Below are 249051 nucleotides of genomic sequence, written 5' to 3'. Positions count from 1 at the left end.
CGATTCTCAGACGCGGAGAGCCTGTGCTTTCTGTCTAGTGTTCCAGGGGTCTTGGTTCTGCGGCCCAGGGGGGAGGTCACGGTTGTGGGCCAGGGCCCAGGCAGGCAGGGGATGGGTGGTGTTGGGCTCTGGGAGGCCTGCCGTGCCCAGGTCCCCTTCTCCTCTGCCTCATTTGGAGTCCCCTCTGGAGGCGAGAAGCACTTGGTCTCACTCGTTTGCTCAATGAATTTTGCTGCGCCCCTCTCGTGTGTCAGACACTGGGGAGGCAGTGAAAGTCCTGCCCTCGGCGAGCTGACCACCTGGAGGGGCCACAGAGGCAACAGGCCGTCTATCAGAAATGTAACGAGCAGCATAAACCATGGAGGGTCCAGTGTGCGAGAAGGGAAACAGGGCCGAGGGGGGTTACGGAAGACGGGCGGGCGGTCCGAGTGCACCACCCGAGGCGGGTGAGCTGCTGCTTGACAGAGGCCAGGGCAGGAGAGGGAGAGGGCGCCCCAGGCAGCGGGACCCACCAGGCCAGAGGCCGGGAGGAGAGGGGACGGCTGGTGGGCAGGGAGCTGGGCTCCAGCAGCCCCTCCGGTGCAGGATGGGGGCCTCCGCAGGGTGCTTGGGGTCGGGGAGGAACCTGGACGCAGGCCTGCCCCCGCACAGAGGGCCGGGGCTGTCCATGGACGGAGCGTGGCTGGCTGGGCCCGGGAGCTGACTGACAGCAGGGGCTCTGGGACCAGCCCTTTCCTGTCCTTGGGTCTTTGGTCCACTGTGCCTCAGTTTCCCCTCTGTAAGACAGGACGGACTGCCTGTCCAGGGCCTGCGAGGAGCGTCCAGCAAGATGGCCTGTGTGGAGCGCTCAGAACTCGTCCGCCCTCCACCCTGTTTCTCCCCGTCTTCACCATCCGTCCAACTGAGGGGTAGAGGAAAGAAGCGTCCCCCAGGCTGGCAGCTGAGCAAGGACAGGGGGAAGCCCCTCTGCCACCCACCCTGCTCGGTCCCCACCTCGCTGGACAGGCTCATGGGTGGTGGGGGAGCTGTGGGAGTGGGCAGCCCCTCCCTGCTCGCCCCCTTATCTCCAGGGAAAAGCAGGACTGTCTCCCTGGGGAACTCCCCCTGCGGACAGATGCCATACAGCCCCGGCCAGCCCAGACCAGAGCGGGAACTGCACATTACAGTTTGCATGGAAGGGCCCTGAGAGCCTCACCCTGGTGTGCCCACTGCACTTTACAGTTTGCATGGAAACGCCCCGAGAGCCCTGCCCTCGTGTGCCCACCGCATTTTACAGTTTTAACCTTTCCCTGATGACCATTGTCTGGCTCAGCCCCAGGGCCCGGGGGCCCCAGGTCCCGACCTCTCCCTCTGCTTCCGGCCCCCCCAGATGGTGCCCTTGCCCCTCCCTGGTTCCTTCTGGGGGTCTCCTCAGCCGTTGCAGGCCCCCGTGTGGGGCTGGGGTTCTCGCAGTCACAGGGCTGTCCGTGGTTCTGAACTACTGTCTCCCAGGCCAGGGTGGCCGTAGACGTCCTCCAGCCCCTGGCTCCGCAGGTGGCACCACCGTGCCCCCAACACGACCCTCCCCCTCTGGGGACTCCCTGGGCCACCTGCCCTGGATCCCGCCCCATTGTCTGGCCCACCCCCTCCCTCGCCCCTTTCCTGGGGTCCCTGCCCCTCCCCTGGTGGCCCGCAGTCACCCCCCGGCTGGGACGCGGCTTCTGCCCAGACAGCCTGTTTGTGCCATCCCCCTCCCCCGAGCGGCTGTGTGAGTGCTGCCTCTTCCCTAGTCCGTGCAGATGGGGGTGGGGGTATCGCTATTACCCTCGGGTGAAGGGGGCCCGGGACGGTGTCCAAGCCCCTCTGGGGACCCCCACCCCGATGCGTCCTGGCCGGCCCGGCGCTGAAGCTCCCCCACGCCACTGTAACGGCACCTTAATCCTGTAATCATTTTCTGATACCTTCGTGCGCCTGTCACCGGCAGTTAAGTCAGAACTTGGCAGGAGCCCCAAGCGCCAGGCCAGGCCCGGCCCAGCGGCGGGCGGGGCAGGAACCCCCTCCAGGGTGGGAGAGGCACCTATTTTTAGCCTGGAGAAGAAAACTAAACCCCAACACACACAACATGCAGCACAAATATTTGTTTTTATTCTTAAAAGGGCTTGGGCGGCGGGTCTGGGGCCTGCAGCGCACGCCTGGCTGAGCCACGCTGGCTCGGGGAAGGCGCGCCTGTCCCCGCATGCCCCACAGCCCCCAGCCTGCACTCCAGAGCCTCCCTGGTCCGCACCCACCAGCACCGTCCCGCAGGAGCCAAAACCAGGGAGCCTGCTGGGGCACCATGCCCCTCTCTCTGCCGCAGCCCCGGAACCCCGGCCTCCTGGGGTGTCTCCCCCAACCTGCCCTTGGACAGGCCCTCCATCAGCCAGGGGATGCACCATGCCGTGCTTAGCGCTCAGTCGTGTCCGACCCTTTGTGACCCATGGACTGTAGTCCACCAGGCTCCTCTGTCCATGGGATTCTCCAGGCCAGAGTACTGGAGTGGGTGGCTGTGCCCTCCTCCAGAGGATCTTCCCAACCCGGGGATCAAACCCAGGTCTCCCGTGTTGCAGGCAGATTCTTTCCCGTCCGAGCCACCAGAAGACATTTTTAAATCAGAAAAAAAGTGAAAGTCGCTCAGTCGTGTCCAACTTTTTGCGACCCCATGGACTGCAGCCTGCCAGGCTCCTCTGTTCATGGGGATCTTCCCAAGCCAGGGATCAAACCCAGGTCTTTGCATTGCAGGTGGATTCTTTACTGCATCAAACACGCCCTATTTGGGGGTGCCAGTCTGACTGCTCCTTCCGGCTCCTGCACTGCATCCGGGGTGTGAGGAAGACATCCCACAGTGCTCACATCCAGGGCAAGGGGTGCGGGACGTCTTCGCGGCACTGAGGACGCAGCCTGGGCTCCCTTGGGTGCTGGGGAGGAGGCGGGGAGCGCGCTCTCCTGCAGCCACTCTGACAACCCCCACAGCCAGGCAGCTTTCCCGCTGAGGCAGAAGTCTGAAGTCAAGGTGTGGGCAGGGCTGTCCCCCCGGGAGGTTCTGTCCCAGCTCCAGGTGGCTGCCAGCATCCTTGGCTTGTGCCCACATCACGCCTGCCCTCAAGGCCAGCATCTCCCCACCTCTCTCTGCCCCGTCTCATGTGGCTGCTCCTCTGTGTGTGTCAGAGGCCCTCCGCCCCCTCCTGGGACACCTGTGATTGCGTTCAGGGCCCACAGATAATCCGAGATAAGCTCCCATCTCAGGATTCTCGCCTCAAACACACATGCCATATAAGGGAAGATGTGCAAGCTCGGCGTTTGGATCTGGCCGTCACGGAGGCCACTGTTCAGCCCAGGACCGACAGCCTGAGGACTCCTCAGGAGGGACACCCCAGAGCCCCCAAGAGGCAGTGCCTTCTGAGAAGAGGGCAGAACTGGGGTCCACAAGGCAGAGGGCAGCCCTGGTCTCCAGAACTGGGGTCTGGGGGAGAGATGCAGAGCTCCTGGGTGCACCCCAGCCCTGCAGGAGTGATTGCTGGCTGGGTGGGGAGGGCCGCCCTGGGGCAGAGCAGGCCTGGGTCAGCCAGGCTCACGCTTGCGGGCCGTGTGCCAGTGAGAAAGCATCGCCTGGTTGGGGTCACCCTGCCTCCGAGGGCCCTTCCTGGCAAAGGCCAGCAGAACCCTGCCGGTGAGGAGTGAGCCAGTGATACATGGCTCTTAGTACTCTGCTGACTCTGCTCCATCCCCGCCCAGGCCTATGTGATTCACCTCCAGCTTGGCCAGAGTCTGCCCAGGTCCCCTTGGATACCTCCTGTCCCCACCGCCTGCCCATGGAGTCCCCTGAAGACCTTCGTGTGGCCATTCCCCTGCTAGGAGTCACAGGCTGGCTGTCACCAGCTCAGAAAGAGCCCCTCGGGCTCCAAACTGCAGAGGCCACGTCACCGCCTGCCCCATCCCCGGAGTTGGTTCTCACAGAGCTCGTCCCCAGACTTCTGGCTGGTGTCGCTGGTAGGCACGACCATCGCCGGCTTGTCACCACCGAGGCCCGACGACAGGGCGCAGGGCGCAGCAGGAATGCAGCAGTGTTGTGTTGACCCAATCGATGGATGGATACTTTCCAGACATTGGTTCCATGAGAAAATGCCTTAAGTACCAGAAAACAATGATACAGAAGGGGAGTGATGCCACCAGCTCAGCCAGCAGGCGGCTCTGGTGACCCCCGGAGCACGGTGTGTCCCCCCACCCCCAGCCCACCCTGGGCCAGGGTCCTGGCTGGGTTCAGGTTTCTAGGAAATTAGAACTCCAGTGAGTGCATTTGCTGGGTGCCCACCCGGTGGCTTGGTCGGTGAAGGCCTGCAGCACAGGAGACGCAAAAGTTGTAGGCTCGGTCCCTGGGCTGGGAAGATGCCCTGGAGGGGGAAGTGGCGACCCGCTCCAGTGTTCTTGCCTGGAGGATCCCCTGGACAGAGAAGCCTGGGAGGCTGCCGTCCATGGGGTCAGGATGTACAGATTCTACCAGGGAATGCCAGGATGCCAAGACCACCCGGTGAAGAGAGCGCCCCATCCAAGCACCCTCCCAGGCTGGGGAACCCCGACGAGGTCCCAAGCCCACCCTCACAGCCCAGGAGATCTTTCTAGAGAAGAACTCAAGGCTGGACATCTTTCCCTCGTGTCCCGGCGCCAAGCACACCGTTGGGTTCAGTGACGACTTTTGAAGCAAATCAAAGGGAAGACCGAGACGAGACCTGGCTGTCCCAGCGGCCACAGCCGGGCAGAACACTGGAGCACTCTGGGTGGTTTAGACCCCAAGCCCTCTCCCCCTCACGGCCTGCGTGTGTACAGGGGGGAAGGGCTCGGACCCCGCGTCACTGGCGTGGCCGGCTTGCAGGGGGTGGCCACTGGACCAGCTGGCCTTTCCTGCTCTGACCTTGTTTTCAGATGGGGGCAGCAGGGGCAGATGTGGGGGTGTGTCCCCTGTAGCCTCAGGCTCCGGGGCAGGGGCCCCAGGCCCTCTGACCCTCCTCCGCAGGGCAGCTCCTGTATGGCCACCTCTGCAGGCTGGAGCTCCACAAAGGCTGAGTTAGCCCAAAGGGCTCTGCTGCTAAAAGTGTGTGGCAACCCCCAAGGGGCGTGAGGCTCGCAGAGGGATGCTGTCTGCCTCGGGCGTGACAGGTTACACTGGTCCCACGCCTGTCTGCCAACGCCGGGGTACCCCCACACAGAGGCTCCCTGAATGTAGGCTCTCAGCTTCTGCAGAACCTCGAGGGTGGCCTATGACAGAGCAGCCCAGAGCTGGTCCCATCGCCACCCCCCAGCCCGACTCAGCCAGGGCCCCTGAGAGGAAGCCAAAGGCGAGGGTCTGTGCTCAACTGTTCCCAGGTGAAACTGTCACACGAAAGACGAGTTCCAGAACTGCTCGGGGGGCTCTCAGCCACGCTAATTGGCCCCGGAGGTCGTGGGTCAGGGCAGGCCGCACAAGGACACCTTGTTGCCAGGCGCGGCTGGCTCACCTGGGTGGCGGCGGGAGGCTCACCTGGGGTGGCGGCGGGAGGCCCGCCTGCCCTTTCCCAGGAGGCCCGACTGCTGCTGTCACTGCTGGCGTCACCCCGTGGGGAGGGGACGTCCGAGACACAGCCAGGCGAGCTGGCGGAGTCCCCTGCGCCCCATGGTCAGGAAGAGGGAGGCCTTCAGTGTGGCCTGATCTCACAGCCCGCCAGCCCGCACCGCCACAACCTCACGCCTCCTGGCTGGAGGCGAGAAAGGCTGGGTTCTCCAGGAGGAGCTGCCCAGCAAGGGGCCCAGCCCCAGGGCCCAGAGAGCAGCGCCTGGTGGGAGGCAGGGCCATGCGAGCCACCCGCAGCTTCCCAATGCCACATTCAGCTTTCCAGATCAGGCTGGCAGAGACGGGGGAAGGAATTCCAGAGCCCAGGCCAAGCTCAGGAAAGGCCAGGTGAGCATCCCAGTGCCCACGGGGAGCCAGCGGAGCTTGGGGTCCGGAGTGTGTCGGGCTGGAGTGCCGCGTCTGGGCCACCCACTCTGCGGCGCCCCCCAGGAAGCATGGCACCCCTGGCACGGCCCACCGACGCCTGGGGTCAGAGCGCCCCCTGGTCCTGCACTCTCGGTGCATCTGCCGCTGCTGCGGGTCAACTTTGTCGGGAAGCTCTCTCCTCCGTGGGCCCACACCCAGCACCTGCCCAGCCCTCCCTAAGGTGGCGAATGGAAGGATGGACAATCGGATGGGTGAACAGAAGGATACGTGAGTGAACGAAAGGAGGCGAGAGTGAGGACCCAGTGAAGGACAGGATGGGTGAATTGGAATGAACACGTGAGCGGACAACCTCCCAAAAGAGCAGCCACCCAAGAGGGGGCACCGCAGCCCCATGCCCAAGCAGGGCCTCACTGGGGGCCAGACTGGAATCAGGCCAGGCCCCCGTCCCCAGGGCCTCCGTGGCCACTAAGTCTTTGAAACCCCAGTGGTTCCCCGGGGTCCTGCAGGTTGTGAACGTGGCCAGAGTGGCCCGTTCTCAAATCCTTGGTACCTCGGGGCCCCGTTCCTTGGTGCCACCGGCCCCTGGGCCACTGGTTCGGTTTGCCTCCCCCCAGGTGACTTTCCAGTCCTCTCTGCGGGCAAACTCCTGCGCATCCTTGAAAAGCGGTTCACGAGTCACCTCCTCCAGGAAGCCCCAGGTGCTACACAGACAACGGCAGGAGCAGGGACTCCACGGCCCACCGCCGACCCCTCCAGTGGCCCATGGCGGGCCTGGAGCGGAGTCAGGGAGAGAGACGCCCCGTGTTGGGCAGGGACTCCACGGCCCACCGCCGACCCCTCCAGTGGCCCGTGGCGGGCCTGGAGTGGAGTCAGGGAGAGAGGCGCCCCGTGTTGGGCACAGAGGGGCAGGCGGGGTGAGAGGCCTGGCAGGAGGAAGGTACGGCCTCTGTCTGTGTCGTGCCCACCGGGGGCTGCTATCTAGATGAGGTCTGGTCTCCGCAGCCTGGTTCCATTCTCCCTGAACAATGAACTTTCTCTGACCCATCAGGGTGCCCAGTAGGGCTGTGGAGGGGGTGTGGGGGCACCCCTTGGGACTGGAGGGGCACAGGAAGTGGCCCTATGGTCCCGGGCCTCTGGGAAAGCCCCCCGGGTCCCCTGTGTGGCACCGTCACAGCCATGACCCCACTCCTGTGAGCTGACAGGGCTCCCGCCTCTCACGGGGACGCCTCAGAGCTTGGAGGGGCCCGGCGGGCCGTGGTCAACCAGGCCAGGAGAGCCCACACGGGTGGGCCCCTCGAGGGCCTCCGATTCCTCGTTGGTGATAATCCCAGGCCCTGGGAAGACGCCCCAGACTCTGCTCGGGCCCCGGAGGGTGAGCCCCGGGGTTTCCATTGGTTGCCCCACCCTTGGGGTAATTGAGAAAGCGGCTTCCTTTTAATTAAAGCTCCGCAAAGGGCCTGGGCTCCCCAGGAAAGGAAAAGTGGAGACGCGGAATAATTAGCCAGACAAAAGGCAAATCCTCTTAGCGTCTCCCCGGGCGATCGCAGGTTAATTGGCTGATGCTCCCGCCGCCCGCCCAGGCCAGACACCGGGCTTTCCCCAGCCTCCCGCTGCTCGGTGACCCCGAGGCCACACCTGCCCCGCTGTCCGGCGTGGGAACCCAGCAGGGACTCCGGTTGCCCTCTGATCCTCCCTGCCCTGCTGGGCCCTCTGCTCAGCCTCCGCCCCGCCCTCGTCGCCCTGCGGAGGGAGCCCGGGTGAGTCTGGGGGAGCCCTGGCTGGTCTCCCTGGAGCTGCTGCCGCCCTGGGCCAGCATCCACACTCTGCCCCAAAGGCACGCTTTCCCTCGGCCCGGTCCAGCCACGCACAGCACCTGAAGCTTTGCCCGGGGTTAACCCCTCTGCCTGGCCGGCCCCCCTTCCCAGCGGACACCCTCCACTTCCACCACCCCGATCCTGGGATAATGCCTCCTGTGGGGGTGAGGTTGGCCCAGCCTCTCTGGAGACCATCCTTGGGCAGGGAGCCGCCGTGGGGCCCTCACAGCAGGTAGCTCGTTAGCTACACACCCCGACCTCCAACTGGTCCCTGTGTGGATCCGTCCCCAGGCAGGATTGGGGTCCCCCCCAAGGACTCAGGGCCCAGCACACCGTAGGCCCCTGAGGACGGCCAGGTGCCCTCAAAGGTCCCTGCAGGTTGGTCTGGAGGGTGCTGCCCCAGAGAAAGATTATCAAAGGACGAGAAGGAAGGACGGAGAACAGGGAGGAGGAGAAAGGGAAGAAGGCAGGAAGGAGGGGGTGCCAGCCCTGGGGGCCAGACCGTGGCGCCTCTACTCTAGGGTCATCAGACCCCCCCACTGGGCAAGAACCCCCCGGGAGGCCCATTGCACTTCCACCTTTGTGAATGATCTTTCTGAAACGTCCGCTCTCCTATTCTGCTCTGTGAGGCCTGCCACGGGCTGTGGCCCCCGGTCGGATCCCAGAGCCGCAGGCCCCGCGGTCACTATCCACAATCGTGGATGGAACGAGAGCCGGGCCCGCCCCTGGGTCAGCCGGTGAAGCCCCGGAGGCCCAGGGCGGTCGGGAGCTGAGGCTCGGAAGAGCTGGGGCGCAGCGGGAGGGGCGGAGCGAGGGGCCCAGCCGGGGCGGCCTGGCCTGAGGTCTCCGCGGGGCAGCCCCGGGTCTGCCCCCTCCCCGGTGGCTGGCCGGTGACTCAGCCGCACGGCTTGGTCTGAGGCCGCGGGCCCGGCGGTGTTTCCAGCTGTGGAGAGGGGCGGACAGCTGTTTATTTTCCTTGCTGTTCAGGGGGGTGGCGGGGGTGGGAGTGGAGAGAGCTGACCCCGCTGGTTCTCACACGGGCACGGGCTCCCCAGGAGCCCCCGAAAGGAAGGCGGCCCCGGGAACAGGCCGCCAGGGCTTGTGGGGCCGGGGCCTCCCCGCCGCACTGTGGGGGCAGCCGGCCAAACCCAACTCCACAGGCCAGTTCCTGGAGCGGGGTGTTGGGGTTTCCGAGGTCGGGAAGGAACTGGCAGGGCCTGATCCATGATGTCACTGGCCCAGGCCCAGTCCTGGCCCCAGCCCCGGCCGGGCCCCTGCCTCCCGAGAACAGGGGGCACACTGGCCGTGGTGGGACACCCGGGGTTGGGACAGACTCAGGGGCCTGTCCCAGGGTGGCTTTGCCTATCCCTGCCCCTGGACACCCAGGACCTCAACTTGGGGGCCCCCCGGGAGGTGGGGCCCGAGTCCCCTGTCCCTGGGCTGGGCCTCAGGGGTACCGAGTGGGAGTTTCCCGAATCAGGATATCATCCTTCCAGGATGCAGTGATTCACCCGTCCCGGCAGGCTCAGCGCTGGAGCCCCAGGGAGACGAAGACCCCCACCCGGTTCGGGGCCCGAGGTGTGGGGTTAGGGGGCCGGGCGATCTGCAGCCTAGACGTCCCCTTCGCAAGCCGCCCACCCCAGCTTGAGTCGAGGACCCCTCCTGGTGGGCAGAGGATGGACGAGAGGAACCACCTTCCTTCTCCTTTTCTGGGATTTCCAGTTTTCTGCCGCAAACACTATTTTTTCTGGAACTTTTTAATGAAGTATAACCCACAGGAAAGTGGACGCAGAAGTGTACAGCTCAACGAATTTTCACAAACCAAACCCTGCACGTAAGCGTCCGCAGACCAGGAACAGAGCGAGGCCGGTTCCCAGAGGCCCCGGAGCCCCTCCTGGCTGCGGTCCCCTCCCTGGGGCCGCGGTCCCCTCCCTGGGGCCGCGTGCCTCAGTGCCCGCCTGCTCTACCCCCACAGGGAGGTCACACGGCCTGTCCCCTCGGCTGTCTACATGCTGTGTTCAGCTCTGTGTTTGTCAGGGAAGATGACTGTGGAGGTGAGGGATGTGTGAGTTACCTGGGTCGGGGTAATCAGAACTTCACGTGGTGCATCTCAAATAATATACTTCTTGGGTCTGCGGTACCTCAGAAAAGCTGAAAACGAAAGCGTACATCAACAAACAAAAACGCTGTTTGCAAGATATCGTGTGTGGTTGTAACTCTCATAATGCTCCTTGCCCCCCGCAACGCTTTTTTTGTTTTTTTGTTTTGGATGTTCCTCATGTGGGATCTTCCCCAACCAGGGATCAAACCCACGCCCCTGAATTGGGAGCACAGAGTCTTAACCTCTGGGCCATCAGGGAACTCCAATGCTCCATTTTTCTTAGACTTTTTAGAAGAGCAGCTTTGGTTTACCAAAAAAATTGAGGAAAAATACAAAGTTCCCTTATACCTCACTCTCCACACCTTAGAGCTTCCCCTGTTATTAACGTCTACAATTAGTGGGGTTCATTGCTAGAGCTGATGAGCTGATATTGATGCTGGTTTATTAATAAAGTCCACAGTTGACATTAGGGTTCGCCCGCTGTTATACACTCTGTGTGCTTGTGCTTGACTGCGTTAAGTCACTCAGTCGTGTCTGACTCTTTGCAACCCTGTGGACTGCAGCCCACCAGGCTCCTCTGTCCATGGGATTTCCGAGGCAAGAATACTGGAGTGTGGTGCCATCTCCTTCTCCAGGGAAACTTCTTGACCTAAGAATCGAATCGGATTCTCTTGTGTCTCCTGTATTGGCAACTGGGTTCTTGGACACTAACATCACCTGGGAAACCCAGACATTCTGCAGGTTTGGACAAATGTGTATATAAGAATATACATCCACCATTACAGGATCGTACAGGGTGCTGTTACTGCCCGAAAAGCCCTCTGTGCTCCACCTGTTCTCATCTCGTCTTCTCCCTAACCCCTGCAACCACTGGTCTTCTTACTGTCTCCATAGTTTTGCCTTTTCCAGAATGACAGAGTTGGAATCATACAATATGTACAGTGACAGACTGTATTTTGGGGGCTCTAAAATCACTGTGGGTGGACGATGACTGCAGCCATGAAATTAAAAGACGTTTGCTTCTTGGAAAAAAGCTATGACCAACTAGCCAGCATATTAAAAAGCAGAGACATCACTTTGCCAACAATGGTCCATGTAGTCCAAGCTATGGTTTTTCCAGCAGTCATGTATGGATGTGAAAGTTGGATCATGAAGAAGGTTGAGTGCTGAAGAATTGATGCTTTTGAACTGTGATGCTGGAGAAGACTCTTGAGAGTCCCTTGGACAGCAAGGAGTTCCAACCAGTCAATCCTGAAGGAAATCAACCCTGAATATTCATCGGAAGGACTGATGCTGGAGTTGAAGTTTCAATACTTTGGCCACCTGATGTGAAGAGACTCACTGGAAAAGACCCTGATGCTGGGAAAGATTGAAGGTGGGAGGAAAAGGGGACAACAGAGGATGAGGTGGTTGGATGGCATCACCAACTCAACGGACAGGAGTTTGAGCAAACCCTGGGAGATAGTGAAGGACAGGGAAGCCTGGCGTGCTGCAGTCCATGGGGTCACAAAGAGTCAGACTGAACAAGCCTTTCAGACTGGCTTCTTCCCCTCACTGACATGCACTCAGGGTCCCTTCCTGCATGCCTTTTCCATGACTTGGTAGCGCACCTCTTTTTAGCGCTGGAAGCTGTCCTGTTGTCCGGATGGACCACAGTCCGTGTGTCCACTCGCATGCCAAAGAACATCTTGTTTGCTTTCAACTTTGGACAATTATGAATCAAGCTGCTAGAAACATCCCGGTGCAGGCTTTTATGTAGACCTGGTTTCCACTTCTTTGGGTCGATACCAAGGAGAGTGAGTGCTGGAACAGACGCTAAAAGTAAGTCTGGCTTTTTAAGAAACTGCCAAACTCCCTTCCAAAGTGGCAGCACCGATCTGCATTCCTGCCTGCAAGGCACAGGTGCTCTGCTTGTTCCACGTCCTCGCCAGCATTTGGAGCTGTCGGAGAGCTGGATTTCGGCCGTTCTAATGGGTGTGTATTGGTATCTCATTGCTGTTTTGATTTGCACACGAGCCTCTTTTCATATGCTTTATTTTCCGCAAGGTGGGTTATGAAACAGCCATTTCATATGCTTATGTATCATCTTTGGTGGGTGTGTCTTTCCAGACTTCTTGTCCACTTTTTAAATTAGGTTGCGTGCTTTCTTTTTGCTGAGTTTTAAGTGTTTTTTTTTTTGTATGTGAATTCTTTGCGTGTGTATTTAAGATACCTGTCTTTTATCAGATTTTTAAAGAGATTATGCTTTTAATTAGTTACTCTTGGCCGCGCCAGGTCTTCGTTGCTGCATATGGGCTGTCTCCTGCTGCAGCGCGCAGGCTTCTCGTTGCGGTGGCCTCTCCTGGCAGAACGTGGGCTTTAGGGTGAGCAGGTTTCAGCAGTTGCGACACGTGGGCTTGGTGGTTTGGAGCCTGGGCTTAATTGTCCCTCGGCATGTGGGATCTTCCCAGACCAGGAATCCAGCGCTTCTCCCCTAGTGGATTGGGAAGCCCTTTCAGATGTGTTTTGCAAATATTTGCTCCCAGGCTGTGGCTTGTCTTCTCTTGACATTGTCTCTCACAGAGCAGAAGTGTTTCATTTTAATGAAGTCTGGCTAATCAATTATTTCCTTCATGGATCACACCATTGGGGCAATATCTAAAAAGCCACTGCCTTTATCAAAATCATCTCGGTTTTCTCCTGTGCTATTCTCTAGGAGTCTTATTGCTGTTGTTGTTCAGTAGCTAAGTTGTGCCTGACTCTTTGCAACCCCATGGACTGCAGCACACCAGGCCTCCCTGTCCATCCCCAACTCCCAGAGCTTGCTCAAACTCATGTCCATCGAGTCAGTAATGCCATCCAACCATTTCATCCTCTGTCGTCCCCTTCTCCCCCTGTCTTCAGTCTTTCCCAGCATCAGGGTCTTTTCCAATGAGTCGGCTTTTCACATCAGGTGGCCAAAGTATTGGAGCTTCAATTTCAGTATCAGTCTTTCTAATGAATACTCTGAGTTAATTTTCTTCTCCTTGCAGTCCAAGGGACTCTCAAAAGTCTTCTCCAGCAGGAATCGAACCTGGGTCTCCTGCACTGCAGGCAGATTCTTTACCATCTGAGCCACCAGGGAAGCCCAGGAATCTTACGATTTTACATTGAGGCCTATGATTCTGAATTCATTTTTGTGGAGCAGTGAGGTCTGCATCTAGAATCTCTCTTTGCATGTGACTGTCCAGCTATTCTGGCCTCATTTGTTGGAAAGACTTTTCTTTGTTCCAGTTGCCTTTGCTCCTTCATCAAAGGTCAGCTGCCTGCATTTATGGGGGTCTATTTCTGGGCTGTCCGTTCTGTTCCACTGATTCATTTGTCTGTTCTTTCACCCCATGTCTGGATTACTGTAGCTTTACAGCTTTGTGTATTGTGCATCACTGTAGCTTTCTAGTGAGTCTCGTGTAACACTCCAAAAAACCACCAGTACTATTTTTAAGAGGTGTCACAGTAGAAGGGACTCTGCCTGCAGCTGCCCTGCTCTTCGGGGCGTCTGCTCCACTCACGCCCTGGTTCCTGGCAGTGCCCTCCAGGCCACAGTGGACCCCTGGGTGTCAGGGCAGGGGGGAGGGGCCCCTCCTCATCTCCCCATTGTCAGTCAGCTGCGTTTTGTTTCTCAGGCTTGTGGGAAGTGTGTGTACATGGGGGGATTGGGGAGGGGGGATTCCTTGCTGTGGTTTAAACACTAACCATTTTATCAGTCAGACGAGGCCTGGGGCACCCGACGTGGGGTCCCCGTTCCTCCAAGGTGGACCTCTCCCACTGATGGCTTCCCATGGCCACTCTAGAGAGGACTCCCCATCCATGCTACTGCAGGCTCAGGGTGGGGAGGGGAAGGGGTGAGGAAGGGAACCGAGTCCCTCTGGGACCTTGGCAGGTCACTCTGTCTCCTCACCTGCGTCAGTCCTGCCCAGAGAGGGAGTGAGGTCTGGTCAGGCAATGGGCAGAAAGCCCTTTGCAAACTGTAAAGTGCCAGGCAGACCTGTGAACGCCAAGGTCAAATGGAGTGTGAGCTTGGTGCAGGCAGCCCAGAGAGGCGGTGGAGAGGGGCTGGAGGGGAGCTTTGAGGCCCCTCTGTCCCTAAGTCATAGGTGTCTCCCTGTCCCCGAGGGCTAAGGGGTGTGACGTGCCAGGCACACATGAGATGCAGGAGCCATGGGGCCCAGACCCGGGTCCTCCTGCCTCCCCGCACCGGCTCACTCAGAGGCCGCCTCTGCACCTGGTGAGGATTGAAACAACCCACTGGCCTGCGGCTTGGTTAAGGACATTTTAAGAACTAAGACTGGAGCAGCAGGAAGGGGTGTCAGCCAGGCCTGGGTGTGTAGACTGTTCTCTGGGCAGTGGGAGCCATGGAAGGTTCCGGGATGGGGAGGGCGTGGTGGTGGAGGGAGGCTGCTATGGTGGGCCCTGGTGGGTGGCTATAATTTACAAGTCCCTCTCAGGACGTCCGATCTGTTGACTAAAAAAGCACATTCAAGGCTCTGGAGGTGTCACTGAGTCGAGGAAGCGAGGAGGCCCCGGTGGGTGTGGGCTCCTGGTGGGTTCCTCCCCAGGCCCAGGCTGTGCTCCCGGGTGGGGAGAGCAGGGCCTCAGGGACCGTGGACAAGCCCTCTTTTCACAGACCTGGAGTTGAAGCCAGGCCAGCCCAGGGCAGAGCCCCCTTGCCACTAAAGGGTGCACAGCGCCCAGTAGGCCTGGCAGAATCCTCTGTCAAGTCCAGCGAGCCCCCCAGGCTCCCGAGGAGGACGTTAGCAACTGGCCAAACCAGTCACGGGTGTGGGTTTACCAGCAGCTGCACGGGACACAGACCACGAAAGTCTGCTCAGACAGGGCCTCCCTCTGCCGGAGACCTGGCCTCAGCTCCTCCCCTCCTGCCAGTCTCCTCACCTTGGCCCCTCCAACCTCCAGCAGCCCTGTCTGACCTCAGAGTCCAGCTGGGTCCTCACCTCCCTTCTCTGCCGGGCCAACTCTTTCTCACCTTCTGAGACAAAGCTCCAGCTCCCCTCCTCCTCCAGGAAGCCCTCCCTGCTTCCGCACCAGGCAGGGCGCTGATGAGGGAACCCAGGAGGCCAAGCCTGCTGGAAGGTCAGGAGGGCTTCCTGTAGGAAGTGATCATGGAGCAGAGATTTAAATTAAGAGGCAATAAGAAGGAGTTATTGAAGAAGGAGAGTCAGGTGGGCCTGACACTGGCCATTCACATCTCTATGGAAGCAAGCAAGGTCGAAGGACAGTGGTCAAGAAAGTGAGTTCTGGGGGCTTCCCTGGTAGTCCAGTGGCTAAGACTCTGGGTTCCCAGTGCAGAGGCCCAGGTCCAATCTCTGGACAGGGAGCTACATCCCACATGCCTCAGCAAAATCCCAAGTGCAGCAAATAAGACCCCATGCAACCAAATAAAGAAGAAAGTGAGTTCTGGGGACCCTGCTGCGACCGTGACCTCAGACAGGCTACTCAACCCCTCTGTGCTTTGCAAGAGGAGAGCGAGCTACGGCTGGGCTGTGGGACCTGAGCGGTCCTCACGTGGCAAGCAGGGGGCTCCAGGCTGGGTGGGGAGGCGCAGCAGGAAGGCAGCTCTGAGCAGTCCTCACATCACAGCCGCTCCCCAGGGCAAGGCATGGGGCTCCACGGAGGTGCTGGCCGGGAGCTGCGAGACCCCAGGGGTCTGTTCTGGGGTGCCCCGGGGTCTGGGCACACCGGCCTCCTGGGGTGAGAGCAAGGACACGACCAGTGTGGCTGCCCCTGGGGAAGGAGGCCAGCAGGGCCCTGCCCGGAGGTGGCGGCGCCTTGGGGACGTCCCAGCGCCTAAGCTGCCTGTCCACAGCCTGACGAGGCAGCACCGTGGCCATCCACCCACGGCTCCGTGCTCTGGGCGGTGTTTCCTGCGCCTCCATGACCACCGAGCCCTTCCACGGTCCAGCTGTCATGCCTCGAGGGGTTCCATGAAGCACAGTTTGGGAATCACCAGGCAACACCCACTCTCATCACCGCTGCAGTGAGAGCAGTTGGAAGAGCTGGAGGCAGAGGCGGCCCAGCCCGCGGGGTGGCCTCTCACCGTGGAGCCTCCCTGTCCAGCCTGCAGCTGTGCCCCTCTCTGCCTCAGTTTCCCCACTTGTAGAGTGAGGTCCCCGAGTGTTCACGCTGTGGGGAGCCCCTGTCCTAGGGCCTTGGGCACGCGGTGCCGGAAGGGACAGGGCCCCAGTGGGGGTCGCTCACACCAGTTCAGACCCTGTGGGGAAGCCCCAGTCCTGCCCACTGAGACCCTGGAGTCCCAGCTGCCCGGGGCCAGGCCTAGACAGGGAGGCGCAGGAAGGGGCAAGAGAACCAGGCCCCACTGCTTAGAGAGGCTGCCTGGCACAGGCAACCTGCCAATAGGCAGAAGGCCCCTGAGGGTCACTGTGGGCAGAAGAGCCCCAGAGGGCCAGTCGGGGCTCTCTCTGGAGGCACTTTGTGTGACACGGGCTCACTGGGTCCAGGTGTCGGGGCCGGTCAGCCCTTCCCTCCTCTGGGCCTCAGGCTGTCATCCAGAAACGAGCGCTGCTGAGGTTGGGATGGCCACGTGGGCGCAGTGACAGGACTCCACAGTGCCCACGGTCTAGGCTGTGGCTGAGGAGGAAGAGGACTCTGTGCCCATTTCACAGATGGGGAAACTGTGGTCAGGAGAGCCAGGGAGGGGTCTGGGGCCAGAGCAGTCCGGGAGGCCCTCGGGTGTCCCAAGTTCCCCCACTGGAACAGGCACCCACTCCCAACACTCATCAGCTATGTGGTGGGTGCTGAGGATGCAGCCATGAGCAAGACAGACCAGGGGAGATACCGCCCGGAACTGCCACTCCATCATGGCCATGGGAATGGACCCAGGAGGGAGGCAGGGGCTCCGAGGAGCTGTGGTCAGGGGCCCGCAGAGCAGCTGAGGCAGGAGGGATGGATGGCCGTTCCAGCTCAAGGCCCCCGTGCAAGTAGGTAGTGAGGGTCGCCCACTGGCAGAGGCCCGAGGGTGCCAGGGAGGAAGGCCGGAGGCTGGGGGTAGGCGATGGGGTGTGCGGGCGAGAGCGGTCAGTTCCAGATGCCGTACCCGGGGGAGGCAGAGACGAGAGGATCTGCCGACGGATGGACTCAGGGCTAGAGAAAGAGGTGGTGGGGGTCCGAGGTTTCGGTCTGAGCTCTTGTGAAGCAGGAGGAAGGGCTGTTGTCAGAGTGGCGGGATGGGCAGCTCAGGTGTGAGGGTCCTACGGAGGAACACACAAGGGGTGGACTGATGGGTGGTCTTGCTCGGACGCACCGTGGGCGAGGGTGTGCCTGAGGTGGCTGCTGGGGCCTGGCGCCGTTGGCCTTTTTCTCTCCAGCAGCCTGATTGCTGCACGCCTCCCAACACCTCGTCTCTGCTCCCTTGCACACACGGCGGCACTCACACTGTCTGCTGGGCACGGGGAGCCCTTGCTGCCTCAGACTCAGCCCTGATTTTTGTAGATCAGAAGTGAAGCCGAGGCACTTCCCTGGTGGCCCAGTGGCTAAGACGCGTCTGTGCTCCCAATGCAGGGGGCCAGGTTTCGATCCTGAGTCAGGAAACGAGATCCCACAGCTGCAACGAAGATGGAAGATCGCATGTGTGACCACTGAGAGCTGGGGCAGCCAGACAAAAGAAGGAAAATAGAAAAGAAAGAAACAAACCCAAGGCCAGTGGGAGGCGGGGTGGCTTGCCCAGAGCCCCGCCTCGGTTAGCCGAGAGAAAAGCTCCCTGCTACCCTGCAGCCCCTCATCTCAGGTGGGAGGTCCGCACCCCTTTTCCAGATGGGCAGCCGGAGCTGGGAGGGGTGGGAACACGCCCCAGGCCTCAGGCAGCACAGGGATTTGGCTGCGGGTGTCGTGTCGGAGGCCAAAGCCGCTGTTTTTCCAGGGCTCACGCCTGCCTCTGGGGCCTGTGGGAATTTTCTCTCCCGAGAGTCCTGAAAGGCCGGAGGGGCGGGAGTGCTGCGCCCAGCTGATGGAGGCGAAAGGGCCACAGGCTTTTTGTGGTTGAATTATCCAAACACTGAATCGCTCTATCCGCCCGGGCGGCTGTGAACGGGCCGGCTTTGTCCAGCCTGAGAACAGCAGGGCGCGGGCCAGACAAAGGCGGGCGCTGACGCGGTCTTTTCCATGGTCCGGCAGAGAAAGGACGGCCCGGGACAAAGCCTGGTGGAGTCGCGGCGGGCGGCGGGGGGGCTCTGCTTTAGTCACGGTGCGGCTGGCAGGAGGGGCGAGGGCCCCCCAGAGCTCCCTGCCAGCCGGCCCTCCCAGGAGTGTCAAGACCAGAGTGTTGTGGCCAGAGACCACCTGCCCATGGCCCTCTCGATCCTGAGGGCTCAAGGTTCGTCCAGAGGAGGCCTGACCGACACCAAGAGACCCCCTCCAGGTCCCCACTGGCGCCACACGCCACCCCCATGGGCCCCAGGGCCGGCCCGCCCATCGCAGACAGAGGAGGGCTGGTCTCACCATGCCCGGGTGGGCAAGGCCTCCGCAGCCCACAGCCGGCAGTGCCCACCTTCCAGCTGCAGCTCTCAGGGGTCGAGTGGCAGCCCAGGGGAGCTGAACCAGGGCCCCCTCGTCCTCCGTGGTCTGGTTTCTGGGCCCAGCTCTGCGTGTCCAGGGAGTGACCACAGGCTAATGCCAGACCTGAGGGGCTTGGTAGGGGGAGGTGTGAGCCACAGGGAAACGCAGGGTGGGGGTGTCCTCAAGAGGAGGAGACCCCGGCGGGCAGCAGGGCAGAGCCAGGGCCTCCTCGGATCCCCTGGCCTCGGTTCCCTGGGGTCTGTCTGAGGATTCAAGGCCACACCCTGGGCCCCAGTGAGAGGGCAGCCCCCTGGCCACCTCTTCTGAGCCCGAGGCCCCGGGGCACAGGGGGGCTTCAGGCTGATGGCAAGAAGCAGTGGGAGCAAGGACGGGGCGTCCCCTTGGGCCAGGCTTCAAGGGACAAAGGAGCCGCAGGGGCAGAGGGAAGGGGCGGTTCTGGGAGGTGGGTCCTCCTGGGCCCCCCGCCACAGCCCCGAGGTCGCAGAAAGGAGCGCACAGTGCTGGGTGGACCAGCTCAACCTGCATTTGAAGGCTTTCTCAAGGCTTCTTGAAAGGGAGCTGGGATGAGGGCCCAGTCCCAACCAGGGTGGGCAGTGGGGAGCACTGCGTTCCACTCAGAACTGCATTTAGTCGAGGGTGGGGACTGGGATGCTGCTGGTGGGCAGCCAGGACCCCTGGGTGAGCTGGAAGGAGGGTGGGGCCTGGAGCCCACAAGAGGACCGTCCTGCTCGGGGGGCATCCAGACACCAGAGCAGCAAGCCCTGGACACCAGGGCCTGACCTGCCAGGCCTGGCACAGACTCCACACACCACGGCTACACCGCTGAACTGCCCACAGGGTATTACCACGTTTACTGCCATGGAAACTGAGGCTCAGGGGGACTGGGCAGGCCGAGGACTATGGGGGGCTCCCCTTGCCGTGTCCGGAGGCTGCCCTGACTAATTCCAACACGCAACTGACCCCCCTGTCTTCCCACGGGCCTGCATCATCCCTGCAGGTAAGGTGGGCTCGCCCCAGCGCTGAGCCCCCTGGGCACCGAGGGGCACAGCAGATGCAGGTGGTGGGCTGCCGGGGAGACCGCTGGGTGTTGGCGTCCTTGTCTCTCAGGCAGGGCAGGGCCCCCTGCCGAGCTGGGAGGTGGAGCCCCCGGCGTCCGCCCGGCCTGCATGGGCCTCTGAGGCCTGCCCCGCCGCCCATCTGGGTCCCATCAGCGTTGCCCTCGGCCAAGAGCGTGTGGCGTCCGTGGGAGTTGGAAAAACAGCCACAGGGGCCCGGCCTGCTGCCGACCGGCCTGGGCACCCCCCTCCAAAGCCGGGAGGGAACATTTCTGATGAAGAAGCAACTCAACTGAGCCGTTTCTCATCAGGTGGGGCCCGGGGAAGCTGCCCGGCCCCCACCCCGCCCTGGCCACCAGGCTCCGGCCACGGTCTTCCGCCAGGATGTGACTAAAGGCCTGGCCAAGATCCGTGGGCTGCGGGGAGGGCGGCCCGGCGGGCACTCAGAGGGTCAGGAGTGGCTGTGTGTGTGTGTGTGTGTATCCACGCCAGTGTGTTTGCGTGTGTGTGTCCACGTGTGTGCGTGGCTCGCTCTCAGGTCCTGGCGCCAGGAGGAGGAGGGGTCCTGCGAGGCCTGTCTGGGTTCCAGGCTCCCCCAGACCCTGGAGGCCCCCATCAGACAGCCTGGGGTTCAGGTTTCCGCTTTGTTTGCCGGCCTGCCTTCCCCCCACCCGAGGGGACAGCGTGACGTCTGCAGGAAACAAGGTCTGAAGCAGGCATGGAGAGGATAGGAATCACCCTCTCAACAGTCCAGAACCTTCTGAGACTCAGCCAAGGGCATCAGAGGGACCTTCTATGAGGAGCAAGGAGATTTCCACACGGTCTCTACCACCTCGGACTCAGCAAACCTTTCCCAAAGTCCCACAACAGCCCAGCCAGGCCTTGGGCCCGGGGCCCAGGGGCCAGGGCTAAGGTTCTCAGGGTGATCAGAGGCTGCTCCCAGCCCTTGACGTCTTACCAGACTCCAGCACCTGCCTCACCAGACTGGGCTGTAGTCCAGGAGGCCTTCACAGAGGAGGGAGTGTCTGAGTTAAACGTATAGAATGAGCACAAGCCGGCTGGGCTGATGGTGGGGCGGAGGTGTGCGGGGGTGCTGAGGGATGCGCCCGAGCCGGGGCACAGACCCCTCGCGAGGCCCACATGGAAGGTGGGCTCTGCAGTCCTCTGTGCCCGTTCCCCCTCTCCAACCCCAGGCGCCCGGCGTGAAGTGTCTGGTTGGTATTCCCCTTGCCTGATGCAGGGTGTCCCAGAGCCACCGCCTCTGGGGATGGCGTGGTCAGATGTGTGGTTCCACACACGTGGCAGGGGACGGGTGGGCAGAGCCCCCTGGGACCAGGAGGCAGCTGGCCCAGCTCCCCCTGCAGGTGGCCGTGTGGGACCCTCCGGGGGCACTCAGCTAAGCCTGGAGGGCCCAAAGCTGCCTGGGAATGGCATCTGAATTGTGGATAATGAGGGCGGAGGGAGCATGAATTCCAGAAAGCTAATGTGTTTGGAGAGAGCAAGTGAGCGGCCCGGAATGCTCGGTCACTGCTGGTCAGAGCCAGGCCCAGCCTTTGTTCCCCGGCCTCTGGGAGCTGGAGTCTGAGGGTCAGGGGTCCTCATCACAGGCGGGTCCCGATCAGGATGGGGGTGGGTCACCCCCAGGTTCCCCCGCCCCCACTCCTGATCACAGGGAAGGTTCAGGTCCAGTGGGACAGGCAGGCAGGGAGACCTCCGGGTGGGTGGCGGTGGGAGTGGGGATTGTCGGGGACGAGGTGACACCTGAAGGCTGAGCTTGAGGACGGGGGCTGGCACTGTCCTTGGCTGTGTCCCGGGACCGAGAAGTGCCCCCTGTGGGGACTGGGGCCTGGCTCAGCCTCCTGACAGAAGGGGACTCCCCGGGGGGTTGTTCAGACACAACGCACTCCAAGCTGACTGCCCACCCTGCTCATGGGGGCTCAGAGGTGCCCCCCACTGGGCCTACTGCCGGCTTCCTGGTGGGTCCACACCCTCCAAGCAGACAGGCCAGGGCAGACTCCTGGTGGGCAGAGGCCACTGGCTGGGCCCAGGAACAGGGGGAGGGGAGCTGGGACCCAGCCTTGAACCAAACCTGGGACTGCAGCGCCTGGGGAAACTGAGGCTCGGTGCTCCAGGGAAGGAGGAATGACATGGGGAGGGAAGCATCCTTGTCACCGCAGCTGGAGCCAGGTCAGCACTGAGGTTCGGGGCCGGGCTCCCAAGCAGCGGCTCTGGCATTACATCACCTTCCCAGGAACTGCTAAGTGCCCACTGCCTTGCTCACAGGCAGGCCATCCACTGGCGTGTCAGTGACAGCTGCCTCCTGCGGCCTCTTGGGGGGCCCTCTCCTCCTGGCTCAAGCTGCCCATCCACCCCCAGCACCACCTCACGAGCTCACCCCATCGCAGGGTGAGCATAAGTAGGGCCACCGAGGTCCAGAGGTTTCCCCAGCTCTTCCAGGTGAGGGAAGGCAGCTTCAGGCGCCCGTGAGCTCCGCACCCTGCCAAGAGGCTGGGAACAACCCTGCAACCTGCTAGGGGTTACAGGTTGTCATCACTTTCCCTGGAACGTGTTCTGCTTCCTCCCGCCCCCCAGGGCTCCCCACCGCCCACAGGATGAGTGGACTTCGGCCTTCTCGCGCTGTTCCTGAACTTGGCCACGACTTTCCCTGCGGTTCCTGCCGCGGGGAGCCTTGCACCATGTTCCCTGTCGGGGCCCCGAGCTCTCTCTAGGACTCAGCTTGGGGCCGAGCAGCCCCAGTCCTGTGGTGGGCCATCCCCCTACGCACCCCCCCCCCAGCTCCTGGCTTCCATTTGTGCTCGTTCGAGCCATTGATGGCACGAGCCTCTGGGCATCTCGCTCCTCTGGGCTCCCTGAGGATGGAGGGTGCCCTTCTCCTGCGTCCAGCATCCGGCCCCAGAGACCTAGTCTTGGCTGGGGACCAGGCTCTGCTCCGGGAGCTGCACTTTTGGGGACCTGCTGGACCCCGCTGCAAAGCAATGTGGGCCGGACCTAGGGCTGGACAGGACTGGTCTCAGAAGTTCCCTCCAGACGGACGCAGATGCTGTCAAATCCAAGGACGCAAAGGGGCCAGTTAGCGGTCATGGTGCCACGCTCCCCGTCTGCCTCAAGTAACGCCTCCAAGCTTGGAATTATTGTTCCCAAATGTGTACTTACTTGGGTTTGCTTTTGAAAAGGTTGGGATTTAAGTATCACCCGATAACACACACATGCCCGGCTATACCCGCAATTACAGAGCAGCCAGGCCCAGGGTCTGGCGGGTGCCCATGGCTTGCTGAGGAAGTGCCCTGGGCGGCAGGCCACTCTGCCCAGGGAGGGCCCGGTCTGGGCAGTGCCGTATACCCGGGCCATTGCAGGGGGGTGGGCTCCGGGTGCTGCTCCCTAGGGCAGAGGCGGCTTTTCAGGGCACCCTGAGGACAGAGGGGCACCCTGGCAGGCCGTACTCACACAACACGACGGGTAACCGGGAACAGCCACTGGTTCATCGTCCTGTCTGGGCCGGTACGGAGCGGCGGCTCCTGTGATATTAGGACTCTGGGTCGCTGACACTTGCCATCCTTGGGGCCCTGGGCATGTTTCTTACCCTCAGTTTATCATCCATAAAATAGGATCATATACTTGGCAACAAGTAGAGAGTTGCAAGTATTGCAAGATTTTGCAAGAGAGTTGCAAGACTATTGCAAGTAGAGAGAAGGCGTGCAAAGACCAACCCCAGGGCCCACTCGAGGCAACACCCAGAGATCTGGGGGCGGGAGCAGCCGGGAGGGGGCCAGGAAACGGCGAGCCCGGACGTGCACCTCCCTGCACAGGGCCTGGCGCGTCCCGCGCTCGATTACAGTGGTGGTAATGAGATTTATCAGCCGCATTATTGTTCTTGGCCACCTGAAGACCACCGGCGGGAGCGAGGGAGGCAGGCCAGCGTGGGTGTTGGATGCCAGGGAACTCCGCAGGACACAAAAAGGCACGGCTGCAGGCGGGAGGAGGCGGCATCAGGGAGGAGCCCCTGGGGGTGAGACCTGGAGCCTGGGACACGTGGAGCCGCCACCCCTTCCCTCCTGTCTGTAGGACAAGCCCCACGTTCTGCAGCTGCAAAGCCAGGCTGCCCGGGGAAAGGGCCAGGCCCTCAGCGCCAGCTCGCACACTTGCATGAACCACCCTCCACCAGCCTCCCTTTCCAGGCCTCCGTCCCCGCCCTCACCCCCTGGCTGCCTTCTCCCTCTCCAGCCACGCTGCAGGGAGCCTGGAAGGTTTGCGGGGACCTGCTGCTTCCCCTCGAGCTGTGGGACTTTGAGAAAGTTGGTTAATCTCGGTTATTGGTTGGTTAACCTCTGATCTCGGTTTCTTCTCTGTTTTTTTTTTTTTTTGATGGAACTTGGAGTGTTCAATTAAAAATTATTTTGTAAAATGTTAGCTCCTTCACGGACATCAAGAACTGCAGTACATCTAGGATATTTTGTTTCTTATTTGGATGTTTGCTGATGTCTTTATTCATAGAACATCTTTCTTCATTGTCATTGCTGTTGCTTAGCTGCTCAGTTGTGTCTGACTCTCTGAGACCCCACAAACTACAGCACGCCAGGCTTCCCTGTCCTCCACCGTCTCCCGGAGCTCAGACTCCTGTCCACTGAGTCGGTGATGCCATCCAACCGTCTCTGTGGTCCCCTTCTCCTCCTGCCTTCAGTCTTTCCCAGCATCAGGGTCTTTTCCAATGAGTCAACTCTTCACATCAGGTGGCCAAAGTATTGGAGTTTCAGCTTCAGCATCAGTCCTTCCAGTGAGCACCCAGGACTGATCTCCTTTAGGATGGACTGGTTTGAACTCCTTGCAGTCCAAGAGACTCTCAAGAGTCTTCTCCAACACCACAGTTCAGAAGAATCAATTCTTTGGTGCTCAGCCTTCTTTATGGTCCAGCTCTCACGTCCATACATGGCTACTGGAAAAACCACAGCTCTGACTATGCTACGCTCAGTTGGTCAGTCATGCGTGACTGTCTGCGCCCCACAGGCTGAAGCAGGCCAGGCTCCACTGTCCTCCACCGTCTCCCAGAGCTCAGACTTCTGTCCACTGGGTCGATGACCCTCTGACCCTCCGTCCCTCCCATCAGGAAGCTTTCAGAAGCCTCTTATGCTCATCTATCTTTCTTCATAAATCCCAATAACAATTGCTCAAGAGAGTAAAAGATGTCATATTATTCCTATAGCAAACACACAATCTTCTGACCCAGATGCACACACAGCAAGTGGGAAATAGTTGAAATTTCATTGGAAAAGAATGTGTTTTCTAAATAGGGTGATGGGTAAATGATGGTAAAGGAATATGCACACGTTATATATACTGGAGGGTTAATATGTGAAGAAGCAGCCCGTCACTTAGCCAGGGATTTCATTGTGACTGCAGCATGTCCGTCTAATAGGAAGAAGCATTTAAACTCTTCGCTGTTAACAACAGTAACGCTGGCCCCCCAGGGCAGGGTGGATGGGGCCCAGCCGAGAGCCAGTAAACACGACTTAGACTGGCCCTGGGGATGGTGCCTGAACCCCGAGACCAGAGCTGGGGCCCCTGACCCCACCTTCCAGGCTCCCCAGGGCCTCCTTGGCCACTTGGGCCAGCTTGTTTAACACATGGCATGTACTGGTCAGCCGGTTGGCTACTGGAGTGCGAGCTGGCCCAGCTCAGGGACGTGGATGAGGGGTCGTCCTGGCCTGGTGTCTGGGTGCCTTCTCCCAGCACCTGGCCAGGGTGGGCCACGCCCCCTCCCAGGGTCGGGAGTGTGGCTGTTTTCCAGCTCCCAGTGCGTGCTGTTGCCTCGTGTCTGTGCAACTCCCGGGAGCAGCCCGACCAGCAGGCAGTGACACACGGGCCTGGGGAGAAGTCAGAGGCCAGCAGTGTGGAGCAGGCAGTCGTGTGACCCTGGGCTCATCATGGCAGTGAGTCAGGGTGGAGAGACTGTCCACTGAGTTCGTTCACCTGTCTGGAGGGCTTTCGGTGACAGTCTGCAGCGGACATCTATCTCTACAAGGAGTGAGAGATGCAAGGGAGGTCTGGCCTGGAGGCGGGCGGTTTCTATGGCCACAGGCCCTGAGAAGACAGGGCTGGCCTGAGCTCAGCAGCTGGGTGGGCCAGGCCTCCCACCTGGAGGAACGTGCCAGCGTGGGGCTGGGCACAGGGACACACAAGAGACAGGCACAGAGCCAGGGCAGCAGGGAGGCCCGTGTTCCTGGCCTGGACGTCACGGGGCTGTGCGGGTGAGAGGCTCCACCTGCCCAGGCCTCAGTCTCCTCATCTTTCACAGACGCGAGACAGCGTGAGACGGGGGTGGTGGGCATCCCTGACCTGATGGACATGAGCAACCCCGGGAATTGGTGATGGACGGGAACCCGACGCGCTGCCGTCCATGGGGTCGCAGAGAATCGGACACAACTCAGCGACTGAACAGCTACAACAACGGCGTGAGCAGAGGCCCCGGGACAGCCGCGGTCATCATCCCTGTGGTTCCTGCCTCTCGCCCTTCACCGCGTCCCCAGGGAGCGCGGCTGGCAGGAACGCAGGCTGGGGACGCCCCAGCGGCCTGGCTCAGTCTGAGCCATCCTGGAACAACGGTGGTGGGCTCCGGAGGTCAAGTTTAAGCAGAGGCCTCCCTTGCTTCACTGGCTTCGGCCCGAGAAACCCAAACCCAGAGAAGACGCAGCCCCGGCCCCCACCAGGGCCTTTGTGTCTGGATAGCCTTCCACCCCCTGGGACATCTGTGGCGGCCCCAGAGCGGGGATACGCTCTGAATAGGGTCTCAGGGGGTCTGCATTCAGCAGAGGTTACCCCCTGCCCCGGCCGCCCCCTGCCCAGGGGGCTTCCTTCCATGGGCCCCGCCCCCGGGACGCCGGCTGCCTCCCGCACTCTCTCCCCCGGGTGGTCCCCAGCGCCCACCATCGCCCCTGAGGGATGCCCAGCGGCCTGTGGGTATTGTCCCCCCCACCCCCGGCCACCTGTCCTGTCCTGCTCAGGCGCAATGTCACTACAGCTCTGGCTCATTCACAGGGGCTGAAAGGAGCCCCTTCCAGGCCACCGCCCTCCTCCTCGGCCACATCTGAACTGGGCGGGGGGTGGGGGGCGGGGCAGAGGCAGACAGTCTTTTTTCTGTTCTCTTCTGCACAAGCGGAATTCAGTTAGGAGAGAAGAAACCCAAGCCCCGCCAAACAGTGCTTCAAAAAAAAATCCTTCAGGGAAGAGACATCTTCCCAGATCCTGAGCAAATCAATGCGATCAAGGGTTCCTGTGCGGTTTTTCTCCCCAGCTGCATAGGATGCAGCCAGGGAGTGCTCTCCCACACCCAAGGGAGGCCGGGTGGTGGGGGATTGCCCCCGTTCCCTCCCCACCAACCGTGCCGTGAAGGCAAGACTGTCCTGAGCAGGCGGGTGGCCAGCAGAGCAGGCCAGCTCTACTCATCCCGGTGCCCGCCCCGGGGGCAGGTCACAGGTTTCCAGCTCCACTCATCCCGGTGCCAGCCCCCGGGGCGGGTCACAGGTGTCACTGGACTCTGAGTGGGAAGGCCCGGCCGCCTGCCCCGGCTCCTCCTCTGGGACTTGGCCGCCCCCCAGAGCTGCCACAGGCAGGCAGGGGCAGCCTGGAGCCTGGATGCGGGAAGTCTCGGCAGGTGGCTGGATCCATGGGGCCTGCCTCCCACGATGGCCTCTGTCCCCAGGTCCCTCCCAGGGTGCTCCTAGGGCCTCAGGGAGCCACCGCTCCCAAAGGAGAGTTTGGAGGTGGTTTCACTGTCCCCACGCTTCATGAGGAGCCACCCGCCCGCAGCCCAGGAAGCCGCGCCAGCCTTCCCAGAGCCGCCCTGGTGGACAAGCCCCGCTCCCAGTCCACCTGTAGCTCTTCTCTGGAAGTGGACCGAGGGCCTGTCGAAGTGTCCGTCTCATCTCCAGATGCTCCGTGTCTCCGGAGACTTCCTCTGCCTTAGAGAGCCGACTATTTTCAGAATATCAATATGACACTAGAAGAGAAATCGAACCAGCCTTTTTTTTTTTTTTTTTTTTCTCTCAAGAGCCCCCTCGGACCCTAGGAGGAGGCAAAGTCCATCCAGGCCTGAAGTCCTGGGAAGACCATGGAACTCAAGTCCGAGTGTCAGGGCTCTGATCACACCCTCCGCCCCTGCCTGGCTCACTGCAACTCGGCACACCCTGGCTGCTATCACCCGCTCTGGGAAGTGGGCACGCTGGGCCCAACACCCAGAGCACTTGGGGAAGATGGGGCAGTGGTCGCATCGCATCTGGGGAGGCTGCCCCGTGCCCTCCCAGCCTGGAGGCAGAGTGCTGGTCTGAATGCCCGCTGCCCAGGTCCCCAGCCCCCAGCCCAGCTCCTCTGCTGTCTCTTCCTCTGGAAGGGGCCCCTTTTGCCCAGACCCCGGGCATTCTGACCAAAGCCAGGCTGTGAGCCCCCCTGAGGGTGGCAGCCCCTCTCTTGTCCCCACTCATGGGCCCCCAGCCCCAGCACAGAACTGGCACATGGAAGGGACTGGGTAAACCTCAGGTCTGGCCCGAGGGCAGCTGAGTTGCCTCGGAAAGAGCAGGGGGCCAGGACCCAGCTGCCCACAGCCCATCGTGTGGATGCCACCGGTCCAGGGGTGCCCAGACGGAAGAGGCAGGAAGTGCCCGGGCATTTCAGCGGGCACCGGCTGATCTTCAGTCCCCTGTGATGTTCGGAACCAGAGGCCGGCTTGGCTACCAGTGCCTCCTCTCACAGATGCTGGGCACTAATTAGCACTAATTAGAATCTGATCGACTCGCCAAGGCAATCTGTCCTGCCGGGGCAGGCGGGGTCCCAGGAGCACGTCTGATCTTGAAGGGAGCTTGGAGCCTTTTCTGCAAAGAGACCCTGTGGGTAGCTTTGGCGGGGGGTGGGGTGGCAGGATGTCTTTGTGCCCTGGTGCTGGCTCTGAGAACCTCGCTGTTGAGGCGATTCTGATCAAATGTGTCCGACGTATTCCCAGGGGAGGTGAGACAATGGCATGCCTTGGAGAGATGGGCGAGGAGGGGCAGCAGCAAGGCCGGCCAAGTGTCATCTCCAGCGTTTTGTGCAGAGGCAACCACGGGGCTTCACCGGCCAGGGTTGCCATGAGAACAGACCAGATGGAAGGGGCAGGTGGCACCCTGAATCTTCCATCCCTCCCTCCCTCCCCCCAGGAGGACACTTGCCTGTGCCCTTGCGAGGACTTGGCAGAAAGAGGTCCCTGGAAGCCGGTCGTGGCAGAAGGCAAGTGGCCAGGTGTGGGCGTGGCTTAGAAATCCTGCGGGGCACTGTGACATGTGATTGACACGTGGGCGTGGCTTAGAAATCCTGCGGGGCACTGTGACACGTGATTGACACGTGGGCGTGGCTTAGAAATCCTGCGGGGTACTGTGACACGTGATTGACAGGCATGAGCCCACCCAACCTCCACTACAGTGAAGGAAGGGGCCTCGCTTCTGGAACATTCCTCTTGCTCTTTCCTTTAAAGACACTTTATTGAGGTACAATCATGGGACAATTAACTGCAGATGTGTAAAGTCGACAGTTGGGTAAGTTTGGACACAGGTATCCACCCCTGAAACCACTACCACAAAATCAGGGTAATGAAGAAATCTGAGTCTCTTTGTAATCAGTCCTCCCCCTCCTCCTCTCACCCCACCCTGGCCCCAGGCCCCCCCGATCTGCCTTCTGCCACTATAAATTAGCCAGTATTTCTTGGACTTTTAGACCAACAGAACCAGAGGAACTTCTCTCTTTGCCTGTGTTCATACACTCCTTATAACAATTTCGAGATTCCTCTATGTTGTAGAGCCAGTTGACAGTGAGCTCCTTTCTATTCCTCGGCGTCTATGCCATTGTCTGCTTTTCCATTCACTGGCTGATAGACACTTAGGTTGTGTCCATTCGGGATGAGGAACAAGGCTGCTGTGAATATTCATATGCGGATCTCCACATGGAGCTGTGTTTACATTCCCCTTGGGTAAACACAAGAGTGGAGTGGCTGCACTTTTAACTTTCTATGAGACGACCAAACTGTTTCCCGAAGTGCTTCTGCCCTTCTACATTCATGGCTACCATGAGTGGGTGAGAGTTCAAGTTCCTTCGCATCCTTGACAACACTTGCTGTGATCGGTCTCCCCAGTTTTAGCCGTTCAAATAGATGTATGGGGCACCTCGCTGGGATTTTACTCTGCATTTCCCGAATAAGCATCTTCCCTAAGGAGCAATAACTCCGGAAAGAATGAAGAGATGGAGCGAAAGTAAAAACAACACCCAGTTGTGGATGTGACTGGAGATGGAAGTAAAGTCCGATGCTGTAAAGAACCATATTGCATAGGAACCTGGAATGTTAGGTCCATGAATCAAGGCAAATTGGAAGTGGTCAAACAGGAGATGGCAAGAGTGAATGTCGACATTCTAGGAATCAGCGAACTAAAATGGACTGGAATGGGTGAATTGAACTCAGATGACCATTATATCTACTACTGTGGGCAAGAATCCCTTAGAAGAAATGGAGTAGCCATCATAGTCAACAAAAGAGTCTGAAATGTAGTACTTGCATGTAATCTCAAAAATGACAGAATGGTCTCTTCATTTCCAAGGCAAAGCATTTAATATTACAGTAATCCAAGTCTAAGCCCTGACCAGTAATGCTGAAGAAGCTGAAGTTCAACGGTTCTATGAAGACCTACAAGACTTTCTAGAAATAACACCCAAAAAAGATGTTCTTTTCATTATAGGGGACTGGAATGCAAAAGTAGGAAGTCAAGAGATACGTGGAGTAACAGGCAAATGTGGCCTTGGAGTACAATATGAAGCAGGGCAAAGGCTAATGGAGTTTTGTCAAGAGAATGCACTGGTCATAGCAAACACCCTCTTCCAACAACACAAGAGAAGTTTTACACATGGACATCACCAGATGGCCAACAGCGAAATCAGATTGATTATGTTCTTTGCAGCCAAAGATGGAGAAGCTGTATACAGTCAGAAAAACAAGACCAGGAGTGGACTGTGGCTCAGATCATGAACTCCTTATTGCCAAATTCAGACTTAAATTGAAGAAAGTGAGGAAAACCACTAGACCATTCAGGTATGACCTAAATCAAATCCCTTACAATTATACAGTGGAAGTGACAAATAGATTCAAGGGACTAGATCTGATAAAGTGCCTGAAGAACCATGGATGGAGGTTCATGACATTGTACAGGAGGCAGGGATCAAGACCATCTCCAAGAAAAAGAAATGCAAAAAGGCAAAACGGTTGTCTGAGGAGGCCTTACAAACAGCTGAGAAAAGAAGAGAAGCGAAAGGGAAAGGAGAAAAGGAAAGATATACCCAACTAAATGCAGAGTTCCAAAGAATAGCAAGGAGAGATAAAAAAGCCTTCCTCGGTGATCAATGCAAAGAAATAGAGGAAAACAATAGAATGGGAAAGACTAGAGATCTCTTCAAGAAAATTAGAGATACAAAGGGAAGATTTCATGCAAAGATGAGCACAATAAAGGACTGAAATGGTATGGACCTAACAGAAGCAGAAGATATTAAGAAGAGGTGGCAAAAATACACAGAAGAACTGTACAAAAAAGATCTTCACGACCCAGATAACCACGATGGTGTGATGACTCACCTAGAGCCAGACATCCTGGAATGCAAAGTCAAGTGGGCCTTAGGAAGCATCACTATGAACAAAGCTAGTGGAGGTGATGGAATTCCAGTTGAGCTATTTCAAATCCTAAAAGATGATGCTATGAAAGTGCTGCACTCAATATGCCAGCAAATTTGTAAAACTCAGCAGTGGCCACAGGACTGGAAAGGTCAGTTTTCATTCCAATCCCAAAGAAAGGCAATGCCAAAGAATGCTCAAACTACTGCACAATTGCACTCATATCACACATTAGCAAAGTAATGCTCAAAATTCTCCAGGTCAGGCTTCTACAGTATGTGAACCATGTCAAGCTGGATTTAGAAAAGGGTTAGAAAAAAAGCAAAGTGAAGTCACTCAGTCGCTCAGTCGTGTCTGACTCTTTGCGACCCCATGGACTGACTGTAGCCTACCACGCTCCTCCGTCCATGGGATTTTCCAGGAAAGAGTACTGGAGTGGGTTGCCATTTCCTTCTCCAGAGGATCTTCCCGACCCAGGGATCAAACCCAGGTCTCCTGTATTGTAGGCAGATGCTTTACCATCTGAGCCACCAGGGAAGTCTGCTGCTGCTGCTAAGTCGCTTCAGTAACGTCCAACTCTGTGTCTACCAGATATCAAATTGGCAACATCTGTTGGATCATCGAAAATGTAAAAGAGTTCCAGAAAAACATCTACTTCTGCTTTATTGACTATGCCAAACCCTTTGACTGTATGGATCACGACAAACTGTGGAAAATTCTTCAAGAGATGCGAATACCAGACCACCTGACCTGCCTCCTGAGAAATCTGTATGCAGGTCAAGAAGCAACAGTTAGAACTGGACATGGAACAACAGACTGGTTCCAAATCGGGAAAGGAGTATGTCAAGGCTGTATACTGTCACCCTGCTTATTTAATTTATATGCAGAGTACATCATGAGAAATGCTGGGCTGGGTGAAGCACAAGCTGGAATCAAGATTGCCGGGAGAAATATCAATAACCTCAGATATGCAGATGACACCACCCTTATGGAAGAAAGCAAAGAAGAACTAAAGAGCCTTTTGATGAAAGTGAAAGAGGAGAGTGAAGAAGTTGGCTTAAAACTCAACATTCAGAAAACTAAGATCATGGCATCCAGTTCCATCACTTCATGACAAATAGATGGGTAAACAGTGGAACCAGTGACAGACTTTATTTTTGGGGGCTCCAAAATCACTGCAGACGATGACTGCAGCCACGAAGTTGAAAGACACTTGCTCCTTGGAAGAAAAACTAAGACCAATCTAGACAGCAAATTAAAAAGCAAAGATATTACTTTGCCAACAAAGGTCCGTCTAGTCAAAGCTAATGGTTTTTCCAGTAGTCATGGATGGATGTGAGAGTTGGACTATAAAGAAAGCTGAGCACCAAAGAATTGATGCTTTTGAATTGTGGTGTTGGAGAATACTCTTGAGAGTCCTTTGGACTGCAAGGAGATCCAACCAGTCAATCCTAAAGGAAATCAGTTCTGAATATTCATTGGAAGGACTGATTCTGAAGCTGAGACCCCAATACTTTGGCCACCTGATGCAGAGAACTGACTCATTGGAAAAGAACCTGATGCTGGGAAAGATTGAAGGTGGGGGGAGAAGGGGACAACAGAGGATGAGATGGTTGGATGGCATCACCGACTCAATGGACATGAGTTTGAGAAAGCTCCGGGTGTTGGTGAGGGACAGGGAGGCCTGGTGTGCTGCAGTCCATGGGCTCACAAAGAGTCGGACAGGACTGAGCGACTGAACTGAACTGAACTGAACTGAATGAGCAAGACTGGCCTTTCCAGGCGGCTCATTGAAAGACTCTACCTGGCCGTGCAGGGGACGCCAGAGATGCGGGTTAACAGTGGGGCTTCCCAGGTGCTACGGTGATAAAAATCCACCTGCAAATGCAGGAAACGTGGGTTCAGTCCCTGGGTCAGGAAGATCGTCTGGAGAAGGCAATGGGAACCCACTGCAGTTTTCTTGCCCGGGAAATCCCATGGACGAGGGAGCCTGGTGGGCTGCAGTCCATGGGGTTGCATAAGAGTTGGATGAGACTTGGTGGCTAAACAACAGCAGCAAACAACAGCCACGAGCAGTTGCTTTACAAGGCTGCTGGTTTCTGCTGTGCAGCAGGATGGGTCAGCTATGTGTGTACCCACATCCCCTCTGTCTTGGATTTCCGTCCCGTCTAGGTCACCACAGAGCCCTGAGTAGAGTTCCCTTTGCTATATAGTCGGTTCTCATTAGTTACGTTTTATATATAGTAGTTATTTATGTTAATCCCAGTCTTCCAATTCATCCCGCCCCATGCCCCCCTTGGTAATCATAAGCTTGTTTCTACAATGGAAGAGCCGAATTTTTATAAAGTCAAATCTATCAGTTTGTCTCTTGGTGAATAATGCTTTTGGTGTCGTACCTAAAAAATCTTTATCTATCCCAAGATCATAAAGATCTTCTAAAGTTTATGGTTTAGGCTTTTCAATCATGTTCTAAAGGGATTCAAATTTTTTCCAGTGTCCTTAACTTCTTTGTTAGCCCCGTGTTTCCTGATGGTATTACTTTTCCTCTGCATGGAGCGTGTTAACATGGCGTGTGGCTCAAGTGTGTTCCTGATAAATTTTTTTCCTGCTTTTGTATGTTTGAAAATGTTATTATTTCACTTTTGCTTTTGAAAGCTATTTCGCTTGGTGTGTATTTGCTGACATTATCTTCTGAAAGATTTCTTTGTTTTAGAGACAAGTATAGGTGGATGGTTTTCTAGTATTTTAAAGGTGTTGCTTCAAGGTCTTCTCACTTGCATTGTTTCTGATAAGAAGTCTGCTGTCGTTCTAATTTTCTCCATCTCTATGTAATATTTCTTATTATCTGGCCGCTTTGTAAGACTTTTATCCTGAGCACTGTCTTTGAGCAATTTGGTTAGTGTGTCTTGTTTTCCTTTATACCTATTGTGCTTGGAGTTTGTTGAGCCCTTGGATCTATGGGCTTTCATCCTTTTGGCAAGTTTTTGGCCATTATTTCTTCAAATATGTTTCCTGTTTCCTGCCTCCTCACCTTCAGGGACTCTAATTACACATAGACTAGGCTGCTAGAAGCTGACCCCCAACCCAGCGATGCCCTTTTCGTCAGGGTCTTCTTTTTCCTCTGCGTGTTTCATCGTGGGTGGTTTCTATTGCTATGTCTTCAAGTTTGTTCACCTCTCCTCTAATAGCTAACTTTCTGTTAATTCCATCCACTGTATTTTTTAATCTTGTGCATTTCAGTTTTTCATGAAGTTTGATCTGGGCCTTTTTTATCCTCTATATGTCCATTATCTGAGCTAGGGGGAGAATACAGTTAAGATGCCCTTCTCCACTAGATTCTGACATCTGTGTCTGTCTGTGTGTGTTGGTTGCTTAGTTGTAGCCAACTCTTTGTGATCCCATGGACTGTAGCCCACCAGGCTACTCTATCCATGGGATTTCCCGGGCAAGAATACTGGAGTGGGTTGCCATTTCCTTCTCCAGGGGATCTTATGACCCAGGAATCGAACCCGGGTCTCTTGCATTGCAGGCAGATTCTTTACTATCTGAGCTATAGGGAAGTCCCAACACCTATGTCTATTCTGGGTCAATTTTGATGGATTATTTCCTCATTATAGATCACACTTCCTGCTTCTTTGACTGCCTCATAATCTTTGGTGGAATGCTTGACATTTGTAAAAATTTACCTTTGGGGGCATTAGCTAATACTGTATCTCCATGAACATTCCTGAACTGTGACCTAGAATGCAGATGGTTACTTTGACTAAGTGTGATCCTTTGGGGTCTTGCTTTCATGATATATTAGGCAGGTATGGGGAAAGATTCAGCCAAGGGACAATTATCTTCCACCACTTTTCCAAGTCCTCTGTGCTCTTCCCCCAGATGTCTCACTCACTAGAATTATGATTTTTTCCAGCCTAGCTGGTGGGAACAAGCGTTGGTCTCGGCCCTCTGGAGCACTGGGCACTGTCTCCTTTAATCCGTTAGGATGATTCTCTCACAGGCCTCGAGCAGGGTCCTCACACACAGGCAGGGACCAGTCCTTTGGGGAACACTTCAGGGGCATCCTATGGACGTCTCCGGAGCTGTCCCTGTGCAGCTCTCTCTTCTCTGAAACAAAGCCTGTCAACTCGAGCACCTTGGTCCTCCTGAGCGCTCAGCTCCATATTTGGAGTCATCTTTGGAGTCACTCAGGGTGATTCCGAGGGTCTTCCTGGGGCCCCTTCCCTGTGCTGTGGCCTGAGGACCCTCAAGGCAGCACGCTGGGCATATTGTAGAGCTCACCTTGTTTGCTGCCTCTCAGGGGTCACTTCATTTCCTTGCGCTGCCTGATGTCAGGTGTCTTGAAAAGTGGTCTTTAATATATTCTGTCTGGTTCTTTTGGTTGTTCCAGTTCAGTTCAGTCGCTCAGTAGTGTCTGACTCTCCGCGACCCCATGGACTGCAGCACTCCAGGCCTCCCTGTCCATCACCAGGGCTCCCGGAGCCTATTCAAACTCATGTCCACTGAGTCGGTGATGCCATCCAACCATCTCATCCTCTGTCGTCCCCTTCTCCTCCCACCTTCAATCTTTCCCAGCATCAGGGTCTTTTCCAATGAGTCAGTTCTTCGCATCAGGTGGCCAAAGTACTGGAGCCTCAGCTTCAGCATCAGACCTTCCAATGTACATTCAGGACTGATCTCCTTTAGGATGGACTGGTTGGATCTCCTTGCAGTCCAAGGCACTCTCAAGAGTCTTCTCCACACCACGGTTCACAAGCATCGATTCTTTGGCGCTCAGCTTTCTTTATTGTTTGTTTCATGTGGTGGTAAAAATAGCCTGTTACTTCATCTTGACCAGAAACAGAAGCACTCTCTCTTCTTAAACCAAGTATTGGCTGCCTTCCCCTTGCTGGGTGTGTGACCCTGGAACACTGGACAAAGCACCAGCTCTCTCCTGACTACGAGTCCTCACCACACCTCCCAAAAGATAGCAAGTTTGGCGGGGGTAGGGGTGGCGAAGAGAAGTGGCAGAAGGTACAGACAGTGGTTTCAGCAGAAAGAGAGTGAAATGTGATTTGATGCAAGTTGTCAGGTGTCTGGCTGGTCAGGGAAGGACACGTTACCTGGACGCAGACGAGCCGGCCTCCTGGTCAGTAAGGATGCTCAGGGCCTCTGCTGCTTCAGATAGAAGAAACCTGGTGTTCGCTGAGAGGGGCTGGAACCCTGAACTCTGGTTCCGGTTGGTGATCAGGGAACGGTTTTCTCCTGAGTTGGAGAAAAAGACTGATGCCCCAGCAAGGAAGGTCTGTGGTGTGACGGGTCAGGGAGAAGGGTGTGATCCAATGTACCCAGAAGAGGGCAAAACAAAATAACAGCCATGGAGGAGTGTATTGTAGTTCAGGGCACATCTACAGAATTAGTGACAACAGCCAGTTCTCACCACCCCGTCTTTGAGAAGTCCCTGTGCCTTTGTGCTTTGGGCCCTTCCCATTGGTCATCTGGTTGGGTTCATGCAGTGCCCAGGGGGACCTCCTTACACATTTCCACTTGGGCAGCAGTTACTGAGGCTGGTGCTTGTCCCGTAAAGTGGCACAGGAGAGCAACACGGCCCTTGGAATTGGGAGTAAAAGGTGATGCAAACCGCATCCTGCCTCTGGGCAGGGTCCTTGGCTGTGCTGTGAGATGCTAGGCAAGATCGCCTTGACAGGAAAGGGCTGCCAGTGCCGGCTCTCTGGGGTCACGTCCGAGACCAGGGCCATGGCGAGCTATCAGCAAAGGCAAGGGCCCCTGGCTCCCTAAACGACTCATGCATGTGTGCAAGTGCACGTGTGGGGTGTGCGTGTGTGCACACATGTGTGCGTGTGCATGTGAGTGTGCATAGTGTGTGTGTGTGTGTGCGCACGCGCGTGCATGGTAGAAACTCCCAGAGGTCTGAGTCCAAGTCTGAAACTGGAGCCGCTGAATCTCCCAGCCGATAACTGTCACAAGAATGTGGCAGCCGGGTTTGAGCTCCAGCTAATCTGGCTTTGATGCTGACCCACGGAGCGTCCAGGGCGCTGGGGTCAGGACCACCTGCTCTGGCCCTGGAGAGACACTGAGTGGACTCGAGCCCACCCAACCTGACTTGAAGCCACTTGAAGGCTGGCAGGTGGGGGCCTCCCTGGGACCACGGAGAACCTACCCCAGCACCTCCCTGTTGGGATGCCTCGTTCTGAGAACGGGGCCAAGGGCCTTCCTTGTGCCATTCACTTGGTGGACAAGTCCCAGGCACCTGTCGTGTGCCAGGGCTGTTCTGGGCATGGGGTAGAGAGGAGGAAGCCTTGCCCTCAGGAACCCGGGAATGTGTGACCCAGCCCTGGGCCCATGGGTGGCCGCACGCGGAGCGGGGAGGCAGAGCTACTGTGGGGAAGGGCCTGAGCGTCAGGCTCACTGAGAAGGGGACATTTTAGCCAAGACCAGGAGAAGGGGCTCCCGGGGCTCAGGGGCGAAGAACCCACTTGCCAACATAGGAGAGACGAGACACGCGGTCCATCCCTGGGTCGGGAAGATCCCCTGCGGGAGGAAACAAGAACCCACTCCGGTATTCTTGCCTGGAGAATCCCACGGGCAGGGGAGCCTGGCGGGGTCGGAGAAGACTAAGCTCCAGAGCACACAAGGGGAAAGGGAGGGGGCAAGCCAGGCAGATGGCTGCGGGAGGGGTGCTCGGGAAGGGCCAGGCCTGCTCGGGTGCAGAGGAGCTAGAGGGTGGCCGGTCAGAGCAGGCAGCCCCGCAGACCCCCGAGATGCTTGGCCCTGCTCTGGACAAGAGCAGAGTCTGTGGGGGCTTTCGGCAGAAAAATGACCTAAGCAGGCAAACCCCCAGCACCCTGGGGAACAACGGGGGGTCTGTGGAGGCTTAGACAGCAGCGCTGGGACGTGTGATGGCGAGTCTGCGGCCGTCAGATTACGGCTGCAATTTAAAGCTTTGAAACTGGCCAGGATTCCAGGCGTAAGTGGATGCCGAGGAGAGAACTCCGCCATCCGCACCCTGGAGAAGGACGGGCTTTGTGGGATGGTGGAGGGGGACAAGGCAGCCAAGGGGGTGGCTGGCAGCCGTGGGCAGGGATGGGGAGAAAGGGCCAGGGTGCCCGCCGGGGCCACGGCCGCGCCCGCGGAGCTCTGCGTGCCCGTCACCCGCTGACGGACGTGAAGGTCCTCCAGTTGCTGCTGTGTGCAGAGCTCGTGAGGGAAGACCCTGAGCTGGGGGCCAGGGGGTCCACAGGGCGGAATCTGGAACAAGGGGCGCCAGGGGCAGGGGTGTGACCCGTGGGCAGCGGTACTCAGGCGCTGGGGACAGGGTCACGCGGGCACTGCCCAGCTGCGTGGCCAATGCTTCCCCAGGGAAGAGAGCAGGTGGGGGATCTAGCCGGGGTTGGGGTTATGCCGGAGAAGAGCTCCCTGTGGGAGAGGGGTCGCGTGCTGCATGTGCGGCGCTGATGGAAATGAAGGACGCCCTGAGCCGAGTGTGGAGGGAGTTCGTGGAAGGGTCCGGTGGGGAGGGGGGCGGCGGGAGGAGGATGCGAGGAGCAGGCGGGGTGCCATGGCTTGGAGGCATCTGGAACCAGAGGCGGCTGTTGGCAGGGACAAGTTCCAGGCCGTGCCCACAGGAGGCGGAGGCTTAGCGGGTCCCTGATGTCCCTCTCTGAGCCTCAGCTTCCTCATCTGTAAAATGGAACTAATGACGGCACCGCCCCAGAGACTGCTAAGGGGCTCAGCCTGGTGTAAGCCTCTTGTCCGCAGGAGGGGGGCGCCAGACGTGTGCCAGCTCCCATCCGCACGGTCACGGGGAGGAGGGCACCAAGGACATGGGCCAGGGCAGTCTCTGGAGGGGAGGTGCCCAGGCACAGCCGTGGAAGTCACGGGAGTCAGAGTGAGCCGGGGGGCTGCGGGAGGGAGGGAGACGCAGGGGCAGCCCCCGGGGGCGTCTGGGGGCCAGGCTCCCGTGCCCAGGGCCGCAGCCTCCTCCTCCCCGCAGGGCCGTCCCCCAGAGGGCAGTACAGGCTTGCCTCTGGGCCACACGCCACCTCCCCGGGGCTGGGAAGCCGGCGGTGCCCGGAGGCCCTCCACCTGCCTGGCTTGGGTCCTGCCCTGAAAGCTGTCCTCCTCCTCTCCCCGGATAGGGAAAGCATTTGGGCCCAGGGTGACCCTCAGCTGTGGTGTGCACGCCGTCTCACGGGGCCTTCAGAGCAGACCCCGGAGGTCGGGACTACTGTCCCGCCGTTGGTTTCACAGAGAAGGAAACTGACGCCCCGAGAGGTGGGCCGACTTTCCCAAGGCCACCCAGCCAGGAAGGAGGGGCTGGCATCCACCTCAGGGAGCGGGGACCCCAGTCCTTCCGCAATGCTGTGGGCGTGCATAGGCTTCCTGGTACCCTCGACAGGGTCCCCGTCCTCCCTGCATCCACCAGCTTGTCCCTTCCCTGGCCAATCACCAGCGGCTGTCTTGTAACTGGCGTCGGCTTCAGGAGGGCAGGGACCCGGCCTGCACAGGGCACTCGTGACTGCCGTCGACCGCACGTGGGCACAGGAGAAGGGCAGCCCACTCTGGGCCCCCGGGCTCCACTCCCCCCACAGGCAGTCTCGCTTTGACTGACAGCTGCTACATGGCACCTCAGGCCGGAGGCCGGATTCGCAGGGATCCACGGGACAGTGCCGCTCACACGCCTTCTTGAGCCCAGGCGCTCGTCCCTCGAAGCGCAGCCCCTGGTGAGGGGCCAGGCTCACAGGTGGCTGGGGATGGCTGGGGTGCCCTGGACCCCACACCAAGTCTGTGAGATCCCCCAGGACCTGCCCCTTCCCTGGGTCTCGCTTGCCCCCTCCACCCTCTAACTGCAGCCAGCTCTGCGCCCTGTGGGGGGGCAAGGAATGAGTGCACCCAGCACCAAGGGCGAAGGGGGGGACCCCAGAAAGAAGCAGAAGAAAACAAAGCAATCAAGAGCAGGGGGAAGCGGGGAGGAAGTAGCTGGAAAGACCGAGAACGCAGGGAGGAGAGAGGCGAGGAACAGCTGAGGGACTCGGTAGCTGGGCTCTGGAGCAGACTTATTATTTACAGGATCTTAATTGCTGGGAACAGATTGCAGCTGGAAACCCTCTAGGTGCCAGCTCAATGCCTCAAAGAAAAGTCTCTCCGCGTAGGACCTGGGGAACCAAGGCCCCACCTAAACACCTTCCGAGGTGTGCAATCTCTGTGACTCAAGGACCTCACAATCAGACACCAAAGTTGTGAAACCCGAATCCTTGTGAGGCTACCGAACTGTCTCCTGGGCCTGATGGTGGTGGAATGTTGACTTTCCGAGCGTGAGTCATCGGCAGCCGTACCTAGGAAAATGCCCAAGTCACCCCAATTACGGCATTATCAATCGTGCCATCGCTCTGCAACCCAACCCAGTGAAACTGGAGGAAATGCCAGCTGGGCATGGCCGGGAGGAATCCAGCCCTTGGCTAAGGCTGCCCCCGCTGGCAGCAGCCTCCACGGCCATGCCAAGCCACAACCCCTGTGTGGTCGCGGTGTGCAAAGGTGCTGGCCCCATTTCACAGCCATGGAGACTGAGGCCCGCCAGGGCCCAGGCCACTCCTGCCGCTCCAACCTACAGCAGGGAACCTTGAAAGAGGAACCTGGAAGGGGCAGGGGCCTCGGGTGTCCGAGGGTGGGGTGGGGGTGTGTGTGCTCTGGGCTGCCGTCTTGGCACCAGCCCGGTGGCCCATCGCGGGGTGTCTATCCTGTGCGGGCAGCTGCCGGTGGCAGTCCTTGCCTGATCCCAACCTCTGCAAAGCAGGCGCTGCTACCTCTGTTTCACAGATGGTGAGCCTAGGGCCTAAGGGGCTTGTCACGGCCCAGGGTCACTAGCTCACGAGCAGCAGGCCTCAACCAGCCCTACCTGACCCCACATCCACGCTGCCCCCTGACGCGAAGGTGAGCTAGCTGAGCGAAGGGACGGGCCCTGCTTCAGGGGGTCCGTCTCAGCGCCCTGCATGTGGCCACGTGCACAGTTGACCATCACCAGAGACGGGCGCTGGGCACCCTGACTGCCTCCTGCCTCCGCCACCGGGCCTGGCTGCGGAGCGCGGGGAGGCGGACGACCTGGCCCACCCACGAGCCGGGAGCGCTGCGTGCCCTTAATCAGTAAGATATGTTTCTGGAATAAAAACCGCATCAGCATTTTTATTTTCAAGTTCAGACAAGGAATCTTTTTTTTCTTCCCAGTTTTCCCTTCACACAGGTGAAGCTAATCCTCTTGCTTTGGCTGACTGGTCTTCAGCCTTCGAAGGCACGCCGAGAAACAGAGTCAATGATAAGAGCACGGCGGCGGGGGTCGGGGGGTCTTCTCGTCTTCCTTGTCAGGTCTCGGGAAGACCACCGCCTGCAATCACCACGTGAAATGTTCAAGAGATGGCAGACCTGGAGCATGCGGGGCAAGGGCTGAGGGTGGCTCTGGGCCTGCCCGGGGTTAACCAGCAGGTTCTCAGCCCTCTGCCCCCCAGGGCGGGCGTGGTGGATGTGCGCTGCCAGACTGGGAGTGGGAAGGGAGAAAGCTCGAAAGAGCCCGGCCGTGGGGGAAAGATGGATGTTAAAAAGCAGAGATGAACCCGGCCGGGGAGGGGGGTTGGTGAGGAGGGGAGGCGGGCACATTCCGGGGCCCAGGTGTGAGCCGGAGAGCCAGGGAAACCACTCACAAGGAAAACGAAGATCAGGACGGAGCCTCTCTTTCCAGAGTGGGGAGGCTTACCCGTGGTTCCCGCGTAAATGTTGGAATTGGCAGTCCCCCGCCCCTCCACACTGAGTGATTGTCAGGGTATATCGAAATGAACAGTCTCCACTCCTGGAACTGAACCTTTAATGAAAAAGGGCGCAGGAGGAGGGAGGCAAACTCGACTCAGTCATTGTGTAGGGAGAAGGAAATGGAGACCCAATCCAGTATTCTTGTCTAGAGTGTCCCATGGACAGGGGAGCCTGGTGGGCTGCTGTCCATGGGGTTGCACAGAGACACGACTGAAGCCACTTAGCATGCACTGGAGAAAGAAATGGCAACCCACTCCAGTATTCTTGCCTGGAGAATCTCAGGGACAGAGGAGCCTGGTGGGCTGCCGTCTATGGGGTCGCACAGAGTTGGACACGGCAGAAGTGACTTAGCAGCAGCAGCTTGTAGGGAGCAGAGCCCCAAAACCTGCCCTGAGTGGGGAACAGCCAGGTGAAGACAAGGCCTGCAGGCAGAGCCAACAGCGTGTCTTCCCCCAGAGGGGATGCCCAGAGAAGAGTCAGAGTGAGCCTTCACTGTGGGTCTGATCCGGGCCCTGCTGGGTGTCTGCCCGCCCTGCCCGCTCAGTGCCAGGTGACATCCATGCTGCCTGTGACAACCTGTGCTCCCAGGCATCCCCAAATGTCCCCGGTGGGGGTACCGGCATTGCCAGTCGAGAACTAGTGGGTCAGGTGAACTAGAAGTCAGGTGTGTGCACACTCCCGTGTGTTTGTGTGGAGGGGTGCACAGAATGGGGAAGCCTTAGAAATGAGGCTGTGAGGAGGCGGGCTCAAACTGCCTTCATAGTCATTCTGGGGAATAAGCCACACTCTGGGGTAGGGGATGATGGGACAGACTGATGCTCCAGAAAGACCACCCTGGCTGCCAGGTGCGGTGTGCGTTAGAGGCTTTGAGAGCGAAGACAGAGGTTTAGGATTCTCCTTGTGGAAAGATCAATCATCCATTTCCTTAATAGACACAGGACTATGTTGGATTTTCTATTTCTTTTTGTATCCATTTCGATAATTCATGTCTGTAAACAGAAATAATTTGCTTTCTTCAATTATTTTTTGCATAAAGTTGTTTGGCATCCGGTCCCATCACTTCATGGCAAATAGATGGGGAAACAGTGAACACAGTGGCTGACTTTATTTTTCTGGGCTCCAAAATCACTGCAGATGGTGACTGCGGCCATGAAATTAAAAGACACTCCTTGGAAGGAAAGTTATGACCAACCTAGATGGCATACTGAAAAGCAGAGACATTACTTTGTCAACAAAGGTTCATCTAGTCAAGGTTATAGTTTTTCCAGTGGTCATGTATGGATGTGCGAGTTGGACTATAAAGAAAACTGAGCCCTGAAGAATTGATGCTTTTGAACTGTGGTATTAGAGAAGGCTCTTGAGAGTCCCTTGGACTGCAAGGAGATCCAACCAGTCCATCCTAAAGGAGATCAGTCCTGGGTGTTCATTGGAAGGACTGATGCTAAAGCTGAAACTCCAGTACTTTGACCACCTGATTGAAAGAGCTGACTCATTTGAAAAGACTCTGAAGCTGGGAACGAATGAAGGCAGGAGGAGAAGGGGATAACAGAGGATGAGATGGTTGGATGGCATCACTGACTCGATGGACATGGGTTTGGGTGGACTCTGGGAGTTGGTGATGGACAGGGAGGCTTGGCGTACTGCAGTTCATGGGGTTGCAGAGAGCCGGACACGACTGAGCAACTGAACTGAACTGAAAGTTGTTCGTGTCTCCCTCACACTCCCTGGTTTTCCTTTTAGTGTCTGGAGGATTTGTAGCGATGTCGCTCCTTTCTTGCTGATATTGACAGCTTGGGTGTTTTTTAAATCTTGTGCGTGCTCACTGGAGATTTGTGAACTTTATGGATCCTTTAAAAGGACTAGCTTTTGGTTTCACTGATGTTCTCTACTGTGTGCCCATTTCCTCTTTTATCGGTTTTATTCCCTTCTTTCAACTTTGTTTCATTAGCTCTTCTTTCTCCAGTTTGAACAACACAGACTTGAACGGGGTGGGTCCATTCAGACTCAGATCTTTTCCCCCACACTACAGCCTGACACGATCCTCCACTGGCTGTGTCTACAGAGGCAGGACCTGGGCCGACAAGGGGACTTGAGCGCCCATGGACTTTGGTGCCTGAGGTGGGCCTGGAACCGACTCCCACGGTCACCAACAGCCGACTGCATGCTGCTTTTCTTATCATTTAAACATTTAAAGTCCATTTCATAATCTCTTCTTTCACCCACAGGCTGTTTAGTAACGTGCTTTTAAATTTCCAAATACTGAGATATTTTCCAGGTATCTTTTTTTTTCCCCCATGGATTTTAGTTTAGTTCTGCTGTAACCAAAGTTTTATTCTGTATGTGAAATCGTAATACTCTGTATGATTTCAAGCATACAAATATTACATTAGGATAAAATTCTGTGAATAGAATAAAATATAAATGCAGATTCCAGATGAAAGTAAAAATAATATTTTCAAATATTGAAAGCAAGTTCACTTTTAAAATGGATTATGTTCCGAACCACATTTTTCTATATTTCAGTTCTACTAAAATCATTTAAAGGTCTGATGCTAACAGTTCTCTTTAAAGCATCTCTGCTGTTTGCTGCAAATTATATCACTTAGAACTATAAAGATTTAAGATGAAAAAGAGATCAACTTGAAATGTTGGTGTAGATTTTTCCGAAGTTCTTTTAGTGAAACGTGAACAAAAAGTTTGAAGACGAATGAGCTAAATAATGAGGGTATCTGAATTTTTTTTTTAAAAAAGGTGGGTGAAACCTGAGCCTGTTGGAAAGGAAGCGAGGAGGATGGAGAGGCTGAAGACAGAAGAGACGCTCCTGAGGCCGGGATCCTGGTAGGGAAGGACTGGCAGCACCACGGCCTATGAGGAGGGCCCAGCCCTCAGTGAGGGGGGCTCCCCCACTGACGGCTGGGGGTGGAGGGATGGGGGTGCAGGCGGGAAGGCGTGCCGGTCTGGGGGTGAGAAATGCTGGGAGCGCCTGTTCAAGGCCGGGGCGGCAGAGTGAGCGCAGACAGCAGGAGTGCATGTGGGTGGGCACGAAGGCTCTGCCAGCGGCTGCAGGGCTCCAGGGGCGCTGATGTGGACATGCGCGTGGCTGCAGCATGGGGATGAGGGGGCACTGACGTGCACTCTCACAGGCCCGTGTGTCTGAGATCAGGTGTCCACAGGGCTGGTTCCCTCTGAGCCTCTCCCCTGAGACTGCAGACGGTCACCCCCTGAGCATGCCAGCACCCCTGTGTCTGTGTCCCAATGTCCTCCTGTTACACAAGACACTGATCAGAATGGACTGGGTCCACACATAAGCAGAGTACATCATGCAAAATGCCGGGCTGGATGAAGCACAAGCTGGAATCAAGACTGCCGGGAGAAATATCAATAACCTCAGATACACAGATGACACCACCCTTATGGCAGAAAGCGAAGAAGAACTAAAGAGCCTCTTGATGAAGGTGAAAGAGAGTGAAAAAGTTGGCTTCCAGCTCAACATTCAGAAAACTAAGATCATGGCATCTGGTCCCATCACTTCATGGCAAACAGATGGGGAAACAGTGACAGACTTTATTTTTTGGGGCTCCAAAATCACTGCAGATGCTGACTGCAGTCATGAAATTAAAAGATGCTTGCTCCTTAGAAAAAAAGCTATGATCAACCTAGGCAGCATATTAAAAAGCAGAGACATTAGTTACCAACAAAGGTCCGTCTAGTCAAAGCTATGGTTTTTCCAGTGGTCATTTATGGATGTGAAAGTTGGACTATAAAGAAAGTTGAGCGTGCAAAAGTTGATGCTTTCGAACTGTGGTGTTGGAGAAGACTCTTGAGAGTCCCTTGGACTGCAAGGAGATCCAACCAGTCCATCCTAAAGGAAATCAGTCCTGAATATTCATTGGAAGGACTGATGCTGAAGCTGAGACTCCAGTACTTTGGCCATCTGATTCGAAGAGCTGACTCATTTGAAAAGACCCTGATGCTCGGAAAGATTGAGGGCAGGAGGAGAAGGGGCGACAGAGGATGAGATGGTTGGATGGCATCACCGACTCAGTGGACATGAGTTTGAGCAAGCTCCGGGAGTTGGTGACGGACAGGGAAGCCTGGCTGCAGTCCATGGGGTCACAGAGAGTCAGACACGACTGAACAACTGAACTGGCTTCACACGGACAGCCTCATTTTAACCAAGTCACCTCTTTAAAGGGCCTGTCTCTGAATTCAGTCACATCCTGAGGTGCCGGGTGTCAGGGCTTCGACACACAAGTGTGGGTGACACGATGGAGCCCCGCACAGCGCCAAGTGCACAAGGGACATGAGACACGGGCCCTGCTGCCTGGTCGGCCAGCCCAGCGAGGAAGCAGGCAGTCCAACAAGCTGTCGACATGGGCCCGGGGGTGGGCAGCAATGCCAGCTAAGGGTCCCTTCCCCAGTGGCCGCTGCAACAAGGCACCTGCACGCCCCCTGCCTCATGGACCCTCACAGGACCCTGAGAAGGGGCGATGGTCGTTCTGAGCCAATCTGCCCAGGCCACAGCGTGGACAAGGGGTCAAACGTGACTGTGGGCTTTGGGGAGGCTGATTCACACCGGAATCCGGTGAGCGGAGCAGACAGCCCTCCCTGCGCAAGGGGCCCAAACAGAACAAGGCGGCCAACACCCCCCAGAGAAAGGGCTGCTCCTCCTGCCTCCCTGCCTGCCTGGAGCTGAGACACGGGCTTTCTCCCCATCTTTGGACTGGAAGTAACTCTGACTCTTCCTGGGGATCGAGCCTGCAGGCCTGCAGGCTGGGGCTTCCACCGCTGGTTATCCCGAACTTGCCACCTCCAGAGCCACAGGCAACGGCTCCTTGGACATATGTCTCTTAGGCCGTGTGCAGACATTCTGTGGGGTCTGTTTCCCTGAAGAAGCCTGGTATCAACATGCAGACGCTGCACTGTCCTCGGCATTTCACCGACGAGGCAGGCTCACGCGGACCTGGAAGAGGCCTTGCGCCAGGGCCTGGCAGTCTGCCCACTTTCCTGTGCCCCAAGGTGGCACGGGCTGCTGCCTCCTGCCCCCAGGAGTGAGCCATGCACCCCATGAGTCAGTCCTCCAGGCCCTGGCCTGGCAGCGAGGGCTCCCGGCCCAGGGCCTCCTGCTGAAGACAAGGCTCTGTGGTTCCACACCCTCCCCGTAGCCATCTCCCGCTCCCTGCTTCTCGTCCTTCCCTGAACCACCCTGGCCTGCGCCTGCCCCTCACACCCAGCTCTGGGGTCCAGGGTGGCTGGCTCCTTAGGTCCGGCCCAACATCCTCTCCAGGCACAGGGCTGTGTGTGTCCTCACGGGACCTTTTCCCTGGGGACACTCCGGCCAGATACTTGTGCCCACTTGGCCCTCGGCCGCACGAGCACGCTGGAGCACTACAAGCAAGGGCCGGGAGGAAATCCCTCGGGCACACGGCTGTCGTCGCAGGTGTGGCCACTGGGACAGACCCCACCACCCCCCACTTCCTGCAGTCAGGGACCACCAGCGCTCTGAGGGGCACAAGGCACCCGACCAGACACGACCCGGTCAGCAACGCTCAGGACGAGGTGAACTTTACAGTCATACAGTGGGGCTTCCCTGGTGGCTCAGACAGCAAAGAATCCGCCTGCAACGGGGGAGACCCAGGTTCAAGAACATCCCCTGAAGAAGGGAATGGCTACCCACTCCAGTACTCCTGCCTGGAGAATCCCATGGACAGAGGAGCCCTACGGTAATCACCTGTGCGGTGTCTTACACTGGATGCTGGGCACCCACCCCGCTGAGTGTGGCTGCAGTCCCACACGCTCCTGCCACTGCCTTCTCACCATCTTAGAGGTGATTCTGGAGTTGTTAATAAAGCCCCTTTTAATCACTTTTGTAATATAGTAAAGAAATCTTGCCCTATCTAAGGTGAGACTCACTTTCTACAACTCCTGGTAGCTTGTTTTTCCTATTTTCAAACTGACAATCTAAGTAGGAAGGGACATTTTTCACATGGTAAGGTAGGGGTCACTCCCCTTGGCCCTCTCCAGATATTCAACGGTCTCAGCAGGACTTGCTGAAAAGATCCCCTCCTGCCGTGTTCTGCGACACCACTTTAGATATACACCCAGTGTCCACCTGTGAGGGTCCGTCTCTGGCCTCTGCTGTCTCTCTGGTCTGTTTATTTCTCCTTCTGCCAATGCAATACTGTTCTAAGGAAACCTGGGTTTCAATCCTCGACCAGTGTTCTTTCCATCCGTCGTGTTCTTCTTTGAGTGTCTTGACCGTTCTCGGCTTTTTGCATTTCCTTATACATTTTAGAATTTAAAATTTTAACTGTTTGTTGCTAGTCTGTAGAAACGCAATGAATCTTTGTGTATTAATCTTGTACTCCGTAACCTTGCTATTTTCATTGATTCATCCTAACACTTTATACACAGACTCCTCCTGCCTTAGCAATCAACAATTCTGAGTTTTTCTTCTCCAATTACTGTCCTTGCACCTCCTTTGTGGGTGCTTTTCACTGCTTATCTCACTTTCCATTCTATGTGAACAGTGACTGAAACCTTGCCTTTGCGGTGTCAAGAGAACAACTTTCGACATTTCTTCATACCTGCTGAGCGCACGTTCATAGGTAACTCCTTATCAGAACAAGGAACTTCCCTCCTGTTCCTTCTCATACTGTCCATGAGGTTCTCAAGGCAAGAATGCCGACGTGGCTAGCCATTCCCTTCTCATGGACCACGTTTTGTCAGAACTCTCCACCATGACCCGTCCGTCCTCAGTGGCCCAACACGGCATCGATCACAGTTTCATTGAATTAGACAAGGCTGTGGTCCCTGTGATCAGTTTGCTTAGTCTTCTGTGATTGTGGTTTCATTGTCTCCCCTCTGATGGAGAAGAGGCTTGTGGAAGTTTCCTGAGGGGAGGGACTCGCTGTGGGTAGAACTGCGAGGGCTTGCCCACCAAAGCTCTGGTGGGCAAGGGCATGCTCAATAAATCTTTAATCCAGTTTTCTGCTGATGGGTGGGGCTGTATTCCCTCCCTATAGTTTGGCCTGAGGCCAAACCATGGCAGAGGTAAAGGGAACCTCCTCCAAAATGACTTATGTCAGCATGCCACGCCTCCCAGGACTGCTGCAGACCACCTTACCTGTCTTGAGAAATCAGTATGCAGGTTAAGAAGCAGGCAGACATGGAACAACAGACTGGTCCCAAATTGGGAAAGGGGTACATCAAGGCTGTATATTGTCACCCTGCTTATTTAACTTATATGCAGAGTACATCATGCAAAATGCTGGGCTGGATAAAGCACAAGCTGGAATCACGACTGCCGGGAGAAATATCAATAACCTTATATATGCAGATGACACTACCCTTATGGCAGAAAGCGAAGAGGAACTAAAGAGCCTCTTGGTCAGGGTGAAAGAGGGGAGTGAAAAAGCTGGCTTAAATTCATGGCATCTGGTCCCATCACTTCATGACAAATAGATGGGGAAACAATGGAAACAGTGACAGACTGTTTATTTTCTTGGGGTCCAAAATCACTGCAGATGGTAACTGTAGCCATGAAGTTAAAAGACGCTTGCTCCCTGGCAGAAAAGCAATGACCAAAAAAAAAAAAAAAAAAAAGCAATGACGAACCTAGACTGTGTATTTAAAAGCAGAGACATTACTTTGCTGACAAAGGTCCACATAGTCAGAGCTAGAATTTTTCCAGTAGTCATGTATGGATATGAGAGCTGGACCATAAAGAAGGCTGATCGTTGAAGAACTAATCTTTTTGAACTGTGGTATTGGAGAAGACTCTTTAGAGTCCCTTGGACTGCAAGATCAAACCAGTCAATCCTAAAGGAAATCAACCTTGAATATTCATTAGGACTGATCCTGGAGCTCCAATACTTTGGTCACCTGATGCAAAGAGCTGACTCATTGAAAAAGACCCTGATGCTGGGGAAGACTGAAGGCAGAAGGGGGCGACACGGGATGAGATGGTTGGATGGCATCACTGACTCAATGGACATGAGTTTGAGCAAGCTCTGGGAGATGGTGAAGGACAGGGAAGCCTGGTGTGCTACATTCCTTTGGTCCCAGAGTCAGACATGACCGAGCAACTGACCCCGTTCCTAACACGCAAAGGTGTTTTAAAACCTGTTGGATGTTGAATTTGTGAATTTTCTGCATGAAACGTGATTGTCTTAATTTGTTAATTCAGTTTACTACTTCGTAAAAATGTGATCCCAATCTTTGCATCCCTAGGATATAGTTTGTTAGTAGTGTGTTCAGGATCTTTGGATGGATCTTTGTTCAGCCATGAGACTAACATCAGGATCATGCTGGCCTTACAAAAATTTGTGAAATCGTCCCCTTTTCTGGAATTTTGTGTGTGGTTGGCAGTATTTCTAAAATCTTGGTAGAATTTGTTGCTGATGCTGAGCATGGAGTCTTTTCTGTGGAAGTATTAAAGAGTCAATATTTAAACTAGGATTTTCTTTTCTTTTTTTTTTAAAGGCATTTGTCCATGTCATCTAAAAGTTCAAATTCACTAACATAAAATATTCACAGTATTCTTTTAAGGCCTCTTAATGTCCACAAGCTCTATGGGGATAATGACTTTCTAAGCGTCCTCTTTACTGGTCTTACCAGAGATTTCTCAATTTAATGTATTTTTCAAGGAACCAATTTTTGGCTTTATCTTTTTTGTATGTTTCTTATTTTGTTTTTTTAATTATTACTATTGTGGTTGCTTCCTGTTTAATTATTTTCTGCTCTCATATTTATTCCTTTATTACCCTTCAACTGTGGTTTTTCCTATTTAAGACAATGCTTACCTTATTGGTTTTCTGTCTTTTCTCAGAGAAGCACTTATGGTAATAAATCTCCATCTAAAAATAGCTTTAGCTGTAGCCTATAATTTTTTTTTTTGGTGGCAGCGCCATGCGACATCATGGGATCTTAGTTCCCTGACCAGGGCTCAAACCCATGCCCTCTGCCCTGGAAGTGCAGCGTCTTAGCCACTGGACTGGCCAGGGCAGGTCCTGCAGCCTGCAAGCTTCGACATGCAGCATTTTCATCAACATCCAGTTACAAATATCTCCTAATCTCTATTTCTTCATTTGACCCTTAGGTATTTGAAAAACACGTTTAATTTACAAAATCAGGAATTTTCTACTTACCTTTCTGGTATTGATATGTAGCTTAATTGTACTAGGGTCAGCACATACTGTGTGTATGATTTCAATCCTTAGAAATCTGTTGAGATCTGTCTTAGGGCACAGCAAAAGGACCAATTTTTGATAAGTGATTCCATGTATACTTTAAAAGAACACGTATTCTGCAGTTGTTGGGCGTATTGTTCTGTAAATCAAAAACAGGAAAACTCTACAAGCACAGTCATCAAATGTTCACTCTTCTTTACTATTTTTACCATTCACCGAGAGGACAGACCACTGCACGCTGACCACAGGATGGCTCCAACCATCATGCAGATCAGGGCAAGAACACCCACAAGCAATCTCGAGACAGTTGGCTAGGAGCAAGGGACAGCTGAGGCCCAGCGGGGGACAGACAGAAGGAGGGAGGGAGGGCAGTCGGGGGAGAAAATGACCCAACAGCCTTGGAAATGCAGCCCCTCCCCTGGGCTACTCACAACTACCCCTGAGTTTACTCAAGGAGAGAAAAGAATGGTCCACGATGAGCGAGAGGTGAATTCTCTCCCGCTGCTCCCTCCTTGCTCACCCGGAAATCAAAGCTAAACTACACCCTCACCTTGTTTGCTTCACGGCACGGACTAGAGTATGTGATGCTCTTGTTGCTGTCTGTTTTATCTGTTCCTTCTCATCAGAATGTCCGCTTCAGGGGACCACAGACTGTGTCCTGTTCAGTGCTGTATCCGAGGCCCTGCCTGGTGTGCTGCTCAAGAAGGAAACGGGCTCAGAGTGGTCAAGCAACCTGAGCAAAGCTGCTGAGCTGGCAGGAGGTGGAGCTGAGATGTGAGTTTGGGTTTTCTAATAGTGCTCTCCCCATAAAGCTCCCCTGGCTCTGTATCGAGAGGCACAATTTAGGCATCTCTGCTGCACTTGTTTCCTCTGCTTCTGGGGAAAGCAGCTGTATTTCCCCCTCATTCACTCCCTGCTAATTAACCACAGCAATTACTCACTAAGCATCTACTGCTGTGTGACTCCAGGCATTAACCTCTGCAACTCAACTTCCTCATCCATGTAATGGGATTAATACTGGAAGACTGCCTAACTGCTGCGAGGATTAGTGGTTAATATTTTTTAAGTGCTTACAACATTACCCGGTGCATGGAAAGCACCATACAAGAATCTGCTAAAGAAACAGGATACACTTAGTGAGCGCCTACTGTATGCCCAGCACTGCGGCAGGCTGAGGGGAGGAGACAAGACACAGCTTCCACGCACGTCCCTGAGATACGCTCACAATGAAAGCGTCAGAGGCTTACAGACGACGACAGCAGCACGGGTGAGTGAGTGCCGCGCCAGCCACTGTCCTAAGTGCTTTCACACACACGCGTGCTCAGCACGGGTGAGTGAGTGCCGCGCCAGCCACTGTCCTAAGTGCTTTCACACACACGCGTGCTCAGCACGGGTGAGTGAGTGCCGCGCCAGCCACTGTCCTAAGTGCTTTCACACACACGCGTGCTCAGCACGGGTGAGTGAGTGCCGCGCCAGCCACTGTCCTAAGTGCTTTCACACACACGCGTGCTCAGCACGGGTGAGTGAGTGCCGCGCCAGCCACTGTCCTAAGTGCTTTCACACACACGCGTGCTCATCCTCACACACTCTGGGAGGCTGCAGGTGTTACAAGCCCCGTTTTCGGATGACAGAAGCTGCCCGTAGTCTCGTAGGTGAAAGAGGGGCCTGGACTCCAGCACCCATTCCAAGTCTACGCTCTTGACTGCCACACTGCACACGGAGGTGGTAAAAACTGTCATCCAGGCTGTGAAACACCACAAAAGGGCCTGCTTAACTGAAAGAAAAGCGTAACTGCAATTTTATATTCAAATGAACAATGTACATTATGTTGCTTAAACAAAAAGAAACATTTTACTTAATGTTCCTAATTTAAGGTTTCAATTTAAGCAGGAATAAACAACTATCAAAGCCTTCAGAAAGTCATTTCTTCGATATAATTGTCTTTGGTTGTGATGAGGGAATACATGAACAAACTGTAAGCACTGCATCTACAGAAAAAGCTTACCTCTAAAATTCATATATATTATAGATGGCAAATCATGTTTATATTGTGAAATGCCACCTAAATATGATTTGACCTGAAAAATCCAAAAAAATATATTAAAATGTGTAGGGAAGAAGAAAACAGATATTCCATCATATAGTTACAAGTGGAGGAAAAAATCTAAATTTCTTTTAAAAAAGGTTTTTAACTGATTTTCCATATTCAGGCCGCTGTAGCTGAAATTATCAGAACCTTGGACAGCACTGAAAGGGCCTTTTCTCTTAAATGTTAAAGTACTTCCCTTCCTTCCTGCATTTAAAAATTCTGTCTTAATCTTACTGCCTCTCATACACAGATTGATTCCTTTCTGGGCAGAACTTACTGACAGCATTTTATATAAATATATAATTAGGTCTTCCTCTTGCAAACAAAGCATTTTTGTCCCAAAACCTTTGTTTACCCATGCATATTATCATTATTCATATAATTAATAGAAATCAAAAGAGCACACAAAGTCTAACATTTAGTTGCCGTGAGAGATGCAGATCAATGCCTTCAGAAGCTAATGGACACAAGATATACACATGTAAAAATCTCCATTTCTGATTTGAGATTTACTAAATTAGCCCACATGACCTCAATCATTCCTCAAACGGGCTTCTTTAGGCAGGTTCCAAAGAATTCTATTAGTTCAGAAGTTACCGAACAAAAATGCCTCTGGTATCAGCTTCCAAAAGAGTCAAATCTGTGAGGTGTATTAACAGAATGGACATAAAGACAAATTCTAATAGTTTATGACTAAAATTGTGCAAACAAGTACTTCTGAAAAAGGAACATCTGTTGTTAAGGTATTAAAGACATCACGCTGCAAACACTCGGATTCGACGTTGAGCAGAAAGGCCTTTCTCCACTATCTCTTAGAAAAGACCGGGCTACACAACTGAACCGCTTTGTCAGTCTGCTCCTGAAAGCAATAATACGGTCACAAAACTTGCTGTGACCGTTCTCTCTCTTTACAAATTCTGTAAGGCTGGGCTGCCTTTTTTCCCCCCTTTCCTTCTAAATGACTGATTGAGGTGGTGCTTTAATCCTCTGTAGCGTGTAAAACAAGGTTCTCAGAAGCTCCAAGTCCCTGGCAGAGGACAGGGAAGCTGTTGTGTTCAGGAATTAATGTGTCCGGAGGCATCAAACGCAGCCACAATGCAGCCATCAGCATGTTTTCACGATGCAAGCCCCGCATTTCCTACTTAGAAAACACACAGCCCCCGCCGCATCCTGTGCTCACAAGGCCCCTTGACGCATGCGTTTGTTATTACACGGCTTACGCCGACATGTTTGCGTGATGCCACTGTGTGCACACATCCACTGAGACAGGAAAAAAAGAAGTGTCTGTTGCAAACTTGTTAAAAGGAAGAGGGACTCGCACTGCTTTCCCCTTTGGCCAGACTTCTAGTTAGAGACGAGGAGTTTTTAACTCCTTGTGTCCCGGAGAAGAAGGGCTTCTTCGTGCTTTCTGGATTTTGCAAAGGATTCTTTACCAAAGGAATGTCACAAAGGACGGGAAGTAAACATTACTCATAGTTGACTACAGTCGTAGCAACTGGCATTTCTTCAGTTATATAGAAGACATCAGACCGCATATGGGAAACCTTTTATTTCATTCTTAACATGCTTCAGCTGGTTCCCCCCCGCAACGCCCCGCCCGCCACAAAGCAATTTAAGTACAGCTACAAAGACTTAGGAGCACTTTACTTTGGAACAATCGGTATTTCTGGAAAACTTCTGGCTGGGTCTTTGACATTTTCATTTTGGAAGGTTCAACGGGAACTGTGCAAGATTTCACGCTACAGTCTAGCTTAGTAACACGGCTGTTCTAGAAGACAACACATTTTAAGCATCCACAACACAACCTGCCCCGAGAGTGTTTGCTGATTACATTAATGATCTGGGTGGTTACAGAGACTTTTGTGCTCATTTAATCCAGTTCCTCCTCTGGTGTGCACACTGACAGACACAGGTCAGAATGCCCCTGCTCCCCCAAGCTACTTCTGCAATTCCACTGCCCCGGCTGAAACTGAGTGGTGCCTTTCCGAGACCGGTGCTTTTTAAACTGAGGAAGACCCGGGTGAACCTTTAATGCAGAGGTTCTGCACACACAGACGACCGTGAGATCTTCCTTCCCGCTTACAGCCAGGGCGGTGGTTGACGCAGGCACTGGCTAGTAAGCCTCAGGAGTCTGGTGACGCCTAGGTCTAGGGTGATCTGGAATGGGAAGAGTTAACGGCCCACAAGTCCCCTCACCCGCTGGCTCCAGCCACATTCCAGAGGGACAGAGCTCAGTGACAACGGCGCCCAGGACCTGAAGTGAAGAGGAGAGCCCTCTGAGAGCCCTCTATTCTTCGCCATCTCTCGAATTAATTAACTGGAAATGAGTCTTGTCAATGTTTTGGAAAGGCAGAAGGGGTGAAAAGCGATTGCTAGAATTAATCACAGTGAGAAACCACTTCAGCCGCCTGCCAGAGCCCAGAAAACCCCACAAGAGGAGACAATGAAGGGAAGGACAGAGTGGACCCGAGCACTTCCAAGTCTTTGCCAAAGAAGGGACATGTGTTCAGCGAGAGGAATTTATTATCTGCGGCCACAGTAAGTACAATCTATCACTTAAACGCACATTGTATTCCACAGGGAAAGAAGCAAACCAGACAGCTACATTTTTTAAAGCAAAGAATCAAAAGGACCCTCAAGCACTTTCACTTTTAAGCTTATATGCATTTAACTCTATTATCTAGAAGATTCACAGATTCTTGAAAGTGTATGTAATAAAATCTTCAAACACTTGCGATTTCACACACTGCGAAAGATCCAGGAAACAGATTCCAAAAATTCAGATTGTTTTGGATGGAGAGTTCATTCACTAAGAGGAAAAAAAAAAGAAACAAAATTGCAGATGTAACAAAGCTATTTACAAGAACCATCAAAGGAAAAAAAATACAAGAGAATTTCGGTCAAGGATAGAAATAACGGAAAGAAACCTGAAACAACCCATTCAGCATCACACAAGGAGCTTTCTGTTCTTTTCACTGCAGCCAGCAGTAGCTGTCTTTTAGAGAAGGTCTCATTACTGCCAGAAAGTTTTACACCACGTGAAAATTTTGATATGGCTTTTCTTTTTCTCCCCTAGAACAAGTTTGAAATTTCAACTCTCTTAAGAAAACGGCAGGGTAAAGCCCGAACAAAAAGTTATTTGCAATTAAATGTAGGGCTCTTTGCTGTCTCAGGAGGCAAAATACATCCACCCATGTTCTTATGAAACAATCACATCGAAGTGTCACTTTGAAGGTGATGGGGAAGTGGGGACCACTTTCCAGACTGAAGGGGAACTAGTCCTCCTCCTGGCACACTTACCAGCTGAGGGGTGTCACTAGTCGACTTCAGAATCAGCTTGTCACCCCTCTTTTCAACTTCAAACCCCATTTTTTTAAGCAGGGATGCGTCTGCCAGACCCTGCTCCTCCATCTTCGCAATCAGGTCTTGGTTTTGGCTGTTGTCTTCCGTGAGGTTTCGGATGGCGTATACCACCCACTGGGTTAGAACTGGGAGCAGAGTGAAGGAATCTGCCAACATGCTTTCACCCGAGCATCACTGGAAAAGGAGGAGACGGGCAGACGACCCGGAACACCCAGAAGCAACAAACACTTTCTCCTGGAGGATGTGCTGTGAATATGCATGCAGAGGGGGAAATAATTCAAAAGTCGAAAGACACACATATACACACGTCTGTGCAACACTGTGCGTGTGCTGTCCAGCAGCTGGCACAGACAGGCACTGGACTGAGAGAACAGAGCGGGAGGCAGAGGCTCAGAGCAGCCGCATGGGAAGTGTGTGAGCACAGGCACGCATGAAGGAGTGTACGCGCGCACACACACACATACACGAGTGTGTGTGCTGGACTTTTGTTACTGAGTCACCAGGGAAGGAATAAGAGCATTATAGAATGAGTCATAAAGACGCTAGGGTAGAATCAGGCAAGAAGATCGTCTTGTTTAAAGTAAGCCCAGTTACAGCTAACAGCTGTCCCCTGGGAGTCACCACGGGTTCCCCTCACTCTGTATTTTAGGAACGAGGCAGGCCTGCGAAGGCCTTACTGTTTAGTCTGAACGGGTGCCTCACTGTGCCCTGGCCCTGATTTAGGTGTTGCATACGCTGTCTGTCGGGCACACACAGACGACTTACGAGGAACACAGACTCACGGCGCTCTTCTCTGAGGTCTGTACTTACCAGGAGCTGTGGGAACTCCGGAGGGCGCTAGGCAGCCACTGTAACGTCCTTCCATAAAACTGCCCTAGTCTTGGGCCCAGGGACACAGAGAGACGCCAGGAACACTGGGCCTGGCACCCTCTGTTGGTTCAGAAAGAACAAAGTGCCAAGTGTGGAATAAACACTTTTTCCAAGGAACAGAGGCCTCCCTGCCCCGTGACCAGATGGACAGTAGCAGGAAAAACAAGTCCTTCCTCCTTTGTTACCAGTGTTTCCCAGGCAGGCCTGTCTGATGCCACAATGAGGCATCTGCTCCCCCAAAGGCGATCAGACGGGTCCCTGAACTCAAGAGTCCGCGCTCCGGATCCCGTCCAAAACCCCGGCTCAGCGGTGAGGCTTCTCTCCTCAGCACGAGTGTCGCACAGAAAGGCCTCCATGCGCACAAAGCGCGGGAACCAAACTGCCCCCAGTTCATTGACCTTGAAGGAAACCAGCAGATGAGCCCGTGTACTTGAGCCAGGACACAGGGAACCAGCGGCTCTGGGCTCAGGAAGTGCCTGCTGGTTGCTCCCTCTCAGTTCCGCTGACGCAGCCCGCAGTCATGAGCGCACATGGACCCACACGGATGGGCTCCGTCAGAACGGCTGCGCGTCTGCAGGAGGCCATGACCCACTGGTCTCTGGAGGTGGACCACCAAGACCACTGGTGGGTACAAATGACCAACCTTTTCCAAAGGGCAAAGAATGGTGGCTGATGCAATCCTAAGATAACTGCCCGTTTAGTGGGGAAAATGCTCTCATCTCACCAGGACCTGTCACCCTCCCACGACAAAGCCCAGGGCCTTTAGAAGGCTGTACATCTTTTCTGGAGATGAATCCACAGACTCTCAAACGCATACAAGTTGAACTTCTCCTTCTTCTCCACAATCACCAAACCCCCACTTTGTCATGGGAGAGAATGAAAAGGATGATCCCGGGGAACAAAGACCTTCACACATTAGTGACTTTCTCAGCAGGGATCACTCACTACAATTCACTTCTCATGCAGGACGACATCATCATCACACAAACCCATTTCCTCCCTGCTGCACAAAGAGATGAGGCAGGGATCAAGAGAACTGAGTGGAGGAGCGGGCATCTGAGGCTGAATCTGGGCAAGACCGTGTGTAAGCCTGGAGCGTTCCAGTTCCTGTGTGTGGCAACTCTCCAATGCTAAACGACAGGCCCAAAACACTTCTTTCTGAAGCTTCCTGGTTATTCACTTTAATTGAAAGAAAGAGAGGGGAAATCCGCATAAATGCACTGACAGCTCCTCACAACTGTAGGGCTGGCTAGCTCTGCAAGCGAGGCATCAGAGGCCAGTCTTGTCACCACCAGCTGCCAGTGCCGAGTGTCTCTGCAGGAAAAGAGCCGTCTTCCAGAGCTTCGGACTGTCAGATGATCTCAGTTCCAGGGCAAAGCAACATTGCCCCGCCAGGCACCCCCCATCTTTCCACATGCGAGCCCTGACCTGGGACCCGCTCCCCCTCGCCTGCCCCTCCCCACCCAGGGCGAGCAGCTGAGACCCCGCTCCTGGAAGCCCACGTGCGCTGTCCCGGCTGCCCCAACGCCAGCTTGAGCCGGGCACGCCTGCTGCGTGCTTCCAAACACCCTCGCCCTCCTCCTTTTCCCCTCACCAGTTCTCATCACATTGCACCTGCTGATCTGATTATTTGTTGGTGAGCTTCTGGAGGGCAGGAGCCACACTGAGTCCATTTTCTCGTCCCCAGCATGCAGCTAGACCCAACACACAGCGGATGATGAGGTGTGTGCTGACATCCTGGGAGCTTACTTACTTGTTCATATTTTTGTCCACCCCAACGCCCTGTGAGCTCTTCACAGGCCAGGACGATGGCTTATTTACCTTCTGTCCTCTGCTCCAAGCATGGTGCTGGAAACATGTGCTCGATGTCCGCGCGAGCGGACACCACCTCCCACCCACCGTGTGTGCATGCGAGTGTGAGTGCGTGTGTAGAGGGGTGTGGTGGCAGCGCAGTGACCCACACGGGCTGTGCTTTTCCTGTGTGCTCTTGGTGTGGTTTCCTGACTCAGGGCTTCGCGGGGTGAAGAGGAGATGAAAGTAACCCAATATAAATGCAACTCGGGCAAGCAAGCGGGACCGTGTAAACAAAAGGTCCAGGATGACAAAACACAGAATCCGGCGTGGACGGATGAGGGGCGGGTTTACGTCACGCCCGTCTAGGGCCTGACCCTGCACTCTGTGGACATGCCGCAATGGTGTTTCAACAGCTTACCCAACCGTTCACTTGCTCATTTCTGCAGAAACCCCACACAGTCACTGCTTTGAACGGAGGAAACAGTGAGACTAATGACGACCGTCCTGATGACCAACCCTACGAGTGCCCGGGGCAGTGCTCCCAGCCGGGGCTCTGGGGACATCACTGTCTCCCAGGGAGCAGGCTCCTGGCACAGCCTGACGGAAGCAGCACTGGCACCCAAAGCCGAAGAGGCAGTTCAGTCTTCTTCCGAAACCGGAGTTCAAAGGGCAAACAGACGGGTTAAGTGGAGGGCGTGGGAGGGGTCTAGGCAGTAAGGCCACACAGTCATGGCGGGGTCAATTTCCCAGAACACCAAAAATCGAAAAACACACAAAACAGCGAGACCCCAGCACGTCTCACTCAGACGTGTACTTCACATTCTTTATGTCATAGTGAAACCAACCTTACTTCCTCTCTAAGGCGGACCTCACCCAGTCCTGCCGGACACTGCGTGATTAGATGTGAAAGGTGTGCCCTCCATCTTGACCTAAGTGAGCACCGCGTTTGGGGTTTGTGCTGTCCGCCTGTAAATCAAATACCACAACAATATTCTCCAACACGTGTCCATTTCCAGTGAGAACATCCTGGCACTACTGTCTAGGGTCTCTGAGTTCCTCATTTTAAGTTGTTCCTTCACTACGTCTGCGTTGAAGAGAAGCAAGGAATCCCAGCCCCAGGGCCCGGCTCATGAATATGCACGACTCCCCTCATTAGGAGCCGGAAGGGCCGGGCTGGGTGCCCCGCAGACCCAGACAGCCTGGAGGGTCACAGGGAGATGAAAGCCTCCGGTTAATATTCACATTGCCCTCTTGTTCCCTCTCTACCGAGACAGAAAGTAAGCAAGAGGGGGGGAGAAAATTAAACATCTTCCAGAGTCTCTAATCCCACCAACACTCCAAGCGCTTCATTGTCTGCTCGGCTTTAGAAAGAGAGCTTCTAACGTTTCCATAGCTACTCCAAACAGAAGGCGTGAGCCTGTTTGTAACAAACTGCCTTCAAAGAACCCTGCGATCAGCACCAGAGTGAGGACTCACAGTCTGGCCGGCCCTTCACCAGAGCACGTGGTGCCTTGAAAAAGCTAGTGATGAGCGCATGGACTGAGCACCTGGGAACCCGGGGGCCTGGAGAGCTGAAGCGAGATGTGGTCCCCAGACCCAGAACCTGAGTGGCAGCCATGAGTGCGTCGTCTCCGCACTGTCGGCTCCACGCTGAGCCCTGCAGCCTTGCACCAGGCAGGTGAGGAGACAGGGAGGGGCAGGGGAGTGTGGGCTGGGAGGCAATTGGAGACAGGGACCCCACAGCCATGACATTACTAACCTAGGGCTAGGATTGACGTGCCAAACTCTGAAAAAGTCCGGTGAGTTAGAATGCTGATCCTGGGACTGCTGACGAGAACAACTTTCATCTGACTTCCAGTTACTGGGATCAGTGCAACCTGAAGTCCTTCAAGTGACGGGGACCGGGGCCCCATGATGACAGGGACTCTGCTCTGGCCACTGTGCTCAGTGTCAAGAAGCTGCTGAGAACAGGGGCTGTGAGAATTATGGCCTGTGATTTTGTATGGATGCAAGTTAAAAAGTTTTCATATTTTTAAAATTAACTTACTTTGGCCACACCATGCAGCTTGTGCAATCTCAGTTCCCCGATCAGGGACTGAACCTGGGCCCTCGGCAGTAAGGTCCTAACCACTGAACCTCCCAGGAAGTCCCAAGTTTTCATGTTTTTAAATGGTTGGGGAAAGAATAAAAAGAAGAATACCAATTTGCGACACACAAAAATTATCTGAAATCCAAATTTCAGTATCCATAATAAATAAAGTTCTATCGGCACACAGTTACACCCATTCATGTATGAACCGTCTATGGCTACTTCTGTGCTGCAGCAGCTGAGCTGGACTGCTATAATGCAGACAGAGTGCCCAGCAATTCAAAAATACTGATTAAAAGTAGCCCTTTACAGAAGAGGTCTGCCAAACTGCCCTGGAACACGAAAGGAACCGATAGATTCTCGGCTGAATGAATGAATGAACTTTCCAAAGGACTGGCAATAAAAACTTAAAACTATTTGCTGTTGTTCAGTCGCTCAGTCGTGTCTGACTCTTTGCTACCCCCATGGGCTACAGCACGCCAGGCTTCCCTGTCCTTCACTATCTCCCAGAGCTTGCTCAAACTCATGTCCACTGAGTCAGTGACTCTATCTAACCATTTCATCCTCTGTTGTCCCCTTCTCCTCCTGCCTTCAATCCTTTCCAGAATCAGAGTCTTCCAATGAGTCGGCTCTTCATATCAGGTGGCCAGAATACTGGAGTTTCAGCTATTTAGACCAGAAGAATTTAAATGCTGAAAGATTTTACTGACTTCTCAGGATACATGTGTGTACGTACATAAACTATGTAGAATCTACGGTTTTATATATTAACATGCTTACAGGTGTAGGGTGTGTGTATTTAACATCCTATGTCTAGTATACACGTAACCGACATTCACGCTATGATAGTATCTATATTTCACTTTGCTTGCAGAATATTTCAAAAAATTATTTTTAGACAACAAACCCATATACAGCCAGGGGTTTACATACTCAACAAACTTTCCAAAGCACACTACTCAGCAGGGCAGAGAACACCCGTCAGCACCTCGGAGAAAGCCGGCCTGAGGACAGGACGCCCAGGCCACCTTGTTAGGCTTCAAAACCACATCGTCACCTGCCCTGAGACTTCTCTCAACACGAGGATGCTTCGGAGGTAATGTCCACATCTAAGCTAGTATCTTCTCAGACTGACTAAAATGGCAGAATTTTTCAGAGTGCAAAGCAGTAGTTCTAAGACTTTCGAAATGCTTCACGTTACTGAAAACCAAAACACCTCAAAATACGGCAGTTCCCGCCAGCCAGAGGGGAGGAGGGCGGGAACGGGACACTGAGGGCAACTCCTCTTCCCGCCGAGTGACAACAGTCCTGCCTCCTCCCGGCCACGTGAGTCGGAGAGGCCGTGAGTGCCTGGGGGCCGTGTTCCCAGTGGGCTCACTTCTCTGACCCTGATCCCGTCTGCAGGAGTGCCCTAACCAGCCTCTGCTCTGCTCTTCAAGTATTTACTTTCTGAGAAAAAAAAAAAAAAAAAACGAGGCATTTCCCAAACTGCTGGCAGGGAAGGCCAGGCCCCACGAAGGCTGCTGCTGCCGGAGTAGGAACCTGTGCAAACAAACCACAGCGGCCACCCGAGTGGGGATGGGGCAGGGAGGAGACGGGCTTCCTCGGACTGTGGGCAACCTACCTGTGACGCAGGGGACCCAGGAGAGAGGGTCCTCGTGGAGGAGATAAGTCTGAAAAACACCGCTGCTGTCCATTAATGAGGAGCCACCCCCATCTGCAGGGCTGAGCTGTGTCCAAACGTCGGGACACTACTGCGTGGTGACCCCCATCCAAGCTCTGCCTTCGTCTCCAACCATCACTTCACTCAGTTAAACTACAGGCTCTCCTCACTCAGAAAGTCAGAGTCCTCACCGGGCAGACAGCGTACCGGCCCCGTCGCAGGGCGCTGGAAACCAGCGTGTGTTCAGTCCCCACCACAAACCACCCGTGCTGGCTCTCTCTTCCTTCTCCGAACTGCTGGTCTGTCTGGGGTCTAATTTTCCCCGGCGTTTCTGCATTTTAATCCGAGGGCACATCTCTGCGGCTCAGGTGTGTTAATGCCGTGCCGACGCAGACGGCTCGAGGCCCTGGAGTCCGTCCTAGCAGTGAGTGTTAATCAGTGTGTGTGCCCTCTCATTCACCGACTCACAGCAGTGAGTGCAAGTCAGCGTGTGTGCCCTCTCATTCACTGACTCACAGCTGTGAGTGCCAGTCAGCGTGTGTGCCCTCTCATTCACCGACTCACAGATGACGGCTACTACTGAACACAGGGAACGAGCACTGCACGGCGAGGGGAGGTGAAAAGTGGGCGCGCCAGCACGCAGCCGCGCCCCGCTCTTCCTGACCCCATGGACTGTAGCCCACCAGGCTCTGCTGTGGGATTTCCCAGGCAAGAATATGGAATGGCACGGTTGCCATGTCCTTTGCCAGGCGATCTTCCTGACCCCGGGATCGAACCCTGGTCTCCTGCATTGCAGGCGGATTCTTTACCCGTTAAGCCACCAGGGAAGCCCCAAGAGAAAAGTGCAAGGGAGCAAATTATTGCCAGATTTGAAAACTGAAGGTCACAATCACAATAAAGTAATACACTCGTGTTTCGCAGGTGCTACAGGAAGGAGCAGAGTCTCAGTCTTTATTGAGGCAGAATGTCGTCTCGGAAGCACCTCTGCTCTGAAGGATGAGGCTGCTTTTTAGACTCCAACTGCCCAGGGAACTAGAACATCAAAGGAAGTGGCACAGAGGCCCAGAGAAACGCTGCTGAATTCTCAGAGAAACATCCCAGCACACAAGTGTCCACCAGAGAAACACAACCCGCCTGTGTCTGAATGATTCTGAAACAAAGTCTGCATTCACCAGTCTCCGTGCGCACGGCTGATTTCCCATCTACGACTGCGTGCAGGCGGGGACAGTCACAGCTCGAAGGCTCCTCTCCACTCGGGAGCCAGAGCTGTCCTGCCGTCTCCCCAGGCTCCCTGCACCACCACGTGGGAGAGGAGCCGCTGTCCTCAGCCTGGCCCCAGCTGCGATGAGCCCTCGGCCCTCAGGGCCCAGACGGGTCAGGCGTCAGCCTCCGAAGCTTGCCGCCGCCGCCCCGCCTCAGAGCCTGTCAGTGTGGGGCGAAGTCATGAAGATGACACCCTGCTCAGCCCGCGGCCACCCCGCGCTCCCCACTCCAAAGCCCTGTGGTGAGTGGGGGCTGGCGGGCAGGTACCTCACGTCCACGGGCTCCGTGGGAAAGGGCCCCCCGGGCCTGAAGCTAATTCCGTCCGTGACACACTCCGGGACCACCTCACCACTTCAGAGCGCCACGTGGAGCGGCCGTCGGCCTGGCATCAGCCCTACAACGGGTCTTGGACTGGGACGGAGCGAGGCCGCATCTAACCAAACCACACCAGAGGGCTGGGCCGCCAGGCGGCTCCGTGTGTGCTCAGGGGCTCTCGGTCCCGTCTTAGACTGACGAGCCTGGCACGGGGCAGGGCAGGGCCAGCCGGCTCAGGGCCCGCCACGGCTCTCATTCCCTCTGCCGCCACCGCTTACCCTGACCCTTCTGTGGAACGTGTGCTCACGCGTGTGCACGCCCTCCCAGGAGGGGGCAGTAAATGCTGAGGGCACCTGGCCTCCGTCCGCTGAGAGGGGCGGACCTCAGTCCCGCCAGAGCTGAGTGGTACTTGCGATGCTGCCGACGGCACACAGGCAGGCCCCCGCTACACCATCTCAGCCTTCAGGCTCCAGGGAGACCTCCTCCGGGAGAGGCCTTCTGGACACAGTGAACTGCTCAAGGGAAGCCAGGACCCAGGCTCTGCTTACATCAGGGGCTCCGCTGGCCGGGAGGTCGCTGGGCCCTGACGGAGAGCAACTTGTGAGGAGCAGCTGGCGGAGGCAGGGACCCTCAAGGGCCTGCTGCCAGGGGAGAGGGTATATCCACAGCACTCTGCTCTCTGGAAGAAAGGACTTGCTAGCCTGAACAAATTTCTAGCTTCAATCAATGTAAGCAAAGCTTTGCAGGGGAATTAAGTGTCTCTCACATAAGCCACTGATATTTATCTGCATGAAGTCATAAGAGTAATAATAAACATAACAGAGCTAGTGGTGTGATCACCCGCAGGGCCACTCCAGGCACTGACAGAAAGTCTCCACCTTCACCAGCATAGCACTCGCGGGAGGTAATACCAAACCTTCTACTGACGAGAAAACAGACCCAGCAGGCAGAGGACCCGATGGGGTTGGCCTGGTCTGGACGCGGGCTCCAGCCCCTGCCCCTCTGCCCTAAGCCCTCCTCAGGGACCAGCCCATGAGGGTAGACCAGCCCATGAGAAGAGACCAGTCCATGAGGGGAGACCAGCCCATGAGGAGGGACCAGTCCATGAGGGGAGACCAGCCCATGAGGGGAGACCAGTCGATGGCGGGTGGACCAGTCCATGAGGGGAGACCAGTCCATGGGTCGGGGGGGGGACCAGTCCATGGGGGGGGCCAGTCCATGGAGAGGGGACCACTCTATGAGGGGGGACCAGTCCATGGCGGGGAACCGGCCCATGAGGGGAGACCAACCCATGAGGGGAGACCAGTCGATGGCGGGTGGACCAGTCCATGAGGGGAGACCAGTCCATGGGTCGGTGGGGGGGACCAGTCCATGGGGGGAGACCAGTCCATGGGGGGGGCCAGTCCATGGAGAGGGGACCACTCTATGAGGGGGGACCAGTCCATGGGAGGGGGACCGGTCCATGAGGGGAGACCGGTCCATGAGGGGGAACCAGTCCGTGAAGGGAGACTGGTCCATGAGGGGGAACCAGTCCATGAAGGGAGACCAGTCCATGTTGGAGGGACCAGTCCATGAGGGGGGACAAGTTCATGAGGGGGGACCAGTCCATGGGGGGGGAGACCAGTCCATGAGGGGAGACCAGTCCATGAGGGGGGACCAGTCCATGAGGGGGGACCAGTCCATGAGGGGAGACCAGTCCATGAGGGGAGACCCGTCCATGAGGGGAGACCTGTCCATGGCGGGGAGACCAGTCCGTGAGGGGAGACCTGGAGGAGGCCTGGAGCGGTCCCTTCCGGCCAGGGTGACTGCAAGCTTCTGAGCTCTGCCTACACGTCAGGGGAAGGAGTGGCAGGTTATATAAGACTTGAAACAGAGTCCCTTTCTCTCAAAAGATAAAGTAAGCCTTCAGATACTGGTCAGAGTGATTACTTCCACAAAACATCTTTATAAGTAACAGTGAACAGTTTAAAATGAAATTCAAGTTTGGAGTAGAAAAGGTGCATGTGTGCTCAGTCACTCCATCGTGTCTGACTCTCTGTGACCCCATGGACTGTAGCCCGCCAGGCTCCTCTGCCCACGGGACTCTCCAGGTAAGAGCACTGGGGTGGGTTGCCAGGCCCTCCTCCAGGGGATCTTCCCGACTCAGGGATCGAATCTGCGTCTCCTGCATCTCCTGTACTGTAGGCAGATTCTTTATCAATGAGCCATCTGGGAAGCCCAGAAAAATGTAAGTAACTGCATCTAAATTATGGAAGATTATTGTTTGCCTGGTACTAAGAACATCTTTATATGAATAAAGCATAGCCAGGGGTCAAAAACAGCTCTCAAATGCAAAGGCTTACATGGAGAACACAAGCAGTGCGGGGGCTTCTGGAGGGCTCTGGGCTGGACGAGACCCAGCGGGCTCCCAGGGGTCGGCACGCTGCACGTGGGCTGCCCGGGCACCCGCACCGCCTGTCCTTAGTCCAGACGTCACTAACCTCTGAGCACAACGAACCCCCAGGTCACCAGCCCGTGCTGGTGGCCTCTCCTCCCACCACCCACAGCAGCAACCAGAGTCAGCAGGCAAGAGCGGCCGGCCCACAGGTCTGAGGGGCACAGACCCGCGGACGCCTCACGCTGTCTGTGTGCGCTGCGGTCACTACCAGGTGAGCTGAGGGCTGGGGCACGGGTGATTCTGTGGCCCTCACTAAGGGAGGAGCACTACGGTGTCCACTTCACAGTCAAGCGCGCCTTCAGCAGGCACTGAGGGCGTGCGAATGACTTCAGCACTAACTGGAAATAAGCACCGCTGACACCTGGCCAAGCTGGCTGCAGGGGGGATACTAACGTCTCAAGCTCCGCCTTGACACAGGTCTTTCTAAAACTTCTAAAGTTATAGCTGTCCCACGTTGGGGGGAACCTCACTCAATTTCAGAAATCTAATACTGCAACATGTTTTCCTTCTCCTCTGTGAACAACACGCTTCTTGACACTTACACTGGAATGAGAGCAAGCGATTTAGATACAAAGGCAGGCTTCCACCGTTAACACACATACAGACCCTCAGGATTTAACTGTCATCTGGGTGCTCGTCTGACAAACATGAAGGCCTGTGCTCGGCGCTGGGGACCCAGTAACTAACGGGACATGCAGGTCCCCGCCCCTGTGGCACTGGCGTTCTAGACAGGAGGTGGCCATCAGCCTCAGAGAGACAGACCTTCAGGCTGATGTGGTCAGGAATGACCACAGGAGGACAAAACATGGATGAGGGAGGTGGGAGACGGCTTCTCTGAGGAGGGGACTGAGCTGAGAACTCGGGATAAAGAGAAGCTGGTCACCTGGTGCGCTGGGGAGACAGCAGTGGCATTGGCCATGTGTGACCTCAAGATGGGAGACATGAGCCAGGCAAGGCTGGGGCTGGAGGCAGGATGTTGGTAGAGGGCAGGGGTCGAGGCCAGAGGCCAGAGGAGTTTCAAGCTGTAGGAAGGAGTCTGCATTTTATACGACGAGAATCCACTGAAAGAGCTAAAGCAGAAAAATCAGGCAACTCTCCTTGGCAGCCGTGGAGGGTGGCTTGGAGGGAAGATGGTGTGGGAATGGGGACCAACCAGCGTCCGTAGCAGCAGTAGTGAGAGTGGACGAGGAAGGACCTGGGCTCAGACTCCAGCGCTGCCCGCCTGAGCTCCATGCCCGGGCGAGCTGGTTTCCCAGGAGGCGCGGCAGTGAGGAGCCCGCCTGTCAGAGAAAGCAGACGCAGCTTCCACCCCTGGGTGGGGAAGATCCCCTGGAGGAGGACACGGCAACCCACTGCAGTATTCGTGCCTGGAGAACCCCATGGACAGAGCCGCCTGGGCGCCTAGAAAAAGCCAGATCACACAGGTCGACGAAACCCCGTCTGCTCAGTTATCAAGAGCAGTTAGTTCTCCAGCTGCTACCACTCCACCTGAGGAAGGGTCGCCCGTTCGCGGCCTCTCACGAGTCACTGTTTCTCAACCAGCATTACAGGCCACAAGAGGATTTCATTAAACACAACACCATTTCTCAGGTCTTCCTTCTCCCTCTTCATCCTCCCTGTGCCAATCTCCAACTAAGGGACAGAGTCAAGGCAATCACCACGCAGGGAGGCAAAGCAGAGAGGTGGGCACATGTATGTTCACCTGTAAACTCAGCTTCAGCTAAGTGCCCATGAGGTGAAGGCCTGACACCTCAGTCCTCCTGAAATTCCTAGAATGTTCAGTGGAGAGAAATAAACACACTACTAACTGGCCTAACAGCTACAATGTGAAATGACAGGATAAACGAAACAATAAAAAGCGGCCTCATTTCAACTGGGATTCTGGCAGACTTCTCTCAAATAAATAAGGTTTAACTCTACTTGGGAGAATGGCCAGGTAGATGGAAGGAGACCCTGGGAAGATGGACAGCAAGGGAGCCAAGGTGCCGAAGGAGAGTCGGGAAGGGCTGCCTGATGCTGAGTGTGGCGGTGTGGGGACTGTCTTGGGAGATGCCCCCTAGTGAAAATAAGATTTAAACTTTAAATGGTGTTCGTTAAATCAACCAGCCAAAGGAGCAGACCCTTAAGGACAAAAGCGAATGGCAATAAATGTTCGCATAAAGTTTTGTTTCTGGTTTGGAATGAACTGTACATGGCGGCACTTAAAATGCTAACAGTAACCAAGAGAAGCCAAATTAAGAAAACACTGTCATCTCCAAGCCACGCGGGTCAAGTGACCGATAGAACTGGAAAGCGGCAGCTTCCACTTTCTCACCAACCCAGGCGGAGCAGGAACAAGGGGCACGTGGCCGCTCGCAGGCCACATGGCTCGTGCCAAGCGCCTCTCCTCCCGTTTTCTAAGACGTGACGGTAAACCTCCTGCAATCTTGCTTTTTGTGCAAGTGAACAGGCCAGAGCAGGACTGAGGCACTCTGACCTCTGAGAGGAGAGGAGACGGCTGAGTGAGGCAGGCTGAGCAAGGCCCATGGCGGCCAGGCGCGTGTGCAGGCCCGAGGGCAGAGGGCAGACCACACAGTCTGGCCTCTGTGTGCGCAGGAGACACGTGCCGCTCACAGCCTCCACACGCAGACGTTTCAGGGTGGTGATGACAGTTTTCATTTTGAGCTGCTGTGATCTTCGCGATGTAAGAAAACAAGAAGCGTACAACTAAAAGCCAAGTAGACACAATCTGAAGGAGTATAACCTGAAGCATTTCATTCTCATTTTAAAACAGCCGGACCATTTGCCAACACACCTGAACAAGGAAAGAGAGTCCACTTTTGTGAGCGTCTCTTTCACGACAGGACATCCCACTCCTCCAACTTCCAGCTTCGAGTGCTGAGGAACCAGTTGCTAGGATACCGTAGAAGCTACATCAAACAGTTGCTAGGATACTGTAGAAGCTACATCAAAGGGGTAGGGCTCCTGCCCCCTCTCACTCTGAATGGGTCTGCTGTGCAACTGTGGAGCCTGAGGGGCGCAGGGTGCAGTGTGGCAGACTGCCGCCCACCCTTGGCCCCACGCCCACTCACTGCACACAGGGACCCAGGGAGGCCTCCGCGCACCCACCAAGTCGTGTCCACGCTTGTTTGCTCTGGACAAGGACAGAGACTTGGTTCAAACACCTTCAGCCACACTAGGCAATGGGTAAGACCATCAGTGAGAGGCTTTAAAAACCCACATCATGTAACTGGGAAGCCAAACCCAAAGTTTACCTTTTTAAAGCCAAACGGCAGTAAAAGGTTCTCTAGCTTTAATTAATGTCAGCTCAACAAATGAACGCAAGATCACTGAACAACCACCAGGGGCTTGAGGCTGGGGACACAGAAACCAACAGCAGGCATCGCTCCCCTCTGGAGGATGCAAGACCTATTTCAGCAGGATGACGTCCCGGCCACGTGAGCGTCAGGGTGGGCGGAGTAAGACACGAGCAGCAGGCACGCAGTGAACGCAGCACAAGCACTTCCCTGGTGTGGGGACTTGATGATGCCTTTATAAACAACAGCAAGCCCGCTGTACCAGCCTGAAATGTTTGAGGTGTTTCCCCGAACGCCTCCCTCTGGCGGCGGCACGGCAGGCCCAGGCACAAGTTAGACTGCTCGTGAAGAGGACGGGATGGAGCACGTTCTCAAGTTTCCACTAAAATCCCTGCATTCCCCAAGATGTGGCACTGTGGCCCAGAATTTCCAAAACGCACATGAGAACTGCAGAGATTCCAGGGAGTCTTGCAGCAGACGCCTTCTTCCCACAGGTCCGACACGTGTATGTATTACTTAGAAGACTTCTCTGATATAATAGGTATTTAAGATGCTACAGACAGAAGTATGCTCTGGGACACACTGCGGTGACACTCCTGGGGTCTGTGGGGTCTGGCGTGGGGTGTGCAGTTTGGCACAGGTCCTGCCCGGGACAGGCTTTTCTGGAGGGCACAGTTGCGCATCTAGGGGTCTGCATGTGCTGCACTCATGGAGGGGCAGAGGAGCCCAACTGACACAGAGAGCTGAGGTGCTCAGGCTCCGCTGGGGGCCACGGGAGAACTCCAGGAGGAAGACACGCGTGCTCAAGTCTAAGAGGAGGAAGGGCTGGGCTGGCGGAGAGGCGCCCACACAGAAGTCTAGGCGCTTGAACAAGGAGCAGGGCACAGATAGCGCTGGGCTGGCCCCGTGGCCCCACCGCCCAGGAGCTGGCAGAGCTGGCTGTGCTCGGGGAACCAACTCCGTGAGCGCCTCTCTTCTCATCTGTGAAATGACAGTGCTTAACAAAGAGGCCTGTTAAAAACAGAAGGAAAGAAACCGCCTATGCCAGGCAATGTAGCTTAAAGGGTGTATATATACAGCACAGGGTTGGGCACCTAGAAACTACTCAGTGATTTTTAAAACGTCAGTGTGAGAAGCAACGACGCACACCTCCTTGCGTACATCCTGACGTTTCCTCACGGGCGTACGCCACATGAGCCCAACCCAGGCTGAGATGGAGAATACGCCCAGCAGCTGGGAGGCCCTGGGTGCCACTGCCCACCTATGCCCACCCTCCTACCCATCAAGGCTCCCACCATCCTGACTGCTGCTGTCACATACAGTCATAGAGCGCACACTCTCTGACTCTAGCTTCTTCAGCTCTATGCTACATTAGTGAGACTCACCCATGTTACACAGGGCAGCTCATTCTTTGCTGCTGCATGGCGCTCTGGGGAATAATCATCCACACTCTTCTACGACTGCTGACTATGTGGGATGGTTCCACTTTGGGGCTGTTATAAACACTGTGACTAGGAATGCTCCTGCACACGTCTTCTGACAGACACATGTATGTACTTCTCCCGGGGGGGCATCTAGGGCTGCAGCTGCTGGCTCACAGGGCGGGCCTGAGTTAGCAGACACTGCCAAAGTTTTCCAAAGAGGTTTCCCTACTTGACACCTCCCAAATCAATTCATCACAGTTCAGGCTGCCCCACACCTCTGCCATCCGTTGGTCCTGTCATCTTCTCATCAGCTCTTCTGGTGGGTTCCTGACTGGGGTAAACATGCATTTCCCTGATGAGGATGCTAAGCTCTTTCTGTACAATTACTGGCCATCTGGGTTTCCTCTTCTGTGAGATGCCGTGGGTCTTTTGTTCATTCTCAGAACCTGAATTATCTTTTGTTGTTTCACAGCAGTCCTAAATTAGTATGGGTATGAGTCCTTTGTCAGATACAGGCTTACGATGCAAATACTTTTTCAAAGTTAATGCTTTCCCAGTTAAAATTCTGATGTCTTGTTTAAGACACCTTTGCCTGTTCCAAGACAAGAACCATACTTTCTTATGAGTCCTTCTAGAAGCTCTTGTGTTTTACTGTCCACATGAAGGTTTATGAGTTATCTTCAATTACTGTGGGTGAACAGGGTGAGACACGGTGGCAGGGTTTTCTTCCCCGTAACAGATATTAAATTGGCCTAGGATCATTCATGGAAAAAGACCACCCTTTACTCCTTAAGTACAGGGGGCCTTTGCTGTGTATGTGAGTACGCTTCAGGACTCTCTTTTCTGTTTTGCAATATTATTACTATTGTTTAAGTTTTACCACTGACTCACAGTGTGCTCACAGATGGAAATTCACCTTTCTCGTGGGCAGTAGCAGCTGTCTGGACATCTGCATGACACACCTGCTTGTTGAGAAGCTACAGGCCGGGCACTTGGCACACAGCACACCGTACTCTCCCCGTAACCCTGTGGGGTCCGTCCCATTTTAGATAAATACGCCAAGACTCGTAACACAGGGCAAGCGACGTGTTTAGAGGCTGAGAAGCAGCAGAACCCGTGTCTGTGAAGCCCCAGAGCTGATGCCCGTGTCACTATGCTATCCATCCCTCCTCAACAGGAGATGACTGGGGAAACTCTGGTTATTTTTCCTATAAACTTACGTTTCTGGGCACACGTAACACTTACAAATGAGGCTTTTCAATTAAAAAAGAAAGAAAAAAAGAGAAAGGAAGGAAGGAAAAAAGAGAAAAGAACAGAAAAAAACCCCAACCCAGTTTAGACGCTCATCCTATCCTTGTCCCCTCCTCCTCCAATAAAAACAATACATATATATATAAAAAACCCACATCAAGGACAACTGATCAAAACACAGATCAAAAAAAGAATCAAAGAAAAACATTTCAAATAAAGTTCAGCTGTTTCTATTTGGATACAACAACAACAGAAAATCCCACTTGCCACAATAAACTGACAAATAAGAAATGGCTCTGTGGTGGCGGGCTGGGATTTTCCGATGGCATCTGCTACTGTGTCATTACTGCGGGTCCCCGCAAGGGAGCGGCGGACGGACAGCTGGGCTGTGTCCTGATGCAACACCGCCGCCGAGGGCCTTCCTTCGGGGTGAGCTACCCCCTTGGGATGTTGTCTTTTCCCAGTCCGCCACTAGAAGACGCCTCCGAGAAGCGGGGCAGCCAGCCCTCCAGTCCCACTCCCAGCCTGGGGGAGCTGCAGCCCTCCAGTCCCGCTCCCAGCCTGGGGGAGCTGCAGCCCAGCTTGCTTGGATATGCCACCTAGAAATTCCTAATCCCCATGGGTGGCGAAGAAAGAGGAAGTCTTCCAGGGGGTCGGAACCGCTGACTTCCCACAGGGAACAAGGATGCCTACCCTATGGTAACATGAGTCCTCAGCCCTAACCCACGGATGATGCGTGAGCACACAACACAGCCCGCCGATCCAGAGCAATCAGAGAACGGAGCTGTTTTTCTTAACTGACCTTTACTCTCAGCTCTGATTCCTAGTCTATGCATACGCAATATATATTGCTTTCTTTAACACAAAATACTGAAATTAAAGTTCAATGAAAGCTTGACTGGTGTGAGTTATTAGAAGGAGCTGAACCACCAAACAAAGCTGAAATAATACTGCTGCCAAACCAAGTTTATTCAATTCACAAAAGAATCATCAAATCCATGGGAGATATTTCTCCCCTGCTTAGAGCCATCCTCCCTACCTGTCCAATAAGCACACACACACACACATACTCCATCAAGCTGCTGGTTTTCATTCATTTGTTCACCGCCTTACTCAGTCATGTACCCATTTAAAAATATCTATTGGACATTTAGTATGTGCCTATCAGTGGCATATTACATTGAGATAAAAAACAGAGGAAAAAAAAAAGGTCCATGCCCTTACGGACCTTGGTCTAGAGGGCAATTAAGATGCAAATGCACAAATCCTCAGTTACAGACTGAGACAAGCTGAAGGAACAGAAAAGGTCCCAGGAGGGGCTGATGAGGCTCTGGGAAGGCTTCCCTGAGGAAGAGAAGAGGAGGCTGAGCCAGGGGAGAGAGTTCAGCCAAGGGAGGAAGATAACGACTTCCCTGAGGTGAGAAATCACAGATTCGAGGAACAAAAAAGGAGGCATGTCTGGGGAATGCTAAAAGAGGGGAGCCAGTCTGGATCTAAATGAAGAGGCAGGTGGGGCCAGGACGCACAGACCTGTCAGGACATGCTGGGGCCTATGGACATATTCTAAGTATGGAGGACAGGCTTGGAGGTTCTGTAAGCAGGGCCAAGTTTTTGAGAGATGGAAAAGAAAAGACCCTGATTCTGGGAAAGACTGCAGGCTGGAGGAGAAGGGGACAACAGAAGATGAGGTGGGTGGATGGCATCACCACCTTGATGGACATGAGTTTGAGCAAGCTCCGGGAGATGGGAAAGGACAAGAAGCCTGGCGTGCTGCTTCCTTGGGGTCGCAAAGAGTCGGACACGACTGAGCGACTGAACTGAGAGATGGAGGGAGGCACGTAGAGCCAAAGGTGTTACCACCTGAACCCACCATCACTCGCGTGATGGCCTGAACCAGCTCCACCCTACCCTCCTCCCCAGCCTGTGGAAAAAACTGTCTGCCAAGAAACCAGTCCCTGGTGCCAAGAAGGTTGGGGACCGCTGCCTTAGAACACTGAGATCCTGTAGCTATCCCAAATGCTGGAGTCCGGCACACATTTTCTAACAAGCCAAACAGTCCCTCACCCATGAACCCATTTTAAAGGAAATTCTAAAAGAAAGACTTCAGGCAGAAGGAAAATGAGCCCAGGTAGACAGACAGAGCTGTAAGAAGGGGTGGAAGGCAGGAGAGGAGTAAGTACGTGGAGCATCTAAATGGAAACTGACCTTATGGAGCTCTGACCGTACATTTCATAGACTGTAAAGCAGAACGGAGATACACAGCAACAGCATACAAGCTGGGGGATGCGGACTGGTCCTATACTACCTGGAAAAGGGGTAAAGATCTGAAAAATATTATATTTTCCTTAGTCAAGGATGCATGGTATAATTTCCCAGGGAACTATTAACAAAATAGAAAAAAAAATTAAAAATTTTAAACTAGAAAAAGATAAATGCTTAATTATATAAAACAATTCAAAAGAAGCAAGAGAAAACTAAAATAGAAAGCAGATCAGACTGGCTTAAATATAAACAGATAAGCAACTACACGAAGTATGAATGGGCTAAACGCAATAGCTAAAAGACAGAGAAACTAGACTAAGAACAAGTCAACTATGCTCTTTACAACGAACACCTCTGATATAAAAAGACTGAAAAATAAAAGTTCTGTAATGGTTTTACCACGTAAATATCAATCAAAAGTGAAGTAAAGTAGCTATATTCATGTTAGGCAAAAAGCATCTGTAGAGACACAGAAGGTCACTTTACAGTGACAACGGGGACGTTTTCAGGACCTGATAAAACTGTAATGACACTGCCTCAGGATACATGAGAGCAGTGCTATATGATAAGAGGAGAAATCTAGAGAAAGCTACAGTCATAGGCTGATTTTTAAAACCTCTCTCTCTGTAATTGATAAACCAAAACAGACAAAAGCATCACTAAAAACGTAAAAAGTTTACAAACTTGACCTGAGAATACTGTAGTCCACTACTAGAAATCAGGTGCGACCGTTCAAGCAGACACAGAAGCGCTGCGGAGACTGACCGTACAGGGGGCCACACGGCAAGTCTCAACAGATTTTGTAGGACAAACAGCATCAAGCACGTGCTCTCTGATCATAATATATTTATGTTAGAAATGAATCCCCCCCAAATAATTCCTATTTGTTCAGAATTTAAGCAATGATTTCTAAATAATCCATGGGTCAAAAACTCCATGATAATCTTAAATAAATGGGCAGATATGCCATGATCATGGATGGGTTAGAAGACAGTACTGTTTAGATGTCAATTCTCATGAAACTGATTCTCGCCAATGCAATTTCAGTGAGTAGAGATTTTAAATTGTTTTGTGACGGTTTTAAGCACGTACATGTGTGTAAACGTGTGTGCACATAAACACACAAGCACAGATGTGTAGACTCTGACTAGCTGGTTTTAAAATTTTTATGGGCAAACACAAATGACCAAACATAGCCATAAGGCTCTAAAAAAAAGAAACAAGTTGGAAGGACTCAATCAACTCAGTCAAGGACTCAGTCAGTCTATCTACAGTGTTCTGAAACTGTAGAAAGCGACGGTACTTAAGACTATAGTACTGGTACAGACACAGAGGTCAGTGGAAAAGACAGGAGAGTCCACGCCACGTACACGACAGACACGGCGCTACAGGAGCCAACTCGTGCGCTTTTCAATAAGCGGGCCGGGACAACTCTGTGCTCCGATGGAAAAACACAGTGACAGACCCTCACTCACACCAGGCACAAACATCAGCTCCAAGTGAACTATGCTAAGTCACTTCAGTCGTGTCCGACTCTGTGCGACCCCAGAGACGGCAGCCCACCAGGCTCCCCCGTCCCTGGGATTCTCCAGGCAAGAATACTGGAGTGGGTTGCCATTTCCTTCTCCAGTGCATGAAAGTGAAAAGTGAAAGGGAAGTCGCTCAGTCGTGTCTGACTCTGAGCGACCCCATGGACTAGAGCCCACCAGGCTCCTCCGTCCATGGGATTTTCCAGGCAAGAGTACTGGAGTGGGGTGCCATTGCCTTCTCCAATCACTCTCCCTTAGGTCTCATATTTTGGTATGTATCTTGTATCTTAAGTATATCTTACATGTCTTTAAAATCTAGTAGGCTTTTATAAAACAAAAGTCTAAAGAGTTACTAAATACATATAACACTCAACATTTAACATTTCACCTTTTCTTGACAATTTAAAGATTCCTGAATCTTGCAATGCTTCATTAATAACCGTTTAAAACACCAGTTATCCACATAGACTGTCCATATAAAAGTTTTCAGTGTATAATTCTGAGTCATTTCTCCACTACATTAGTATCTTACTATGCTTTCTCTGTATGTGTTCTGACTGTCCCAGTGACTCATAGGGGGCAGTTTAGAAAACTTTTTTTTAGAAAAGTGGCTGAGAATCAGGCACACGCCAAGCTTAACCTCTGAGTCTGACCTTTAGGACAAGTCGCTAAGGTTCTCAGTTAGTTTTCTCATCTACAGATGGGGAAGATGATGATAATAGGACCTGCTTCACAGTGTTGTCAAAACTAAAGAAGGCAACGTATGTAAACACATAGTAAGGATTCAATGTTTCCTGAAAGGATCAATGAATGAATATTTGACAAGGAGACGCCAACATAAAAGACTTAGTAAGCATGAACCACTGCAGCATATCTGCAGAGCTGCCACGGGCTGTGTGCAACAGCCTTTTAAGTTTCCAGTCTTTGCTAAAGGCCAAAGATTAGTAATTAGTAATAAAAAACCTTTCTTCACTAGAAGGTCAATTCAGGGAATATAAAAGTAAAATTGCGTGTTTTTGTTTGCAATAAATCATCTTTTTCATCCGGAAACGCAACACCTGCAGTAACACCTGAATGTGTTTTTATTGCTTTCCTGTGACAGCTTTCTTTTCTCCTTTCCCTTTTTGGGGCTAAAAAATTTCAAACCCGTCTAAGGAGCACAGCCTGTAGCGCTTGATCATAATGCAAGGCAGTGAACCGACTGTTTTACTTTGAAGAAAACTCTTCAGAGGCTGTTAACTTGTCTTTCTCTGACTGAGCTTACAAGCTATCATGCTCTTTAAAATAGGAAATTTTCTTCCATTGCTAATCAGACAAACGACAGTATCTTTAGCACAAATAATAAGCATTTCTCAATCCACTTACTTTGCAACACATGATTTTCATCAGCTCCTTTTCTCTTCTTGACAGAAACCAATAGTGAGCATTTTAAACACAAAATTCCCCTCCTCCTTGGCCTCCCACAGGGTCACAATCTCAAAGTCCTGGCGATGGCCTTATTAACCCCACCCCCCCACCAGCAATAAGCACAAGGCCATGCAGCGGCCAGGCAAGGGACTGGAAGGTCTTGAAGTGAAACAGATTCTCTCTCAAACCTACACAGGCTGCCTCCAGCCTCCAGCCTCCAGCCTGGCTCTTTATCACTGTATTAGATCCGTTTCCCACAGGGAAGACCTAGGCAGAGAGGTGGGGAGTGGGCAAGTTCCTTGCACAGTGCCCTCCAGAAGGGTGGTCAGCCAAGGAGGGGCAAGAGCCAGAGCCTTTGACGTCAGTAGCTGAGGGCCGCAGGACAGCACCCAGCAAAAACCAGACTCCTGGGCCACTGGGGCGCTTCTCCCCACTTCTGAGCTCTCAGAGGTCTCCAAGCTACCACTGCTAGAATGGTTCTTCCAGAGGTCTGGATTCTTCAAACCTCTACAGAAGGGACACACACTCCTCCACAGCCATTCCACGGAACACGTGGTCTGGAAAGGTGACGCCAGTGGCATGCAGTGACATAGGGCCCACAGGTGAGCTTCCAGCTGGGGCTTAAGGCGTTCTGGAGGAGAACGCCCCCGAGAACCTGAGCTCACTGTGCTGCACAGGCTGCGGGAGTGTGACTCAGCTCCAACTCTGACCAAGTGGCTCAATTCTTAGGGACAAAGCCAATGAGAAAGCCAACCAACTCCCTCATGGAGGCGCCGGGCGGAGGCCCCGGGCGTGAACTCACTGAGGGGCATGTCAAGGATACAGGGGTTGCTGTCGTCGAGGCCACAGCTGTCGAGGATCAGGGGGATGCCGTCCAGCTCGTTCACCTACAAAGAACAGAAAAGGCAAATTCACATACTTGGACGGCTTGGGGGTGTGGGGGCTACAGAAGGGTCTGTGGCTCCTTTTCTATCTCCTGACTCATTCCTGTAAAAATACAGTTAGTGCAATTACCCGAAATGCCTCTATCAGTCCAGAAATGTTTAAAAAGAGACATGCAAACAAAAAATGACACTCTTTCTTTTCATCCTTCCTCCAAAAAGTTGGGCAACTAGGTAGACATATTTTAAAAAATATAATTGAATACAACATTGCAAATCAACTACATTTTAATATACTTTTAAAAAAATATAAAGTGGATCTCTTCCCAATATTATTCACCAGCATAAACTTCAAATGTGTCTCGGTTTACTAGTAAGTAAGTTCTTTTTCTAAGTTGGGAGCAATTTCTATGGTTCTAAATCCAAAAGCAACAGAGACAAGTTGTAAAATTTAACTACATTTTTTTACAACGGCAATTCAAAGCTGTAATAATTATTTGAAAGATACCACAGGAAAAGGGTTAATATTTTAAGATGTACAGATTTTGTAAAAGTTGAGAAAAGACCAAGAATCCAACAGAAAACTGGATGAAATACATGAACGTAAATGGCACAGATGAAAGAAACGCGAGTGGACTGCAGAGACGTCAAAGTCTGCTCAACTTTGCTTCTAATAAGATTCAGGCAAATTATGACACCATCCTTCAGCTGCCACAGTGGAAAAGGCGCCTCTGACGACACAAGCGGCTGGGGAGGCCACAGGAACTGGCTCCCTCGGACACTGCCTAAGAGAAACCCCAATGGAAGGGGAAATAAAATCACATGCTAAAAACTGACATTTAGAAGCAAACTGTAAGGGTGAATTAAAGAGTTCTTGGAAATCATGGTTACACTAGAGCCATGCCTGAACTCGGGGCAATGCATTCCTAGGTAAATATTTCTCATTCATACCGTTCCGTTATGAAATGATACGAGGTAACTTTTTATAGAAATTCATTAAATGTTTATAACATAAGCAACCTATTATAGACGAAGGACGGTAGTGACGTCATGACGCACGCATGACGACACGCTGGAGAGTGAACACAGGTGACGGTCACTGAGGAAAGGACCCGTGGGCAGGACGCCTCCAGGAGACGCTGATGCAGGTGTCATCACCACGCTGATGTTTACGGGCTCCTGCCGCTGCTGAGTGAGAAGCTCGAGTCAGGGGCAGGGGAAACAATTAGGAAATGAACACGTTTTCTTCTGTTCGCACTTCATAAAACAGGGAAGTTGTTTCTTTAGCCAACATGTTGGGAACTGATTCTAGACCTGTGATGAGTCACAAGTTGTAGTAACAGTTCCTATTAGGGAGCCAAGCTCAGTCAACGCTTCGCGACGAAACACATCTTGACAAGACGGCAAGTCTGGCTGAAACAAGCAAACGTTTAGCCTCTGGAAATCAAGTGCAGACGGCAGGACGGCTCACTGCCTGCGAACTGTTCTCTCCACCGCAGCCAACACTCGTCTCAGAGAAGACCCTGCAAGGTGGGCGGCCGACTCAGGGAGCACCTGTGCTTCTTTGGGGAAAAATGTATTAGGTTGACAAAAAACAAACAAACAGAGGCTCCCTCATTGTCTGCTCTCACACTGAATGGCAAACAGCAAAGTCAAAACAACCTGAAGAAAAACAAGAGCACGATGCCAACGCAGGACTGGAAGTGTGTTCGTGGCACGGGGCTGCAGGATGCGTGCACACATGCACAGGTGAGCAGAGTCCTCCTGCCAAAGCAAGCACACAGCCGACGTGCGTGTGGTAACGCTCAGACAGGGCTTCGACTGACAGATGAAGCAGAGGTGACCGCCAACGCAGAAGGCTCGAAGCCTGAGGCGGAAGGAGGCAGACGCTGGGTTCACCATCAATGAACCATCTGTCTGAGATGTGCATGTACCTGCCCACGGGCGAGACCAGTTGCCATCCCCAGGACAGAGGACGGGGGTTACTGCTGGAGGCAGACAGACCTGCGGGAGAATTCCAGCTCAGCTCTCTGGCCGTGTAACCTGTGGAGGGTTCTGAACTTCAGTCTAGAGTTTCTCGTGTGTAACAAGAGGATTAGAGTGAGGATTACACGAATAAACAAACAGCACCTCACCCACACTTGAAGAGGGCTGGGCACAGTCATCCCTCACCAAGCACAGGCAAAGCCTGAAAACGTAAAGATCTGTCTCCACAATCACACGACATCAGGTAGGTCGCTCTGAGTTAGCACCACACTCTCCTTGACTGCCTCACAAGCCGGGCACACCTCAGGTCACTAATTTCCATCCACGGCCTCTACTGGGCTTTGCCTCACACAATCAGTTCTACGTCTCATAAAAATACAGTGCTGTTCATCTCTCTGTGCTGCACTTATTTCCATGGTGTCCTGTGCAGCTTCCTGACTGGGCATTTCACAACTGAGCTGCTGCCCTGTTCCCAACGCCAGAGGAACAATCAGAGGTGTTACCCAAGCAGCAGCGAGAATGCACAGCACCTGCGCTCCGCAGACAAACTTTCTCCAGCACTCAGAGCAGAAGTCCAGATGAGCGCTTCACAGCCTGGACTCCACGTCAGAATCACCCAGGGGAGGCTTCAGAAACAACCAGTGCCGTGGCCCCAAGCCCAGGACACGGCAAGCAGACTCTCTGGGAGCAGAGCCTGGACATCAGTGTCCTGAGCCAACTCTGTGGGCGACTCTGACACGCAGTGAGTCGTGGACTCCTGCTCCCCACCAACACCAAGAGCACCCACCAAGGCAAACAAAGCGAGATCTGCGGCAAGCCCTCAAAGCAATGCCTAAAATACAACAGCCTGTCCTCCACCCCTTCACCCCCGTGCTGCTCTACTTCACAAACAGACTTGGTGGACATGCAACTTACTCGCAGGAGCCTGTGACTGCACCTGGTAACCACTGACCAATCAGGAGGGAGGGTGTCTCCTTCACCCCAGGAGTCCCTGAGCAACCACCGCCTCAGTAACCACTCTCTGCTCCTGTCTCGACAGGCAGATCTGGTCTGTTCCACACTAGCACGGGAATAAGACTATATGAAGAGACGTCTTTTTCAATGTTTTTGAGATTTGTCCGTGTTGTTACATGTATCTCTTTATTTTTGTTACTGATTATGAATATACCATTTATTTATGTGCTCAAGTTTTTGTATTACTCATGTATCACTTTATTTTTATTTCTGATCAAGAATATACCATTTATTTATCCATTCACATGTTAATGTGTTCAAGTGTTTATATTACTCCTGAGTTTGTTTCTCCTTGCTCTAGAATTTACAAACCTTACGGATCTATTTCTCCTTTCAGTTCTGTCAGTTTTGCTTAATGTACTTGCCAAAGTTCTCTTAGCAATATGCTGCTGCTAAGTCGCTTCAGTCGTGTCCGACTCTGTGCGACCCCATAGACGGCAGCCCACCAGGCTCCCCCGTCCCTGGGATTCTCCAGGCAAGAACACTGCAGTAGGCTGCCATTTCCTTCTCCAATGCATCAAAGTGAAAGGTGAAAGTGAAGTCGCTCAGTCATGTCTGACCGCCTGGACTGCAGCCCACCAGGCTCCTCCGTCCGTGGGAGGTTCCAGGCAAGAGTACTGGAGTGGGGTACCATTGCCTTCTCCCTCTTAGCAATACATGTTCATGCTTTTATGTCTTCTATTTGAGAAGTTGATCCTTTAATCATTATGAAATATTCCTCTGTACATCTCAAGTCTATTTTGTCTCATGTTAATATAGCCACCCCACCTTCTCAAAAAGTGTTTGCATGGTATGCCATTTTCATTCTTTCATTTTAAACCTATCTTCATCTTTACATTCAAAATGTATTTCTTGTTATCATATGATTGAGTCTCGCTTTAAAAAAAAATTCAATCTAACACTGTCTTTTAATTTTAACATAAGCCATTTACTTCTAATGTACTTATCAAGACAGTTGTGTTTGAGTATATCATTCTGACATCAGTGTTATTTTTATCCTCAGTTTAGTTGCTCTGTCGTGTCCGACTCTTTACGACCCCATGAATCATAGCACGCCAGGCCTCCCTGTCCATCACCAACTCCCAGAGTTTACTCAAATTCATGTCCATCGAGTCAGTGATGCCATGCAGCCATCTCATCCTCTGTCGCCCCCTTCTCCTCCTGCCCCCAGTCCGTCCCAGCATCAGGGTCTTTTCCAAAGAGTCAACTCTTCCCATGAGGTGGCCAAAGTACTGGAGTTTCAGCTTCAGCATCAGTCCTTCCAATGAACACCCAGGACTGATCTTCTTAAGGATGGACTGGTTGGATCTCCTTGCAATCCAAGGGACTCTCAAGAGTCTTCTCGAACACCACACTTCAAAAGCATCAATTCTCTGGCGCTCAGCTTTCTTCACAGTCCAACTCCAACATCCATACATGACCACAGGAAAAACCACAGCCTTGACTAGATGGACCTTTGTTGGCAAAGTAATATCTCTGCTTTTCAATATGCTATCTAGGTTGGTCATAATCTTCCTTCCAAGGAAGGAAGCGTCTTTTCATTTCATGGCTGCAGTCACCATCTGCAGTGATTTTGGAGCCCAGAAAAATAAAGTCTGACACTGTTTCCACTGTTTCCCCATCTATTTCCCATGAACTGATGGGACCAGATGCCATGATCTTAGTTTTCTGAATGTTGAGTTTTAAGCCAACCTTTTCACTCTCCTCTTTCACCTGCATCAAGAGGCTTGAGTTCCTCTTTACTTTCTGCCATAAGGGCGGTGTCATCTGCATATCTGAGGTTATTGATATTTCTCTCGGCAATCTTGATTCCAGCTTGTGCTTCTTCCAGCACAGCGTTTCTCATGATGTACTCTGCATGTAAGTTAAATAAGCCGGGGGACAATATACAGCCTTGACGTACTCCTTTTCCTATTTGGAACCAGTCTGTTGTTCCATGTCCAGTTCTAACTGTTGCTTCCTGACCTGCATACAGGTTTCTCAAGAGGCAGATCAGGTGGTCTGGTATTCCCATCTCTTGAAGAATTTCCCACAGTTTATTGTGATCCACACAGTCAAAGGCCTTGGCATAGTCAATAAAGCAGAAATAGATGTTTTTCTGGAACTCACTTGCTTTTTTGATGATCCAGCAGATGTTGGCAATTTGATCTCTGTTTCCTCTGCCTTTTCTAAAACCAGCTTGAACATCTAGAATTTCACAGTTCATGTACTGCTGAAGTCCAGTGTACTTTATTCCCCTCTTTCTCTTATCCTGACTTCCTTTAGGCTGAGTGTTTTTAAATATTCCATCTTTTCCCCTCCACTACTAGCTTATTAACTAACTCTTTCCTTTTTTTAAAGTGGTTGTTCTAGGTTTAGAATATGGATCTTAACTTGTAATAGTCTATTTACAAATAATATTACACTATTTCACACACAGTATAACAATCTTACAACTGTATACTTCACTTGACATTTGGGCAACAGCTCTCATACATTTTATTTGTACATGCAATTAAAACGCCAAATACATTACTATTAAGATTGCTTCAAAGACCCAATTGTATTTTTAAAAAATTAAAAAGTGAAGACAAAGGTATTTTATTCTTGCCCACATGGTAACCATTTTCCTTCATCTGGTACAACATCCATCAACATTTTTCATAGCACAGTTCTACTGACAACAAATCCGCTCAATTTTTGTCTGTCTGGAAATGTCTTTATTTTGCCCCCAGTTTTGAAGGATATTTTGGCTGGATATATGACTCTAGCTTCCTTTCAGTGTTTTAAAGATGCTGCTCTTTTGATTTCTGTTTTGCTTTACTTTTGGAGAGAAGCCTGCCATCTCTCTTTATCTTTGTCCCCCCGGACCGACAGGCAGACGTCCGTGGACTAGAGGCTGGAACACACAGAAAAGATGGACTCAAATCAAAAGCTGCTTCACTGTAAATATTAACAGAATGGGAAAATCCCAGAAAGACTGATGAGTGGGAAAAGAGAGATATCTATTGAAAAAGAACAGAATGAAGAGATAGAAATAGATACAGAAAGTATAAATAAATATTATGAATTTAATGGAAAAAAAAAAAAAACCCAGAAAACTGAGACAAAACGGGTACTTTGAGAAAAACTGACATGAATAAAAAGAATAAAAAGCTTGAAAAGGTCAATACTTTAAACAGTTACATTTAAATAAAGATATGAAAATGACCAAGACTCACTGATAGAAGCAAAGACCCAAACAGCTACCCAAGTTAAGTACCATGAGGCTTTTAAGGAGCAGATAAATCTATTATGTACATCTGTTGTTGGTATTTGGTTGCTAAGTTTATGTGCAACTCTTTTGCAAGCCTGTCGATTATAGCCCACCAGGCTCCTCTGTCCATAGGATTTCCCAGGCAAGAATACTGGAGTGGGTTGCCAATTCCTTCTTCAGGGAAATCTTCTTGACCCAGGGATCGAACCTACATCTTCTGCTTTGTCAGGCAGGTTCTTTACCACTGAGCCACCAGGGAAGCCCATTATATACATAAGTTATTCAAAAACAGTGGAAAAGGAGCGAAAGTTCCTCAATTCATTTTATGAAGCTACCATGGCCTGATTCTAAAAGCAGGATTCAGACAGACCAATAAAGGAAAATAACGAACTTACTTATGAACATATACCCCTTCCCAAGACAACTCTCGCAAATTCCTGGAAAAATATTAGGTTAATTAAACATACCCTAAAAATCCATCACAATCTTAATATAGATCAGAAAATCTACAAAAAAAAAAAAGAAAGAAAATCTACAAGGCAATTATCCTCATTAACATACCAATAATTATCTTCACTATCACAGAAAAAGCATCAGGTAATACTTAGCACCTATTTATTATTTTTAATTCTCAGAAAACTACTTTAACTTGAAAATGGCTTGTGCCAGAACCCTACAGTAAATATCACACGTAAGAAAATTCTGGTCCTACCAGGACCAGAAAAAACACAAGGCTATTGTCTTCTTACTGTGCTGGAGAAACAGAAACTCCAAGGAATCCTGCAATTTTAAAAGGTCTTTTCTTGGACCATTCTGCCGCTAGGAAACAAACAGGAGCTAAGAGTGGTGTGAAAAGTGGTTTAATCTCACCATCAGAACAGAAGCAGTGGATGAAGGAAAACAAAAGAAAGCAAAGAGCAGGTCTGGAGTCAGTGAAGTGACTGGGGTTGGGGGTGGGGAGGGCGAGGGAGAGGGAAAGACGTCCACTTGGAAGGACAGCCCCTCGGTGATCTCAGACTTGCTGCTGCTGACGAGAGACACCAAGTGCTGGCTTTGGTGGATGTGCTTTAGCTTGGGGTAACTATTAGGAGACCGAGAACCCCCTTGTTTCCTGACTCTGGTGTACGGGGGCCAGTGCAAGACAAGCCTGTGTCCTGTTCACCTCTTTTTTCAAAGTAAGGCATATCAGAGATTTATTATTGGGGTTCATGAAACCTCAAGATGCCCACCCAAGCTACTGTTGTTAAAAGACTCCTGACCCCCTGCAGGCGTTAAGAGCGCCTCTGCTGCTGCTGCTAAGTCGCATCAGTCGTGTCTGTTTCTGTGCGACCCCATAGACGGCAGCCCACCAGGCTCCTCCGTCCCTGGGATTCTCCAGGCAAGAATACTGGAGTGGGTTGCCATTTCCTTCTCCAGTGCATGAAAGTGAAAAGTGAAGTCGCTCAGTCGTGTCTGACTCTTCGCGACCCCATGGAGTGTAGCCTACTGGGCTAGCTGGGATTAAAAAGGATAAGAAATTGGGAGGGTGCATTCTGAACTTTAATTTCTTTGAATTTTAAGTCACATGGGCAGAGAATTTGACTTTAATGTTTTGGACTTTAATTTAAAATGAAATGTAATCTATGGATTTTAACATCTCCTTGGGAATTTGATAATGAGATAGAATTAATATTCAAATAGAGAGTATCTCTTGTGGGCATTTTATGATTACAATGAATTTAGGCCTTACACTGGAGTACCTTAATATGGAATGAATTTTCTGCCTTGAGGTCAAAGTGATTTGGAGTTAATTTGATTCATGTATTGGTCTGACCCACTTAAGAAACTTTGCGGGGGGTGGGGGGGTGGCAAAAATCTCTCCTCCCTACCAGGAGAAAGAAGGGGTGTGGCTGGGTAGGCAGGAGCGGCCTTAAAAAGGTGGTGGCCAAGGGTCCCCCCAGGTAAAGGACACACCTCTGGCCCAACACACCAGCAGAGCAATAAGACCAAAAAAGAATCTTCTCTGTGATGCTGTGGCGAGAGCTGAACTAACATGAACAGTCCTTGGCTTCTCTGGGCCTGTGACTGGCTCCTTCCCAGGGTCGTGACAATCAGATTAGTGAGTCTGACTATATGAAGTTCATGGTAGAGAGCAGCTACTCATTTGATGGTCTGATTCTTTCATTAGACTCTGGGGTTCACAATTGAATGAAGCATGTTTCATTCGTTCTTGCATTCCCTGCCTTGCCCTTCGATATCGACAGCTATCTGCTGAAAACTGAAAAAAATACATGTGTGTGAAGGAGGAAAACAGCTCTTATGACTGATCCCATCACATATCTGTAGGTAACAAGTCACCAGGATCCCTGGGCTCATGACACCTGGCCTAGAGACAGACAGAGAGACAGAGAGAGAAACAGAGAGACAGTGCATGAGAGGTAGGGAGTGCGTGAGCAAGAAAGAAGTGAACAAATGAAAAAACACATTTACAGATTATGATACTTCCTATAAGGAAATAAGCAGGATGATCAACCAGAGAGGGACAGTGGAGGCAGGACGTTAGAAAGGGTAGTCAGGTAAGACTTTTCTAGAAGACGATGATATCTTAACTGGAACTTGTGCTGTAGAAATGGGGCAGGAACTGGAAGCGCAAAGACTCACAGGTGAAAAGAACTGAGCATAACTGACTTATGGAAACGAAGTCAGCGTGGCTGTGTGCAGGGAGACGATAAAAAAGGCAGGAGATGAGGCTGGAGAGTGGGGCTTGTGGAGCGGTGTCTCCTCACGGGTCCCTGGAGCAGGAGTGTAAACATGGCCTGGGCACCTGCTCTTTAGAAACGCAAACCATAGGGCCCCAGCCCAGACCCGCTGAGCGGGGACGTCTGGGGTTCCAGGCCCAGCAGACAGCGCTTCTGTTTTACAATTGATCTGCAGGACTGTGGCGGCTCCAGCTGCACAGTGTCACTCTACATTACGAAATGACCACCCTGGGAAGCCCAGTTGCTGTCTGCCGCCCACTGCTGGCTGCATTCCCCACGCTGGACGTTATTTCGTCCCCGTGCCGCGTGTGTTTTAAACTGCGTGTCTGTACCTCTCACCTTGCCTCACCTACTTCATTCATCCTCTACCTCCCTCCCCTCTGGCAACCACCTTTGGATTTTGCTACTGGGATTCTGTCTCTGCTTTATTATAGTTGTTCATTTCTTTTGCTTTTTATGTTCCACATCTAAGTGAAATCTACAGTATTTGTCTTTCTCTGACATTTCACTTAGCAGAACACCCTGTAGGTCCATCCACCCTGTGACAGTGGCAAGATGCCACTCTTCTGTGTGGCTGAGTAACATTCCTGTGCGTGTGCGTACACGTGTGTGCCATGATCGCTGGTATAGAGCAGTGGTACCTTTCTGTGGAGCCTGGGGACAGGTCTGGGCTTGAGATGTACTCTGGGGTCATCTGCACATAGAGGGTCTTCGAGGCCTGGGAACTGGAGGTCATGGGTCGGGGGGAGGGGTTGGAGGCAGACAGTTAAGAGCCAACATAAGCACTCACTCCCAGTGGATTAGTTTGTAAGCAATATGAACCTTTTTTTCCCTGGAAGGAGATAACCAATAACTCAAAATGCACAGTGGTAAGACTTCCTTAAAACTTAAAGTTATTATCATCAAATTATTTATCCACTGGTAATTTTTCAGGGTAACTTTAGAAGCTCATTTCCAAACCAAATTATACTGTGAACTGTAAGATATGCAAATTTCTGACCTTGTTCTGTTAAAACTACACAGGAGTAACAGATATACATACATACATACATAGCTCATGGAAATATCTTCATTCCAACCTACTCACTGTCCCAGTTCAAGCCACAAGAAGAGCAAAGACGAATTTGATGAGTTCAACTTCAAGAAGATTCATGGACAAGGTTCGCGTGAACAGAGTCTGTCGAATGCCCCAGGTAAGAAGCTGTCAGTCTTGGGAGTGGAGGCTGGGAGGAGGGAGGGAAAGAACCAGCAGAGGGCTGAGGGGCCCACGGCAGGGACGCAGGAGGCCAGGAAAGCGCCCGGACACGTTTAGAGGCTGCGGTCCACAAGCTAACCATCCCTTCCCCGCCCCCAGACGCTGCACGGCAGAACACTCTAGAAAAGAAGAGCACACGAGGAAGTAAGCCATAAACAGCTATTACACGTATACCAGAAGAGAGTTCAGAGAGAAAACGACACTGCAGTTCCACAGTGACGCTCAATGGGGTAGGAGCAGAGCTCTGAAGGCATTTACGGAAAAACAAAGAAGCTTTTCAAGAATAGTAATACTGAGACTATTAAAATGTCCAGAAGTACAAAGAACAATGTGATCAATACAAATATTTTGTAAGCTCAACCACCAAATTCAAGGAAGATTAACAACTAACTTTTCTTCGGCAAACATCTGCATCTGAATTTGGTGCAATTTTCTCATGAATTCTCCACCCAGCAGTTAAATCTGTTTAAATAATGAATGAAATCAGCTGGCTTTAAAGAAGCTTACTATATTCTGCTTAACAGGACTGAAAAAAGAGTCATTGTCCTTCAGTGAGAAGGACGTGCCTCACACATGGTAGGAACTCTAGAGAATGAACGCTGTCACAGAGAGCATTTGCTTCCACGCTGACCACTTACAAAGCAACCAGAACCCTTAGGGTGGGATGTCAGAAAGGTATTTTCAGCTGATCTGGAATGGGACACATCGTCGAGTGTCTGGTCCAGGAGAATGGGGGTCAGAGGCGCCAAGCAGATCCTCCCACAGGACGGAGCCTTGGCCTTGCATGGCACGGCCCTGACTCCCAGCCCCCGTGACGTGATGGCAGGGAGCAGGAGCAGGGCCCAAGCGCCCCCGTGCGAGCCGCTTTGGCCTCATGTGGAAAATGGGCCAAAAGCTCCCCACAGAGCAGAGGGTGTCATCAAGCAGGTGGTAAGAAAAGAGAGTGACTTCCACAACACCTGGTTTCTAGGATGTGCTCAAGAAATGCTCGATACGAACATCATCTTACTTATCCTTCTACTTCTGGCATTTCTCTTGCATTCTTTGTGAAGAACTTCAGACAGGCTGAAATGTGAGGGGAAAGACTAGAACCACGGTGTTATTTTGCCATTACTGTCACTTTAAGAGTTTAATTAAGCAAAACGTCAAAAGCTGACCATCAAAATATGTGAAGAGCTAGATGAAAGACCTCTGGTCTTAAGCAGAAGCAGGGGAATATACGAATCTAGAAGCAAATTTGTCTCCAACGTGCTCGAGCACACAAGACTGAAAGTTCCACTGAGCAGCCTCCGCACGGAACTCAGGACACAACTGGAGAAATCAGACACACTGGAGAGGGGTCAGGACGCCGTGTCAGTGGCGGAGAAAACAGAGGCACGCTGCGCTAACACGCACAGCTACGCTCAGAACAAAAATAACCCACAGAGCGAGTGTTTTTTTTTTTTTAATATGCATTCCACCTTTGGTACTTGGGGTATAATTCCCACTCAAACACACGGTCTGCAAGGTCACACTTCAGTGGCTGAACAAACAGAATTCTGTCCTGTTTCCATTCGGTCTTTAATTTTTAACCCACCAACAGACTCTCAGCTGCATGCTGTATTCTGATGAGCTACTTGCCACTAACAGATAGTGTCTCGGAAACTGTTTATCAACTGGCCCACGGCGTTAAAAAAAAAAAAAAAAAAGACTTTCCAAGATAAGAGCCTCCAGCTGGTGCTGGGAAGGGCAGCACTGTGGAAGGAGGGAGACGGTGGTGAGAACGCAGGAGCGCCGGGCCCGCTCTAAGCTGCCCATCCCGTGGGCACAGGCAGGAGGGAGCCGACAGGTGCATCTGCAGGGGACCGACACCCTGCCCTTCTCCCCCCTGCCTGACTGGCGGACACCGCCACAGCCCCCGAAGGCGTCACGTGGAGGCCCACTCTCACCCTGCAGGAGGAGACCATCATGCGGGGTTGCGTCTGTGAACAAAGACGCCACATTTCAGAAACACACCTACGGTGAGAAACATCACTCGCTCTGCTAGAGAATGGGAATGGAAAAGAGGAAGGAAACCTGCACCAAGTATTTCCTTATTCACCAAGATTTTTACAGGCAAAAATGGGGTGCTCGTAAGAGTTTTGCAAGGTAGGAATCAGACAAAAGAACTGCGATTTGTGAGGGTTAATGACTATGTTTGCAGTCATAGAGTTGAGTGAGTGGCAAAACCCATGTTTGTTAAGTTTTAAAATTCATGCTTTTTTGCAACTGCACCATACAAACTGCAGGAGGATGTATTTCAGGTCTTTAGAAAAGATATGATGATGGAAATAATATGAAATATGCTGGGAAATCTCAAAGTGTACAGTGGAGAGTGCTTTCCTTGGAAGGAAAGTTATGACCAACCTAGACAGCATATTGAAAAGCAGAGACATTACTTTGCCAACAAAGGTCCGTCTAGTCAAGGCTATGGTTTTTCCTGTGGTCATGTATGGATGTGAGAGTTGGACTGTGAAGAAGGCTGAGCGCCGAAGAATTGATGCTTTTGAACTGTGGTGTTGGAGAAGAGTCTTGAGAGTCCCTTGGACTGCAAGGAGATCCAACCAGTCCATTCTGAAGATCAGCCCTGGGTGTTCTTTGGAGGGAATGATGCTGAAGCTGAAACTCCAGTACTCTGGCCACCTCATGCGAAGAGTTGACTCGTTGGAAAAGACTCTGATGCTGGGAGGGATTGGGGGCAGGAGGAGAAGGGGACGCCAGAGGATGAGATGGCTGGATGGCATCACTGACTCGATGGATGTGAGTCTGAGTGAACTCCGGGAGTTGGTGATGGATAGGGAGGCCTGGCGTGCTGCGATTCATGGGGTTGCAAAGAGTCAGACACGACGGAGCAAATGAACTGAACTCAACTGAGGACTGAGACAGGAAGAGGAAGGGACCAGTGAGGCAGAAGAGGGACGCGGTGGGCAGGCCCTGCCAGGAAGCAGTCAGGAACCACCCAGGAGGAGGACCCGGGAGCCAAACTCAACCAGCCTCGCATGGCACGTTTCTTTGGCTGACTTTCCAGTTCCCCAGGAATCTCACCATTAGCCTGACATGAAAGTCACACTTCATCTTCAGGGCCCTTCTGATTTCCCTGTTTGCTAATACTCAAACACTTGAAAATCTTTTCATCTACAAGTCTGTGAAAGTCACTCAGTTGTGTCTGACTCTTTACAACCCATGGACTATACAGCGCATGGGATTCTTCAGGCCAGAATACTGGAGTGGGGAGCCTTTCCCTTCTCCAGGGGATTTTCCCAACCCAGGGATCAAACCCAGATCCCCCGCACTGCAGGTGGATTCTTCACCAGCTGAGCCACAAGGGAAGCCCAAGAATACTGGAATGGGTAGACTATGCCTTCTCCAGGGAATCTTCCAGACCCAGGAATCGAACTGGGGTCTCCTGAATTGTAGGCAGACTCTTTACCAATTGAGCTATCAGGGAATCGCCATCTATAACTACTTGTTAATTTGACAAAAATTTAAAAGATAGCTAGCTACTTATGACAGACCCTGTATTGGGGACTAAGGGGTGAATGAGACACATTTATTGCCTTACCCAAGTTGGCAGTGGGGATAAGGGAGTGTGAAAAGGCCGCAGAGACAAGCAAAACCCACCACCAATATCCAGAGCTGGAGGACACACAAAGTGTCCTGGGGGGTGCAGGAGAGGGACACACCTAACCCCTCTAGACGGGCCTGCATGGGAGGCCCAGAAACCAAGGTTGTGAGCTTCAACCTGAAGGCATCAGAAAGAGTTTACAAGGAGATTTAGGCTTCAGAACACATACTCATTTTAAAACCGAATTTACTACAATACAGCACACAATTCTTAAGTATGATAGCTTAGAGAAGTTTCACATATGTGTGCACACATGCAACCACTACCCAAGGTCAAGACAGAGAACGTTCCAGCACCTACCAGTGCATGAGTCCTTATAGGAACTGGGACTCTCACCTCTATCATCTCTGATCACTTCTGCCTCCTCTGGAATCTGGGGTGGTGGTATTGTTCAGTTGCTCAGTTGTGTCTGACTTTTTACTACCTAATAGACTGTAGCACGCCAGGCTTTCCTGTCCTTCACTATCTCCCAGAGCTTGCTTAAACTCAAGTCCATTGAGTCCGTGATGCCAACTAACCATCTCATCCTCTGTCACTCCCTTCTCCTCCTGACCTCTATCTTTTCCAGCATCAGGGTCTTTTCCAACGAGTTGGCTCTTCCCATCAGGTGGCCAGAGGACTGGAGCTTCAGATTCAGCATCAGTCCTTCCAATGAATATTCAGGGTCAATTTTCTTTAGGGTTGACTGATTTGATCTCCTTGCAGTCCAAGGGACTCTCAAGAGTCTTCTCCAACACAATTGGAAAGCATTAATTCTTCAGTGCTCAGCCTTCTTTATGGTCTAACTCTCACATTCATACATGACTACTGAAAAAACCATAGCTTTGACTAGATGGACCTTTGTCAGCAAAGCAATGTCTCTGCTTTTTAATATGCTGTATGCTGCTGCTGCTAAGTCACTTCAGTTGTGTCCAACTCTGTGCGACCCCAGAGACGGCAGCCCACCACCCGCCGTCCCTGGGATTCTCCAGGCAAGAACACTGGAGTGGGTTGCCATTTCCTTCTTCAAGTATGCTGTATAGGTTTGTCATAAATTTCCTTCCAAGGAGCAAGCGTCTTTTCATTTCATGGCTGCAATCACCGTCCTCAGTTAACTTGGGAGCCCAAGAAAATAGTCTGTCACTGTTTCTACTTGTGCCCCATCTCTTTGCCATGAAGTGATGGGACCGGATGCCATGATTCTAGTTTCCTGAATGTTGAGTTTTAAGCCAGCCTTTTCACTCTCCTCTTTCACTTTCATCAAGAGGCTCTTTCGTTCCTCTTCACTTTCTGACATAAGGGTGGTGTCATCTGCATATCTGAGGTGATTGATATTTCTCCCGGCAATCTTGATTCCAGCTTGTGCTTCTTCCAGCCCAGCATTTCACATGATGTACTCTGCATAGATGTTAAATAAGCCAAGTGACAATATACAGCCTTGACGTACTCCTTTCCCAATTTTGAACCAGTCCATTGTTCCATGTCCGGTTCTAACTATTGCTTCTTGATCTGCATAGTCTCTCAGGAGACAGGTAATAAGATGGTCTAGTATTCTCATCTCTAAGAATTTTCCACAATTTTCTGGGATCCACACAGCCAAAGGCTTTTGCATAGTCAATGAAGCAGAAATAGATGTTTTTCTGGAATTCTCTTGCTTTTTCTATGATTCAACAGATGTTGGCAATTTGATCTCTGGTTCCTCTGCCTTTTTAAAATGCAGCTTGTACATCTGGAAGGTCTCCTTTCACATACTACTGAAGCCTAGCTTGAAGGATTTTGAGTATATCTTGCTGGCATATGAAATGAACACAACTGTATGGTAGTTTGAACATTCTTTGGCATTGCCCTTCTTTGAGACTGCAATGAATACTGACCTTTTCCAGTCCTCTGGCCACCGCTGAGTTTTCCAAATTTGCTGACACACCGAGTGCAGCACTTTCACGGCATCGCTGGGTAAGGAGCCCTACAGCGTGCGCTGCTCCTGCTCTGGTCTCCTTTACCGCACCTATTTCCGCACCTCACAGCGGCCTGCCGCCTTCACTGCCGTGTATCATCCCACCACATGTTCACACTGCAGGGCACTACCTGTTCTATGAGAGACATGTGGGCTGTCTCCAGGTTTTGGCTATTACAAATAAGGCTGCTATGAACATTCGTGTACACGACTGTTGGTGGACACAGCACTCGTATCTACAGCGTTTATTACCTGGGTTATTGCTGGCTCAGGAAAACATAAGAAATTCAGCAAGAAGACTCTCTTGTTATGCTTCTACTGAAAATGCTGGCTGATGTAACCTCGACGAAGATAAGGCAAGAGGACCTCGGTCATTAAGAATAAAAGACAGAAAGCAAGATCCTTTCATAGGAGGACAGGTGGGTAACTGGAAGGGATCACAAGTGTTTCCAGAAGCTGGGACAGTCACTGTCCACAAACTGAACTGAGAACACGTGGCCTGGTCTTGACCCTCCTGAACCTGCAGGTTTGGGTTTTTTGGTCAAATATGGGCAACAGTTTTTCTGAGCGTTTCTTCAGCCCTGCCCTCTTTCCTCCGTTCTCCTGGGACTCTGGTGACGGAATGTGAGAGCATCTATTGGAGTCCTGCATGTCCCTGGCCGCTTCTCTGCCGTCTGTTTTATACCTGTTATTCAGACTGGACACTTTACATTCTCTCCTCACATTCACTGGCTGGACACTTTACATTCTCTCCTCACGTTCACTGGCTGTTTTCATCTGTCCTTTCGTTGTGCTATCGAACCAGTCCAGTGAGCTTTTTCACTTTATTTTGAGTTGTCGTATTTTTCAGTCCTCAAATTCCCATTTGGATTTTCTCTGCATCTTCTCTTTCTCTGGTGAGATCTGCTGCTCCTTCATTTGCGCCCACTGTTGACAACTGCTCGTTGAAGCACTTTCATGAATGCTGCCTGAACATCCCTGCCAGATAATTCCAGCATCTGTGTCATTGAGGTGCTGGCATCTGCTGACTGCCTTTTCTCATTCAAGTTGAGATTTTCCTGGCTCTCGGTGTAACACAGGATCTTCAGTTACTCTGAACATTAGGGTATGATGCTGGGACTCGATCTCACGGCAGGCTCCCGTTTCAGCTGGCTCCCCTAACACCACAGTGGGGGCAGGGAGCGGCACCCGGCTACCATCATGTTGGGGCGGGGCTCACTCGGCCTCCTTCCTACTGGGCAGAAGGAGGCCAGTTTTACACCTCTGGGATAGGTATGGAACAGGTGTGAGCTCCAGTTCCCCACGTGCCCTCCACTGACGGCAGGGTCAGGCAGGGTGCCTGTTATGAGGAGCAGGGATGAGTGTCCTGGCCGCCCACCCAGTCTTCCCATCATATATACTTTTAGGCATAAGCACTTCCTACAGAGTTATGTGAGAAATGGAGAGCTTAATAGGAAAGAGGATCTGCATAAACATCGCAGAAAAACAACAGAGGTGCCTCCTGAGAACCCGCATCACTACTGGGGTCGCGGCCATCCCCCGACCCCGACAGCAAGCCCAGACCTGCAAAGCTCCCAGCGGTGGAGGTTTCCCTTTCCTCCACCTTAAAAGAAAGAAACAAATAACACAGCCTTCTTCCTTCTAGCCCACCTCCGGTCTTACACAGCCATCTTCCTTCTAGCCCACCTCCCGTCTTCTGAATCTTACTCTGGAATCTCAGACTGTCAGAACCGGAAAACACCTCAGGTCATTACGCGGTCCATTATACCCCCACCTACGGCTGAGGATTACGAAAGGAAACCATCTTGATTAAGAAGATGAAGAAACCGACAACTTCTTAGAAAGGGCAGGGCCCTGTTACTCTAATATTACGTGTTCTGTACTTAGAAACACGAAAAATCAAGGGTGTCACGTCATTACACCAGGGAAGAAGGAGCGGTTTCTGGCAGGAGAGAAAAGCAATAGAAAGCTTCCTACTTTGGGCAACCTGGTCAAAGAGAAAATTCACAAATCACATGATTAGGGCTGAAAAGGACGTGGAAAAACCTGGTCCGATCTCCTGACTTTACAAATGGGAAAAGGAACAACACTAGGTATTTTCCCCAGGTCCTCTGACAGTCTGTACTCAGTCCACTCGCCAATAAACTCTAGCCCACCCCATACATCACTGAAGACCAAGATGTGAAACACAAGGTCTTAAGACCTTGAGTGCAAACACCAGTTTAATTAGATTATCAAATGTAAGTATATAAGGAAACCAGGATCAATCTCATATTTTCTAATGCTAATCTCCAGTCCTAAATGTAATCACACTTGAAGGGATTATTAATCTAAGCTTATCCTGACATTCCTGAGTGTCTCTTCTCCCTACTCTGAGATTCAAAGGTCTTAAGAAAGGGATGTTATGTCTAATGAGAATTTAAAATATGGAATGAGCATACAGTTCCAGGCTTTCACTCCAAGTTCCAAAAATAAATACTAAGCGACCAGAGGTGTGAGACGTTTGCTTCTCTCGCTCTCATCTCCTCCACCTGAACAGTCCTCTGCACCCAGAACAGCCCAGGGACTTCACACAGCTCTCAACTGGGACCTCAGCAGTGCTATTTTACGCACTTAGTGGAGATTACACACAGTTTATTACAAGCTATTCTCTCTATATATAGGGTAATGGTACACTCCTTATTTACTTCGAGTTGGTCACTCTTTCAATAAAAACATTAGTTAGGGACAGTGAGCATGGAATTACAAGGGTTCAGCCCTGAGTTGAGGTTCTACTTTGTTTTACACATTAACAACCTCAGATGGTAAAGAATCTGCCTGCAATGCAGAAGACCCTGGTTCTATCCTTGGGTTAGGAAAATTCCCTGGAGAAGGGTACAGCTACCCACTCCAGGATTCTTGCCTGGAGAATCCCACGGACGGAGGAGCCTGGTGGACTATAGTCCAAGGGGTCACAAAGAGTTGGACAGCGACTAACATGTTCACTTTCAACCCTACACTTGGCATAACAATAACATCAAATACCACTAAGCTTGTATTCTCCTTACGATGCCTCATGCCAAGGAATATTCTCAATGCGGTTTTACAAGGATTGCTTCATCTAATCCTCCCTGTGAGGTGGTATTATCCTCACTGAGTATGTGTCACTGGAATGCAAGCTCCATGAGGGCAGGTATCTGGGTCTATCTGCTCACCACTGCACTTCCTGAGCCTAGAACAATGCTTGACTCATAGCAAGCAAACAATACTCAGTGAATGGATGGACAAATCATTTTCATAGAGGAAAAACTTTAGTATTAAGTTTACAGACGATCAACTATGGTCATGGGTATGGAGTGGCACAGCTAAGACTCAAATCATGATTTCTGATTGCACTGTATCAGGGGCCAGCAAACCTTTTCTGTAAAGGGTGAGAAAATAAAACAGTTGAGGCTCTGCAAGCCACACAGTGGTCTCTGTCCCAACTAGCCAACTGTGCGGGTGTCAAGTGTGAGCAGCCGAGACAACCCTAAAGGAAGGAACGCTGCTGTGTCTCCATAAAGTCACTGACACAAAACAGACCTGCCAGCTGTAGCTGCCAGGCCCGCATTAGATCCTCACAATAATCAAGCAGGGCAGATTATCGAGAACCAGAGGCTCAGCTACTGAGGGCTTCGTCCAAGGTCACACCATGAATTTGCAAGTTTGTGCTCTTTCTATGAAACCTCATGGTCTCCACACAGATCTACGGTGTATTCAGAACCTGTTCCTGCACTTTCATGGCACAAAGCAGAACGTCCACTCTCTTGCATCTTGAAATTAAACCCATAACCGTAGCAGGCTGCTAGAGCTTAAGCGCATGGGCAGGTGTGGAGGGGTGTGTGCAAGTGCACAGAGTTAATCCAAAATCTGTTTTCACAAGAGAATCTGACCTTCCGTTAAGCACCGTGATGTGGAAACAATGCAGACTCCATCTGGGAGACAGGCAGGGCACGGGATTGGCCATTTTTGTTCTCACAAGGAAAACAGCCTAACCCAAACTAAACACTAACCTGGTTACACGTGAGGCTGAACATAGCTGAATGCATTAATCATCAGACAGGATAATAAAGGGAAATATGCAAGCTCTCTCCCAATTGTTTACCACTTGTATTTTTCTTGGAACAGAAATGCATTTTATATATTATATGAACCTGTAAAAAATACACGCCTGGTAAAATATTTAAACACATACTCTGTACCAAGAGTATTAAAACATGAAATATTCCATCATCATAAAAGAATTTTGAGTTCATGAAGGTTTAAACACCCACCCGACTCCAGCTATGGCAACAAGTACAGAACAGAAACTAAAATGCACTTTATGCTAACTGGATAATCTTGATAATTACAGGCTACTCAGTATGTAGCAAAGTTTGACAAACTCCTCCTTTGGCTGATCTTAGTAAGTAAGGTACTACTTAGGAGTGACACTGCAGAATCTTAAAAGAAATATTCAAATCAATTCTTTCTCAAAATATAAAACTAGTGCTTTGGTTCATTTAAGATAAATAAATATATATAAAATCTATTAAGTTCAACTGCTCACTACTCAACTGACATAAATACTACTTGGCTTAAGAAGTTCAATTCATTTGCCAATAAATTATGTACAAAATATATGTGAAAGTAAAAAATTGAGACAGGCATAGTCCCTCCTATCAATAAACCTTAAAAAAAAAACAAAAAAAAAAACACCTCACATTTGTCTCAGACTCTCTGGTACAAAAACTAACTTAATTAGACTGTAAGTGCTTGAGAACAGTGGCGGCAGCAGTTAGTATTTCTGGGTGACTGTCAAATACCAAGCACTACTTGATGGACTTTACAGATATGATGAAGTAAAGTGAAGTGTTAGTCACTCAGTTGTGTCTGACTCTGTGGCCCCATGAACTATAGCTCACCAGGCTTCTCTGTGCACGGAACTCTCCAGGCAAGAATACTGGAGTGGGTTGTCATTCCCTTCTCCAGGGGATCTTCCTGACTCAGGGATTGAGCCCCAGTCTCCTGTACTGGCAGGCAGATTGTTTAGCATCTGAGTCAATATGATAGTTAATGTTTAAAAAAATCCTGCAAGACATGATGCATGCGTTATTTTTCTCCTTTTTCTCCACTGAGAAAACTGGGGCTCAATTATTCCCGCCCCAGGCTCCTAAGCACCTGAGCACCTACATGATTTAGAATCAGGTCTGCCAAGCCTTCCTTGGTGGCTCAGTGGTAAAGAACCCACCTGCCAATGCAGGAGATGCACGTTCCATTCCTCCATCAGGAAGATCCCCCCTGGAGGAGGAAATGGCAGCCCACCAAAGTATTCTTGCCTGGAAAACCCCATGAACAGAGGAGACTGGCGGGCTACAGTCCATGGGGTCGCAAAGAACTGGACATGACTTAGCGACTAAACGACAGCAACAAACAACTGCCTAGCCTGCAAGTCCAGATTCTTCTTCCACATCAGTTCAACTTCTTTAAAGCAGGGTTCTGACTCAGGTCCAAAAATAGTTCCCAAGCAATTCACGGACCTCTGCAAACTCTAGGAAAATACTGCATGGCCGTGGTACGTGAACTTTTCTGAAAGGAAGAGTTTTTTACAGGAGAAAAAAGAAAAGGGACGGCCAGTTGAAATTTACGAATCATGCATCACACCTGCAAAGTATGACCACCGTCCTGTAGTGTTCTGTGTGCTCAGTCGTGTCTGACTCTCTCTGACCCCAGGGACTGCAGCCCAACAGGCTCCTCTATCTGTGGAATTTTCCAGGCAAGAATACTGGAGAGGGGTGCCATTTCCTGCCCTAGGGTATCTCCCCAACCCAGGGATTCAGCCTGCACGTCTTGGGTCTCCTGCATCGGCAGGCGGGCTCTTTGCCACTACCACCTAGACCTACCGCCCCACCCACCTCTGTAATTCTGAAGAGAACAGCGGCGCACCCTCTCCGGCTTGGCTATGAGACAGGAGGGCTGGGATACAACTCAGCCCCGGAGACTCCTAACTCTTCACCTTCAGAATGGCAGGAACTGTCCACTCTCACTTTCCCCATGAGCAACGCAGAAAACACAGGCACGGGTCCCCAGTCCCAAGACAAGCACCACTGTGGGATGTTCCACTACCTGGAAACCATTTCTGCTTCCCTTGAAATAGGAAGCTTATTCTACAACTCTCTGCAGGAGCTGATAGAGGCCCCGTCGCTGTACACAGAGGCTCTCTGCAGCCACTGCCTTCTCTTCACACACACTACAACTCTCAAGAGAGTGTTTTTGAGCAAAGACAACTATTTTGCAAACCTCCTTCAATGAAGTGCATGTAAAGGAGCTTTGTAAAATGTAAAACGCTGCATAAAGATTCATTATTATTAACAAACATATTTACGATTCAGGCAAAACACGGTTCACATCTCTTAAGTTATAGATGGAAAAAATGCAAACAATCACTTGCAGCCTTTATGCAGCGGGTGTTTTTTTTTTTTTTCCATCTCTGAAGAATATTCCCTCTGTTACAGAATATATTACCATCTTGGTTTTAAGGACATGAAAACTAAAGTTCAGAAAGAGCACCCGACCTGCTCAAGAGTGACAACAGGCCAGACCCAGGCAGACGGGTGACGTGCAGGCCAGGGATGGACAAACGTGCCCACAGCAGCTCCTCACGGCCTCCAAGCTCCACCTCACAGGCCTGTTGTCAGGGGCTGGGTGATCTCACCAAAGCATTTAGTGCTGGTGGCTCTGTGTTAAATCAGCTGAAGATCCACGCTTACCACATAAGGCACAGAGTCTTTATGTAAACTGCTCAGACGCTGCTTCACAAACGTCCATTAACAATACTCCAAGTTGCGTCTGCACCACGAACAGTCACACTAAGGAGAAAAGGTGCTATCACACAGATGAAAGCTGCCCGAGGCCACCTTAGACACTCACCTAATTCTAGCCATATTTTCCAGTGCTGATTATATTTTAATAAAATGGAAACACTATAGAATAATTATTTCTGAATGATTCAACAAGCAAATAAGTACATGTGTGAACAGATTAAAAAGAGCTAAAACGTGAGCTAAATACAAACTTTTGGCAAGTGCACGCCCTTCTATAAACCCTTGCAATGTTTTTATTTCCTAACTTTAGTCTTAATTTCTTACAAAATCTCGAGGAAGCCACTTATAGAAGGAGCACACAGTCCCGGCGCGGAGGTCCTGATTGACAGCACGGGACCCAGACACAGAGCCCATCTCAGAACCAGCAGGCTGCGGGCTCTGCTGGCAGTCAGAAATCAGACCCCAACATTCTTTAGGGGCGCACATGACCTCTCCTCCCCCCTTACCCGACCCCTACTTCTCCGAGGATGCTAAGGACTAAGGGGCGGTGTTTCTCAAAGGTGGCCCCAGGCTGCAGCTACAGCCTCTGGAAATGGCGGCCTGAAGATCTGCTGGTCAACGAGCGCTTCTGCTGACAGGACGCCGACGAGCGCACCATCCAGAGTAGGGAGCAGAGACGGAAAGCAGGAGGGCGACGTGCTGCGGTGCGACATCACCCACTCCCCGGCCCCATGGGGCTTTTAAAACGCATCTGAAATCCTCTTTCCTCTTCAGGAAAGGGACCTGGAGACTCGCTGGTGGGCTTCTCTGCTGTCCACTCTGGTCAGGGCTGGGGGAGGCAGGCAAGGCGGCGGCGGCTGACAGGACCGGCCTCTCTCCACGAAGCAGGTGCCCTTCCGTTCCTCCAAGGCAGCTCTGGTCTCCCCGGGAAGCGCTGGGGGCCCACAGCAGGCTCCCAGGAGTGGCCCCGAGACCGCCTCAGCTCTAAGGCTGTGCCACGCTGAAGAGGCAGGGCTGCACCCGCTCTTCGTCCACAGGACAAGGGGCTGCGAGAACCGGGCAGGCGTGCGGCCACACGCTGACAGGCGTCCAGAGGGGGTGGGGACTCACAAGCGTCCAAGGCACCACCCTATGCGTACTTCTTGCTAAATACGTGATGATAAATGCAACTTTTTCTATTCCGTCTTATCCTGCTCCTTTTTTTAAGAAAAAATTCTGGCTATGATGAATTAAACGAGTTTCACATTCCATTAATGGGTTGCAATCTACATTTTTAAAAATACTCTGCTTAGGATGGACTTCAAACAGATCTAGGTTTCAATCATACTTTGCTCTAACTGGTTTGGGCAAATACTTCTGATTCTGGGGTCCTTCATCTATGAAACAGGGGGGATACTTCTTGTAGGTACAAGACCAGCAGGAGGCACAGACCTGGCACAGTAAGCCCTCAAGAAGCCCCAGCGTTATTATTAGCAGAACAGAAACCCTAAAATCCACTTCGTCGGCTCTGAGTCTCGCCATCTGGGACACAGCCTGCTCTGTGGAGCTGCATCTGGGCATCCTCATTTAGAAATGTATTTATAGAGCGGCAAAATACTTATGGCCAAGTTTACTCTTCAGTCAACCAACATGTTTATACCTTGTGTTCCCTCAGAAAAGTTTTCATGCTCTTTCAACTTCATGACACTCTCACAGGCTTTCATTCAGGTCCGTTTCCCTCACTGTATACAGTGAATTCATTCAACAACAGTGTTCTGAGCACCAAGTAGGCACTATACCAGGCTACTCAGGGAGACAGAACAAAGGAGGCCTGGCTCTGGGCCAGAGCGGCTCAGAGCCGGCTCCCAGGCCCTGTGGAATCTGGCCTCTGTCCACCCCTCCTGACGGAGTCTATTCCAGAGTCTGCCCGGCTCACTCTCCTCCCCTTCCTCTCTCCCTGTGCTGGGACAATCCAGCCCTTTTGAATGTCTCTTTGCTGCCATACAGCTGACTGTTACCTGCAGGGCCGGGTCCAAGCGCCTCCTTACCAGGCGGCGTCCACTGTGCTGGCCGGGCCGCCCGTCCTTCTCACAGGCCAGGACCCTGACCACTTCATCCTTCACTCCCCATCCACCCAGCACACGCTGCACCAACCCCATTATGTGGCAGCTGTCGTGCCTATGAACGTTACCAGTGTAAACGTGTAAATCTGTGTGTGGGGCCCAGCACACACACAGACATTGTTCCACTGATGAACCTCTTCTTCAGATTCCACCATGATTCCCCTGTCCACTAAGGGTTGCAATCTAAAGTCAACAATAGGAATTAAAAGAGGTTTTTTTTAAAAACACTTTTTGGTGGAACTTTCCTAACACGCCACAAACTAGAGGCAGAGGTACAATACACATCCATATACTCAATATCCAGCTTCAAGTTACCATGTTGTCAACCTTGCTTCTCTACCTCTTTCCACACTTTCCACCTCTAGTGTATTTAAAATAATACTTAAAAACAGGTATCTCTAGAGAATTCTTGGATGAGGAAATGGAAACCCACTCTGGTATTCCTGCCTGGAAAATTCCATGGGCAGAGAAGCCTGGCAAGCTACAGACCTTGGGGTTGCAAAGAGTCAGACACTACTGAGCAACTGAGTCACAGAGAATTCTAGTCTGTGTCCCACTCACCATCTATTCCATACTGTCCCTTTCTCTTACAGGTAACCAATCTTTAATAATTAGTTCATAGTTTATCCTTCCATGGGTTCTCTTTGAAAATATATGGAATTCATATTTCTGCCCCTAGGTTATACAAAAGACAGCATACTCAAAGTCCTCTGCGGCTGCTGTTTTCACAGACTATGTGGAGGACCAGCTCTGCTACGCTCACTGTAAGTCACTGGATGGACGAAGCACAACTCCGCACTGAGGGACACTGGCTGTCTCTAACGCTGAGCAGCTGTAAATAATGCTGCAAGTATATCGGTTAGTGTGCATTTCTTTTTATGACCAAGAGTGAGCAGTGTTTCATTAGTTTGATGGCTCTTTGTTTTATTTGTCTGTAAATTATTCATCTTTTATAAATTTTAAAATAGGGTTATAGGTCTTTTTCTTAATTTTAGAAATATGGCTATTAGCTCTCTGTGACTTAAGTTGTGAATGTTTTCCTCCCTTTGTCATCTATCATTTTACTTTGCTTATTTGTTTTCTGCTGTGCAAAGGCTTTTTTTAAAAAGTATATTTAGATCTATCAAGCTTCTGTTACTGCTGTTAGAATGCAGTATATAGGAAGGGTTTTCTCTACTCTCAGTGTATAATGTAAAAAACTTGCCTGCTCTTAATGTTTGTAGGTTTCTGGTGTTTTTACATTTATGTATTTGGGCTGTTATTGCCCATTTATTCATCTATGTAAGGGCATGCTTACTGAGCACCCATGCTCAGCTGTGTCTGACTCTTGGGACTCCATGGACCGTAGCCCACCAGGCTCCTCGTCCATGGGATTCTCCAGGCAAGAACAGTGGAGTGGGTTGCTATTTCCTCCTCCAGGGGATGTTGCTGACCCAGGGATCAAACATGCATCTCTTGCATTGCAGGCAGATTCTTTATCGCTGAGCCATTGAACCTAGCTCCAGAAACAAACCTGAGAACACTGTTGAGATCATATTAAATTGATAAATAAACGGTAGGGGAAATATCACCTGTGTGAAACCAGGTCTTCCTGCCCCAGCACATCGTACGCACAGAGACCACTTTCAAATAGAATGCTTCCTTTTAAGCAGTGCCTTTATGAGAACAACCAGTATTTTTGAACAGCAAGACCCAGATTTACAATTTACTAGGAAATAATTTATGTCCAGGAGTGACTGGTAACATAAGGGGGGCTTCTGAAACATTTGCACAGAAGATTTAAGTAACCAAGAGGGGAGAACTCAGGCAATGCCAAGGTGCAAGTGGAATCGGGGTTAAAACCAGCAGCATTCAAGCCATCCATCCCAGTGCAGCCTCTAGAGCAACTTCCTGCTGTGAAACTGGGGTGAGAGGAGTTAAATGCTCCCCAAATCCTCAAAGACAAACTCGTGCACGGGTGAATTATCTTCTCTCCTAGCCACTGACCGAGTCCAGCTTTACTGAAAAGCCTGCCAGGCTTCCCCGGCTCTCAGTCCCCCTCCCGTGGGCTCTCAGTCCCCCTCCCGTGGGCTCTCAGACCTTCCCCACTGCTCTCTGCATCCCCATCTACGACTCTGACGGCCAGGTGCAACCTACTGCTTTTTACCACCGCTGCACTAAGCCAAATTACTTCCTTTGCCACCGCTTCGGGAAGGGGCGTGCTCCAAGACCAACCCAGAAATCCCCTCTGATCCCCAGAACGTTTCTACGGCAGGCGTCCTTGCCCTCACATTGCTTTCCTATCAGCACACCTCTTGAAAACCCCTGAAAGGGAATTTCATCATTTACAAAATAGAATAATGACCGTTAAGTTCATTTGTGTTGTAAAGAACAGGATTACTGGACACAATGGTTGATGGGAATGAATTATTTGATAAATGAACAGCATATACTAAGGATGGGAGGCTGTTGACAATCAAAATCCAACGAAGTTGAAAATGGACAAGAATTTCCATGGTCGCTGGTGTGCTAGCATATGGGGTTGACATTCTCGTTGTTTGATGCAGAGAACTCCGCAGCATGTGTGAGGAGCTGAAGCGTCTGTGAATTTCAGTAAGTACACAGCTTACTAAATATACGTGCAGTTTCGAAACTGTGTTATTTGTTCCATCCAGAGAGTCTCATTTTAACATAGTTTTGAATAAATTCCTTGGTTGCTTAAAAGCTTGTTTGGTACCTCTTCAGCAAAGCATGCAAGGTTTTGATGCTGAAAAAAGAGAAGACCCTATCTTCACTTAAATCTGCCCACAAAGGATGGGGGGGGGGACATCAATAGAAGTGCCAGAGACAAAGGACAATAAACACAGCCAGACTGTGCAGCCTGCAGACAAGGCCAAACCAACCCCAGCGAGCCCGACGTTCCTGAGCTCAGACGCGAAGTCTGAGGACACATGAGGGGGAGGAGGAGCTGCACGCATTTTGTATGAAAGAAGTCTTGCCGGCAGAAACCCTCCCCGCAACTCCTAACGATGCCCTGCCCTATGAGGACAGGCTGGCGGGGAGAACCCACGTGAGAGGAAGGGGCAGGCAGACTGGGGTGAGGGGGCGGTGGCGGGCCTGGCCGTGCAGAGAAGGAACTCTCCCATTGCAGGGAAGGCGAAGATGACTCCAGGCAGAGAGTTCAGACTCAGAAAGAAAGCAGGTGTCTGAGATTGCACTCCGGTAGCCACGGTCCCAAAGTGATCCTCTGCAGACAGCGAGTGATCCGGGTGCTCTGCGGACCTTGCACAGTGTGTCAACGTCACAGATGTCAACGCAGCTGACATCTCACGCTATTCACGGCCTCTGACCCATGTAACGGCCTACCGTAGGTCAGTGCGATCTAGGCAGTGGAACGACAACGCGTGAGAGACATGTGGTCCGGGTCCACCCTCACCAGACTTCCATTCTAAGAAATATGAGCGGGGCCTGGGCGCAGATGAAACCCCAAACATCATATAAACATGTCGGATAACAGATGGCAGTGAGTGTGACAGAGAAGTGGAGCCAATGCCAAAGGGGTGGGGGAGGGGCACAACTTTAAAGGGAGGAGAGGGAGGAAAGGCCGCTGATGAGAGGAGCAAAACCCTCCCGCAAGTGACGGATGGAGCCATGCAGCTCTGGGAACAGGCAGAGAGGAGTAAATGCAGAAGCCGAGAACGTGAAGGGCAGCAGGCCCGCCCGGGCATCAGAGCAGAGAGAGAAGCGGGAGGCCACCTGATACTCGAAGGCCTTCCACAACCCTGACCAAACCTCTCCTCACAGGCCTGTCTCTTAGAAGCCTCCCAACAGAATCTCTTTTTCCAGCCAGTTACCCCTTGCTCTCCTCCAACATCTCTGCACGAGCATCTCCTGTCAGCTCAGCCCCAGGACACTCTGCCACGTGCGACAGTCACCAGGGTGGGAAAGGGGTGGGGGGCGGCCATGGGCCCGGCTGTTTCCAGGCTGAACGCTGCGTTCACGACCTCTCCCTCCAGGCGCAGAGCCACGCTGCCCTCTGTGCGGAAGGGCCATGGCCTGCAGGCATGTGCGCGCGTGTCCTCAGTCGCTTCCGACTCCGTGTGACCCCATGGGCCTTTGTGACGCCAGCCTCCTCTGTCCATGGGATTTCCCAGGCAAGAACACTGGAGTGGGCTGCTGTTTCCTCCTCCAAGGGATCTTCCTGACGCAGGGACGGAACCCGCGTCTCCTGCACTGGCAGGTGGAGTCTTTACCACTGAGCCACGAGTGCGTCTTAAGCTTTACTGTATATTCAAGTCAGCTGCGCATCTTGCTAACGTGCAGGTTCCGATTCAGTAGGTGTGAGGCAGAGCCTGAGATTCTGCAGTTCAAAGCCCTAGGGGTGGCCCCTGTGCTTGGTCCAGGGTCCACACTGAGTTGTGAGGGACCTCCAACAAGGATGGAAAATGATCCAGGAGAAGCTACACAATTCTCCTTAAGACTTGGAACCAAGAAGTATAGACGACACCCGCCAGAGGCAGGTTCTGGGCAGTGAGGTAAGGAAGCACCAAGGGTCGGGTTGGTGCCACCCGGTGCCAGAAGCGAAAGAGACAGCAGTCTGCAGAGCGAGGAAGCTGGGCCGGACGCACAGGCTGAGCGCAGAGTGTGAGGCTGGGTGTGAGGTCTCTGAGGGGCTTCGGCGCCTCCAGTTCCTGCTCTAGGAGTCCAGGCACTCAGTGGATCCTTAAGCCACACGCTCTGGCCCAGCTCTCCATGACCCAGCTTAAGAGAGATCAGAAGGAAGAGCCTTGCCCAGACCCAGTCGAGGGGTTAAGGAGGAGGGTCTAGCAACTCCAACACCACCTTACGCCTGAGCCAGTCAGGATGAGAACGCTACTTCAATTAAAGGGCAAGTTTAGTGCAGAGACACATTCAAAGCAAAGATGCTATATTCAAAGTGTGTGTGTGCGCGTGCACTCACACACGAGTAACAATATTAAACAAAGAAAATACAAGAGTCAAAAGAATTCTACTGCCCTTACTCCTGGCTGAAATAACTGATTTTACCTCTTATCAGTCATTACTCAAAGATAAGTAAGAAACAGTCATCTGTCCTGTCTAGAAAGCGGACGTGTCCCTGAGTACCTGAGCACCTCCTGGGGCCAGGCCCCTGGTCAGTAATATATACACAGAGAACAGGAAGCCAAGCACCTGGCTCTACAGAAAGAAATGCAGACCAGACAAGGGAGGCGCACAAAGTGAAAACAGTCTCAGAAATGCCATGGCAAAGCTAGCAGAGAAAATGAATTTACCTTTTTACCCATAACTTCGAGCATTTCACTTTCTCAGTAATTGTTATGAGCATAATATTTTCTTCTATGATTAACTTTTGTTGTTCAGCTCACTTAAGCCATAAAGTGGCTTAAGTTTAACATACGTTAAACGTAGGTTTGAATAGGAATTTTTTAAAAAATCAGAAAAACCTGGCAGTCAGAAGACTTTTAGAGGCTTATGTGGTCCATTCACCTGCTTAAAATTATGACCACACCTACCACATCCCAGACAAATGTGGTTTTTCTTAAAAAAAAAAAAAAAAAAAAAAAGCCAGAGTATATTTTAATCCATTTAAGTACAAACAGTTTCAACCTGACTGCACTTAGATCAGCCTCTTCTGTTTTAGGCAGTATTTTAAAAATATCTGCATCACAACAACCTAATTTTTTCCAGCTTTAATTAAAGACCACTTAGACAAGCAAGCAGCTTTTGTAATTCTCTGGGGTGTAGCTTAAAACGGATTTTATATAATTACTAATGACTAGGCAAAAGCAGGGAAGAGGTGTATGATAAAGTAAAGAGCGAAGACTTGTATAAAATGTGCTAGTCACTGTATTCAGAAGTTTCAAAACAGGAAAACAGATACTGTCTAGCAGAAACTGCATTCTACTGTGACATTACCTTTACCTTCACCTCGTTAAAGGAGTTTAGCAGAGACATTACTTTGCCGACAAAGGTCTATCTAGTCAAAGCTATGGATGGCTTTTCCAGTAGTCAAGTATGGATGTGAGAGTTGGACCGTAAAAATGGCTGAGCACTGAGGAACTGATGCTTTCGAACTGTGGTGCTGGAGAAGACTCTTGAGAGTCCCGTGGACAGCAAGGAGATCAAGTCAGTCAATCCTAAAGAAAATCAACCCTGAAAATTCACTGGAAGGACTGAAGCTAAAGCTCCAACACTTTGGACACCTGATGCCAACAGCTGAGACATTGGAAAAGACCCTGATGCTGGGAAAGACTGAGAGCAAAAGGAAAAGGGGGCGGCAGAGGATGAGATGGTACGATAGCATCACTGACTCAATGGACATGAATCTGAGCAAACTCCGGGAGATAGTGAAGGACAGGGAAGCCTGACCTGCTGCTGTGCATGGGGTCACAAAGAGTCGGACACAACTTAGCGAATGATCGACGCCAACATGCAATTTCATTACAGTTCTATCAATTGTCATTATTGAACCTCATCTCCCTAGAAAGGTAGGAGGAAAATGAAAAGCAGCAAATGTAGCATTAAATAAGAGCAAAGAGAAGTCTAACTGTAAAGAAACAATCATATTCAAGAATATTCATCCGTTCATCCCTAAAAATTTTGAGCACTTGCTCTGGGCAAAGCACGGTGCTGGTGGCTGAGGAGAGTGCGGGGAATGGCAAGGGGCTGACAGGCTCCTAAGGTTTTACACAGTGTTTAAATCTCTGCTGAAAATCAGCACTATAAATACCAGAAATAGTCCCTGAACTGAACGGGTAAGGCAGCAGTGAAAAGCTAACTTCTTTCTCACGAGTAGAGCAGCACTCAGGCACTGACACCCTCGTCCCAGCAAGGAAAACATCCCCTGCATTCCTGTCTTCCTCAGATTCCTTCCTCTCCCAGCTGTCCTCCTCTTCCCAGCGTTATCATCACACCCCTGATCAGGCCTCCCGTCCTCCCACCCCAGACACCTGGCCAACTTCCCACTGGTCCCGCCCCAGGAGTGGCTCTTCTCCAAGCCCTTCCATGTGGATGGTCTTAGCAAGTCAGGATAGGCCAGTTTATGCAGCAGTAACAAACCCGAACAAATCCAAGTGGCTAAAAATGACAAAGCTTATTTCTTGCTCGTGTCATTTAACAGCTGTGTGGTCATGGGCACATAACTTCTCTGGCCCTTGGTCTCCTCATCTGCAAAATGGGGAAAGTAACCTCAAGAGGGTTAAATGAGTTAAGAGTGAAGTACAGAGAAGCAGGCCCAGCCCTCAGTAAGCCTGTTACTCTTGATGCCGCCACCGCTACTCCCAGGAGGCTGCTGCTGAAACCCCAAGTCCTCATCAGAAGCCCTGCGCGTCCTTCCTTCCAAGCTCTGACCACACCATGTTGAAGCGCTCTGCTCCTCATCTTGGGCCCACACTACCTCAGAAGCTACCTGAGAGTTAGGTCTGCATCTCAATCAGCTTGAACCTGAGAGCTTACGAGAGTCTGGCACATGGGAGACCCTCAGTAAATGCTCATGGAGCTAAAGGGGGTAACGCGGACCAATCACCCCTGGGCATGACTCAACCCCCATACACGCAGAGGACTACGGTAACGGAGACACGCTCACAGAGGTAACTGAGCCCTCGTGACGTCTGACTAAGGGCACATGAGGAGGGTCAGAAAGGTCATCTGAAGATGGAAAGACTGAGTGCTGTCATGCCACACCCAAGCTGGGACCTCCAGGACACAGGCTGCTGCTCCCAGGGAGTCTAAGCTGAGGCCAGTGGATACAGGCCCACAGGGCACGGGCACCCAGGGCCTCAGGCCTGACTTGGGCCGTGACTTCCCTGCACGAGGCTGAAGCTGCACACAAAAGCCAGCGCCGACACGGTGGAGAGTTCTGAGCTGACGAGAGTCAAATGTAGCCTGGCTGGGGTGACAGCGGCACAGATGTAGAGGTTTGCCCAGACTCATCGCATAGTTCGTTTAAAATCTGTGCGTGCAGACTCCCCTGGTGGTCCAGGGGTCAAGAATGTGCCTGCCAATGCAGGGGACTTGGGTTTGATCCCCGGTCCGGGAGGACTCACGTGACTCGGGGCAACTAGTCCCATGTCCCACAGCTACTGAAGGTGCGCCTAGAACCCAGGCTCCCCAACAAGAAAAGCCACCGCAGAGAGAGAGGACCACGAGTCACAACTGGAACACAGCTCCTGATTGCCACAGCAGAGGAAGCAGAGTGCAGCAATGGAGACCCAGCACAATCAAAACTGACTTTAAAAAAGTTTTAAAAACTTGGGGATTTTGTCTGTGTGTAAATTAGATAAACACACCTAGACAGATAAATAAATATATACACCTAGATAAATAAATCTAGACAGTGTATTAAAAAGCAGAGACATCATCTTGTCAACAAAAGTCCATATCATCAAAGCTATGGTTTCTCCAGTATGCATGTACGGATGTGAGAGGCTGGACTATAATAAAGGTTGAGTGCCGAAGAACTGATGCTTCTGAACTGTGGTGCTGGAGATCCTGAGAGTCCCCTGAACTGTAAGGAGATCAAACTACTTAATATTAAAGGAAATGAACCTTGAGCACTCATGGGCAGGACTGATGGTGAAGCTCCAATACTTTGTCACCTGATGCGAAGAGCCAACTCATCCCTGATGCTGGGAAAAAGACTGAGGGCAAAAGGAGAAGGGTGCAGCAGAGCACAAGATGGTCAAGCAGCATCACTGACTCAGTGGACAGAGTCTGAGCAAACTCCGGGAGATACTGAAGAACAGGGGAGCCTGGCATGCTGCAGTCCATGGGGTCGCAAAGACTCGGACATGATTCAGCAACTGAACAGCAGCAAACCAGAAAGACAGAGAGAAGCAGGCTGTGGACACCGCCAACCGGTTCCTCAGCTCTGGGCCCTCCCCAACCAGAGCTCAGCAGGGAGGAAAGCTGTCCATCATGCAGGTGAACCTGCCCTCTGTTGAGGACATCATTAAATCCTATTATCCTGAAAGACGAAGCCCCTCCTGCTCAGAGCCCCACGCAGAGGGGGACACCCTGCCCTCCCCTGCCCCGCCACAAGGCACTGACTTCTCTCCTCCATCCCAGAGACGACTTCCCAGATGCCACGTCTTTCACCTTTCAGCATCTCCCTCTGGGCTCTGAGTTACTTAAGGACTGGGGCCATTTCTTCCACTGCCTTCTCTGCTGCGCTTAGTAGAGGGCTGGCACACAGGATGCTCTTCATAAATATTTGTTTCTCTGCAATACGTTTTTAAGGTTACCTTCAAAGATATGAAATATACTGCCTTTAGATAAGAAGGTTACTTCTAAGTAAGAATAATGGCTAAACTACATTAAATCTTTGAGAACTTGGTAAAGATTTAAATCTCTTCTTTTCTGGATATGCATGAATCCTACTGTCATGATTTATAAGTCCATAAAAGCCATATATTTACTGGGCAGAACAGACAGTAAGCCTGGAATGCATAAAAGCATGAGCATTCTTGCTGTGAAGATTACTGATGCCTCAGGCTTTTAAAAAAACGAGATGTCACACGAAGCCGTACATCAGGAGCTTGCCCTAAATATAAAACATTACCCACTGCTCTATCAACTCCACTTTAAATCACAGCTCCTGGCGCTGCGGCGGGAGTGTGGAGGCATGCGTGCACACGCGAGCACACAGGCTGCGGTGTGTTCAAATTAACACCTGGCAACCTAAAGACAACATCTTAGAGATAACTGTCGGAGCATGAAACACTGCACTAACCGGAGACTGTCTAAGGTTGTGAGCGGGCACAGTAACATATACAAAGCAACCTGGAAATCTGGTGTGCTATTCTGTAAGAAACGGCAGTTTTTCAAGATCGATACTTGGAAATGATTTGAAAAGGCAAAAGGAGAAGGGGGCGGCAAAGGATGAGATGCTTAGATAGCATCACCGACTCAATGGGCATGGATCTGAGCAAACTCCGGGAGACAATGGAAGACAGAGGAGCCTAGCGTTTTGCAGTTCCTGGGGTCACAAAGAGTTGGGTACGATTTAGCGACCAACAACAGCTTTGAATCGGATGTTTTGAACCTAGATCATTACGTACGGCACTTAAGGGGGAGCATTTCCAGCCACGACTTGAAATTTTATAAAAGTAAAACTGGCTTTTTTGAGCTTTTACGTGAATTTGAAATAGCTAAAAAGTTGCAATGTGGCTCAGGTAACACTCCAACAGCCCTACTAAGCAGACTGCACATGACGGAGGGGAGTAGGCTGGACAACTCGGAGCCAAAGGCGTCAGGCAGGAAGCTGGAAGCTCCAGATGACGGGGAAGGGTGGGGGGTGACGGGCTGACTTGGGCTGGGATCCCCTAACCCCTGTGGGGGACCTTTCTGATAGCAGTGTTCTAGTGACAAATACTTAAGTCCCTCTTTGCAGTTCAAATTTTGAAGTATCAACTATATTTTGAATTTTTTACATCTTAGCACAGAAGCTGAGCTTGTGTTTTCTTCCACTTTAGAAACATAATTAAAAATAATAAACAGTGTACACAGAAGTCTGCTGCTGCTGCTAAGTCGCTTCAGTCGTGTCACACTCTGTGCGACCCCACAGACGGCAGCCCACCAGGCTCCCCTGTCCCTGGGATTCTCTAGGCAAGAACACTGGAGTGGGTTGCCCTTTCCTTCTCCAATGCAGGAAAGTGAAAAGTGAGAGTGAAGTCACTCAGTCGTGTCCAAGTCTCAGCGACCCCATGGACTGCAGCCCACCAGGCTCCTCTATCCATAGGATTTTCCAGGCAAGAGTACCGGAGTGGGGTGCCATTGCCTTCTCCAACACAGAAGTCTAATAAACACCAACTTAATAAATGTACCCTGAATGAGTCCAGTGGATTGGAAAAAGTGTATCAGGCTTAATTTTCTACTAAGGGTAAGCTCAAATGTTTATAAAAACTATACAAGAGAATAATACTTAAAAGAGAACAGAATGTCCATTAATTTGCATGGGAATTCTAGTCACAATTCTGACATTAACTAAAATTTCAAAACAATCTGACATAAAGTCAGTATACTAAAAATTCCTTGAATCCTATGTGCCTGTGAAAAGGGTTTTTAAAAATCCTATCCAAATTTACCAATGCTATAAAAATCTTCTTCTAAAACTGCTAGAAATGATTTTCCAAGATTAAAACCAAGTCCATCTTAAAGGCATTACAGAAAGGACTGATTTCTTTCTTTCTTCAAAATGCTCAATGAAACATCCCCCCTCCTTCTGGAACACGTTCTCCAGGGGCCCTGGAGGGGAAACAGCAGAATTCTAAAGCTGACTAAGATAAGGGTGCGGGCCCCTGTCCTGGGCCTCCCCTGACTGGCCTTGCTGCCGGAGCTGCGGGAAACAGAGGCCGCTCCTCCGCCGGGGCCTGGGGCGGGGGTGGTGGTGGAGGGCTGCCCATCAGCTGGTACTGCCCCTCTCTGCACTGAAGCTCTGAGACATTTTTGTTTGGTTTGGGTTGGGCTGGGGGAGAGAGGAGGATTTAGCTGAGAGCTGCCAGGGCTGAAATTCCAGCAGGCCAGGGACACGCCTTCCCCCTCCCTGCTCCCAGTCGGATTTTTCTGTCAACGCCCCCACCCCACGCCTCCCAGCTCAGACTTCCCAGCCCGGCCTCCTCCACACCCCCAGGCCCCAGGCTGTCCTTCCAGAGCTGCAGGTGCAGACCCAAGTCAGTCCTCGCCACAGAAAGGGGCAGGGTGTGATCTGTTTCAGAAAACATTTGAAACTGTATTCTCGTCTCATCTCACCTATGATCCTCAAGTTGTCTCTCCTTCCATCTTCAGGCACTGCCTGCGTGGCCTCAAAAGATGAAATTTCAACTCCAGGCCCGCTCCTGTCCCAACTCTGCATGGAAGGGACTTATTTTTAAGGTTTCCTGTTGGAATTTTCCAGTGGGTAAATTCAATATTGAACTAACTCATACCACGTAAATAGTGATGAGTCATTCCCAGAAATTAGTCTCACATTAAACCAATTATTCAAATGTCTGAGAGTAACATGAGCTAACTGTCGCTTGGGGAAGGATTTGTAACATAAGATGTACAATAATACAAACAGTCCAACCCGAAAAGGACAATCACACCCCAGTCACCCACCCAACAAGCAGGCTCACACAGGGGAACAAGGCTTCCTGCAGTTCTCAGCAGAGGGGCTGACATGATGCCAAAGGGCCTTTGCAGGAAATTTCAGTCAAACACAGACCAGAAATACCCGTTAAGAAGTTCATCACAGCTACTGAGCTATTTTCTTTTAATGCCAACAGTTCATTGTCTCTAAATGATTACAGAACACATGTCCTCTCTGCTCAGGCGTGCATGATGAGAGAGGCGTGTGCTCAGTTGTATCTGACTCTTTATGACCGCATAGACTAAAGCCCACCAGGCTCCTCTGGCCATGGGATTTTCCAGGAAATGTGTGTGTGTGTGTGTGTATGTATAGTATATATTAGTAGATAAAATTTTCTTTAACAGAAGTTATCTTTTTGGAAATGTCAGTTTTCTGAGACTGTACTCAGAATACTAACTACTTAAAAACAGGCTGGGTAAGCAGAGAGCATCATTTCTACTCTTACACCTGAAAGACGGACAGTGGATATTCTGCATGCATTCCTTTACAACCAGAAATAGAATCTGCGATCGTAAGGAGAAAACAGGAAGCACCATGTCTGTGGCTAACGATGTCCCCGCAGACGACCACCACACAGACTTGGCCAGCAGTGCCTCTGGGCCAAGCGCAGTGCCAAGCAGCAAGTCGTCGGGAGGCTGTGGAGCCAGGCCGCCTGGGTTCTCATGGGCCTCCACTATGGACTGTGTGTGTGACCTTCGGCAAGTTGTTTAACCACGATGGGCCTCAGCTCACAGGTTTGTATGATGAGGGTGATATCACCCACTCTAAGAAACTGCTGCTGTTCCGTCGGTAGTTGTGCCCGATTTTTTTCGACCCCATGGACTGCAGCCCGCCAGGAAATACTTGAGGGTAAAGGCACTGGCGAATGTAAACAGACTGGAAGGTGTCTGTCAGTCAGCACTATGCGACGCTTGCTTCTATTACTGTGATTCCTTTGTTGTTACGCATTCGTTGTAATCCGCCTGCCAACGCAAGAGCCCCAGGTTCGCTCCCTGGGTTGGGAAGATCCCCTGGAGGAAGAAATGGCCACCCCCTCCAGTATTCTTGCCTGGAGAATCCCATAGGTGAGGAGCCTGGTGGGCTGTGCTGCATGAACGGGACTGCCAGGAGTAGGACAAGATTCCACGACTAAAAAACAACACAGGAGGAGACGACAGTGACTGACCTCAGGCCCAGTTAGGAGAAGAGTCCTGGCTGCTCCCAACCACATCACCAAGTTTGCTCTTGGGACCAGACGGAAATACATCACACAAATAGGTGAAAACCTGACGAGGGCTTGAAGTGTTTCCTCTCCAAGGTGTGTGTGCATCATACACAAACCCAAGCTGAAGGAAATACAGGCTGATGACGGAACTGACAGCATGACGCCGACCACGGGGAAGACCAAAGGTTGGGGAGAGCTGGGCCTCCCCCGGCTCCGCCCCACTCAGGGCGGCCCCCCAGAGATGCCCAAGCACCGTGCAGCGTGCACCTCCCCGGGAGGGCTGACGCGGCTCTCCTGCCCCGGGCCCCAGCTCCAGGATGCTGCCTCCGAGAAGAAGCCAGTCGGGCCTTGTGCTGAGGGACGGCAGCGACCATCTGGCAGCTCCCAGGCAGAGGAGGAACCAGCAGGGCTCAACCTTCTCCCTCTTCAGCACCTGCTCGTGGTGCTGCCCCCCAGAAGCCTGCACCGAGAGCCACAAGGAGGACACTGCCACCGCTGGGGACGACAGCCGCTCCGGGAGCCAGGCCCCTCCGACACTCTGTCCAGAGAGGCAGGCGATGTGGTGGAACACGGGCCTCGGCACAAATGGGACAGACAGAACACCCCTCCAGAGAGCCCACTGAGGAAGACGGAGGAGGCACGCATAAAGAGCAGTTCTCATCACGAAAAATAATTGAATCTCAGAACAAACGTATGAAGTCAGCAATGGTATCTTATTTTACCAAGAAGCTGAGACTCTGAGAAGTGTACCAAGCTTGCCTTCTTAGTAAGTAAACAAAAATGGAATTTAAACTTTTTCCCCAAATCAAAAAAATCCCCATACACTGTACTGAAGGTAACTGTGAGAAGGCCAGAAGCAGGGAGTCCGGGGGAGGCTCATGCAGCGAACGTCCACCTGGGCTCCCTGCCAGCTGCTGGGCGGAGTAGTCCCGGGAAGGCCCTGGGGGCCTGGGGCACATCTTGCCACTGGGCAGACTATGCACCATCAGTGGTGCTGAGAATGAAAAGCCACAGCAGAAAAGGAGAGTGGAGGGATCTGGGATCCAACCAGGACTAAGTTCCTGGAGGCTGGGGAACACGATGAGGGGATAAGAGGATCTGAAAAAAGAACAGGTTGTTTTCAGAAACAAAAGATATTTTAATGTTTCTATCAAGACAGAGACTGTCTCCTCTGGAGTTCAGAGTCCGTCAGCACGGCAAACAAAGGCCTGCTCTGCCTAGCTGGCCAGCCCTCCTCTCCAGCCCCCTCCCTCGTCCCCCATCACCCCACTACCCCACCTCCCACCCCTGGGTCCCAGTGAAGTCCAGGACACAGCACGTGGCCCCACACACGTGCTCACAGGAGCCATTCTGCCTGCCAGGCCAGCCCTCTGGTCTGCCAGCCTCTTGCTCAGTTCATCCCCGAAGGCCTAGATCCCAGAGCTCCTGCTGAGGCTCCGAGGTGAACCCTTCATATGAAGCACTTAGATAGAAAGTCTCTACTATTCATTTTGAGGACTTTGCACACACCACTTACTACCCTATGTTCACACCTGTCTCCCCCCTTTGAGTGTGAACTCCCTGAGAGTAAGCACCGGGCCAAACCCATCTCTGCAGCCCCAGCGCCTGCAGTCCTTGCTGCCACACAGCAGACGGCAGACACAGATTTGTTGAACTGAACTAAAAGCTCTTGCAATGCCAAATAGCACATTCGTTCATATTTGGAGTCAAAATTATTCCTGATTTTACTCTTAACGGCAACACAGCAACAGATTCTAATTCAACTAAATTCCACAGTTTGAGACTAAATATCATTCTCGGTCCACTAGAATGTGATAGGTCTGAAATTAAATTCTATCAGGACGAGATAAGCAATAGGCTTTTAAAAGCAGGAGAGGTGAACAGTCCAATAGGGACTTCAAGTATTGATTAAAAAAAAAAAAAAACAAACGGCTTTTAATATGAACGTGACTTTGATCCTCTTAATTTTCAACTGCAGCCAGGAGGGGGAAAAAAAAAACCACGAAATATGCTAAAGATCAAAACTGTTTCAGATGTGTGACAGACAGCTCCATTATGTTTTTTTTTAGAAAAGGTGAGAACTCTCTAACATTTGCAATAAGAGCACTTTTCTCATTCAGCCAAAGAAATGAAGCCTGGGGAGATACAAAGAAATATCACAGTATCACAAGCACTCGATTTTATTAAGTGGAGATATGTAACAGAAATCTTGGAAACTGATGCACTCAGCAAAAGCTAATGTACCCAAATCAGAGGTCCTGACAATAAAGGCTGAATCTGAATTCCTATTCCTCTTAGCGTTCCACACCTTGGAAAAATAAGCTTTATTGTTTTCTCTCCTCTCTATTTGCTACACACACCCCATGCACTACCTCCAACCCAGCTATTATTTTTTGGCAAAATCATCCAGATCCTAGGCTCATGTTTTATTTTTTCAAATCTTTCCACTAAGAATAAATTTAAACTGCAATTATTAAAGCCTCCAGACCTTAGTTGGAGGGGTCAGGATGGTGTCCTACTCTGAAGTACAACAAAGAAAAAATTAACCTTGGTGGCTAATGAGCTCAGTACACACCTGTCACAGAGGAGAACCGGAAGTCTACACTCAGGCCAGCTTCCTTTCTTAACAGTATTTTCTCCTCCTTACTAAGACGAGTCACGCGCACTGCATGTGACTGTGGGCTTCCCCAGTGGCACGAGTGGTGAAGACCACCCGCCAATGCAGGAGACGTTGAGAGAGGCGGGTCTGATCCCTGGGCTGGGAAGATCCCCTGGAGGAGAAAACGGCAACCCACTCAAGCATCCTTCCTGGAGAATCCCACAGACAGACAAACCTGATGGGCTACACTTCACAGAATCACAATGAGTCGGACACAACTGAGCAACTTAGCATGCATGAATGCCAAGTGCTCTTGAGAGAGGACTGTGAAAAGTATACGGGAAAAAGAAACCAATCCTTAATTTTACCAGCCAGAGATAACTGCTATTAATGTAGTGTGTTTCTTTGGGGTCATTTGGCCATGCATATATGTGTTTGCATAAATATACATATAACAGACACAGAAACATAAAAAGTAGGTGCTCATGAGATATAATGTTGGATCCTACTTCGAATTCCCACTGACCAGGGTATCACGAGCACCATACCAGCATGGTACCTGCTTTTTGAAAACATGATTGTGTTAGCTGTATACCGTATTACCATAACTGACCAAACAGCCCAATGGGTGGGAAAGTAGACTGTCTCTACTAGCATCCACAACACTGAAGCCGGCATCGCATCAATACAGCTGACCATGACGCAGCGCTTACCTGACGCTTTATCTACAACACTGAAGCCGGCATCGCATCGATACAGCTGAGCATGACGCAGCGCTTACCTGACGCTTTACACAGATGATCTAACCTACCCCTCACAGCTGCTCTGCCATGAGATGAGTACAGAGTTGCAAAGGGGTTGGATACTCTGCTCAGGGTCACCCAGCTATGATTGAGCAGAACCCAGGTTGAACAGCAGTAGCAGCAGGTTTAAACCTATTTAGGCTGGTTGAGCCAGAGTGTCTCATTTACTTATAGTGAAATCTAGAATAATCTTCACTATTTCTAATCCATAAAATGTCTTTGCTTAATCTAAAAAATCAACTAAATAGTATCTGTGTCTGCAGTTCTATCTTTAACACTTTAGTCAATTTCAGATTTATTCTGGTGTTTGTTATGGGTGAAGCTGGATTTTTCTCAAACTAGTTAATCAATCATGTCTGGTTCATATTCACACTAAACTTCTCTTTCCTCTCTGGGTTTCTGGGCTTTCCTTGTCACATGCTCACTTCTTGTAACTTCTCAGGTGTCTGCTTCTATGCGCACGTCCACTAAACAACACATTTCTGTGTACTGTTATTTTAACTTTAAAGTATATTTTAATACCGTTAATTCCTCCATTATTTTCATGTTTTCTCAAAATTCTGAGTTCCCCCCTCAGGGGACTGTAATTGGCTGAACAGTTAACAAACAATGAGTCTAAAAACAAGTATCTTTACAATATTCCATATTTTTATCTAGGAACGCAGCTGCTTTGCCCCTCACCTAAGTCTCAGATACCTCTTAATTCGGACACTGAAAATAATGGTTTTTACTATTGAACACAAATCCATTTAAAACCCTTATTGTTTAGAAACTGACCACCTGGCCTAGCAAAGAAAACGGAATTTTCCACCAGGCTTTTACAAACTGCTGAGCCACCCCAGGGAAATGACTTTTACACTCTTTCTTTTGGTATGTTAAGAAACATGTAAATGATGCTTCTGAGAAATACGCATATCCCTGAAATGCAGTTTTCTACACTAGTCTGAAGAAGTTATGGACTAACAGTTCAACAGGAATTAAGAAATACAATCACTGCCAAGAAAAAGTCAGCCCGCGCGCGCTGCTTTACAGAACACGCCCTCCTTAAGGCTTCTACGTGCTGGTCCGGGATTTCAGTGTCTCTTTCTCCAGCAAATGTGGACGTGGTGGAGCACAGCAGAGTTTGGGTCTGGAGGTCAGAGGTCAGCCTGTTACTACTGCTCCAAGTAACTCAACCACCCAAGGTCTGACCAACCAGTAAAACAGGGCTCTCACCCTCTGCTCACTGCTCCTCACACTGCAGTTCGGTGGTATGCCAGGTGTTAAACCAGACTGGGTGTGTCCTGCCTGCAAAGGAGCTTAGTCTCTGAGGAAGACAACGGTGGGAACCAGAGGAGAAAGCACAGCATGGAAGAGCCTGGCATGGGCTGGAGCCTGGTTAGTATGAAACAGACAACAGTGAGTTGCACTGTATTTCTGTATTCAGCATGACTCTTCCTTTGAAATAATGTTAAACCTTTTCTGCAGAAGAGCTCATCACTCTACAAGATACAGACAGCTGCAACACACTCAACCATGGTATGTGTCCTCTAGCTAGGAATTTTAATTTCATTTACTGCAGCAGGAACTATAAGTTCAGGAAACTAATGGTGACGGTTTGATTTATGAATTTTGACATATTTCTTGAACTCGGATTACATTACAAAAGATGTGGAATTCTAAGCAAGCCAGCTCTTGTCTATACATTCAATCTTCAAATCAATAAGCTGGGATTCTGTGCAACTAGTTTCCGACAGAGGAAAACACAGTCTAACTGAGATGGGCCATAAACCTGTAATTCAGAAGTCCCTTAAAACACTCTCAGGACTGAGCTAGAACCAATTCTGGAATCCACACAGAAAACCCTTCAGCTCTTCACTCGACAATAACAAAAGGGGAATTCAACTGAGAAAGGGTTGGTAGTCAAACTAAAGAGGGAAAAAAAAAAAGATTCACATGCTATGCTTTCGCTCTGCTTCCTCCCCAAAGTCCCATTCACTAGAAAAGTAATAAACACAGAGTGGGCTTCCCTGGCGGCTCAGTGGTAGAGAACCCACCTGCCAAGGCAGGAGGTGTGAGCCTGATCCCTGGGTTGGGAAGATCTCCTGGAGAAGGAGACAGCAAACCACCCCAGTATCCTTCCCTGAGAAATGCCATGGATAGAAGAGCCTGGCAGGCTACAGTCCAAGGGGTCACAGAGAGTTGGACACGACTGAGCAACTAACCAGCAACAACAAAGCAAGAGCAAGGAATGGTCTTTAAATACTGTGAGATGCTGCGCTCAGACGTCTATTTCAATAACCACAGTGGGGAGACGCTGACACGAACCACAGCCACTCACTCACGGTGGGGTTGGAGGTGGCGGGTGTGGGGGGAAGGAGGAGGTGGCTAAGTGACACCAGACACACTGTCAAATGCTCTGCACGTAAGCGATCACATTCAATCCTTCCAACCCCTAAGGCAGGTGTGACTGTTTCCATCTTACATGTGAAGAAGCTGAGATTCAGAGAGGTCAAGTCACTTGTCCAAATTTATACTGTACAGCTAAAAGGTGGTGAAATTAAGAGGTCGTGTGGGCTTCTCTAAGCCTTGTCTGGATTCTCCGCACTATCCCAAGCTTTCTGTCTGTTGTAAGGTTTCCCTAGATACATCACTCATATTTATGGAGCCAAATGTTACAAGCCAAGGGAAGAGAGAAGAGCCAGCGCCAGGAGGACTCAATGCCAGGACACTTTCAATAGCCTACCTGGAATTCCCCAGTTAGTCAGGCATAGAGTTATGGTATTAAAGCTTCCTGTAAAAGCAGAAAAATATGTGCCTGGGAAAGAGGGCAGATTAACCATTATCATCCAGAAGATCTAGGGCAAGGGTTTCATGAAGGAGTAGTCCTCAAGGGAGGAGCGAAGAAAGGTGGTGATGCCTGTGGGTGACCAGGAAGAAATCGCTTTTACTCGCTAAAGTGAAACCTGAGTGATACTCAGATCAAATTGTGTGTGTCATGGTTCTGCCCGGTGGCCAGTGTATGTGCATCACACTGAAGTCTTAAGTAGAAACAACTCACAAGTGCTGCGATGTCAGCTAGAAACACTGATGCTACATTCACGTACAGAAACTGGGGGGTGGGGCAGGGGGTAGAGAGCAGGGGAGCTGGGCGATGCTTAAGAGTGTTCAAACTACCGCACAACCGCGCTCACTTCGTGTGCTGGCAGGGCTATGCTCAAATTGCTTCAAGCTGGGCTTTAGCAGCACATGAACCAAGAACTTCCAGAGGTGCAAGCTGCATCTAGAAAAACCAGAGGAACCGGAGATCAAACTGCCAAGATCCGCTGGATCACAGAAAAAGCAAGGGAATTCCAGAAAAACATCTACTTCTGCTTCACTGACTATGCTAAAGCCTTTGACTGTGTGCATCACAACAAACTGTGGAAAACTCTTTAAGAGTTGGGAATACCAGACCATCTTACCTACCTCCTGAGAAACTTGTATGCAGGTCAAGAAGCAACAGTTAGAACCAGACATAGAACAACGGACTGGTTCCAAGTTGGGAAAGCAGTATGCCAAGGCTATATACTGTCATCTTGCTTATTTAACTCATATGCAGAGTACATCATGAGAAATGCCGGGTTGGATGAAACACAAGCTGGAATAAAGATTGCTGGGAGAAATAACAACCTCAGATATGCAGATGATACCACTCTAATAGCAGAAAACGAACAGGAGCTAAACAGCCTCTTGATGAGAGTGAAAGAGGAGAGTGAAAGAGCTGCCTTAAAACTCAACATTCAAAAACTAAGATCACAGTCCCATCACTACATGGCAAATAGATGGGGGAGAGTGGAACACAGTGACAGATTTTCTTTTCTTGGGCTCCCACATCACTGTGGACAGTGACTGCAGCCATGACATTAAAAGATGCTTGCTCCTTGGAAGAAAAGCTATGACAAACCTAGACAGCGTATTAAAAAGCCAGAGGTTATCACTGCTGGGAAAGATGAAGGCAAGGAGGAGAAGGGGACGACAGAGGATGAGATGGTTGGATGGCATCACTGACTCAATGGACATAAATTTGAGCAAGCTCTGGGAGATGGTGAAGGACAGGGAAGCCTGCCCTGTTGCAGTCCACGGGGTCACAAAGAACCGGACATGACTGAGTGACGGAATGACAGTAACAAGGAGCAGACAGACAAGGTAGAGAGGCGAGCACAGAGTAGAAAGCTTCCCTGCACTGAACTCAGATGGTTTTGCAGAGAAAGCATCCTGTGACCCTCAGTTCTGAGGGCTAAATTAAGGTCAGTGGGATGAGTGCAGGCTGGGACATCCACACAGGGCGAGCACAGGCCAAGAAGGCAGATGCCTGCCTGCGTAAGGAATGAGCATCAAAGGCACTGCCACCCAAACCCACCTGACCTGCACGCGGGCATGCTCAGTCGTGTCCAACTCTGTGACCCCATGGACAGCTGCCTGCCAGGCTCCTCTGTCCACAGGATTCTCCAGGCAAGAATACTGGTGTGGGCTGCCATTTCCTCCTTCAGAGGATCCTCCCAACCCAGGGATCGAACCCACGTCTCCTGCACCAGCAGGCAGATTCTCTGCCCCTGAACCACCTGGGAATCCCCAAACCCACTGAGAGCAAAACAGAGGAGAGCACTAGCACACGCCTGTCAGTGGTGTTTTCTCTGCAACTGTGACAAATAAATGACTCTGTCAGTTGTCGGGATAACTAGTAAGTCAGCCAGTAATGCTGTACAAAACATACTGACCCCCGCTAAGAGCAACGCCCTAGAAAGTAATTAGGGAAGAGCAACAGATTTTTAAGTTTCATGATTTAACAGGCAAATATGCTGCTTAAGAACATTTCAAATAGAAAGAAATCATTTTGAAAAAGGATATAATGGTTTGCCTGTTTGTGGTTCCTCCCATATGGATGTGAAAGCTATTCCTCCCCCTCAAAAAAGGGACGTAAAAATAATCCTCTTATGAATGTTTAACAATCATTATTTAGTCTAAAACTTTATGAAAAAAGTGCAATCAGAGCTATAAAGCTTAAACTTTGAATTAAAATTTGTAACAACTGGCAAATATTTTATGCTATATATTAACACATGTCCTTACAGTCTAAAATGTGGCTATGGATAAATCAAATAAAAATAAGGCAAACTACAAATAATTACAAAAGCCAGCATTTAGTGGAATATTCATTTTTGTTTGAAAAAGTTATTTTAACTGCCTTTGTTTGCAAACACGGTCAGGAAATTTTACAGTAAAATGTAGGTTCCTTGAAGAGGAAGAGTGTGTCTTACTTGCTTTATATCTTCAGCATCAACAACTGTGCTCAGTATGTAGTGGACACTTGACAGATGTTTTAAAATAAATTCTCATTCAAGACACATTTACTGAATGCTTGTATGTGGCAGGTACAATTTAGATGCTGGGGGTCACACAGTGGGTAAAACATTTACTGGGAAATGCATCACGAAGATATAGAAATGAAACCTGCCTTCACAACAGACAAGTGGCCAAAGAGTTTTACACAGTGAACCTTCTCATATACACCGGACTTATTTTTAAACTGAAGTCATGCCTGTAATGAAAGCTTTATGGGTGCATATGTTTGAACACATGGGATCAAACATATGTGTGAAAGCTAGCAATCTTTCAATCGGGAGCAGAAGGGGGAAGAGAAGACACTGAACAGCATTTCCACAAAATCTTCAGCACAATGAATTCAGCCACAACAGTGGATGGCCCACCTCAGTCACTATGATTTCTTGGGGTGAGGGGGGCAGTGTCGGGGAGAAGGCAGAGAAACTGGATCACCTGCTCATCCATTGTGAAGAATGCATTCAGCTTTATGAAAAGAACAAACACTGTGTTCGGTCTTTCTTCTATTCAATAATGAGCATCCACTTAAAGAGTTCATGACAACAGCGAAGAGAAGAAGAATGAGGAAGCAACAAACTAAACCCAACATTCCTTATTCTAACAAAGAAGAAGCCGGAGAGTGCTTTCGTCATGTTTGCAGCATTAATACCCATGCGCTTCTCACAATAGAAACCAAAATACAATCTCCATTTCAGGTCCACAAAGGTCTACAAGTGAACGAACCACCACAGAGGTGGCGGGACACACCATGTGAGCTGAGCACAAAACACAAGGCAAGAACCTGACTCCAGGACTGATGCAAAGATCACAGAGGGTAACACATGTTCATAAGCACAAAGCTGGACAGAGCAGACACTCGACAATACACTAGGCGTTGTACATAAGAACGTTTCCCTACAATGAAAAGGGAAAGGGAAATCTAGAAATTCCTCATGTGTACAGAGCTAAGACGCACAGAAAATCGGGGAAGATAAATTTCTGAGCACATTTTCAATTGCAGACCAGGCAGCCTGCCCCTCCTAAAAACTGCCCATGGACACAAATGGAAAAGATTATCACCCTTCCTGTTACTATGGCACAGGCCAGCTCCCATCTGAGTTTACAGAGGGCTGCTCCTCCCCCACTGTGCCCTCCCCCTCAAATCAGGGACTCTGGCTGGAGCTGCGGGCACCCCTGCACGCCTCCCTACTAAGGGGATCATGCAGCATATAGCAGTGTCCATTCCACACATGCCAGCTGAATTAAACCACATCTAGTCCCTCTAAGCCTCAGTTTCTTCATTCAGAAAATGATGACAATATCTTTTCAGCCTTGCCAGAGACATGTCAAAACGTTCCAAAGAACTAATGCAGAGGAATGACCTTTGTAACAGAGAAAGGGTCACATAACTAATCACAGGGGGCGCCATCCGCAGGTGGGCACCACACTCAATGCAATGAACGAAGTTACACAGATAAGCAGAGACCTAGCTGGGCTTAAATGACTTCTGACCAAACCTCAGAACAATCAGTAGTGCACGAAGATTGCAGGAAATATGTGCCAATAACTCTGGGATTCTGGTTCAACAAGGAAGGGTGGTCCCTCAGTGCTCCAAGGGGGAAGCTGCACAGGGAGAGAGGCTGGTCTGCCTTATCCATCTAAGGGTCCCCAAGGCTAGGGCCACCCACAGTTGATGAATGGATGACTCAGAGACAGAGACGTGAGCTGCAAAAGGGTGGCCGACTTCGGACCCAAGGAGCCTGCTTAGCCTCCAGCATCTACGGTCTCAGGTCACTCAGGAAGTCTATTTAAGACATCTTCCCCAAACCCCTGGAAAGCTTCCAGACGAGAAGCTCCATAGTAGAGGGGAGAGAGCACAGGCCCAGGCTCGCAGACAAACCTACACTCTGCTCTGGACTCTGCAGATCACTAACTGGTGGCCTCTCCCTGCAGTGTGGCTGGCAGAACCTGACTCCAGGACTGACGCAAAGATGAAAGAGGGTAACACATGTTCATAAGCACAAAGCTGGACAGAGCAGACACTCGACAAACCATCAGCCCCGTTTCCCCTCTGGGTGAAGGATTAACTTCATTAAGCTTGATGATATAAAATCCCCCCAACACATATCTTTAGTCATGGAGAAAGAGCCAAACGTCCTTCTAGGCCCCGAGCTGCAGCCAAGTGAGACAATCCAGATGCTATAACGAAAATCAACAGCATGGTGGTAAGGACCTGCTCTAGAACCACCTGTTTCTCCAGAACGAACTCCGCCCTCTGTGGCACCACCGAGCACGGCTGACGCCCAGCGAGTCACGGCTGTGTGCTGTGATAGCTTCTTTGGAAGGAGAGCAAAATCCCACAAGCAATGCTTTCAGGCTGAGCTTTTTGTTGGTGTAGGTGAAAAACGTAGGAGAAACAGAGGCATTCTTACGCTCAAAGAACGAACGCCTTCATACCTTCGAGAGTGTTTGCTCAGAAGTCAGCAGAGCTATCAGCAACTGCACACGAGGACACACCATTGACTTCCTGTGAGTCCCACGACCTCTCCAGAGCAGCCCTGGGGCACACTCCGTGTTTACTTACGCTGCAATCTGATCCGACCTCAGTGAGTTATTTCATAAGCCTTTTAAGGGTTACTACATTTTGTTCCTTTAAGAAGGCAATCCAAATTAGCAACAAAAGAATAGTTAAACACAAGAAAACCACCTCTTTTGTGCTCCTGAAGAAAGGCAGTCTTGGTCATTAAAAAGGTAAAGTGTTTTATTCTCCATCAACTTTCTCTTATAAAAATCAGCCCAGTAATTTTCCAAGGGTGGATTAGTAGTCTTCCACTCGTGCCTGTTCACAGATGAGTCACTGAAACAGCAAGCGCGTATATAAAAGGGCAAACTGTCCAGCGTGTCCACGCCACGTCCTGCAGGAATGATTCCAGTTATCGATGACGCGCAACATACTACCCCGGGATTTAGCATCTGAGGAGGGCCACTCCATTTCCAGTCTTTTCTCTCCCCTGCTCTTTAGACTGGATGACTTCTGCTGCTCTGTCTCCAAGGTCACTGACTGTTTCCTCTGTCCTCTCTATTGAATTGTTAACTTCATTCGGTAAAATTTTTATATTTTATTTGGACACTGTATTTTTCAGTTCTAAGATTTCTGTTTGGTTCTTTTATACAGTTTCTATTTCGCTGCTGAGAAAAGCGATCTTCTCATTCACTCAAAGCATGATTTCCTTTGCATCCTTGTGCAGAGTTACAACTGCTTTAAAACCCACATCTATGTCATCACACAGTCTATCTCCACTATCTTTTTTGTCTTGATAATGGGTTATATCTTCCTGTGTTTCATGTAAGTTTGGGTTGTAAGTTATCTTGGACATTGTGAATGCTATGGTATGGAAAACTCTAGGTTCTATTATATTCCTCTACAGAACACTGGTGTCTTATGTGTCTCAGTAGGTAATTACCTTGGTTGGACTTAAACTGCGACTCTTAAGTTGGCGGCTCAAGTCTCAGTGTCAGTATCTTATCCCCAGCTTGCTGCTTGGAGCCTGACGCTGTCTTGGATTCAGGCGCCGGCAGAGATTCGGGCGGTTGGTACACAGTGTGCAGGGCTTATTTCTTCTTTCCAGGATTTCCACTTTCACTTTCCAAAAGCTGTGGCTGCTCCAAACTGTCCTTTGACTCTTTAAGCTAAAAGAACTATAGATTTTCTATCAGAGTTTTAACTGCCCCACGTGGCACACTCTGTTGTGCCCTTCATCCAAGTGTCATCTCAACTCCAAAATCGAACTATATCAAACTGGAATGTCTTCACATTGCTGTCTTTTGTCCAGAGTTTACTACTTGCAGGAGGATCAGTCCAATAGTAGCTTACAGGGCCATTAACAGAAGCAGAACCTACACAACTTATTTTTTCCCCAAAACTTTTACTTTTACTCACAATGCTATAGGTCACAAATTCAGAAAGGGCTTTGCCAGGCAGTCTGTCCCTGATTCATGCATCAGCTGGGCAACTGAGGAACTGCGCTTGGAACAAAGAAACTGGGCAATGACATAAAACGTTCCAAGATAGCCTCTCACGTCTGTGCCTGCTGCCCCGGGGCTTGTTCACCAGCCCCCTTCTCTCTCCTCGCTGCATTTCATGCTCCTCCATGTGGGCTTTTCCATGTGGACGTGGTAATCTCAGGGAATCTGCACTTCTTATGTGATGACTGGCCTCTAAGAGGCTAGATATGGGATCTACCCAACCGGTCAAGAGCTAGACCAGAAGCGGTACTGGATCCCTCCCACCATAATTTATAATTCAAAACACTCACAGGCCTTAGTCATCGAGATTCAAGAGGATGGAAAAATAAATCTAACCTCTGAGAGGGAAGTGGCAAAGTCACATTGCAGGAATACATACAGAATGATTGGTATTTTTGCAGCCATCTTGGAAAAACATAATCTGCCCCACATATGTTCAGTATCTGACAGAGCAAAACAAAAGCCACCAAACAAAAGCAAAGCTCTGGAAAGACACAGGCAGGCTGTTCAAAGGGAGGCACGCCGGCCAGCCCTCCTGCTCTCTCTTTTTATCATCCTCTCATATCAGTGATACAATTACCCCTCAGCTGTTCAGCACAAAAGAGGTCTCCAGCGGCAGTCTGTTGAGTTTTCAGAGATTTACACTTAAACATTATGTCCACGCCAGAGTATCTGGAAGAAATGCTTATGATGCATAAATGCAGGACACAGATGTAAGTTAAGATTCGCTTGTTTCTTAAGATAATGGTCCAAAAGAAATTCTGTTTATTAAATGTCTACTATGTGCTTGAAAATTACTAGGTTCTATTTTTCACTCACGTGCTCCATATAATAAGTAGTATGTTCAAACACACAGGCTTAGGACAAGCATTGACTGTTTAATACAAAGGAGACTGGTTCAAACACACAGAGCAAATATAATGCAAAAATTACAAAAGATAGAAACCCTAATACAAACAAATATGACACATTATGTCAAGCTGCGGAAACACACACGTATACATATACCTCAAGCTACTCTCTAAGCACTTCAAAGCTTGATCTCCAGAAAACGAATAGATTCTAAATCCTAAATACTATATTCTAAATAAAGTGGTATATGTATACAGCATACTAAGAACCTTACCTTGTCTTGGTTATCTTTATTCTTGTAGCACAGATTCCCAATCAGGCGAATGAGGTGAGACTTGAAGCCCTCAGCCACGCTGGAGACGTCACCGTCTGCTTTAATGGAAGCACAGGCACTGAAGATGTTTGTAGAATCATTGCCGGCCACATGAATCAGGCGTAGAAGGTCTACAACAGAAAGGATAAACTGTTTTCCACAGGAAAATTTTTGTTTTGTACTCAGTTCAGTTCAGTTGCTCAGTTGTGTCCGACTCTTTTGTGACCCCATGGACTGCGGAATGCCAGGCTTCCCTGTCGATCACCAACACCCGGAGCTTACTCAAACTCATGTCCATTGAGTTGGTGATGCCATCCAACCATCTCACCCTCTGTCGTCCCCTTCTCCTCCCACCTTCAATCTTTCCCAGCATCAGGTTATTTTCCGATGAGTCAGCTCTTCACATCAGGTGGCCAAAGTACTGGAGTTTCAGCTTCAGCATCAGTCCTTCCAAAGAATATTCAGGACTTATTTCCTTTAGGATTGACTGGCTGGATCTCCTTGCAGTCCAAGGGACTCTTAAGAATCCCTTATTTTGTACTAGATTCTCATAAATAAATATAATGTATTTTAATGGATTAATATAAAATACAGGTATAGTATTCTTGCCTGGAGAATCCCATGGACAAAGGATCCTGGCAGGCTATAGTCCATGGGGTCGCAAAGAGTCAGACAAGACTGAAGGGAATTAGCACACATGCACGCACAGATACTGAAAGCTTTCATCAAAGTAATGGTTAGAAGGCTCTTCAGTGTTTGCCTTGGAATTTACCATAACGCTGACTTGGGGGGTGATAAGCCAAAATGATTATCCCGACCTGGACTTTCTATTTATCCACACAGAAAAGTCAGCTAAAAATTTTCTTCCATCTTTCCTAGTACAAGGTTTCCAAATCCAACTTCTTTATGAAGGCACTCATGTGATAACTACAGTCACTTAAGTGCAAACTGCAGTGCGTGCTAAGTCACTTCAGTCGTGTCCAACTCAGCCACCCCAGGCTCCTCTGTCCATGGGATTTCCCAGGCAAGAATACTGGGGTGGGTTGCCATTTCTCCCTCCAGGGGATCTTCCCGACCCAGGGACTGAACCTACGTCTCCTGCATTGTAGGCAGATTCTTTACCATTTAAGCCACCATGGATGCCCCCAAGCTTCAGTACCTATCTGCAACAAGCCATATGATAGAAATCAAGAAGCATGCTGATATTTTTTTTCCCATTGTTCAGATAATCAGAAGGCAGCAAAAGTTCTCTATTAATCTATTTTGGGTACACTCAGAAGAAATACCTTAATACTATTATACTCTATGAAATGCTTATAGGCAGTCTGTAAAGTAGACAATCTTCCAGAGGTTTTATAAACTGTTTCCACATTATCTCATTTACCGCTCTCAATGAAGTCATTAAAGGCAGGTCACTTTCCTGACTTTAAAATGAAGAAACCAGTTTCAGAGACATTGGGCTGGCAGTTGGGCTGACAACCCACGTTTGCTCAGGCTCCAAACGCATGCTTTTCCCGCAATAATTCAGTTTCTCAGTTTTGTGATGTCTTATTTTAACTACCACTGAAAGCACTGCATTCAAAATAAAACGCTGATATGAGATTCTAAACATCTTCTAAAGTTCACTGCTAACTCTTCTACCCATCTAGACGCCAATTTATCTTTCTTGGAAGATGGGTCTCCAGAATAAGTTTACTGTCTTAATAAAGGAAAAAAAAAGCCAACAGTGAACAGCAACCACAAGCATGGCTAACCACAAGCAACAGGTTGTAAGTGAACTTACTACTTATTACTTACAAAATAACTGAACTTATTTCGCACAGCTTTTTAGCAAAGATGGTAATATTTCAAACAATAGCTTCCCGTTTAAAACAATTTCCTTTAAGAAGGGAATACGTAATTACTATGGGTAAGGCAATGTCTTCAAGTTCCCTGAGTGAAGCTGGGAAAGTTCACTAACAAGACTGGAGAAACGACAGTAGCGTGAAATCACCGTCGTCCCTGAGGCCCGTCTCCCCATGGCCCTCCCACCCGCCACCGCCGTCACAAGCGCTACCGATGGGCCACCACTCTGGGCGCCCGCGTACGAGGACGAGGGTCCCCACCCACTGAGCAGGCGATAAACGGCGTAAGGGGCAAAAGCTGCTGCCGGAACACGACGAGTCCTTTCAAGAAGAAATATTCCAGAAAATCTTAAAAGAAGACCAATACACTCAACATTAAGGACCTGTGTTTAAACTTTATACTATAGTATGACAAGTCAAAGATTTTTTGATTCAAAAGAACACTATGTGTGATATTTCACTCACCAATCACTCTCTCCAACAAGCCAGGAAAAACCTGCAGATAGCCGAGCAGGTCAGTATTAGCGGTCATTTCACAAAGGACATCAAGAAGTCTAATTGTAGCCAGTGCCTCCTAAAAAGAAAAGAAAACATGACTTTCAAGACAAGCTAAGTGATGTGACTGTCACAAATAACTGTAGGAGAAGAAAATGTTACAAAAAACAGTCAAGAGACACTGCTTGTGACACATCTAAAGAGACAACCAGAATGATCGAGAACAAAACAGAAGTACTAAATACCTACAGGAATCATCGTTTTCACTAACAGCAGATCTGCCATCAAGAATGTAAGATTGTGTGGCTTCTTAGAACAAAGAGTCAGTAAAGTTCTTATTCAAGCAAAAATACCTTCCAACAGTGGAATAAATGTTCAAAATGACTAGCTACGTACATAACACTTATGCAAATACTTTCTTTTTAAAGAATTCCCAGCAAGCAAGTTCTACTGAGTAACCCATGAAATACAAGAAATCTTGTCCACAGGAATCCTGTGAAATGCTGTGGTTGAAAGAGCTATGACTGCAGGAACCTGGATTCTTTCTGGGTAAACACAAACCTACATGCTACCTTAACAGTTGGAAAAGATAATATTATTTGAAAATGTTCACATAACTATTAAATAATTTGTATCAAATAAACTCCATGATCAAGAAACTACCACTGCACGGCATCAGGTAGTCTAATTTTCAAATGCAACTTTATTATCTCAGATAACATTCTTCAAAAGAAAAAACAAGTTACTTCCTTTTAAAACTTCTAAATGTGTATTTATTATTCTCCAATTAGTAGAGTATATTTTAATATAGTATTCTGAAATCTGATATAGCAAGAAACACACATTTTTGATATCTTTAACAGCTTTCATGTGCTAGTTCAAAAGTTAGGAGAAAATATCCAGATGCTAAGTCTGTTTAAAAGACTTGAGCAAACCTATCAACTTATTAGCACGGCACTGGCATCCTCTTTTGTTAAATGAGAAGCTGCTGCCAATATCCTCTTTTATTAAATGAGTAGCTGCCCAGACTGGCATCTTTAGACACCACTTCTCCTTCAAGAAATGGCTGCCTGGCTGTAGGTCAGGACAGAGCACATATGAAGTTGCCCTGGACACCCTGTCATACCAGAGAGCAAGGCAGCTATCAAGAAACTCCTCGGTCATGTCGGAAGAAATCAGAAGCAACTGGAAGAGGCTCCCCTGGTTAGCACAGGAGACCATCAGGAAGAATCACTGCTAAAACTGAAAACAAATCCAACGGTTTGTAAGCCGTGACTTCAAAATGATTAAAAGCAAAACTAAACAACTAATCATCTTTGTACAAATTCAAAAAACCAGCTCTAGAAGGCTATTTAAAGGAGATTTAAGACACAGCAACAAATTGTAATGTATGGCTCTTACTTATATCCTGATTCAAAGAAATAAGCTTGAAAAAAAAAATATTAGACAATGGGGAACAGCTGATATTTAAATTTTTTAAGTTTTCGGATGTGTTACTTGTATTTCACTCATGTATTAATATAAAGTCTCCTTATCTTTCAGACACACGTATAAAAGGTTAACTGATGAACTATGTGGGACCCTATGTGGATCTGGGGCATCCAGCGTAAGAATGGGTAGGACTGAGGATGAAACAAGAGCTGTGAGGAACTGGTAAGTTCTGGACCTGGGTGATGGGGTTTAACGACATTTTTTCTCTTAGTCTATGGTTTGATATTTTTCATGATAAAAAGATTCAAAATTAGGGGGTGGGAAGAGATGATCTGAAAGTGTCAACTCCTCATTTCTATATTATTATCTGAAATAAACCCAAAAGAAAATTAATCTATCCTCACCTAACAAATTTCCAACCTTAATCATCAGAATGCTTTCATTAATGAAATGCTTCTAACGAGCATTTGGAAACTAATAATGAAGTAACAGCCAGGAAAAAAAAATTCCCTTAAAAAAAACAATAGAAATAAGTGAGATGCCATTCCAATATTTATAAATATTATAAAACTATGTATATATATATACATATATATATATATATACATATATATATATATATAAAACTATGTATAAGTCAGGCACTAGTAGGGGGAAAAAAGATGTAGGCAAAGCAAAGGAATACAATTTTGAAATGAGTAAAAGAAAAAACAGATTGTCTGCTAGATCGTCTGGGTTCACTACCATTCGGTGTCTCTGAGCTATTTTACAACACTGTCAGTTGCAGAAAACTGACAATAATGCCAAGTCTTCTTGTCTACAGAAACGCAGATTACTTCTGCCTGGCTGGAATGCAATTAATCACTGCCTTGTTCATTGACCAGTTTCTGCATCTCTTTGTAAGTTCATTTCAGCATTCCTTTATCACACATAAACACGTGGCTCTGAATTCTTTAACAGTGGTTAGTAGCTTACCGGTTTCCACTGTAAAAGGTCAGAAATACAGAAATGGATGCAAAAGCACATTAAAAATTTAACATGATTTGGGTGGCATTAAAATTAGTAGAAAGGATGAGATTATTCAACAAATGGTACTGATACTGTAATTATCAGATAACATTTAGGGAATATTAGCTAGGTACCAATCAGTATACCAAGTGCTTATATGAAAATACAACTCATTTTACAGGTAAAGAAACTGGGGCACAGAGAAGATAGGTAACTTCCAAGATCACACACCAGAAATAGAAGAAATCCAGGTTCAAACCCAGCTGTCTTTTACCAAAGAGTATATAATCTTGGAGAGTTACAAGACACAAGCAACTCATTTGAATCTACGCTGCACTTCTTACAAAGAAATAAACCTTCAGATCAGATCAGATCAGTCGCTCAGTCGTGTCCGACTCTGCGACCCCATGAATCGCAGCACGCCAGGCCTCCCTGTCCATCACCAACTCCCAGAGTTCACCCAGACTCACGTCCATCGAGTCAGTGATGCCATCCAGACAGCTCATCCTCTGGCGTCCCCTTCTCCTCTTGCCCCCAATCCCTCCCAGCATCAGAGTCTTTTCCAATGAGTCAACTCTTCGCATGAAGTGGCCAAATTACTGGAGTTTCAGCTTTAGCATCATTCCTTCCAAAGAAATTCCAGGGCTGATCTCCTTCAGAATGGACTGGTTGGATCTCCTTGCATTCCAAGGGACTCTCACAAGAGTCTTCTCCAACACCACAGTTCAAAAGCATCAATTCTTCGGCTCAGCCTTCTTCACAGACCAACTCTCACATCCATACATGACCACAGGAAAATCATAGCCTTGACTAGATGAACCTTTGTTGGCAAAATAATGTCTCTGCTTTTGAATATGCTATCTAGGTTGATCATAACTTTCCTTCCAAGGAGTAAGCGTCTTTTAATTTCATGGCTGCAGTCACCATCTGTTAGGTTAAGTAAATATGTGAACAGTGCACCGAAAGAACTAGAGTATACAGGTGTCTATTCCCACAATCTAAGTGAGGGTGATGTCACTAAACCTGTAAAGAAATTCAGAAGTCATAAGGGTAAAACTGATAAACCTAAGTGAATTAAAACAAACTCCCAAAAGGCTAAGACTACCATAAATAAATTCAAACAAAAATTAACTATGGGCCATAAAAGTTTCTTCTATTAGTGACAAAACATTTAACTTTCTGAAAACGCTCATTTAAAAAAGTATCTTAAAAGGTAACCTGATGTGAAAAAGAAACTGGAAAGAAGAGAGAAATGACACTTGGATCAGTGAGAGGGTGCAGACACACTCCTGCGCACTTAGGTGTGCTGTTTAGAAATGACTCTTACAAATTTTAAATAAGCACATGTTCTGTGACTCAGCAATTCAATTACCAGGAATTTATAATCCCACATCAACTTGCCCAAAACGGCAAAGGTATTTTTATAAGGATTTTTCACTGTTGTAATATTTATAAAGGTTTAAAAAAAAAATGCGGAAGCAACTCATATACACATCTATGGGAACAAATAAAAAAAATTCTGATGGCTCTATATAGTGTGATACTATTCAACTATTAAAAAGAAAGAGATGAATACATGTGTCCAAGGGTAAGACATACCAGAGTAAGTGAAAAAAGAAAGTTACAGGACAGAATATATAGTATTGTGTTTTAAAAAGTAACAAAAATACACAGGTGTGTATACACACAATAAAACCTTTGGAAGGGAAAAAGTATATGCTGATAAGTTTATAGAAAATAGATGGGGCCTGGGTGAAAAAGAGCAGTCCTTAACTTTGCTTCACTGCCTCTGGCTTGAATTATTTTTTCTTACAACAAAGGAAATGTTATGTTGTAAGAAAGGTAAGTTTCACTACAACAAGTGACAAGACTGAAACTTAAGATAAAGCAAATCTTAAAAAAATAAGCTTACAGGACTGACAAAAATACACCACATACTGGAAACAAGGAGTACACCAAAATATACCAAAGGACAGAAACTTATACGTTAATATGAGAACCTAGGATTATTTGTATAAAAGAATATATGAATAAAACCTCAGAACGTTAAAGCCATGTAATTATGTAAATTAAAAAATGTGTGCTGTGTGCTTAGTAGCTCAGTCGTGTCCGACTCTTTGTGACCCCATGGCCTGCAGGGCTACAGCCTCCTTTGTCCATAGGGATTCTCCAGGCAAGAATACTGGAGTGGGCTGCCATGCCCTCTTCTCAGGGATCTTCCCAACCCAGGGATCGAACCCAGGTCTCCCTCACTGCAGGCACATTCTTTACCATCTAAGCCACCAGGGAAGCCTAGATGCCACAAAAACATCTATTTTCATTCTGCGTTTTAGGTCACCGCATCGTGAGAACTTTATTGGACATCTTGTCGTCAGAACATCACAGGTGGGTAAATGCAGTGGCTTGAGGCAAACTGACAGTGCAGAGTCAACGGGTAAACACACCCTGCTTTCCAAGGTGTAAGCACTTGGTATAAATACTCCCACCGTGGCTGCTTTGAACTATCAGGAGTTTAACAACCAGCTCACAAATTACTGAATATTTAATAACTGACTCTCAGAAGTTGGTACAGGCCAGCTCCAATACACCACAGGGTTTATGATATATTAAATACTGAGGTACGGGTCTCCTTAAAAACTACTAATGCTCTTTTTAAAAACTTTTAACTTAAAGGATAACATATATATATATTAACATGCACAAGTCACGAGCATATCACTTCAGTTCAGTTGCTCAATCATGTCCGACTCTTTGCAACCCCATGGACTGCAGCAAGCTAGGCTTCCCTGTCCATCACCAACTCCCAGAGCTTTCTCCAACTCTTATCCATCGAGTCAATGATGCCATCCAACCATCTCATCCTCTGTTGTCCCCTTCTCCTCCTGCCTTCAATCTTTTCCAGCATCACTGTCTTTTCCAGCATCAGCTCTTTGCATCAGGTGGCCAAAGTATTGTAGCTTCAGTTTCAGCATCAGTCCTTCCAATGAATATTCAGGACTGATTTCCTTTAGGATGGACTGGTTGGATCTCCTTGCAGTCCAAGGGGACTCTCGAGAGTCTTCTCCAACACCACAGTTCAAAAGCATCCATTCTTCAGTGCTCAGCTTTCTTTACGGTCCAACTCTCACATCCATACACAACTACTGGAAAAACCATAGCCTTGACTAGACGGATCTGTGTAGGCAAAGTAACATCTCTGCTTTTTAATATGCTGTCTAGGTTGGTCATAGCTTTTCTTCCAAGGAGCAAGCAAGCGTCTTTTAATTTCATGGCTGCAGTCACCGTCTGCAGTGATTCTGGAGCCCAAGAAAAGAAAGTCTCTCACTGTTTCCCCATCTATTTGCCATGAAGTGATGAGACCGGATGCCATGATCTTCGTTTTTTGAATGTTGAATTTTAGGCCAGCTTTTTCGTTCTCCTCTTTCACAAGAGGCTCTTTAGTTATTCTTTGCTTTCTGTCCTAAGGGTGGCATCATCTGCATATCTGAGGTTATTGCTGTTTCTCCTGGCAATCTTGATTCCAGCTTGTGCTTCATCCAGCCCAGCACTTCGCATGATGTACTCCACATATAAGTTAAATAAGCAGGATGACAACACACAGCCTTGATGTACTCCTTTCCCAGTTTGGAACTAGTTCGTTGTTCCATGTCTGGTTCTAACTGTTGCTTCTTGACCTGCATACAGATTTCTCAGGAGTCAGACAAGGTGGTCTGGTATTCCCATCTCTTGAAGAATTTTCCAGAGTTCCTTTTGATCCATATAGTCAAAGGCTTTAGTGTAGTCAATAAAGCAGAAGTAGATGTTTTTCTGGAATTCTCTTGCTTTTTCTATGATCCAACGCATGCTGGCAATTTGAGTGTATAGATCAATGGATTTTCAAAAAGTGGACTATTTGGGCTTTCCCAAAAAAACTACAATTTTCTAGCTATTAATACGTAATAATTCCTCCCACTGTTAAAGAAAAAAGTATGAAAGATACAGCTTTTCCTAAACATTAGGTAATGTCTTATTATAATATTGATATCATCTATATTGTAAATGTTTGTGCCTTGAAAAAGTTTAAAGCTGTGATGTAACAAGTACTAAGTTTTACTTCATTTTCTGTCTCCTGGAAAATTCATTTTTAAAAGTTCCTTGAAGCATAGCTCACTGCTCCTCCTGCTGGAAACTGGGGCAAATCTTTCTCCAGAAAGGAAAGCAGCCCAAGAGTAAGACTTTGCTCTCTTCTATCACAGACGGAGAGTAAGAAACTGACTTTATCAGCGAGACCCAACACGGCCTGTGTGACACAGCACAGCAAGTCCACAGCGAAGCAGCTTTGAAAAAGGTATTTTCACAAAGAAGGAAATGCACTTGCACGGCAGAAGGGGCAAGTTACTATGGGAGTGAACAGGCGCACAACCCCATACACAGCTCTCAAGGCAATGCTGTGGGTTGGGGTCCACCTGCCCACCTTCCCATCCAGAGACAGCAAATGGACGACAGCACTGATTGTAATAAACAGAAGTAAGGACAACTCAAATGTCCAACTATGACAAAGCCTTTACACTGAACGCTCTACCGGCATTTTACGAGATTCATTACGCATGCTTTATTTATGCATTCAGCTGGCATGCGCTAAGTGCCTCCTCTGTGCATGGTTCTAGGAACATTACCATCCAAACCTCTGCCCTCATGCAGCTTTTTCACACTCAGGAGAAGGAAAAACAGGAACTTACAAACAGGCAGCGTAAAATGATCTCTCTATGAACACCTGTGTGTGTGTGTGCAAGCATGCACATATTTGGTGTTGACTGCCTAGAAGATACATTAATTACAGCTTCTTAAGTCATTAACTCAAGATGGTAAGAATAAGGGCACTGCTTTCACTAATCTGTATTTTCATAACTGTTCTAAAATAAGAATACTGTCTCAGCTTGGGCAGCTGTAACAAAATACCAGACAGGGTAGCTCATAAACAACATTTCTCTCAGTTCCGGAAGCTGGAAGTTCAAGATCACGGTGTCAGCCCGGCTGGGTTTGGGAGGGCCCTCTTCAGGGCTGCAGAGGGCCGACTTCTCGCTGTGGCCTTATGTAATGGAAGGGGCACGGACACTTTTTGGGGTATCTTCTACAACCTCATCCGTGAGGCCCTCATGACCCAACTGCCTCCCAAAGGCCCTCCTCCTGCCACCATCACCCTGGGCACCAGGTTCTGACCAGGAACTTCAGAGGAGGTCCAGCCACAAACATTCAGTCCCCAGCAGGTATGTTACTTAAATAATACTTAAAGTTTTTGTCACCAAGGACCTGGCTGAGTCAGAAAACCTCTCTGTTCACTCACCTCATCATCGGTGTGCTGTTCGGAGGTCAGTTTCAGCACAATCTTGCACTGATCCACAAAAGTGCTTGCGATCAACTCAGCATGGCTCAAAAACACAGGGGCGTCATCCTTGGTCAGTGGCTCGTCGCCCACTATTTTGGCAATCATAAGATCCAACAATGTAACCCTGTAAAACAGAGATGTTTACATGAATATGTAATACTGAAATTGTAGAATACTAAAAATATTTACAGAGACCATTTTAAGAGAGTACTTTTATTTTGAAATTCCTAACTTATTTCTAATGTCTACTTAGGGAAAACATATTTTTTGTGAATACAATTCATCAATTACCTATTTTTCAAAATCTTGGTTTCTTTGTTGTGACTAAGCTACAGAAATAAGCATCTTGTTATATCCATTACTTTGAGCTATGAAATAAAATCCCACATTTTAATAATGCTGTCAAGGTAAGTTATACATCACCTACTGTGACAAGGGCAAAGTGAAGTGGGCTAACTTTTATTCACTACTTTCAGTTCAGTTCAGTTCAGTTCAGTCGCTCAGTCGTGTCCGACTCTTTGCGACCCCATGAATCACAGGACGCCAGGCCTCTCTGTCCATCACCAACTCTTGGAATTTACCCAAACTCATGTCCATCGAGTCGGTGATGCCAACCAGCCATCTCATCCTCTGTTGTCCCCTTCTTCTCCAGCCCCCAATCCCTCCCAGCATCAGGGTCTTTTCCAAAGAGTCAACTCTTCGCATGAGGTGGCCAAATTACTGGAGTTTCAGCTTCAGCATCAGTCCTTCCAATGAACACCCAGGACCAATCTCCTTTAAGATGGACTGGTTGGATCTCCTTGCAGTCCAACGGACTCTCACAAGAGTCTTCTCCAACACCACAGTTCAAAAGCATCAATTCTTTGGCGCTCAGCTTTCTTCATAGTCCAACTCTCACATCCATACATGACCACAGGAAAAACCATAGCCTTGACTAGATGGACCTTTGCTGGCAAAGTAATGTCTCTGCTTTTGAATATGCTATCTAGGTTGGTCATAACTTTCCTTCCAAGGAGTAAACGTATTTTAATTTCATGGCTGCAATCACCATCTGCAGTGATTTTGGAGCCCCCAAAAATAAAGTCTGACACTGTTACCACTGTTTCCCCATCTATTTCCCATGAACTGATGGGACCAGATGCCATGATCTTCGTTTTCTGAGTGTTGAGCTTTAAGCCAACTTTTTCACTCTCCTCTTTCCCTTTCATCAAGAGGCTCTTTAGTTCTTCTTCACTTTCTGCCATGAGGGTGGTGTCAACTGCATATCTGAGGATATTGATATTTCTCCCGGCAATCTTGATTCCAGCTTGTGCTTCTTCCAGCACAGCGTTTCTCATGATGTACTCTGCATAGAAGTTAAATAAGCAGGGGAACAATATACAGCCTTGACATACTCCTTTTCCTATTTGGAACCAGTCTGTTGTTCCATGTCCAGTTCTAACTGTTGCTTCCTGACCTGCATACAGGTTTCTCAAGAGGCAGATCAGGTGGTCTGGTATTCCCATCTCTTGAAGAATTTTCCACAGTTTATTGTGATCCACACAGTCAAAGGCTTTGGCATAGTCAATAAAGCAGAAATAGATGCTTATCTGTAACTTTCTTGCTTTTTCGACGATCCAACAGATGTTGGCAATTTGGTCTCTGTTTCCTCTGCCTTTTCTAAAACCAGCTTGAACATCTGGAAGTTCACGGTTCACGTATTGCTGAAGCCTGGCTTGGAGAATTTTAAGCATCACTTTACTAGTGTGTGAAGTGAGTGCAATTGTGTGGTAGTTTGAGCATTCTTTGGCATTGCCTTTCTTTGGGATTGGAATGAAAACTGACCTTTTCTAGTCCTGTGGCCACTGTTGAGTTTTCCAAATTTGCTGGTATATTGAGTGCAGCACTTTCACAGCATCATCTTTCGGGATTTGAAATAGCTCAACTGGAATTCCATCGCCTCCACTAGCTTTGTTCATAGTGATGCTTTCTAAGGCCCATTTGACTTCACATTCCAGGATGTCTGGCTCTATGTCAGTGATCACACCATCGTGATTACCTGGGTCATGAAGATCTTTTTTGTACAGTTCTTCTGTGTATTCTTGCCACCTCTTCATAATATCTTCTGCTTCTATTTTAGGTCCATACAATTTCTGTCCTTTATCGAGCCCATCTTTGCATGAAATGTTCCCTTGGTATCTCTAATTTTCTTGAAGAGATCTCTAGTCTTTCCCATTCTATTGTTTTCCTCTATGTCTTTGCATTGATCGCTGAGGAAGGCTTTCTTATCTCTCCTTGCTATTCTTTGGAACTCTGCATTCAAAAGGGTATATCTTTTCTTTTCTCCTTTGCTTTTCGCTTCTGTTATTTTCACAGCTGTTTGTAAGGCCTCTTCAGAAAGATCATTAGTCTGTGAAAATCAGCCACAGAGCTTAGCGATTTTCAAAACTCCTAAAACTTCACATTTCTTACAGCAGTTATTAATCCAAAATAAAACAAATAATCCCCTCAACTGAGCACAGAAGAACAATGAATAGTTCAGTATGCATTCAGATACATCTGTTTTCTCTAATTCACATACAATCCTTGAAGACAACAGGGTGCTCTGCCCACAAAGCCAGGCCTCCCACCTTCCCTGAGGAGGACGACCTCCGAGAGGCCAGAGAAGAGGCCACACAGGACGTATGATTCAAGAGGAACTTGAAGGTCTGCCCAAAAGACATTCCCTGTAAGTTGGGATAATGTGGCAGGCATTACCGGTCTAAGAAGGCATGATCCCTAGCTTTAGGGAATTGAGCACCCAGGGGACGATCACCCAGAACAGGGTGAAGAGGAATGAGGAACAGACAGACAGGTCCTAACTGGGGGCAAGGACCAACACCACGCAGATGCTGAAGGAGGGAGAACCAGATCCTGAAGAGCTGGGTGGGGTCAGGACAGAGGCAGGCCACAGGGCAGTGGTAATCGAGGCGACCCAGGAACCGCAGGAAGGCCCTGGGGTCCCAGGAGCCCTGCTGAGGGGAGCTGCTGGCAGGTGAACGCAGACCTGCTGGCTGCCTCACACAGCAGGCCGAGGCAGTGGTGCTCCCGGGCGTCTCCTCTGCTCAGGAGAGGCGCCTCTCCATTCTATTAGGTGATCCTGAGATGGGAGAGCTAAGAGACAGGAAGGAAGAGATAGGAAGAGCTAAGATTTTGAACGAAACAAATCAGGGGTGAATCTTTAAAATATAAAGATACACACCAAGCTTGAAAAGTACCTGGGAATAAATTATACTTCATTCAATGATCCTCCTTATATTAAGTCATCTAGCAATAAAAACTTTTAAGGGCTCCCGCTGTTGGGAAGTGGGTCTAAAAACCTTACTCTGGAAGATGGAGTCCTCCCACCTGGAGTTCCCACCGAACTCTCTAACTCCCTCTGCTTCTGGCCACCATCCAAATCATCCTTCTTAGGGATTTTCTGGTGGTCCATGGTTAGGACTCCCCGCTTTCACTGCCAAGAGTCTGGGTACAAACCCCGATTGGGGAACTAAGATGCCACAAGCCACGCTGTGCAGCCAAGAAAAACAAAAAACAAACAAACAAAAAGCAAAAAAAAAAAAAAAAATCCCATCTTTCTCATAAAATAAAGGAATTACACATAGGACCTAGAACTTGAGTAGGAAAATTTTTTTCAGAGGCATTTATTTTGATTGTGCACTGCATTTGCCAGCCCCATCTCTATGCCAGAAAATGTGTGTGTGTTGGGAAGTACTGCAGAGTCAGGGGAAATGGGACAATGGGGAATGTCTTGTTTCTTGCAGTTGCGGGGGAACCACACTAAACACTTGCTTGAAAACATAAAGGAGCGCGAGTGGTCTAAGAGATCCATTCACCCAGTAGTGGAGGCTGCAAAACCAGAAAGACCCAGCCAGAGGCCAGAGACCGGCGTCCAGAGCCATCACAACACCTCAGTCTCACTTCCTGCAACCCGGCAATCAGCACCGGAGCTGCCTCGGGGCCCTCAGACACAACCCTCAACTCATCCCTTGATCGCTGGCTATCATGAGCTGTCTACTTCTAATTCACTTCTGATAGTTACATACTCTGTCCCCAAAATGATGAGTCCTGCTTCATAAAAAAAAAAACCGATAGCAATGTACATGGGAACGATTTTACGGAAAAAATCTACAGCAAGGTTCATACTTTAACGTTATGCTTCAATTGAGGCAGTCTACAGTCTCAAGAGCTCGTGCTTGCACTGTCCTAAAATGGGTAGGTTATGAGAGGATAAGGGGAAAAAACGAGAGAGGGAGTTTTATGAGCATTCTGGGGAAGAAATGATATCTTACAATTCTGGAAATAATATATCTGCAATTCAAAGACTGACATCTCCAACAAATTCTCAATTTATATTTGAACTACTCCACCTGTATGATTTGTTGAATGGCATGCCACAAAGGCCAAAACTTTCATTAACCTGGACAACAGGCTAACCAAGATATAGGCTGTTGCTGGATTAATCTCATTAATCCTGTCAAAAATTACATATATGAGAAGCTAGTACATTACAGGGAAAATGATCAATGACTCTGGCATTAGACATACTGAGTTCAAATACCACCTCAGCCACTTTTGTAACCCAGGGCAAACACCTTAACCTTAAAAGTCTCAGATACCTGATGTGAAAAAATGGCAAGAATAAAACTATTTCAGAAGGTTTCTCTGAGGATTAAAGGACAGTGGTTGCATGCTGCCTCCATTCCTAAGAGTGATGCTACCTGGAGGAAAAAGTCAAGCTCACTAGAGTAGCAGTGATAATAGAAATATGCACGCAGAAACACCAATTCACTTTCACTGAGCGATGATTGCATGCCAGCACTGAGAGCTTCATGCAGATTTCAGTTGGTAACCACAACGATTTCATGGGTGCCTACCGTCACTACCCTCATTTTACAGAGGAAACAGGGTTCCAAGAGGTGACTTATCCAAAGCAGAGAGCGACATAACCAGCATAGCTGGCCTCCGCTCTTCTATCCTGTGCTATACAGATTATAACTCTGCAGACAGCTTTGCTGAAGCACCAATACTTTGGTCACGTGATGCGAAGAGCTGACTCACTGGAAAAGACCCTGATGCTGGGGAAGATTGAAGGCAAAAGGAGAAGGGGGTGGCAGAGAATGAGATGGTTCAACAGAATCACTGATTCGTGGACACGAGTTTCACCAACTGGGAGATGGTGCAGGACAGGGAAGCCTGGCGTGCTGTAGTCCATGGGGTCGCAAGAGTCAGACACAACTAAGCAACTGAAAAACAACACAACACAGATATAAACGTGGTAGCTACACAAGCCGGTGTCCAGGAGCAGCTAGTTTAACTCAGTATCACTCCAGTTCACTGGGAAGGGGGACAAGAAAGTTGCATCAACACAGGCACTCATTTCTGCATAATCACACTCTGTGAGTTGATTTTAACCCTGTATCCAAAATATCTTCACCCAGTAATCAGCCCAAATAAACTACCAGGGTGAAGGAGTCAACTCCCCATGACAACCGTAGAACCAGCACAAGAAAGCTTCGCCTCCCGCTTACACACCCACGCCGGGGGCAGGGAGGGGCACCGTTCACCCTCAGGCCCTAGGGACCACAAGCAGGGTCTTAATGAACACCAGGCCTGCTTCACTGACTGAGCCCCCAGTGGTTTTTAATCTAACAGCCCCCAACCCGACTGGATTCTCTAGCTCAGCAGCTTGAGGCCACAGCCTGGGCATTCCTCAGTAGACCTGTTGTGTGTCCCCAACTGAGACACAAGTGCCCCAGAAATCTCCAGTGCAGTCCCTCATCTGAACCCCAGGACATGGAACGTGTCCTATCTTCTCAGGAATGTGTCCTGTCTTCTCAGTTCTCAGCAATGTGCCCTGTCTTCTCAGTTCTCACAGGGCAGCATGGAGCGCCACTCCAGAAGCAAGGGGCGAAGTTAATTTCATCAAACACCCCCGCTGAGAAAACCATGTCTTTTCAGTTCTGTGGGCCTGTCAGCACGGCACTCTGAAGAATCATCCATCATTGCCCAAAACAAGTCACCAGGGGACCCAGCAGCCTCTACTTCTCCACAGAGCTCTGAGCGCTCCTGCAAAGCCCCCATCCCCTCCTCCTGCCACTGAGCAAAGACAAGCCACCAGGCCCAGCAGTTCCCGCAGCGAGCTTCACCCGAACCAGCCGAGCCACGCCAGGCTCCTGGCAGCAAAACGCGTCCTCCTGGAGGATGGGATCATCTGTGGTCCACAGTATCAACAGAGTCGGCATCCTGAAGAGATGCTTCAGTAAGTATTTGGTATCAGTAGAGTTTCTCATTCCAGTAAAGTTCCAGTACTGATTCTGGCAGGTGTTAAGAATAGAGAACTCAAAAGATTCAATCTTTGTCCTTGAAGAATACATATTCCAGCAGAAAAGCAAATAATCATGACAGATGTGCAGGTGAGGATGCAAATAACTTTGCCCAAGCAACTCAGGAGAGCCAAGGGAACACCGGCAGTATCTGCAAAGGCCCACGTGGACATGGAATTTTTCAGTAAACAGGCACCACCACATGACACCATCTGCAGGCGGCTGAATCTGAGGATGTGGAGGACCCTCAGATGCAGAGGCCGGTTGTAAGTTACACTCGGGTTTCCCACTGCACTGCTGGTCAGCACCGCTAAACCCTCGAGTTGCTCAAGTGTCAACCATACTTAAGAGGAATCAAATTCACAGCAACAGAAAGTAGCACAGTGGTTTCCAGGGGCTGGGGGAGGGGTAAATGGGCAGCTGCTTAATGGGTAGACTTCTCTTTTGTTTAATTTTTGGCTGCATCAGGTGTTAGCTGTGTTCTCGGGTTCTTCCTTGCTGCGTGCAGGCCCTCAGGTTGCCCTGCGGCACAAGAGATCTTAGTTCCCCAATCAGGGATCGAACCTGCATCCCCAGCACTGCAAGGCAGATTCTTGAACACCAGGCCCCCAAGGAAGTTCCCAATGGGTACAGTTTCAATGGTACAAGAGGAGACAGTTCTGGAGACTGGCTGTACAACAACGTGACTACACTTAAACTGCCGAACTGCACATTTTTAAAAGGCTACAATGGTAACTTCCGTATTAAGTGCATTTTATCACAGTTTCTAAAGACACTAAAGCCCACGTCTAGTCAAAGGTGGTATGTAAACCAGAGCTGTGACAGGAGTGAACTCTCCACATACTGAAATGGTCTGGGTGGTCAGGCTTACTGACCAAGGGAAGCAGGAGCGGAGGCGGCGGTGGGGAGAGAGCACTGAGGTTTCCCATCCAGCGAGTGATGTTACAGTAACAAATACACCAGTGAGAAAATCCACTCAGTCACACAAGCTTTCATGCACAAACTTGTCTAGCACCTATCATGTGCCAAGCACTGGTCAGGAAACACGGACAGCACAGAATAAAAAGGACCAAATCCTGGCCCTCACACTGACAATCCAATGCTACTGTCGCACACTAGCCAGCAAGTGTGTGAGCAACAGAAGTACTTCTCCTTTGCAAGAAAAATGAGGTGACATCTGAGCAAGAAATCTGTACGACGCTGCAAAGCAGGGGCTGCAGTTTCTGTAATAAAAATGGGAAATGTTTGGTCCATCATCTTCACTGGGTTAGGAAATGGATCAGTTAACAAAAGATCATTTGATAGGAACATGTAAATAACAAGCTTGGATACTGAAATACAACGAAACTGTGTGTTCTTGTTTTCGATGTTCCTCACTGCAGAGCAATGTACTAATTTACAGCACTGTTCTTCACATTACTTATTTTACTTCTTTTTCTGCAGGAAAAGTATGCATATGTGGTGGGGGGGTACTGGATTTATAAATATGGCATTTAAGTGAATTTTAAAAGCATGAACTTTTCCTTTTTGTTAAAGATATTAAAGAACAAAAAAACACTACTTAACAAGACTACAAAGAAATGCATGAAGATTAACTGTTGGAACCCAAATGCACTGAAAGAATTTCAAAACCACGGCAATTATAAAAATTGTGACTATAATCAAAGATTAACATTTTTTAAGGTTTTTGATCATTAGATCTGTGATTTCTAAATAAGTTTTGTTTTCCTAAGGCAACATTTCCAATCAGGTTAGGAAAAACATACGCTTTGGGGATGGACAGAGTCCTAGATCATTTTCCTCGCTCCTCTGATTTTACAGGCCAGGAAACTGAAAGCGAGGTGAAAGACCGGGCCGAGGTCACCCAGACAACAGGGCGCAGGGCCAAGGTGTCACGGTCTCTGGGCTCCGCGGGCACGGCCCCTCCCACTACACGGCAGTGAAGGTCGAAGACACGTATTGATTTTCTTTCATTCTAAAGCACACACTGCAAAACTGCAAATCTACAGAGTGGATCCCGAATCCTGACAACAGGGATGTGAACAAATGAGCACATTCCATCTATAGAGCTCTAATACACAGATGCAGGAATTACTTTTATAAACACGAAGGACAAGCCTAACATTTTGTTCTCAACGTTTTTCGATATGGCTTTACTGAATAATGGCGCCAACCTGGATTCTGCAACGCTCGGTAAATCGCTGCTGTTGTGGCTGAGCTGTAATGTTAACCAACCAATTTAAAACCATTACCGACACAGAAACATGTATTTAGAGATTTTGTGCCAACTAAGAAACCACACAGTTTTTCAGTCATGTGTACAGGATACTCTATATGGAATGCTAAATTCTCAAAACCACACTGGTTTTTGGGGTTACCTTTCTTGATTGCTCATTTTGGCATACATGGCTTTAACCAATTCCGGGCTCTTCAGAAAATGGTCTGTAATAATCAAGAACCTAAGAGAAAAGGAGGAAAGGGTTAGGTTACTAGAAACATAGTAAAACAGACAAGGCCTTATCTACTTTATAGGCATGGTTTACGCATAAAGTACTCCTGTTGAATTTCTGAGTAGCTTCAATTAATCTTCAAATGTTTTAAGAGGGTCACATACTATTTTTCCATTAGCAGTGAAAAGACAATAAAAACCCTCAAAATATTTTTCTCCAATTTTACTTCTAAAAAATTTATCCCAGTGATTCAAATTTATTCAATTCAAGGAAAGGGCCTACCGTACTTTTTACTAATATCTAAGTTACGAAATGAAAAAGTTCACTATAGTTTAAATGATAAAATGAAATTTAGCTACAAGCCCGGGTATAACAAAACACATTAAATTCTTTTAGTCAAAAGTGTAGTGTTAAGATTAATCAGAGAAAAGACATGTCCTACTCTTTCCTGAAACACATGCCGCCAACAGCCACGGATACTGGCTCGACTGTCTACTCCTGAAGCGCTGTCAGCTCGACTGTCTACTCCTGAAGCCCTGTCAGCTCGACTATCTACTCCTGAAGCGCTCTCAAGTTACCACAAAACATCATCACTGTCAAGCACCGCATTCATCGAAACTCAGAGATCAACCTGGGGAAGCCCTGAGGCAAAGATTATAAGCATACTTCTTCAAAGTACTACTGTGACAACTAAAAAGATTGAGTAGTACTATTAATTAACTCTGAATCGTATTTACCAGAGAGTATCTGAAGACTTAAGAACTAAGGAATATACTGCTCATAACCAAGGTTAGTACTAAGCATGACAGTAAAGCATTAACTATGTTGACAAACACAGTTTAATCGCTTCTTAGTAAATAACATGATAAAAGTGTACCTTTTAAGTATGATAGTCAAATGAAACATATTAACTGCCATAACATAGGGTTACTTCATATAAAAGCAAAACTGAAACACATATTCTATTTCTCCTATAACCTTTCAAATAACTGAACAACACTGATATAAAATATTTCTAACAATAATGAATAATATTCAAGATTCTCAATTTTCACATCAACTTTGGTAGGTCATCTAAGTGTGACAATAGAGGTTCAGCCTATCAAACCAGGTATACAAAATTGTGATCCTGAAGTTCATTCATAAACCACCTACTTGGAGCTCAAAACATCTTCCCTCAAAAACTTTCATTCAAAAATGCAATGTTCCAAATACTGTGTGTAAGGGGCTAGGTCCCAGCCCCAACTCCAAACTCTAACAGTGAAGAAAGACACGTGCACAGATAGGTAATCAGAGAAAAATGCCTTCAGTGGAACACACAGACACACATCACAGACTACAGAAACAGCGGAGTTCATCTAACAAGAGGGCTGGGGTGGGGGGCGGGGCGGTGGGGCGGGAGGTGATGGATGGTGCAGGAAAATCAAGAGTCGGCGAACCCCTAGTTGAAGAGGGAAGAAGAGCATTTAAATTAGAGGCAACAAAAAAGGACTTGAAAGGCGACATGAAGGAAAGAAGGGCCGTGTGCTCTTGCTGTTGTTAAGTCACTAGGTCGTGTCCGACTCTGTGACCCATGGGCTGTAGCCCGCCAGGCTCCTCTGCCCATGGAATTCTCCAGGCAACAACACTGGAGTGAGGTGCCATTTCCTCCTCCAGGCAATCTTTCCAAACCAGGCATCAACCCCACGTCTCCTGAGTCACAGGCAGATTCTCTCACCACTGAGCCATCGCGGAAGCCCCATTTTCACCATAGAACTATTTAAAGGATAACAACTGTCACTCATAATTCATCAGTACCAATACAGGCAGAAAAAAGTATTCTGTCTGGACATCCATACAGACAACTGGAATTCTGTGCTACATTACCTTACCGTATATAACACTGAATGTCATAATCCTGGCTGCAAATAATATTATACACACCGAGCAATGGAGATGGAATGCCAGTGGGAGGCAGGTTTTTTCCTGACAACTCAAAAGTGGTCATTTAAATAGTTGTCAATTACCTGTTAAGTTTTTATTATGTTAGCTGCTGGGCCTGTTTTTCTAAATATAATATTACTCTCTGTTCTAGGGTACTGCACAAAGTTACAAGTAAATTCTCAACTTTCACTCAGATTTCATCGCACTGACTTTCTTACCCAATATCTGCTCCAGGGAAGAACCAAAGATAAAGACCTTCATAACCAGAAGAGATCCAATCGTGGTTAACATATTCTAAGTGACAAAATTCAAATTTGTGATTAAATTATTTTACAGAATTACTATTTCTGTAAATGCAAAAATTTTGTGGTAATATTTTATGAGGAAGGTGGGGTCCCACTAATCTGAAACATAAAATGCCACAAAGACATTTTACAGCCTGTAAGTAATACTCCAACTTTATGGAAAAACAGAACAAATTACCTTGGGAGAAGATCAAAAATACACTCCATCCAAAGCAGAAATCCAAGTAGAAAGGGCATTAGAGAAAGACATATTTACTTTACAAACAAAAAGGGCTAAAAATGGGATCCATTCCTAAGGCTTTTCTTGTTTTTTCAACATATGTTTAACTCTAACTTCTTGTTCAATTGTTGTAATTCAAGCTTTTACTCAGAACCTTTACCAGGAAAGTGACACCAACATGTCCTTAAGCAGTCGCGTGTCTACCAGGACACTTACGGCCATTCCGACTCAGGCTGCTTTTGGTGAGCTTCTACAACATCAATCGCAATATTGAGGTTTTCTTCCAGCTCCTTCATTCTTTCAGAATTCAGTGATGTGAACAAAATCATTGACGAGTAGGCAACAATTTTTCTGTCCGGATGATTTAGGCAAGATCTTCCAAATAAAGAAATCAGGATGTTAGCCCAATGATAAAATATGACAACTCATAAATGACAATAATCCAACTAACAAATTCAGTATACACTGACATTTCTAAGGATTTAACGAAGACTCACAACTTTGAAACATTATTTCTGGCAAAAATGGCAAATATAAAATCAGTCACAAAACAAAGTATCTGATATGAAAGCTGCAGTTGACTCAGAAGCAAAAAGCAAGTAACATCTGCTTAAAGAAAAAAATAAAGTGATTACATTTATAGAGCATTTAAACGCTCATTCTTATTAGAAAGAAAAATTAAAAGGCAAAAAAAGATACTTCCAAGACTATAGGCATTTCTTTAACAGTTTGAGGGACAGAATGTGCCAGGGAAAGATGATATATGGAGAACCTGGGAGTCAAAAGCCTCAGGATAACTCCTGGTTCCTCCATTTATCAGCTGTGTGACCTTAAAAGGTCAATGGATTATCAGCTGTCAATTCTATTACGGTCATGCACTATAGCAGGACTTCTTTTCATTTAAACCTCGTAATACTCTTCTGGAGGAGGTATTACCCTTTTTCACAGATGAAGAATGTGTTGACTTTACTTGCCCAAGGGCACAAAGCCAATACCTGCCAAAGCTGAGTTCAAACCTGGTTGTATCTGTCTCACAAACGCATAGAGAGTGAAGTCACATAACTTCTTTCAGTGTTTTTTGACACAAAAATGGAACACGATAGCAAGACCTCCTTGGCTTCTGTGAGCACCAGGTCTGAAACGAATGTACAACCACCAGGTAAACTCCGGCTGCCCTGTTCAGGACCTCTCCTGTGTTCCTATGACACCTGGCCTCCCCTGAGTCACATCCCTTCTTACACAATGACACGCTTCCAGGATGGGCTTTGGGGAGTAGTGGATATACCTACAGAGAAGGCAATGGCACCCCACTCCAGTGCTCTTGCCTGGAAAACCCCATGGATGGAGGAGCCTGGTGGGCTGCAGTCCATGGGGTCACTAAGACTCGGACACAACTGAGGGACTTCCCTTTCACTTTTCACTTTCATGCGCTGGAGAAGGAAATGGCAACCCACTCCAGTGTTCTTGCCTGGAGAATCCCAGAGACAGGGGAGCCTGGTGGGCTGCAGTCTATGGGGTCACACAGAGTCGGACACGACTGAAACGACTTAGCGGCAGCAGCAGCAGGATATACCTAAGTTACCCTTTCTCCAATCAGCTAATTCAGAACTTGGCAGATATGAGGTGCTCAGACAGTTTTAAAGAACAAATTCTCAAAAGTGAGCGGTGTTTATTTCTATAGCTTGAATTCCACCAACTCTTCCTTCCAACCTAAGCTCAATTATTACTAACCATAAAGATTTTTTGCCTTCAACTCTAGTGACAGGAGTTTGAGAACCAGTTACCAACGCAGTGAGACAGAGAGAGCATGAGATTTACCTCATCCTAACTCTGTACAGATGAGTCCAGAAAACCTACACAATCACAGCACAGAGTTTGGGCAGCTGGTATTTAAAAAGGGTAGGCTTGGACCCCGCGGGCAGCACAGGGCTCCCGCTGCAGCTGCGCCATTCACCAATGGTTAGCATCAGCTCCGCCATTTGTCCAAACGGGGACAGTGCCGCTTGCCCTGCAGGTACACTGCTGCTGTTGTTTAGTCACTAAGTTATGGAGCCTGCCCTCTGTCCATGGGACTCTCCAGGCAAGGATACTGGAGTGGGTTGCCATTTCCTTCTCGAGGGGACCTTCCCCACCCAGGGACCAAATCCGTGTCTCCTGCATTGCGGGCGGATTCTTTACCACTGAGCCACCAGGGAAGCACAGGGGACTTACGTAGGGTGGGAAATGCACAGTAAACACCAGCTCAGGGCCTCTGGACACCAGCTGCTCTGGTGCTTACGCTGTTGCCACCACCAAAGACACACCCTGGTTGCAGCGGACCCCGGATCAGAGGCAGGCCTTCTGCTCCTGGACAGGCCGTTCCCATGGCCATCACCCGCCCACCTTTCATCTCAAGGCTCCGTTTCTTATGCACTAACACAGCTGATCAATGCAAAGTAGTAAATCACCAGAAACAATACCATGAACCAGCTGAGACAAACACACTGATTTCCCAACATCTTACGCTTGTCCGTATCTACCAAAACGCACAGCACTGCGCTGAGCACATAAGAAATGCTCAGTTAATAAATATGTGATTCATTCATCACCCATACTTCAATGCTTTATAATTTTTTCTTTTAAATTTTTTCCTTACTAAAACGTGTCCTTAACAGTATTTACATAACCAAAACTTTTATTCACATAAAGTAAAAACTGACCCACAATGAAGAGCACAAATCTTAAGTGTACAGCCCAATAAATTACTAGATATGCACACACCTATGTGACCACCATCCAGACCAAGATACTGAACACTCAACCCAGGGGACGCCCTCACGCCTTCTCCCAGCAACTACTGAACCCGCCACCGCCCGCCAAGAGCAACTACTGCCCTGAGTTCTATTACCAAGGTTAGCTCTTCCTGTTTTGGAACTTCATCTAAGTGGAGTGATATAACTACAACCTTCTCAGAAGTCAGAAAAATTCTTATCAATATACTCACAAGAAGAGCTCTGGGAATGCATGCATCCAGACAACAGACTGGGAGTCTTCATTCCGGGAGGCGATGTTGCCGAGAAACTGCAGGCCACAGCGAAATGCTGAGGGTTGACAAGAGCAAAACAGATTTGTGACGAAGAGAGTCTGAACTCACTAAAATATATCCTGAAGAGAAATATTCCTCATATTATCCAACAAGAAGTTTCTGCTAGCTTCTCTCAACTGTGCAGGCCTCTCACCACAGGGAAACTTCAGGCATGACGCTAGTATGAAAACGCCTCACCAAAACAACGCATGCTGCTGCTGTTCAGTCGCCAAGTCGTGCCTGACTCTGCGACCCCACAGACTGTAGCCCGCCAGGCTCCCCTGCCCATGGGATTTCCCAGGCAAGAACACCGGAGTGGGTTGCCACTTCCTTCTCCAGGGGCTCTTCCTGACCCAGGGATCAAATCCAAGTCTCCTTCATTGGCAGGTGGCTTCTTTACGGCTGAGCCACCAGGAGAGCCCTCATCAAAACAATATTCTCATACAAAAGTAACTAACTGTTAAAAAAGACTGTGACTGTAGGCACAGATTTACCTGTAATCACATTCAATATCACCGGAATATGTGTTCCAGTTGAAACAGTTACCCTTAGACTGGATTTAAAACATACATGTAAATACAAAGCTACAGAAGCACTGATGGTCAAAGAACGGTGAAAAGATACACAAGACAAACACTAGCCTATAAAGGTGGTCATACACCACTTAAAATCAGACATAGCGAACTTCAGGGCAAAAAGCATTATTCGAAGGTTTTTTAAAAAGTCATTTCAGAATTTATCAGAAAGGCATAATTTAAATTGGAATCACCTAATAACATGGTCTCAAATATATATAAAAGAAAAATGAACAAAAGTATAGAGCAAAGAGAAAAATTCAGTTAAATTCAGCAATAACAATATATTTTTCCCAGTAAATTACAAAACAAGCAGACAAAACGATCAGCATATTTAGAAGATTTGAGTAAGATTTAATAACAACCTAGTTGACATATTTAGACTATTTCAGCAAATAAAATTGCAGAATTCTGGACAAAACCCAGCATGCTGTCAAGCGCAGGCGAGGACGTGGCGCGGAGGAACCCTGGCTCACTGTGGGTGGGACGAGGCTCACGCAGTCACTTCATCACACAGTCTGGTGGCTGCTTCCAAACCCAAACAAACTCTCAGCACACAACTCGGCAGTCGCACTCCGTGGAATTTACCCAAAGGAAATGCAAATTTATGCCCATACAAAACCCTGCACGTCAATGTTTACAGCAACTTTACTCCTAACTGCCAACACCTGGAAGCAGCCGAGATGTCCCTTCAGTAGGCGAATGGATAAATAAACTGAGGCCCATCCAGATGATGCAGTATTATTCGGCACTAGAAAGAAATGAGCGACCAAGCTATGAAAAGGAACATTAAACACCAAATGAAAAGCCAATCTGAAAAGGCTACATACTGCGTGAGTCCAAGTCTACAACATTCTGGAGAAGGCAGAACTATGGAGACAGTGAGCAGACGAGTGGCCGCCAGGGGTTGGGGGCCAGGAGGGGGTGTGAACAGGCGGAGCACAGAGGATCTTTAGGGCAGTGAAACTTCTCTGTATGATGTTACAATGATGGACACATGTGCTACACATCTGTCCAAATCCACAGAACATATATGTGTATACATGTTATTGCTGTTCAGGCGCTCAGTCGTGTCCAACTCTTTACAAGCCCACGGACTGCAGCCCGCCAGGCTCCTCTGTCCATGGGATTGCCCAGGCAAGAATATTGGAGTGGGCTGCATTTCCTTCTCCAGGAGATCATCAAATCCGCATCTCCTGCTTGGCAGGCAGATTCTTTACCGCTGAGCCACCCGGAAGTCCGTGTGTCTACATACACATACGTATGTAAGAAAAAGCACTCAAGCCCATGGGAAAACCACAAGATTGTACTACACACACACCAGACTGGCAAAAATTTCAGTTAGAGATAACAAAGCGTTCATGAGAACGCAATGCACTGGAAACTACAGGTTCTCTGAAGTCCTTTACACCCGTGAACAAAGCACATTTGAATTATTTTTGCCTGAGAACCAGCCACCAACTGCTTCCTCTTAGCTTCTCGGCCTGCTCTGCAGACATAAAGGCAGGTCTTCAGATGCCTCCTCCCATCAGCTGGCCCAGCCCGCCCTGTGGGGAAGGGAGAGTTCCCCTCTGGTTCTGGGGACATCCTCTGGCCCGGCTTCTCCTGCTTCTCTGGGCTCACCTCCTGCACGAACAGCTTCTCCAGAGACGCGCTCCCGCACAGCAGGACAACCAGCAGTGTCCAGCAGCAGGAGCTTCCTCGAGACACTTCGAAGCCAGTTCCATGTCCTGGAAGCAGCCTGTGGACGATGTCCCCCTGTACCCCAGAGGGTGGGTGTCCAGCAGGTTCCACCAACATCAGCCCTCAGCGACTTCAGCACCACCACGCCCTCCACAAGGAGGCCTGGATCTCAGACCTCAGCAGGAGCGGGGAGCTCCTTCCTGAGACACTCATCTCAGCCCTGGGGCCCTGGACGCTCCTCCTGTGTGCAATTCCTGTATTCTTCGGCATCCTCCTTACTTCTTAGTAGTCAATCCCCCGTTATCTCAAGCCTTTGTTACAGTTAGTAATTCTTCCTTTAAATTTTCCCTTTTCACATTGCAATGCGGCTTCCGTCTCCTGGTTGCACCCCAGCTGGTGCAGAGATGGCGAAAAGGGCCCGGCAGCAGGGAGGAAGGGAAAGGGGAGCAAGAAAAGGTGTTGTCAGGCACAGCCTTGGAAAACACACACAGCTCAGCCCGCCAGGACCGTGTCATCAGACAAAGAAGCCAAACTATCCTTTAACAAAGAAAATTTAATATCTGGCCATTAGTTAAACTAAAAAGGCAACACTGAGGTAACAAGGAGGTTAAGGCTACAGGAAACTACCACTCACCACCCTTAACACTGGAGACCCAAGGGGAAGGGGTGAGGCTCTGAGCACCCAGGAGCCTGGGGGCTCCGCAGAGGGGGCCCAGACCTCCCTGAGCGCGGGGCCTCAGCAAGGGCCAGGCTGGCTGACAGGTGTCTCAGAGGGAAAACCAAAAGGCTCCTGGGGGAAGGGAGCTAGAAAGGGGGCCGTTCGAGGGAGACACGAGTGGGGAGCCGTCGCTCTCCTTCCTGCTGCCTCCACTCAGCCACGAGATCCTCCGCTGGCTGAACCTCACAGAACACGGAGGAGACACGAGTCTGTGGACACCGCTTACCCCAGCAACCCTGAACGGCACAGATGGCTAAGCTCAAAGCTGCGCGACGACAGTCTCGGAACCAGAGCAACGCCCAACACTGGACAATCACTGATGCCACTCGCACTGTGCTTAAGTGCTTTATTTACATAGACTCTTATTTACTATAACTTCCACCATGTGGCAGGGATCGTCATCTCCATTTTATGGGTGAAGACACGGAGGCACAGTGGTCAAGCACATGGCCCAGGTCAGCAACAAGCCAGGGCCCTGGTCCACAATGGCTGCCGCCCCGGACCGCACACCCAGGAGGACAGACAGCCGGCCACTTCCCACGGGCACCCGACCCCCGTGTGTAGTCTGCAGTCGCAGACACTGCTGTGGACGCCTGGCCGCCCACCCCTGCCCCAGCCCCGCCTCAGCTCACACCTGAGACCGCAGGCCAGTGCCTCACAGGCCCCAGCTCCGCCCGCCCGGCACCCATGCTGCGGGGTCAGCGCCCACAGCCTCCTGTTTGCTGTTCTTGTAGTGGTTCCTTCGGGGCCAGGGCGGCCCATACAGGCAGAGTGGAGGGTCGAGAGCCCGAGTGAAAACAGAGCGGGACACTCCTGAGGAAGGAGCACAGGCATGAACACAGCCTCCAGAGCCGAGGCGGGAGGCCAGAGGCGACAGTGCCAAGAGGCACGCGCTGTTTCCTAAGAGCGGACGCCTGCGTTCTGTCTGCATCATCCCACTGAACCCCACAACACCTCCATAGCCTCGGGGGCGACAGCATCCCCCTGTGCACAGTCACCAGAGCTCGGAAGAGCGGGTCACCAGCCCGGGCCACCAAGCCCACAAGTGGCAGGAGCAGGACGGGTGAGAACAAGCTGCAGCTCCTCCCAGGGACGGCGACCAGCTCGTCGGGAAGGAGCCACAGGAGAAGCTGGGATGAAACCAAGGCCCTGCTCCCTTAATGGAAATCCCGCCAGGCAGCAACCAGGGGACATTTTCAAGGGCAGAGGACTTGCAGGCTTCCACCCTCCTAGACCCCTGCTCTGCTGGGCATGCGGGGCTCTGTCCTCAGGCTCCCGAAACCCAGGCCTCCCTTCAAAGCCCGTCGCTGCTGCTCTAGCACCTCAGAGGCAAAGCAGCTGTGAAGATGGAGAAGGCCGAGGCGTGTGAGCGGTCCGTGCTAGTCACTTATTCAGAGTAACGCGACTTTGGCCGCTCAAAGCAGAGTTGCGAAACTGTGGGCAAAAAGCAAAACACTGAGATAAAAAAAAACTATGCAAACAAAATGCTGAAGCAAGACCCTCAAAACTGAATTAAGTTAACATTTAATCTAAAATAAAGCAGGACGCAAGACTGCAAGCACACGTTCACACCCTACTCACAGACACTAAGATGACTGAAAAGCAGCGTCTAACGCAGCCTGCACAGATGACGACGGTTATTTTTCTTCTCATTTTTTTGGGCTTTTAAAAATTACTCTCTAAGTCCGCCAAGAAGAGTGCCTGACTGACTAATGACCGGCCATGGGAGGGAAAAAGGGTGCTGGCGTACATTATGTGTCAGACTTGGACAAAAAGATAAATTCTTATAGAAATTAAATAAGGAGAAATTACTGGATAGAGGGATGAGCCAGGGAATAAGTCCCGTTTCTCTGGGTTTTTTTTTTGCCTAATCCTCTTTGGAATCAGATGAAAAATTGTTTTGATGATAACTCCAGAGATGCATATTAAGGCCTTGTAAAAATTTATTTATTTAAAAAATTACTCTATAATAAAATTTTATAAAATGTTCATAATAAAAAAATCATTTTAATCTTGTCATAGTTTAAAATGACATTAATATTTCTTCTGAATATTTCAGAATATTAACACTGAAATCCTTGTAAAATTTTAACACACACAAGAAGAGCCAACAATATAAGTTAGTCTGAAAGCCAACGAACCCAACAACTCATGAGGCAACTAAAAATTAGCTCTCTGAATCAGAACACAATTCTGGGAAGGAAAAGGTTTAAAGACATGCTAGAAACAAGAAAAGAAAACTCAAGGCAAGTACAAATGACAGTTTACTTTTACCAAACAGCTTATCAACTGATCTTTATGTAAATATTGCAAATGTTACAAAGCCCCTCAAAAAGCCCAACATTATTTTTATAGATTAGGGAAGAACAAAGGCCAAAAACAACACCAATAACTCAATTAAAATAACTCATGCCTGTGTTTACATAAAATTTGATGAGCATAAGATATTCGTCACACCACTGCAATTATTCTCTGAAAATAATACTCTAAATATTATTTTGACAACGTAATTATAGTTCTTACCTCAAGAGCGGTAACAAAACTCTGGCACCAATATCCAGCTAAAAATCTATGAAGAATAAGGTTCTCACAGAAAAAGAGTCAAAAGAGAGTACAGGCACTGCATTAGGAGCTAGAATACTTTTTAAAAAAAGATTTTATTAGGTTTGAACTTACGCACTACAAAATGTGTTTAAGTTTCATCGTGGCACCAAAGTTTCGTTCTTGAATCCAAATAAGACTCATTAACTTCACTGGCTGCCTCTTTCAAGAAGGCATGAGAAACATCACTTCCATTCCCCTCCCTGCCTCAGTAATATCCTTCCAACTCCACTAATAAACACAAGTTATCTACTTGAAATTGACACAACTGAAAAACTAAAGGAGACCTAAACAAACGCAAGAGATGTCCCACACTCATGGGCCAGAACACTATCGTTAAGGTGGCAGTTCTCCCCAAGTGGGTCTACAGATTCAACGTAACTCCTAGTATCCACAATAAACAAATAGCTCTCACAACCTGACAACGAAATTTAACAGCCCAATTAAAAACTGGGCAAAGAATTTGAATAGACAGTTCCCCAAAGATTTATAAATAACCAAAAAGCGCATGAGAAGATGTCCAACACTGTTAGTCATTAGGGAAACGCACATCAAAACCACAGTGAGATGCCACTTCACACCCACGAGGGTGACTATAATCCAGAGAAAGGAAACAAACGTCAGCAAGGATGTGGAGAAACTGGAACCCTGCTGGTGAAAATATAAAAGGAAAAGTTTGGCAGTTTCTTAAAAAATTAAATATAAAATTGATGTACCAATTCCACTCCTAGGTATATACTCAAAAGAACTGAAAAAAAACAGGCACTCAGATAAACACACGTACACGCATGTTCGTGGCAGCGTTATTCTAAATAGCCAGAGTGGCCCAAGAGTCAAACCATGGAAACAATGAATGAACAGATGGACAAAAATGTGGTCTGTGCATCCAACGGAATATCACTCAGTCATAAAAATAAACGAAGCACTGACACACGCTCAATGTGGATGAACCTCAAAAAACATTATGCTAAGTGAAAAAAGCCAGACAAGAAAGGTCACATAATTCTATGATTCCATTTATACGAAAAATCCAGACTTGGCAAACCCAGAGCGACGAAATGCAGAATGGTGGTGGCCAGGAGCGGGGAGTGGGAAGCAAGCTCTCAGGGGATGAGAACCTCTCAGTCAGACAGAGGCGGTGGCTGTACCACACTGTCAATGCACCAAATGCTACCCAACTGTTCACTTTCAGGTGGTGAATTACATTACGGGAATGTCCCAGCAGCAAGAAACGCATTAATTACTGATACAACTGCAACTACCCGGACTGTGAACAACTCTCAATGCGCCGTACGTAAAACAGGTCTATAAAGATGGACTCTCTCTGACTGGTAAATATCAACGAACAGCCAAGCCACCAACCAAATGACTAACTTATTCATCAATGACAAACTAGTTCATTAACAGTTTTGGAAATTGGCTCCTCAGATTTTTCTGTTAGATCATCTATCTGCTTCAGGGAACAGAAAACTGATCCTGAGAAGAAGGAACAGAATAATCTTTTATCCTATACTGTAAACACCAAGCAACCGATCTTCCGCAGCCACTGAGGGACCGTGGAGAACAGGAGAGCACATCCTATTACATGCGGACAGACAGTGGAGCGGAGGGCAGAAAGCGCTGGGAGGAGAGCTGACCTCTGAGTGGGCGAGTGGGGACGGGATCCTAGCACCGTGGAGGAGGCCGGCTCCTCACTAATAGTTATTTAATCACAGCGTGTGTGCAGCTTCCTCCGGGCATCTTATTTAGGAATCCATCATTATGAGAGAAGCCATCTCCTGCCCACCCGAGTTCCTCAGCTCTGTCAGGGACATACTACCCACCACATCATACTTCACAGCAATTACAAAACGTAGTACATTCTGAACTCCCTGTCTGAATTACCACACCACAGTCCGACTTCAAAAATAACTGCCTTTCCAGGCAAGGGAGTGAAATCTGTATTTTATTGCTGATCTTTAATCCTCTAATTTGAGCTCTGAGGCTTTTGCTTTATCATAAAATGGAGCTATGAAAATACCTTTAAATACATAACATTTTAAAACACGTTACAACCTAATCCTACACCCTACCAAATTGAGAATACTCAAGAAATTACTGCTGTTTCAAAAAACTTAGAGCAAACACTTTGTGTACAAATTCCTGCATGATTTAATTAGTTCAAAAAATAATTACCGGGCCTTTCCTGGTGGCCCAGGGGTTAAGGCAAGACCCCAAGCTTCCAATGCGGGGGTGCCAGTCTGATCCCTGGTCAGGGAACTAAGGTCCCACATGCCATGTGGTGTAGGCCACTCCCCAAAAAACTTTAAAAATCAATAACAAATAAGTAAATAGTTACAACATCCCAGAGGAAGAATTCTAAATCAAACAGAATGATGCGGGAATCTTAACAAATGCGTCTTAAATGAAAATACTAAGACATCACAGGAGGATGAGAATTATGCCAAGCCAGGCAGCACCTCCAGCAGCTCACTTAGCCTGTCTCCCATGGGCCTCGGTTTCCAGGCCTGTGCAGAAAAATGATCAGCTCAAATCCTCTCTCCACCTTCCCACAGCAGCGTCCCACTAACACACACAGAAGTACACTTCACTTTATGTAAGCATAGGCATTAAGAACTGTGTATAAATTAACTTATAAATCAAATCATATTTTAAATACAGCTGGAGATTTCTCATTTAAAAATAATGACTCATTGAATTATTACTAAAAAAGAATTTTCTTCACCTCCAATCTAGTACATTTTATAAACTGGATATTTAATACATTTGAAACATTCTTATTAAATAACAGGTTTACCAACAAGTATTTCAATTCTTAGGGTAAAGAGACCATCTGTTAAAATTCTGTTTTTTAAAATATAATGTTATGATAATAACCCCTGTCCAAAGGAGTTGTGCTGATGCAAGTAGCCCAACAACCAAAAACCTCCCAAAGCCTGGAAGGAGTTCCTGTCTTCATATTAAGGAGCATGGTTTCCTCTTAATCCCACATCAGCAGCTATTAACAATCAGAGCTAACTTCCTTCTCTGTCGTGCTATACATCTGACTTATTTAATATATGTAATGCAAGGCTGCCCTCACTGGAACATAAGCACCCTGAAGACAGACATGTCTGTATGCTATGGTCACTGTTCAGATCACACCCAACACCCAGGAGAGGGCTTGACACACCACACGAGTTAAAAGACACTCCCTCTGCTAGGGCTGCCTTCACAAAGCACCACGGACTGAGGGGCTTGAACAAGAATTTGTTTTCTTCCAGTTGGCAGGCCTGGTTTCCTGAGTCCTCTCTCCTCGGTTTGCAGATGGTCATCTTCTGTGTTCTCACGAGCTCAGTCCCCTGCGCCTGTCTGTGTCTTAATCTCCCCTTCCTGTAAGGACCCCAGTCTCGCCAGATTAGGGCCCACCCCTGAGACCACACTTCATCTTAATCCTCTGTGTAAAGGCCCTGTCTCCACAGGCAGTCACATGCAGAAGTGCACCAAGGCAAGGACTCCCAATGACTGCAGGAGGGACGGACCCAGCCTACAACAGAGGAAAGGAAGTTACTACAACTCTCTTCTATGATCACTCTTCAATATCACTGATGAAGTTTCTGTTTCACAATATACAGAACATTTGCTCTAATGAATGATATAATACTCAAAGCAGTGGTATTTAAATCCTTGTCAAAGATATAAATAATCCACAATTCACACTGTCAGTTACCTGTCAACAGGGAGTCCTGTTCCACTCGTAGTTCACGAAAAAGAAGAATCAAGTCAACAGCAACGCCAATTGTACCCAAGTTCCTGCATAAGGTGTTCAAAAAAGACAAAGTCAGACACATTCCTGTTCTTAAACCTGCACTTTGAATGATGATTCCAAGAATGCAGAGACCACTGGCTAACAGTTCCTACGGTGGGCAGATTTATGGCCCTCCAAGGTACCCACATCTTCATCTCCTAAACCTGTCCATGTGTCACTTCACGTGGCAAAGGAGACTTCTGCAGTCGTGAGTAAATTAAGGACCTTGAGACGAAAAGACTATCCCAGATTAACCACGTGGCCCCAGTATATCACACGGGTCTTATAAGAGTCAGAGAAGGTAGCCATGAGCCAAGAAATGCAGGAGCCTCTAGAAGCTCAAAAAGGCCAGGAAAAGACTCTCTTCTAGAGCCTCCAGAAGGGACTCAGCCATGCTGACCCACTGTAGACTTCTGAGCCCCACAACTGTGAGATAATAGATCTACGTTGTGTTAAACCACTAAGCTTTAGTAATTTGTCACAGTAGCAACAAGACACTGACTTGGGCAGCAGAAACGGGGTGCTGCTGTAACAGATAAAAAATACACGGAAGTGGTTTTGGACTTCTGTGACAAGCAGAGGCTGGAAGACTTTTGAGAAGCATGACACGAAAAGCCAAGACGCCTTGAACAAATCACTGGTAGAAACGTGGACACTGAAGGCACCGTTGGTGAGACCCCAGAAGGAAGTGAAGGACATGGGCATGGAAACTGGAAGAAAGGCAGTCCTTTTCCTGCCGTGGCAGAATCTTAGCAAAAGATGGAACTGGTATTTAGCTGAGCTGATTTTCAAGAGACATACTGACGGTGTGGCCTGATTCCCTCTTGCTGCACATGGTAAAAATGCAAAGAGAGATAAAGCAGACTAAGAGGGAGCCAGGTATAATTTGGGAAACTCTTGATCCATCCAGAATTGATGCTTTTGAACTGTGGTGTTGGAGAAGACTCTTGAGAGTCCCTTGGACTGCAAGGAGATCCAACCAGTCCATTCTAAAGGAGATCAGCCCTGGGTGTTCTTTGGAAGCAATGATGCTTAGCTCAAACTCCAGTACTTTGGCCACCTCATGTGAAGAGTTGACTTATTGGAAAAGACTCTGATGCTGGGAGGGATTGGGGGAAAGAGGAGAAGGGGATGATAGAGGATGAGATGGCTGGATGGCATCACCGACTCGATGGACATGAGTTTGGGTGAACTCCGGGAGTTGGTGATGGACAGGGAGGCCAGGCGTGCTGCTATTCATGGGGTCGCAAAGAGTCGGACACAACTGAGTGACTGAACTGAACTTGTCCATCCAGATAGCAAAAGACGCTGAAAACTAGAACGTTCACTGTTAGGAAAGTGTGCTCTGGAGAGAAAGCTGAGGGTGTGGCTGGACAACCTTTTGCTAATGACTTGGAAGAACTCCAAGGTGAGTGTTCCATCACCCAGAGAGCTCTTTAAGGAGATCAGGCATGTTCCGCATCCCCCTCGGTCATCTCAGCAGAAATCAGGAACAGAGATGGGTCATCTGAGAAAGCTCGACAGCACACTCTCTACTGCCCACTGGTGCATAAATCCCCATGACGTGCACTTGAGGCCCACAAGGTTTTTAAGAATGTCACACCAGTAGAAACCCTGCCGACGTGGATGAAATGCACAGAGAAAGAATGAAAGAAGACTGATAAAACTATTCGGGTGAAAATATGTGTTACCCTTCAAGAAAAAGGAAAGATGACTCTGTGGGCAGAGCCTCAAGCCACAGAGGATTATTCCCAAGCCTCAAAACCTGAGTTTGCCCAAGTGGATTTTGAAATTGCTTGGGACCAATGACTCCTCTCTTCCCTCAATTTTCTCCTTTTTTAGAGGATAATGTCTAAAACTGCTACCCCTATGCCTGTCCCTCCACTGTATTTTGGGAGCAGACAGCCTGCTGTCCAGTTCCACGAGCTCAAAGATAAAAAGGAATCCTGCCCCGGAGTGAATCACACCCAGAATCTCAACCGTATGTAATTCAGACGGTAAGACTTGGGACACTAATGAGACTTAGATAAGATTTTGCACTTGAGTTGGTGCTGTAACAGTTGAAGAATTTGAGGGATCTCAAGATGAGATGAAGGTATTTTGCACATAGTATGGACATGAATCTTTAGGGGCCAAAGGGTAGACTGTGCTAGGTGAAATAATGGTCACTGAAAAACGTCCACATACTAAACTTGAAACTTTAGTTTATGTTACCTCACATGGCAAAAGAGGTGTGCTATAATAAATATATATTTAATCTTTGTCCCCAGGTTTCTGGCACAGAGCTCCTGATATCCTTGAAGTCCCTGTGTGACAGGAAGGGCTCTCGTTAATCCTAACAAGCCCCCTCCTCAGTTTATGCTAATATATTAGATGACTATCACTGGGCCTGTAGACGGCTTCAGGGGGGAGCTGCTGCCACAGGAACCAACCATAAGATCAGATCAGACAGCTGACACTTTCAACCTCAACCTCCATTTCAGAGGAAGGGAAGACAGCTGGAGACTGAGTTCAATTACCATTGGCCAATGATCCAATCAGTCGTGCCTATGTGACAGAACTGTCACGAATAATCCTAAACAATGAGTTTGGAAAGGTTTCAAATGGGCTGATGAACACACCAAAGTGTCCAGAAGACGGCAGGCCTAAAAAAGGCCTACAAGTTCTGTGCCCGCCCCGCCTGCGCATCCCTTCCATGTGACTGTCCCTTTACAGGACGCTTGCAACAGAATGTAAAGTGCTTCCCTGAGTCAGTCTACTGAATTATCAAACTTGAGGGGCACCCTGGGAAGCCCTGAGTTTGCAGTCGGCTGGGCAAAAATGTACCTGGGGACCCCATTTGCACCTCGCATCAAGTGGGACAGTCCTGTGAGATTGAGTCCCGAAGTTATGGGACCTGACACCACTGATGTGAGGTAGTTAGGGTCAGACTGGATTTGAATTGTTGGACTCCCAGCTGGTGTCAGAGAATAAGAACTGGTCAGAAAATACAAGAGACCTTTCTAGGTATGATTAACGATCTGAAGATGGGAAGATTATCTTGAATTACTAGGTGGGCCTCATGTAACTATAATGGTCCTTATCAGAGGGACACCAGGTGGTCAGAGTCGGAAAGACCAAGATGTTACAGTGTTGCTTTGAAGATGGGAAGACGGAGCCATGAAGTAAGGAAAGCAGGCAGACTCTAGAAGCTACTAATAGATAAGCAAGAGAATGGATTCTCTGCTAGAGACTCAGAAGGAGCCAGCTCTGCTGACACTTTAACTTTAGGTCGGAAAAATGGATTTTGGACTTCTGAACGCTAGAACTGTCAGATAATAAATTTCTGTTGGTTTAAGTTACTATATTTGCAGTAATTTGTTACAACAGCAAAAGAAACTCATATAGCTCCCTACATTCTTCACTTCTTCTCAACACGAATCAGAATTAGGCCAAGACGTTCACTGCTAAAGACAAGGGTCAGGGTGGGCGTGCAAAGGCTAGGACCCTCTCTCCCCTCCCCGAGCCCAGGTGGGCAGACAGCACTGCCCCTTTCCTCTATTCGAATACGGGGCCTTGGAAGAGAAGACACCGCTCCCCTCTCTGCCCTTGCCTTTACACATACAAACAGCAGTCGGGTGACTGGGCGCACTGCCTGCTTCTATCGGCCAGATTCGGGGAGGAGATAAATGCAACTTCATGACATGCGAATTCTATGAAACTCAAATTTCGAGGCTCACAAATGAGGTTTTACTGGAACACAGCATATGCGTTTGTTCACGTACAACGCATGGCTGCTTTCACACTACAATGGGAGAACCGAGCCATTCTGAGAGAGACCACAGAGCCTGAACTATTCATCTGGCTCTCTGCAGTAACAGCACAGCAACCCCAGCAATAGGGGTCATATTTACAGGCAGGGCTAACTGCTTTTAACAGTCTTCTCTGAGTACTTCCTGAAATTTCATATGACTCAGATTGTTCGCTCTGCTGTATTAAATCCCGTGTTTCATTCAGCCTTGGCAAAACATAATTCCTGTCCACACAAAGTGCAATTTTCAGACAAAGGATATACAAAGACCTAGCCCCTAAGAGCATCCTACTTTTTAATTAACTCTTTAATAACTTAAAACATCAGAAAAATACATTTTGCTTGAGATCTGAACCTTGACAGGCTTAGCAACATCAGCTTTAGCTGAGGTTGACTGGACTCTCTCTTGTACTTCTGACTAGAGGAAATGAATGGTTCTTCCAGGAGCTGACGCCCCATATGGTTAGAATTTCCATCCAGGGCTCTCCTTCCCTCTCCTGTCACACTACAGGCCTCCACTTACAGGGAAGTGACAAAGTACACTCAGTTCTGGCCTGCTGCATCTGGCTATAGCCAGTTACACTTCCTCAGTGTTAACTATCACCACCAAGGTTAGTACTGTGTCTATCCATTTACCTGCACAGGGTGCCATGTTCAATTCTGTGCTGAAGTTAAATCCTCGCCTTCCCCCCTGCCCTCTCCTTTGATCTAAAGAATCTCATTAATCATATCCAAGCCTCAGGTGTAAGACGGTCCAGGCAGTGAAGGGAATCACTCTACTGGCTTCTGCACCAGCTTAACTTCACTCATCCTGGCAGTTGACAGCAAGGCCCCTGGGCTCTGTCTACACTCGAGTCCAGGAAATAAAGATGAGCATGCTCTATGGCTTCTGACTTCCCCTCAAGTAAAACTTTTAATAAAAAGTAGATTCCATAAAACCAAAGAGGAAAGGTGCTCAGTTCTGGGAGCAGAGCGTAACGTGTAAAAGAACAAGAACAGCGCAGGGCAATTTTCTCGCTCATCTCTGTAATTACATTTTAGTTGTACATTGTAAGTTAAGTGGAAGTAAAGCTGGCAAGTTTACTGGATCTTAAGGAAAGCTGAGAAATTCACAATGTGAATTTCATCTCAGAAATTCACAATGAGCTCCCGGTTCAAAGTAAAGTCAAGAGCAACTAATTAAAACACGAAAACTAATTAAAATATTAACAACTAATAAGTGAAGTCTAGAACTGCATATGCCTTTAGGCAGGCAGAATCAAAGGATCAAAGATAAGTTCAAATCACTTTTATGTAGAAAACCAAATACCTCTAAACTTATAAACGCACGTAAGAAACGGAAGCAACCTTAATGTTAAACGTGCTGTCCCTTTACATACTCATCTAAGAGTTTCCCACGGCAAGTCCTACAGAGAGCACTTGTCCCCGAGACGCGGAGAGAGTCTGAATAAAAACAGGCAGCTGTGATGCCAAAATCATTTCTACTGGACAAGCCAATACGGCAGAACCAGCACGCAGACACAAAGAAATACAATCAAAGCATGCATGCGTGCTAGGTAGCTTCAGTCATGACTGACTCTTTGTAATCCCATGGACTGTAGCCCACCAGGCTCCTCTGTCCATGGGATTCTCCAGGCAAGAATACTGGAGTGGAGTGCCAGGCCCTCCTCCAGGGGATCTTCCTGACCCAGGGATTGAACCCACATCTCTTGCATCTCTTGTATCTCCTGCATTGGCAGGCAGGCTCTTTACTACTGGTGCCAGCTGGGAAGCCCATATAATCAGAGGCATGAAGGTAACTAGAAAGAACAGTACCTGATTGAATTCTGGTTCACAGAACACTCGATACAGGCATTCCGGAGACACCGGAAGCATTCCGTTATCAGCTGCAGACTGGAAGCCAGATGCTCCACTTGAGATGGATCTCTGCAGGCCAGCTCAACAGCATGAGAAGATTTCTTTAAGATATCCAGGACTCTCTGGAAGATAGTTCTGGGTGCTGTATCTCTGAAAAATGATACAATTGTTGCACATCAGTTAAAAAAAAAAAAAAAAGACTAATTTCCAAACGTCCTTTTCAGAACAGTGCGTGTATCGATAACTTAATTTTGTGGGGAGGTAGGTCAGGCCTATCTGCTTCAGCTCCTTGATTTATGACACAAAAGAGCTACAGAGACTAAGCAACCCATCAACCGTTCCCTGTATTATCTCACTGAAGCTTCGTTTTCACCTCATGAAGCTAACACTGTCCTAGCCATTTTAAAGATAACTGAACAGAGCAAGGAGTCTGAGTAACCTGCCCTGGTCACTAAGCTCACAACCCTTGGAGCCACAATCCCCACCGAAGCGGACTTCCATCCCCACGACAGCCCACATCCCGTTATCAGTGACTGTGTACGGTCAGCTCTGTCGGTTTTGAGACTGCACCCAAGTACTGCATTTCGCATTCTTTTGTTGAGTATGAGGGTTACAGATTTGCTCTCAAAACAGAAGCTCTGCATCTCCTGTTCTGGACAGAGGGTATAACCATGTCCTCTGTCAACCAGTATCTGTACCTAAAGTAAAATTATGAGAAAGAAAACTCGTGAAGGATTGCCTGAGGGGCAAGACACTATCCATTCTCAGATACAGCAAGCCAGCAGCAGGTCTCTGAGCTTATGCATGTGCAACCACACAGATGGGGGCTTGGGGAGTGGGAAGGAGGGAAGGAGACGGAAGCAGAGGGAGAGAGAGAGAGAGAGAGTTGAGAGAAAGCCAGGGTGAGTGCCCTTCCCGGGAGAGCGGTTCCCTCCCGCGCAGCCCGCACCTCGGTTCCCACACGCTGCTCACGCTCCCACATGCTGCTCCTGGCTAGCATCTCCAAGTTATGAAGAGAAGAATTTTTGTGTGCAACACGGAACCTAAATGCCAGCCAATTTCCTCATTCCATGAATCCCCAAGAGAAACAAGAATCTGCTTTAACAGTAGAAGACAGATTGCTGTTAGACAATTGAAGAGATGCTCACAGCTCAGCTCTGACCACGTGGGGTTTCTCTCTGCACTCTCACTGTGGAGTGAAGGGGAACACTTCACCCCTGGATGAAGCCAGACCACCGGAGGTGGGGGGAGCCGGGGGTGAAGTGCATTCCCACAGAACCACCGCACGGAAGCGCCCCAAGCCACTGAGACACCCACTCTGGGAGCTGCAGGACCATATAAATACTTGTGCTCCAAGTGTCATCTTTTCACCTTAAGGATGGACAGAATAAATCACATTATTCATCATGTCCTCTTCCCTGTCTTTGCCTTTAAGAAGCAAGGAGTCAAAGCCACCACCCATATTTAACACTACAAACCCCTCAGCATGACTTCTGAGTGCTAACCCTCTTTTTCCTATCTGGCTTTTCCCTCCCCTCCAACTTCCTCCCTTACCTTTTATCTAGCTGTATTTATTTATTTTGGCTTGGTAACTTGATTATATTACAGATATCAAATCATATTACATTTCCCCCAATTTGTATACTGTTAGACTACACAAAATTTATACACAAAAATTATAGTTCAAGTTTAGCAAATCTCTTTAGAGTTACTCAGTGTCTGAAGTTGTGGAGTAAGTACCCTGAGTGGCAAGGGGGGCCAGGTGTGGGCTGTGGAAAGCAAGAAGCCTAAGGCCTATCATTTCTGCTCCAGCCTACGGCTAGCAGAGGCTTGGGGAAAGGGGACACACCCACCTATTTTAAAAGATGAGCTAGATTTTCATGTTAAATCTGATTTCTAAACGTTGGCACCTATTTCAATAATGTAAAAAACACGAAAAAAAACAAGCACGGTTCCCACTTCTTGATCTGTGCTCCAAACCAAGGAGAGCTTCCATGGACTGTCAGTCGGTTATTTCTGATGAGCTACAAAGTATTTTTTTTTAAAAGCACTTCAAATTTTGTTTCAGAGACAGAGTATAAATTAATCAACTAAACTTGGAAATTCCCCCAGGAAATAACTTGCCCCCTTCTCCCTGCCATCAGCCCTCTCTAAACAAGGACCATGAAGCTTCAACTCAGGTCTCAGTGACTGAGTAACCAACTAAAAAGGTCAAAGTTCAGAGCCGTAGCTTAGTCCAGCCTCAGAAACCATATAAAACAATGAAGTATGTAAGCCACTTTCAGAGACAATAACATTCACTAACTCCATCAAGACAGCTCTAAACAGCACTGCTGAGGGGCAGGAAATTCCCCATTCTACCCATCTTGACTACTCCAGGTGGGACTAACAATAAAATCGACAGAGTAACAAGAGAAACAGAAGTTTTAATTTGTGTGCATGGAGGTCTCCTAGAAACAGGACCAAGAAAGTGGGCCAGAGCAGGCAGCTTCTATACTTTTTAGACAAGACAAGGATACATTTGTGAGGAATTGAGAGAACAAAGAAGCAGGCTTGCGTGCTTAGTTAGTGAAGAACCTAACCAGAGCCTGCACTCGGTGGTAAATTCCAGAAGATACCGGGTTTGCTCACACAGGCTTGGGGCCCTGAATCCGCCTCTGGGGACAGCGGCCTTCTGCCTCGGGGGTCAGGGAGGGTGCCTCTCACATTGAGATTTACTGCCTGCTTTCAGACACAGACAAGGGGGATCAGAGGGTCCCTCCTGCATCAGCTCTTTCTTGAGTAATTTTAATTCAAAAAACTCAACATGCCATTAAGGCTTATTTGGGGAGGCGTGCTCTGGGCTCCAACAGTACTAAATATAGAGCAGGCCCTATTAATACACAAAGAAAATACCCAAGGGTTTAAAGTATTCTGAAGATGCCAAGAGTGATCAAGATCAACAAAGAATATGCCTAATTACTTCTATCTACTCCATCTGCATAAAGTTTCGAAGACATTTATTACTGAATCATCCAATCAAATAGAAGTAGAGCTCCACAACTTCAATAATCTGCTACAATAAAGCCTTTTTTCCTACTATGATGACTAAGAAGCGAGAAAGAAGCCAGTATGGTTTCTTTCAGCCAGTCCTTCGCAAGCTGTCTCTCACATAGGCACCACCTCCCTACTGTGAATGGCACTCTTTTTAACATCTATTTTACTCAAAACTGCTATCAAGCACAACTAAAGCTTTGAAATCAAACTATAATGCAAGGAGATCAAACCAGTCAATCCTACAGGAAATCAAGCTGAATATTCATTGAAGGACTGATGCTGGAGCTCCAATACTTTGGCCACCTGATGCAAAGAGCCAACTTACTGGAAAAAAAGACCTTGATGCTGGGAAAGATTGAGGGAAGGAGAAGGGGGAGACAGAGGATGAGATGGTTGGATGGCATCACCGCCTCAATGGACAAGAGTTTGAGCAAACTCTGAGAGATAGTGAAAAACAGGGAAGCCTGGCATGCTGCAGTCCATGGGGTCGCAGAGTTGGACACAACTCAGCAACTGAGCAACAACAAATCGCAGACTACACTAAACAAAAGCACTGTTCTTAGGAAAACTGCCTAACTGACAGTCCAAGCACAGCACCCTCAGTAGGTCCAGGAACTGCCCCGAATAAACAATTTCCAACGCCACACACTTTTTGTGTGTCATACACATGCCTCTATTACACTTTCAGCCAGAAGAAAAATGTTTAACTGAACTAAAGTCAATCAAAAGACTCCTGACACACAAGTAACTATTAATAGCTCCTCAAGAGTAATCTTAGCAGCTTCTATTCCACACACAAAAGTTTACATTTTTGATACAGAGAGAAAATCAATGGGGACTGTGATCACGTGGACTCCTGAGGGCAGCAGCACTGGCCCTCCTCTGGGTTTATTCACGTGCACCCTCCACCAGAATCCCTCCTCATGCCACCCCCCACCCCAGCCTCTGCCTGGAAGAACAAACCCGGGGCTCCTGGTGGAACTCTGCTCAGAGTACAACACGCTCCCCTGGAATTCAGTCCACAGCATGGAATAACACTTCTCCACATCGGATTACATTCACTGATCCGGTCCACCACCCCAGCTGGACTACAGACCCCAGAAAAAGAGAAGACCTTATTTTTTCGTACCTCTAGGGCCCAGACCTGCACTAACTAATTTGCATTTGTTCAAATTTAAAACAGAGACGAGACTAGTCACATCTTCAGGGCAGCATCTCACTGCTTCACAGGCTCGCCAAGGAGCCCAAACGCCTACTGAGCCTGTGCTCTGAGCCCGCAGTCAGGCGCCGGGCTTGTCGGGACCAGGGCTATCAGTGTACTTTGCAGCAGCAACCAGAACCAGGTAAACACCCAGGAACCAGCTCAACTCATCCATTAAGAAATCCACAGCCCGGACCCCAAATCTGGAAAAACAGGGTCATATTTTAAGATGTAGACATCTTATAATTGGTATTTAAGAAACATCTAATTTCTTCTTCCCTACTAAATGATACAGTGGGTAAGCATAAAGGGGGAGGGAAAGGAGAGCCGTTGTAACCCGATTAACTACATTTTACATTTCCTGAAAGCAGACACTATTTCTTAGATGTCTGCATCCCTCTATTAAGGGTGAAAGAGGGAGAAAAAACCCTTTTCCTACAGAGACATATAATAAACAGCTACAGATCTTACTCACCACATTTTAATACACAACTTTCATCAGATGAGGACAAAGAAAGCTCTCCGTTAATAGTAACCAGGAGGAAAACATTTGACTTTCTCTACCTTCTCCATGCCTTGAATGGAGGCTATTTGGCAGCACAGATACAAAGTGCTCCTAAACGTACTCTGTCTGCAAATTCCATATTTACTGTCAAGACAGCATAGCTAAGTATGTGTAATGATTACCAAAAGTGAAATATCTAGTGAAAATCAGTCAGTCGTTTGTATGTTACAAATGTTATTTATAATAAAAATTGCTGTCATTTCTGCTTCAACCAAACTAACACAAAATATTCGCAAAGACTTTAAAAAGCTTAGCTACTTCATTCACAGAAAGCCGAAAGTGCTTAGAAGGACAATTAAAATCCAACCGATGGACATTCCTTTTAGACAGGAATGCATACCCTGAAGACAACTTAGAAATGAAATGTTACTTTACAGAACAGAAACAGCCTCTGATTTATACAAACGGTAGGATTTCATTTCCTTCAAGTCTGAACAGATCTGTAGGTTTAATCTTGGCAAGTCCCATTTGAGTAAAATTAAAGAAAACTACCGGTGATTATGTGTAGCAGGCTAGAGCGGCCTAACATACTATCTGTACACACACCTTACAGTTAATTCATCAGGGGGACCTCCTACTGAAAAGGAAACTAACTGCTTGTCACTGTAACACTACAACTAAGAATCTCATCCTTGTTAAAAGATCTCTTCTAATACCTGAGATTTCATTAAAAATTGGCACACATGCTTTAGAGTAGTTTAACCACTGTCACTGAGGAAAACTATCAGAACACACACAAGTTCAGAGATTAAAATAACAACCACTGGTTGTCATTTAAAACCATAAACCTCTTACTGATCTGACTGCATTAGGAAGAACCAAAACAGAAAATAAAAACATCCCTAGCTCCTATCAGAACGTCTGCACCGAAGTCTGAAACTCATTTTGGCGACCTCCAACTTCTCCTGTACACGCTGTCTTCCCCTCTTCTGTCACGAGGACTCTCAAGCTGTTCCTGAGACAGAGCTGCGGGGCTGGCAAACTTTTCCTGAAAAGGGCCACAGAGTAACTAGTTCAGGCCATGAGGATCTGTTAGCTCTGTCCCAGCTGCTCCGCTGCTGCAGGGTTAGGGCAGTCAGAGACAGCACCCACACACACACATACAGCTGTGTTCTAGTGAACCTCTTCCCGTGGATGCTGGGATTTAAAGCTCACATCATCTTCATGTATCATGGAATTCTATTCATTTTCCGCTACCATTAAAAATGTAAAAATTAGTCTTAACTCAAAAACTATTAACCAAAAAAAACCCAGTGGTGGGTCAGTTTTGGCCCACAGATCAAAATTTGGCTCTGACCCCAGCGCTGAAGGGTTTCAAATAAATGTCCTCTCCTCATCCCCCCCAAAACTCCCGTCTCCTTCTACTCCAATGTCCTCACCATACTCAAAATGCATCTCTCCTCAGAACACAGACTCTCAAGTGCATTATGCCAAGGAAAGCAAGCAGAGAGAAGGTGGATGCACGGAAGTAGGGCGTCCAGGAAAGAACTGTGCACACAGAGGAACCTGGCGGATGGCAGGGCTGGCACTAGAGGCCCAGGGAGAAGGCCAGGCTGTTCCAGAAGAGGCGCTGGAGCAACTACCAGTCATATGGGGAAAAACCAGGACCGGAGCCTTAAGCAAAAAGGAACTCCATGTGGATTTAAGAATGTATGTTAGACACAGGCTCTGCAGGCCACTGAAAGGACCACCTGCCTGATGAGAAGCCAGGGAGGGTTCTGAGCAGAGGAATGACGTCACCTGCTTTCACTTTTAAAGGATCCCTCTGCTATTCCATAAAGAACTGATCACAGCAAAAGAAAGAAAAGATACATGGAGATCAGTTAGGACACTCTTCCACCACGAGGTTGGGAGAGGAGGGGCCAGCGGTAGACTCTGAACATATTCTGAAGGTGGAGTCAATGAGATTTGATGAGAAATTATTATGAGGGGTATCTGAGAAAGCAGAGTTGAGGATGGTGCCAAACTCTGACCCAACTCTGGCCTGAGCAATAAATGGACGGACTATCTCCTGTTGACTGAACTGGAGAAGACTGCTGTGAAGATACTGGGGGAGGGGGAATATCAGGAGTTCAGTCTGAGATTTGCTACATCTGACATGCCTATTAGAAATACAAGCAGAAATATGGAGTAAGCAGATGAACATACGTGTCTGAACATCAGGAGCAAAGTCCAGCTAAAGAAAGTGTTAGAGCTATCACCAACTCTAACAAAACCCCAAGACTGAAGGCAACCACCATGACAGCACAGGTAGGTGGGGAGAATTCTGAGGGACTGAGTGCGGGACCTCAGGAAGAACAGCCAATAAGACAGAAGCAGCAGAAGGGATGGGGTTCTGGAAGCCAAATGAAGACGGTGTTCCAGGGAGAAAGAAGTGATGAGCAACATCAAGTAGCAGAGAAGATGGGATTTCAGGTGAAGACCAAGGGGCCTGGCAATGTGGAATGGGTTCAAGAGAGAGGAAAGGGAAACTGTAGTAGATGAACATAAAAAACCCTTAGAGAAGTTTATATAAGTGGGAGAAAAAAATGAGGGAAATGGGGGAGAGATTCTTCTTAGGATGGGAAAAATCATAGCAGATTTATCAACTGATGAGAATAATCCAATAGAAAGGGTGAAACGGATGATTTAAGAAAGAGGGGAAGGGAAGAGAATTGTTGGAGCAACGTATGCAAAAGAGAGGAATATGTGCAGACCTCAGGGGGGCTGGCATTTGGAGAAGGGCAGTACCCACAGTACCCGAGGGAAGGCGAGCTATGGGGACAGACTGAGGCAGCGGTGCGGAGAGGAAAGCGGGAATTCCTGGAAACGCATGAAGCTCAGAATGAGCAGGAGAACCAGTGGAGGCTGAGGGAGCGCAAACGGGCCGGGCGATGGAGGACTGCCAGGGAGCACGGAATCCCTACACAAGGTCAGTGATCGTCAGTTTACAGACAGCCCGATCAGTGTGCTGTTACGTTCTTCTCCATCCTCGTTCACTTATTTGTGTGCAAGTGGAAAAGCAGCAGCAAGCTGGATTTAACTAGAGCTAGAGTTTTACCAGCGAAGTGTAACAAAGGAGAAGAGGCAAGGGAACTGAGAATAAATACAAGGAAATGCTTTATCACTGATCCATAGGTCTAACCTGGATTTAAGGGATACGTGACTATAAGGGACAGAGGGACTAAAAGGGACAGAGAATAGGAAGAAGTAAGATCAACAGACTGCGTGTCCAGCGGGGAGCGTAAGACTTAGTAAAGTAGGGGACCCAGAGACAGACAAGACAGAACAGGCAGGCAGAATGGGACTCTTGGAATCCAGACTGCGGAGGGCATGCAGCCACGGTTAATCACAAGGCCTAGGTAGCACACAGCAACGTCTGGTTAGATGGGGGAAGCAGGGGAGGGGAGAGGTGGTCAAAGTCAAGAAATAAAAGGTCAGGGTAATGAAACGATCATCTCAGTTCAGTTCAGTTCAGTCACTCAGTCATGTCCGACTCTTTGCAACCCCATGAATTGCAGCACACCAGGCCTCCCTGTCCATCACAAACTCCTGGAGTTCACTCAGACTCAAGTCCATCGACTCAGTGATGCCATCCAGCCATCTCATCCTCTGGCGTCCCCTTCTCCTCCTGCCCCCAATCCCTCCCAGCATCAGAGTCTTTCCCAATGAGTCAGCTCTTCGCATGAGGTGGCCAAAGTACTGGAGTTTCAGCTTCAGCATCATTCCCTCCAAAGAACACCCAGGGCTGAACTCTTTCAGAATGGACTGGTTGGATCTCCTTGCAGTCCAAGGGACTCTCAAGAGTCTTCTCCAACACCACAGTTCACAAGCATCAATTCTTCAGCGCTCAGCCTTCTTCACAGTCCAACTCTCACATCCATACATGACCACAGGAAAAACCATAGCCTTGACTAGACGGACTTTTGTTGGCAAAGTAATGTCTCTGCTTTTGAATATGAAACGATCATCTCAGTAAACACTAAAATAACCAAGGCTTGAGACGGGAGAAGTAACGCAGAGTTAACAGTGACCCAAAGTCAGATTCTTCAAGGAATGACAGAGTGACCACCCGAACTTTTAACAGAAAGAGATTATCTATGAGCTATACATACTCTGATGGCATGATACGGAAAGTTGCAGGGATCATGGAGGGAAAAGTTCTGAAAGCAGCAATGACAGCTACCTTCACACCTACACATCCTCAAGCTAAGCAACACAGAGGATATAGGAGAAAACAGCCCACTTGGAGGACTTTCTGGGAAAGGTTTGTCTTTAGAAGTGAGCCATATTTCACCTAGATCAAGAAGATGACAGGAATGTCCAGAGAGGTTGAAGACACAAGGAATTTTGACATGGTGGTGGTTTAGTCACTAAGTCGTGTCCGACTCTTGCAACCCCATGGACTGTAGCCCGCCAGGCTCCTCCGTCCATGGGATTCTCCAGGCAAGAATATTGGAATGGGTTGCCATTTCCTATTCCAGGGGATCTTCCTGACCCAGGGATTGAACCCAGGTTTCCTGCACTGCATACAATCTCCTACATTGCAGGCAGATTCTTTACTGACTGAGCCACCAGGAAAGCCCCCTGCACATGGGAAGGGTTTTAAACGTTGAGTCCAAAAGGATCTATACAAAGCCTTAAGGGAACCAGTGAGTAAGAGAAAACCTAGTTTCCCATATTAATTAAAAAATTAGCTTGTAAATGTCTAGCAAAATCCCTGCTGAGATTTTACTCTGAATGGCACCGAAACCACAGGCCACCCTGGGGAGAAGTGATGTCTCTGTGTTACTGTGTTTTCTTATCATATCACGGCATAACCATATAATCTCTTTTGATAGTTTTATAATATTCTCAGCGAGGATGACAGCCACTTGTACTGAAGCGTGCTTATGCCATGCCCACCCAGCACCTTGCTAAGCACTACATACACACACTCCTCCATGGCCATCATAAGTGGATCCCTCACTTACAAACTGTCCTTGTTACCAAATGCAAGTCTGTGTTCCCAATGCACAGAGAGGCCAGGAAATACCAAAATTCTAAGAGTTTGGAGCAGAGAGAGGTTTACTGAGGGCAACGCAAGATGTGTGGCTCACGCCTTAACAACCCCAAGTTTTCCGCAAAGCCCTTTTCTAGGAAAGGTGAAGGAGGGGCACGGGCAGTTGTTGCAAGCTTCTTGGTGTCAGGTCACAGTCAGTAGCAATGCTCCTGTATATCTACCAAACGAACGCTATTCTCTGTTCTGACAAGAAAAGGCAAGGTCCCAAGACACAACTTTCATCCTCCGAAGTCCTGATCCTGGCTAAGAGAAGGCACCCCAGTGGGCCCCAGTGGAACCAGGACCACTCAGTCGCTCACTGACAGCTGGTTGCTGTGGGAGGGACTCACTGCGGCACTGACCAATGGCCAAGAGGGAACCAGGATCACTAACTGTCGCTCACTGACAACTGGTTGCTTAGGGGCGGACCCACCCCAGCACGGACCAATAGTAAGGGTTCCTGGTAAGGGGGTGCGGGTTAACTGTGCACAGCAGCAGCCCCTGCTAAGGTCTGCGCTCCGCCACGCTCCACTACACTCTTAGCTCTACTGTAACTGCTCTCGGCTTGTGGCCAGCAGAGGTTGATTCAGCCTGCAGTGGGCCCCAGGGCTCCTCTGCCTTTGAATGAGTATCTTTGCCCACAGTCCAGTGGCCACCCGCTCTGGTCCAGGGACCACTACAAAAGACTGGGAGGATGGAGAGAGCTGAGAAACTCTCCTCTGAGGGCACAGTGGGTCACCATTCTAACCTTATTTATTTTGATTTGCTGGCTCAAACTTCTTCCTGTCTGCTTTGTCCGTTTAGGATAATTGGATGCGCAGGGTGGCTCACACTGACCACATCTGTATTTTGAAGCTGAGTCAGAACACCTTACCGAGTGGCTCTGTGTGGCAGTCCAGCTCATGGCACAGGTAAAAATAAAGGGACCTGTCACCACACGCTACACAGTTCTGTTTATAGTGCTGCATAATTGACATCCTCTCTCAGCACAGCTGATTCTGAGTCATGGTTGAGTCAAGACAGCATGTGGCCCCTTCACTAAGCTGACAACTCATGGGGGTCTGAAGGGGGCCTGTTTTGTGTTGTGGGTTTTGTTTTGTCTTATTTGGCTGTTGTCTTTGGTGCAGCCAAAGACTTGCTGGCCAGAGGCTCAGTTGTGTTCGGGGAGAACCTATGTGAGCCTGTGTACATATAGATGACCGGTTTATTCCGAGTTCTACATTATGCCGGCCTCTCAAGCGCTCAGCAGTCCCTTTCCCTATGAATGTTAGTCTACGTCTTGATGCAAGCAATGAAGGACACCAAAACACTTCTGACCTCTTGAAATCACGATCCTCTGTCATATCTCACAATGTTTTATACCTCTCTTACCAGAGTCCTTCCTGTATGCTGACTCCAGGAAATTAACTATTTAAGGAAGTAATAAAAACACAACCAAGGGTTCATTCTGTGCTAGGGACTAAAGGCGGTCCTGAGGACACAGAGGTAAGTAAGAAGCCTGCCCTCAGGTTTGGGCTCATTCTAGCAGACAGGCAGGTGAGTAAGTGACCACAATACTCTACTGCAGTTTTTCGCAAGAGATAAGAGAAATATGAGGCAAAAGCACCCAGGTCAGAAGGCAGAAGGTCTAAGGTCATCTGCAACCCAACTGTGGCACAACGGAGACCAAAAGCCCCCCTCCAGCCTGTGGTGATCAGAGCCACTATGGGAAAGGGAGTGTCGGGACAGGGTGACCTGCATCTGAAGCGAGCCCTAACCCTAACCCTAACCCTCAGAGCAGCCTTGGGCTTCCCAGGTGGCTCAGTGGTAAGAATCTGCCTGCCAGTACAGGAGGTGAAGGGGACACCGGTTCAGTCCCTGGGTCAGGAAGATCTCCTGGATGAAGGAAACGGCAACCCTCTACCGTCCGCTTGCCTGAAGAATCCCATGGACAGAGGAGCCTGGTGGGTTGCAGTCCATGAGGTTGCAAAGAGTTGGATATGACTTACCACACACACAAGCAGTGCAGCCCTATGTGTGGGTCACGTGCAAAGCTGTGCACCTCCAATGTTAAGAGGGAGCCACAGAACTTCACAGACAGAACCCGGTCCACGATGTGGCCAGCATGGTGACCAGTTGTACGAGCTCCCAGTATCACTAGGATACAAATAACCAATAGAAGGAAGGCCTGACCTTAGGCTGGGGTCACTGGGGAAGAAGGCAGAGCAAAGGGCAACATGATTATACAGAGAGCAATGAGCCCAGAAAGGCAGAAAAGGCAACAAATCTCTCAAGGTGAACCAGCAAACTAAAAGTTCACAGACAAAGTCTAGCCCTAGGGAAAACCGGCCTTTCCTCAGCGCTCTCTGTGACAACCCTTCAGAGTGGGTGCTTCCCAACCTTGCAACTCTAGACTGTGCTGGGCCAAGCCCGAGTCCAGGACGCAGCACTCCAGCAGGGAGCACAGAAAGGGATCAGGGTGCCTCAGACTAGACCCACAGAACAAGCACTTAGAGATTCTCCAGCCGGTGAACCAGCAGGCAAAGACTTGACGACACAGGAGGAGTAACCCCCCTTGTTAGCATGAAGAGCCAGGGTTGCAACAACATGCGGGGGGCAGGGAGGAGTGGGTCTGGAACTCAGGGTTCGATGGGCTGTCTCCTGGCACTTCTGTGTCTAGGGATAACAGTAAATAGGCAGCGGCAGCAACCACAGGCGGACTAGAGCAAGGCCACCGAGGGCTCAGCCCCCTCGGCATCAGGGCCCGGCGACAATGATGGAGAGGCGGGGGAGTCCAGACGGGAATCTGGGGCCAGCAAATGACTGTCCACTAACGGCCTCAGGACAAGCTGCGCCAGGGGGACGGGATTTACTGCTCCGACATGCCTGTGAGGTCTCTTCTTTAAGATTCCCAACAGCGATGGCCTCCAAGAGTCCGTGACTGAGTGGACAGTGTCAGGCAAGAAGAGGTCTCAGGAGAAGAGCAGACTATAGCAAACGCTTATGGTGTCCCTCATCACACACCCTTGGCCCATCTAGTTAATGACCCCAAGGGCAATTCCCAGGACCTCCGTGCTCAGACAATTCAGAGGTGCATCCCCCAGGGATCCCCAGTTGGGTTGAGCCCCAGCTGCCTCCAACAGCTGCCACTGAATATGGCATCCTTATGTCAGCTCTCTCTCCTTCCACACGAAGCTTCCCCTCTCCCATACTTCTGATTGCTGGGGCTTGCCTATCGTTAAATTACTTCACCCAAGTTCCTACCTCAAATTCTGCTTTGGAGAAAAAAACCCAATGGCTCAGGTATACAAGGAGGTGTTTATAAAGATGGTCTCTACAGTGCTGTTGGAGTTACCAAACATTAAAGACAAATCCAAATGCCCAACAGTAAGAAAAGGTAGATAAATGATGATGTAATCTTATGACCATACACTCTACAACAGTTGAAGTTAATGATCTAGCTCTCTATGTATGAAAACTGGTAGCACTCAAAAACAGAGCAAAAATTAAAGATGCAAACTGAAGAGTATACAGCATATAACATACCATGTAACACGTAGCCGGGAGGAGACAATGAGCTAGAAAGCGAAACAAAGAGCCCCTACCCACCACATCCACCGCCGGCAGTCACACCCTCTGCGTCAGCAGGGCAAAGTCTAGTAAGAGTTCTGGCAAAAGAACCCACTGGTCAGAGCACATACCCTCTTGCAACAACACAAGAGAAGACTCTACACATGGACATCACCAGATGGTCAATACAGAAATCAGATTATATTCTTTGCAGCCAAAGATGGAGAAGCTCTATACAGTTAGCAAAAACAAGACCAGGAGCTGACTCGGACTCCTGATCATGAACTCCTTATTGCCAAATTCAGACTTAAATTGAAGAAAGTAGGGAAAACCACTAGACCATTCAGGTATGACCTAAATCAAATCCCTTATGATTATACAGTGGAAGTGACTAAATTCAAGGGATTAGATCTGACAGAGAGCCTGAACAACTATGGATGGAGGTTCATGACATTGTACAGGACGCAATGATCAAGACCAGCTCCAAGAAAAAGAAATGCAAAAAGGCAAAATGGCTGTCCGAGAAGGCCTTACAAATAGTTCTGAAAAGAAGAGAAGCCAAAAGCAAAGGAGAAAAGGAGAGATACACCCATCTGAATGCAGAGTTCCCGAGAAGAGCAAGGAGAGACAAGAGAGCCTTCCTCAGCGATCAGCGCAAAGAAACAGAGGAAAGCAACAGAACAGCAAAGACTAGAGGGCTCCTCAAGAAAATCAGACATACCAAGGGAGCACTTACTACAAGGATGGCACAATAAAGGACAGAAATGGTATGGACCTAACAGAAGCAGAAGAGATTAAGAGGTGGCAAGAATACACAGAACTGTACAAAAAAGATCTTCATGATCCAGATAACCACGATGGTGTGATCACTCACCTAGAACCAGACATCCTGGAATGCAAAGTCAACTAGGCCTTAGGAAGCATCACTATGAACAAAGCTAGGAGGAGAGGTGATGGAATTTCAACTGAGCTATTTCAAATCCTAAAAGATGATGCTGTGAAAGTGCTGCACTCAATATGCCAGCAAATTTGGAAAACTCAGCAGTGGCCACAGGACTGGAAAAGGTCAGTTTTCATTCCAACCCCAAAGAAAGGCAATGCCAAAGACTGTTCAAACTACCGCACAATGGCAGTCACCTCACTTCAGTTCAGTTGACCAGTCGTGTCCGACTATTTGCAACCCCACGAATCGCAGCACCCCAGGCCTCCCTGTCCATCATCAACTCCCGGAGTTTACCCAAACTCATGTCCATTAAGTCAGTGATGCCATCCAACCATCTCATCCTCTGTCGTCCCCTTCTCCTCCCACCTTCAATCTTTCCCAGCATCAGGGTCTTCGCAAATGAGTTAGCTCTTTGCATCAGGTGGCCAAAGTATTGCAGCTTCAGTTTCAGCATCAGTCCTTCCAATGAATATTCAAGACTGATTTCCTTTAGGATGGACTGGTTAGATCCCCTTGCTGTCTAAGGGACTAACAGTCTTCTCCGACACCACAGTTCAAAAGCATCAATTCTTTGGCACTCAGCTTTCTTCACAGTCCAACTCTCACATCCATACATGACTACTGGAAAAACCATAGCTTTAACTAGATGGACCTTTGTTGGCAAAGTAATGTCTCTGATTTTTAATATGCTAGCTAGGTTGGCCATAAGCTTTCTTCCAAGGACCAAGCGTCTTCTAATTTCATGGCTGCAGTCACCATCTGCAGTGATTTTGGAGCTCAAAAAATAAAAGTCTGTCACTGTTTCCCCATCTATTTCCCATGAAGTGATGGGACCAGATGCCATGATCTTAGTTTTCTGAATGTTGCGTTTTAAGTCAACTTTTTCACTCTCCACTTTCACTTTCTTCAAGAGGCTTTTTAGATCCTCTTCACTTTCTGCCATAAGGGTGGTGTCATCGGCATATCTGAGGTTATTGATATTTCTCCCAGCAATCTTGATTCCAGCTTGTGCTTCTTCCAGCACAGCGTTTCTCACGATGTACTCTGCACAGAAGTTAAATAAGCAGGGGGGGCAATATACAGCCTTGATGTACTCCTTTTCCTATTTGGAACCAGTCTGTTGTTCCACGTCCAGTTCTAACTGTTGCTTCCTGACCTGCATATAGGTGTCTCAAGAGGCAGGTCAGGTGGTCTGGTATTCCCATCTCTTCAAGAATTTTCCAAAGTTTGCTGTGATCCACCCAGTCAAAGGCTTTGGCATAATCAATAAAGCAGATGTTTTTCTGGAACTCTCTTGCTTTTCTGATGATCCAACGGGTGTTGGCAATTTGATCTCTGGTCCCTCTGCCTTTCTTAAATCCAGCTCGAACATCTGGAAGTTTACAGTTCACGTACTGTTGGAGCCTGGCTTGGAGGATTTTGAACATTACATTAGCATGTGCTGCTGCTGCTGCTGCTATTGTGAGATGAGTGCAACTGTGCGGTAGTATGAGCATTCTTTGGCATTGCCTTTCTTTGGGACTGGAATGAAAACTGACCTTTACCAGTCCTGTGGCCACGGCTGACTTTTCCAAATTTGCTGACATATTGAGTGCAACACTTTCACAGCATCATCTCTTAGGATCTGAAATAGCTCAACTGGAATTCCATTACCTCCAATAGCTTTGTTCGTAGTGATGCTTCCTAAAGCCCACTTGACTTCACATTCCAGGATGTCTGGCTCTAGGTGAGAGTGATCACACCATCGTGATGATCTGGGTCGTGAAGATTTTTTTTGTACAGTTCTTCTGTGTATTCTTGCCACCTCTTAATATCTTCTGCTTCTGTTAGGCCCATACCATTTCTGTCCTTTATTGTGCCCATCTTTGCAGTAAATGTTCCCTTGGTATCTCTAATTTTCTTGAAGAGATCTCTGGTCTTTCCCATTCTACTGTTTTCCTCTGTTTCTTTGCCTTGATCACGGACGAAGGCTTTCTTCTCTCTCCTTGCTATTCTTTGAAACTCTGCATTCAAATGGGTATATCTTTCCTTTTCTCCTTTGCCTTTCGCTTCTCTATGCCTTACTAAAGCCTTTTCCCCCTGAAACCCACTGAGTCCCAAAAGGTATCAGTATTTGATACCAATACATTTCAAGGGGGTGGGGAAGATGCTCCCAAACTGAAATGGTTTACAAAACCATTTCAGTCACTCTGCACAACCACCCACGTTACCCAGAGGTCCTGAAGAGCCATGATAAACCACCTCTGCCGCCCCACCCTGAGGAAGGAGACCTCAGCCCCACACCAGCAGCATGACATTACTGCGAAGCGAAACTCCAAAAGCGCCCTCCCACTGCACTCTTCAGTGGACAAGGAGCTGAACTCTCCAGGGCCACGTTACTGCCCCCACCCTTCCAGGACTACTTTCCTTTTTTCCCAGATTTGGTTCCAAGCACTTCATGAGTGTCAGTCACCTCAGCTCATCTCAGGCTCTGGAAACAGAGAGCACTGTGTGGCATGGAGGAACACGTGAATCAAAACCCAACTCACTCTGAGTGTACTAAGAACATGAGATGCCCAGTTCCCTCTTCTTTTCTTGGAGGAAATTTGACAATTCAGAAACATTGTTTTACCAGTGATAATTCTCAACTAGGAAGCAGAAAAGACCAGTGATATTTCCACAAAGCCCTTCCATCATGCTGGCTGAGATTCAGCTCAAGTAAGTTCTTCTGGGCATGGCAGGGAGAAGAATAATTTGACACACAGAAAACTGAGATATAATGGACAGTGAATTACACAGATGGCTAGTGTTTCATGAGTATGTCAAATCCAGGCAACCAATACCCCCATCTGGATAAAGCAGGTTTCCCTCACTTCAGAAAATTCCCTCATGCTCCTTCCCAGTCAGCCCCCAGCCTCCTGTGACAACCACTGTTCATGCCTTCATTACCAGTCAGCTACACAGAGAAGGTCAGCTTCGCAGGACTTCACAGAGCCATGGAGCATGCACTCTTTGTCTGGCTTCTTTCATTCGGTGCCTTCTGAGCTCTGCCCGCACTGCTGTGTATACTGGTGATTCAGTTACCAGACAGTTTAGTCATCCGCCCACTGACGGACACTGCAGTAGGTTCTAGTACTTGGCTATTATCAACAAAGCTGATACAAGCACTCTTTCACAAGTCATGTGGACATATATTCTAAGATAAATACCTAGGGTTATGGGCAGGAGTATGTTTCAGATCACATCAGATCAGTCGCTCAGTCGTGTCCGACTCTTTGCGACCCCATGAATCGCAGCACGCCAGGCCTCCCTGTCCATCACCAACTCCCGGAGTTCACTGAGACTCACGTCCATCGAGTCAGTGATGCCATCCAGCCATCTCATCCTCTGTCGTCCCCTTCTCCTCCTGCCCCCAATCCCTCCCAGCATCAGAGTCTTTTCCAATGAGTCAGCTCTTCGCATGAGGTGGCCAAAGTACTAGAGTTTCAGCTTTAGCATCATTGCTTCCAAAGAAATCCCAGGGCTGATCTCCTTCAGAATGGACTGGTTGGAGTATGTTTAACTTTATAAAAAACTGCCAAAGCGTTTCCCAAAGCGGTTGCACCATCCACGCTCCCACCAGCAATGGACAAGACCCCCAGCTGCTCTACAGCCTCACCAAAAGATGTCAGTCGTTTCAATCCCAGCAAATCTAATGAGTTTGCAAAGGTATCTTATTATGGTTTTACTAGTTTATAACAGCTTTACTGAGATATAATTAAACAAAGCATACAATTCATTCACTTAAACTACATAATTTTATCAATTTTGGTATATTGCATTAACTTAATTGTGGTAAAATACGTATGTATTAAGGGCTTCCCAGGTGGCGCTAGTGGTAAAGAACCTGCCTGCCAAAGCAGGAGACCCAAGAGATGCGGGTTTGATCCCTGGATAGGGGAGATCCCCTGGAGGAAGTAATGGCAATCCACTCCAGTATGCTTGCCTGGAGAAGTCCATGGACAGAGGAGCCTGGCGGGCTACAGTCCATAGAGTCACAAAGAGTCGTACATGGCTGAAGCAACTTGGCGACAGTAGCAAGTATATATTAGGTTGGAACAAAAGTAACAGCAGTTTCAGACTGTGAACTGTTGTCATTATAAGTAGGCGCAAACATCTTTATTAATCAAAACAGGAACCATTACAATCAACACATTTTTACCAATGAGAAATAAGTTTGTTTATTCTTGTAGCATAAAAATCTGTACTTCAGGATTCCACAGACTCTTGGAAAGCATTTTCTGCCTCCCGTGGTTGTGTTTTCCTTGCAGAAAGTTGTCCAGATGCTTGGAGAAGTGGTAGTCAAGCAGCAAAAGGTCAGGTGACCATGGCGGATGAGGCAAAACTTGACAGCCCAGGTCACTCAGCTTCTGCAGCACTGGTTGTGCGATGTGCAGTCAGGCACTGTCGTGGGAAGAACTGGGCTCCTGCTGCTGACCGATGCCAAAGCAGGCGCTGAGTTGCCAGTGCATCTCATCAGTTTACTAAGCGTACTTCTCTGATGTAACGGTTTCACTGGGATTCAGAAAGCTGCAGTGGATCAGACAGGCAGCAGACCACCAGTGACCGTGACCTTTTCTGGTGCAAGTTTGGCTTTGGGGAGTGCTCTGGAGCTTCTTTTTGGTTCAACCACTGAGCTGGTTGTTACCAGCCGTCATATAAAATCCACCTGTCATCGCACATCACAACCTGATTGAGAAATGGTTTGTTGCCACTGCATAGAGTAAACAACACTTCAAAACGACAATTTTTTGATTTTGGGGTCAGCTCCTGAGGCACCCACTTAGTGAGCTTTTTTCACTTTTCCAATTTGCTTCAAATGCCCAATGACCACAGAATGGTCCAGGCTGAGTTCTTTGGCAACCTGCTGAGTAGTTGTAAGAGGATCCGCTTCAGCGACTGTTCTCAGTTGGTCGCTGTCACCTCCCAATGGCCTGCCACTACATTCGGCATCTTCAAGGCTCTCATCTCCTTTGCAGACTTCCTGAACTACCACCACTGCACTGGACGTTTGGTAGCAGTTACTGGGCCAAATGTGTTGTTGATGTTACCAATTGTCTTCACTGCTTTACGACGCATTTTGAACTCGAATTAAAAAAAAACCACTTGAATTTGCTTTTTGTCTAACATCATTTCCAGTCTAAAATAAACAGCAAGTAATGTCATTAGCAAAAAAAATAAAGTGAGAAATGTGCATTAAAATGATGTATAACACAACGAATTTAAGAATGTATTCCAATATCAAATGGCAAAGTTCAACAATGCCAAACCAAATTATTTTTCCACCAACCAATAATATACAATTTTACATTCTGACCATTTTTCAGTATAGAATTGTGGCTTTAATTATATTCATAATGTTGTACAAACCTCACCACCAATTCCAAAAATTTAGTATTCCAAACAAATTTGATAACTATTAAACAATAACTCTTCCCTCCCCGCCAACCCGGGTAACCTCTAATCTCCTTTCTGTCTATGAATTTGCCTATTCTTAGCTCTTCATAGAAGTGGAATCATACAATATCGGTCATTTTATGTCTGGCTTCTTCCACTTAGCCTGTTTTCAAGGTTCACCCCATTACAGCATGTGCCAGTACTTCATTTCTTCTTATGGCTACACAGTATTCCACTGGATGTACACATGACACTTTAGCCATTCACCTGTTGATGGACACTTGAGTTGTTTCCATCTTCTGGCTATTATGAATAATGCCTCAGTGAAAACTGGCATACAAGTATCTGTCTAAGTTTTTGCTTTTAATCCTCCAAGGTACATACAGACCTAGGAGTGGAACTGCTTGATGGTATTCTATGTTTAGCTTTTTGAGGTACCATAAAATTATTTTTTACATAATAGCTGAACCATTTCACATTCTCACCAGCAATGTACAAGGGTTCCAAATTTTCCACATTCTTACCAACAATTTTTTTCCTTTTTTTTTTTAGTAACAGCCATCCTAAAGAGCATAGAGTCCACCCTATGTTTTTGTTTTACTTTGCATTTTCTCAATGATTAATGATGTTGAGTACTTTACCATGTGCGTGTTGGCCATTTATATATCTTCCTTTCTAAACCAGATTTTTTTCCGCCCAATTTTTTACCAGACTGTCTTTTGTTACTGAGTTTCAGGAGCACTTTATATATTTTAAGGCAAATTGTTTGACAGGTATGTGTGTTACAAATATTTTCAATCTATGACTTGCCTTTTCCATTTTCTTATTGGTATCTCTTGATAGGCAGAAGTTGTTTTAATTTTGATAGTCTAATTTGATAATCAATTTTTCTTGAAAGGTCAATGTTATCTGTGTCCTGGATAAGACATATCTGCCTACACACAAGATTACAGATATTCTCCCATCTTCTAAACATTTGATAATTTAAAATTTTATGTTTAGGTCTACAATCCATGTGGAAATATTTTTGTGAATGGTAAAAGGTATGGGTCAAAGTTCATTTTATTTCATTTAGATATCAAGTTGTCCTACCATCATTTTTTGAATGAAATTGTTTTTAGACTGATTTTGGTTTGGAGCTTGCACATAGTTTGGAAACAGTCTTAACATTCCTTATACGACATTCAGCATTCAATAAAGAGAAGACCAGATGACTACACACAAGAAGACAGAAACTGACAACAGATACTTATCAGGCATGTTCTCTAAAATAAGTATAATTAACATGCTTAGGAAAGTAAATGACTATGAATTTCAACAGAGTAATCCATTTAAAAAATCAAATAGAAATTCTACAAAACTCAAAACTACCTGAAACTAAGAATACAATAGACAGCACATGGGACACAGCAGAACCCAGAAGAGAGAACGGGAAGGCAGGAGGAAATTTTCAAACCAAAGCTCCGAGAGAACTGGAAAGACAGAAGAGAGGCTTTGAGATATACACAACACAGTGAAAGGTTTAATATATGTGTAATTAAATTCCTTGAAGGAAACGAAAGAATGAGAGAGAAGCAACAGCTGAAAAAATACTGGCTGACAATTTCCTGAACTGTTCAAAGATACCAAATTCAAGAAGCATTATCCAAAGAGGGTAATTACAAAAAAGCCAACTATTTCTGTCTTCACGGGCCTCCATTCTGGAAGAAGACAGAGCATAAATAAGAAACCTCTATTAGTAATTCCATAGTGTGTAGAATCTAGTAAGTGCTTTCTTTAAAAAAAAAAAAAGAAAATAGGGTTTATAAGGTAAAGGGGCTCCAAAGCATGGAGGGGAGGGAAGCGTCTGCCCTATTACACGGTATACACAAAGCCTGGAAGGAAGAAATCGGGAAAATACTTCTGACTAAATACACATTAACAAGAAGAAAGAACCCATACTGACAGAAGATGAAAACAATTTACCAGTTCAAGTATGGAACAAAAAGACTACACGTGCGCCATGAGTAACTGTGCAGCGTGTGCTCAGTCGCATCCTACTCTCGGCGACCCCGTGGACAGCAGCCCACCAGGCTCCTCCGTCCATGGGATCTTCCAGGCAAGAATACTGGAGTGGGTGGCCAGTGCCTTCTCCAGGGGATCTTTCCCAGCCGGGGACAGAACCCAAGTCTTTTGCACCTCCTGCACTGGCAGGCAGATCTTTACCGCTGAGCTACCTGAGAAGCCACATAAATAATGACTTATACAAACAGCAGTAATTCCACAAGACTTTGTTAAGAACCTACAATTATCAGACTGTATGCTAGATGCTAGGGACCCAAGCAATGTGATCAACTCACTTTACTCAACAAGCTTATCAGATGGAAGAGCAATAATGTATCAGTTTAAGCATGAGAAGATTTATGGAAAGCAGGACCCGAACAGTACACTAGCTCATGAATACTCAAGAATCCTACAGAAAAAAACACAGTAGCATTACTCAACAGAACTTGCCGTGATGATGGGAATAATCTGTATCTGCATGGCCCGAGAAGGTACCATTAGCCACGTGTGGTTACCAGTACTGAGAATGTGGCTGGGACAAGTAAGGAATGGAATGATTAATTTTACTTATTGCTGATTAATTTAAATAGCCACATGTGAGCAGCTTCATGGATAGTGGAAGTAAAGAGCATCACTTGGCTCTACACTTGAATACAGGGGAGCTTCCTGGTGGCTCGGACAGCAAAAAACCCACCTGCAACGAAGGAGACCTGGGTTCAATCTCTGGTTTGGGAAGATTTCCTGGAGAAGAGAATGGCAACCCACTCCAGCATTCTTGCCTGGAGAATCCCCATGGACGGAGGAGCCTGACAGGGCTACAGTCCATGGGGTCGCAAACAGTCGGACACAACTGAACCACTAAGCACACTGCTACATAACAAATGAGCCCCAAACTGAGCAGTCTAAAGCCATCCCATTCATGGTCTCACACAGGTCAGATTCCCTTAGCACTTGTACAAACAGCTGCGGGCTTGACTGGGACTAAGGATCTGCTTCCAGGATGCTCCTCACATGGCTGCTGGCAGGAGACCTCAGTTCCTCACCGCAGAGACCTGTCTAGGTGGACCCCTGAGTGTCCTTATAACACGGCAGATGGCTTTCTTGGAGCAAGCAATCCAAGAGAGAAAGCAACGAGGAAGCTTCAGGGCCTTCTGTGCTCGGAAGTCACACCCTGTCACTTCCCCCACATCTAGTATTTAATAGCAAGTCACTAAATGCAGCCCACGCTTAAGGGGAGAGGTCAAATTCTCTCTTACTTTCCTCAGTGTGATTCCTGTGTCTTGCGTTTTTCAGTTTGCTACTGTGGTGCCTCATTCTGCTTCACTTTATGTCCCATCCAGCCTCTGACACCTCCGCCCATCCTCCCTCTGGGTCCATCAGCACTGGATGGATCTTCTCAGAGCAGCTGGCTTCTGGAAACCCTGAGACCCTTCTGAGAGGCAACTAGTGATGTGCTCAGACACGCTGAGAAGCAGAGGCAGAACCAGAAGCCTGTCCTCACAAACCCTCATCAGGGGCTCTCTGCACCACCACATACTATCTGCCTCCCGACTCCAAGACCTACACATCAGGTCACCTCTCCCGGCCTTCAACTCTTCCTGAACTAGGACAGAGTTCCTGCCTGCCCCAGGAAAAACTCAAATATGGGATGCACCTTCACCTCTTCTCATTCTTCCCCAGCAATCCAACTGGTCCCTGAGTCTTGTCCATTCAATCTGGTAAAGATGTTTCAGTATCTATCCTAGCCATCCCCCATAGACAATACCCTAAATTCCAGCAGTTTTCTCTTTCACTTGGGCTTCTCCATCAAGTCGTCTGCCTCTAGCCTCACCCTAATGTATCTCTCACAATGGCAGCCAGAGATCTAATACACAGATTTGCCAGGCCACACCCTTGAAAGAAACTTCCATCGTTGTCTTTGATCAGTTGCTACGTTATGTCTCTTCAGGACCCCATGGAATGCAGCATGCCAGGTTCCTCTCTTTGCAGTTTGCTCAAATTCATATCCAGTGAGTCAATGACACTATCTATCTCATCACCTGCCGCCCCTTTCTCCTCCTGCCTTCGATCTTTCCCAGCACCAGGGTCTTTTCCAATGAGTCGGCTCTTCACATCAGCTCTTCACAAAGTACTGGAGCTTCAGCATCAATCCTTCCAATGAATATTCAGGACTGATTTCCTTTAGGATTGACTGGTTTGATCTCCTAGCATGGTTCCCCATAAACTCCCCTCACAAGAAGCAGAGTCAGGAAAGGCCTTGTAAACTGCCTCAGGGCCTTGGATTTTATCCTTCAGCTTATAAAAAGGAACTTGATATTTGACTATGTCCTCTCTACCAGATGCCTTATCTATGTTATTTCATTTAAACTCAAAGATCATGCAAAATCAGCACACTGTTCCTCTGCACATACTGTTCTTTCTAATTAGCCCTCTCATCGGTAAGCCTAGAAGCCATAGTAACCTAAGGCCTTTCCCGGACCACCAATCTCTCCACCAGATCCACAGTTCCCCCAGCTCCACCATCTCTTCTTGGCTAGACCCTCTTACAATTTGTTTACACGGCAATTACCCTAACCTGCTTGAAAAAAGGGATATCACATTCATCTTTGCACCTTCGGCCCTAGCAAAGAACCTGCTTCAGAGCAGGTCCTCAGTGAAAGTTGATGATTGGTTGACTAAAAGGAGAGTCCATCATGGTATAGATATCCTAAGCATTAAAGCAATCAACAAATCTCTCTGAGGTATCACATCAATTAACTTATTTCCCCAAAAGCCAAAGGAGCAGTGCCCAGGGTTCTTAACACTCTTTGAATTGCACAACACTTACTGTGATTTGAGGCAGAAGTGCTCAGACCAAGTGAACCTCTAAAAACATCTGGACTTCTCCCACACCCCCTCTACTCTTTGCACATACTTCTGCGATTCCAGAACAGGGCTTCCCAACAAAACACTTACGGAGAACCATCCATAAATGTGTTAAGGGATAGTATCAGCTAACTTGATTTAATACTATGTGTCAGATATGTGCCAAGGCCTTAATATGCATGAGTTCACTTAATCTTGACAACCTCACCAGCAAAGTACTGTCCAACCTCAGTCCTATTAAATAGACACACAAACTGCGGCCCAGAGAAGACTAGAACAAAATTAAACAGGCACTAACTGGAGATATCAGGTACTTTGTATTTTGACGTGCTTTATTTCATTTATTTCTCTGTACAATTTAGCAATGAAGTCGTGTATTACATTTCCATTTTTAGACAGGAAATCTTAAGGCTTGGAGAAATGGCACCATAACGCATCGTTTGTAGGGCTAGGAGCCAAATCCAGATCTTCAGACTCCTGGGCACCTTTTACAACGGAGATCTGGCCCTTCTGTGGCTGAGTCGGGACTGAAGTGGCCACTGTGCAAAGCGAGGCCACCACTGGGGACGCAGAGCCTGGGCTCACAGGACGAACGGAGTGACGCCGCCTCCCACCTGGCACATCTGCAACGTCTGTCTCCCCCAGCTGCACGTTCCGCTGCTTCTGGGGGCCTGCCAGTCTGTTCCAGCCAGGCCAAGGAGACCATCTTGCACGTTATCCGGGCGCCATCACCGCGGCTCAACTAACCCAACAGGCAGGAGGCGGCGAAGGGCTCGTTTGGATCTGTCCCCCTCCCTGCGCCCGGCCTCACGCCCGTACTGACGAGTGGGGAGCAGGTGTCACCCCCGCCCCCCAGCCCGGGGCCCGCTGGTGAGGCGCCGAGCCGCCACCCCGCCGCCGCCCCGGGAGGAGGGGGCGCCCCCGCCCCGCTCCCGCAAGCCCCGCCGGGCCGCCCCCGACTCCCGCACCCTTACCGATTCCGCTGCTCTTTGAAGAGCGCCGTCAGCGCGCGGAGAGCCTCCAGGTCCTGGATGGGTGCGGGCATCATGACGCCCGACAGCCTGCCGGGCGGCGGCCTGGGCGCCGCCATCTTGCCGCTCGCAGCTCGGGCCGAGCGGCCGACGACGAGGAGCCGGAGAAGGAGGGGCAGGAGGGCCGGCGGGAGGGAGCGCGGGCTGCTGCCTCCGCACGCCGCCGCCGCCGCCTCGGCGCCGCTGCAGCCCGCGGGCCCGGCCGGGAAAGCGCGAGACCAAGCGCCCAAGCCTCGCCTCAGGCCGGAGGACGCGACGGCGCGGCGAGGGGAGGGGGCGCGGGCGGAAGTCCCGCCTGCGGGGAGGGGGGCGCCGGCCGGAAGTTCGCCCTGTGGGGAGGGGGCGCGGGCGGAAGTTGTGTTTGCGGGGGTGGGGACGTCAGGAGGGCGGAGGGCCCCCAAGGAGAAGTCGGAGGGGTGGCCCCGGAATGGGGACACCCTGAGCGGAGCAATGGGGACGGAGAGGGTCTCCATGGGAACGGGTGTGGGGGACGAGGGTACCCTGAGGGGGAGATGCTGGCAGACGGGGGTCTCCGCAGGAGGGGATGTGAGGAAGGCTGGGGAGTCCTGCAGAGGCTCCCCTGGAGGAGAGAAGGCTGAAGACCTCGATCCTGCGGTCGGGAGGGTTGATCAGGGCTCACACCGACCCCCTGGGAGCTGGAGCAGTCTGTGTCCATCTTGCAAGTCTCAGTCCCTGGAAGCTCAGTTCCCAGTTCTTCAGTCAGTTCAGTCGCTTAGTCGTGTCCAACTCTTTGCGACCCCATGGACTGCAGCATGCCAGTCTTCTCTGTCCATCGCCAACTCCCAGAGTTTACTCAAACTCATGTCCATAGAGTCAGTGATGCCATCCAACCATCTCATCCTCTGTCGTCCCCTTCTCCTCCTGCCTTCAATCTTTCCCAGCATCAGGGTCTTTTCCAATGAGTCAGCTCTTTGTATCAGGTGGCCAAAGTATTGGAGCTTCAGCCTCAGCATCAGTCCTTCCGATGAATATTCAGGACTGATTTCCTTTAGGATGGACTGGTTGGATCTCCTTGCAGTCCAAGGGACTCTAAAGAGTCTTCAACAGTGCAGTTCAAAAGCATCAATTCTTCCCCACTCAGCTTTCTTTATTAATGGTCTTAGTGATCACTTACAGGTGGTGGCTCAGATGGTAAAGAATCTGCCTGCGATGCAGGAGACCGGGTTCGATGCCTGTGTTGGGAAAATCCCTGGAGAAGGGAATGGCTACCCACTCCCATATTCTTGCTTGGAGAATTCTGTGGACAGAGGAGCCAAGTGGGTTACAGCCCATGGGAGCGCAAAGAGTCCAACATAACTGAGCAGCTAACACAGATGGACAATAACAGATCATTTACCAGGCCTGCTTGGGGTGAGAATACTGTTGTTTCAGCTCATTGGTGGTGGTTTAGTCCCTAAGTTTAGCCTTTGCAGCCCCACTGACTGTAGCCCACCAGGCCTCTCTGTCCATGGCATTTCCCAGGCAAGAATACTGGAGTGGGTTGCCAGTCCCGTCTCCGGGAGATCTTCCCGACCTGGGCACAGAACCCACGTCTCCCGCACTGCAGGTGGACTCTTTACCACTGGGCCCCCAGGGACTCTGTTCCAGCTCATTAAGGGCTTTATATACGATTTGAAGTCAAGGAGCTTAATTCTACAGAGGTAGGCTAAGAATTGTGTTTTTCTAAAGGAAGTGAGATGAGATGGTTGGATGACATCATCAACTCAAAGGACGTGAGTTTGAGCAAACTCTGGGAGATAGTGAAGGACAGGGAAGCCTGGTGTACTACAGTCCATGGGGTTGCAAAAAGCCGGACACGACTGAGTGACTGAAAAACAAAAAAGGGCAATGAGTATATTTTACAGGAATCAGACAAGGCTTCTGTAGGGGTGCTGGTAACTCACTCTTTTCACTGCATGAGATTCACTTCTTTGTCATATCATGTTTATGTACTTTGAACAGACATTGTTGCCAGACCCCATGCTAGGTACAAGACGAACTGTGATCTCTCAGCATCTGCATGGCATTGGGTCCAGGACACCCCCTTACCCCCGCAGACTCCAAAAACCACGGATGTTCAAGTCCCAGAGTCAGCCCTCCATATCCACAGATGCTGTGACTTGTGGAGACAGAGGGCCAACTGTGTAAAGATCCGTAAGAGATGATCCCAACCCTGAAGGGACTCACCGACTATGCAGAGAGAGAGGCAAACAGCATTGAATACAGCTGATTACTGCTATAACAGAGGACTGGACAAATTGCTGTGAGGCCAATTAGAATATATAAATAATACTCTCTACATTTCGACTTGAAGTGTAGGGGTGTGTTTATGACACGTTTTTGATGTTCTTTGCTAAATAAAATTTAAAGGCCTGATAGACGCCACCAGAATATGCAGGAGAAATGAGACATGAAGAAGCAAGTCAGCTGAGACTATAATTCAGCCCTATCCATTTAACTGACGATATATTCATGAATTCCACAAATATTTCTACGTACCTACTTTGTGCCAGGCATTATATCGCCTAGAGATGCTCAAGACCATCCAAAATGTTTAACAATCCTTAAACTAACAGGGCAGGATCTCCTAATTTTTTCCCGAGGAACAGGGAATAGTAAAATGTATTGTCACCAATCAAGATCTTACCCCTTAGTTTTCCATCCTCAATTGTAAAACAAAAGTAACTACTCTGATTCTTCTAGAAAACATGTCCCATAACATTCAAATTCATTACCTGTACTATTGCAGTATGAACATGACTGCTCTCTTTGCTTCTTCTCTTGTCTCCCTCCCTATAAGTCCTTTAAAAATGAGTCAACATTTCGTTTTGCTCAAAACCATCCAAAGGATTTCCATCTCACTCAGAGCAAGTGTCAAAGTTCTTCCAGTGGAAATGTCCCTAAATAGGCTGCCTCCCTCACCGATTCTGATCACATCTACTAGTCTCTTCATCCTCCACTGAGCTTCAGCTACCCTGCCCTCCTTGTCCTCCACCTGGGGAGGTATGCTCCTGCCTCAGGATTTTGCACATGCTGTGCCTGCTGCATGAAACACTTTCAATGCTTATCTAGCACATACTTGCCTGGTTTATTTCCGTCATCTGCTCCAAAGATCTCTGGATGAGTTTCCCTTGTCAGTCTTTAAAATCGTAGCATACCACCCAAATTCCTGATCCTCAGGAATTTTTCTTCATCGCCCTTAACGCTTGCTATGTCACATCCTTTACTTGTTTATTTATTTGTTGTTACCATTTCGTTTACTCCCAAAATGCTTAAGCTACACAAGGACAGAGATCTTGCTTTTTTTTACTTTTATCGCTTCAGCCTCTAGAAAAGGACTAATTATGTGGTAACTGCTCAATAAACATCACTCAAATTAATGAGCAAAAATATTTTAAAATATATTTTCGAAAAGGAGAAAGAAAATAACACGCCTCCAGAAGTGGGCGAACAATCCGAACAGTACAAGAAAGAGGAAAGATGGAAGATAGGAAGAAAAAAATCATCAAAGGCCATGAAAAGAAAAACAGAGACAATAACAGGACAGGCTAGAAGTATAGGTGAGTATGAGAAACAAAAGGATGTGAAATTGGTCAAACCGTGGAGTGTTACTGACTGCTTGGAACTGGCTAGAGGATTTCAACCTTGGATGAACTGACAGAACTAAGTTACTACTTCACTTGGGCTAAATAGCATTTTTTTTAGCATTTTAAAAATGTTTTATAATGATGCCTTATGATGAACATGCTGCCATGTGGATGTACATGAATTAAACTTTAGGTGAAAATTTGTGGTATGTTCGTGTCTTGAGCCTGCGGCAGAAGAACTGGATCTGCCACGATTCAATAATCAAGAAATGAAAATAAATTTAAAAATAGGAAAAAGAAATAAAGGAAAGGGACTTCCCTGGTGGTGCAGTGGTGGAGAATCGACCTTCCCCTGCAGGGGACGCGGATCTGATCCCTGGTCAGGAAACTCCATCCCCCACACCGCAGCCAAGTGTTCACATCCTGCAACTAAAGGCCCTGTGTACCACAACTGAAGGCCTCACATGCTGCGACTAAGGCTCCACGAAATAAAGAAATGTTTTTTTTTTTTTTTTTTTTTTTAAAGAGAAAGAAAGCATATGCCAAATATCAGCTCCTCCTCCAAAACATGATGTTCAGTGGATGCTCAAGTCAGCCCATACCTCTCTTTGGCACTAACTTTGGAGAATCCCCCTCGTGCTACACATGTGTTTATGTACTGTCCTTTGAATCTGAGATCCTCAAGGCAGGGACTTTAACTCCCTTATCCTGTTCAGGATCAAGTTCAAAGCCTTGTGCCTAGATTCAACGCTATAAATATTTGTGAAACTGAAAACTTTGAAGACCAAAGGAAAAAATAACAGAATAGTGTAATTGTTAAGAGCGGGGATCAGCAAACTGCAGCCTGCAAGCCAAATCTTTCCCACTATTTTCATAAATTTTATTGGAAATTGTCACACTCGTTCATTATACATATTGCCTGTGGCTTCTTTGACGCTGTAGTGACAGGGTTGAGTAGTTGTGGCAGAGACTGTATAGCCTACAAAGTCTAAAATATTAAAACAATTAGGGGATTTCCCTGGTGGTCCAATGATTAAGACTCTGAGCTCCCAGTGCAGGGGGCACAGGGTGCGTTCTGTGGTCAGGATCCCCTAAGAACCCACATGCTGTGCCATGTGGCCAAAAAAAGAGAAAAATTAACTGCTTGGCTGCTTGGTTTTCCATAGGAAAGGTTTGCTAACCTCTGGTAAAAAGCGTGAGCTCTAGATCATTAGGCAATCTTGGATGATGGGAATTGTGTCTTCATCTCTCAGCACCTAACTTTGGACAAATAACCACCTCTTAAAGCCTATGTTTTCATTTGTAAAATGGAATATTAATAACATCTACTTAATTTAGTGGTTTGGAGGATTCAACGAGATAGTCTGTGTCAACCCAGCGTCTGTCATATATTTAGCTCTAGAGCTAAAGAGCTTTAGGCTAAGTGAAGTAAGCCATTCACAAGAAAGACAAATACTGCACAATTCCACTTATATGAGGTGCTTAGAGTAGTCAAAAGTCATAGAGCAGAAAGTAGAATGTGGCAGCCAGGGGCTGAAGGAGGAAAGAATGAGGATTTTTCTTTTTAATGCATGTGAAGTTTTCAACTTCAAGGTGAAAAGAATTGTGGAGATGGATGCTGGTGATTATTACACACTAGCATTTAATATCATTGAAATGTACACTTAGTATGGTTCAGATAGCCAATTTTAGGTTATGTGTATTTTATGCCATGGTTTTCAGGTAAAATATAAGTAAGAGAACTCCTCTCCAACAAAACTGCGCCACGGGAAATGCTAAGGAAGCTTCTTTGGGCTGAGGGAAAGGCTACAAACAGAAATGCAAATCCTGACAAGATGGAAGAGAGTTGGAAATGGTAAATACCTGGGTAAATGCAGACAGCCGTTTTCTTCTATTTGCTCTTTTCCTCTTAATTGTTTTACAAACTGGTTTATAATAAAAATTAGACCATGTTCTTGTGAGGTTATAAATGAAGTGTAACAGCAATAATAGAAGAGAGAAGATAATGACCTACGAGGTCATTGTGTAATAGATTCCTTGCAGCAACTACTTCAAAAATGCGAAGAATCATAGATAAGATGCCAACAGAAAAACTGAAATGGAATTCCTAAAAACATTCCAGGAACTTCCCTGGCGTTCCTGCGGTTAGGCTGCCTTCCGGTGCTCGGGGTGCCGGTTCGGTCCCTGGTGGGAGCTAAGATCCCCCACCTGTGGTTGTTTGGCACTAAGTTATAGCGAACTCTTCCGCAACCCCAGACTGTAGCCCGCCAGGAGCCTCTGTCCATGGGATCGCCCAGGCAAGAATACTGCAGTGGGTTGCCAGTTCCTTCTCAAGAGGATCTTCTTAACTCAGAGATCGAGCCCAAGTCTCCTGCACTGCAAGCAGAGTCTACCATCTAAGCCACTAGGGAAACAGGATAAGGTTAAAGCAGCATTTAAAAGGAAACATAATTTTAAATGCATAGATTGGAAAAGTAGAAAGAGCTCAAACACATTATCTAAGCTTTAACCTTGCATATATGTGTACTAAGTCACTTCAGTCGTGTCTGACTCTTTGCGACCCCATAGACTGTAGCCCCCCAGGCTCCTTTGTCCACAGGATTCTCCAGGCAGGAATACTGGAGTGGGTTGCCATGCCCTCCTCCAGGGGATCTTCCTGACCCAGGTGGGTTCTTTACCACTAATGCCACCTGGGAAGCCCAAGCTTTCACCTTAAGATACTAGAAAAAGGAGAGCAAATTAAACCCAAAGCAAGCCAAAGGACGGAAATAGTGAAGATAAGGGGGAAATCATTGAAATAATGAAGAAAATAATTGGAACTTTAGTGAAAGCAAAAGCTAGCTCTTTGAAAAAGGTAATAAAATCAAGAGACTCATAGTTGGGCTAATTTCTTAAGAGGAAGATACAAATTTCCAGTATCAGGAGTAAAAGAGAAGACATTACCCGAATCTAGAGACATTTAAAGAATAATACGGGTACGTTATGGACACCTTTATGGTGATAAATATGACAATCTACATGAAGCAGACAGATTCTTTGAAAAACAGAAATTGCCAAAACTCACCCAAGGAAAAATATAAAGCTTGAACAGCCTGCTATCAATTAAATAAATGGAATTTATAAATAAAAACCTTCCCATAAAGAAACTCCAGAGTGACATGGCTTCGGTGGTAAATATTACCACGCATTTAAGAAAGAAATAATATCCATTCAACACAAACTATTTCAGAAAAAAAAGAGGTAACGTCTCTCAACTTATTTTATAAATCTAGCTAGTATTATCCTGATTCTAAAAGCAAGCAAAGACCTCATAAGATAAAAAAAAAAAGAACTATAGCAGTATCTCTCATAACCATAGACGCAAAAATTCTTAACTAAATATTAACAAATCAAGCTATATATTAAAAATGACAATATATCAGGACCAAGTGAGGCCATATTCTGGGAATGTAAAATTAGGTTAACATCCCAAACTCAATCAATATATTTCACCATGTTAGTAGATTAAAGAGAAAAGGCATATTATCATTTAAATAGATGCAGGTAAAAGCATTTTATATAATTCAAGAGGCTTTCTTGGCAAAAACTCCCAGAAAGGTAAAAACAGAAGGGAATTTTCAAAACCTGTTTAAGAGCATCTACAAAAAACTTATACGCGACATCAGATTCAGTGGTGAAAGACTGTGCTTAACAAGGTAAGGATTCATGCTCTTACTATGTCTATTTAACATTTACTGGAAGTCCTAGTCAAGACTAGAAAGAGAAATGGAAGATATATAAATTAGGAAAGATGGAAAAATGTCCTTGTTGCAAACCACTTAATCATGTTTGTAAAAATCCCTAATGAATCTATAAAAACTCTACTGGAACTAGTAAGGGAGTGTAGCAGGGTTATATATGAAAATCAATTGTGTTTTTATATACTAGGGATGAACAATTACAAATTCAATTTAATGAGCAACTTCACTTACGATGACATCAAAAATACCTAGGAATAGGGACTTCCCTGGCAGTTCAGCGGTTTAGATGCTATGCTTTCAGTGTAGGTGGTATGAGTTCAATCCCTGGTTAGGGAACTAAGATCCCACATGTCATATGGCCAAAAAAAGAAAAAACTTAGGAATAAATTTAAGTGAAAGATATTTAAAACCTGTACAATGAAAACTATAAAACATTACAAAGAGAAATTGAAAAAGACCTAAATAAATGAAAATATATACCATGTTCATAGATTGAAAGACTTAATATTATTAAGATGTCAGTCCTCCTCAAATTGATCTACAGAGTCATGCAGTCCCAATGAAAATTCTAACAGTCTTTGTGATAAGACATTGACATTTAAAAATCTGTATGAAAGGACAAAGAACCTGAGATAACCAAAACAATTTTGAAAAATAAGAACAAAATTGAAGGCTGCAAGCTCTGTGATTTCAAGACTTTCTCTAAAGCTACAGTCATCAAGACAGTATGGAACTGGCCCTAGATGGACGGAGCAGAATAGAGAACCCAGAAATAAACCCACACTTCAACAGTCAGTTCTTTTTTGGCAAAAGCACCAACGTAATTCAAAGGAGAAGTCAATGAAATACCACTATGCATCCATTAGAAAGGCTAAAAGGTAGGAAGACAGTAACAGTGTTATTGGTGATGCAGAGAAACTGGTGGGACTGGAAGCTGTATGGCCGCTTTGCAAAGCAGTACGACAGTATCTTTAAAATGTATGCGTGCAACATGACCCAGCATTTCCTTATACACAAAGTACACGTACATACTTTTCTACACAGAGACGTATATAAAAATGCTCTTAGCAACATTATTCGTAATAGCCTCAAGCAGGAAGTGATCCAAATGTCCATCATCTGGTGAATGGGTAGACAAATGATGGTTCGATTCAGTTCAGTTCAGTCGCTCCGTCGTGCCGACTCTTCGCGACCCCATGAATCACAGCACGCCAGGCCTCCCTGTCCATCACCAGTTCCCGGAGCTTGCTCAGACTCATGTCCATCGAGTCAGTGAAGCCATCCAGCCATCTCATCCTCTGTCGCCCCCTTCTCCTCCTGCCTTCAATCTTTCCCTGCATCAGGGTCTTTTCCAATGAGTCAGCTCTTCACATCAGGTGGCCAAAGTATTGGAGCTTCACCTTCAGCATCAGTCCTTCCAATGAATATTCAGGACTGATCTCCTTTAGAATGGACTGGTTGGATCTCCTTGCAGTCCAACGGACTCTCAAGAGTCTTCTCCAACACCACAGTTCAAAAGCATCAATTCTTCAGCACTCAGCTTTCTTTATAGTCCAACTCTCACATCCATACATGACCACTGGAAAAACCATAGCTTTGACTAGATGGATCTTTGTTAGCAAAGTAATGTCTCTGCTTTTTAATATGCTATCTAGGTTGGTCATAGCTTTTCTTCCAAGACGCAAGCGTCTTTTAATTTCATGGCTGCAGTCGCCATCTGCAGTGATTTTAGAGCCCAAGAAAATAAACTCTGTCACTCTTTCCATTGTTTCTCCATCTATTTGCCATGGAGTGATGGGACCAGATGCCATGATCTTAGTTTTGTGAATGTTGAGTTCAGATGGTGGTATTTCCACAGAATGAAATGCTGCTCAGCAATAAAAAGGAACAAAATATTAATGCATGCAATGACATGGATCATTACATCATGCTAAGTGAAAATATCAACCACGAGACTACTGTATAATTTCAAAATTATGGAAAAGGCAGAACTTACAGTGGCAGAAAGAAGTCGCATGTAGGGGTGAGGCAGGATGATATGGAGGGCTGCGAGGAAGCATTTTAGGGTAAAGGAACTGACCTGTATCATGATGGTGCAGGTGGCTACCGATGGTACACAATTACCAAAACTGTTCAGACTATGTACTTTAAAAAAGGTGAATTTGTATATAATAATAGCTAGTGAAAAAATTCAACAACAAGAAAATCGTGACAGGCCATCATAGATAAGTAGCACAGACCCGCCCTCGTGCTTATAAAGAACTAGAAAACTGGACAAAACATATGGAAAGACCCTTTTTAGACCCTGAACAATAGGCACGTAGCACTGGGATCCCCAAGAGAACCCAAGTACGTGAGGGGGTCTTTGTGATCACCCAGCGTTCTGCAAGGACTCACTCTCCATGTGGCCGTGCAGAAAGCGGGGGACTCTGGACAACAAGTTCATCTCACCGAATTAAGAAGACGGAGATCACAGGTTGCAGACCAGAGTGGCTGGAATTCGCAGAGGTGGGAACCCTGCAGAGGACAAAGCAGATAGGAATCTGCTCGGGTTTCGGACTATTAAACTGTGCGCGCACAAGGCAAGAGTTTGTGAAGCAAGACCAAGAACAGCTCTGAGGAGCTGTGACGCCCCAGGCCCCAGCACTCACACAGCAAGGAAGGTGTTCAGGTTGGCCAGTCAGGTCAGAGAGAGAAATAAGCACACAGATGAACCTCAAACACATTTCGTGTGCGTGCATGCGTGCCCAGGCATGTCCGACTCTTTGCAACCCCATGGACAGTATCCAGGAAGGCTCCTCTGTCCATGGGATTTCCCAGGCAAGAATATTGGAGTGGGTTGCCACTTCGAACTCCCAAGGGATCGTCCCGACCCAGGGATTGAACCCACGTCTCCTGCCATCCCTGCATTTTGGAGGATTCCTTGCCACTGAGCCCCCAGGGAAGCCCAGCGAAAGACATTATGATACGTGAAAGAAATCAGACAAAAGAGACACCATATGGTGTGATCACATTTGTATGAAATTTCTAGAAAAAGCAAACACTGTAGAGACAGAAAGTAGAGACGGGGATAGGAACCCAGATGGACCTAGCATGGACAGGAGGGAAACCTGGGGGTATGATGGAAGCGCTCTAAGACTGCAATATTGGGATGACACAATTGAAAATTTTACCAAAACTCATCAAACTGATCAATTTTTAAAACTCTTGGCCCTGTTTGGAAAAAGCATCTGAGAAGCTTGTTTGGAAATCAGCGATTTTTAGAAGATGGCTGCTCTCCTCTATCAGTCCTGGACTCCAGCTGCAACCTTCCAGCCCCCAGCCAACCCCGCCCGCTTCAGACTGGCCCCCACAATCCGAGTTGGCTCTGGCCAATCTCTTCTGTTTACTGTTTGTTCTGAATTCAGTGAGTTTCGTATACTGACAGACTCTCTCTCGATCTGTCTCAAGTGTGAGGTCAAGGGGAGATTCCGTCAGCCACTAAGGAGCTCTGTTCAGTCCTGAATGGCAAGTTCTTCCTCCAGTTCCAGGGCTTGTTCTTACACTTGTGTTCCTAAGGGTATCGTTACACCACCCCTAGACTGTCCAGTTGGTGGATTTATTGGCCAGTGGTGAATACATCCCACCCTTAGAGCTGTTTATCCATTTTATTTCTATTTCAAAAGTCCAAACGTGTGGCAAGCATATACTTGAACTCTTGGTCTTCAAGAACTCTTTAAATGTTAATAGAATAGTACACCTGTTTTAAAAAAGCTTCTGGCATGCTACCAGGCCTTGGTAGACATGGGACACCTAACTGCGACGTCAAGAGACCATGTGGCCAGTACTGCCCATTAAGAGCTGAATTCCATCAGACCTTCCAAGGGTGCAACAGCCATTGGCCGTTGGATGGAGGTGGCATACCTGGGGCTGAGGACCAGCCGTGTCAGCAGGCGAAAGCAAGTAACCCAAACTCCTGGCCTTCCACTGTGGCCCTGGTCCATGTCCCTAAGCTCTCTTCACCGCTGGCCACCCCATGTGAGTCTTTTATGATCAGATGGAGAAGGGAAACAGCCAGCTCGGTTCACTGATGGGACTGCTCCGTGTTATATTCGTTTCTGTAACAAATGATTGCAAAGTTAGAGGCTCGAAACAACCCAAACTTAGTATCTTACTGCTCTGAGGTTCAGAAGACTGAACCAGATCTCACTGGGCTGAGATCGAGGTGCTGACAGGGACACACCTGCGTTCTTTCTGGAGACCCTGGAGGAGGATGCTTCCTGGTCTTTTCCAGTTTCAGAGTCCACCCACGTTCTGGGGCTCGTGAGCCCTTCCTCCACCATCAGAGCCAGCCACACAGCTGCAGGTCTGAGCCCTTCACACACCGCTGCCATCTCTGATTCTTGCTTCCATCATCACATCTCCTCTTCTGACTCTTGCAATAACAACCCTGCCTCCCTCTTTGTGATGACACGGGGCCCACTCAGATAACTCACGGTAATCCCCCATCTCAAGATCAACTGATTAGCAACCTTCCACCTGTATCCTCCATACCCTCTTCCACGTAATTTAGCATACTCTCACTGGAAAAGACCCTGATGCTGGGAAAGATTGAAGGCGGGAGGAGGAGGGGATGACAGAGGATGAGATGGCTGGATGGCATCACCGACTCGATGGACATGAGTCTGAGCAAGCTCTGGGAACTGGTGATGGACAGGGAGGCCTGGTGTGCTGCAGTCCATGGGGTCGCAAAAAGTTGGACACGAAGGCAGGGGGAGGAGGGGACGACAGAGGATGAGATGGTTGGATGGCATCACCGACTCGATGGACATGAGTTTGAGCAAGCTCCAGGAGATGGTGAAGGACAGGGAAGCCTGGCGTGCTGCAGTCCATGGGGTCACAAAGAGTCGGACACGACTGAGCGACTGAACAGCAACAAGAGGTTCCAGGGATTGGACGGGCCATCTTTGGGGACCGTTATTCTATCTACCACCCTTGGCATGTGGGTATGAGCCAAAAGCGGACTGTGGCCTCCCGCAGCCCCATTCAGGGGTGGCTTTGAAAGACACCAGTGAGTTGAAATCTTAAGGGACAGAGTTTGGAGCATGGGCCTGGTCAACCATTTCATATGGCAAGAGCTTTGGTCCAAGGTTAGAGTATATAGAAACCGAAGCACGGTGGCAAATAGCTTGCTGCTTGTTCAGAGTCCTGAAAGAAGAAATGTTAGAAAAGTGGGAACAAGGAGATCTGAGAAGAAGATGTGTACAAACCTAGGAGAACAGGCACCAGGAGCTAAGGTTTTTGCCTGTTGACGCTCACCAGAGAGCACCCAATACAGAAAAGGCATCAGACATCTAAGTGGACAGAATGACTTTAGCACCAGCCTTTGTCACCAGCCACCCTGGGACTGACACGTGAATTCTCATGAGTTGATTGGCTCAGTGGCAGAGATTGGGGCCATCCCCGCATGGGCCCAGCAGCATGGGCAGCCCCCCACTAAAGCCGGTGTACCCACTGCCTCTGTCAAATGTCCCCTTTTCTCCCTGCAGTTCTGCTGCCTTCATGCAGCTCTTGGTCCCGAGAGTTCTTCCCAATAGCTTCCTGCACCCAGACCTCCATACCCCCCTCCCTGGGGCTCCCAACCTGGGACAAGTTGCTCCACACCTGTTTGTTGGATGGACTTAAACTACCTGCCTCCATCATGGTCAGTGCCATCCTTCTCCCGACTGTGGAGAGAGACGGCTGAGGCCCCCATCCAAAGCTGGTGATCCAAACACGTAAGGACCCAGTTCTTTCCTAGATGATTGACTGACCCTGGAAATGCCTCCACTACCTTGCCACCTACTGGTGCTCACTGTTCAGTCACAACATCGTGTCTGACTCTTCACGACCCCATAGACTGCAGCACGCCGGGCCTCCCTGTCCATCGCCTGGACTGCAGCACGCCAGGCCTCTGGGTCCATCGTCAACTCCCGGAGTTTACCCAAACTCATGTCCATCGAGTTGGTAATGCCATCCAACCATCTCATCCTCTGTTGTCCCTTTCTCCTTCTGCCTTCAATCTTTCCCAGCATCTGGGTCCTTTCCAAGTAGTCAATGTTTTGCATCAGGTGGCCAAAGTATTGGAGCTTCAGCTTCAGCATCAGTCCTTCCAGTCAATATTCAGGGTTGATTTCCTTTAGGGTGGACTGGTTTGATCTGGCTCCCACCCGTGGGCCTCAGTAATTCAGCCACTGAGCTCATCACGTCCCCAGAGACAGCTGCTCCCAGGGCAGATGACCCTGTTTTGCCAAGAACAGGATCCAAAGTGCACACCCCGGAACAGGTGGAGGTGTGTTTTCCAGGCGAGTGGGTGGTGAGTGAGGCTGACAGGACACCTGGCCTCCTGGGCCCCGCTGTCTACCTTATCTCAGCCAGTCTGCGCTGCGTTCTCATCCCTGAACTCTGCGACCGCCTTTGCTGGCCGTGACACAGTCTGCAGTTATTTGACACAGTCGTTCGTCTCCCTATGTACCGTCCGTGTGCTCCTCTGAAACACGAGCTTCATGAGGGTAGGAAGCTTGCCAGTCTTGTTTACTGTTTTACCTTTAGGATCTGGCATAGCGCTTGGCTCAGTGGATTAGGAGCATGCGTTTGAGGGAATCCCTGGCCGCCCAGTGGTTAGGACTCGGGGCTGTCACTGCAGGGGACCCAGGTTCCATCTCCGATCAGAGAACTGAGATCCTGGAAGCTGCACAGCACAGCCAGAAGGAAAAACAAAGCCCGCGTGTGAAGACAGCCTACTGTTACCACTTAACGGGCTCCGGAGCCCGAGGCCACTCACGGAGCTGCTGGTGCCTTGGCTGTGAAAGGAGAGTGGAGGAAGGTCGCTGTCAGGATAGACGAGATAACGTGGGGACAAAGCAGTTAGCACGGTGTGCCCGGGTAGTCAGCGCTGAGCGGCTGGCGCACGTCGAGCTCCTCTCTGTCCTTTGTGAACCGGGAGGCAGAGCCATCTGCTGTGGGCAGGTCTCGGAAGACTGGAATAGATGCCCAGGAGCGGAGGAGGTGGAGTCCTGCCGTGGGCAGCTGACTCCGGGTACCATGGCCTCGTGGGCACCGAACATCCTTGTGTGGGATGTCCTCTGTCGGGGCAGAGGAGACAGGTGCTGGAGCAGATCCCTCCGCAAGTCTGGCCGGATGAGCAGGACGGAAGGACAGCGGGGCAAAGCAGTTGAGGGTCCTGGCACCAGCACGGCCGTGACGATGCCCTGTGCGGTCTGGAGGCCTGGAGCCGGGAGCCGGGAGGCGCTGGTCCACACGTGGGAAAGCCCGGGGCCTGGGGATCAGGGTGAGGTCAGCGGGGGGGTGTGGCGGGACGGAGGCGGGAGCGGCCGGGCCGCGTCGGAAGCTGCGGTCAGGGAGTGGGCTCCTTGAGTGATGACAGGGCCTGGGTGTGGGCGGCCGGAGGGGAGCGGAGGTGAAGGTCACCGGCCGGAGGGGGCGTGGTGGGCGGGGCGGCGCGGAGGGACGGCCCCTCCCGCCGGCCTCCTGGGCTCCTGGACTCCCCCTCCTCCCTGGGGACCGGTTCCTGCGCCCTGCCCTCCTCCTCTCTACCTCCCCGCTGACCCCGGTCCTGTGAACAAGGTTTCACCACCCCTGACGGCCGAACGTTTCTCAAACAGAACTTACTTTCTTTACACCAAAGCCTTCCCTTTCTTACCACCCTATCATTGTCTTCCCCATCCCCCAGTTTTCCTGTCACTCATTCCCTCTCCTTCTCTGCTGCTTTTGCTGCCACGGCCGTCTGGTCTATCGCAGGTCCTCGGTCATGATTTTGGCCATAAAGGGGTTTTAAGCTAAGCCCCTTCTTCCAATTTTCGGAGCTAAAACCCTACCCATGAGTTGGCAACACAAATCTGCAAAGTGAGAGATGAGAGAGGGGCTGAATCTCCAGTGGGCGGGGTACAGAGGAGGAAACAGGCAGGAAGGAGCCCCCAGACTGGATAGAAATAATAGGACGTTGTCGTCAGACAGATGTGGGTTCTAAGTCTGTCTGTCCAGCCACGGGGGAACCTCAGGAAAGCCACTTCTCTCAGCCTTAGTAAACGGAGGAAGGCGGTGCCTAACGGGAGATTGTCGTGTTCAGTGGCTAACTTGGGTCTGACTCTTCGCGACCCCATAGGATGCAGCACACCAGGCTTCCTTGTCCTTCACCATCTCCCGGAGCTTGCTCAAGCTCATGTCCATTGAGTTAGTGATGCCATCCAACCATCTCATCTTCTGTTGCCCCCTTTTCCTCTTGCCTTCAATCTTTGCCAGCATCAGGGTCTCTTCCAATGAGTCAGCTTTTCACATCAGGTGGCCGAAGTGTTAGAACTTCAGCATCAGTCCTTCCAATGAATATTTCAGGATTGATTTCCTTTAGGATTGACTGGTTTGATCTCCTTGCAGTCCAAGGGATTTTTAAGAGTCTTCTTTAGCACCACAGTTCGAAAGCATCAATTCTTCAGTGCTCAGCCTACTTTATGGTCCATCTTTCACATCCATACATGACTACTGGAAAAACTATAGCTTTGACTATAGGAACCTATGTCAGCAAAGTGATATCTCTGCTTTTTAATACACTGTCTAGGTTTGTTATAGCCTTTCTTCCAAAAAGCAAACGTCTTTTAATTTTGTGGCTGCAGTCACCATCCACGGTGGTTTTGGAGCCCAGGAAAATAAAATCTGTCACTGTTTTCACTTTTGGTAGCTCTTAACCAGGCACATAGTAGGCACCTGCTGTATGCTACTTCCCTTGTAGTAGAACAACTATAGCTGCAGCCTTATCCAGAGTCCACTGGATGGCAGACTAGACTGGGCCTGAGTTAAGCCCTGCTCCACCCCTGACGAGCCACCCAGCTGGCCTGTGAGTCTGTTTCCTCGTCTGCGAGGTGGGGTCACTAACATTTGCTCTGTACTCTGCACAGGCCCCTTGGGAGAACCACATACGACTATGTGGGTGAAGATACTTTGCAAGTGATGGTGTTCCATATTTTTTTTTTTTTTTTTGCACAGATAAAGCAGTGAGTCTTTAATTGTTATAGTGGTACATCTTGTTAAACACTATCTTGTTTGGATACTTCCAATTTTTTTAAATTAATGTTTACTGGAATATTGTCGATTTACAGTGCCGTGTTAAACATATGTAGAATCTTTTCCCACACACAGTGACAATATTTTGGTCTCAAATATGTAAGCAAACTATTGTCCCGGACTTCTTTCCTGATCCAGGGATTGAACCCACATATCTTATGTCTCTTGCATTGGTGGGCGGATTTCTTTACCCCTTGCACCACCTGGGGAGCTGTAACATGTACCCACCTTCAACATGGGTCCCTTCAGTCTGGATCTGAGGAGAGGACTCTCTGAAAAATGCTATTTTATTCATAACACTCAGAACCTTCATAGTGGGACTTGTGGCAGTCCAGTGGTTAAGACTCTGCCTTCTAATGCAAGGGGCATGGGTTCGATCTCTGGTGGGGGAACTAAGATCCCACATACCATGGGGTGAAGCCAAAAATTACAAAAAAAAAAAAAGAAGAAGAAGCTTTGAGCGGAGGCTGTGGATGTAGACTGATTGAGAGGGGAGTTTCGGCCAAGCAGCCTGTGCCCAGACCCCTGCATGCAGCACCCCCAGCTGCGTGCCCCACCATGTAACAAAACCTCCACGTGACTTGGCTCCCACAGCTGACGGGTGATGGGTCAGTGGTGACAGCCCTGCCTCACTGGGCAACTGCCAGCATTTAATGCCAGGGTGTGGGAGGCTTTAGAACCGTGTCTCACACAGTAGGTGCTCAACACACACGAGCTCTTACTATCAAGCCTTCTGCGAGTTCACCCCACGGTCTAAAAATGTCCACATGTCCCCCCATTGCATGGAGCCCCCAGTCATCTGCCCCCGAGGATGGGCACACGAGCTCATGTCCTGGGCTGAGCAATCCCCCAAGCCTGACACTCAGCCGCAGAAGGGCCCCCCACCTTCCTCAGTGGCTCCCAACTTTGTTTTCTGTTGTTTTTATGCCACATACAAGCCCCCCACCACCACCTGCAGGACCACCCAGAAGAGAATGTGAAGTCGTTGACGGTTTGGCCATTTTTTAACCTAGGCTTCCGGGAGAGGAGACGTTCATACATCGTCTGGAAGGGACAGTGAGTCCCAGGGTGCAGAGGGAAGGGTTTAGAGCAGCTCTCAGGATTTATAGGAATCCCTGGTGACCCTTGGGCGGCCAGAAGACTTTGCTTCCTCCGTACGGGCACCCCTGGTTTCTGCCTCCATGCACAGCACATGCCTACCCCACCCCTGGAGGGTGCTCCCTGTCCCCTTGGTCTGCCTCCCCCACCACAGAGGTTTCCCAGCCAGCTCCTGGCCTCCCCAGATGTATCCTCTGCATGGACACATCTCCCTGTGTTCTTCATCGTTATGATTAGAACTGTTTTGGTTTCGAAGGTGTCTCCTTGTATCCGTTTTCAATGTTTAAGATGCTTCTTTTCCTTCAACCCCAAATACCCCACAGCCTACCATACGCTTTGTCCCGTGATGTGGGGACCAGAAAGGTGCGAGATGTCCAGGGCTCACAGTCGAGAAGTTGAAACAGACCAAAGAGGCCCGCATTCACGGGGCAGACGATGGGAAGTGACAGAGGGACGAGCACCGTGCCTGGAGCCGTGTGGGCCAGACACGCTCATTCCTGGAGGGCTGCTCAGAAGCCCCTGGAGGCCAAGCTGGCCTCTCCTCTCTCAGGCACCCACAGAATTGTTTCCATGGGGACTGTCTTTCCTGTTTTCACCCCAGGAGCCACACCACTGTGGGGTGAGCACCCTGGGGGGACGAACCCAAGGGAAGGGTCTGCGAGACGGGGAGGAAGTTGGGTGAGGAGGCAGAGGCAGGGAGAAGAGAAGGGATGCCGTTTAGCAGAAGAGCAAAAATACCTGCCACACAGAATCTTGGAATGTTTCTGCTGGAGGCAGAGAGGAGAAAAATGTCAAAGTCTGAAAAAAGTGGCTCGCTGCTTGGGGCACCAGTGAACGGGCATTTGAGACCATAGGATGACACCTAGTGGACAGCTGGGGAAGTGCACCCTGCTGAGGCCGCCGGCGGCCAGCGGGTCCAGGAGTGGGCCCAGGGGTGGGTTCAGGGGGGTCCCTAGTACTCAAGACTCTAAGGAAGGGGGCGGGAGAACCTGGGCCAGGTGCTCGCCCCGGAGAGCTCACCTGGCTCTGCTCTTGGAGGACGCCTGGAAAGAGCATGAGTGAGGACTCCGGCATCCAGTCCCTGCTCAGACCCCAGCTGGGAGCCCTCTTTCCTGCTGCCCCAGTGTTCTGGGACCCCCGTAGTCCGGCAGCCCCCAGCCCCGCCACACACAGCCCCTGTCCCCGCTGTCCTGCCCACCCTCCATGTGCAACTGGGGTGGGCTTGGAGGAAGGGCAGACTCCTCAGGGCGCAAGCCCGCCTTCAGAGCTTCTCCAGTTGCCCCCAATGGACGACTAACTCGACGGTGGGTGGAAAGCAGCCACCTAAAGGAGATCAGTCCTGACTGTTCATGGGAAGGACCGACGCTGAAGCTGAAACTCCAATACTTTGGCCACCTGATGCAGAAAGCTGACTCATTTGAAAAGACGCTGATGCTGGGAAAGACTGGAGGCGGGAGGAGAAGGGGACGACAGAGGATGAGATGGTTGGATGGCATCACTGACTCAATGGACATGAGTTTGAGTAAACTCCGGGAGTTGGTGATGGACAGGGAGGCCTGGCGCGCTGCAGTCCATGGGGTTGCAAAGAGTCTGAGCGACTGGACTGACTGACTGAACTGTTGCCCCCAAAAGAAGACTGACTCGACGGCGTGTGGAAAGCAACCACGCAGCGCTTGGCCCGCCCTGAGTGCTCCAAGGAAGATCTGTGGAGGAAAGAGCTCTGGATGTTGAGTTGGGATTCTAGCCCCAAATAAACATAAGTACTACACGGATGGCAGCTGTACACTTCTTCTAGAAAGTTCTCCTTGTTCCTTAGTCAACATCGACCTCTCTACAATTCTGCCCCATTTGTTCTTATTCAGCCTTCCGAAGCGATTCAAAAATCTTTTTTTTCTTATGCAGTGTCCGCAAACAGCTTTCATATTCCCTGTCAACATTGTCATCTGGAGCTGAAATATGCCCGACTTCCTTCATTCTTCAGAGCACTGGTTCTCAACCGCAGAGGACTCTGCCCCTCAGGCAGCGTTCTTCAGGGTCTGGAGACCTCTAGGTTGAAACACCTGGAGTGACCTCTAGTGGTCAGAGGCCAAGATGCTGTAACTGCTGCAGAGGAGGGGACCGTGCCCCCTGCCCCACCACACAATTACCCAGAGAGGCTTTTTTTTTGGTATTTAATCTGAAATTCAAATTTAACTGAGCATACAGTTAAAAAAATGTTTTTTGGCTGTGTGGCATGTGGGATCTTAGTTCCCTGACCAAGGATCGAACCTGTGCCCCTTGCATCAGCAGCATGGAGTCTTAACCACTGGGACCACCAGGCACGTCCTCAGCGATGCCTTAGTGCTGAGGTTGTGGAACCCTGCTTCGGAGTTCCGAGATGGCTCGACAACCCGGCCTCTTCAAAAAATACTCTCCATTTGTCATTGATGTTTCTACCATGATGTGGTTCAGAACTCCAGACGGGCTCCCACCAACCTGGGCACCCTGGGGTCCGGTCTACATGCCGGACATGGCTCAGTGGAGTCTAGAGAGGCCATCAGCCTTCTTAGCAATCCTTGGCTCACGCGGTCAGTGGGTCTTTGGTCAGTGTTTCTAACAAAGAACTTACACAGTCAAACATGCCTACGATGAAATAAATACCACTAGAAAAAGTGGTGTTCTCTGCACACACAAAAATATTGGGTAAAATATGAACATTCCTATCAGGTGCCTTCAACGTTCAACGATTACTATTATCTAAATATGTCTTTTAAAACCGCTCCTCTTAACAAAGAAATGGCAAAGCCTGCAAAGCCCTCCAGAGCAGGCAGAACAAAGCAAAGATGCTTGTCAAGGGAAATATGAAAGGCGCTCCAAACCCCGCTAATTACATCTTGGAAGCGAAACTTTGTCCTATTGACATTCGGGATCATTTTTCACAAGCTCAGGTTACCCCCTTGAAGTTTTTTAGGAAGTTCCATGATATGGAGACATTGTTGAAAAATTGGCTGGATGGCTTCTGCTAAGCAATCAGATATAGAGATCAAATCCATTTCTGCCCACTTAGCTTTAGAGCAGTTCTGGTTATCTCGAGCAAAATGACTTTGCAACTTTAACTCCGACTTTTAAGAGGTCAGATGGTTTCCCTGCTGCCCTTTCGAGTGTGGTTTTTACAAAAAATTTCTGAGGTAGCTTGGGGACTGAGCTCTGATGTCTGACATACCTGTATTCATAAATATCAGCATATTTTAGGAACAACAAATACCGTTTTTATCTTTATAAACTGGAAGCAGAGGAAATAGCATTGCTTTCTTCAGGCCCTTAGACCTTCCCTTCAATATGTAAAATTCAAAAGCAAATTGTGTGTTACTCTTGCTAGATCCTGAATTTTAAGTGTTTGACCCCTTAAACTATCATGAAAACTTAATGAAATTAAGCTTGCTGGACTCTGTGGAATGCTAATTTATGCACATCTGTTCACATGTTCACAGAGACAGTGGTGGGGTGGATTTTTATGTGGGGTCAAGATTCTAAGTAGACCTCCTGTCCTCCTGTTTTTTTGCACTAGGCCTTCATTCCTGGGAACAGGAGTGTCTAGCAAATAGGAATATATTATAAATCACATTTTTAGTGAGAATGACAAAGCTTAGTAACCCTTGCCTTAGGGAACTGTCCAATTTGTCAGTTAAAATTCAGCCTTCTGATATAAAACGAGCCCGTTCATGTCGTGTGAGGGCTGAGTCCCTGCGGAAAGAATCTGTTGGGAGCGGTAGGGACACCGGGTGGAATGTAGGGACCCCCGCGGATAGCTTCCGTGGTCCAGCCCCCTGCCCCCCAGACGCTCACCCATCTGGGCCTTTCTCAGGCCCCAAAGGGGCACAGTGGATGAACCTCTGAAAACGCGGGGCTCCCATCCAGGGGAGTTTTTGCTCTGAAAAATTAGAACACAGGTCAGGGTCTGTAACTGATATGAACAGGACAATGGAAATTCCAAATCTAAAAACAATAGCTCCCTGGATGGGAGGGGAGTTTGGGGGAGAATGGATACATGTATAACTGAGTCCTTTCGCTGTTCGCCTGAAACCACCACATTGTTAATCGGCAATACCCCAATACAAAATAAATTTTTAAAACATAGCTGAAGTAAAGGTGCTTCGTTGACAGGAGAGGGTGAAAACAGACGCATTTCCACGCACAGTTGGGTCTAGACTAGACAGGCCTTGCTGGGGAAGGGGGAAGGACTGGGTTTTGACTTTGGACCGTATCCTTTGATGACCCTGCGGTGGCTGATGCCACAGACAGATTCAGCGAAGGGCCTAGTGGCGGCCGTGAATGGGGACTTTATTCCTGTTGATGACCTGACTACAAACGCTTTGCTCCCTCATGTGGGCTCCACACCCAAACCCAGAGCAAGTCCTGTCCCATCAGGCCTGTGCTCCCAAGGCCTGGAAGCTTTCAGCCAACCCAGCCTCCACTGGGTCCGGTACCAGCCCCGGGCCAAGGCCTGGGGTGCCACCTGCCGACCACCCACCTTAGGGTCGGTCACTTGCCGGGCTGGCTGAAACCTACCTTCTCGGGCCCCATCCCGGCCCTCCTGCGCCTGGCTCTCCATCATCTCTGAGATTTGGCCGCGTGCTAAATCGAGACCAACAGGGCAAGCGTTGGTGGACAGTCCAGTCTGCCTTTCTGTGCTTGTCCAAGGGTGGACATCCAACCCAGCCGTGCTTCACACCATGGGGAACCACCCAAATTTAGGAAACAGATTAGAGTCTGTAACCAAACAAGACAATGGAAATTCAGAGTCTGGAACGCCGCCTGGGCCAAGGTCCTGCCCCATCCCTGCCACGCTCCCAAGGAGCTTCACACGCCCCCTGTGTGCCCGTCTCCTCCACCTCCTGCTGCTGAGGGCTCCCGGGGTCAGCCTGGTTAAACGCCACCGGTGGGCAGCACCAGGTCATGGCTGGGCCCGGACGCTCCAGCCCGAGTTGAGGCTTGTGCTTGTTGGACCCGGGATCCTGGGGCCTGGTCCTCACCCGGTGCCCGGCACAGCGGTGCTTCTCCACGCATCTTTATAGGACGTGTGACTGCCTCTAATTCAAATTGCTTGGCCTCCTGGGGAGGCAGACGGCTGGGCCTTCGGTGAGCTTTGCTGGGAGCACCAGGGAGGGGAGCAGGGGGCGCTTCAGGAGTTCGGTCCTGGACCCATCAGGCTGCTTCCTGGCTGCGCAGCTTCGGCAATGACGGTTGGCCTCTGAAACTCAGCTGCTTTATCTACGGACCCGGGAGATGGAACGCCTCTGCCTCTTCTTGGGGCTGAAAGGGTTCTGACCATGCAGGGCCGGTGCTGGGGCTGTGGGGGTGGCCCCCTTGTCCTCCCACACTCCCCTTGAGCAGGGGAGGGTGGCCACTGCTCTAGTGCTCACCCCCCGCTCTTGGTTGCCCTCAAAGCCGAGGGTGGCTGCCACGCATGCAGAGTGCCCAGGGGACCCCACAGGCCACCTGCCGTCCCCTCTCTGGGACACCCCCAGCTTCAGGACCCCCTGCCCCATGTCCCTCAGAACTGGAGCCAGCAAACTCAGGAGGACATTTGGGCACTACTTTCAACCGGCACTCCAAGCCCCCTTCCCCTGGGATACAGGGACTCTTCCCCAAGCCCCCTACCCTGCCACCGAGGCCCCCGGGACCTGCCCCCACCAAGCCCCACCATTAGCGTGGGACAGGCCCTCCGCAGCCCAACTGAGACCTCCTGAACAGGGGCTGCCAGGTCTGTGAGTCTGTATCACTGACTGACTTGAATGGCTGGGCACCGCTGCCCTGAGCCCCTGGGGTTCAAGAGGGGTTAGAGTGTGGCTTTGCTTTCAGAGGCCTTAGGGTCTGACAGGAAGCTTCATCCCCCCTTGTCAAGCCCCCCAATGACACCACACCTCCCTGGGATTTCTCCCTGGCTTCCTGAGCCTCTGCAAACTTTTCTTTATTCTTCAAGACCCACCTCAAAAGCCACCTCCTCCAGGAAGCCTCCCCTGGTTCCCCCACCACACCTCGTTCCCAGGCACGTCTGGCTCACATGTGCCCAGGGCTGTGACTTTTCCCGTCTCGCTTCACAACAGCGAGGAGTATTAATTTGACTGATAAACACTCGTTCTGCTCCTGGCTGATGATTCACTGTCCTCACCTTGGCTGTCCAGACTAGGCTCCCAGAGCCCAGGAACTGCACTGGGAGCTTCCCTCCAACCTGCTGGAAGGCACACGATGTCTTCTCCTTGGTCTAAAGGGAAGGGGTGGACGGGGGCGCCTGAAGTGCCTCTGCATTTAATGTTCCATGGAGGCTCTGCAGGTGTCCAGTACCCAGAGCAGGGTCTGGAGGTGGACTGGTGCCAGCCCAGCCCAGATTCTCTGGGCTCCGGCTCCCCTCGCTGTGGTAAGGCTGGCAACACGCACAAAACCTCCAGGCAACACTAACAACCACCATCGGAGGTAAGGGCTGTGACCGACCTGGTCTTATGGAGGAGGACACCATGGCACAGAGAGGGTAAGCAACTTGCCCAGGCGCCCCCACGCATGGGCGTGCTCTTGGCGAGCACCCCAGGCGCGGCCCTGCGGTAACGGGCCCGGTCCTCTCACGCTTGCTGGTGGCAATGATTACAGGCATCTGTCATCCTGAGAGAACACGGGCACAGGGGTGAAGGGGGGTGGTTTCCTCTGAAGGTGGTCTGGGGAGGAGGGCCAGAGGCAAAGCCCAGCTGGGTGGGTTCACCTCTTGCTCACCTCCACCGGGACCCCCCAGGCCTGGTGGGCACCTGAAGAGGAAATGCTGACTCACTCGGTGGGCAGAAATAATAGGAAATAGTGAGAAGCCAGGACACTCCCTCGTGTTGCAACCGCAGCCTCCCGGGGGCGTTCTGGCCTTGCCTGGCCACCAGCCCCACATTCCCCCCGGGTTTGCACCAAGGCACAGAGGCCATTCCGTCCCTACAGCCAGGGCCCCTCACCGCCTCCTGCCAGCACCCCTGCCCGTGCCACGGAGTCTGGCCACCGCAAATGTCCCCGTGAAAACGGACATAATCGCGGGGCAAACAGCGCGCCTTTGGCTCTGCTCAATCTGTTTGTCAAGCCAGCCAGCGCTTTGTGTTCAAGTCAGACTATCCTTAATGCGTTTTCCATTCTCTACAAAACCCACAGCCGCCAATTAAAAGGAAAAAAACCCCACGAAGCACACTTCTCTTGCCTGGTTTCTCATTCTCTTTGATCCATTAAAATCCGACAGCGAGTCCTCCTTCGACTCAAGAGTGAGGCCAAGAGGGAATAATTATCCATAAAGTGGCCATCCGAGTGTTTGCCTTGCGATGAAAGAAAACTTTTGAGAACTTGGGATAAAGACGGAATAAGTCTCTCCAGCCTCCATCAATAATAATATTAATGAATTAATGATTTACTCGAGTGCTATATGTCTATTTGCTTTGCTGTTCATAAGCCTACATCGTTTCCTTAGAAACCTTGACATCAGCCCAAACTTCATCTCTCTGAGAACTAAAGGCTCCTCTCAAGGAGAGGCACACAGCTTCTTTTGCTTTTTTCAATGTTTGCAAAGGGGGAAATGATGAATTGATTTATTCTGAAGGAGCCATTTTTCTTCTTTCCTTTCCTTCCCATTACCATTGAAATCTGACATTTGAAACACCTACTGTATCAACATCTAATTCCACCACCTTCCTTCCCAACAAAGCCTTCAGTCTTAACCAAATAACATGGCTTTCACCAACGTATGCCATTTATTTAGATATGTGTATGTGCGCACACACGCACCCACACACATACGCATGCATATACGCCGTCCACCTCTCGCTGACAAATAAAAATGTCGGTTTGTTTTCTTTGTTGACTTTCAACAAAGATTTACTCATCTCGTTGCTTGTATTCAGCACCATCAGGACTTAATAAGTGCTCTCAAAGTCTTGGTGGATGAACGTGGAAGGTTCTGGATTTGCCGAGTAAAAAGCCCATGTATCCACACTAGCTCAAAAGGCAGCAAGTCAGATCGCCTTGGTGCAAATGTATGTAAAGGAATCTGGTCAGACAGAGGGATACAGATGGCTAAGAACCGAGTGAATATAGATTCAGTTTCACACCCAACTTAATAACATTTTTTTCCACTGCTGCTGAGAATATACTTAAAAGAAGAGTTTGTAATTTTCCTTTTGAAGAACGAGTTATACAAGAAATGGCAGAGATGGGAGGGGAAGTCTGCTTGCTGGGGAAAAGCTAAAGGGAAAAATTGACATTTTCCAACAAGCATAAACCTGGGAGGTCAAGACAGCCTCCCCTCATATCAGTGGATGTCTTTGTAATTTTATAGGTTTCTCCTGTTGTGCAGTAGCTGCCTTATCTTGGGTTTGAGGAGCGCAGGTTATGGTTGAGGTGAGACTCAGCAGTACGGGTGACCCAAGCAGGGGGTGCTTGCCTAACCTTCAATCAAATGAGGGTGTCCTAGGGGATGACCTTGGGCGGCCTTTCTCTAGTTGGCTGGACTGGATGCTGTAATAGCCAAGGGGCAGAGTTCATTTGTCTTGAAAGGGTTGGAAAGGCATTACCTGGACATCGGTTGAGCAAAGTCTAGGCAGGTGCACCGGTGGAGGGAGAAGACGTTATTTTATGGCAAATTTCAGACTCCAAAACTATCACTTCCCTTCCTGCATTAGCAAACCCCCCCAGGAGCAACCAGCCCGTGTTAACCCCTTCTGCCCACCAGCCCGTCTGCTCCTCGCCTGATGGCTGCAAGTGCCAATGAGATTTCACTTCTTGACTATGCAGTGGTCAGTTAGTCTGAGTGTTTAGAATGTAAACTTAGGCTGAGTGGCTCCAACCCTCATGATACCAGATTTAATATTGTTAGAGTCACAGTGGAGAAATGAAAGCTGACTTTGCAATGACCCATTTTATTGACAACCAAGTGTCCTGTTTTTTTTCTGAAATGAACTGGGCATTTGAAGTTTTAGTCTGGGAATGCTAGAACCTTCCAAATGGAATCCAGTTGGCCTGGGGCCCAAGCCATGAGAAATCACTAGAACTTTCCACTGTTTTTATCAAACATGGCCCTTACTCATCTGCCTCTTGACTCTGGTTTAGAGGGAGTGAGGCCAGCTTGCTTGAATGTTAGAAAGGGAACCTGAGACTAACCTGTTTGGTCTCTGGCCAGCTCAGGTTTTCCAGTAAAAATGTGACCAACACTTTTCATAAACCGTTCTCATATCAGGGCAGCCTTCCTGAAGTGAGGTGCCCAGCAAGTGGGTGGTGGGTGATCACTGGCTATGGTTACACAGAGGCAAGGAGGGCTGGAATATCACCATCGACTCTTACCAAACATGACCCAGCCCTCTGCACTGGATCTGCACCCGTCGGACCTGCAGCCAAGACGTCCAGAAGTAAGGCCTTGGAAGGTTCTGGAAGCTCCTGCGGGTGGCTCCTGCCTCAGCTTCTAACTAGACCTTGTGATCCTGCACAATTTTCCTCTCACTCTGCATCATCTCTGAACTGGCTGGGCTAACTCAGCCACACTCCAAAGGGCATCAAAACCAGCTGCTTACAATCACTCAATCAAGGGAATGTTCCTAGCCCCGCTGCTGTTCATCCAACTGGGTTAAATTCACGCAGAGAGGGGGATCATCAGCATTTCTATCCAGATACAGTGACACGAGGGCATCTCTGGTGGCTCAGCAGTAAAGAATCCGCCTGCAATGCAGGAGTAGCAGGAGACGCGGGTTTGATCCCTGGGTGGGGAAGATCCCCTGGAGGAGGGTATGGAAACCCACTCCAGTATTCTTGCCTGGAGAATCCCATGGACAGAGGAGCCTCATGGGCTACAGTCCACGGGGTCGCACAGAGTTGGACACGACTGAAGTGACTAAACACGCGTGTTTGCATAGTAACATGTGACAAGGGGGTCCCTGAAATTGTCGCTTGCACTGTCCTCGGCGCTACGGGGGCCCAGCTCCAGAATGAAAGCACAGTGTCCCCGCAACTAGAGAAAGCCGGCATGCAGCAACAGAGACCCAGCGAGGCCCCAAATCAACAAATAAATAAACAAGAAAAAACCCAGCGCAGTGGAAGGCCGACTTGGAGACCTCCGTCCAGCCCTCTGCCACTGTGTGAGTTCCACTGTCCTTTCCTGGTGCTTTTCCTTGGGGAATCTTGTCCTTTTTTCTTAAAGACCCAGTTATGCAAACTTCAGATGCTGGAGGAAAAAAAAAAAGATCCAATGTAAACAAAGCAGGTGGTTTTAGAATATAGTGTCTTGATTAAACTCCGTCTGTGAACGGATATTTTTAAAAGTACCGAGAAGCCCTAGAGCAGAGGGTGGGATTCCCTGGTAGCTCAGCTGGTAAAGAATTTGCCTGCAATGCAGGAGACCTGGGTTCAATCCCTGGGTTGGGAAGATCCCCTGGAGAAGGAAATGGCAACCCACTCCAGTACTCTTGCCTGGAGAACCCCATGGACAGAGGAGCTTGGCGGGCTACAGTCCCCGAGGTCGCAGAGTCGGACATGACTGAGCACACACACACAGAGCAGAGGGGTTCGGGGTGGAGCCTGACCCTCGTCCACATCCCCGGCACAGGCTGGCGCCGCTGCTCCTGCTGCTGTGTGACCTCGGCTCCACTACGCAACCTCTCTGTGCCTCGGTTTCCCCACCAGCCTTCTGTGGTGCAGGATTTTTACACTCCACCCAGCTTTCCACGGCTTCACATGGTCTGGTCTGTGCTGGGCCAGGCCTGGTCCTGCGGTCAGCACTTCCGCAGTGCAGCCTGACTCAGTCAGTGGGAGGAAGGACCCTCACTCCTGAGCAGTGGTGATTAGCTCGCTGCTTCTCCAGCCGGAGGCCTTTATCAGCCCGATCCCTCCTGGAGTCTTAGTTTTCATGACTAATATTTCCCGGGGTCGACCCTGAACCGCACACACTAAGGTGGCTTCTTGAGACGAAACAACAGACGCGCCTTCTTGCTCGGGTGGTTTGAGGTTAGGTCACAGTCCCATGCTATCAGGTAGGAAGATAAACACTGTCGCCCCCGGCCACCCACCCCCGCCCCCACGGAAGGGAAGGCGGGCTGCGGACCTTTTTCCATCGCCTGTTCCGGGGGGATAAAGAATCACTTTCAAGGTGGGGTTAGCCAGAGGAAAACTAGACCACTTGGCCCTTGACCCGTGCGGAAAACGACAGACTGGCCACTTTTTGGAGGGTGGGGGTGATGCTGCAAGGCCGGGTCAGGTCTGGTCTGAGGCCCCTTGGTGGGCGGCAGCCGTGGATCCCACCATGGATCCGGGGGCAGCACCCGGAAAATCTGGCTTGGTTCCTTCCCACGTTGGGAGCAACCTTCTCCCCGTGCCTTCACCCTCCTCATCCGTCTTCTTCTGCCTCCGTTTTTTTAAGCAATACGCTTACTCCTTTATATCTTGCTTTGTTAACTACTGGAGACTGACTCTCTCTCCTGCGCTGGAACATTCCTTCCTCCGTGTTTTCGGTTCCAGCTTTAGGAATGCGGCGTCTCCTCCAGTCTCTCCGAGGACCCTAATTAGAGGTTTCCGTGGTTCTTGTTGTTGTTTTTGCTCTGGCTCATCCCCGTAATTCTCTGCTGACTTCGGTCTCCAGCGTCAGAGGCTTTCCTCGAAGTCCGTCTTCCTTGTTTGAGGCAGAAAACATATGGCCCCGAAGCCCTGGACAGGTGGGCAGGCCGCACTGGTGGGTTTTCATCTGGACTGACTGGCGGGTGTCGGCTCTCTAAATGTCAGAATATGGGAGGCCTGGTCTTTAGAGAAGGATTTTGGTGGGGGAGGGTATGGCCTAAGCCCCGGGGTTTTCAGGAATAGCTGGCTAACTGTTCTAGAAACCCACTTTTGAGTTTATCTCGGAGAGACCTCGTGTTCAAACCCGCTGCCCCCTCGAACAGCTTGGGTAAGGCGCTCCGTCTTTCTACGCCTCTGTTTTCCCTCTGTGAGACGGAGGATTCTAGCTGCTGAGTGGCTGAGCCCCCCCTCCGGCCTTTGAAGCGTCACAGGGCCCCACGCAGTGCTGTATCCTCTTCATCGACCACCTAAGTTAAGGGGAGGCACAGCAGGCTTGCAGGGCAGCCCAGGCCAGCGCGCGGCTCTCACACAACACCAAGGTCTTCCTCTCTCTGCTTTGCTCTTTGGGGGCGCAAGCTCCCTCCCAGACGTCCTCGCCATCCCCACCCCCCAGGACTTTCTCAAGGACAGACCGTGCACACGGTTCCTCCTAATTGCAATCTACCTCATTTGCATGTGGCTTTTTCATTAGCATTCCCTGAACCTAAGCACCCGCGTTGCCAGGGAAACTGAGAACCAGCTGGCTCTGCTCTCTCGCTCACGAGGTGTCGGGGAGACCCTGGCATTTCTCGGCCCAGCTCCAGCTGACAAGGCACTGTCTGCAGACCCTCCTGCTTGTTTTATCTGTTCCTCCACGAGGTCTTGGCAGCCTTGACCCGTGTCCCCAGGTCCCTCCATGTCTGCTGGCGACCTCAGGGATGTGCACCCCTCCCCACCTCCCCAGCACAGTGGACCCTGTCCTTACTAATCCCCACCCCGGCAGCTGTGCTGACCTCTGGGTTCTTGTGATGCTAAATGAGATGCTGTGTAGGAAGCGCTGAGCAGGCGTAATCCCCAGGACCAGGTACATCCGTCACATGTCATTATGCTCTGGGGGGCCCTGCTCAACACTGGACTCTCAACATGCATCTGTTGAATCAGGAGCCCTGTGGTCTCTGCCTCCTGCGTGGGTCTCAGGCCAGTGCTACTCAGATCAGCTCTCCCCCACGCTCCCACCAGCCTCCTATGCTTCTTGTGCCAACCCCCTGCTTCCTCTCTTTAAAATGGGAACTTCCGGTGAGTCTCATTGAACTGTGTTGTTGTCCAGTCGGTAAGTCATGTCTGACTCTCTTGCGACCCCGTGGACAGTAGCCACCGGACTCCTCTGTCCATTGGGTTTCCCAGGCAAGAATACTGAAGAGGGTAGCCGTTCTCTCCTCCAGGGGATCTTCATGACCCAGGGATGGAACCTGGGTTCAATCTCCTGCAGTGGCAGGTGGATTCTTTACCACCGAGCCACCTGGGAATCCTCAGACAGGGAGAGTATGTAATAAGGGATAACAGCAGCGGTGATTGCTCATCAAGGCAGGCAGCTCACGGTGAGGAAACCCTGACTCGGTGCCAGGCTGGGCACTGTCCACAGTGCCAGGCAGGCTTCCACCCTGTCATTATTCCCACTTTATCCACCAGGAAATGGACTTAGGGAGTTGAATTGACTTGTCCAGACTCACAGAGCTGCCAAGTCAGTAGTTGCATTACTTTGGTAGCTTACGTGCTTGGAGCCATCTTTATTTATTTTTTAAACTGCCTTGGCTGAGCCTCTTGAGATGAATTTTTATTTACTAATTTAGGCTGCACACAGAGCTTGTGGGATCTTAGTCCCTTGACCAGGATTGAACCTGTACCTTAGCAGTGAAAGTTCAGAGTCCTAACCACTGGACAGCCAGGCATTCCCTTTGGAGCCATTTTTAAATGACAGAGGCTCTAGCTCCCCAAAGAGATTAGCGAATGCTTTTTTCAGTTGCCACTAATGGCTGTACCTGTGTGCTCAGTTGCTCAGTCATGTCGGACTCGTTGAGACCCCATGGACTGTAGCCCTCCAGGCTCCTCTATCCATGGGATTTCCCAGGCAAGAACACTGGAGTGGGTTGCCATTTCCTTCTCCAGGGGAGCTTCCTGACTCAGGGATCAAATCCAAGTCTCCTGCATCTCCCGCATTGGCAGGTGGGTTCTTTACCACGAGCCACCACCGGGGAGGCCCAATAGCTGAACTTAGCATCACAAAAAAGAAAACAGAAAAGAAAGGGAAAAAAAGAAAGGAATCTTCTAAGGATGCACAAAGGTCCCCACCAGAGCGTGCTGAGGGGAGATGGAACGCTGTTGCTGCAGAGTTAACACCACTACAAATTCTGTTTTTCTTGTTGTTGTTTGCTTAGGCGTTTACTCCCTCGTAAAGGAAGACTGCCGACTTGAAGTAGCCACAACTTCATCGCCGCATATCTGTTTCGCTGATGCGAGTTCATACCCCTTTGCATCTTCGGTGTGTGTTTCTGGGTCGTTTCCGAGCTGGTTCTAGCAGGGAGACAAATCGATAGTGTCCCCTCAAGCAGCACACTGAGCATTCAGATCAGGGACTGTCTGGGTTTCTGGAAATATTTTACAGAAGCAAACACGCCCGGGCTGCAGCATCGTCATCGATTTGTCATATCCCGTTTCACTTGAGATCTGATCCCTGGAAAGGAATTCAAGGGTGAGACTCGCCCAGATAACCCAGGCCTGGACACCCCCGTCCCTCCTCATGAAATCAGCACTGGTGATGAACCCGTAGATAAGTGAGGGGCCCTGACTTCTGCGCCGGGTGGTCCACACTGGGGAAAACATGGTGCAAACTCGGCCACCACCTCATCCTACCGGCCAACCCGGGACTTTGCAAGGAAGGGTACAGAATCTTCTTAAAAGTTCACATTTCTGTATCTTCAGGAATCATTTTCAACACCATTAAAGGTTCTTGCTTTAAAAAAATTTTTTTGTTTTTCCCCTGATCACGTGCACATGTGCACTCAGTCGTTCGCAAGTCTTTGCGACCCCATGGACTGTAGCCCACCAGGCTCCTCTGTCCATGGAGTTCTCCAGGCAGGAATACTGGAGCAGGTTGCCATTTCCTTCTCCGGGGCATCTTCCTAACCCAGGGATGGGCTAGAACCCGCATCTCTTGCATCCCTTGCATCTTATGCATTGGCAGGTGAGTTCTTTACCACTGCGCCACCTGGGAAGCCTTCCCCTATTTATACCACCACCCAAGTCAAAAGGTCGGTCAGCAACTGGAATCCTCTTCTTATTAAATGCAGGAGGGCCTGGGCCTCAGTGTTCTCATTTGTCAGAGAGAAACTAAGAAAGAAGGACTCCGTTGTGAGAGATCACGTACGTGACACTGGCAATGCCTGGCTCAAAGTGGCTGCCATTGCTCCTGCCATCGGACTCACTGGGAGCACTCAGGACCTGAAAAAGGCCTGTCTGCTGGGTTCGTGCTGGCCTGGCACTGGGCTGAGGTTTTTGTGGGAGACGAAAGAAAAAGGTAAGAGGGTCCTTGCTCTGAGGAGCTGAATCCAATCATGATGATGTGGCTTCATACAAGTAAAACGGGGCCACTGTGGCTAAGGTATTCTGACCTGAATGGGGTTTTCACTCCAGCTTCTTGAAAATGAAACCCATTCATTATGAGGTGTGCAGATTCCTCAACCCTGGTAACCTCGAGGTTTCTTTTCCTGGTGACCACGCCCGCCCTTGTCTGGAGAGGGGTGGGCCCCCCGCCGCAGAGGTGTTTCTCACACACATGTTCCATCCTGGAGCCAGCAAGCTTTGCCAACGATGACTCAGGTAAACACGCCTATAGGCTGGCAGCCTGCAGCCAGTACAGTCACGCCAGCGGTCACCTCTGCTCACCTGCGCAGCGCCCAGAAAAGCCCCTGGCTTGTCTCCACTAGAATCGGGACCCAAGAGAAGGAGGGAAGTGAGTGGGAGGAGAAAGAGGAAAGTTGTGGAGAGGATGGAGGTAGTGGGAGAGGGGAACACACCCCAGCCGTGCCGAGCGCTCAGCCAGGGGCTGGGAGGACAGCCAGCACGCGGAACGAGGGGCTCCTCTGCCCATGGGATTCTCCAGGCAAGAATGCTGGAGAGGGTGGCCATTCCCTTCTCCAGGGGATCTTCCCCACCCAGGAATCCCAACCCCTGCTTTCCCAGAGCTTCAGATCTGAAGGAGGCAGCGTCCAAAAGTGACGTGATTACACATATAGCAAGAAGCCTCATCCACGATTAGGAAGTATGGCAAGTTCTAGGGAAAAGCCCGAAAGGGGTGATGAATGGTCACAAAAGGGACGTGATGGAAATCGGGAGAGGGATCAGAAAGGACAACTTTATTATTTTATTTTTCTCTTTTTCTTGTTTTGGCTGTGCTGCTGGGCCTGTTGGATCCTAGTTCCCTGATCAGAGGCCAAAGCCAGCCCCGGCGGTGAAAGCAACGTGTCCCAACCACTGGGCAGTCAGGGAATTCCCAACACACACAACTTTAAAAGGAACATTTAGGGAATTCCCTGGCTGGCCAGTGGTTACGATTCTGAGCGTCCAGTGCAGAAGGCGTGGGTCCGATCCCTGCTCAGGGAACCACCACATGTTACTCAGCATGGCAAAAAAAAAAGTATTAAAATAGCAATAATAAAATAAAGGAACATTTAAATGAAGCCCTGCAGGAGTGGGACTTAGACCGGTGAAGAGAGCCATGATAAGCACGTTAACCAAGGGAACAGCATACAGGACTCCGAGGCGGGAAAGAGTTTGGAGAGTCTGAGGGACTGAGAAAGGCCACGGTAGTCAGAACGCTGTGAGCAAGGGGGAGGGTGGTTTGATGCCGTCGCTTCATGGACGAATGTGTTCTACTCTGCTTAATAAACCCGGGCTTCCCTGGTGGCTCAGACGGTAAAGACTCCTCCTGCAATGCAGGGGACTCGGGTTCGATTCCTGACTCGGAAAGATCCCCTGGAGAAGGAAAAGGCAACCCACTCCAGTATTCTTGCCTGGGAGAATCCCATGGACAGAGGAACCTAGTGGGCTACAGTCCATGGGGTCACAATAGAGTCAGACACGACTGAGTGACTAACACTTGGAACACACCCCCAAAAGCACACCCAAAGCGTGTGGGGGACTCTATCTGTTTCCCACTGAGAGGAGGGAAATAGCAGAGAAGCCGAAAGGGAAGATGTTTTTTTAAAGACAAGCATAAATGTTTGAAAAGCTATGTCATGTGCTTGTTCTGGCACTGACTGCACTGATTTTGGACAGACTCGGGGAAGATGGCACAGCCCCCAAGGGTGACATGCAGATTCGTGAAACATTTCATGTTTTTGGAATCCAGGAGACAATGGAATAACATCTTTAAATTGCTGAAAGGAAAAGAACCCCAAAGCCTGCCAACCTTTTTGAAGAAGATATTCTGCAGAGATGCAGGCCAAGCAAAAATGCCTTCTAACAAAACCCGAGAGAAGTAGTTACCAGCGTATGGAAGGACGCCCACCGACGTCCTTCAGGTGAAGGAAAGGGACCCCAGGTTGGCACCCTAAACTTCAGGAAGGAATGAGAAACACCAGGAAGGGTAAAGATAAAAAAAAAAAAAAACATAATTTACAGCAATAATAAATTATTAAATGCTAAAAGACATAATGTGAACAGCACCAGGGCGGGGAAGGGGTAAATGCAGCCATGGAACATTTACCAAAATAGACCATATGCAGGGCCCTAGAGCAAGTCTCAACAGATTTCAAAGAGCTGGAATCACACAGCGTGTGTTCTCTGACCACAGTGCAATTAAACAAGAAATTAATAACAGAAAGATAATTGGAGAATCCCCAAGTGTTTGGAAATTAAGCAATGCACTTCTGAATAACTCATGGGTCAGGGAAGAAATCACAATAGAAATTAGAAAATACTTTTAACTGAATGGTAATGAGAACAAACATGTTGGAACTTGTGAGACAAAGCTAAAGAGAAGTACCTGAGTGGACATTTCTTTAGTTTTAAATGCATCAGTTAGAAAATAAGAAGGTTGAAAATCAATGATTTAAGCTTCTGTCTCATGAAACTAGGAAGACTGTAAACAAGATAAGAGTAGGAATCAATGAACTGGAGAACAAAGGTGCAAAAGGGGGAAAAAAAGAACAAAACCAGGTTAGGTGTTTGAAAAGGTAAACAGCACTTGACATTCCCCTCAAAACTGATCAAGGGAAAAAACAGAAAAATAGCCCTCACATTAAAAAAAATTCCAATAATGGAAATTAGAAGGGGCTTTCACTGCAGATCCCAGTGTTACATTAAATGTAATAACAGGATATTATGAACAACATGGCACCCCACTCCAGTACTCTTGCCTGGAAAATCCCATGGACGGAGGAGCCTGGTGGGCTGCAGTCCATGGCGTCGCTAGAGTCAGACACGACTGAGCGACTTCACTTTCACTTTTCACTTTGATGCATTGGAGATGGAAATGGCAACCCACTCCAGTGTTCTTGCCTGGAGAATCCCAGGGACGGGAAGCCTGGTTGGCTGCCATCTATGGGGTCGCACAGAGTCGGACACGACTGAAGTGACTTAGCAGCAGTAGCAGCAGCATGGCTCAGTGATTAAGAATCTGCCTGCCAATATAGGAGAAGCAGGAGACACGGGTTTGATCCCTGGGTGGGGAAGATCTCCTGGAGTAGGAAATGGCAACCCACTCTAGTATTCTTGTCTGGAAAATTCTATGGACAGAGGAGCCTGTGGGCTGCAGACCATGGGGTCACGACTGAGTGACTAGGCACACAGGCTTTGGCTGGGCTTCCCTGGTGGCTCTGACAGTCGAGAGACTGCCCGCAATGCGGGAGACCTGGGTTTCAATCCCTGGGTCGGGAATATCCCCTGGAGAAGGAAATGACAACCCACTCCAGTATTCTTGCCTGGAGAATCCCAGAGGAGCCTGGCGGGTTACAGTCCATGGGGTGCAAAGGTCGGACATGTCTGAGCGACTGATACTTTCACTTTCACTCAGTTTCAAAAGTACTTGAACCAAGAACTTCCAGATGTTCAAGCTGGATTTTGAAAAGGCAGAGGAACCAGAGATCAAATTGCCAACATCCAATGGATCATAGAAAAAGCAAGGGAGATCCAGAAAAGCATCTACTTCTGCTTTATTGACTATGCTAAAGCCTTTGACTGTGTAGATCACAACAAACTGTGGCAAATTCTGAAAGAGATGAGAATATCAGACCACCTTACCTGCCTCCTGAGAAACCTGTATGCAGATCAAGAAGCAACAGTTAGAACTGGACATGGAACAACAGACTGGTTCAAAATTGGGAAAGGAGTACATCAAGGCTGTATATTGTCACCCTGTTTATTTAAGTTCTATGCAGAATACATCATGTGAAATGTTAGGCTGGATGAATCACAGCTGGAATCAAGATTGCCAGGAGAAATATCAACAACCTCAGATATGCAGATGATACCACTCTAGTGGCAGAAAGTGATGAGGGACTAAAGAGCCTCTTGATGGAGATGCAAGAGGAGAGTGAAAAAGCTGGCTTAAAACTCACCACTCCAGAAACAAAGATCATGGCTTCCAGTCCTATCACTTCATGGCAAATAGAAGGGGAAAAAGTAGAAATAGTATTTCCAGATTTTCTTTTCTCAGGCTCTAAAATCACTGCAGATGGTGACTGCAGCCATGGAAGTAAAAGACACTCCTTGGAAAGAAAGCTATGGCAAACCTAGACAGTGTACTAAAAAGCAGAGACATCACTTTGTTGACAAAGGTCCATATAGTCAAGATATGGTTTTTCCAGTAGTCATGTACAGAAGTGATAGTTGGACCATAAAGAAGGCTGAATGCCAAAGAATTGATGGTTTTGAACTGTGGTGCTGGATAAGACTCTGGAGAGTCCCTTGGCCTACAAAACCAAACCAGTCAATCCTAAATCAACCCTGAATATTCACTGGAAGGACTGATGCTGAATGAAGGACTGAAGCTCTAATACTGAGGCCACGTGATGCAAAGAGCCAACTCACTGAAAAAGATCCTCATGCTAGGAAAGATTGAAGGCAGGAGGAGAAGGGGATGGCAGAGGATGAGCTGGTTGGATGGCATCACCGACTCAATGGACGTGAATTTGAGCAAACTCCAGGAGATAGTGAAGGACAGGGAAGCCTGGTGTATTACAGCCCATGGGGTCACAGAGTCGGACACGACTGAGCAACTGGAAAACAATCTTTTGAAAAATGTGCAAGACCTACCTGAAAACTATAAAACATTTTTAAGAGAGATTAAAGGAGACCTGAATAAATAGAAAGAGATGCTGCATCATGAACTATAGAGTTCAATATTATTCTAGTGGCAAGTCTCAGATTGATCCACAGATTCAACGTAATCTCAATCAAAATTTCAGCAGTGGCTTTGTAATGGATATTAACAACCTGATTTAAATTAAATTTCAAAGAATGTAGAATAACCAGGGAAATTTTGAAGAAGAAGAACAAAGTTGGGAGACTTACCGTAGTAAATACTGAGACCTGTCATAACGTAAGAGTAATTAAGCAATGCTAATTAAACAATGTGATATTGCTGTTAGAAATGGCGTAACAATGGAACAGAAATTGACCCACACACATATGGCTACTCACAATAAGCAAGACAATAGAGGACAATGTTCTCATCAATAAATGATGCCAAACTGGATATTCGTGTGGAGAAAAGTGAATCTTGATAGCATGCACAAATATTAATTCAAGATTAACTGTATTTATTCCTAATGAGAAAAGTAAAACAATAAAGCTTCCAAAAGAAAACAGGAGAATATATGCACGATTTTCAGATAAGCAAAGATTTCTTACATAGAACACAAAGCCATTAACTGTAAATGAATGGGTTGATAAATTGGGCTTTACCAAAACCAAGAACTTCTATTTACCAACAGAAATGAATAAATGAGTAAAAATGTAAATCCAAACTGGGAGAAGGTGTTTTTATTACTTGTATCCAGTAAAGGGCTCATATCTAGAATATATAAAGAAACTTTACAAATCAATTTAAAAAGACAAGTAACTGCATCACTGGCACAATGGATGTGAGTCTGAGCAAACTCCAGGAGATAGCGAAGGGCTAGGAAGCCGCTGTGCTGCAGTCCACGGGGTCGCAAAGAGTCAGACACGACTCAGCGACTGAACAGCAAACCACATTAAAAGTGAGCAGATGAGGTAAACGCAGCTCACTACAGAGAATATCCAAATACCCAGAAAGCAAAATAAAAAGAGCTCAGCATCACTAGACATCCCCCCAAAATTCAAATTAAGACCACAATGAAACACACTCATAAAGTCAGGGAAGTACTCAAAATCTTAAAGCCAACTAGGGTGGCTAAAATGAAAATGACCCAATACCAGTGTGGTAAGGATGGAGAGTAAATGAAACGCTCATGCATTGCTGTGAATCGGTACAACTATTTTGGCCTTCACTATGAACCAACAATTCCGCTCCTAAATTTATACCCAACAGAAATGAGTGCCTATGTCCACTCAAAGATATACACAGGGAAGCAGGCAGCTGTTTAGAACTTTTAGTTTATTCATACAATGGAAAACAACACTATATTTTAAAAAAAAGAATTCCTGATATACCGGTATTATGGATGAATCAAAGGATGAATGATCAAGGAAATCAAACTTGTCAGTCCTAAAGGAAATCAACCCTGAATGCTCATTGGAAGGACTGGTGCTAAAGCTGAAGCTCCAATACTTTGGCCACCTGATGTGAAGAATTGATTCATTGGAAAAGACCCTGATGCTGAGAAAGATTGAGGACAGGAGGAGAAGGGGGCAGCAGAGGATGAGATGGTTGGATGGCATCACTGACTCCATGGACATGAGTCTGAGCAAGCTCCGGGAGATCATGAAGGACAGGGAAGCCTGGCGAGCTGCAGTCCATGGGGTCATGGAGAGCTGGACACGACTGAGCAAACTGAACAATCGCAACAGTGGATGAGTCTCGAAGACTTATTACTGTATGAAAGAAGCCGGACACAGAGGAGTGCACGCAACGTAAGTCCATTTACATGAAGCTCAAGGATAAGCGAAATTATGACGGGTTCAAGATAGCGGTGACTTCTGGCAGGAGCAGGCGGTGGTGGGGTGGGGGGTGGTTCTGGATGCTGGAAATATTCTATATCTGGGTGGTGATTACGTGGGTGTGTAAAAGTACAAAGGTTCTTTCAGCTGTGTGCTTAATAACTATACACCTCACTGTATGAATGTTACACCTCACTTCAAAAAATAACAAACTAAAGCCTAAGCAGAGAAATAACCATTTAAAGAAATTATTGTGGTCGAAAAAAACATTCTTTAAGCTGTACACTTCAAATCTATGCATTCCACTGTATTTATGTTAAACCTGACACTTGAAAAAAGACCCACGTATAGAAACGACCTTTTAAGGAAATTATTGCGGCTGAAAAGCAGGCCTTCTATGAGCCTCATCGGGCTTCCCTGGTGACTGCAGGGTAGTAGATGTGGGTTCGGTCCCTGGGTCGGGAAGATCCCCTGGAGGAGGAAATGGTAACCCACTCCAGTATTCTTGCCCAGAGAATCCCAAGGACAGAGGAGCCTGGTGGGTTACAGTCCCTGGGTCGCAAAGAGTTGGCCACGACGTATCGACTAAATAACAACAACAATGAGCCCAATTAAGTCTTTTATTAGCAATATTGCTTATATTCTTGCAGGGGAACGGCTACATTCTGTCCCGTCTCCAACAGAGGTCTCACGGGCAAGGCTTGACACGCTGTTGGTCTAGTCTTGGTCTTGTGGCCCTCCTGGATCACGGGAGCATGGGTGGCTGGTCAGGTGCTGTCGCAAGATCATTTCTCATTGTCTTCCGTGACCGCTGGCTAAGCAGGCTGTCGGGATACTGTTGGTAAAGGAACTGGATCTCTAGTTCCCCACCACCGCCTGGGTTTTGAGACTTTCTGTCTCGCCCCCTTGGGATACAGCTGCAGACCATCCAAGTCAAGCCCTTACAGTTAGCCCTTCTGACTCTGCAGGATACTGGCCAGAGCGGCTCTCAGAAGGGGACGGTGGCCAGTATTCCTCAGAGGCTGCCCTCTCCATGGATGGAGGGAAGTGACCACTGAGCACTCAGGGATGGGTGGGGTGGTCTCTGAAGTCTCTTTCCAAAATGCATTTTTTTTTTCGTTGAAGGATAGTTGCCTTCCAACATTGCATTGGTCTCAGCCATACATCAATCAAAGGCATGCATATGTCCCCTCCCTCCTGAACCTCTCTCCCGTCTCCCACCCCTCCACCACACCACCTTCTAGGTTGTCCCAGAAACCAGTGCTCTGGGGCTGGAGACTTGTTAGCAAGACCACCAGGATGGTATTTCTCCCCGTGGGCTGACGGGGAGGTGGGAAGGAGGATGGGGGAAGGGACCTAGGTGGCGGGGACCACACTAGGAGCTTTCACAAGTAGCATCACGGTCCCCACATCAACCTCAGAGAGGTTTAGCAACTTGCCCAGATCACACAGCTCCACAGCGGCAGAGCCAGGACTCAGGGCTGGGCCAGCCGGCTTTGTATTTCCGAGCTCCTCCTCACTGCACTTCGGCCATTGTTAGCGTCGGTTGCCAGGGAACCTGTGTCCATCCCTGCCTCCTGCAGGCCCCTGTCCCCTCTGATTCAGGACCCAGAGAGTCAGACACGGCACCACCCGGCCTCCAAGGGCGCCAGCTGACAGGGTGGCCCGGCCTTCGTCCACCTCTAGTAAAACCGGCCTTGGGGGCTCCCACGGACGACAGCGAGGGCCCAGGAAGCCCCTTCCCGGCCGCTGTCTGTCAACAGCCCCCGTGGGCGCAGCAGGCTCACGGTCACCCTGCCTGCCTCCCTCCCGCCCCAGGGAGACACGGCGTCTTTTTCTTTGCTCGGCGCCCCCCTGTTGTAGCGGTACCTCCCTCCCCGCCCCGGCTGACAAGCAAAATTGCAGATGATGATATAATAGGACTAATAACGGGGAAGCAGTGTGAATCCCCGGAGGCCAGAGATAAAATAAAGCGGTGATGACAGTCGCGGCGGCTGCTGAAAGGCCACATTTACCCTGTTCCTTCCCCACGAGGCCTGTGGGCTGGGAGGTGGGGGCAGCCGTGGTCCTGCTGCTTAACAGACGCCCACCTGCTCTGGGGACAGGGGGTGGCATCAAGTTACGGGGTGGGGCCCGTGTTGGCTGTGCTGGCGGCCGGGCAGCGTTTGCACACGGATGCCTCCTTGGAGAGGCCCAGCTGATCACCTTTGTGGGGGGATGGACAAATCCACATAGAAACTACTGTGTTGTCCTTCTTCTAAGAAAAACCGGCAGAAACTGGCCTAGCGCATTTTCTACAGGACAAACATTTTCCACTGTTCACTTGCGGGTGATTTTTTTAACTGGTCTCTTTTTTTGGTTGTAAAATACATACAAAAGAAACTTTACCGTTTTAGTCGTGTTTTAAGTGTACGATTCACTGGCATTAAGGCCATGGACATCGTTAGACGACCATCACCACCGTCCACCTCCAGAACTTGCTTGTCTCACACAACTGAAGCGCTGTGCCCATCGAACGCCAGCTCTGCCGACCCCCAGCCCCCACCATCTTACCCTCCATGTCTACGAATTTGACTCCTCCAGCTACTTCAGAAAAGGGAAATCACGTAGCATCTGTCTTTCTGTGACTATTTCAAGCAGCAAAATGTGCTCAAGGTTCATTTGCATAGTAGCCTATGTCAGAAGCGACTCCCAGGTGGTAAAGAATCCCCCTGCCGATGGAGGAGACACAAGAGATCCTGGGGGGATCCCTGGCCCAGGATCTGCTGGAGGAGGAAATGGCAGCCCACTCCACTGTTCTTGCCTGGAGACTTCCATGGACAGAGGAGCCTGGCGGGCTACAGTCCACAGGGTCACAAAGAGTCGGACACGACTGAGCACACCCCCGCATCTCGGAACCCCTTCTTTCTAAGGCTGAGTAATCCTCGAGCGCGTACCCAGGCCACGTCCTGCCTGTCCGTCCACAGTGGGCACTTGCGTTGTTTCCAGCTTTCGGTTATTGCGTCAGGTGATTTCTATTTAATACTCATTTTTAAATAAAGTTATTTCTAATTTAAGCCTCATTTTAAAAAATATGAGGTGACTTGCTGTAAAAGTCATGCTCTAGCACAGAACAGAGTAAAAAAAAAAATGGAGATCAGAAACAAAGGGGAAGGTTAAACTACATTTTTTAAATGTCAGATAGGGTATTATTCAATTGGACATTAAATTTAGATTTGAGTTTCCCAGTTGCCAAAGTAACTGTTGGCTCTTAGAACTCTAAAAGCATATGGTGCTTTTAAAGATATACACTTATCACTTTTATCTTTTTCAATGTAATTTTTGGCCCGGCTGAACGCAGGCTTTCTCTGGTTGTGGCAAGCAGGGCTTCTCTCACGGAGCTCGGGCTCAGGATTTGTGGTGTGAGCTCTGTTGCCCTGCAGCACGTGGGATCTTCTGGGGTCAGGAATCGAACCTGTGTCCCCTGCCTTGGCAGGCGGATTCTTAACCACTGGACCACCAGGGAAGCCCCTCACGTGGTACTTTTATTAGAAAAATTAATTATTAATTTATGACCAACTCGTTGGCTCTTTGAGAATTTTTTCTAAATATGTGTGAAAGCGAAATGCATCTGGTCTTAAACGTCTTGTTGCACAGCGCGAACGCTAACAAAATACAAGTGATGGTAACAAAACTTAGTCCAGCAAGTTTGCAGGAGACAATTCAAGGAACCAGACCTGACAAATTCCCTCCACCCATTCCCTGCATTCCCCCTGGCCTTTCTCCATGTCTGTGATGTGGAAGATGCGCAATAAAGATTTGTTCAAAATTAAAAGAAGAAAACTTACCATATGTAAAATGGATAGCCAGTGGGAATTTGCTGTATGACGCAGGGAGCTCAAATCGGGTGCTCTGTGACAACCTAGAGGGGTGGGATGGGGTCGCAAAGAGTTGGACACGACTTAGCAAGTAAACCATGACAAGTGACGAGTCACCATTGGCCCAGGACAGAGGGTTCTCCTGTGACCCCAGTACCACCTACATGCAGTCCAGGGATGCCGAACACTTTCTCTGCTAAGATTTGGGTTTGGAGGCAGATGCTCTCAAGTTTCCAGGGCAACCAGCTGGAAGGGTTCTGTTAGTTCTTACCCATAAGGGCTCACAGAAGCAATTTTAACCCATGTGTGTGTTAGTTCCTTGGTCGTGTCCGACACTTTGTGATCCTGCCAGGTCCCCTGTCCGTGGGATTTCCCAGGCAAGAATACTGCAGTGGGTTGCCACTCTCCTCTCCAGAGGATCTTCCAGACCCAGGAATCGAACCTGGACTTCCTGCATTGCAGGTGGATTCTTTACTGTCTGAGAACCAGGGAAGCCCGATTTTAACCAGGAGACTGCTAATCTAAGCAGACAATGGGGAAATGGTTCCTTTGTGCAAACCCACACTCTTCATGCTGGGGCAGGCAGGCTCTGCTGTCTAGGGCAAGAAGTAAGCACCTGCTGTGTGCACAGGAGCCTACTACTCAGAGAGGAAAGGTTGTCTGGGAGGGTGTTTTCTTGGCAATCTGAAGAATCCTCCTGGAAACCACCTGATTGTGACCATGAGAAATGCAGAAATTTGCCTATTCTAGTGTCTCACACGGAGTCATACAGTATTTGGTCTTTTTTTTCTCTGCCTTATTTCTCTTAGCCTAATGTTTAAGTTTCATCCATGTGGTAGCATGGATTAGCAGGAATAATGTTCCATGGATGGATTGTGCAGTCGCTAAGTCGTGTCCGACTCTGCAGCACGCCAGGCTTCCCTGTCCTTCACCATCTCCCAGAGTTTGCTCAGATTCATGTCCATCGGATTGGTGATGCTGTAGTATGAATACACGACACTTTGTCTATTTGTTCATCAACGGACATTTGAGTTTCTGCCTTTTGGCTATTGTGAATATTGCTATGAACATTTGGTGTACAAATATTTGAGTCCGATTATAATTTTTTGGTCCTGTTTTGTTTATAAATGTTTGCCTAGCACAATGCTGAGTTCAGTAATTACTAAATAAATGAAGGGATGATTTATTGGGAAAAAAAAAGAAATGCAGAAATAAGCGTTCGCCTCTTAGGAATGATCGCAGTCACTGGCCACTCCACAGACCAGCTGGAATAATTTACCCGTCAAGGTGCAGGAACCAGAGCGAGACCCTCGTGCAGGAACACAACGTCAGGGTCAAGGTTGTTGCTTGATGTTGCCATCGTGGTTGGCTCCGGTAACTACCTGGATTTTCCACGGAGGATCTTGGAATTTGGCCACTCCCCTAAGAGGTCCGCAAGGGGGGGCTTCGATGGCTGCCCCTGCTCTGTGTCATTTCAAAAGCTTCTCCCTCACCCTCCCTTTCTCAGCTCCACAAGGGGCACCCACCTCTCCCCCTGCCTCCCACCCCATCTGTCCATTTTCTTAATAGTCTTGCCCAAAGCCAGGGTTGCAGGTCCACACCGAGGTCTGCAGAGGGAAGAAGTGGTGCTGGAAGGGGGCTCCGGGCTCCCCCACACCTTGGGCTTCTGCAGTTATCCCAGGCTCGTGGGTAAGTGGTCACAAGTCGACCCTACACAGAAGCCACGTGCTTGGTGCCAGGTTTTCTGCAGAGGGAGACAGAGGAGGGTGCAGGCCGGTGGCGTGATGCGGTTATTCCACCAGCCCCTCGACAATCCTGGGCCGACTCCCCCAGCCTGTCTCCTCCCCCCGTCCCTCCAGGCTGTGAACCAGTAGAGTGGGGAGAGGCCCTTGGAAATCTGTGCCTGGCAGATGAGGCCCCAGAGGCCAAGAATGCCAGGGGCGAGGGGTTCATTGAAAGAATCCGATCTGTCTAGGGACCATTTCTCTGCCCCCAGCACCCAAAGCATTGGGTCCAGTGGTGCCAGGGCACACTCGCCAGGTGACTGAGTGACGGCTGTTCTTCTCGGAGGCTGGGACCCTCCAGATGAGGTTTCACAGCATCACAACTCAGCCGGGGCTCAGGGAGCCAGCTGGGGAACGGGTGCATCAGACCCTGGGCAAATGCACAGCCTTGTAGACCATGATGGGGGAAGGGTGGGGGAAGGAAGTAGAGGCTGGCTTTCTAGAAGCCTCCCAGAGAACCCCAAGGGGGAATGGCCAGAGCCCCCAGGGAAACCCCTGACTTTCCAGCCTCAAGATGGGGAGACAGCAGCACCTCATCCACCCTGGTAGGGTCTGGGTTCCAGGACCACCTCCGACTTGACCCAACAGAGCCAACAGGCAGCAGCAAGGCCCTCTGGTTCTCAGGCCGAACTGCCCCTGTGATCAGATGCGAACCCAGGAGCCCTGCACACGGGCCGGCAGCTCCCCCACCCCGGGACCTGACCCAGAGGTGCGCCTGGCCTCATTCCAGGGGAGTGGGCGTTGGGCTCCCCGCTCCTAATAACCACCTTCTCTGGGTGAGTTACCTACATGCAATTAATTATGCAATTATCTAGGCTGGGCTGAGAAGAGCAACCATCAAATTGTCAAGCTAGGCTGGGAGTGAGAATTTTTCCCTCTGCGGACTAGAAAACATTCCTTTTTGATTTCTGAGTCCTAGGAGGCCGATTGCGGTGAAAGCAACACCCAGCACTTCGGGCATAGCCCAGCTTTCACGGGTACGTATCATTCTTAAAGCCTAAGCTGTAGGTTGAAATGCCGGGCTGGATGAAGCACAAGCTGGAATCAAGACTGCCGGGAGAAATATCAATAACCTCAGATACACAGATGATACCACCCTGATGGCAGAAAGTGACGAGGAATTGAAGAGACTCTTGATGAAAGTGAAAGAGGAGAGTGAAAAAGCTGGCTTAAAACTCAACATTCAGAAAACTAAGATCATGGCATTCGATCCCATCACTTCATGGCAAATAGATGGGGAAACAGTGGAAACAGTGAGACACTTTCTTTTCTTGGGCTCCAAAATCACTGCAGATGGTGACTGCAGCCATGAAATTAAAAGACACTTGCTCCTTGGAAGAAAAGCTATGACAAACCTAGACAGCATATTAAAAAGCAGAGACATTACTTTGCAGACAAAGGTCTGTCTAGTCAAGTCTATGGTTTTTCCAGTAGTCATGTATGGATGTGAGAATTGGACTATTAAGGAAAGCTGAGTGCTGAAGAATTGATGCTTTTGAACTGTGGTGTTGGAAAAGACTCTTGAGAGTCCCTTGGACTGCAAGGAGATCCAACCAGTCCATCCTAAAGGAAATCAGTCCTGAATATTCATTGGAAGGACCAATGCTGAAGCTGAAGTTTCAATACTTTGGCCACCTGATGCAAAGAGCTGACTCATTTGAAAAGACTCTGATGCTGGGAAAGGTTGAGGGCAGGAGGAGAAGGGGACGACAGAGGATGAGATGACTGGATGTCTTCACCGACTTGATAGACATGAGTTTGAGTGAACTCCGGGAGTTGATGATGGACAGGGAGGCCTGGTGTGCTGCAGTCCAGGGGATTGCAAAGAGTCAGACCTGACTGAGTGACTGAACTGAACTGAACTGAAACTGCAGCTACGGAAGTACCTGTCATGCAGCCCTTTTTTTTTTTTTTATCATAACTACTGCTTCTCCCGCCAAGGTTAGCAGGGGACTTGCCTGGCAGTGTAGTGTTTAAAGCTTCACTTCGCAATGCAGGGGGTGTGAGTTCAGTTCCTGGTCAAGAAGGTAAGATCCCACATGCCTCACAGCTAAAAAACACCCCAAAACTGAAACATAAGACAGAAGCAATATTGTAACAAATTCAATAAAGATTTAAAAATGGTCCACACTAAAAGAAAAGAATCTTTAACAGACTTTACCCGGAGAGGACAAGAGTTTAGGACACAGGAATCCTGGGGTGTGAAGATGAGGACGAGGATGGCACAGTTAGGTTAGAGCTCAGAAGGGACACCTCATGCCAGGAGACCCTGGAATATCTGAGTCTTTGAGATCACAAAGCCCCCTAGAACCTTCACCCCTCTTCAGCTCCCTTCAGTGCCAGCTTCTCACACTGGCTCCACACTGACCTTGCGTGCATGTGTGCTCAGTCATGTCCAGCTCTTTGTGACCCCCAGGATAGTGCCCGCCAGGCTCCTCCATCCATGGGATTCTCCAGGCAAGAATACTGGAGTGGGTTGCCATTTCCTCCTCCAGGGGATCTTCCCAACCCAGGGATCAAACCTGAGTCTCCTAGTTCTTTACCATGGAGGCACCTGTGGGAAGTCCCCTACATTGACATTATCAGATCAGATCAGATCAGTCGTTCAGTCGTGTCCGACTCTTTGCGACCCCATGAATCGCAGCACGCCAGGCCTCCCTGTCCATCACCAACTCCCGGAGTTCACTGAGACTAATGTCCATCGAGTCAGTGATGCCATCCAGCCATCTCATCCTCTGGCGTCCCCTTCTCCTCTTGCCCCCAATCCCTCCCACCATCAGAGTCTTTTCCAATGAGTCAACTCTTCGCATGAGGTGGCCAAAGTACTGGAGTTTCAGCTTTAGCATCATTCCTTCCAAAGAAATCCCAGGGCTGATCTCCTTCAGAATGGACTGGTTGGATCTCCTTGCAGTCCAAGGGACTCTCAAGAGTCTTCTCCAACACCACAGTTCAAAAGCATCAATTCTTCGGCGCTCAGCCTTCTTCACAGTCCAACTCTCACATCCATACATGACCACAGGAAAAACCATAGCCTTGACTAGACGAACCTTTGTTGGCAAAGTAATGTCTCTGCTTTTCAGTATGCTATCTAGGTTGGTCATAACTTTCCTTCCAAGGAGTAAGCGTCTTTTAATTTCATGGCTGCAGTCACCATCTGCAGTGATTTTGGAGCCCAAGAAAAGAAAGTGTCTCACTGTTTCCACTGTTTCCCCATCTATTTGCCATGAAGTGATGGGATCGAATGCCATGATCTTCGTTTTCTGAATGTTGAGCTTTAAGTCAACTTTTTCACTCTCCACTGTCACTTTCATCAAGAGGCTTTTGAGTTCCTCTTCACTTTCTGCCATAAGGGTGGTGTCATCTGCATATCTGAGGTTATTGAGATTTCTCCCGGCAGTCTTGATTCCAGTTTGTGTTTCTTCTAGTCCAGCGTTTCTCATGATGTACTCTGCATATAAGTTAAGTAAACAGGGTGACAATATACAGCCTTGATGAATTCCTTTTCCTATTTGGAACCAGTCTGTTGTTCCATGTCCAGTTATAACTGTTGCTTCCTGACCTGCATACAAATTTCTCAAGAGGCAGATCACGAGGTCTGGTATTCCCATCTCTTTCAGAATTTCCCACAGTTTATTGTGATCCACACAGTCAAAGGCTTTGGCATAGTCAAGAAAGCAGAAATAGATGTTTTTCTGGAACTCTCTTGCTTTTTCCATGATCCAGCGGATGTTGGCAATTTGATCTCTGGTTCCTCTGCCTTTTCTAAAACCAGTTTGAACATCAGGAAGTTCACGGTTCACATATTGCTGAAGCCTGGCTTGGAGAATTTTGAGCATTACTTTACTAGCGTGTGAAATGAGTGTAATTGTGCGGTAGTTTGAGCATTCTTTGGCATTGCCTTTCTTTGGGATCGGAATCAAAACTGACCTTTTCCAGTCCTGTGGCCACTGCTGAGTTTTCCAAATTTGCTGGCATATTGAGTGCAGCACTTTCACAGCATCATCTTTCAGGATTTGGAATAGCTCAACTGGAATTCCATCACCTCCACTAGCTTTGTTCATAGTGATGCTTTCTAAGGCCCACTGGACTTCACATTCCAGGATGTCTGGCTCTAGGTGAGTGAGCACACCATCGTGATTATCTGGGTCGTGAAGATCTCTTTTGTACAGTTCTTCTGTGTATTCTTGCCATCTCTTCTTAATATCTTCTGCTTCTCTTAGGTCCATACCATTTCTGTCCTTTATCGAGCTCATCTTTGCAAGAAATGTTCCTTTGGTATCTCTGATTTTCTTGAAGAGATCCCTAGTCTTTCCCATTCTGTTGCTTTCCTCTATTTCTTTGCATTGATCGCTGAAGAAGGCTTTCTTGTCTCTTCTTGCTATTCTTTGGAACTCTGCATTCAGATGTTTATATCTTTCCTTTTCTCCTTTGCTTTTCACTTCTGTTCTTTTCACAGCTATTTGTAAGGCCTCTCCAGACAGCCATTTTGCTTTTTTGCATGTCTTTTCTATAGGAATGGTCTTGATCCCTGTCTCCTGTACAATGTCACGAACCTCATTCCATAGTTCATCAGGCACTCTATCAGATCTAGGCCCTTAAATCTATTTCTCACTTCCACTGTATAATCATAAGGGATTTGATTTAGGTCATACCTGAATGGTCTAGTGGTTTTTCCTACTTCCTTCAATTTAAGTCTGAATTTGGCAATAAGGAGTTCATGGTCTGAGCCACAGTCAGCTCCTGGTCTTGTTTTTGCTGACTGTATAGAGCTTCTCCATCTTTGGCTGCAAAGAATATAATCAATCTGATTTCAGTGTTAACCATCTGGTGATGTCCATGTGTAGAGTCTTCTCTTGTGTTGTTGGAAGAGGGTGTTTGCTATGACCAGTGCATTTTCTTGGCAAAACTCTATTAGTCTTTGCCCTGCTTCATTCCGTATTTCAAGGCCAAATTTGCCTGTTACTCCAGGTGTTTCTTAACTTCCTACTTTTGCATTCCAGTCCCCTGTAATGAAGAGGACATCTTTTTTGGGTGTTAGTTTTAAAAGGTCTTGTAGGTCTTCATAGAACCGTTCAACTTCAGCTTCTTCAGCGTTACTGGTTGGGGCATAGACTTGGATTACTGTGATATTGAATTGTTTGCCTTGGAAACAGACAGAGATCATTCTGTCATTTTTGAGATTGCATCCAAGTACTGCATTTCGGACTCTTTTGTTGACCATCATGGCCACTCCATTTCTTCTGAGGGATTCCTGCCCGCAGTAGTAGATATAATGGTCATCTGAGTTAAATTCACCCATTCCAGTCCATTTCAGTTCACTGATTCCTAGAATGTCGACGTTCACTCTTGCCATCTCTTGTTTGACCACTTCCAATTTGCCTTGATTCATGGACCTGACATTCCAGGTTCCTATGCAATATTGCTCTTTACAGCCTCGGACCTTGCTTCTATCACCAGTCACATCCACAGCTGGGTATTCTTTTTGCTTTGGCTCCATCCCTTCATTCTTTCTGGAGTTATTTCTCCACTGATCTCCAGTAGTATATTGGGCACCTACTGACCTGGGGAGTTTCTCTTTCAGTATCCTATCATTTTTGCCTTTTCATACTGTTCATGGGGTTCTCAAGGCAAGAATACTGAAGTGGTTTGCCATTCCCTTCTCCAGTGGACCACATTCTGTCAAATCTATCCACCATGACCCGCCCGTCTTGGGTTGCCCCACGGGCATGGCTTAGTTTTATTGAGTTAGACAAGGCTGTGGTCCTAGTGTGATTAGATTGACTAGTTTTCTGTGAGTATGGTTTCAGTGTGTTTTCCCTCTGATGCCCTCTTGCAACACCTACCGTCTTACTTGGGTTTCTCTTACCTTGGGCGTGGGGTATCTCTTCATGGTTGCTCCAGCAAAGCGCAGCCATTGCTCCTTACCTTGGACGAGGGGTATCTCCTCACCGCCGCCCTTCCTGCGCCCACGCAGCCACGGCTCCTTGGACGTGGGGTTCATGTTAACTGGTCATCAAATGGCTTGACGGGCTGTGCCTGTGAGCACTATATCCATTCCTGTCTGTCTGCCATATTAGTCAGCTTTGGCCACCATCACAAAATACCAAAGACTGCAGGGCTTAAACAACAGACGGCTACTTCTCATAGCTCTGGAGTCCGGGCAGTCTAAGGTCAAGGTGATGGAAAATTCAGGTCCTGGGGAGGGTACTCTTCCTGCCCTAGAAACATCTACCTTCTGGCTAGTGTCCTTACCTGGTGGACAGAGACAGAGCTCTGGGTCTTCCTGTTCTTCTTCCAAGGACACTGACCCTATCAGACCAGGGCCCCACCCTTAGGACTTCCTTCAGTCTTCATCACTTCCTCAAAGGACCCATCTTCAAACACAGTCATGCTGGAGGTTGGGGCTTCAACATATGGATTTGGGAGGACACAATTCAGTTCAGAACACAATGTTTTTATATTTTCCATCCCATAAACACTTCCTGAGAGCCTGTTCTGTGCCCGACTTGGTCCTGGGAGAGGCCCAGAGCTACCCGCTAGGTGCCCCACCTCTGACAGGTGAGTGGACTTTTATTAAGGTTGTTCTTAAGATTCTATTTTTTTTTTTTTGATGTGAACCATTTTTAAAGTCTTTGCTGAATTTGTTACAATATTACTTCTGCTCTCTCTCTCTCTCTTTCTCTCTCTCTCTCTCTAAATATATATATATATATTTGGCTGTAGGTCATGTGGGATCTAGTTCCCTGACCCTGGATTAAACCCGAAGCCCCTGCATTGGAAGGTGAAGTCTTAACCACTGGACAACCAGGGAAGTCCCTAGGGACCTCATATTAGTAGAATCATATCCTATTCGTCCCGTGTCTGGCTTCTTTCATTAAGCATACTGTTTTTAAGGTCTATCCATGTTGCCGCATGTATCAAAATTTCTGTTATGAATAATGTCCCATTGTATGGGCAGACCGCATTCGGTTTATCCATTCATCTGCTGATGGACACTTGGGTTGGCTCCACCTTTCGGCAGATTATGAGCAGTGCTGCTCTGAACACCTGTGTTCAAATATCTGTCAGGTCCCTGCTTTTGACTCCTCTGGATGTATACCTAGAGCAGTTGGCATCATGCTGGGTCGTGTGGGGTCAGGAGAAGTTCACCTCGGAGATAAGGGTGAGGGGAGGTCATTCCAGGTGAATGGATCCCTGTGTGCAGAGGCTCAGAGGCCTGCGTGTCCGAAGTTACAGAGCCTGCGTGTCTGGACCCTGTGTGGAGTGGATTGGGGGAGTGGTGGGCAGTAAGTGTGGCCCAAAGGTGAAGGGTCCCGTAGCCGTACCACAAGGTTGGGGTCAGAGGCCCTGAGGACTGGAGACCAGGAGGTGCTCCCATCCAAGCTGGTTTCTCCAAAAGATGACCTGCCAGCTGTGTGGAGGCTTAGACAGAGAGGGGAGGAGACTCGGGTAAAATGAGTCACCAATGGGAGGTGAGTGAAAAGAGGTACCTGGATGAATCAGTTGATAAACTAAAGAGAACAAATGAGAGGAATGGGACCAGGTGGTTCAGGGTCTCGCCAAGGAGGTGGAGGAGTTGGGGTCAAGTGTATTTTACTCTGAAGGAACAAATTACCAGGAAGAAGCAGGACTGGAGGTCAGGGCAGCTGGAGAAACAGGAGTTAGGATGATCTATTGACCAGCTCTGACTAGGAGGAGACCTGCATTCACTTCACGTGGCAGCACCACCCGGAAGGTGGCTCACAGTCATAGCACTGGACTCTTGAGTTTCTGCAGAAAATCAGCAGGGAACAAGCCAGAGGGATATTTATCTGCAGGGAGACCAAGTCCAGGAGGCTTTAATCATCAAAGTAATCATTTCAGTCTGACTTGTCCCATTGACCTTCCTATGCATAATTTCATGGGTGATTATAATGCCATTGCCTAGT

At 49.0% G+C, this 249051-nt stretch overlaps 1 protein-coding gene and 2 long non-coding RNA genes across 3 annotated transcripts; 2 read left to right on the top strand and 1 right to left on the bottom strand.

The window, feature by feature from the left end:
* Nucleotides 1–55795: 55795 nt before the first annotated feature.
* Nucleotides 55796–196512, bottom strand: ATXN10 (ataxin 10). Its single transcript, XM_019961963.2, has 12 exons — nt 196194–196512; nt 170541–170732; nt 164858–164940; nt 155491–155587; nt 152724–152882; nt 149988–150068; nt 141224–141389; nt 133432–133540; nt 131084–131253; nt 79077–79140; nt 56591–56778; nt 55796–56099 (listed from the first exon to the last, which is right to left on the bottom strand). Exons 1-12 carry the CDS (start codon nt 196307–196309, stop codon nt 56097–56099), a joined length of 1428 nt encoding a protein of 475 aa, XP_019817522.1. The 5' UTR covers nt 196310–196512; the 3' UTR covers nt 55796–56096.
* Nucleotides 59727–65492, top strand: LOC139183273 (uncharacterized). Its single transcript, XR_011566900.1, has 2 exons — nt 59727–60995; nt 63991–65492. It is a non-coding gene; the product is annotated as an uncharacterized lncRNA (long non-coding RNA).
* A 28213-nt stretch (nt 196513–224725) lies between the features above and the next one.
* LOC139183016 (uncharacterized) lies at nt 224726–228354 on the top strand. The gene is made up of 3 exons (XR_011566494.1): nt 224726–224899; nt 225268–225461; nt 227778–228354. It is a non-coding gene; the product is annotated as an uncharacterized lncRNA (long non-coding RNA).
* Nucleotides 228355–249051: the final 20697 nt, after the last annotated feature.

This window comes from Bos indicus, chromosome 5 (assembly GCF_029378745.1).
Source record: "Bos indicus isolate NIAB-ARS_2022 breed Sahiwal x Tharparkar chromosome 5, NIAB-ARS_B.indTharparkar_mat_pri_1.0, whole genome shotgun sequence".
Lineage (NCBI taxonomy): Eukaryota > Metazoa > Chordata > Mammalia > Artiodactyla > Bovidae > Bos > Bos indicus.
The sequence above is the reverse complement of the archived record's forward strand: the minus strand, read 5'-3'. Positions and strand labels throughout refer to the sequence as shown.

Bases quoted from the DNA above. Each gene is read 5' to 3' on its own strand.
- ATXN10 (XM_019961963.2), bottom strand. From the start codon at position 196,309: ATGGCGGCGCCCAGGCCGCCGCCCGGCAGGCTGTCGGGCGTCATGATG. The intron at 155,588-164,857 runs GTAACTGACAGT...GTCAACCCTCAG, and splicing joins ACAGGACTCCCTGTTGACAG to CATTTCGCTGTGGCCTGCAG. The intron at 79,141-131,083 runs GTAAGGTTCTTA...TGTTCTTTGTAG, and splicing joins ATAAAGATAACCAAGACAAG to GTGAACGAGCTGGACGGCAT.